The sequence below is a fragment of the Anser anser genome (genome assembly GCF_964211835.1).
Source record: "Anser anser genome assembly, chromosome: 1".
Classification (NCBI taxonomy): Eukaryota; Metazoa; Chordata; class Aves; order Anseriformes; family Anatidae; genus Anser; species Anser anser.
Window position 1 is genome coordinate 112,485,300 of NC_139720.1, and position 288,358 is coordinate 112,773,657.

The 288,358-nt window shown below is 43.5% G+C and overlaps 6 protein-coding genes and 3 long non-coding RNA genes across 47 annotated transcripts; 4 read left to right on the forward strand and 5 right to left on the reverse strand.

Annotated features, from left to right (window-relative positions):
• Positions 1-5,698: 5,698 nt before the first annotated feature.
• On the forward strand, positions 5,699-44,165 carry EVA1C (eva-1 homolog C). 7 transcript variants are annotated; one of them, XM_083841770.1, is made up of 10 exons: positions 6,394-6,527; positions 7,162-7,277; positions 19,463-19,567; positions 21,521-21,717; positions 25,179-25,302; positions 27,961-28,113; positions 37,798-37,941; positions 41,499-41,570; positions 42,450-42,539; positions 43,633-44,165. In XM_083841770.1, the coding sequence occupies exons 2-10, from the start codon at positions 7,229-7,231 to the stop codon at positions 44,016-44,018; spliced, it is 1,320 nt and encodes a 439-aa protein (XP_083697896.1). In that variant the 5' UTR covers positions 6,394-6,527; positions 7,162-7,228; the 3' UTR covers positions 44,019-44,165. The 7 variants fall into 7 exon arrangements, with proteins under 7 accessions (XP_083697898.1, XP_083697899.1, XP_083697897.1 ...); XM_083841769.1 differs by having other exon boundaries at positions 6,397-6,527; positions 41,499-41,579; XM_083841773.1 differs by lacking the exon at positions 19,463-19,567 and having other exon boundaries at positions 5,707-6,527; positions 41,499-41,579.
• Positions 44,166-53,540: 9,375 nt separating this feature from the next.
• LOC310901755 (cilia- and flagella-associated protein 298-like) lies at positions 53,541-62,401 on the reverse strand. The gene is made up of 7 exons (XM_083842026.1): positions 62,133-62,401; positions 61,159-61,326; positions 59,207-59,274; positions 56,875-57,033; positions 56,230-56,361; positions 54,062-54,157; positions 53,541-53,961 (listed from the first exon to the last, which is right to left on the reverse strand). The coding sequence occupies exons 1-7, from the start codon at positions 62,269-62,271 to the stop codon at positions 53,851-53,853; spliced, it is 873 nt and encodes a 290-aa protein (XP_083698152.1). The 5' UTR covers positions 62,272-62,401; the 3' UTR covers positions 53,541-53,850.
• A 163-nt stretch (positions 62,402-62,564) lies between these two features.
• On the reverse strand, positions 62,565-128,023 carry SYNJ1 (synaptojanin 1). 22 transcript variants are annotated; one of them, XM_083841856.1, is made up of 33 exons: positions 127,884-128,013; positions 126,691-126,836; positions 115,761-115,847; positions 115,098-115,365; positions 112,662-112,887; positions 111,352-111,435; positions 110,517-110,578; positions 109,825-109,921; positions 108,367-108,536; positions 105,761-105,842; positions 103,704-103,856; positions 100,377-100,542; positions 98,044-98,067; positions 93,621-93,812; positions 93,397-93,481; positions 92,044-92,184; positions 91,425-91,617; positions 89,893-90,051; positions 87,740-87,896; positions 87,288-87,405; positions 86,956-87,171; positions 86,110-86,188; positions 84,911-85,073; positions 81,504-81,710; positions 80,925-81,053; positions 80,263-80,301; positions 74,666-74,713; positions 72,989-73,027; positions 72,824-72,894; positions 71,193-71,301; positions 70,173-70,393; positions 67,782-67,802; positions 64,258-65,677 (listed from the first exon to the last, which is right to left on the reverse strand). In XM_083841856.1, the coding sequence occupies exons 2-32, from the start codon at positions 126,812-126,814 to the stop codon at positions 67,785-67,787; spliced, it is 3,927 nt and encodes a 1,308-aa protein (XP_083697982.1). In that variant the 5' UTR covers positions 126,815-126,836; positions 127,884-128,013; the 3' UTR covers positions 64,258-65,677; positions 67,782-67,784. The 22 variants fall into 22 exon arrangements, with proteins under 22 accessions (XP_083697989.1, XP_083697983.1, XP_083697988.1 ...); XM_083841855.1 differs by having other exon boundaries at positions 65,541-65,677; positions 67,782-67,805; XM_083841863.1 differs by lacking the exon at positions 67,782-67,802 and having other exon boundaries at positions 62,565-65,677; positions 100,377-100,533; positions 126,691-126,928; positions 127,884-128,023.
• Positions 128,024-132,638: 4,615 nt separating this feature from the next.
• Positions 132,639-161,617, reverse strand: PAXBP1 (PAX3 and PAX7 binding protein 1). 2 transcript variants are annotated; one of them, XM_083795172.1, is made up of 18 exons: positions 161,031-161,617; positions 159,603-159,731; positions 157,067-157,243; positions 155,070-155,165; positions 154,236-154,339; positions 153,272-153,492; positions 152,118-152,307; positions 147,539-147,662; positions 145,135-145,234; positions 144,553-144,668; positions 142,075-142,274; positions 139,923-140,067; positions 139,621-139,742; positions 138,791-138,867; positions 138,459-138,525; positions 136,728-136,874; positions 136,271-136,425; positions 132,639-134,154 (listed from the first exon to the last, which is right to left on the reverse strand). In XM_083795172.1, exons 1-18 carry the CDS (start codon positions 161,596-161,598, stop codon positions 134,037-134,039), a joined length of 2,856 nt encoding a protein of 951 aa, XP_083651298.1. In that variant the 5' UTR covers positions 161,599-161,617; the 3' UTR covers positions 132,639-134,036. The 2 variants fall into 2 exon arrangements, with proteins under 2 accessions (XP_083651298.1, XP_083651297.1); XM_083795171.1 differs by having other exon boundaries at positions 154,944-155,165; positions 161,031-161,616.
• A 4,719-nt stretch (positions 161,618-166,336) lies between these two features.
• On the reverse strand, positions 166,337-183,109 carry EPCIP (exosomal polycystin 1 interacting protein). Of its 11 annotated transcripts, none has more exons than XR_014583207.1 (4): positions 182,024-182,372; positions 172,827-172,875; positions 170,268-171,243; positions 166,337-167,117 (listed from the first exon to the last, which is right to left on the reverse strand). XR_014583207.1 is itself a non-coding variant. In XM_083833199.1 (4 exons), exon 3 carries the CDS (start codon positions 171,171-171,173, stop codon positions 170,496-170,498), a length of 678 nt encoding a protein of 225 aa, XP_083689325.1. In that variant the 5' UTR covers positions 171,174-171,243; positions 172,827-172,875; positions 182,024-182,373; the 3' UTR covers positions 166,337-167,117; positions 170,469-170,495. The 11 variants fall into 11 exon arrangements, 7 of the variants coding, with proteins under 7 accessions (XP_083689325.1, XP_083689329.1, XP_083689328.1 ...); XR_014583208.1 differs by having other exon boundaries at positions 168,374-171,243; XR_014583209.1 differs by having other exon boundaries at positions 166,337-168,287; positions 168,374-171,243.
• A 24,076-nt stretch (positions 183,110-207,185) lies between these two features.
• LOC310892193 lies at positions 207,186-217,311 on the forward strand. Its single transcript, XR_014577932.1, has 4 exons — positions 207,186-207,301; positions 210,428-210,654; positions 212,332-212,494; positions 215,016-217,311. It is a non-coding gene; the product is annotated as an uncharacterized lncRNA (long non-coding RNA).
• Positions 217,312-244,776: 27,465 nt separating this feature from the next.
• LOC310893076 lies at positions 244,777-254,468 on the reverse strand. Its single transcript, XR_014578695.1, has 3 exons — positions 254,331-254,468; positions 253,920-254,115; positions 244,777-253,171 (listed from the first exon to the last, which is right to left on the reverse strand). It is a non-coding gene; the product is annotated as an uncharacterized lncRNA (long non-coding RNA).
• LOC310893077 lies at positions 254,112-255,801 on the forward strand. Its single transcript, XR_014578696.1, has 2 exons — positions 254,112-254,508; positions 254,661-255,801. It is a non-coding gene; the product is annotated as an uncharacterized lncRNA (long non-coding RNA).
• Positions 255,802-257,200: 1,399 nt separating this feature from the next.
• OLIG2 (oligodendrocyte transcription factor 2) lies at positions 257,201-259,325 on the forward strand. The gene is made up of 2 exons (XM_083815915.1): positions 257,201-257,287; positions 257,538-259,325. The coding sequence occupies exon 2, from the start codon at positions 257,575-257,577 to the stop codon at positions 258,469-258,471; it is 897 nt and encodes a 298-aa protein (XP_083672041.1). The 5' UTR covers positions 257,201-257,287; positions 257,538-257,574; the 3' UTR covers positions 258,472-259,325.
• Positions 259,326-288,358: the final 29,033 nt, after the last annotated feature.

The window sequence follows — 288,358 nt, forward strand, 5'->3', positions numbered from 1 at the left end:
GGGTCTGAGTGGTGCACCACAATCTGGTACGGACTCAGGAGCCACGTGGGTAGGCTGGGCTGAGGTAATAACTCTCGTGAAACCGCTTCACAATGCCAATGCCTCTCTGGCATAAGTAGTTACAGCAATTTAGTAAAACCACAACTTCTTCTGCTCTTGAAGCTGAAAAACAAAACAACCCCTCCTTCTCCAGTCTCTTAGTTATTTCAACCACAGCAGCACTTTTCTGAATAGCTTAATGAGTGCATTTTAAAACCTGACTAATGACAGTTTATCTCCCCTGCCATTACACTAGAGCCCTATCAATATCAAAGGACCCAACTCGCCTGCAGCGTCAGCAGCACGAACATGCATTAGCACCAGGCTTTTGAGCCAGGGCACGGGATGAGTTGGGAATCAGGCTGCTTGCCCAGGTGCTGAGGATAGATGGAAAGACTGGGCAAGAAAGGACAGAAGAAGGGGAAGGACAGTGGGCAGGCTGGGATTAGCTAGTGGAGGTATAGGCTGAAAGCGGCTGCGGGTATCTACTGGTGATGAAGTGAATAAAGCCTTTAGTTCCAGGTACAGAACAGGACCTTGGCTCTACAGGACAGCTACATCCAGAGGCACAAAAAGGATAACTTCCATGAATACTGAAACCTGTACCACCTTCTACTCATGGAATAATATTCAACTACCAGTAGCCTGAGTTAGTTTAACCACAGACACTGAGCATCTCTTCAGAATTTACCATTGAACCCTTATGGTTCTGTGAGGAAAAGCAAGCACTCATGCAATGCTATTTTCAAATTTCTGTTATGTGCTTCTGATTTTGGGGTGTTCAGTTTGAATTGCTGTGAGGTCTGGATCTCAAAACTATTAACCCTCACTGATTAGATATTGATATGGGCTTGTATTTTCTGAAACGCTCCCAATTTAGCATGCCTTAGCATACCTAACTTGAGAGACCTTGAGAACAGATTTTCCAAGGCTTTTGGAAAACCCACCAATTTTTCAGTGCTTTGACATTGATTTTGTGGCTGTAAAAAGCTGCCGTCTTGAATTTCAAGCACACAAAATCATTAGTCATTTTGGAAAATCTTAGCCTAAATATGTATTAAAGGAAAAACAGTGACAACAACCAGCTGAAAGGCAGGCTCATAAACCCATAATAAGGCACTTTCGCAAGTAAACAGGCTGATTTCCAAGAATATGGTCCACCCGGCAGCTCTGTCCTAATGTCCTTCCTAAACCGAGAGGCAAGGCATGCAGCGTCCTCCAGTCCACCTTTTAGGGTCCTTTTCGGGATGTGACCAAGGATGACTTATGTGCTTTAAGACGGCATGGAAAGCAAAGCCAGGACCTTTTCCTTGGTGCACTTACTCCTCCTCCAGCTTAGGTATTTTTTTGTTGTTTCCAGCAGTAAGCTTTGTGGGGTGGGACAAGCCTCTTATTTCTTGTCTGTACAAGTGCCCAGCATGCTGGGTGAACTGCTAGAAAAAATAATCTGTGTACAGGAGAGGTGCCAACAAGACTGGCAGCATGAAAGAGGATGAGGAGCAGTGACCTTTCTGCTGTGTGCGGGAAGGAAGTTGAGATGGAGTTCAGATGGAATGAAACACGAGAAGATTGGTTTTACAAACTTCGTGTGTTTCATCTTACTGCTCTTCTGTGAAGTGGCCAGGGTCTCTATGGTGCTGTGAAAAGTCAGGCCAAGAGCTGACTACGTAGGATGCAGCTTATGACCACAAAATTCATAACTTGTTAGTTCATAACTCCAAGGTGACTCAAAAAAAGAAAGAAAGAAAGAAAAAAAGTCAGAAAATAGCAAATACTTCCCATACTTTGAAATCTGCTGGGTGAAATACTGTACTCTGTGTTCATTCAGATTTCTACTTGCATCCATGAAAAAGTTTTTTAACTGCAACACGCAGAATTGATCCTCTCAAGATCAAATTACTGCACACTTGAAGATCTTGTTAGAACTCAAAATCTGTGGCACCCTGTGAGAACTTACGGCATCCGAGACACGTTTACGGTTGAACTATACGAAAAGCTTCTCCATCACTATTTTCATTCTTGTGTCCATAGAAATAGAGGTTGAATCAGGAAAAATGTGCTATGTTATTTTAAATAATCACCATATAGTGATTACAGTAAAGCATGTGCTTTGTTTTAACGGGTTGGACATTCATTTCCATAGAAACAGAGAGAGGAGAGCAGCCCGCTTGTTTGAACTGTCTTGTAGATTTCATCTCTGTCAGAATGCAAGATAATAAAGCATTTAAAAATGTGGGAAAATCCTGGGGGTTTGTACTTAGATTTTTTTCCCCCCCAAAAAAAGCCAAAGAGAACGTAAGTGAACTTTTTTGGAAACTTTATTCAGGGAGGCAAAAAAAAAAAAATCAGCTCCCAATAGGTTTACTGGGGAGGAAAGAGGAAGAAAAAGGGGTAGAAAGTATGGTGGGGAAAGGTTATATATGTGAATTTTTTTCCTGAGTTAAAAGCAATTCCAACCCAACAAGTGCTATAATTTTGGTATTGTTCTATAAATCTGTGATTTTTTTATTTTAATTATCTTTTGCTAAAAGGAAATTTTAGGCCATATAACTCAACTTTCTCCTATTATTTCACATTGAAGTTTATTTGCTAAGCCATGATACAAGTTTCAAATTGACAGTTTGGCTGAAGTTCAGAGAAAAATGAATAATATGGAGAAAAATGAAGAGCTTAGATTTTTGTTTTGCTCTTGCAAAACTTCCCTGCAACAACAAGGTTCCTGCATTTTTGACACTGTAGAATGATTTCTTTTCTCCCTGAGTTCAAAAGAGAGAAACTGTTTGAAGCAAGCATGCTATCTAGCCTGGATATAACTTATAATCTTTCATTTTGTCTTTTGGGAAAAAACGGATCTCACTCCAGTTTTTCACAAGGAAAGGCCAAGGCTGGGAGATTCTGTAGTTCTACGTGCTGAACGTGTCTGGATTAGTTATATTGTCTTCCGACTGCCGAGCACTGCCAGCTTGCAAGAAGTGCTTTCATGGCTATGGCATAGAAACACATTCGCACATCAGGATAAATAACACCTCCTGCCTCCCTACCTTAGTGTTTCACACTGTTGTCTCTAACCTGACCAGTTAAGCACTACCCATAGAATGGAAAAGTGAGGATTGCAAGAAACGCTACAGATGAAAGAGAAGGGAGGAAGGAAGGGAGGAAGGGAGGAAGGGAGGAAGGGAGGAAGGGAGGAAGGGAGGAAGGGAGGAAGGGAGGAAGGAAGGAAGGAAGGAAGGAAGGAAGGAAGGAAGGAAGGAAGGAAGGAAGGAAGGAAGGAAGGAAGGAAGGAAGGAAGGAAGGAAGGAAGGAAGAGAAAGAGAAATAGAAAAAGAAAGAGAGAGAGAGAGAGAGAGAAAAAGAAAGACAATGCCATTTTACTGGCAGCACACCTTCAATTCCGGTTTGCTGCAATGTCTGTAAGGTGCTTTCCCCCATAAGAAGGCTTCCCTAAAAGGCAGGCATCTACACGAAGGAGCACCTGGCTGCATCTTTCGTTGTTATTCAGCCCTCACTGCTTCACCTCCCTGGAGGTTACCTACAACATTCTGAGCCTCTCCCAGCTCAGTCATTCCACATGAACACTAACTTTGTGTTTGGGTTATACCTGCACAGTGCCAAAGCATACCAGGCTCATTCCTGCACCACTAGATGGTCTCTTTCTTACAGCACCACAGGGCTAGAAAAGGCAATATTATCTCATTGGAAAGAGAAGATTCACAAGTTCTCATTAGGCAAACAACCCTGCAGGATCTTTACTCAGGCAGATAATGATAGGATAAAGGGGACTGATTTTAAACTAAAAAGGAGATTTAGATTAGATATTAGGAGGAAATTCTTCACTTAGAGGGTGGTGAGGCCCTGGCACAGGCTGCCCAGAGAAGCTGTGGATGCCCCATCCCTGGAGGTGCTCAAGGCCAAGCTGGATGGGGCTTTGAGCAACCTGGTCTGGTGGGAGGTGTCCCTGCCCATGGCAGGGGGTTGGAACTGGATGGGCTTTAAGGTCCCTTTCAACCCAACCCATTCTGTGATTCTGTGATTCTATGATCTTATGATTCAAAGCCTTTCAAGCATGAGTACAGGATGACATTTCTCAGTGATTTTTGATGTTTTATACATTTTTCTGCATTGGTTGTGCTTGTCACATATCCTCTGTCTACTCAGAGACACGCACAGCAGATTGTTGTTATTGACAGCTATGTCCCATAAATTAGTGAGCAATTCAGAGAAAGAGAGGTAAAACACTTCTGATAGAGCTGTAGCAGGTGGCCCAAATATGAGGTATCTGTATCTCTGTGTTGACTGTATAAGGAGTGAGGGTCTGGCATCCTACAGCCATAGGTCATCTAACTTCACTGGGTTGAAGTTATAGGAGATATGTAGCTATGGTAGACATGCCAGATGTCAGGTTAGGGTAGATAAGTCCACCACAGTCACCTAGGCAGCTTTTTAGAAGAACTGAGTACGGTCCCCAAGTACTTTGTTTTATAGAGGGGTAAAAATAGATGACATTTTTAACATTTCCCTGGCATTCACTTCTGCCTTCAGTGGAACTGACCTGTGATAGAAGGTGCAAGAAGCATCAGATTAAATGCCCTGGTATAGCACAATCAAGGAAAAATAAACTGAGAGAAGCAGACAGGAGACTCCTGCAGTTTTCTTTCTGATATCATGATTAGAAGGCACAGGGTAGCTTGTTCAGTTCAGAGGCAAACACAGTCCTCACCTGAAGCAGCTGGAAGGAAGAGCATCACACTCCTGATGGAGCTAATGTCCTCTCTTCCATCTGCATTTGCAGTTGCAGATGTTTCAGAGCCATTCCATTTTGTCCTGATTTTCAGCATCTTCTATGCCATTTATTTGAGTTTAGTAAAACGTGAAGGAATGTCCCTGACCCCGGGCAGGTTTGTTTGAAAACCTGGTTTGCTCGTATCTGACTAAGACTACGGAAGGGTGAATATACTGTGCATGTAATCCAGTTGTTTTTCTGTGTGTGAAGAGGGGGAGGTTGAAGAAAATGAATTCAGATGCAAACATGAAGTTCCACTTGGTCAAAGTTCAGTGCAACTTCTAGGAAGAGGTGCCAAAGTTAAGAAATTGAAATCTGGATGTGATCCAACTTCAGTCGGAGCAGGAGGAGAGGAATGGTTTTAACAGCATCCCTTTGGTCCCATCCTCTCTTACCTCCTCGCTCGTGTCATTTCTGGAGAAAGCAGGTGAGCGTGAATGTGCATGCCAGGCTGACAGCAGCTAGGTGTTCCTGCCTACCCACTTTACACCCGAGCACAACCCCAGGGTAGAAAATGTTTTCATGCCCGTTTCCAGTGTTGCTTCTAGGGTCTCTTGCCCTTTAGCCTCCCATACCTTAACAGGAGCTGCAAATTACGTTTGAAGGTGGCTTAGCAGGTCGTAAAGAGAATTTGTTTGAACTTCCCGCTGGTTTACTTTCCAGTCTTACAAAACAGATTCCAGGGAACAACCTGAACCTTCTCAAAGTAACTTCAAGATGTTTTCTCCCTTTGCAATGAAAGCCTTAAGCAATACTACGCACTTCAAACTCACCTGCGCTGAACTATGTGGGTCTTAAGGGCTTGGGTGAGGTGTTCTCAGACAGAGCCGTGAGGAGAGGACACAGAGAAGGGGAAAGTTTATTTTACAACATGCAAGAGTCGGGGCCGTTTCTTAACACTGCTGTTTGCCCACTGAAATCCCTCGTCCAGGCAGTTTATCCTGCCAGCTGGGCTTCCCCCAGAGACCTGCGAGCCGACATAAGGCCAGCAGCCCAGCAGGGGCTGGCATGCGGGCCGAGGTGCTCTGAGGGAGGGAAGGTCGTGCTGCGGGGATCAGGGAGCGGTGGGGAGCACCTCGCGGCCACCTGGGGAAGAAAGCTGGGAGCGTGGACAGCGGGGGGCCGTTGGCACGAGAGTCAGTCCTGCACCCGCTGCCAAGCAGAAACGAGGGGATAAAACCGAGTTAAAAGCGAAGCGCACGGGGCGTGAAGGCGGAACGCCGCCCGTCAGCCAAGAGGGTGGCGCCGGGCCCGAGAACTGCCCGGAGAGGGGTGGGGAGAGCCGGGGGAGGGCGGGCGAGGTGCCGCCGGCCCTGAGTCAGCCCGGCCCGCGCGATGCGCGCTGAGGGCAGTGCCGGGCGCGGCGCCGCCGAGGAGCCTTTCCCCTTCCCTCCCTTCCCTTCCCCGCCGCCCTCGGGGGCTCTCCCGCGGCGGGGGGGCGGCTGCGTGGCCGGGCAGGGCTGCTCCGCCCTCCTCCTCCTCCTCCTCCTCCTTCTGCTCCCGGGGGCAGCCCCAGGTGGTGGCCGCGCCGGCTCCACCATGTGAGGCGGCGGGGCTGCCGCCGCGCCGCCCGCTGCCATGAGGGGAGGGGACGCGGGGCTGCGCCCACGCCGCCCACAGGTACGGCCCGGCCGGCTGCTGCGCCTGCTCTGCTGCGCCGCCCTCCTGTGCGGCGCCGGGGTGGCGGCGCTCGGAGACTTCGCAGGTAACGGGGCGGGACCCGCCGGCACCGCGGCGGGAGGGAGGGAGGGAGGGAGGGAGGGAGAGGTGGGAAGGTGGGGCGGGAGCGCCCAACGGTCGCCCACACCCGGCTAACGGTCCCCTACCCCCCGCTAACGGTCCCCTACCCCCCGGTAACGGTCCCCTGAGGGGGGATAAAAGGGGTTAAGGGATCCCCGAGGGGTCGGGCGGGAGGGTTTTCACTGCTCGCCGCCGTCGGTGTCCTGGCTGCGCGGTGAGGGGGGCGTGAGGGAGTCGGCGAGGACCCGGCTGGCAGTGCGTGGAAGTCCCTGGAAGGCTTCCCACTTTCTTCTGCTGGAGGCTTGGAGCCGGGCCCCGAGTGCCCGGTGGTTGGTGCTGGTTGTTGTGCATCTCTGCGCTGTGGCACAGAGGTGGTGGTCCTTGCTCCAAAAGCATCTATGTCAGATAACAGCAGGGTGCCGTGTCAGTGCAAAGCGAATAACTGTGGAAACTGGAAGGCAGAAAGTCTCCCTGGTCCGGCAGGAGGGAGAAACAACCTCTGTTCTGTGCTTCTGTCACTTTCCTCGTGTTCCATGACATCTCGCTGCTGGGGCACAGTTATTTACAGGAGCGGTTCCTTTCCTTTCTGTACCCCACAGTAAGCACGGCGTATTCCTGGCAAGCTTAAGGAACTGCCTCCAGGGCAAAAAGCTATCCTCGCCCTTAATGAACAGAGCAGAACTTTCCGAAAGCCAGCCGAGTGCACCGGAACAAAGTTAGTATGGGATTAATAATCCAAATGTGCTATTACACATGTTGATGGAGTTCATGTTCCTGCAGTTCAAAAGGCCAATGATGGTTCTGCAGAAACTAGAGATATTTTCTCAGCAGTAGGAAAATACAGCCTGTGATTTTGTTACTGTGTCAAGCTACGTAAGTCTGAACATTCCTAAGAAAGCAATCACCAAATGTAAAAACCAGAATTACATGCTGAGATAAACTACATCCTCCTGTTAGATTCCTTTCACAAATAAAAGCCTTTTAGGTCTTTTAAATGCTTGCTTTATTTTATTTTTGCCTACCTGCTGGGTTTTAGATGTTAGTTTTGGAGTTGCATATAGTTCTCAAAACAAAAGTTCAGATTTTCCCTTCCAGATAGCCACTGAGTTAAAAAATATCCCTCTAGTTTATCTAGGAAAGTTCCTCTCACAAAAGTCCATTCACATTGAAAATGAAGTTATTCAGATAAGGTTATCCAAGATACATTTCAGAAGTACATCTGTATTCAGTATTTCATTGTGCGCTGAACTTTCCCAGTAAGTAGAATGACCAAAGATAATTCTCCAACTCACCCTAGACATCAGCATTAAAAATGTCATGCAGACAATTCGGTAAATAAAATGTAGAAAAGATTAGATTCCAAAATGCTTGCCAATCCAGACTGGGGACGCTTCCAGGCCTGAACAAACGCCGCTCACATTTGCTTTTTACTTTTAACAGAGATGTAATCCAGAATGACAGAAAACACAGAAACGGTGCTGGACACTTTTTTTAAAAAAAAGGCATCCAGAACACACGAGGAAGTTTCTAGCGACTTCAAAAGCAGGGAAACGCGCAGCAGGTGCTGCAGGCCGGGAGCTGTCAGATGTAAGATGACACCCTGCAATGCCATCCCGAGGCTGCTTAATACCTGTTAAAGGATTGCAACAGGCTCTGCAACGGCAGCTTCGAGCCAAGCCTCTGAAGTTGCTGAATTTCCTTATTTGTTCCCCCCCCCCCCGCAGCAGGAACAGCGACTTGATTTTCATAAGCTCTGCTGAACGTGCGTGAAAACAAATCTGCCCCGTTTAAAGGGACAGCACCTCCTCGGGGATTCTCCCGAGGGGTTAAAGAGGGACCTGGTCTCCCTAGCTTTGCCATAGTCCCACATGTTCACAGTGCTGGGAGGGGGCAGGTCTAACCCCCTGCTTTACCCTTTCTGAAGGTAAAGCTCCCAGGTGGCAGCCTGCATGTTTCCACGTCAGGATCGTGTCGTGGCAAAAGCAACAGAGATCAGGACCGTGAATGTGTTCGGCACCTTTTGATCTCTTACGGGGAATTTAGGAGTGTGCAGAGAACTGGAGGGAAAGTCACTTAAACTTTTCCTTCTCTTCGCAGATTTCAGTCTTTTATACTCAGTTTATCAGGTGCATACTTTCTTGGGTCATTGCCTTTTCTGCTCTGTGTGTTTCCAGCATCAGATCTCTACCTCTACAGCCCAAACTCTGTTTCTTTCTCCTTCTCTTTCTCTTCCCCTCGCTCTTTCTCCTCGTTCTCTCACTCTGGCAGCTTTCTGTAATCCTTCCCAGCCTGCTGTCAGATTGCAGCAACTGTACATGTAATCCTTGTTGTTCTCCTTATGTATGCATTAAATTACACTGGCAATTCTAACCTGCCCGGAGTCCATCTGTTAATCGCAAGACCTACCTGCTGCTGGTAACAACTCAAAGATGACCCCTCTTTGGATTTGTCTGATATTTTGGAAAGCAAGAGCAGGGAACAGTGTATGTGGATAGTGAAGGGTTATTATGAGGTTGTGTTTTTTTTTTTTTTCCAGTATGTGACTTGTATTTATTTCCCCATTTAGTAAACTGGCGACATTTTTTATGGATCACTTCACAGAACAGAAGCAGTGAAACTTTTACAGTATTTGTCCCTCTCTTTTCATAAGAGACAGGCTGGGAGTGCTGGCTGGGAGTAGAATCTCTTCATTTGGCTGTTGCAGGTCAGTTGCTGTGATGGTCTTGTTATTGCACTCGCTCTCCTAGGACATGGAGCTGGGGGTTCTTGTATGTTTCTCAGTCTAGCTTTTAACTATGGAAAGGTGTTGTGTTTTGTTTTGTTTTGTTTTCTTGGCAACATTTCTCCCCTGTGTGGTAATGTTTTATGAATTGGTATGTGAATTGGTATTTCCTAGGGAGAAAAATGTTCTGAAACAGGACTCCAGCAACAGAGTTCTCAATCTAACTGCGTGAGGAGGACTCTGTCAGTAAGCAAAGTTAGTTTCTCCTTGGTAACAGGAGGTATGTGAGGTAAACTAATGTTGATAGACACAGAACTTAAAGAGCCACGTAATCCATTCTTCGCTAGCAACTTGGTGGCAACAAAGGATGTATGGATATTGTATTAGTTGTTGAAAGTGGAGGTTTGCCCTCAGGTGAGCAGTCCTCTAAACGATTCATTTTTTAAAGCACGTATGCCAAAGTTTGTAACTGGTAGCTAAAGGGGAGGAAAGGTTGAGGGGGTGGAGAGAGGGAGAAATCCCAATTCTTTTCTCAGACCTTCATGCATACTGGTTTGAGCTGCAGAATTTTCTGCCTCTCATGACTCCTCTTCAAAGGACATCTAAAATAATTTTTCACCAAAATATTTAGTCATGTCCACAGTTTCGTTCCTCATTGACAAATCTCTGTCGTCTCGTTGCTTTTCTCAGTGATCACTCGCACCTTTCACAGCTCAGATCAGGTCCCAGACCAGGAGATGGCAGACTGCTGTGAATTTCGCTGATTCTCCAGTCTCAGTGAGATAAAATCCCGAGTAGTCTGGGCTCCAGGAGTCCGACAGAAGTGAATAGGGGCAAATACCTCTGCCGGCTCCACAGAAAGCCCAACTGCCCCCTCCAAGCGCTGCTGTGGGAGGGCGGGTATGCAGAGGTGGTGGCAGTGGTTGAGGGGTGCAGGACTCATCGCTCCCTCGCCTCCATCCCTGCCCTCACTGCTGGCCGCAAGAAGGCACTGGGCTCTGCCCTGGGCTCTCTGCCCCTCCTCTGCTCCTTCTCCTACCTGCTCCCTGTCCGTGGCCAAAGCAAACCGGCCTCTTACCCTTCCAGGAACAAATTCCTTCTCTCCAGCAACACTGAGGAGCAAGTACATGTGGAAAAAAAGGTGAACAGCTGTTTTACCTCCTTGCCTTCTCCTCTGCCTCTTCTCTCCATGCTACCTTGGGCTTAGGCCTTCTGCTTGAACTGCCCTCCTTCGCTCGGTTCGCCACTCAGTCTCCCCTTCTGTACCTCACTCCCAGCCAGGTTTTCTGGGCAGCTTTCAAGAAACGTGTCTGTAACCGAAGATCAGAAATGAAGTAACCGTGTGATTGCACGGCTGGGCTGAAGAATGACTTTTGGGAGGTGAACAGAAAAAGTGGCCCGCTGTTTAGGTAGAACCTTTTAACCTCTGTGCACCGGTGTCAACTTTTCTTTCATTTTCCAGAAAGTTCAGACAGAACTAGGCATTACTTTAACTTCATAGACTTGATCTTCTGACCCAATAATAGAGAACAAATGGATCTAATGAAAAAGCAAACCAGTTCACCCAAGAAACATAATCTGGTCTTGTGGCCTTTCTGCATTAAAAGTTTCCATTAAGTTCCGTGGCATTTACCCATCCCAGATTCCCCCAGGCAAAAGGAAAGCAAACAAATGCTTCGAGCAAATGCTTTGTTTGTAATAACGTGGCAGGATCAATCAAGACCAACCACAATGATGCAGAGAGGTTTTTTTGTTGGTTTTGTGTTGGTCAGATAAAGTCCTGTACAAATTTTCTGGAGTCAGTTCTGTTGAATCATTGTGGCAACTGGAACTTGTCTTTCCACCAGGATATTTAATGAGGTGCTAAAAGGAGCGATGTCGATGATGCATCTTCTTGATACTGGCTTGTAAGTGCCAAACGCAAATTTTGGTTGCTTTTTTTTAAAGTGAGCATCTCATTTTAGAAACACGTTTCGTAATGTGGGAGTTAAATCTCTAAGTCTGGTTTAAGGTTTCTCAGCGTGGAGTGGATTTGGATCTGTGAAACAGGTCTGTGTCAGAAATGAGAGCCAAGGTTTTGTTCTAGGCTCATCTCTGCAGTTCTAGATGCTTTCCTGAGGAAGTGTAGCTTATGAAATCTGATTTTATATGTGGCCTAGTGTTTAGTTTTTGCTGAATCCGCTGGTTTTGATCATCCTTGTTGAAGCTTTGGCCCTGTTAAATTCCTACACATTATGTGAGTGTAAGCAGCTGGGCCCTGCTGGCTTCCCCAAGAAAGGATGCTGCTCCAAAAGCTCTCTGATAGTGAGTTAAAGCTTAGCTTGATGCTCTCCGCCTCCCTCACTGCTGCTCCCAACAGACTTTGGGAAATCCAGGTATGAGACACAAACCTATAGGAAACCTGACTTCCTGAGCTCCTCTGCGCAGAGATGGACATGTTGGAGTCTGTCTTTCAGATTCTTTCAGCTCTGGGGCAGGAACTGTCTTCATTCATCACTGTGCAGATTTCTGGTGCTTGACACATCATGTGTTATTTTTATTCAGAATAAATAGCAGGGATTAGCTCCTCCTGACTTCCTATTCTATCTGCTACTGATACCCTTCTCAACAGGACAGAGCTTCCAGGCAATCTCGGCTTTATTAGAGAAAGTGGTTACAGACCTATTCCAAACAAATGCTCTTATTTTGATGGAAGTGTCCCCAGACAGAGAAGTCACTGTCTGACCAGTCACCAGTTATCAGAAGTCTGCTGTCTTCCAACTATAATCTGCAACTAAAACTGAAATATTTTGGTATATAACCAAACACAGAGAAAATAGTGTCTTAAAGGGAGCCGAAGAGCAGAAGGAAGTGTGGTTGTGCCTTATTTGTTCAGCATTGGTGAGTCATTTCGTCTGAATTTCTATGCATTTTAAGAGTTTTGTTTCAAAGGTCTATTGTGTGGCTTCTGGCAACAAATTAAATACCAGTACTGTTTGGGTCTTAATTTAGAATTAATTTAAAAACATCACTCATAATATAAGACCTGACTGAAAGCCTATGGAGGTCACTGGAAGGATTCCCAAGAATTTCACTGGGCTTTGGATGAGGGTCGTAACCCACAAATATCTGTTTATTTTTCCTCATTGTATTTATTCTTGGATGGGAAGACAAGCATTCATTTTTCAGATTAATGGTACAGTTTTGGACTTTTCATTTTTTCAGGCTAAAACTGGGTTGGGGAAAAAGAAATGTCGTAAAGAAAATCACCAAGCTATGAGGATAGAGGGTTGTAGGGTTTTTTTTTTTTGTTGTTGTTTGTTTTCATTTCTGTTTTTTGATTTTTCTGGCTTGGATCTGATAAACTATAAGCTTTCCTAACACTGAAGATGCAAGCTGCCAGAGGATGGACTTAGTGATTCAATACACAAATTTCCTGGTCTCTAATTTATCCTATCCCTTGTAATTTGATTTTTCGAGTGTCAAATATAAATGGGAATGCATTAAATGGGAGTTTGATTCAGGGTTCAGTTTGCAAAATGAAACTTTTTTTTTTTTTTTGAGGGGCTGGCAATGAACAAACTCCCCCACCTCCCAAGTTTGCATGGAAATTCACGTTCATAAATTCAAGTTTTCAAAGGCATATTTTCCCCTAGTCCCTAGCGTACTTTTACTTTTAGTCTTTGGGAAGGTCATAACTTTTCTGTCTCGTGAGCATGGTGATTGACTCATTCTGTCTCCACGATGAAGTTGCCACCTGCTGAGCCTTTCTCTTGTTACTTCTTGTTAATGGCACTAGAAGAAGCTACTCAGTCTCCAATGAAAAGGAGCTTTTTTTGTTGGAGTTGGTGAGTTTTGTTGTTGTTCCTTCCTTCCTTCCTTTCCTTCCTTTCCTTCCTTTCCTTCCTTTCCTTCCTTTCCTTCCTTTCCTTCCTTTCCTTCCTTTCCTTCCTTTCCTTCCTTTCCTTCCTTTCCTTCCTTTCCTTCCTTTCCTTCCTTTCCTTCCTTTCCTTCCTTTCCTTCCTTTCCTTCCTTTCCTTCCTTTCCTTCCTTTCCTTCCTTTCCTTCCTTTCCTTCCTTTCCTTCCTTTCCTTCCTTTCCTTCCTTTCCTTCCTTTCCTTCCTTTCCTTCCTTCCTTCCTTCTTCAGAAAAGAACCTCACGGTCTCCCTTAGAAGTCTTTTATCTCTTGTCAGCATCACTGGATAGGAGGGAAAAAATCTTCCTTTTCTACTGTAATAGTTCCATATTAAGTCACAGGACAAGTATTTGTCCCTGTGGCTTCGTGGAATAGCTGGGAGAAGTATAGCTGACTATAGCATGCAGTTTAATACAGACCCAAATCTTCAGAGACTGGTAACAGTTTCCCCCTTCCTGGCACCTACCTTGCTTGCTGAGGAACTCCTGGACACTTTTACCCAGGCCTGCCAAGTGTTTTATGCTGCCCTTCCTATTCATTTGGCGTACAGCCATAGGAGTGTGTATGAATGTAAGGAGAGAGAAGGAGGGAAAGAAACTAGGAAAAAAAAAAAGAGCTAGTGTGGGGGGGAAGGAAATGAGTAGGAATCTCTGATTTCCTCAGAGAGCCATTTGGATATAAAGAAAGTAAGCATCACTCCTAGATGACAACACAAGGGAATATGAAATTGTCCATCTGAAGGAAACAGAGAACAGCTGTGGGAGGACATGAGAGAGAGAACAGTCAGCTGGCTTGTGAGTGCGAGAGTCATGGGTTTTCCCACTCTGCAAAAATTTCTTACACATAATTGCAAGTCCAAGCTGAGTGGCCTGGATACAAAGAGGTTATGGGGTGCCTGCAGAAGCAATGCCCATTTGGCATAACCAAAATGTTGCAGGAGGTCTGTGCTTCCTTCATGATACCTTGGGTTTGGTTTTGTAAAAAGAGCTCATAGCTTAGATTTTTATGTGTACTGTTACTCACTGAATAAACCCTGTTCACATACGTGAGTTTAAATGAGTTCTTAGGCAGAATTGCCTTCTTGTTACCTGAATCCCTTCTTTGGCCTAAGTGGAACCAAACCCTTGCTTAATTTGACCCTCAGATTTAGCAGACAGAGGGAGTTATGATCAATAAGATGGTTATGATCCATGAGTTCTGATTACGAGGAGAAAAACAAAATAATTTCCTTAGTAAAGCGCACACGTGTTTTTAAAACAGTTCATGGAAAACATGACCGAGCTCTCCATCACTAATGCCTGCTTTGATTGCCATGCTATCCCAAAAGCATTTTCACTTTTAACTTAAGGATTTTCTTACTGAAGTCTTAATCCCCCATCTGTCATTAAGGCCAGTGAAAACAAGTTGCCCCATTAGCAGCAGGCTGATTAGCTCTCTAGTATGTGCGCGCTGTCTCTTCAGCAGCCAGTTTACTTTTAGCATGAGTAAGGGATTGAATTGAAAGTGAGAGCTCTTACTTTGGCCTGTTAGCTCAGGCTTCAATTTTCATGAAACTTGTGGCAACTTTATTTCTGTGATTCCTCTACCTCCCTAGGTTTGAATCTGGCCACTGAGCTCAACAGTTGTTAAGGGAATGGCAGATGGACAGAGTAAGATCTCCTAAGTTTTATCTCCTGGGGAATGGTTAATTGAAAACTCCCAGGGTCTGATTCTAAGAAAAGTAAGATCTTTGGAAGCTCTGAAACCAAACTAGACATTTGGAAATGGAAAGCTTTTTAATGGTCACTAGCTTATCACAGAAATGAGATTACCACTAGTTTTTCCAAGTGAGCATCTGTCCCCCACATCAAAAAGGTTTCAATAACATCAAAAATAAAATTATGGAAGAATGATTTTTCTAGCCTGGCAGACCAGTTTCTCATGTCATCGCCCACGGTGCAAGCAAAAGGATGAAGATTTTGGGATAGCAGTCACTGGCAAGGAATGTGAGTGTTGAGAGGAGGAGTGGAAAAAAGCTCACTGAAAAAAACAAGTGAGGGAAATTGAGTCAAATAGTGACTCTGCAAGAGAGCATGTATTAGGCAAGTGGGGATTTTTATGTGTATCTCTTGAGTGAAGCTGTTACGCTCATTTCAGAACAGTAAGTAGAATAATCGATACTTCTGCCTGAGGATATTTCTAATTGATAAAAGACTGAAAGACCATACCTTTCTGGAGTGACTCTGAACAGTATGCTTACATGGCACCTGATGTACAAAAAAGAATAAAGTGATGTGGCAAGAAACACAGTGGTTTAATTTTAGAAATAGTGTCTTTCCTGCATAACATTTTGCATTCTGTCATGACTGCTAGCTCCCAAGTAGAGCTACCACGGAAAGAACTTGCAGACAGCCAAGGTAAGAGATGAAAGGGAATTACAAGAAGCAGATCCCTGCCCTGCTTCTGTGAACAGAGCCAGCCAGGCACTGTCAGATCCACACACAGAGCAGGGCTCTGAAAGCAGTGATTATGAAGTAACCCTGAAGAGCATTGTCCGTGGTGTAGTTAGTTGCCTCTAAAGACCAACAGAGAAAGTGGCAGAGGGGAGGGGGCATTAGGGGGTTAATTTTCCTTCCACACTTCCTTCACAAACCAATGGAGAACATACTTCTGGAGAAATACTGCGGCTGGATCATAAATACCAATAAATGTCAGATTGATGCTTCTGATGGGGTTTGTAGCAGAGTTTATCAGCAATTCTGTTATCGCTGCATGAAATCTCTTCCCTCAAACTCGTTAGTCTTGCTTGTGTATTTTTAATGCCTGTTGGCACAATTCTTCAGAAAGCGGCGGGAGATGATGTAGATGTGCTGAATGGATTAGCCTTCTGGAACTCCCACAGCAATGTGTGTGCTGTTTCAATCTATTTTGATCCAAAATGGACTTAAATGTCTTTGAAACAAGCTAGCAAATCATTGTGCTAATTAAGCTAGATAGCACTGTGCACAGTAACCAATATTTCTTACTCCGTATGTAAAGGCCTGATTCTGAGAATCCTTGTAGGCTGTGTGATACCCAGCTTCAGCCTCCAAAAATATTACAAAGCAAAGCTGCTCTCTTGCCAGAAAGACATTACATCAGTCAACGCTGAGATTGCATTTAATATACGCTAAGCAATAAGACTCATAGCTCAAAATGTTGTTCTTGATGCTTCACGTGGTGAGATTCATGCCGGTACAAGGGGGCTGGGCAGAATGAACGCATTGATATAGCCGAATGCTGAAAAAGGGCCTTAAGGACTTGTGTTAATGACCCCCACCATAAGGGATGAATTCCATATAACGTAGTACCCCATGCTGTCTGGTGCCACTCACTGGAGACGTAAAGCATCTCTTGGCTGGCCATTTGCAGGCTTTTTGGTAGTCATAGTTCCTTCAACTGAGATTTTTTAAGTTTCCATTTTTACAATGGTCTGAAGTGGGGGAAAAAAATCTTTCTGGATTTTCTTACCTTCAGGTTCATGATAATTACTACCATTACTGTTATTATCCAAAGCAAGAAGAGCAGGAGCAAATGTTGAATATAAAACTACAACATTTTAAGAGCTGAGTTTTACACAAAGAGGTGTCTATTTACAACGTTAACTCTCCCAGGCCAGTTAATTTTGTCTGTCAGTGTCATTACAGTTTATCAGTTCTCCTTTGCAACCAGAAGTCATCAATAAGGCTTAAAGCTTTGTTCAGCTGCTCAGTCTCAGTGTTTTGTGTGTTTTCCTGGGGCTATGTTTTTTAGTTGAAGTTCTTTGTCAACACAGTTGATGCTGTGACTAATTTGGCTAATTCTGCAAGAAAGGATTACGCTTGGATCTTGCATTGGTATTTTGAGTCTCAGTAAGAAGTTACAATGAATGAGGAGTCTGGGTTAGGCAGACGGTTGAGTGGGATGATACCTTTTGGCCTTCAAATCAATAGGACGTATGATTCAGGCTTAACTTCTGAGCCAGTCTGTAATGTCTTTGAGATGATTTTGTATGCAGAGCACCCCGTACAACGCTTATGAATGTGTCTTGGGTAAATGGGAAAGCTCCTAGCGAGGCTTTCACACAGAGGCATAGAGATGCTATTGGGACACTGCTGCATTGCCAAGTTATTCTAATTTAGCCAAATCTCACAACAGCTGACATTTTCTCAGAAGTATCATATTGTTTTAAAGAAGTCACATTTATTATGTTTTGAAAAACAAAAACAAAACAAAGAAAAGAGGAAATCTGTAGTCTTCCTTGCTGCAGAATGAAGTTTGACAAAGCGATTCCAATAGCTACCTCCCAGCCCCCATATTACCCAGTAAGCAAAGAGAAAGGACCCAACAGTATGTTTAAAACCTTAAGTCGTGTAAGGATTTGATAAGGTCTCTTTAAGATTCTGTATGCTCAGGGTAAGAAACCCCGTAACTCTCAAGTCTTCTGCCTTCCCAGTCCCAGTGCATGCCCAGCGGTGACCTGACTGCACTGGGGCGAGTCGTGGTTGTGCTTCAGCCCCCTCTGTGCCCAGCTGCCCACAAGAAGGGGAAAAATGTTTTCCTTAGAATCCACAACTAACAGATTTTGATTAATTAAATACAATATGGGAGATTCTGAACAAGAAATAGTGCCCCGAAGTGTCTGCAGCTCAGACAATGTGCTGGGCTGGTGCCTGAAAGTGACACAGACCTGCTGTCGGGTTTGGACGGTGACAGAACCCTGCTGTCTATTTTGGATGACCTGATTTGATTGCACCAGCTGAGAGAAATGCAGGGAAGGAAGCGTGCTTCAGAGTGACAGACCCATTCAATGGTTACAATGCCCTCTCTCCTGATAATCACAGCTGTTACTAATTGTAGAGATAAGAACATATTTTTCCGCTAACCTTACATTTTCGCTCAGCTAACTTCGCTGCCTTGAGGGAAGCGAGTTTCTGTCCAGCATTTGGTAAACAATATAGGGATACTTGTGGTCTCAAGGAGATGAAGCTTTGTGCTGGGGTGACTTCGAGGCCACACTGCCCAGCAGAGTGTGGGAAGGCGACTGGGAACTCCTTTCAGCCCAGGCAGCCGCCTCCGAGAGAGAGAGAGCATCGTTCACTCGCCTAGCCCAGTCCTCCAGGTGCGCTCAGGGCAGGCAGGGCCCCGGGATGTGGGAGAGGGCCGGCCGGCATCAGGAGAGGAAAAAGGCTGGGGGTGTTCAGGGAAGAAGCAAGAGGAAGCTGTGATTTGGGTCAGAGCCCCTGCCCAGCATGGGCTGCCTGGTCTGCACTACTCTTCACAGAGGGCTAACTGCTCAACCTGTGCCTGTGTAGTCTGTGTGTATAGTAATAAAAAATGCAGGTTTACACGGTCTGCCATGTGAGACGAGGAGTTCAGATACTAGTACGTCACTGCTTCTCTTATCAGAGGTTAGCAGCCAATTTCCATTACTATTTTTATCTTTTATTGTGTGCAAATACGTAAGGATTTTAGTATCAGCTTTAAATGCATCACTTTAAATGCCACTCAGAAGGCCAGGGAGCACGATGTCTTATTTTCACCAGTCCATCTAACGCTACTTTTACAAGTGAGCTATACTGCTTATCCAGAATCAGAGCAAGTTTTTTAGGATGGCTTTTTTTTTTTTTTTAAGAATTGAATAGTTGCAATTGTTGGAGAAAGGTGCTTAGATACTGCATTAGGAATTTGCAGGATCAAAGTAGCAGTTAAGATGCCAGGGAACTCATCCAAATCACAACATAGCTTATATTCTTTAGGGAATACTGGGCTGTTTTGTATACAGTGCTCTTGGTTCCACGTAACTTAAAACCCGAAGAATTGAAATGATTACAACTATCAGGGTAAATCTTTCTAGGTGTTGAGTGCCCACAACTCGCGTTGGGCTGAACACTCTTTTACACTGTGGCCCTTTATGCCATGAAGGTAATGCAAAAAGCACTCAGTGGTAGCAAATGCCACTGGAAGCCCCCTTTCAGCATCAGACCTAAGCAAAGGAGCTTGAGTGCTGTCGGGCATTTGGCCCATTCTCCCGGCAATAGGCAGCACCTCTCAGGAGCAGGCTGGCAGAGGAGTGGCTCTGGCAGGAAAGCTCAGTGAGTTGTGTTACACACATAACATACAAGTTACACAAAAAATGTAGGGGGCGGATTCTGCTTTTTTCTTTTTTCTTCTTTCCTTTTTTTTTTTTATTATTTTTTTAACCTGTGAGAAGCTGCAGGGATATCTGCAGGGCTTGAGATCTGAGCTGCAAGTACAGGGTATGAAATTCTCTCCATCCTGCAGGCAGTGCCAGCGCTCAGATGGAATTCAGTGAGGTGAGGAACTCACCCACGTCCTTGCTGCACTGGCAGATGCATCCAGTGACTCCTGTCCTCTCTTGGGCTAGAGGTGAGGAACGTCAGACTCAGTAGTGGAGCAGGCTTCTCCTTTCCCCAAACTCCACAACTGGTAGTGAGCTGAATTTTCCTATCCAGCTGCTGCAGTTGGAAAAAATACCAGAGAACTAGATTATTTTATTTTCAAATCATTTACTTGGAATGCTTAGATTTCTATTCAAAGCATTTTTTTAATTGTTCTTCTTTTTGAAGGCTTAAAAAGGGCAACAAATGTGAAAATGAAACCGCATGAACAAACTCCTATTTTCTCTGAGAAAACTAATTTTTTAGGTACCAAATAAATTATATTCTGTTCTATGTCATTCTATTTATGATTCAGCCACAAAAAAGGGGGTATTTTTTTCCTACTTAATAGTAATAATATTGTCACAACAGTGGAGTATGCCAGACTTCTGAGGAGATGATACTTGTTTTGCCTTTAAGTAGACCAATTACATGTTTGGAAAAGAGGCGAAGATAGGGAAAACATGATTCATGATCTTGAAAATTTAGAAGATCCTTATGTAATCATTGTCTCAGTTTTAAAACTTCTACAAATCTTTTTTTTTAATAACAAATCAACAGAAGCTTTTAGTACTTTTTCATTACTTAAGAGTTTGGGTTTGGGTGATGGTTGGTTGGTTTGGGGTAGGCTTTTTTGTTTGTTTTTCCTCTTTTTGTTGAATCTGGGTGAACTTGGTGTTATAGAAGTTGGCTATGGATTTTAGACAATTATACAGAATTTAAAGCATGTATAAGAATAAAGAAACCATTCTACTATAGTTATTATCTGCATGTTAATGAAAGGTTTGGCTAATAGTGAAAGAGTTACATAAAAGATTTGCTCTGATTGTAGTGTGTTGGGTTTGGGTCTAATTTCCATGTGTTTATGGATGAAGGATGGGGAAGGATAATTCTTCATTTGTAGGCTGGTATTTAGTGTCCTGTCCCTCACCGCTCCTCTTCCCCTTCAGCCACAAACATTTTCTGCTTAAAGACAGTTTTCAATCAAGTGTGACTGAGTGGTAAAAATATCAAAGCTTCAAAGTATAGGTGTGGAAAGTCTTTGAATTAAATTTCCCCTAGTAGTTTCACATCACAGTGGCTAATTTGTAATGGTCAAAGGTAGCAGCCTGCATGTTTCCCTGGAAGCTTTCTGTGGGAGAACAGAGAAAAGGGCAGCAGGACGTGAATTTTATAAATATTTCTGGTGATAACAGAAATCTTGGCTTAAGAGGCAGTACACGATGAAATACAAATCAGAAACCCAGCTTTCATTAGCTGTTTCATTAGCTGCTGATGATACTAGTTATTAGAAGATGCAAACGGATGGTACAGGTGGACAGCTGCATACAGGCTCTGCTTCTCCTGTTAATACTGACAGACTCACTAGTAAATACAAAATTCTGCGTATGGTACTGTCGCATGTCTGTCCAGCAGCTCCACATCCAGCATTTATGGACCACCTTTCCTCTCAGTTGCCCTGGCACCTGATTCAGTAGCCCATGCAGTGTCACTTCCATTGCCACTTGTGCACAACACAACTGCCGGGGAGCCCAGAAATGTGCAATGTCAGTTTAAGCCAAGATGTAAGGAGAACCTTAGCTTGCTCGAATGAAGAGTCTAGGCCGCAAAACCAAGCCATAGTCCTTCCTCCTTCTGCAAACATGCCCTGAGATTGTTAGTAACCACGACCGCCAAGGGTCTGAGCCCATTTCTTGTCTGTGAAGTGGCATCTCTGACACCGTGCAGCTCTGGGTCACTGCCACCCGACCTGCTGTACTCCAGACCAGAGCATTACTGGCACTTAAAGGCTGAACCATTCACAGCCCCGTGTGCTGTGGCAGTGGGCCATACATTTAACCTTGACTACAATGCCCTTTCCAGAGACTGATCGTGGTTTTCTTATTATCTAATGAGTTTGTCATTTCCTGTGCTAGTTGTAACACAGCTGAATATTTTCTAGGTTACCTAACCAAACTTCTGCAAAATCATACCGCCTATGCCTGCGACGGGGAACATTTGAGTCTGCACTGTCCTCGGCATTCAACAATAAGCATTCAGTCAGCATTTTACGGGCAAGACTACCAAATGTGTGGCACACAGCAGCCTGAAGCCAGGATGACAGAACCTATAAACTGTGTGGCACCCACCTCCCTGCAGGTATCTTGTAAAGGTTCTTCATGCGCAGCACGCTTGTAGGCTTCCATGCGGTGGGCTACGTGTATGAAAACTGCAAGTGTTCACCACGTTGAATGAAATGGCATCGCGTTTGTGGCAGTGTGTCGTGAAAAGTGTTGCAAGGATTCATCTGGTCAGCAGCATATCACCATGGGATTGTGACAGCTGTGTAGATTTCCTTCTAAGCCTTGGTTTGAAAGCCCCATTCTCAATGTTCCCTAAAATAACCAATTCCCTTCTAGTCAAGGACTTGTCGTGACTCAGCAGGCCAGCCTTAATCCATCACACAGGCCCTCCTTATCCCCAGCAGAGGATACAAACATTTCACACATCGGGGTTACAACCCCACTGAATGAGATAGGCATGGAACAAGCCAAACTCCTACCACGAGGCTACCTTCACTTACTGAAAAGGCCCCATGACAGTTAAGCAGCAGGTCCTAAGCACTTCTACGGCTATCTACATTTCCATAAATACATGATTTGTATCAGGAATACCCTATAGCTTGTTTCCTGAGCCCACTTAAGTATAAATGTAAAAAGTATAAAATGACTTAGGTTTCATAAATTATTACTTTCTGCCATGGAGACTTTTTAAACAATGCTTGGAAGGCCTGGCTTCCACTGCTGTCAAAGGCTTGTTTCATCATAGTGAAAATTACAGTGTTAGGCCCAATTCAGTAAGTCATTGGAAAATGGGTTGTCAGTGGAATCTAAATATGTTCTGTCAGTGAAGCTGTTGTAAATGCTTTACAGAAGCTTTGGTGAAGCTGGCAACATTAGTGCTTGTAGCTGACACATGGCTTTTTGTCAACAGGGAATGTCTGTTTCCCCGACTAGTGAGCTGAAGAGTTTTACAGAGTAGTTTGGCAGTAATATCCTCTCTCTAGAAACAATATTAGGCCACAAGTTTTAAGTGTGGCTTGCCCATGCTGTACTGCAACTTCTAAAGGCATTCCAGCCATGACCTATAGGCCATGTGAAAGTACAGCTCTCCACTAAAATCAGTAGACCAGATGCATCCTTGAGGTCATTTTACTGACTATAGTGAAAAGATACCAAGGATTATTTGGGGTTTGTGAGTCTTGAGCGCCTTTGTGAGGTCTCCTTGGGCAGTTTTTTTTCCCTTGAGTATAATAAACAACATGGAATAACAGTTGTATAAACCATCATCATCATTCAAGCACTGTCACTGATCAAAGACACGAAAGCATTTTGACAAGACCACAAATGTGAGCGATACAAATGCTCTGCATCTCAGGGAGTTCCGGCTCTGTCAAGGAGAAGAGACACATCCTGTAAACTGATTTCTTAGAAGAGAGCACCAGTGATCTCATCCTTCCTCCCCTTCCCTCTGGAAACACATCTGCAGTCTGCATCATCAGGCATGATGCTGCCCTGCAGCCAAGAGGAAGCATAACAGGCATTTTATACAGTGACCTCCTATTAAAAGGATCACTGCAAAGTTTGATCTGTCCTAAGATATTAATAGCCCCAGGCTGTCTCGTTACGAGTATCATTGTTTGCTTTTGTGGTTGCGTGTTTTTGCACAGCAACGTGATAGAAAATATGACTGCTCTTTGCATTAAGAGAAAACACAAACAGATGCACAGGAGATGATTCAGCTCAGGTGCAAACAGAAGGTGACTCAGTAGGGGACATCCATCTCCACTTACTGAAGTTGTAACTCTATTTCATGGGCCTGTTCTAGAGCATTCCCAATTAAGGATGAGTTATTTGCATGACTTGCAACTTTTTAAAAGAATTAAGCAACAAAATTGTCCACTGTGCTTTTCCTTCCCTTTTAAACTTTTTAGTGTGCACTTAATGCTCAAAAAGTGTTGGATGAAAGTCGTCTTCTACCCAGAGGAACAAAAAGACAAGAGTGTTATGGGATCACTGCGATGTGCTGCCAATGTGTATCATTTCTGCTTGGGAAGGATGGCTTCCAGGGATGACAGGAGAGATTCAGCCACTGCCAACTATCTGAGCCTGGAAACAAGAGTGCAGCTTGTGCTAATCGCAGTGTTAAATTTGTGATTAGGCCTCTTGATATGACTCAGACCCCTTCCAATGAGAAACAAGACAAAAAATTCCATAGATTTTATGGAAGTACCTAAAACTATCAGAGAGTAATATATTGCAGTTACACCTGCTAAGAGCTGTGTGACCTAGAGATGATGCCCTCCTTATTGCAATCCGCTGGGATTTTAAACATCAAGAATCATGGGTACAACAACCCAGGCTGTACAAAAACAGTATATAGACAGCCTGCTCTGAACGAGGCTCTGAAGGTGGATAAGAATTTCTTAAATACACTGATGAATTTAAAGCGTTTTTCTAGATGCTTTGCTGTGTGATTGGGTTAAAGCTGGGCACAGAGTCATTTGGGGCAATGTCTTCGTATTTTCTAACTATCACAATCATTGCTACAGCTCCAAAAGCACTGGTGAAGTGGGAACATTAATGCAGGCATTAGGAGTACTCTGTCCTTTAGCTGGACTTGGAGAAGGTCCACGTGACCCTGTGTGTGTTATGCTGGTGACCTTCCTATTGTCCTTCGGCTGCTACTCCCAGTAAAGCAGAACAGTAAGAACCATGGTATATTTCTGGGAAAAAAAATAAATAAATGTGGTGTAGATATGGCCTTAAAACAGCATTAAAAAAAAAAACCACACACACACAAAACACACACACATACAAAAAAAACCCACCAACTAACAGGTTTAGGATAGACAGGCATATCTGTGCTATCCTTCCAAATCAATTCTGAAATTGAATCAAGAGGCAAGTCAGGTAAATAGGCAATCGTGTGTGTAACTGAAAGCAAGAGAAATCCTCTGGTAGGTGCCCCTTAAGCAGGAGGTCCTACATATGGCTTAAAGCTAGGGGCATGCCTGAGTATCACTAAGCCACTCGTTTGACCTCTTTCAAATAAAGGTACTGCAGAGCATGCTCAGGTAAACTTAAGGAGATTGAGATGAAATGGTTAAAAAGGCATCTTTCTGAGTTACTGTGCTTTGGTTGGACATCACATTCCCATAAATGCTGTCGGGAAGATGTGTCAAAATGCTGGAGGCTAAGCACATGCTCAGGGCTCTGCACGGGGTCCCAGGCATTGCTGAGGCCATGGTGGCATGCAGCGAGGTCTGGCTGACTGGCAGGGGGCAGAGGAAAAAGTAACAAGCGACAGTGAATCGGTAACATCCTAAATAGCCACAGACATCGCTGCTATGAGTGTGTTACCAAAAACTTGGCCATGGCTCAAAGGCCAGCGGAGAGGCGGCCTAAATCCAGTGATCCAGATGTTTTATGTGTTTATGGCCAGAAAGTTGTGAAGGGATGGTTTGTCTCCTGTATAGAACAAAGTACAGCTAAGTGTTGTCGTTGCTTTGTAGCTTCATATCTTGTTTTCAAGACTATCCTTTTTGCCCGTTGTTCTAGAAAGTACTGGATGAATGCCAAAACCTGAGATCCTGCCAACTCCTTGTCAATAGTCGGGTTTTCGGACCTGATCTATGTCCAGGGACCACTAAATTCCTCCTTGTCTCCTTTAAATGCAAACCTAGTAAGTAATCCACACCAGGAAAACATGTTTTTGTGTGTTTCATTGTTTGTTTCGCTTAGAATGCCACTGCACAAGGCTTTGCATAAATCCATGTTAAGTTTTAAGTCTCTTAGATTAATAACAAGTTGTTTTTTCTACTTTACTTTAGCCTTCCATTGTGCTTACAACTTCACTGTGCTTGCTGCCAATGTAATGACCAGTATAATTTGTCAGAATCAGATGTCAGACACCAGACTCGAAAGGAAAAATGTCTTGGAAATTATTTTTAAAGCCATGTCTTATTAGAAATACAGAGCTGAAAAGCAAAAACAGATGTTTGGGTTAAGGATCCAAATGATGAAGAAGATATCATAACAAGTAGTATTAAAAATGCTTAAGGAGTAGGACCAAGGCTTTCAAAGATCCTCGGTTTACTACCTACCATTTATAAACTAATGACTGGAGGATACACTTGCATGGTTAATTTTATAGCAGAATTACCTGTGTCCTAAACAGGTAATTGACATTTGTATGGAAAAGAGACAAATCCTGCCTCAAAGAGAATGACCTTTGCAAACATGATAAGAGCATCAGAAAAATTAAGACAGTCACAATGAGGTTTCATTTATTTTATTTTTTTTCAATTGTTTTTTCTTATTGCTATTATGTATGAGAAAAAGCCCCAGCTGCCCAGGGACTCAGCTTTTCCTGGCAGTTCATCTCCAGTCTGGCTGAAATGGGTCCCAAAGAAAATACTTGAAAGAATCTTAGTGTTTACATTTTTAGTATATTACAATCACTACATTATTCATAGTAGATAGATTTGAATATTGTGGCTGTACCTGTTCTCATTAGAAACTTCCTTTTACTAATTGAAAGTGGACTGGGTTCCTCTTTGCTACTTTTAAAATATTTTTTCCACTGGAAGTGAGTTAAAATGAATGCATAATATTCTCTGTGACCCAAATATTACAAAAGCTAGTCAAAAGTGTATTTAACAGTGAGTGCTGCCTTCAGAATTGAGGAAGAGTCCAGGTCCAGTGTAAATTGCATGATTTATTTGACAGGAAATTTATCTTTGTAGGTAAGATACCAATATTGTTACACTTGGCTATGGGAAGCAACCTCACTCAGGAAACCACTTGAGTATAATTTTAAGCTTATGATACAATCTGCTTGCCTTCAGGTGTGCACCTAAGTAATTGCCCAAATCCCTCAGTTTTTCATCTATTTAAAAATGTTGCATTTCCTTCTGTTGCTGAGGTCTCTGTTGTGTTCCTACCCTTGCTGTGTCCTGTGCCACTTGCAGGTTTGTTCTGTAGCCTCCCCAGCAAGCCCGAAGCACAGCTGAACAGAGGCAGAGCCCAGCTTTAGGCTGTCAACCCTTGGGTCAGAGCTCTTGTATTCTTGGCCTGATCCCCATGGGTGTACACTGTGGCAGGTGTTTCTGCAGAAGTAACAACCTGCAGCAGGTTTAATATTCTTAAAAAATACTCTTTTTTGACTTAAATTTGTGAGTGATGAAGAGTTCAAATGGAATAAACAGGATTATTACCAAGAAAATTAACCCCTTTTCAAAAATCTGTTCTGTTCTAAACAAAACAATGTTTCCTTTGTTGAATAGATAGGAGTTTTTCCCTGCCTGGTTCCCCTAGCACTGACACCCACACTGCTCCAGCAACACCTCTCAGTAACAATAAGATTTCCCTTTGCTCCTGCTTAGCTCAGGAACCTCCTTTCCTGTTTTCACATTTCTGAAAGACAACAAAATGGAGCAGAACCAACCCTTCTCCCCGGCCTCATCGGCACGAAAAGATGGTTGGCCATGAGCGTACCCAGGCCAGGGAGACCCGAGTGGTGAAATGCCACAAGCAGAGCGGCTGCTCGGGCCAGCAGGGGACCTCTTTGGCCAGATGGCAGACTCCAACCAGATCCCAAGGTAGGATCAGCTGCGCTGCCCGAAAGGCCATCTCACTGGCTTCCTTACTGTGGGAGCATGTGGGGAGCGCCACCAGCCTGCCTGTGCCCCCTGAGAAAGGGAGGGGGTTGTTTTTTTCAGGCTCCTGGTCCACGCTGCTTTGTCAGCCAGGTTTTCAAAGCAGCCCTTGCCAAGTCGGGGAACCCCACCGACTATGGTGGAGCGATGAAAATGCAGCTGAGGCCTGGCTTGGCACACACAGGCCGTGCCCCATTCTTCAGTGTTTGCCCAGGGGCTGTGCTGTGGCACCAGGTGATGCCAGCCATCCCCATGACTGGTGAGCGGCCTGAGGCCCTCAGCACTCCGGCAGGCATTGGGATAGGCACAGAAAGTGACATTGTCCTTCAGGGGCATGAAAGGAAGGGATGAGGTTTCTCCTACTGAATAGTAGTGGAAAGCAGGCCAGGAAATCAGGCAGGAATGGGGGTGGCTGTTCCACCGGGAGAGGAGGTTGGCAAAAGTTAGTATTTTCATTCATTTTTAAAAGGAGCTGGAGGCTTTAGATACTCATAAGGGAACAATTTAGTTGGAGGAAACACTCTGCTTTGCTATTGGCTTTGCCTCTGGTTGTAATCGTGCCACATATCACTGAGAGCACAACTTGCAGAAAAGCTGTTTTCTGTCATGCTGCTATTTGCTACGAACAGTCCGGCTGAGAAAGTTGCCTCATGCTACCGTATTGTTATTTGCTTCTATTTTAGCTGAATACAAAACCAAATCAGCCTGTGAAAACCAGGAACTGAAGCTCCACTGTCAGGAGTCCAAGTTCCTCATGATCTACTCTGCCACCTACGGCAGGCGGGCACACGAAGAGAGCGTCTGCTCGACCGAGGCGGAGCGCATCCCCCCGTTCGGTATGTTATTATGCTCTTAACAGACCCTCCAAGAGGCTGCACAGGGAAGTGGGGGCACAGGCGGGGAGAAAACTGCAGGCACAAGAGCATTGGCTTCTTGGAAGTGCTGATGACTGAAACATGAGAGATTATTTCTGGAACTCAAACAAATTGCGTAGCACAAGGGAGAAATGAGTAAGAAATGTAAGCAAAGTAATAACCCTTGATGTAGTTAATCAGTTCTTAATATGATTAACATCAAAAATTATTTCTGTTGGCTCTCTTGAACTTAAGTGACTGTATTAAATACCAGCTGCTGGCCTCTCATCTTCCTCCAGCTTCTGATAATGATCAGGCAACCCGAGTGGCCCAACGCCTTATCTCACAGCTACCTTCCACTTTGGTCTCTGCTTCCACTGTCTTTACTTTCCCTTAAATGCAGCCGGTCAGGATGAGGTCCATAGATCAGGGACCATTGCTTTAGATGCTGTTGTTTGACCAGACTCCAGGACTGTAGTAGCGTGCTAATAAATCAGATGTGCCTGGGACTTCTCTCTGGCACCAAGTCCAGCAGGCAGGAAATGTCCTGTGTATGTAGCACTGAGCTCTTATCCCCCCAAGCAGGGCGAATGCATGCAGGCTGCCTCCTGGGGCTGCTCTCTGCCCAGAATTGTGATGTGGAGCTGGTGAGAGGATGCTGTTGAACAGGCCAGAAAAGTGCAGGTCTCATACATACCACCGCAGAGCACTGCGTCACAGTTTCAGAAATGTTCCCTGCCACTGCTGATTTGCTAGTACAAGTGCATCCCAAAGAAGAGAATATTAATGTTGCTCTATTAGTAATTAATGTATAGCCAATATAGTAATGTTGATATAATTTTAATATCACTTTGGTCATGGTCTATGAACACTGTCAGACTCACACTGTGCCCTTTGAAAAATGTAAAAGAACCCAAAACATCACAAGTAGTTTATGGTCATCATCAGTAACCAGTCATCGACTTCAATGTGTAGTCTCAACTGGTGTATGACTAATGACTCAATTTTTATCATTAAGTATCTAAATTTATAGTAACACATGGTTGTGAGGGTGCTTGAATAATGAATATATGAATAATGCATTCAGTGGTTGACACCAAAAGCGTGAAGGTAAATTTGCACGCTGTGGAGAAGGCCAGCACAAGATCTGTGTGTTGTTCACATCCCTTCATACCACACAAGGAAGGGCTTACATGACTGACACCAGCCCTGTCTGTGCAAAACCTGAACTTTACTTACTTAGGAGAACATGCTACAAGTGAAATCTATAAGAAGCATTTCTGAACATCAAGAAGAGATCAATAATTAGTCTTAAAAGCCATTTGTCTGCAAGCCAATGTTTCAATTTAGTTTTATAGGTATTAAAAATGTATTGGCTGAAAATTGTATTCTGTTCTTTTACAAGAATTTATTTAAAATTGCCAAATCTGTTTCACACTGGCTATCCTGTCTGATCCTTCACTGGGGCTTTAGCTCTGGGTATCTGTTCTACAAAGGAAACATTTTAGCAGGCTTCTGAAAGACCCATACATCCTCCATGATGATGGCCTTAGTGTATGACTCAAAGCAGAGAAGAGAGAGCTCAGTTGATTGAGAAGGGCTGCTACCATACTTATTTCTTGCACTTCATTCACCTCTGGGAATCGTTCCCTTGTGTATGGTGTCAGTCCTTACAGTTCACAGATCATAATACTACAAATCCTTTCTATATAAAGTTTCCCCGTGTAAGTAGATCAAGAATTTGCAACAATGACAAATTCTGTGCTGTGGCTGCCTGCATATAAGCAACTCCCGTTGCTGTTCTTGTGCTATGCAAAGAAACCTGTAACTGTGATAACATTAAAGAGCATAAAAGCTGAGACAAACACAAGGTAGATCTGTAGAAGGTAGATCCTTATGTGGGTTTCCCATTACTTTATGAAAGTAGCTGGCCTCTTCCTCCATGCTGCCAGTAACCCCTTGCAGTGAGCATAATTTTCAAAAGCACTTATGTGGCTTGGGGAGATACATTCAGTTATCACAAGGGACTGAGCAATTAGGAGCCAAATCCAATTGACTCCAGTTCTCTCCATCTGGAGCTTAAATCTTATTTATGTAGTATTTGAAGCATGATACAGATGTCAGTGGGTGCATAATAAGACTTTTTAAGTGCCTGGATACCCTTCTCTCAGAGAAAGCAATAATAATATGAGTGTCAGCATGATTTTAATTACTTGAGACAATTTAGAAAACTTCGTTCTACTGCTCTTCATTCCAGAGTCAGTGCCCGTGTACGTGTATATGTTTGCACCAAAAGCTAAATCTGCTCCATCTCACATCCATGTTGTTTCTGCCCATGTTCATCTTGGCCTAAAGGCTGTGCACAATCCTTTCCATTTCTTCTGTTGCACCACAGGGAAGCTGTGAGGCTCTTTTTTTTTTTTTTTTTTTTTAATACTATGCAGAATAGAAGTTGTTTGTAGGTTCTAATGACATGTATAGGAAGTCTCTACTGAGTTCAGTTTTGCATCTACACGTACTGGATGTGGTCCTGCTAGGAGGACTGGATATCAAATTAATTAGATACTCACATGCAATATAGCTGATAAACAATTACTGACAAGCAGCAGCTTTGAACTGAGACAGATGTATTTTGAATTATCACTTTTCTTTGAACAATATATCAAACCAGCTGACAGATCTCCAGAGCTATGCTTCAAAGGCAACACAGGAAGATGTAAAATCTCTTTAGCATAAAGGCATTTCTCCATGTAGTAAATAGAGTATATAAATCCGTCACTGTTATTGATGACATCTGTGTAGCCTCAGAGCAGCTGTGGGATTGTGAGCCTCAGCTCAGCATTCAGCATGACTGCCTCCCCCTGGGACACGTTTTGTGAGCCAGTTCAATAATCTAACTTAAGTGCCAGTGTTGGTACAGAGGAGGAAGACAAGCAATGGGGACACAGTGCCTCCCCTGCTAGGTAAAGCCCTGGCAGTAGAGTTTTCCTCTGGTCTGTTTGGGTTTTGCTTGCCCTAGGCAGTGGAACAGCTTTAGCATGAGACTATGCCAACAGAAAAACCTACACAGGATGGGATGTGGGAGACAGACACAAGTCCCTGTTCTCATTCAGACAAAGAGAGCACTTGAAATACTGAGTACAAGAAACTCTCTAACGTGCACTGCAGCCAATACAACAGCACCACTTCAGTCCCAGGACTGATACCTAATTATATGTGTAACTTCCACCTTTTGTTTCCAAATGTCTTTTACTTTTGTTAAAAATGTCCAGAAACAAAAAGCTGCACTTAGAATGACTCATCTTGCTCCATGCAGGTTTGTGGAGGGGGAGATTTGTCAAAAAACGTGGTATTTCCATGTAAGATCAGTAAAAAACATTTTTCCTGTTTTATCTTCTTCACCGTCAAACTGGAGGAGGACTTTTTTACATATTTTACATGTTCTCCAACTTGTCATCAGGACCATTCATTCCTATGAGTGGACACAGTTGCCCCCTTCAAAGGACAGCACATAAAGTCTGGTCTCCAAGCGTTTTAGTTTTTTTTGCCTTCAGGAAAAGTTTCTTCTGCAAAGTAAGCTCTTGCCAAAAGTGGGAGATTTCATTGAAGCACGGGCGTTTATTTCCATTATAAGCTCTCTGGGTCTTTGCAGGAAAATCAAGAACTTCAAGCAGCGTCCTGCTTCTGCAGCTGTTCAGTGACTGGCACTGTTAGGACTCCACAGGATTTAGAGAAAGTAACTTCCGCGTTATGCTAAGATTATCAAAAAGCTCACAAGAAAACTAAGATTTGTTTTGGTTACAGTTCTGCTTAGCAGGATCTATTGTGCCCAGCAGGTCTCCAGCAAAGTAGGAGCCTGTAGCAGTTGGTTCCTCTTCTGATATACTCTCTCTTTTACATTTGTACTAACGTGTATGAGAAAAGAGACAATTTATTGGCCAAATGAAGCTAAAGAGTTGTGCCAAAACAGGTTGCCATAGAGAATATGAAGAAGGTTCAGGCCAACAAACACTTCCCAAATCATAAATTACTCTTGTTAATACACGAAAGTACTTGAAAGGAGGCTTGGTAGTAGGTAACCTCCAGCTGCAACTTGCAAGCTAGAACACCAAAACGTAATTCCCAGAAATTTTACCTGGATCTGCATTGGCTGGTCAGACACGTGCTTCCACAAGTGGTAGTGACCAGCAGAGCCCAAGACTGCCCATCTGCATTGCTGGAAGGTAGGGTCCTTTCCAGCACAACCCTCTCTTTAGCCCGTTTCCATTCTAGGGAGATTGAAGAGGTGCGTGTGACTGCGTGTGTGTGTGTGTGAATTCAGGCACTCCCATCACAGCTGTCACCATGGCACGACTTACCCTGGGGCTGGATTTTGTCTAATCCCCTCTTCCCGCTGAAATGATATTCAGGTAATAAGAAAGACAGACTTCCAAAATCCTGTAGATGCCTTCCAGCCCAGCATGGTATCACAAATTCATTATATAACAATGTTTTGTGATATTGTGATTCCTTTTTTTATTTTTTGTATCAATGTTTTAGACAATTCAGTGGGACTGCATCTGTTATTCACCAACAGTGATTGAAAAGCTTTTGGCTCCATCTCATACCAGGAGATGTATATTCCTCCCAGTGTGAGCCAGTCCCTCGTGTAAGTCTCTTGAGAGCAGCTGTAAGTGAAGTAAGGGTACAAACAACTGTAGTCAGATCTGGAAGCACTTACGCACTGATGGTGTGGGCAGGGTAGATGCAGAGGCATGATTCTGTAGCAATGCCAGGGCTCAGGGACATGGAGAAGGTTTACATCTTCCCTTGCAGCTTCTGCCACTGCTGCCTCGTCACTTTGGGTGTGGGAGACAACAGCCGGCTGAACCTTATGGGTGCAAAAATGGGGACAAAATTGCTCGATTTTGCTTCCACCACAAAATGCCTTCTGTATATGTGCAGACGTCAGATATGAGAAGATCCTTGTCCGTGTCAACCTTAGTAAACTGGGCAACTTAGTAAACTGTCAACCTTAAACTGGTCAACCTTAGTAAACTGGGCAACTGGGCAGTGTTTTGGCCCCCAGGGGAGCCATTCCTCCCCTTGACCCCAAAAATCTTGTCAAGACAAAGCTCCTCTAGAAAGAAACCCTGTTCAAAGCAGAGGCAGGAGAAGAAAAGCAGTCACCATTTTTAGACTCCAGGTAACTTTCTGCTGAGGTGAATGGGGAAGGTCACATTTTGCTGAGCAGCTGTTTGGAGGCGTTTAAAGCATGTTCAGACACACATCACTTCATCCATTAATGTTTTCCTTACTAGCGGTTGAGGGGTTTTCTTGCGTATAGGTTTTTCTAGCTTAGATTTTTGAGCTGTTGGGAAAAGTGTACTTGGCATTCAAGTTCAGAATAAGATAAGGAGGTGAATTGCACATAACCAGACCTATGAGCTTTTGAGCAGTAGGAGTTTGGTTCCTGCTGCCACCAGAGGAGCACCGAGCTCCACTTGTGCCTTCTCCTCAGTATTTGTGCTGGCAGATAGATCCCTCGCTCCGAGCCTACGCGTGTGCGATGAGGAGAGGATGACTGTGGGGGTTTTGCACCAAATGCTCACAGACTGAATTCCAAACTCCAAGCCACTCATAAGGAAATCCAGGAGCCTCACAGCAGGCACAGGAGCTGGTGCTGTGAAGTACAGGAGAGAGAGGGTGCAGCTGTGCAGAAAGCCCTGGAGTGGTACTCACTGGTAAGGAATGGCCTGTTCTGACAATAAGCGGTATTTTTAGCATATTGTACCGCCTTGTTCACTGGCAGAACTTGGACCTGGAATATAAAGGTATCAGCAACACTTTTCATAAGTGTTTTTGCTAGAATCGGCAGTGCAAATGGCCCTTTTCTGATGCGCAGGCAGGACCCTGTACGCCATGCTCTTGCATAAATTACCATGTTATTATGGTAACTTTCTTTAGGAGTTCACAGCCCTAGCTTGCTCCGGAACTCCATAGTTTCCCCTTGTCAGTTCTTATCCCCGGAGCTGATATTTGGGCTCCACAAAGCACAAGCCATGCTGATGTAGTAGTGTGAAATCTTTGCTTTCAATCGATTTTAAAAGCAAGCTCCTTATTCTTTTGCGGGTGGGCGTAGCCCAGAAAACATAAAGCCCTGTAGGCCAGCAGTTTGGGATGAAAGCAACAAGCAGCTGCGCTCTAGTATTGAAGTGAAAAACTGTGGTGGGGCTCCCCTTTTGGGTTCCCCAGTCCTTCAGCAGCACATTACTTTGTATGTAATGTGGATCTACGTTTGAGACACATCCCTCACCCACAGGGTCTTGTGCTCTGGGAATGGTGATGTGGGAGAAGACGGCCGTCAGGAGTGTTTGGAGCGGGTGTGCCAGGATGCCGCTGCCAGCGCTTGGCGCAAAACGCTCGGGCCAGCCCTGGCTATTCCATCACCTGCAGCTCTTGTGTGGCAGGGTGCAAAGAAAGGGAGGGAAAGCTCTTACGGTCTGAATTGAGAGAAGCTTTAAGGAACCAGAAGACAAATTGCTACTCATTAAAGCCTGCGTGATTTATGGCATGTCATTTGCATGCCAAAACTTTCCTAAACAAAGCTAATTAGGGAGCTGAAAGAGCCTTTCCTCTAGAAACAAGGCTTTCTGCTCCAACTGTTAAATAGCTGCAGTCAGATTTGATAGTGTACTACTGTGTAAAGACCCTCTTCTTGATGCCCGCATCTCCATGCCATCCATATAAGCATGCATTTCAAAGGATCCACCAACAGTGGTGGTGTGTAACGGGCAACTCCAGCGGCAAGGCATGAAGAATTGAGTGTTTTCCCAGCCATCCATTGCTGCTTTTTCTATCACTGCTGGTGGATGTCACCAGCCTTCTAGCATGCTGGGAAAGTGCTTTTCAAGAGGCAGTTTATTTTAAACATATGGTACCAATTTAGCAAGGCCCATAAATGTAAGCTTAGTTCAAACATTTCTTAGATGTTCAGGAAGAAGACATAAGACATGTTTATGTTCATCTCCTGATTTGTGATTTCTTCAGGACTGCTGAGTAGGGCTGCTCACTCATGTACTCAAAATTAAGCATGGAGTGAATCTCCTCCTCTCTCAGATACTGCAGTAAGGTGTTTGACCAGAAGGAGGATAAATTATCCCCAGCATGAGCTCCGCGTTGCTGCAGCTGCATTGTTATTAGACTCCCAAGCAATTTTGGTTGAAACCAGCTCGTACATCTCTTCAACACACACGGGCTTCTCTGAGTTCACTGTAGATACACTTCTGTAATGTCTGCTTGCGGGAGATTGTGCAGATGAAGCTACAGCCACTGAAGAAGTGGCCTTCAGTACTGAGTACACAGAATTCCTCCGAGCTGAACTCATGGCTCAGTTGGCACTAAAGCTGCCCAGACACCTACCATGGAGGTAGCAAGGGCACACACAAACCAGACAGAAAGAAACTGAACAATTTTTGACCGCATCACGGAAGGCCCAGATCTTCCTGGATCACAGACAGCTGTTAAATAATGTTACAATTGTAAATTGTTGTTGTTGTTATGGTTCTTTCCAGTTAATATTTGTGCTGTTCTATAGAAGCAAGCCAGCCTTGGTCTCCATTCACACACCTGTGACACCAGCCAAGCCTTGGAAAGTTCTCCAAAAGCTGGCCTGCCAAGAGCCTGTAGGCACATGACGGCTGGCTCCTCAGGTGGAGGAGCCAAATCCAACATGAATATAGGTGATAAGGAGCTATTAACTCCCAGAGCAACAAGAGCAAACATCTTCCAAAGGCAAAATGAAACATGTACTCACTGTATCACTGAATTTGTAGAAAACCATCAGCATAACGGCTGGCTGGGAGTAGCTCGAAGGGCAGGGAAGCTTGTAGAAAACATAATTCAGCTTGCCAGGCTGCTGTTGTGCTCCCAATCCATTCAACAGTTGGACTTGGTGATCCTGAGGCTCTTTTCTAACCTGGATGATTCTATGATTTATGAATCATCTGATAGTTCCTCCTGATATTCTTTGGTTGTTTTTGTACTTGCCAAAATACGCTACTTAGCTGTCTAAAATGTCCACCTGAATATATCCTTAGTTAGCTGAGATCTCCAGAGAGACTAAAACAGCAGTTATTTAAGCAGAGATATCCAGTGTTTTAAATCAGACTTCCCCACCTGCCCAGCAGCCTCCCAGGATACACAGGCCTTAGGTTTTTAGGTCTCCAGAAAGAGAAAGCTGCTCTCCCCAAAATCTGTCTTGAAAGGTAACCGCTGGGCCCTTCACCAAACATACAAATCAGTCCAGCATCTCCCAGAGGCTCCACTCAAGGACGTGCCACTCAGTGCTGGTGTCAGGGGATTAACTCTAAAAATCACAAATTTACCCTATTTTCACCTGTTGGAGGTGAATCTTCTTTGCCAGGAACTCCAGTCTCAGATCTTTCTTTTCAAACAAGAGTGATTTGGGAAAGCTTTGTGAACACCATTTTCTTCTTCCTCTGCAGAGGCACAAATGAGATTAAGCTGTTGGAAGGAGAAGGTGCCATCCTTGTCTGAGGTTTATTATAGGAAAGACAGCTTTAATGAGCAGAGAAAGAGATGTTTTCACATCTCTAGGATGTCCCTGCCTAGGAAGACTTAGACGGAGAAATACCTACCGTCCATAGAGGTTGACCAGATGGGTGAGGTAACGCTGACTGGAAGCGGACAGCTTCAGAAAATTATTACTTACCCCAGGCCTGTGATTTCTGCACACTTTCTGTTTTGAAACTGAAACTAACAGGTATTTTTGCTTGGTGTATTGGGGTCTAACACATGTGGATACTGAGAATTCAGTCGCATTTATAGACATTCTTTTTCTTTAAAGCAAATTTTTAAAACTTTGCCCCGTCCACGGCTCTCTATCCGCAGGGAGAAGTGGGGCAGCCGGGGCTCTCTGCGCGCACGCAACGTGTCATTAGGCATGAGTACCGTGCGGCGGAGGTGCCTTTGAAGTTGATTTAGGCATGCAGACTTGGCTTGTGGTAGCAGCCTGACTGGAACAGCGTGGCGTTTGGTATGGCAGGAAGAAGTCAGGTGTCTGCCCAGTTAAACGTCGAGCCTAGCTTGACCTCTTGGCCGTGGCGGAATGGCTCCCAGCAGCACCAGGCTGAGCAGACCGTAAGCTGCCTGTAATACGCTGAACTTCGCTGTAGCCCTAGCTGCTGTGGTGCACAAAAACTGATCTCACTTAGCTTGAATTGAAACTGGGCATCTGGTCAAAGCATCGTGATAACCCAGGGGGACGGAGAGAGAGACCTGCAAACGGTATTGCATCTGCCTTTATTTGCAAGCTCTTCTTAAGATGAACAAGGTGGAGGTGCTTGGTTCTTCCAGGCCATCATGAAGGGAACACAGATGACGTCCAACGCAGCACCTCATTTGTAGGTTGGCATGGATCTTACTGCAACCTTAGCATGCACCTGGAAGTCAGCACGAGGGAGTTAGCTTGCTGCAAGTTCACACTTGCTTTGCATGCTGAATTCATTGCATTCACAAATCCTGATACCTAATTCTGAAATCCTGTTTAGGCAAACATAGCTTTCTGAAACTGAGAGCAGATTTGTGTGTCTTGTTGTGCACGTGGCAGCTATTATTTCTGATAACACTGCTGTTGTATATTTATTCCATGTATTTTTCTTTCAGACTGTTTGTCTTACACAGCATTAGAAGTTTTATCGAAAAGGTGTTACGGGAAACAGAGATGCAAAATTATTGTCACCAGCCAGGATTTTGGAAGTCCGTGCCTACCTGGAGTGACAAAATACCTTAACGTCAGCTATGCATGTGGTAAGAGCACAATCATTTTGAAGCCCTTATTCTGCTTGCAAAGCAAAACAATGCGAAACAATGCGCACATATGGAGACACACACACAGAGAGGCTTCCGAAATCTACCCCTCCTTAACGTGGGAATTTTGTGACATGGCTATACCCAAAATATGTGAACAATCCCATGGATAGAACTGCACCCAATGTATACCTTGACATTAAGTTGTTTGTTGTTCTTTTTTTTTTTTTCCCTTGTAAAAATGCATTTTATAATAAAATATTAAGTATGTATTATTATATCTCAAGAAATACTATCAAAATAAGATTCTGTTCTGCAGAATTCACCTGCAACAGAGCTAGGAAAAATAATCTGCTCTTGCCTGCCATGGGTCCAAGTACAGCAGTGCTGCATAACTGTGGCACTGTGTACAGAGCCCAGTCCTGAAACCTGAGTCACACGAGCACACCTACAGCCTCCAGCCTTGCAGAGGGATTTCCTTTCTCATGGGCAAGGTCTCACTAAAATAGAGGTTTGAGGTTATAGACCCCTTGCAGGACTGAAGCCTACTTAGCTCAGACAAGAAGGAAGAGTTTTTCATTTTCTTTATTGTAGGCTGATATATTTACATCATGTAGAAGCAGAGTTCCTATAGTTCTTTTTTTTTTAAAGCAAAGGCCATGGGACAGTGAAGTGTAATACAAATGAAAGCGAGAAAAAAAGACTGCAGGACTTCAGTGTAGTGCCTTATGTAGGCGTTGCATACTTTTAGGAATGTCTTTCTTTAACTGAGGACTTGAACAGATTTCCTCAGACTCTGCCTTCTGCTGCCAGCTAGTCGTGAGTCGAATTGTGACCCTCAGTGGTGGCTGTCTCTCACATGCCCCTGCACTAACCAAGGGAAGTGCAAAATCTTTTTCACTGAGTTATTGCTCTGCTTCTGGGACGTACTTTTTGGAACAGTAGCACGGGACTGATTGCCAGATCGCTGTGTACCTGAGGATCAGAGGAAAGGGAGCCCCAGCCATTTCCTTGCTGGCATGAGAGAACTTCTTTTGTGGTCTCCTATTGTAGCTGTGAGGTGAGGGTCGTCACAGTGACTCTCCTCTTTATGTTGTTGAGGAGAGCTGGAGACCTGCCTTTGTGCTAGCACGTAACATTGTTGTGCAGTTGTCTTCGTGCTGTAGTAACTTCATGAATGAGTTAATGGGATCCTCTTTAATTAAAGATAGTTGTAACAGATTGTTCTCTCTTACGCATCCATATGCTGGAAGACAAGTGTATGTTTGTTTGCAGTGAGGTTATGCGCTCTGGTTTTTAGTGAAGTGGTTTTGCAATAACACATGGATAACAAATAGCGCTCGTGTGTGTTGCTGGCACATGTCGAAGACATTTTCTTCTGCCAGATCCTACGGAGCTGTGCAGTCTGAAGCATTAGCCAATGGTTTGCAGGTCTAATTGTTTATAGATCATCTAGGCAACATGGGAAGAGGCTGGCTGTAGTCCAGAATGACATTTTACACTTTCCCCTCACTAGAAGATCCCTGCTAACCTGGTGCTTCCCAAGCTGAGATAAATGGGCTTTCCTCTGAAGCGACAGGGACACAGCTGAGCAGAGCACATTTTCTGAGGGCTGTACCACACTTGAAAGTATCGCCAGCAAGGTCAGGAATGTGAAAAAATCTCACTCCCTACCTCAGAGGTCAGCAGCCGTTCAGGGCTAGCGTGCCTGCCTGCATTTCTGTTTTCACAGTTAACCCCCACTGGCAAAAGGAGAGGCTGGTCTCTGACAGTCCCGGTGCCTCAGTGACCCCCCCGGCATCACCTCCTGTCTGCACGGGGTAGCATCTGACAACAGCTCCTGCCGAGGCTGGCATTTGGGAGCCTGCCCCAGGAAATGCAGCTGCTGACTCCGGCACCATGCCCGTGTGTCCTGGATGCTGCTCTCACCCCTCATGGGCTGCCCTCGGCAGCTTGCTGGGCCTGCCCTGCCTGCTGGCACAGCACCAGGAGTGGCTGCAGTTATCCTGATAAAGAATTCCTTCGGCTGGTGTCACATAGTCTGTCCAGCGACCTGGTGCAGGTCTTAAAGCCCTTGTGTGCAGTGTGTGTCTGAAATGAAACCCCAGCTAAAATTAATGGTGTGAGAGCTGTTGTTGCCCATGACGTTTTGAATTAAATGCCCCCCCCCCCCAACAAATATTCGGATGCCATATCGAACATCCATCCAAACCCAGTGGGAAAGGGTTCAGCCCTGCCACAAACGATGTGTTGGGAAGGAGGGGAGCAGGAGGAGCATCAGCTCAGGTGGAGGAGGCCTGGCCCGGGCACCAGGACACGCAGCAGGAGCAGTGGGGCGTGCTGGGGACAGCACAGCCTCCCGGGAGGGATGTGTGAGGACAGGGGAGGGAGGCACTCACCCAGCATCGGCCACGTGGAGGCTAAGAGAAAGAGGCTACAGCGTGGGGATGCCACAAAGTGTAGGCAGGGGATGCCTACATCTCGTTTACTGCCTTCCAGTTACTTCCAGGTCAAACTCTGCTCCTAACAGCCAGGCCTGCGAACGCAGCGCGCAGGCTGAAAGAAAGCAAACCAACCTCGTCCACTGACAAAAATACTCTGCTGCTGGAAAACAGTTACGAATTACGATGGTATACAAGCCAAAATAGAAATTAGCTCATTTGCCCCTATCTCTGTTGGCTTTCTGTTGCAAACAGGAGCAAAGAGTCCCAGAAAATTCCCTCACCGGGAAAGGAAACAGATATGACTTGGAGCCCACACACAGAAGAGTACTGCTCAGAAAGAAGTGCTATTTTTAGTTGTTTTTGCAAATGAAAACTATGCTAAGCCCCAAGCCTCGGTCTCTGTTCCGTTTAACTCTCTTTAACACTGTTTATTGGCAAATCTTTGTGTATAGGATAGAGGTGAGCTTCATACTTGAAATTTCTTTCTATTTTTTTTCTCCTTCACATAAGTCTGCAAATCAATCATTCTGCCTTCATACAATACAGGGAGCAGGTGCCAAGATCTGGGTACCTGAAGGGCCCATTCATCTCACACACAATACATGAACTCTCAACGTCTCCACGGTGTGCCTTCTTTTAGCAGTTTTACTTAAAAAAAGAATGTGAAAACTTCTCAAGGGAAAAAAAATAAATGCCATGAGAAATGCCATACCCAGAGCACTTCCAGCCCATCCTGAGCACCTTCCTTCTCTGGGACCGCTTTGCAGAGGACTTCACACGAGACTTTAAACAGGCAGAGCCTGAGGTGCCGCCAACAGAAAACAAATTAATGTACAACATAAACACTCCTTCCTGAGCAGGTGACCGAGCGCTGGCACAGGCTGCCCAGAGAGGTGGTGGAGTCTTCATCCTTAGGGGTCTTCAAAAGCCACCTGGGCATGGTCCTGGGCATCCTGCTGTAGGAGGCCCTGCTTGAGCAGGGGTTGGACCAGGTGACCTCCAGAGGTCCCTTCCACTCCCAGCCATGCTGTGATGCTGTAATGGGGATTCGTAATTAACTGGAGATCTGTTTTCCAAAACTGACAGTGCACCGTTTGCCTTTCTTCTTTCCAGTTCCTAAAGTTATCCTCACAGCTGTCAACCCCCTGGTCACTGACAACAAGTCTTCCGTGAAGCTGAACGACGGTGAGCATGGTAATTAAAAAACAGTAATTGTTTACTCCTCTCCTTTGTCTTTGACTGCAGTAGGACGTTTCAGCACAGCAGAGGCGGGTGTGAGGGAGGGGACAGGGGGAGCGCTGCTGGGACAGCATCTGCCCTCCTGGCTGGGACAGGATGGGGCCAGCACGGCCACGGCTCGGCTGTCACAGCGATACAGAAGGAACGCTCTGCTGTCCCCTGTATGTTTCTTACACTATTTCCAAGGAACTGTGAAACTTTGCTTAAGTCAGCCTGTGTGTCACGCCAAACGGGCTGAGACATGCTGAATTTTGACTGACAGGGACGTGGATACCCAGCAGGCCATAGCCAGTGCACTGTTCTCTAACTTTGACTGAAAGATGGGAAGAGTAAAAGTGAAAGTGTAGTTGGTTCATGGTGAAGGGTCTTTTAAAAATTACACCAACACCTCCTTCTCCTAAATGCAAATGAAATGAACCATGTGGCTAGTGCATATTCGCTGCCATCGCTAACTGCAGTGGGCTAGGAAGTCCACTGGATAGGTGTGAAGCTTAATGAAGTAAATTGTTTCAGAAAGCTTAATGGGAACAGGCAAGGGGTTTCACTTGGTAATAGTTTTTTGGTTTGTTTTTTTTTATATAATTTTGCCATTTTCTGTATACTCAATATTTTCAATACCTTAATTATTTGCTGTTTATATTTGATTTCAATATTTATTTTATTAAATAATCTGCCATCATTTGATCTAACGTTCTGCAAGGCACAGTGCTGTTCTGTCTATGTTTTAGTCAGACTCATTGGTTCAAAAGCCATAAGAAGAATATCACCTTAGCAGCTTCGTCATCTACGATGTGACTGAGTTTGCTTTACTTCCTCTTGTTGCAGGTATCGACATTGACCCAAAGGAATCAAGACTTCCAAAGAAAGATGGCACTATTGTTAGCAACTCCTTGGCTACATTTGCATACATTAGAGGTAGGAAAATGAGAGATTGGTTCATTAGATTGTGGCATTTTGGAAGGAGTAGGGAAGGGGAGGATCACCTCAGAAGGTCGCAGCTGGAAATCCCATATTTATAGTAACAGCATTATTACAATATACTCGCAGTCTTGTGGATGGGACAATCACAGCGCAATTGACATTTATAGAATATTTTCCATCTTGAAGGATCCAAACTCTTAGGGACTGCAGCCAAGATTTTTTTTTAATGAACATTTTCAATGGGGGCTGTTGGTTGTTCAGTATTTTTGAAAACCTGGTCCCCGATCTGGGAGCAGCACTGGAGACATCCATTTTTGGAAATGTTGGTTTACATACATATAAGGATCATTGAGGAGCAACAAATAAATAAATAAATCGGCCCAGCCATCGCCATTATGAGCCATGACAGGTTTTGTGACTTTGCAACACTAAGGCAAATTGTGTTGAGGCCAACAGATCTGCGATCACCAGATCTCTAACACCACAGCAAAAGTCTCATGAATTTTGGAAGTGAGCAAGGGGCTGGCATTAAGAAGCAACTTTAAGGCTTCGGCTAAGGTTTCGGCTCTTCTAGAAAACAGCAGGAGCCATGCAGTGGTCGAGTTGCTGCCTCCCTTGTTGCTATACTGGGACGTGATCTCAGCATGTACCGGGAATCACAATGCTCCCTACCAGCCCGGGCTGGAGATGCTGCTGTGGCTCCTCGGAGCAGGGAGGTGCTCTTCCCATGCCCCCTGTTAGTGAGAGTAAGACCCATTTTGGCAGGATGGCTGGAAAAAAATGGTATGCTTCTGGTAGGTGGTTAAGAATGTTAATAAAGCAGTGGGATAATGTTGTTATTTTATGTTTTTAAGAGTCTGGGATTTTTGCATAGTAATCTGAAGAAGCAGAGACAGCACCATTCAGTTCCCAAGTGCAGGGCATTTCGGGTGCAGGGCACAGCAAGCCCTCTCCCACCCCCTGCCCACAAATACCCCCTACCACTGTGGCCACGTAATGCAGGACTCTGGAAATGACAGCTGGCTTTTTTGTAGATAGACTTCGGCAGAGTTTGTGAAGTGTTTAAGCACTGGATTTCTAATTTCAGATCATCTAGAAAGAGCTGCTCTACTGTTTGTATCCAGCGTTTGTGTGGGATTAATCCTCACGCTATGCGCCTTGGTGAGCCGCCGGTCCTGCTCTAAAGACTTCAAGAAATTGCAAGGAAAGAGGGAGCACCTAGTGCCAGAAAGTGATGGAGCAGATGAGAACAGTGAGAACGAGGAGGAGGAAGACTCCTCCGAGTCAGAGGTTCAGGATGAACTGGCAGAACTTTACAGACCTCCTTACTCAGGTTATAATTCAGCAGAAGCAGCAGACCTGGCTGAACGGATCGAGCGCAGGGAACAGATCATGCAGGAAATTTGGATGAACAGTGGTTTGGATATGACACCACCTAGGAATATGAATACATTTTATATTAATGAACAATAAATGGCTTATTTTGGATGACGCCCTAGCCTTTTTTTTTTTTTTTTTGAAAAAGAAATGTACCTTCTGTGAAGGAACATTTGTATCAGTACATATAATTATTTGTAAAGTAAGAAGAAATATATGCAATAAAAGGAGAGCTTCAAACCTTTGACTGTCTATAAATCATTCTGTGGAAAAACACTTTTATAAAGTCTCATAGTTTTGAATTATATTATAGATTGCTTTTCACTGTATTTTTGGGCTCAATTGCCATATGCAGGTTATGAAATATTAAAAAAGGAGAACAATATTTGAGAAGCATAACATGGAGAAAAGCCTTCTGCTTTAGGATGTAGCACTTGTACCCAGTTAGTGTGTTGCAGCCCATAAATTACATGAGAATGTGTTCTGTTGTTGAGAAATGTATTATTAACAGAGGGAGCAGGACGGAGCAAAATTAAACACAGGTGCTTAAGCTTGAACCAGCAGATTCATTATAACATATTGGGGGGGGGGGGTAAGCATACCCCCCCCCCCAACATCTGTTCAATCACCCTAATGATCTCCCACACCCAACACATTTTCTTCTCAAGTAAAATTTTGGTGAAACCAAAACAGTACCACGAAATGCTGTAACTGTAGTAGGTGCATGTGCTTGACTGACCATCCACTGATGTTTTTTTTCCTCACCTCATTGGTCCCTACAGGGTCCGAGAAATAGTTTAGTTAGTAGCAGTCCTCTAGATGGTAATGCAACAGTGCCTGCCTCAGGCACACTTCAGCATACCCAGAGATTTCACAACGCCTCTCAGTCTACAGCTGCTTTTTGTAAAGCACAGAGCCACCAGGTGAGCCCAACCCTATCAGTAAAAGAACTGCTGAAGAACAGGCGTAAGGGGAGCATCAATCTGCATTCAAGGCCCTCAGGACCCTGCTGCTAAGGAGAAGTTCACCATCCAACCATCAGAAGAGACTTGCCTGAGGTGTAATCTCTTCTCACTTCTGCTGTTACCAGTGCTGGCAAATTGGTGAAGCACAGGCAGTGAGTGCTTCATTGGAAAAAAAAAAAAAAAAGGTTGGCATATATTAAGGCCATACTTTGTAAGTGGAACACTGTGTTAACAGTGCTAATATTAAAGCATGTTTTATAACCTTGATTTAAGATTATATTCACAGGATTTTTTTTTTTTTAAGATCACTTGCAAGTCATTCAGACTGATCAGGTTTGGTTTAGTGCAGCCAGACAGAAAATAAAATCAGAAATTTATCTAAGTTGAAAACATAACCTTCCTGCCTTTAAATAAAATGTCTCCAATATTTTAACTGCACTCCATAGGGAATTTCGTGAACAATAGGAGGAAAAATGTCACTTCCTATTGGTAATACTTCATGAGTTCATTGTGCTTTCCCGCTCAGACACTGTGCTTCTGGGTAGCGCGAGGTAGCATGAAACGCTCGGAAAGAAGTGACAGGGCTCGTCATTTCCTACTGATACCAAGTCACATCTAAGCATGGGAAAACTTAAAAAGGAGGAAGGGACCTACTCAGATGACTAAGGCACAGTTGCGTGCTCAACTGGAAAAATCTCAACACCGACTGGCATCCTATTAGCGGAAGGAAGAGGGATTGAAGAGAGACACGAAGAGCTGAGCTCATCTGCGGGGCTGGGACACTTCCCCTCGTGCTTATGGGGCTGCACGAAAGGCTGCACTCCCGCGGGGGCTTGGCTCTCCCCCTCACAGATAGAGAGGTGTTGCCGTCCACGTCCCTGCACAATGGTCCTGAATAGGTTTGGGTCTGAAAAGAATTGGCTTTTGTCCAATGGGTGGAGGAACCGGGGTTTTACTTCTGGCCGGCCCCGTGAGTAGGTGTGAGACAGCCCCACCAGGAGGTGACGCCGTCCTCCCGACCCATGAGGCAGGTTGGTTGCCTGTTCAGGTTGGTTGGTAGGAAAATTTCTTCACTGGAGGAGCTGTGAGGCATTGGAGCAGGCTGCCCAGGGAAGCGGCTGAGTCACCATCCCTGGAGGTCTTCAAAAGATGTGTAGATGTGGTGCTTACGGACATGGTCTGGTGGTAGACTTGGCAGCGCTAGGTTACTGGCTGGTCCCCGCTGTCCCATTCTCGTCACCCAGACACATCCTCCAAGTGATGGTGCTGCTCTGGGGGTCCCTGCAGCCCAGCTGAAAGCAGAGGCGACCCTTCCTGGTGATGAACAGTTCAGGTGGCAGCAGGTCGGTAGAAGCCAGTCTCTAGCGTAGAGCCTGGTCCCTTACTTGGGGCAAAGCTGCAAAACGCCTTGCTTTTCCAAGCTCCCAGTTCTCTGACCTCCTTTCACAACCCTGGAGGAAATAGGCTCATTATATTAAACTAAGATAAGTCACTTATTTTTTTCTGCTACCTTTGTGCATTTGCCTGTTAATGACAGTGAGCCATGCAGGAGCAACCCCCACCATCCTGGATGTGCCCTGACCAGGGTGAAGCCAAGCCAAGTGTCCTCACTGGCCGTGTCACACCCTGTCCTTCCCTGCCCACTGCCCCAGCCTCTACCAGGCACCCTCTGGTATCTCCCCTGGCTTCCAGACCACCTCCACCAAAGTCTCCCTGCTCCTGCCACCCTCCCACCAGCCGCCTGCATCCTGTGTGTGTCATGTCCCACACCTCCCACCATGGCACCTCAGGAGCCCCAAAACCCGGAGAGCATTCTCCATGCAAGGCCACGACTCAGAGGCCTAGGGTGGTTAGCTGGCTCCTCTCGAAGTGGCCATGGGGCAGCAAGGCAGGGCTGGGGCTGCACCCCTGCTCCCCACTGTGGAAATAAGGAAAAGAGCCAGGGAAGAGGCTGCTTCCCAGTGTAGAGCCCATCACAGCTGCTGGAGATGTGCGGGGAGGAGAAAAATGTGCTTAGCAATGTGTGCCTGCTTGGATGTATTCCTGTCGTACCGCATCTTCAAGCCTGGTGACAAAGTCCTGTCGTGGGAGAGCACCAGGAGCATCTCGGCAGGGCCAGGGAAGCGGCTTTTGCTCCAGTGCAGTAGGGTGAGATTTACTCAGGGTTCGTTCCCTTGACTAGATTGTTTATACTCTGAGCCCGGGTTGCTGTTTCATTCTTTCTGTGGAAAACTTTCCAAGTCTAATTGGGGAAAGCTATCAATTAGTGCTTCATCTCGTTCCCAAATGTTCGCTGCTCACAGCGGTATGGAAGTAAGAGTGAAAACAAACACGAACAAAACTCAGGAACAGGCACTAAATTATTTCAATCTCTCTGAAATGACACCTTCTGCAGAAAAAAACATCCAGCATGGAAAACAGAGAACTAAAGGGCAACCTATTTACCTGACCTGACCACACAAATTTTATTTTATGGGAAAGCACGGGGTATGCCAATTAAAGACAAGCAGTGCATACAGTGATCCACGTTGTTTTCAGTGCTGGGTCTGTTTTACTGCAGTGGCATCAGTGGTAAGAAGCAATTGGATTTTGCCAGCTATTAGTGGGATGCACAAATGGGAAGGAAAAAAAAAAAAAAAAAGCAGAAATACCATAGCCAGCATCTATTTCATTTCCAGGCTAAGGGTAGAAATATAACTGAACGAGGTGCCACAGGTCTGCAACAACACCTTGGGGAGGGCATTTCACAGCTAGCAAAAAGATGACCTCTCAGCCACAAAATCCTTGTGAGTGCCCAGAAAAGCAGCCTAGGGATATTACAGGGGAGATTTTGCAGGCTGTGTGGCTGGCTCGGCATGAAAGTAGCTGTTAGGCTTAGGCTACAGACATGGCTGTGGGAATGACGTGCATTCGAAAATGATATGAGCCAGCATCAGCACCGAATAACCCAGGCAAGGGATCTCACATCGCTTCTGAAATCATCCACGGTGGGGTTCCTCGGGTTCACGGAGGAAACCCGTCCATCCAGACCTCGCTGAAGTAAGCAGAAGTCCTGCCAGTGAGTGCTGGAGACGGCCCTGCAGAGAGCCACTGGGGCAACAGCGGTGTTCTCCTCAGGGAGCTGAACTCCAGCTGGGAGCAGAAGAGCAACGTGAAGGCCCTGCCAAGGTGCGAGGCACGGTCCTGTTGTACTGCTCGGGTCTGTGCTCACAACATCCCCTGTGGTGCACATCACCCTGCGGTCTCTGCGGTGCTGGGGATGGGTTTGTGAGCACCCCGGAGCAATTCCTCAGCAGGATCACCCACACGCCTGTAAGGGGGAGCCCTGCCCCAGCCTTATAAAACTCCCCATCCATTTCTGCACCCGGCATTTCCCCTTGTTAAGGAGGCAGCGCTCCTAAGGCAGGGGCCCTGAAGATGTGAGGGTGATACCCGCTTGCTCTGTTCCAGGGGGAGCGAGAGGTCTGGAAGGCCTCCGTCAGAGCTCAGGCCTTCAATATGCGGACAGGTCAATCAGCCATGAGAACCTCTGTTAGGCTCAGAGACAACAGAGCTGCCTGGTTTGGGTTTGTTTTTTAATTCCTGAAACATCTGGACACAGCAACACGGTCGGGTTTTGGAGCTGGGCCTTGTTCAGAGCCAGGCCCTTCTCCAGGTATGTGGTGGGACCAGCAGGCCTCAGGAGGTCCTCCCAGCCTACGTTATTTTGTGAGCCACTGACCAGCTCTAACCCCAACATTTGGAGTCGCGATGGCAGCAGTGTCAAGTCTTTTGGTTGTCCGGCTTGTCCACTACTGTTCCTGTCCACCCTAAGCAAAAATTTAAAATGGAATAGCTAAAAATATCCCTCGTCAGGAAAGAGGCGAAATGTCCTTTTCTGAACGAGCCCGCAGGGTGCTGTTGAGGGAGAGGCAGGAAGAAGCAGAGCTCCAAAACTGTGACCAGCCTCTGCACTGTGGAAAATTATGGGTTGGATCCTAAATCTGCACACACTGTTGCTTTGGTATGAAAAAAAGAGGTGGCGGTATGAAGCAGCACACCATGTGCACAGCCGTGCCCACAGCCCCCTGAGTGGCGATGTGAGTCGCAGCTGTGTGCTGGTTCCTGGAAAAAATATCCCTACACAACAGTTTTTAACCACAGCATTATAAATATTTAATCTTGCTTGGCTGCATTACTCAGCCTTTATTAAGAGCTGCTCTCACAGCCATAATCTTTGGCATAAAATAATAATTGCCTTTTCTTTTTCTTTTTCTTCCTTAAGGAAGTGCCAAATTTCCTATTTTTGCTATAAACTTCCTCGTTCAGAAGGCAGCCCCGCCACGGCCGCTGCACAGGACGTACTCCCCGAGGCACAATGCGGGACGGGCGCCGTCCTTGACACCGCAGGCAGGTGGCTTTGGCACGGGGCCTGCTGGCCTCATGGCCCAACGGGGCTGTCCCCGTCAGCCGGCGTGCCCAGAGCATGGTGAGGGGGGGCGAGGACGGAGGACAGGTTGTACTGAGTAGGAGCTGTGGGGTGCAGGAGGGGGAATATGGAGGGAAAACAGATCACCATTAAAATGCACCATGTGTGTTAGGCGCACCCTGCTCTAAGGCTTTCCAGTGCAGCAGCCAAACCCCTGCTCCCTGGTGATTTTCGTCCATGACCCTCCTGCAGTAAAACGAAGCAAGGAAAACGTGCTTGCAGGAGTCCCAGCATCCCGCTGGAGGAGTGAAAACTGGATGACTGTGAGGACCTGCCCCATCTTCAGAGGCAGAGAGGGCTCTGCAGAGCAGCACCCACCCCACGCCCAGGGGCTGGCCATGCATGGGGAAGCCGTGGAAGAGCAATGCCCCTGCCCTGAGGCAGATAAATGCTTTCACAAACCTGCAAACCTAAGTGCAACTTTCACATCTCGTAATTCTCAAATTCCTAAGAGCAGATATTTAAATATCTATAGTCCTGTGCTTTGTTCTAGCACGCTTTCAGCTTTTTCCAGTAACTTTATTCTATTTCAGTCACAACGAATGAGTCAAGCAGCTCTGTGGATGCTAGCACGAGTTCTCAGAAGAGCATTGATCCTATGGACTTTCTTCTCAGCTGAAGGAAGCAGTGCCAACTACAACAGCGTTGTGCAAGAGCACTAACAAGGCAGAACAGTCATCAAAGGTATTTAGAATAAAATGTAGTTTCTTCCACGTTAATTGTTTCCTGTGCCTAGTTTTTCCTCTCCTAGGAAGGAAATGACAATATTGTAAGCGACAAGATCAAAGGTCCTGTTCAAATGTCACCCCTCAGAGATGAGATCCTCCATCTAATGGCAGCTGAAAAGGGTCTTTTTCACTGAAACAATGACTCGCAACAAGTCTTGGAAATATAACAGGAGTCCTCAGGCTCCTTTAATACGTGTGCCAGTCGCACAGAGAGCTCTGCTGGGAGGAAGGCGCTGGCAACGTCCTGTAGCTTTGCCATGGACAACCACTTACTTGCAGTTGTGGATGTGCACCCTGGTTTAACAAGTGAAATCCAGGGAATATAGATACTTAACTATGTTTCTTTCATGTTGCCTCCTCTGCTATTGAACACTTTCCTGGTATCAAGGTCATTGAAATGCCCTTGGTGGCCAACAGCCAGCAGTGACTTCAGTTATTTACAGGACTGGGAGCGCGCAGAACAAACTCCTCAGAATAATACTAATCTAAGATGAAAGCTCTGTTTGCAAGAGGGATTTGGTTGGGTATTTTCAACCGATTATAACTGATCCAAAACATCTGGGAAGCTTCCTGCCAAGGACACTAATCTCAGCACAGTTATGACAAAGTAACTAAAAAAGGCTGTTTTCTGACGAGGAGGAGCAGGAAAGTAAAGAGTGCTGGGGTGCATAGACACCGATAAATAATTGCCACCAGGTACGGTCACGTCGCAAGCCCAGATCCCAGGCGGCCACCGCAGCAATCTGTCCGTCTTACGGAAATCTACCCTTCAGGTCGGCACTGCAGCACCCTGCGGCAGGGCCTTGGCACGGCACCGCTGGCTCTGCTCAGCCTGCTTATTAAGCAGAAAAGATTAGATTTTGGGGAAGTGTTGTCACAAGCAGTGCAAGAAACAAAGTGATCCTCAGAGGAATGAAGACTGGGAGCCTCCAGACAGTAACTCTACTGGATGCAACGTGTGCCAGGCCACTAACCAACTTGCTTAAAAAAGTTATAAAAAGGGCTACTTTTCCTATTCGCAAGAACTCGGAGTCATTAGCCTATAAATAGCCGTTTGTTTATTTTAAGCATATATAAAAAACTGCCCAAACAAAATAATCACTTTCAAGGCAAAACCTGCTTTCCTTGGACAACGTTCACACAGCTCTGCGTGAAACCCACGAAGGAGAGCATTGCAGGAGAGAGGGGAGAAGAGAGAGAGGGTTTGTGTCTGTGCAAGCTCCCTTAGAAGTCACAGGGGTCCCACTGGCCACCAGGACCTCCTGCAACCAGTAGGAGTGATCAGGAGTTGGAGCTAGGTGCCCAGCAACTTTTGTAATAAATCAATCATTTTCATAATTTTATAATGACTTCACTGAGTGCTGCCAATCCTAGTTACGGATCAAGAACACTCATCATACCACTGTGGGTTGCAATGCCTATGATATTAATAAATGAAGCATTTTCAGGTTTTCTTCACTCGACCCTTTGATAACAGCAAAAGAGCACATTAGGAAGAAAGCCTTGAGCTGTGTGAGTAGTTACCAAAGAATTGCACAGGACTCCGGTTTTCATCTGAGGAAGCGGTAGAAACACGGATTCTTTTAAAACCTGCTCTATTTCCTTGCCACATGGAAATAAATTCCAAGTAGTTTTACAATACAAAGATAAAATATTGACATACTTTTTTGTTGAAAACATATTACTGTAAAACTGATACTCAAGAAAAAACACAGGACAGCATTCTTAAAATGATCAGTGATTGAAGAAAAAAAAATCAAGTTTATTAAATTACATTATTTGTTTTCTATATTCATTCTTCCAGCTACAAGTTCAACCAAGCACTTCCGTTTAGCTTGATCAATCTCTCTTCAACCACACTAATAAATAATAATGGACTTTATTTCCATAATAAAGAAAATTATGACCGCTTTGCAGTAATGGAAAAACAGTTAGCAACACACCTTCTCTTTGTTGTTCTACAATGACTCAAACAAGCAGAGAGACTGAAGCCAGCAGCACTGAGATTTGAAAGTCTGGAGAGCGACATGCAGGTATTTTTATTGGACAGACAGCGACCACAGAATTTATTTCCATCTTGTTGCCCTGGCAGGTTTGGCACGGCTGGAAGTTTCTAGTTAGTATCTCAGACATTTGTGTTTTCCAGTGTATCTACAACTAAACCCTTGTGACAAGAGGATTAGGGCATGAATAAGACTTAAAAAATATATATATAAAAAATCTACCAGTGAAGAATGTCAAACGCAGGTGTAAGTTCAGACAGCAAATAACCAGGTTGTTAGAGCTGCTGAGTCACCCTAGCACCACACTACCAAAACATGGCACCTGCATAAAGATGTTTCCCATTAAAATTTAACGTAAATTACGTGCCAATGAGCAACTGCCTGTTCTTGAGACTGGGGTAGTTTGTGAACATGATCTCGTTTGGCTGAGGTGGAGAGCGATGTGCAGGGGCAACTTGTTACCTGGAGCGTGCTGCGAGCTACACTACCAACTTGCTTCCTTCATTGGCTTGCCTTTCTGCACTGCAGATGGGGAAAGGAGAACTGCTTTGGGGTGTGAATGCAGACATCGTTCTAGTTGCTGGCTGTGAGTGACCACAGCGAAGTGTGAGTTCACCTCCCTTTAAAAGACCAAGTTGATCCTCCTGCAGAATTTTCACAGCCCTGCTCTGCACTGTGCAACTGACCGGGAGACATTCCCACCTCTGTAGAAAAGCATCTCCTCTGAGCACACAGAAGCCTACACACACAAAACTTGAACGATGTTTTCTTAGAGGCTTCTTATTCACCTGGATAATTCTAGAGATCTAATTTTCCATTAGTAGCACAGAATCCCAACTCAAAATCCTCCCTTCAAACACAAACACAACATTCAACTCTACTGCATTTCCTTTGTTAGTCCTGAACCCAGAACTGAAACACTCTCCAATAAATTTCATTTTTCATTTTAAAAAGTTGATGTTATAAACAAAATCCTTCTAAAGTCATAATCTTAAAGTTATTTCTATGGTAAAGATCTTACCCTATCAAGCTTGTTTTTATTGTATCCAATCCATTTGCAAGTGATGCTTATTTCTGTAAATAATTTCTGTCAGTCTCTGTCTGAAAGCATGACAACTAAGAGCTTGTTACACCGAGTGAGCTCAGTAGAGTGCCTTCCAATGCCAAAGAAAAATAAAAGATTAAAATCTTTCTAGAATGCTTCATTTTCAATGTTATTGGTGTTTATACAAAAAAAAATAACTTCTTTAAATAATTTTTAAGAGGTCAATTCCGTTAAAAATAAGTTTAAGATCAGCTATGTCAAAATGCAAACAGGCATATAGAGATCACTGAACTTTTACTGGATTAGCCTGGGAAATTTTATTTATTTTTATAAAAAATTAACTTATACAGACTGTACTAGTTAAAAGAAGAGAAGGAATTAAGAATTAAAAAGACCACTCAAAACAATATCCAACATCCTAGTGCACATTTATTAGATATATTCTCTCTGAAATAGGTTAATATTTCAATATTCAAATTACAAGTTTCTAATAGAACAATCAACAGGAACAGGATTGATTCCAATCTTCGCAGAGACAAGTGCTGCTACTGTCGCATAGAAACGTAAACATTTATTGAAAACCTAAGGCTGAAAGAGGCATCTGCTATGGAAGAGACAACTTCAGCTTTTCTCAGAAGAATCTAACACACAACACCCCTCTCAGCAAACAAGCGTATCAACCAAACAGCAGAAAGAGGCAAAAAGGTGTTTGTAGAGCTTCACCTCGGCCCCCACTTGATGTCTTTTACGCCATGGAATTGTCTTTTCAAAGCATGGCTGTCTGCCCACTCAGCATTTAGAAATGAGTCGTCGTCATCCTCTTCTAGTTTCTGTGAAGAGAACGGAGAGGTGAAGGCCGCAGCAGTGAATGCAACCCGCGCTCGGTGTCTACTGCAGCGTAGCTCACACAGAGCTAAAAGACACCGCTACCTTAAGCTCCTCCTGCTTTTTGTAGTAATACAGCATCATCTGTTTTTGCTCTTCATGACTAATCAGAGGTTCACGCCCTGGAGCTCCTTGTCCTTTCTGAAAGGGAAACCATAAATTTTGTTCACAATGGCATTTGTGATACAAAAAAGAACAGGAGAAACGGCTATGCAAAGATAGCAGAATCTTTCTTCAGACAGTAAGGTTTCTCATGTTCAACAAGGTCCTCAGGGCAGGAAAATAAACATTAAGGAACCCCTGCTGCGTTCAGGTGAGACTTACTCTTTCATCTTGGCATCTTAATCACACTGTCAATTTTACGAACATCAATGGAAGCTGCAAACAAGATTACTGAGTCTGTTTTACTTAAACTTCTGCCCTAAAAAACATGAGAAATCTCTCAGCTTTCAGGCCATTCCAAATGTCTCAGGAGGGGCCCATCCACCTTTAGTTTCCCTGCTAACACAGACTCAAGATGGCTTACGACTTGGTAAAGCAGGGAAGGAAGATAGTTACAAAACACTACAAATAAAATAGATGTTACTTGTTACTACAAATATTTTTTTCCAGGCAACTGTCCTCATGGAAGAAGTGATGCACGCAGCAGAAAATAGCTGATGACAGCTATCGTCAACAATAGCAAACAGAAGAGTTTAAATGGAGATGGCGAATCCTTTCTGGAACAAAAAGGGTCTGGCATGGTTTAAATTAGCTCTCCAACCCAAGAATGCGGGCATCCGCTGTCAGATAAGAAAACCACCGTACTGCTTTGCATTCTCTGAAGAGGTCCAGCAACTAATTAAACAGTAAGACAACTTTCCCAGGAGCCTGTCCTTCAATGGCTGTTGAGTTGTCGCACCATTTTTCAGCCACCCTGACAGAAAAGAGAAAGCAGTTCTGGGCTTCGACATTACAAACATGTAAGTCACTTATCTTCGAAGAGTTCCATTACAGACACTCACAGACAATAAGATCTGCTGTAGCCGTTTTGCTTTTCAAGGCAGAGAAGCTCTGACTGCCAGGGAAGTGAAAAGCAGCACCAGAATAATTCTGACCTATGGATTAGTACCCTCTCCGAGGCATTTGACATTCACAAATGCATCCTCTGAATGTGGTGCTATACACACACGAACAGGCTAAGCGTGCTCTGACAAAGTTCTGGAAGTGCACTGAAAGCACAAACGTTCTTCCCGTAAGCAGGGCCTTCTCACCTGAGGCGAACACAACTGCACAGTTAGTTGGTCACTTTGTCCAGAAAATAGTGACCAGCCCCAATAACTCGGTACTTAATTCTCACACTTTAAGAACAGCGCAACAGATGCCAGTACACACTTAACCACGGGCTTTTACTAAAGCATCAGGTCTATAAACTGAGGAGCAGCAGGAGACCTTTGCCTCTTCTTTGCTCACTGCTCCAGAGCAGAGCTGTGCTCACAAGCCTCATGTGCTTCGCCACACCTGACTGGAAAGTCTGATTTCTCTTAAGAAGTTCAGCCGCGAGCTTTAGGTGAGCTGCAGCTGACAGCACAGCTGGGTGGTGCAGGCACAACAGCTTGTCTTTCCTTCTCGCACTCAGCAAGTTGAAATCATTGCAGACTTCAGGAGAGCTCAAATTTGGGCTCTTTCACAACCTGTGTCCTCAAAAGAGACACAAGTCCACATTCCCAAGGCAACTGAGGCAGTTTGAAGACCTGCCATCAAGAAACTGAGGGCCCCCAGAGTCAGGAAGTTACCGAGTTGCAGAAACCTTCTTTCAAAGAAAGCCTTAGAAGGCGATGAGGGGTACCCACACCACATACAACTGTGCGTACTGAATGAATGGGTCTGTCCAGTGCTCCACACAGAGATGGAACTGAGAGCGAGTTGGTTTTTTGTGTGTGATTTTCAGCTTTTCAGATTACGTTTAATCTAGTTTTAAGTAGCTCTTTGGTGTATTCTTATAAAGCAGGTAATAGCAACTACAGTAATTCCTTTGCCTATCAGCTAAATACTAAGAAGTACAAAAGAAGGACAAAATAAACTAAAAGCTCAAAATAGATTGAGTACAGTTTTAAGACACTTAAACTGGACCTAATCTAATCCATTTTATATGCCTAATACCATTTATCTTCGACAAAGAATTAGACTGCCAAGGATAAACAACATGTAAAAAATCTTCCCGTGATACTTACCTTCTGTATCTTTACAATGATGGTTGTTTTCTCATTTTTGCCTACATAGTCAGAAAGCAACTTTGATTCTTTCAACTCTTTTCCTGCCCACCATAATTGTGCTTCAGATTCTTCTATAACTTCAAGTCCGGCCTGTGACAAATAAACAAACAAGGTGAAGAGTGTGGGGGAGAATTTACTGGGGTGCTGTTTTTATTTTTTTTTTTTTTGCCTTTTTTTGGTCAAAAACTAATTATTCTTTTTCCCCTGGAAAATCTTTTTGGAATTAAGTGCAATTCAGCTGATTTTACACTACGCACCTGTTTCACTGCTCTCTTCACATTAATGTGCAGCATCTTGGTTTATATTCCATTCAGTTTTGATCTAACAGCAACACTTTGGGCATTAAATTCTCAATACTGACCACAAGCTATTTAAATTGGGTCTCACGCTTACCTGAACTCAGCTTTGTACGTAACATTTTAAATATACTTTGTTCATTTTATTTCTAGGTAAGCTATCGGTGTGCTTTTTGTGAAGTATCAGACAAAAATATTAAACAAAATATCTCATGTACATGAAAACAAGCAACCTTCACTGATAAAGTGGAAAGCAGCACAAATTTAGCCCAGACACTACATGTATTACAAAAACATTACTGCATACGTGAGTCCCCGCCAAGTCTTCTTTATCTTCCAGCTCCATCCTCACTGGATCGTGTGGAGGCAACCCCATTGGATATACAATCATCACAGCCCCTCGGAGCTGGTCCAGTGCATCTTTCACCATCTCCATATTAACACACACGTTGGCCTGAACTTGTTTCTGAAATACAGGCAGGGATCATTAAGAAGTTACATTCTATAGATAGATGTAAAATATCTACTATACATATATATGGAGATTTTACATATACATATGTGTGTGTGCATGAAGAAAGACTTCGTTTTGTAGTCACTTTTAAGGTTCATCGCTGGGATATTTGAGCAAAGCTAACCGTCTGCACAAAAATAAGAGGAGTGCAAATTTTCTCATTTGAGTATTGATTTCCAAATACATCACTAGCACCCCCCCACGCTCAGCTTCCTTACACTGGCAAAAAAATAAGAGAGATCTCAAACATCCACTGAATTGTGCAGGAGGCATTTAGTAAGAAACATCTGTGGATATAGGCATTCAGATAAGAATGCATATCACTGCAGAAACTCAATGTGAAGTCTAAGTACTTGTCATTCACAAACAAGATTAAAACAGTAGAATTAAAGTGTGGGCTAGAGAAAGGGTCTAAAACCTGAGGCTTGAGTGAAAAATAGAGCACATGAGCAAAGGAGTAAAGTTTGGCATGGTTCGGGCAGAGATCTGTAAGATCAAATACCTGAGGTCATTCCAAACCCAACTGCAACAGACAGAGGGAAAAACAAACAAACAGAAAACAAAATAAGATGCATCTGGAAGAGAAGAACTGAATTTTTTGCTTAAGGATTTAAATGTTCCAGGTTTATTAAAAAAACAGAGTAAGAGAATGCTGCCACCTTGTGGATATTATTAAACTAGTTAACTGGCAAGTACAATTGGTTTCTCAGCCTCAGATTATTAACTTTTTCTCCTTTTTTGTTTTTTGAATATACAAGCATATTTATTTTCATCACTATGAAGTGACGAACCTGCCAAAACACTTCACAAACTATCTTTTAACTTAATTCACCAGTGAATGACAGTAATTCCTGGAGTAAGAAAGTATTCAGTGCAGTAATTTTGCAATTTCTTATTGTAAATGATGACAAGGTAGATAGTTGGAAGTTCCACCCAGGAAGAACTGCAGAGTGGAGATGAGATCTGCAGGTTCTTTTTTCCTCTCAAGACATAAAGCCAAATATTATTAGTTTCCTAGACATTTAAAAATAGAGTTGATCAGTTGTTGTCTACCCAGAGGAAATCTTTAAAGTAAAGCAAAGGCTTTAACTTAAACATCTCTCATTTCATATGGATTTTGTTATGACTTGAAACAGTTTGGCTGAAACCCTCCCTAAACTCAGGACAGGTTTGCTGCAACTCAGCACACTAGAGGCACCGTCAAGCAACACGGTAGCTCCTCTGCTTGCCTCCAACAGATCCACCAGGCCGTTGGGAACACTGAGCTGCTCACTCCAGGTGACTGATACGACACCATTATCAGCAGCGGGACTGTCAAGAAGGCCAATTTAAGTGCACAGGCAACGTTAAAAAATTACTAACTTTATCTATATGTGTAACTGGTTTAAAGCTGTTTTCAAGTTCCACACCTGGTAATTCCCAGATTATAGGGGTAGGGAAAAGAAAACGGCTTGCAAACATTCACAAAAAAAAAATCTGATAACAAATATGATTTAATTAGTGTTTCAAAGTCATATGAAAGTTCAGACACTATGCAGAATATCTCAATATTTGGTAAAGGGAAGGTGAATAACTGAGTCTGTAGTCCCACTGGGGCATACCCTCTCGCTTATCTTTACGCACACAAACTCATTGAGACCAAGCTTGCATCCAAGTACTTGTAAAACCAGGGCCTAATCTAAGAGATTAAAACATATTTTTCAATTAATTATATGTAGAGCCAAATGACTACGTTAATGAGCAAAAGGTATTTTATTCCAGAAACATCACAGAATGAAGTTAATTTTTCACCAGAAAACATGACAAGCATCCACCTAAAGAATGCATCAATAGCAAATTAAGAGCATGTGGATAAAATTAAATGCAATTTAATCATTCATGTGGTCTAGGCTGCCAGCATTCACTTGGTGTTTAATATCTGATTCCTTAACTTGTTGAACCAGCTTGCCAAAAGCCATTAGGAAAATCATTAACAGAAATGTCCGTTTCTGTCAGATTATTCACATCACCGCAGGATATTATTCAAAAATCGTTAGCCCTTGCACTGAAAAAGGCCCATTTTTAATTAAGCCGTGCAACAACACAGCACCTATTAAGACAGTTCACCCTACTTCAGAAAACTTACCTTAGAGATTAATGCCTTGGCTTCCTCTATTGTCTTTTTTATTACTTGCTGCATTTTTTCATTTGGAGCTAGAAATAAGAGATACGTACTTAATAATTTATATTTACCATATAAAACCAAACTAAACAAGAGCAAAACAAGAAACACAACCAACCACCACCACCACCAGCAACAACCCAAAACAAGCAAATGACCTGCCCTAGTTATTCTCTACTGTAAGCAAATGAGACATTGTTAAAGCACAAAGCAAGATATATATATATATACACTACTAAATTGTAGTCTATTTACCACTTAGATAGTTCATCATCACACTTGTTAGTAACTTGAGAAACAAGCCAGCATTTCTCATGGAAGAGTCAAACTTACATTTCCATAAAGACATTTGGCTGGTACAGGAAACTTCACTTGAGACAAAAATACTGAGTAAAAAGCAACAGCCATAATCTCATACTCACCCCAACCTAAAGCATGACTCTTTCCCATGCTGTACTTAAAACTGTTGTGGGCTCTACAAGCAGATATGCTTTAATTGGGAACAACAGCTTGGAGTTTTCTCACTTTTTTTTTTCTAATTAAAACTTCATCGTAATAGTAAATGCAGTTTTGCAAATACAATATATGTTTCATACCATAATTATGTATTTTAACTGTTATAAAAACCCTCTCCTCAAAGCAAAACACAATTAAATCATACTCATTTCCAGCTGAGTATTTAAATGCATCATTTAGTTGTATCTAATTTGGCCCACATTTGCACACTGTTCAGTATTATAGCTTTGTTGATATTAAAAAGCTGTCTACCCGCTAACACATAAATGCCCAACTATGACTACAAGTAAGAGCGGTACTACCCTTATGCTAAATTTGCTTGTAAATTTTTAGTATAAGGCCTGACACTGCTCACAACCATGCCAAACTCTGAAGCAAAATGCCCCAAGGTGTGCAAGAGAGGCTTGACCACAGGCAGGAGGGAAAACATTTAGGTATATTGTAAGCTCTTAATGAAGCTCAGCACGAGCTTAAGCTTGATTGGACAATGTGTTGCATTAGAAGAATTATTTTCCCCAAAACAAAACATTTGGAATAAGCTGCTTGTGCATGCCACGTTAAGGCTAAATTATTCCAAGAGTCCTCCGTAATTGAACTGCCTGTAATCAGCATCTAAAGGGCTGCCGGGCTGGCAGGGGCTGTTGTGGTGTCGGGGTAGCAATAACGCAGCCAGCTCGAAGATGGTCACAGCCAGCCCTCGTGCCCCTGGCCCTGAGGCGGCAAGAGAGCAGTGCTCGATGCTTGTACCAGGTGCGAAGGCAACAGCACAATTTGCAGAAAGAAAAAGAGGCTTACTGAACTCACTCATCTAAGTCGCAGTCAATACGAGAACTGAGAGATACTAGAAGAACAACCTAACCTATTAACTCAAAGCACCTTGGAGACTCTGGAGAAAAACAATACACAAGTATGCATTTACAAACAGGGAGAATAAATTGAAGCAAAATAGTTACTCTCCCTTCTGGCAACTGCTTGCTTATTTTTGGAGTTTACTTCCAAGCATTACAGTTGCAAAGTTAAATAGCACCTGTGCCAAAGAGATACAACACCATCTAGGCTTTTACATCAACGTTACACTAGGTCCTAATCCAGGATTTATGTAAGTAACTGATCGTTTAGCTGATTTATTGTGAAAAAAGGCTCTTAAATAGCTACTTACATAACAAATCTACAACTGCCTTTAATATAGTGTGTTTATACAACGATCATTGTAATTAGCAAAGAAACATTAGATGGCTAACAGGCTGCCTGATATCAAACGCGTACTAAGTATTGACTTAGTTTTCTTCCAGGACAGTGAGGTGAAAATTAAGCTCAGAATCATGGTTTTCATGTTCCTCATGATATCACAGATTATTTATGCTTACAGGAAAAGAAGCAAACATCTGGGCTCTATTTACCATGTCCATTTCTTCGTCCAATTTCATCCTTCTTGAAGACACTCCCACCACTTGGTACGCACTTTTCTGCCCACTCATCCTTTAACTTCAGTTCTTCAATTTGCTCTTCCGTCAGTCCTTGCATATTAAGCGGCAAGTAAACACCATGCTCTGCCAGCTCCTCCATCTCTTTAAAGCGTTTAGAGCACAAGGTTAGAAATGTGTGTTACTGAGAATACAGCATTTAGAAACACCCTTTTGGATGATGTACATGCAGAAATGTATTGTTACTGCTAGGCTTCAGTTTTTAAAGAACTAAGTATATGAAGATAATAATAAGTATATATTTATATAAATACAGTGTATATATATAAATACATGTTAAATAGAGATATATATTATAAATATGTATATACGCACAGTAATTACATTAAAATTCATGTTCTTCACATATACATGAAACAGTAACAAGTGAAACAAGGCTAGGTATGCAAACCTAGATGATACCAGATGATCTTGAAGGTCTTTTCCAACCTTAATGATTCTGTGATTCTCTACTTGCTGGCCATGAACTTTTTCTTACAGGTATTTCACGAGTCAGCCTTAGCTGCCTGCATGTTCCTTTTTCCAAATACTTTTGGGAAAGCAACTTCTTTCAGAAGGGGAAAACGTTTTACTGTTACACAGCAGTGCGCCTCTTCACACTTGGGAAAATAAGCATCCTCTGTCTTTGGTTCTGGACCAGAACCATGGGGTCTGACTGTCTCCCGGTGCGAACCAAGAAACAAACCCAAGTCTCTGCAATCATTTCTGCCCGATCAAGAGACGCCGGATGGGAGCAGGCCAAGGTGTTTACCCGGCGGGGTAGCCACTGGTTACCGCCGCCTCCCAGCTGCAGCTCCCTCACCCTCCGCCCTGCCCTGCGGCCCCCGACCCGCAGCCGGCAGCCGCCGCTGCCCCTCACGGCGGCAGGAGGGCGGGATAGCGGCCGGTACCTGAGCACAGCCGCTGCACCTTCAGCCTCCCGTTGTAGATGCGGGCGACGAGGGGCGCCAGCTCGGCCAGGCGGGCGCCGCAGGCCGCCTCCAGCAGGAACTGGCTCTCGTCGCCGCGCTTAACGTGCAGCCGCACCATGGCGGCACCCGGCGGCCCCTCACGGCCGCGGCCCCTCACGGCCGGACCCGCGGCGGCCCCTCACGGAGACGGCCCCGGCGCCGCTCTGCGCATGGCCGCCGCCGGTGGCTGCGGCCGTTATGGCGGTCGGGGCGGGGGGAGACAAAATGGCGCCGCCCCCGAGCCGCCTCCTCAGCCGCGTTTCCCCTCAGCCTGGTCCCCGCCGCCCGCCCAAGGAGGGCGAGGGCGATCCCGGCCTCAGGGCAGGGGCTGCACCTGTAAGTGGCTATGTTACAAAGAGAGAGAAGGGAAAGTTGGTACGGGCAGGTATGTTTATTTCGTTAATGCAACACCGCCTTCCACAGGGTATATACGGCATGGTGTACGCCACTGAGTTTCAATACTGCGGTTCTGTAAAGTATACAGCCATAAATATCGTGTGTCACAAGCAAGAAAACTGTTACATTTAACAGAGCAATTTACCACAGGGAACACAGGAGTCATGAGAAGGTGTTGAGCATCTCTATGCTGAATCCTTAGTTGTCTCACAGCTTCTGCTAGTAATTCGTTTCGTTAATACACGTTACGGTGGTTAGCTATATTTACACACACGCTCTAGTTTTGGAGCAGTTCTTGTGATCTCTGCAGTATGTTGCTGTCAGTCTCCGTAATCCTGTATAGTGCAGAGGTGCTGTATACCAGGTACGTTTTAGTTTTTAATCACTGTAATTAAATATTCAACAAAGAACATATTTATCACGTAACTCCCACTAGGAAAAAGTTTCCCCCCAAAGTTGTTTTGCTAATGTAAGAATATACCAAAACACCGATCACACAGATGTTTATAGCAACAGTGTAAAACAAGGTAATCCACATACTGAAGCACAAAGATTAGAGTACCACGGCTGTTTAAAATGTGCAAGTACTGTTTAATGAGCCGAACAGAAAAAAGCACAATATAAAACTCACGATAGTCACTTCTCTACCCAGCTGCAGCTCATGGCCAACCAGTGTGAAAGGAAGAGTGGATTATTTTATAAATAATGTTATGATAGCGTTTGAGAATTTTGAAAAAGTACTGTCGTTCTGAATTTTACTACTATAACGCTAGTATGTTGAGTTTCAGTCAGTGGTTCTGCTGAACCAGTACAGTTTGTTTGCAAGTAAGCCAATGAGCACAGGCAGGCACAGTTGCAGTCCCCCAAGAGATGACAACATCGTGACACGTTCAGCTTTTGGTGAAAGCACACATCTGCATGTGGAAGTTATGTCCCAGGACACTGCAAATTGTAAGGAAATCAGTAGTTTTAAATTTCCTCAAGATAATAAAATACTACATTTTATGTAATTTCATGTGAGCTTTAGAAAACATAAAAGCACAGAGTTGTATTTTTATAGAATAATACGTAAAACTGCAACTTAGCCTTTGCTAGCCTCAAAGCAGCACCACACACAGGATGGTCACCGTCTCTGGGGAACAAAGGGTCACGTATTTAGTATAACTGCAAAAGCAACTGAATGATAACATTCATCTCAGAGAACTGCTGTTCTCTTTTCTTTGAAGGCGAGATTTTTGACAAATGCAGCAGTAAGTACAGTAGACAGGAAGGATGGTGGGAGGACAGCCCAAACATGTAAGGTGACTTTCTCCTCTGATGTTGTACTATGACCGCTGATTCTTTCACCCGGGGCCTTCTATAGGACAAGAAAGCCCTTCCAACATGTGAAAGAAGACGGTGGGACAAGCTAATGGTAATATGTTGTCTGTAACTGGTAAAAGACTGCTTTATATATATATCAAGATTCAAGGGGATTTTTTTCCAGAGGTTGAGGGAAAACTTATGTCAATTGTTTCCAATTTGTGGGGGGTAAAAAAGTATATTTAAAATAGTACGAATAAGTGGATGATATGGAACGATTACTCTGAACTAATGCTAGTCAATATATGTGACAATAATATTTAACAGCTGAAATGTACTGACACAGAAAATTGAAGTAGTGAATATATTAATACACAAAACATTGTTTGTATTTTGAAATTAAACTATTTCTGTTGTGCCTCAAATTCAAATATAAGCCTTACAAATCTCCATAGCCTCTGTTATAAATTAAACAACTTCTAGACAATACTTGTCAACATTCAAATCTCAATAAACTTTGGCAGCTCTTTGGTAAATACTCATAAATATCAATTAACAAAACAGTAAAAAGGGAGTGGGAAGGCTACCAGCAGGGAGCCTCTTTTGAAATTCCACAAAGGGGAACAGAAATGAGAGCTCCCTAAGCAAAAACTATTTCCAAGGTTGGTATATTTTATTGAGATTAGTAGCTCATCCTTCTTTTTCTGTCTATTCAAATACTATTACATTGGGATTTTAATAAGTTTCAGACAATTTTTTGTGCTCTACCATATATACATATTCAAAATTTATACACAAATAATAGTGGCTGCTTATGAGTAAAGTTTCAGTGCATTTGACAATTAATTATTGCACACAGAATAATCTCAAATGCCCAATTATTCTACTGGATAAATCTAGCAACAAATATATCCTCTTATATTTTTGAACACCTATCTTTCTGTAAAATCTTGCGTTGGTGACACCTTAGGTGCCGAAGAAGAAGTGAAAGGATCTGCAGGGGATCTGTTGCTGGTTATTCTTGATGGTATAGGAGGTGCAGGTGGTCTTCTTGCTGGCATTGTATAGAAGCAATCAGTAGAACTTTTATTCCAGTCAATATCAAAGTTAAAGTCTGAACCAATAAAAGTATTTTGTTCAGTGCCCAGCAAATCTGGAGATCCAGCTGACTTCCTGGAACCGATTCGCTTAAAATCTGGAACACTTTTAGATGGCTTTAGCTTTACACTGAAATTCTCCTCCTCCTCAAACGTTACCCATCCTTTTGGCTGTACATTTTTTACCATGAGAGAGTTACTTCGCAAGCAAAAACTGTTTTCAGATGCATCAACAGAAAATACAGGCTTGCTCGTATTACGACTGGGGGGATTTAGGGAAGGGAAAGGATTGAAAGCAGCACGTCCTTCCAGTAAATGTGAAGTTAATTCAGATTCTTGGGTTTCTGTTCTAAATGGGTTTCCAGCATTAACGGTTCTTTCAGTGAATGGATTTGTGCAGTTCAGTCCAGTAACAAATGGATTTGGAGAGCTGCGCATATGTTCCTGGGATGCGTTAAAGGTTGGAGTAGGAGGCATTGCTGGCATGCAATTTACAGTATTCAAAATATCATAATTTCTTTGTGTTGCAGAAGGTAACTGCATCAACTCCTTTTGGTTTGAAGTTGGAACAGCTGATGTTCGAACAGATGTCTGCATCTTTGATACAAGCAGCTTAAATGACAGATCTTCAAAAGGGTCACTATTTAACTGTGTTTCGAGTTGAGTGCCGTAGGTTCCATTTGTTTTAATCTGGAAAGAAAACAAAGTGCTTAGTAAGTCACGTGGCTGTCTGTTTTTAATATTACTAACTCCCCATTTCTCAGTTCTATGAGAACAAAAGAAGCTCTCGGTATTAAATGAAAACTTCAATACAATTTGGTTACAGTTATTTTTACAAGTCCATCATGCAAGTTGCTTCTTTTCTGGAAGCCACTAACTCTCAGCCCCTTCTCTGAAGTAAAGCTTACTGGCTGTTAAACACAAGTCCCCTCTCGTCCCCCCAGCCCATGCCATCAGTTCATGCAGCTCAGAATCCTGGCCAAAAGCACGAAAACACAAAAGGCATTGTATCAGAAAATCTTTGAGAAGCTTGGGCAATTACGCTATATTCTAAACAAGTGATAACGCAGCACAGCGTGAAATGAAAAGCTCTAGGTCTCACTGTTGGAAAGGTTCTAACACTGATGTTACAAGCAATATTTGCGCATCACAATGAAAGGGAAAATTAGTGTTATTAGTATATGCACATTAGGCATTTCTGTAGGCTTCCCTGGTGTTTCTTGATGTGTGAAGCTAAAATCAACAGCTTTGTAGGGAGGAGGAAGGACTTTCTTTTAAAACACATTATTATTTTAGAAAGGCAAGTTACCATCATTTAGAATAAGACTAAATGGAAAAGCCAGTTTTGTCCATGCAACTTCTTAAAACCAAAATATTCCTGGTTTTATAAATTTCTTCAAACAACGATGTAACTTTTATACCTTGTTACAACTGTCCAGAAAAGGTAGAATATTATCTACAGTTTGTTCAAGTCATGACACTGACAGAACAAAGTTTGGAGTTCCACCTTACTAAGCAAAAGCAAAGCAATTAAGTTTCTGAGAATTCAAATTTCACAAATAACTTTGTCATTTTAACGCATTGTTTTAAAATACTCAAACATTTATACCTTTAGCATGAAAATTGCTAACTAATGTTTTGTTGAAGTAGGATGCTAGCTAAAATTATCAACTAAAGTACAATATTATAATAGCCTAACCTCAGTCTTGTTGTTTTTATTGCATTTATTGTCCATAGTCTGAAGCATGTCTCCACACATCCACTTACCAAGGAGCTATTCGAAAATAGCATACTTTAGAGACTCTCAGGACTAATAAAAATATTATAAGTTTTTTTCCAATATATCCACCACAGCATTTTTATTTTATTGTTTAAATTGCAGTTGCATCTTTAATTGGTTGACAGGAAAAACAAAGTACTCTGGCGACACTGCGTTTGCTCTGGTGTTTTTATCAGAAGAATGCTAGTTACAGGCACCCTGATACTCCTAAGTCAGGGTTTCTAAAATAGATGAAGCCTGTCATTACCAAACCATAAATAGAATAGTTCATCTTCTAAGTATATAGTAAGTGTTTCAGAAACACTTCAGAAATACTATTAAAACAAAGATATCAAGGAACTGAGGGGAGAAATGTAAATATTTGAACTGTAGACTGAACGTAAAACAAATGCAGCTTGGCACAAGTTGATTAAGTCCTATGCTTATTAACCAAGTAATCAAAAAGTACAAAATCCCAAAGAAACTATGAATCCCAATTGCTCTTTATTGTAAGCAAAATTTGGTCTGAATAATTCTGGAAACAAGTGCTTTTAAATTGTCCAAAATATGACGACATTTTAATTGTAACAAACAGTGTATTTTACTTTGGGTAATGGTTCTCTGCTCTTTGAGAAATGTAAAATGTGTTTTATTTTGAAAAAAATGTCAAGACTGCAATTGCATCAGGATTCATTTGTATTAAAGAGAAATGCTAAGTCCAACACCTACTTGTTTTTTCCAAGCAGATTGAGACCAGCAGATTCTGTGGTGACTAAACAACATACATAAGGTTTCTAATTGTTCCATACATGATGGTAAAGCAAAATATTTGCTATGGCACTAGTAAATACAGTTAACACTATCAATTTTTATTGCATTATGAAAGGGAATAGCAAACTATGGTATGACAATCAATCCATTAACATGGGCAGGTGATTTTAATGTGGATGAGACTGTAGATGTATGAAAACAAGATTCATACATCTTTTCTGCTTGAATAGATGGAGACCACATACAACATCAGTAAATAGATACCTGTTACCCTGATGGTTGCTCCTGCTTGTGAAAGAGAAACAGACATCAAAGGAAAGAAAATTAGGAAGAAAATCCAAGTAACAAACCAACCTTACGTTAAAAATACTTTGTTTTTAACAAAAAAAAAAAGCATTTTTGGAGATACAAACATGAAATAAAAATATTTATTACACAACACTATAATAAGTTTTAAATTCCTGTTGTATTTTGTTGTAAAATTTATAAGCTTTATCGTTAAGAGTCAAAAAAAACCAGCTCAAGCCAGTTCTAGTGTTATATTCATTGTACATCCAACTTGTGCTTGTTTGTGAAAACTGTTTGTAAGTATTTGCCTATGGGTGGTCTAACTATCCCTTATAATTCCTTCTGGGAACTGTGTTGATACGATCTCATCCATCTATAATAATAGTTTAACCTGAAAAATTATAACGACTTTCCATTCTATCAAAAGCCAAAAATTCTTTAATTTGCAATAAATAAATTCTATTTATAACAAGTACTTTGCCTTTTTAATATGTTGTGTGGTAATCTATGAAGTCCCAAATATTCACTCTGTATACAAGCAATTATTTTTATAAAGAGAAACTTATGTTCTTAAATATCACAGTCAAGCTTTGAATCACAGGATGGGATTGGAATCCCACTACCTCTCAAAAGCCTTTGTGTTTAAATTCCTTTTCTCAGAAAACTTCATATTTATAAATGGTAATCAAGAAATGAAAGAAACATCATTTAACTAAACTCTTTAAAAAAGGGAAAAAGAAAATTTTAAAAAATAAGCTGGAGACAGTAAATGAAACGCAAGGTGGGCCCTCCTTATGATTGCACAGCCAGTGTTAATCAAAGAAATGTGATTGCAGAGAAAATTACAGCTACTTGAACTAGTTTTAAACTATCTGCTTTCACTGTAACAAAACAGTATAGCCACAGCATTAGCCAGCTCAAAAACCCGTTTATAGTGTTTCTGAGCATACTTTTGATTGCTGTGTATACACACAGATAAATATAATTTTCATAATAATTTTGAAAGAACAGCTTGCTTTCACAAAGCCATCAGTGGTAGAACTACATTTAGAAGGTGTGAGGGCTTTCAAAAGCAACAAAATGCAATCCATTTCTATTCAGAAAATTGGCACGTTCTTAAGTACCTTCTGCCTAGATATATATTTTCTATTGGCAAAACTTTATATTTTCTAACAAACTCTAAAGTCTTGATTTTCTACCTGTATATTCAACAATATCCTCCTTTTTTTTTTTTTGGTTGAAGTTTCCAAGATGAAAAAAGTTAACAGGCAAAGAGAGAGGTTTAGCAGAAAAAAAAAGAGTACTAAAAATTTCCCATTAGACTTCAAAATCATCAACTCACTGAGGCTGCTTCACTGTTGTACAAAAGAGATATTACCTACCAGCTTTTTGAAAGTGGACTTCAGATATAGAGATAAGGTAAAATCTAAGATACTGGTGTAAATAAAGCTTACATAGTCATCAATGTCCACAGCTGAGTATGTTAAAAATCAAACAACAACAACAACAACACACCACCAGAGAAAACAACAAGTTCACTCTTGGAATTAAGAAAGCACAAATCTATCCACTTCTATCCACTTCAAGGAATATGCATCTTTATTCACGTAGTGAATAATATGCGCTAGCACCTGGGACTGTAGAGATTAACACCACTGGCCTCTAGTGAAGAAGTTTAGCCTTATGCGTATGTAATCAGCACTGGAAAACCTACTTCTGCATTTTTTAATTTTATTTTTAAAGTGGTAAGAAACCATGACTTTTCTTAGAAAAAGGTTTTGGTTTTTGAAAGTAACACTCTCAATGGTCCTACAGAACACAATACCAAAGTTACTGTACTGAAATTTCAAATTATTTTGGTATTTTAATTGAGAATGGGGAACGGGGAAGATAAGTGTATTTCTATTATCTATCAATATCCTCATCCTGCAATGAATTATCATCTACATAAAGCACCATATCATGAGATCAATAAAGCTCACACTTTAATAAACAGGAAACAGCATTATGCATGTGTCCTTATAAACTTACATTTTAGATTGTGTATTTTTCCATATACAACTGCTAAATGACAACATAATTGTAAGAAAACGTTGTTCATATGTCTGTCATAAGAAATCTTAAGTTAAATGTTTAGTATGCAAGATATTAGTTATTCACAGACAATACAAAATCAGTTAAGAATATCCAATCAGAACTTGATGATCTTTGGATCCGATCTTTTGACCTTTATTTTTGTTTGCTTGTTTGCTTTGGGAGTTTCTCACAAATTTACAACATGCAGCACAAGCTGTGTTAATATACATAATGAAAGACATATATACTAGGTTGTTTTTTTTTTTTGGCTATGTTTTGTTTCAAACTTACTTGCTGCTGTGAAGGAGCAGATTCAGAAGGCAAACTGTGAGATGATCGGCTACGAGGAGGCGGTTGTGGGGGTGGTTCCAGACTTTGTGGGGCACTTGTCTGAGACGGGTGTGATGCCACTGGTATCAGCGGCTCCTGCATCCTTAGCACAGGCGGTGGCTGAGGGACTGGCTGGGCAGGAGCAGCCTGAGGCTTGAGTGGTTCAGGAAGCAACGGTGAGCCTGCAAGTAGATTTGCAGCATTGTTCGCTGTTAAGAATTATTTTAGAAATCTTAAGAATGGCATGAATGAGAATGCAGGGATGTGGAAGCACCAGAGAGAACTGCAGAAGAGCTGCAAGAGCAAGCGTTCATGGCAAGCAGACTGGAAGTCATCAAGAGCCCAGTATATCTCCAGTAAAAAAAATATTACAATGTCACTATAGATAGAAAACAGAGCCAGAAACCACACCATTCTTAAACATACTTCAGTTGAATTTAAATATACTTTTGGATTATAAAATTAATATTTTGATGTTAATACATAGGGAAAAAAACCTTTATATTTCAATTTAGGAAGTGGCTTTTTAGAGTCAAATATAAATCCTATTCCAAATAATACGATTATGGAGCAATCACTGCAGAGAATGATCCAGTGATCAACACATCTAATGGAAGAGACTGATAAGCCTAGACCAGAACACAGCAATCTGATAAAAGAGTTTCTCTTAATGGAATGAAATCTGTGGGCCTACATTTCCTCTGACTGCTGCCTATTATCTGCAAGGGTTTACAGTAGTGGTTGACCATCAGCACTAACAGAAGCTGTCGGATGTTATTATGCCTGAGAATCTTCATTTGTAGTGAAAAATGAAGACATATGCTGTTAATAGCAATGCATTTGAACCAGAGACAGTACCACAATAGTGACACTTAGATTTAGCTTTTTAAACATATATATGTGTGTGTGTGTGTATAAATGTATATATATATATATATATAAATACATATATAAATGTACTACAGAAGAAATAAAACTTACCCCTTGGTGGTTCAGCTGGTTTGGTTTGAGGTTCAGGTGCTGGTCTTCCACCAGAGGGACGGACATGGCTTTGTGGTACACTAATAACTCCGGCTCGAGGTGGAACAGTCTGACATGATAATGGGTAGAAAGAAATTATTTTAAATTCTATTTCAGATTTGTAGTCATTTACTGCTAATTGACTCAGGATAATATAATGACTCTGTGAAAATTAACTTCTGTGATAATAGTTGTAGAGCAAATTTTTTATGCATATATACAAGCTAAGAATATATTCTCAAAATACTATGAGTGCTCAAGTCAAAGCAAAGGATTTTTACAACAGTCTTCCTCTTTACACAACATTTACCAGTGCAACAACATTTACAATATTTACTATTTTGCCAGAATTAGTAACTCAACTTTATTTAAGTCTGTAAAATGTTTTTAGCAACAAACCAAAAGTAATTTATTTTGGGACCTAATAAGTATATACTGATAACCCACTGTCAACGCAGACCATAGATACTGTCTACTTTCTAGGCTATAATTGGCAGCCTGCCATTTGCAAACAGAAGCTACAGCCAATTTTATATACCAAAAGTATGTAAAGGTGCATAAGAGACTATGGTTAGATCTTTAATCCGAAACTGTTTGCTAATTGTAAAGAAGGTAGTTCTGCTCCCCAGCAAACAGGATTACTGAAACGTACATTCTGCATCAACTCAAGGCTGGAGTCTTCCCAAACTTTTTGGAATATGGGCTTATATGCTGGGAATTGAATTGCTCTCTTAAAACAAAAGGACCTTCATCAGTATTTAAAGAGAAATCAGAAACTAATGCAGATTATAATTGACACTGAATGAATTACGAACACTTGAAATCTGAATGTAAAGTGTTACAATAAAACCCACTAGATTTCAGAAAAAAAATTATCATGAGACAAAATAACTTAAGATTTGTTTCCTCTAGAATTGTGCACATGGTATATTCCCACAAAAAGTGGATAACAATGCGTGTTCTTGAAATGGTTTTCAGAGCAAATCTCATCAGACAATTCTCTATGTAAATATGATTTTAAAATTTGCAAACATCATCCTTGTTGGTACTTTCATTAGATGTACGCACAGTACTTGAAAGGCTTTGTATAATATCTGATTCATTATGCTTGGCTGAATCCATTTAACAACTATCTCATGTTTTAAACCACATAACCTCTGAAATATCTGACTTCCCTTTCATTGCCAAGATGCATGTCACTGGGCTTTCTATGTATACTTAGAAAGTAGGCAGAAGGACTGTTGGATTAAATTCCAAAATGCAAACTGAAGATTATACATCAAAACCAAACCAACCAACAGAAACAAAGCCTAAAATATTCCCCAGGACCACTTTGGGGGAAGCAGAGCACATGGTGGTTACTGTCCCTGGTCCTGAAAGCTGTGAAAGGAAATGCTACCCAAAAAACAACCTGAGAGAAAGAAACAATGTTGCATCAGCTTGAAAATCCAAAAGAGGGTCAAGCTAAGGCTTGAAAGCATATCTTACGAGATCTTCCTCAGACCTTACATCTGTTATAACTTAAAAAAACACACCAGCATAATAAACTGTAGAAATTTAGAAGGAAAATTATTTTAAGATAAAATGCCTACCGGTCGAGTAGCAGCATATCCAGCAGCTCCTGCACTTGAAAATCCAGTTGAAGGTGGAGGCTGGCTACGAACTGAAACAGATATTAGAGATTGCTTACTTAGAATATGTTTCAAATTCAACTTATTTCTGTATTATAATTAGTACAAAGCATGTGTCTGTATTACCTAAGTTATCTTTTCTTTGTGTTCCAGGACTTTTTTGTGCTTTGAAGCATGGAAAAAAAATAGATTATCTTTGTTAGATAAGTTATAAACAGGTATTATACAGTAATGGTACATTATCACTAATGGAAATGGGAGTAAGAGACATTAGTGAATTTTTTATTTTTCAAGTTGTTACAGATTAGAGTCTATTCATCAGCTAAACTGTTACACTAGTACTCTTACCCCACAGCACATGAGAAGTAATTCAACCCTTCTAATTATAATTTAAGTCAAATCACCTCCTATTTGTTGCAAGCTAAAGATGCCCACTTGCACAGGTACCCTGTGTTCTGAACCTTGCTAGAGAAAGTTGTTTCCTTTGTCGTATATTCTGTAGATGTTTTAACAGCAGTCTTTAAAACAAAGAGAACTTATGTAACATGCTGATTCAACAAATCATGCGATCAGAAGAGTACATCCATAATTATACATGACTCAGCAATCTACAGGTTCTACACCAAGTTCCTGAACTTATTCTCTTTGTTTATGGGATAAATATATTACAGCACCAACCTCAACATTTACATGCTGATGCTCATGACAACTTTGTATGCGACATTCAAGTTGTGAAGTGCAAGATATGAAAAAGTTACCTTTACCTCAGGCAAATGCACAATTTCTAACAGGCAAAGAGGTTTAGGATTCTGGCTTGTGTTTCTGTTGCCTATTTCCCAGGAAGGTAAAATCACCATGTCAGTTACAGTAACTGGAAGGAATACTCTGTGGTACATGAGACACTTAGTTTATCAAATCAGCTTCCAGTTGGGAGACAATGCTGCTTTCTTAGAACCAGTTAGAACGGGTTTCTGGGTCCAGTTCTCAGTAGATGCAACTCGTACCCAGAAGAACCTGGCTCTAGTTTACGCTACCTACTTTGAGCAGGGAATTGGACTAGATGACCACTAGAGGTCCCCTCCAACCTGAACTATGCTATACACAGAGATTTTGCCTACAGCAAAAGGAACCAGCACATAGCCAAAATGAATTATAGCATACAGGAGTGCATTCTGATTGTGACTACATTTGGACTTTCATTGCCATACCTATTTTTGCTGCAAAGGGAAGAAAAACAAAACTCTCCTGGCAAAGCTAGAACAGGACCCATTCAGAACCAATACATACGTAGTCCAACTAGAATAATGCAAGAAAGATGCTTCCCATAAATGTATGTCACATGCATTTAGGCATTAGAATCAAAATACATACTTTATGCTCTTTAAAAAGAGATAAAATATTAAATTATAGGGTAAATTATTTGAATATAAATTTCTCCCCTCAGAACATATGAGTATGTAGCTCTTTATGAAAAATTGGGCTATCTAGATTCCTGATTTAGCTACAGGTATAGCATTTACTCTAGCAATCAGTTACATCTTCCTCTGAGAGTCAGCCTTGAAAGTATTCTTCTTGATTACTCCAGTCTGTGTCTCCACATCATTTTTTGTAAATGAAGAATGCCTTCTATAATAATTCACACCATCAGAAAGCACCTTGCCTTTCTGAAAACTATGTTAAATAATAAAAAAAGATCCTATACAATAAATTCCTTAATGAAACTGCCTTCAGTGTCACAAGGACAATATCACTCAGGTATTAACATAGAAATCTATTTCTAGAATACAAGAATTGTTATGTTACCTTCTACTTCTCTCTTAGCTACCCCAGGACTGGGAGGAGCTCCAAGACCTTTTCAGAGAAAGAAGAGAAGCTGTACATTGCATAAGAAAAGCAGTAGATTGAGAAAGCAAAAACAGAAAGGACACTGCCACAAGACAGGTCTACGTAACTTAAAAATGGCCTAGATAGATTGTAGGTACTTGTGGGAGATAACTGGAGCAGCATGGGGAAAACAGACCGACAGGAATTATAGATCAACAAGATCATGATTGGAAACATTTTGCATTACAGCTGAAAGATCATTTAATTTCTTAAGTATACACTCTCCACAAACTTTTGTAAATTCAGAATGATATTAAACGTCAGTCTTGAAACTCTTCTAAGTCAGAGCATGTACCTATACTCCAGCACTTGAAAATATATGTACATCATTTATACCCTACAACATTACGTCTGCTTCCTGTAATTCAGGAGAATACTATATAGTATGTTTCTGACAAGAGTGTATTTGAATAAGCAAGTTTATGGAGTAAGTTTCTAATTTTACATAATGCATTGTATCCTACAGAATTGTATCAAGTTATCTAAAAGCAGCACTCTACTTGGGAAACCTGTATCGACTGGTGCAGAGAATATCTGCAATAGATGTTACAGTTCAGACTGAGAGAAAGATTTTCAATCATGCATAATCATGCTGAATAATTTTGATTCTGTAATACGATCAAGCATATATAGGGTCCATAAACTTGTATGGTAAAAACATGGCAGGACATAGATAACACCAGATGGTATGCAAGGAGGAATCCTTAAGGCGTGCGTATAGGAGTATGTAACAGTAACATCTGGCAACTCTGGAATGGCTTTAGTATAGGTGACGGGAAGGAGCTAGTGTTCAAGAAGCCTACCTTAAAAGCAACTTTTGCCTTAGCAATGACACAGCCCCATGCTTTCTCATCATGTGCCAACGTGTGGTATCTGCTCAGGAGCTCTCTATGATCTGGAAAGAGTGCTGTGAGTTTTGGCAGTTACGGGTGGAGGTGTTAGAGTGGGAAGAGTAGAGGCTGGTATGTGACATGTCGAATCTCTGGTTTTGCTGAACATCTGGTTTCAAGATGTTCGACAGTGGTATATGTTATGTATTCTGGGTGAGTTCCAGGCTCTGCCAATTAACCTTAGATTTCAACTGACAGTGAAGTTCTGAGAGAAACAGCACTGAGGAGGGATGAACAGAGAACATAAGCAGGGGACACAGAAGGAGAGCACTCTCAGAACATGTCATTTTCAGGTATTAGCTCTGCCCTCCTCCCATGCAACCCAGAGGAGCACTGGGGAAGAAGAAAAAGTAGTAACCCACAGGCTGTTAGAAGCCTACCTGCTAACTGGAGAAATAAAAAGGAGGTAGAGAGCTTTCTCAGAGGATGCCCTTCTGAACCTAACTGTTCATCTCATTACATGGAAATGGACACAGTAAAACCTCTCTAGGAGCAGGGAACTAGCCTGTTCATTTCACAGACCTTCTGCACTTTCCCCTCCCAAAGCTCGCCTCAGCCCGTACTTTGAATACATATTTTCAGGGTGATTTTTTTAAGCAAATCCTGTTTTCTGCAAGATGATTAATCAAGTCAACTCCTTTCAAGGAAGGGAATGGAGAGAGTATCTTTGACCATAAGCACATAGACATGTTCTCATGTTGATGCACCATACAAAAGAAGACTTCTGTGCATGAGGATTTTAAAAGGGTTAGCAAAATTTTAAAATATTCGTTATATGGGTGAGAAAGGGTATATAGGTCAAATACCCCAAATTTCACTCACTAATAACGCTCTTCAATGGTGACAAAGCAAAGTTATCATGTTGTGATAATGCTATCACAACTGGCATTGTAAGAAGCTTTTCATGTTAAGGACAGGGAAAAAATGTACACCTCAACTTGAAACAAATTTTTGGATATAATTTTTTACTGTCACCATAGTCTGTATATAGCTTAAAATTTCTGCACTAAAATTAAAATTTCTAACTGCAGTTTGAAACAGTTTTGCAGGCACAGACACCACATACTTGTTTTACAATAATGTTTTAAGGAAAGGGGTTGGATTTACATGGAAACAAATCTGTAACTTATGCCCTGACATCTTTTAGACAGAACTGCATGTTTTGCAAAGGTTACATTTACACATTAGCTTAATGGAAGGTAAACTCCAGCCTCTCTTGAATTTAAGTGTCTGTGTGTGTGCACGTGTATATACATACATAATATGCACACAAGCCCTGTGCCTGGATCAGGGCAGTCCCAAGCACAAATACAGGCTGGGCGGAGAACGGATTCAGAGCAGCCCAGAGGAGAAAGACTTCAGGGTGCTGGTTGATGAAAAACATTGTGAGCTGGAAACTTGTGTTTGCAGCCCAGAAAGCCAATCGTACCCTGGCCTGCATCAGAAGCAGCGTGGCCAGCAGGGTGAGGGAGGTGATTGTCCCCTCTGCTCTGCTCTTCTGAGACCCCACCTGAAGCTCTGCATTCAGTTCCGGGACCCCAGCACAAGAAGGACACTGACATATTAGAACGAGTCCAGAGGAGAACCCAAGGATGGATCAAGGGGCTGGAGCACCTCTCCTGTGAAGACAGGCTGAGGGAGTTGGGGTTGTTCAGCCTGGAGAAGAGAAGGCTCCAGGGCCTGCCAGTACCCGAAGAGGGCCTATAGGAAAGCTGGGGAGGGACTCTTTGTCAGGGAGCGCACTGACAGGACAAGGAGTAATGGCTTTAAACTAAAAAGGGAAGATTTAGATTAGATATAAAGAAGAAGTTCCTCATGGTGAGGGTGGTGAGACACTGGCCCAGGCTGCCCAGAGGTGTGGATGCCCCATCCCTGGAGGTGCTCAAGGCCAAGCTGGAAGGGGCTTTGGGCAACCTGGTCTGGTGGGAGGTGTCCCTGCCCATGGCAGGGGATTGGAACGGGATCGTCTTTAAGGTCCCTTCCAACCCAAACCACTCTATGATTCTATATGTATATGTGTGCATATGTATATATGAGAGAAATCTAGGCCATTTCCTAATGTCTGAACAATGCATTAACTGTTTTAGCATTAAGGCCTTTTGTTTCCTTCGTTACTGAATATTCATTCTTCAGCACAAGAGGAAGAATTGTTTCACCATATTTTTCTTTTTAAACAATAAAAATTAGCTTTTTCAAAATGACTGCCATGTTCTAATGTACTCAACTTTAATTCTGATCTAAATTTCAATGTAACTATCAACGTACACTAACAAGTACTTGCTGCTTGGGTGCATTTATTTTTGTAGCTTGGCAACCTTGCATTTCTTTTAATACCAGTTTTACTACTGCATTTTCTAGGTTTAAAATATTTATCTAGAGGATAATCACAGTGAAAATTAACACTTTACCCAAATTGTTGCATATACTGAAAATACTGTGCATTCTCTCAGTCTTAACCTCATTTTCAGAATTTAAACCAATGATAAAAACAACTATCAGCCTTTCCTACATGAAACAGGAAAAATGTGAATACTATTGTTAAAGGGAAAAAAGCAAAACAAATTTTTTTTAAAAAAAAGAAAACTTTGGGTAATTGACAATAGCCTTTATCATTTCTTAATATTCTGTAAGAATTTACTCTATGATGCAGTATAACATCTTAATTTTGAACTATAATCAACTGAGTGTATAAAATCCTCAAAGGAAATCTTATACATTAGCAGGCAAAATATTTTGCACACCACTAAAATTAGCACATAGCCTTGTTTCCATTATTCCTTGAATTCTGAATTGATTAAATGTAAAATACAACCAATCTCTAAAAAAAAAAAACACTTAGATGCCCAAATCTTACTCACTTATTGAAATAATATTGAGCCATGAGAAGAAATACTATGGGCACTGAAGGGAGTGAAGCTCTCAGAATAAAACATTAGAACACATGGTTGGGGGAGAGGGAATAACATTTAAAATGTACTACATTTCAAAGATACGATCATTGTCATTTTGCTTGTACTACAGAAGTCTAAAACAAATGTTTCATACACATGCACAGTACACAGGGTTATTTTTCATAGTACTTTCATAGTACAAGAGCTGGTATTCTAGATAAGAGAAACAATGTCATTTACCCAGACATTATGACATTTACACTGCTTCGAGTCTTGTGCTAATTTGCTCAGAGCTGAGCTCAGGTACTGCTGAAAAGCAAAGCATTATGCCTTATAAGTATACTCCATAAGTGGAAAATGAAGCAAAAGCAAATGAAGTAGGATGAGCTTTGGGTCAGAATTATGAGAAAATATACTACACTTAAAAAATTGCATAAAAAACAAGTTTTATGCAAGTTATATCTCTTTATTCAAAGCTATGTTGGGAAAGAGCAAAAAAGAAAGGCTAGTGTTTATACAATTGAGACTGAAACTAGGCAAACAGGATTGTGTCAATGTGCAGAAAACTATATAGGACTGAAGTAGCCTAATAAATCTCACATGTCATGCATTATCTATACACTGACTATATTCTAAAGCTTAAGCATTTTAACTAATTTGAAGTATCACACCTTTGGCATAATGACCTCCTCCACTCAATTGTACCTAAGAGCTATGCACATCTCTGGCCCCACATCAGAGTAAGCTACATTTATATACTTTGTAAAATAGATTACATATTTTTCTGGGACTGCTGAAAAGTTTAGAATTGTTTTCTCAAATAAATGTTTCTACTGAGTGCCAATGTCTGACAAGCCATTAAGACAGTATTCGAGACTCACTCCATCTTATGTATTAATGAGCTGACATAAGTCCAAGCAGGACAGCTCAACTGTGAATCATGTGACAAAAAGGGACAAAATTAGTTTCAAGAAGCACTTCTGAGAATGGGTGAATTGTTATAACATGCAAAACCAGATCAAGTTAGAAAAAAATAAAGCTAGCCCAAAGAGTTTAAGGCCCTCAGAATTATCAAATAAATAATAAAAAAAGAATTAGGGGAGAATTATTTAAGGATTTTGTTATTTTGTAAAACCTTGTAGCTCTCAAGTGCCTTTAAAGTAACTGCATAAATTCCTTTACTAAATTTGTGTTGCTAAATTACATTCTAGTTCCAAGAACTATAAAGCATATTTCATATCTCTAGGATGGGCTTCGGAGCACATTTCAGAGACTTGGAAATAGAAAATAAACTATCTAGATGTCAGCGCACAACTCAGTGATTTGCAGCTTTTTGCTAACTGGTGATCATCCAGGGGAAATTAGGCCAGACTTCAGCAGTAGTATCAACGTGAAGAATAAATGGATAATCACTCCAAGTAGCTAAAATCACAATCCATTTCACAGTGCTCCATATCATGGACAGTTAGGAAAAAAGTCTATGCTTTTCACAACTGAAAACAAGACAGCTTTCATGGAAAAGTTAGTTACAATATAGGGTATATCGTGACCAGGACAAAGTAATAAAAACCTGGAACAATCTTAATGTATAGCGTATCAACTTCTGGAGAAATATTTATTCATAAATATCAACATAATTTCTGTCTTTGGACATCATTATATTAAGTATCATCACAAGAGACCACCACAGAATTTTTGCTACATAGTCATATCCGAAAACAATTAAAATCATTACCTCCAACTTCTTTTCTAGCAGGTGCAGGACTCCTACCGCCTTACAGTATTTAAGAAATGAATGCAGCAATAATGAAAAATATCAGTACAGTAAGAGGGAAGAAAAAGAATGAGAGAAAGTTAAAAATGACAAGGGTCAGTTTGTTAGTTGCTATGCTGCCCATATGCTTCTGAACATCCAGTTTCTCTTAACACTCAATTGTTTATATTTTCAGATGATCCAGATGAACTCTACATTAAAAACTCAGACATGATAACATGCGTATATACTAATGTCAAAACTAAAGGAATAGAAATCAATGAATGCACAAGATTATTTATCTTTTATATAAAAAATGAAGATGCTATACAAAAGCAAAAGTGTTGATAAACACTGCTGTGGGAAGCCCACATTTTTAAGCTGTGAAAATAAGTTTATAAACATTATAAAACTTATTCATTAGGCAAAGAAAATAATATTTAAATGGTGCTGAAAAATGATGTTATTTCAACATCATAATTTTGCTACTAAATGGTTTCAACTAAACATTTTAGTGAAAAACTGTGGTAGGTTGCATTGAACCCCAAATCAACAATATGCAGTTTGGGTCTGGGACTTCAAAGCTTATCTCACAGAACTGAAACAAAATGTTCCTGACCTCCTGATACGTGTCACCGCATTACCTGATGGTGGAGGTGGCCTCTGTGGCGGAGCAGGACGTGCGGGAGGAGCAACAGGGCGAGGTGGTGGAGGACGCTTAGGCTCCAAGGTCTGAGAAGACTCTTTCTGCTGGGTACCAAGCTGACTTTCACCTGGAGAACATGACAAAAAACAAAGCAAAAATTAACCACTTGCACAGTCTAATCACAGTAAAGGTTTTCTAATAGCAAATTATTTTCACAGACAGGCTCGGCTGGTCAGTCCCCAGCGCTGGAAACATGATGATGCAGAAGTAGAATCGAGATTTTTCAGAGAAGGAGAATGAGGATTAAACCAATGGTGAAAACAAGCTGATTTTCTAAACCAGGATTTTTGTCTCATATGCTTAAAAAGCATATGCTGATGAAAGAATGAGAGTTGATTTACCCAAGGCAGCCTTGGTAAAGTTCTGTGTAAAACGCATAATGACAAAAATACTTATTCCTTCTTTTATTAATCTAAAAGCACTATTAAAAATACTCTATAAGCTAGTATTCTGCCAGTGGGCCATTCCACTGCCAGGCCATACAGTAATAGAGGAAGTCAAGCAAGGTAATACGCACTGTGTGTGGAAATGGGTGGTCCTGGAGTTTTTGTAGGTGCTCGGCTTGGTCTCACTGGCAGTGCAGGTCCATCTGACAGTGTAGGGGACTGACAGGGACTGGAACGTGGTGAAGAGCTTGGGGAGGTTCCAAGACCAGAGCTTGACGTTGGCTGTAGATGCTGAGGAAGGATTTCTTCTACTTCAGCACTATAGTCATCGATGTCACCTAGATAACAACCACGCCCGAAAAAGAAAAAGCATGTAAAATAAAGGGAGCTATAGTTATTTTAAAAAGTGGGAAAATTACAAACTGATTCTGGGTATGGGATTTTCTGCAAAAAGTCCTTAAATTCAAGGAATTTTCACAATAACCCAAGTATGATTCTTACATAATAAATTTACATACAAGGAATGTAGATGTATTCAAATCAGCTGAAACACTCCAAATGCACAAGATTTCAGACTCTTGTAGGATTTGAGGTCATATTTTAAGGGAATCATACTGTTTCCCACGGGATTATTAATAAAAATTTAACCAATAATACAGGCCTCTGAACCTTCAAAGTTCTACCTTCTACAGGAATTAGAAAGAGATGAAGTGTCATGTGACAATGAAAAGCAAATGTAACATTTCATATAGGTTTCCCATACCTGTACCCTTATCAAAACATACCTTCCTTTATGAAATACCCATTCAAAAAAACTTAGTCTACTCTTTCCAGTTATCCTAGAAAAAAGAAGAGCTGCCACCTCTTTTCTTGAAACTTTTGCAGTATGTTTGCTACTAAGAAGCTTGGATAGAAATCCAGAGCAAATGAGCTACTCAATCTTAAGACAACAATAGAAATCAACATGGACATAATGACTACATCTAGCAAGTACATCTGTTCAAGAAAATAATAACAGAAGAAAAACCCAGCACCCTATAAAATACAAAAGAAAATGGAATACACAGAAGAAGTGTCACCAGTTAAGGTGTGGAAGATTTGTTGTTGTTTTGGTTTATATTTGTTTTTAAGCTATTGTTAGAAAAATAGATGTTTTACTTGCTAAGGATGTAAGAAGAATACATTGTAACATAGCAAATAGAATGAATCAGACCTCTCGGAGAAATTTATTTTCTGAACACAGAGGCCAAGCCACAGGACTTGAGCAATACTAAGAAGATTAAAAAAAAAACTACCCACAAATAAACAACAAAACACAAAAAGACAACGAAAATATATGCACGACTTAAGCTTTGCAGGTCTGCCTACAAACCCTCCTGCTTTCTTCCTCCAGATATTCTTGAAATGAGACACTAATGAACAAATAAAACAAGCTGCATATAAATCCAATTCCATTACTCAAAATTCATATTCAACTGCTGTGATAAAACACATAGGCTTACTCCCACACAGCGATTTAAAAATTCTTTGGTAAACTACAGTCAGTACAATACATCAGGAGATGTCTATTGATGTTATCGATTCATGATATTTCTTCAGATCCCATGAAACGAAGGCATAACACTATCTAGAAACCTTGCGTACATTAAAAAATTTCCCTTGACCTTATGTCTAGAACAGTATCTCAGTCTATCAGGGTTTTTGAAGACATCCTCTTTAGCAGACTTTTAGCTATGGCAAAACATTTCTTGAAATACAAGTGTGGCATACAGCCACATGATGAATATCCAGAGAGGCTGTTCCATCAGAAGATGTTGCTGTATTTTTTCCTTAACTGTTCCACTCAAATGAAAAAAAAAATTATACTCCCAGGATGTTTGCAGATCCCTGTGATAACGAATAATTACATATCAAGGAAATAAATTCATTTTAGGACTACCTTGAGAGGCTTAGCATTTTCTTTATCTTCACTCAAGTTGAAAACTGTCTTTACTACACAACTTGATCCACTTTTCAAAATATCTGACAAGAAGCTTAAGGGCCTCCTAAGAATTAGAATTGTGTTTTCAATTGTGTTTACCAATTGTGTCTTCAATAGATGCTGGGAGTCTGCTTTCATTAAATAGCTCTTACTTCTATCCTCTAGAACTACCTTTGAGCAATATTGAACAAAGTCCCTCAACCTAGGGGGTTGACTTTCTGTGATCAAGGGCCTAGTTTTGACGTAGCACAGCTGTGCCCTTGGCATACATTTACTGCAAGAACTGTGACAAAATACATAGATTAGAAACATGAAGAAAAGCAGAGGTGCAATTGCTGCAATGGTGACACTTAACAGCTCAAGGATTCAATTAAAAAAGCAGTGACAAACACAAAACAGGAAAATGGAAAAAAAAAAAAAAGCAACTGAATGCTGAAGATCACCCTGTTGTAAGGAGCTACAGAGGATGAAGCCTTCTTCATCCAACTGATATTTTCCTGCCCCTCAAAGGTTCATCAGGTGTTTTTTTGGGGATAGGACTAATAAGCTTCCATGGTATTACATGTATTGGCCAAAAAAGTAACTGTTTTGTACTCTGAAACTTGTATATAGAATCACACAATGGTCTGGGTTGGAAAAGACCTTAAAGGTCACCGAATTCCACCCCCGCTGCCATGGGCAGGGACACCTCCCACCAGACCAGGTTGCCCAAGGCCCCATCCAGCCTGGCTGTGAACACCTCCAGGGATGGGGCACCCACAGCTTCTCTGGGCAACCTGTGCCAGTGCCTCGTCATCCTCTGAGCGAAGAATTTCCTCTTAATATCTAATCTTACTCTACCTTTTTTAGTTTAAAACCATTACTCCTTGTCCTATCCCTGCACTCCCTGACAAAGAGTCCCTCCCCAGCATTCCTGCAGGCCCCCTTTAGGTACTGGAAGGCTGCTGTAAGGTCTCCCTGGAGCCTCCTCTTCTGAACAACCCCAGCTCCCTCAGCCTGTCTTCACAGAAGAGGTGCTCCAGCCCTTTGGTCATCCCCGTGGCCCTCCTATGGATTCGTTCTAACAGGTCCATGCCCTTCTTGTGCTGGGGGTCCCAGAGCAGAACACGGTGCTCCAGGCGTGGTCTCATAAGAGCAGAGCAGAGGGGGAGAATCACCTCCCCCAGTGCTTCTTTTGATGCAGCCCAGGATACTGTTGGCTTTCTGGGCTGCAGATATCCTGCTTATAGTGTCTCCATAAATAGTAAAAGCTGCCTGAACAAAGTGACCTTTGAGACATCACAGAACAAGACGAAAATGATGAGCAAATTGGTAAAACGTGCAATTAGCAAAATGTGAGCAAATTAGTAAAGCCTAGGCATACAGTGCAAACTGACAACAAAGCTGACACAGCTCAAAAAGTTGTCAAGATATTGTTGCAAATTACCAGATTTTCAATTTACCTGTTTCAGCAAGGCACATGCTTTTTAAATTGTACTATCAGTATATATATTAACCAGATTAATTAGAACTATAAGCATTTCAAAAATATCACTTTAACATTTTTTTTCAACAAACCTTCCATATCATAGTCTGCAGTAACCTCAGCATCTTCACAAAGCAAAGTGGAGCTTGTTGATGAAGGCAGCCCAACATTCATCTTCTCTAGATTCATTTCATCTTCCAAACTTCTGATCCAGTCTGGATTTTTCAAGCTTATGTTTATAGTCCTTCCTAGTAGCTGAATAGTCAAAAAGGGATGCACAAAACAAATTGTTAAAAATAGCAAAATTGTAATTCAGCATTCTAGATTAATAAAGCAAAAAATTAAAATTACTGAAAATATCACAAGTAAGGTTATTAGAATTTATGGAACCAAACAATGACAGTGACTCGTCACAGAAAATAATTATGGTCACTTCATTTTGGTAATCAGGTATATTTATGTAGTTTAAACCATTAACTGCAACTACTTTATAACTTTCTAAAGAAAAACAGACAACTTGTCTAACAAGATTTTTCTTTCCAGTTAATAAAGTTTCTGGTTTCTTTGTTCTGACACAGATGCTACTCTTTGTAAAGGAAAACAGACTTGCCTATCAACTACATTAATAAGTCATTATTAGAGACTGATAAAACAGCAGGCCTTCATTCTGCAGGCTGACACATGACACTGAGCCCCTATCATGCATGGACTGCCAGTGAAACTCTCAACAGGTACGAGGATCCATCTGCAAATATCACCTTACAGAATCTAAGTCTTAACAGGTCTATAGCTCAAGTAAAAAGTTGAGTATGAAAACTGATTTTTTTTTTTTTTTTTTTTTTTTTTTTTTACAGATGAAATACTGGCCCTACAGAAATCAATGGCAGAGTTGCAATCGCTTAGAAACGTGAAAATTTCAATACAGGAATCATGAACTCTTAATAGTATCAGGCTACAAAAGTGATGAACTAGTTAGTTCATACTACAAACTCAAGTTAAAAACTATGCCATATAATTAAAATAATCCTTTATTTGATGAAGATCCCCCTCAACTTGGAATCTTCATTTCTCTTACCAGTCTCTCTCCTAAAAATAAATTTATTTTGGTACTTCCTTCAGCTGGTTTTTGAAAGAGAACATAAAGGCTATGAGGCTATCAAAAGCAGGAAAAAAAGACTAAATGCAACAGTCTACTACGGAACACAAAAACCTTGTAAAAATCAAAACAAAGTATGGCTTAAAAATTTGGATCTTCCCTTGCTATTCAGAAGTTCAGTAATTTTTACATTACCTCAGTACCATTCAAATTCAGGACATTCAAAGCAGAGCTTCCTTCCAAAAAGGTTACCCACATCTTGTCTGCCACAAACCTGCAAAGTCCATTGATAAGTAGTTTGCAAATGATAATTAAAATACTTTATCCTACCTCCTATCCTTTGAATCTTCTTATCTTAAAATATTTTCAATGATTCGCTTGATGGAAAGGTTTTTTAAGTTCATTAGTATACATAAAAAATAGCTAATAAGCTTTAACTGAATGCATCCTTGGGAAAAAAAAAGGCAAAAACTAGGCAAACAGCACACAGAAATCACTGTCCTCTCAAAAATTTTGCAGCTACAGTTACACATTCAATATTAATTGAGTAGCTACAAGTTATATATCAGTATTAGGTGTTCCACATTAGATGTAACTATGTGCTTTGGACTATGCTCTTAGCTTTCTGAAAACAACAACAAAAAGCACACACCACTTTTTATTCCATTAACAGCTTTGCGAAAACACAACATTCACAGGGATCCTCTTGACTTCAGATCATTTAAAACTACTGAACTAACTTTAGAATACAAATCTGTACAAAAATCATACAACTAATAGATTTAAGTCTGATTTCTGACAAAGTATAATAATCTCTCAAAAATAAAGAAAACGTGGGAAAAGCCTGAAAACTGAAACACATGTAGGTACATAAAATGCATCTTCAACTGTAATTGTTCAACATTAAAATTAGACTTGAAAACAATGTTAAAAATGAAGCAGAGCAGAACTCAAACACCCACTAAGAAAGTCACTTCAATTAAGAAATAGATGGGAACAATGAAGAGGAACAGAGATTAATAATAAAAAGTCTTTTTTAACCTTATAAGTATAACTTCACCGTAGCTTGCAAATTTTTGAAGAAGATCATCAATCAAGTTATCATCAAAATAGCTTTCTTCTCCTGAAGAACTTCTGATGGAGACCATGACTGTGCCATCAGGTGGTCCTTGCATTGCGATCACCGCCTTATAAACTTTCTGTCTCTCTTCTGCTTCGATTTCAAATATGTCAATGTCAATCAATGCCACCACAGGCCTTGAAAAACAAATTAAGAAAAACCTGTAAGCAAGAATATCTGAGGAACAAAATATAAAAAGCATTAATATTAAATCCTCAATGATGAGGAAGGACTGTATACAAAAAATTGAAACCTATGATCAGACGTTTTCAGCTCCGCTCTTCCGTAGTGCAACAATGTACCAGGATTCCACGTATAAGGGACCTTACTGTCATCGTGAAAACTAGCATTCAGAAGATCCAGGTCTTCAGCTACATTCAGTATTAGAGAAAACAAAATGGGAGAGACACAATGATTGTAGGAACATGTTAAAAGCAAAAATCATTTGTAAAAAGAGAAAAAAAGAAAGTAAGCCAAAACCAAGCATTGTATAGAAAAAAAGGTTTCTTTTGAACTAGTGAAACGTCAGTAACTGCTGCCTGATTCTTGAACCTCCTGTTCAGTGTTGCTTCTATTTATCAAAGACTGTTAGAAGCTTTCTGTCTGGGACAGAAGCTCAGAATCACTGGCACTGTGAATGTCACTAAATAGATCCCATAAGCCAGTTAAAAGAATCTTTAAAACAGCTTAAGAAAGCACTCAAACCTGATCGGTCAAAAGGCCATTTCCTTCTTCTCCAAAGGATACGATCTGTCCATGCTGGTGTGCGACATTTTTCACTGGTGTCATAATCATCCGAAAACAGATCATATTTGTACGTAGGAGCAAAATTAATTTTCCCCTCTAAAAATCCCCTAAAGATCTGTAAGAAATAAAGCAATTATATGTCATGCCAGAAGACAGAAACAGATGGGAAACAGCTTGAAACTAATCAGAACTCTCTCTTTTAACTGTGATAATTGTATACACATCTCCAAAAAAGAGTCATTTGATAGTATGAATCCTTTTCCAAATTTTATCTGCTGGAAGCATTCTACATTTGCCACTATGACTAAACAACAACCCAGACAGATCATCATTAAATAGAAATATGTCAACATTCATGTCTTTAAACCCAGACTCCCGAGCAACCTATTGTTCTTCAAACGTTATGCAGAACTTGAGGCCATCAAGAAGACAGATGCTGTCCACAACACTTTAATTAGTTGATTAGCTGCTCATTTGTCAGCAAAAGCTGGGAACTGAGGTTTATATTTTATGTACCTGTCTGAACACACATAGCATTCCCAGAAAGGCAAGGTGCCCCACAAGTAAATTAATAGGAGTTAAGAGGAAGAAAAATTTTTTTAAAAAAGTCCTTAGAATCAATACATTTGACATGATCTTCAAGATTAAAGAAATACTATCACTCTTTCTTCTCAAGAGGAAAGGAAAACAGAATAAAAAACGGATGTGAAATTATCTGTCAAGAGTACACAGGGAATTTAGAGCAACAGAATCAATTGCAAGTAATCAAAAACTCTGAAGCCCTGTTCGGTATTTCCCAGTGTAACGGATACAGCCGGCTGACACAACGCCCTAGAAGGCCAGGAGATTTGCTCGCTCCTGACGTGTTTAAATTAAACATAAGCTAAAATCCTTTAGCTAGCTGAATCAGCTTAATCTTGCACAGGCAGTTTTACTTGGTCAGAAATCTGTAAAGTACCAGTCTAACTTAGATCTTATAGCCAAGTCCATATCAAACACCAGGTTAGAGTTCTTTTCCAGTTGAAAATATAAATCAAAATCCAGTCAATTTAAACATCACTGTCAAATCGTCCACAACTTCTGAGACAATTTATGAATTCCTTTGCCTTGGGTAATTATTTCATTACCTACAGTTATTAAGAGAGGTGCTGTGTATATGCCTTTCCTGAACAACAGATACGTGGTTGGGTGTGGACGTGGGTCTCTGGGGGTGTTAAGAGTCACACGCAGCAGCAGCACTCCTCTTGCCAGCCAGCTGCATCGCCCTGCTGCCCAGCTAGTCACCTCCCAGTAATGAGGTATCAGCCTGAGAGTGCAGTAAAAACCCTCCTTTTTCTCCCCAACCAGGAGATGATTTTGAGTCTTTTTCATATCCTGTTATTTTCCATAGATCTTTCCAGCTTTATATATGTCTTAAGTGCCCCTGCAACCTCTCCCATTTGGATCAAATGAACAGGCAATCATGCTGTCTGTCTGAACCTACATGTTTTTTTCTCTAGGAACTAGGCTATAAAAACAATTTTATCAATGTTTTCCCTCCTCTTCTGTTGCACAGGACATGAACATGAATCGAAGAGAATTCTACTTCAGAATAACACTGCTTATGATCAAAGTGCTGGCAAGCAGACAAAACAAGCACGGGACTGCCTCTCATTTTACCATCTACAGCATTCCCACATAAAGCTGGAAAAATAGATTATATACTTTCGCACAAAAATTGACTCATTACAAATATTCCTTTAACTGCTACATACTGCCTCCCCAAGAAGCCCTAAAAATCCAGATCTGAAGCTTTCTTCAGACTTCATTATTCCACAGTCTTTTTCTTTGTAAGTAAAAAGCTATCATTTGGACTACATGTTGTAGTCAAACTACTAGTTGTCATTCCTACAACTAGTCATTGTACTGGTAATCACTACCTCTTTCAGGGCGGTTACAAGTACGTTACGAAATGTTGCTGTGACCCACCCACCCTTCCACACTACTGCCCTGACAGAAGTGATAAAACGTTCTGAGGATCATAGATTTACAGAAGCACCACAGAAACTTGTTTCTCTAAAGCCAAAAAGAAAAAGCAAGTATTCTTAAATGCAGTAGCACTTTTAAGATACCTGTCCAGAATTTTTCTGATTGATAAGCTGGTCTCCTGCTATAAGGGAATCCCAGTTTTGTTGTCGTATTAGTTCCTTAACCTCTTCATTAGGAATGTCTATTCGATAATTAAAGTCACCACACCAAAAGATATAGTCATGGGAAAAAAGCATCCTTCCCTGTAAAAGACAAGCACACACTGAAGTTAAAAACAATCAAGTGACAGAAATTTACTAGTTACAGGTGCAGTTCAGTTTAGTTTTTTTGTTTTTGTTTTTTTTTTTGTTTGTTTTGTATTTTAATTATAAAATATTCATCATTTCTAGCTGATGAGGACAACTGAAGTATGTGTTAGTATTTAGCATTCATATGATTAGAACCACATAGCCAAGGGTATGGTATTCACACATCCACGATATGAAAGAAGAAATAACATTTATGTTGTTTGCATTTCTAAAGAAACATGAATCATCTGAACTGGATTCCAAAAATTCCTCTTCCTTCTGCACCAGTTTTAGAAGTTTGCTCAAAGATGATGACTGCTACCTGTATCACAAATAAGTTACAAAGGAGAACAACAAAACACTATCCTGCGTTTCTCTAGCACAATAGCCTGACAAACTGCAAATTAAAGGTTTTATTATTCAGATTTAATTGAAGACTACAGCTACGTAAAATTTTCAGTTCATTCAGTTACATAAAATTTTCAAGGCTGGGAAGAGACGGAAGGGCTCTTTTAGTTCAAAGAAAACCTAGGGTTTAAAGTGAGAACTTTTACTTTGTTTTGATTTTTCCATTGTCCTTAAGTAGATCTGCCCAGAGCAGATACACTGACAGATTAAAACAACAGCACTTAGGAAACACTTTCTGGAAACCCTAAAAATAAAACACTTTCAAGAAAAGCTGAAACAGGACCATGGTGAAAAATTTAGAAAAAAGAAACCTTGTAAAATCAGATATCCTGTACAGCGCCACAGGGCTAACAAAGTACATTTTTACTGTGCAATTTAAGACAGCTTCAAGTCTCAAGCAAGCATTTTGTTGCGGTGTTAAGATCACCAAATATTTATTTGGTTTTTGATAACCCCTTATGAGAATAAACTACAGAACTGTATGATCTAATTCAACAAAAATGAATTAATGAGAACTTAAGATGAGTTAACAAAAAAAAAATCATTCTTATGTACTGAAAACAGTGTTGTTTCCTATGGTTATTTTTTCCCCCTCATATTTGATTAGCATCTAGAGAAGTTCTACCATTTGTCAGGAACCTAGAAAGTCTCTTTCCTATGCTAAATCCTTGATGCAAGTGAATTTGTGTTTCATCTCTTCTATCAGTCACTGCAGTGGAAAGGTCAGTTCTTTTTCCAGTCATCTACTTTAATAAAAATTATGGGAACTTAATTATCTCTGAGACCTCTAACCCAAGGAAATTTAATTTCTGCAGGCATCTGGAGAGGGGAGAAAAATAAATAAAACTTTTGGATGACACTGCTGGAGCTGAAAGGATTTAATCTCTCATTTTTAAAGGAATTTGAACACTGTTGCTTACCATTGGAAAACTGAGCTTGCGAGCTATTTCTGCAAAGTCTTCATTTCTCTCTTTAACTTGTGATTGTCCTGCAGCAAAATGGCTGCAGACAAAGCAAAGACTGGATGTATGAAACAACATCCGAATTGCTACTGCACCTTTATTACCAGTGGCTCCTCCCATGCCAGTCTTTACAGTATCAACAGCGACGTCCCTAGAAGAGTTAAACAACTATTAAACCTTCAAATACAACGGCATAGAAGTCAACAGCTTTAAGCCTGCCTGAGAAGTGCTGTATCACTAAGTGCTTTGTAAAGCAACCAGAGGATAACAATATGGCATTATCTTGGGGATATGACATTTTCACATTGTTCTTTCAGCAGGAAAGCCACTGAACCATTTTAAAAAGATGCTAACATTTATCAAGCAGGTAACGATATAACACCTCAGCTTTTCAAGCCTTCTAGGCAACTGATACAGCATTTAAAAACTATGATAAAAGAATTCAAGCAACTAGTTCCCCAGAAGACAGAACAGCTGTTTTGGACCCAACCTCCTTCTTAGTACACTTGGATATGATTTTGCAATACCCAGTAATCTGCAGGTGACCCAGCCTGGGCACAGCTGTGCACTCACTGACCTGATAAAAGGAGCGTGCTGGGGTCTGATGAACACAAACAGGCAGACGCCCACTAACTGCTCGGAAGCCAGCAGCACGTATTTGTAATCCCTTGATATAGTCTTCTGCAGTTCAGCAGCCCAGAGCTTCTGATTCGTTGTGCTAGCCGTGGGATTAAAAATGCCAGTTTTAAAACGTAAGAAATTAAGCAGGTATCGAAAAATGTTGATCTAGTTGAATAATCTTCATACAATAACCTTAACCAAACACTGGGGATGTAAGTCAAAGCCAAGCTACGAATGACGTACTTCCAAGGCTAAAATAGAGGAGCAAAACCAAAGAATTTTTCTCAGGAGTTACCTCCTGGCCTAGAGCTCAGATAATTTCGGAAAGCAGATGTTTGTGGTCTTAGATCAAGAAGAAACTTCCCTGAAGACATAACAGAGTATGGTTTTCAGAACTAGCATTGGATATACATGAAAAATAACAGATCTAGAAGCAATGCTAACTAGACAGTGTGAAATTAGGGGCTGACACAAACTGCCACTTTATCCTCAGGACAAAAGCCTGTGCAAAGGCTAAGAGTACAATAGGCTTTAGATGCTTTTTCCAGTGAGTTAAAGGTTGACAAATGCTACAAAACATGCAGAACAGGCAGATAAAACAACCGACAAAGTGAATACAATCCCAGGATTACACACAGACTTCATCATTGGTATTACCCAGCACTAGTAAAAGTGTATTTTCATACCCCACAGAGGGGAAAAAAATAATATATTACCACTCCGTGGTAATATATACATGTAATGTATGGAATGATAGAGCTAAATACAAACTAGAAATAGATCAAATTATGATAAAATTTTACTTCTGCTCTTAATGACAGTGAAAACTGATGGTATGGAAGGATATACTTGTTTTATAAAGATCAGAAACTGATGGAAGACATTACATAAAGGCACACTGACAATATATGCTTTTGGAAGGAATTTCACAGGACTCGCTGTTCTCAGCAGTAGGAAGACACAGAGACTGCAGAACACTACCATCAGAGAGAAATTCCTTCAAAGTGTTAAGTGAGTGAAAAAGTTGAGGAGCTACTGAAGGTGCAATCCAAAACATAGCCAAGTACTGACTGTTTGGATGCTGGAGATTACATTATAAGTAATGTAAGTGGTCACAGCTTTGCTATGGAAAGCTGAGAAAATGTCTGCAGTCCTGGTAGAGAAACTGGCAGAGAGAACTGGAATACAGTCAAAAAATAATATAGAAGAATCCCAACAATTACAATTAAAGAGAGAACAAATAAATAACATTTTACTCAAAAAATGTGGTTATCAATGGAACTAATTTTGTAGCGATTTTATCACCTACCTTGCATTCACAATGTTTCCTGCATTTAACTCCACCATTTCTTCAAATCCAATGGCAAATATGTCTACAGGCTTGCTTCTTCGATCTGCATTTAAATATTGAAAAAGCTATTTGTTGTTTACAATTAACTTCAGAACCAAGACCTCATATATATTTTAACGTTCATGACCTAATTAAGAAAATCAAAGTTTTCAAGAAAAAGAATGACAGAATACAAATCCTACCTTGGAATTCATGAATACCAGCTATGTTTGGTGCGTCTAGAAGCCAGTCAGTGAGGGTCTGATTTTTAAAGGCAATACTTCGAAACTGCTTCCCCCCGTTGACGTTCCATGTCCCAACGCAGACTCTAACTTTTTTCGGTTTTGCATACTTATAAAAGTTTTCACACATACTCTTTAGCACTTTTACAGATGCTGCAAAAACATTTGAAGATATGTTATTTTTTTTTATAGGATTTTTTTTTCTAGAAAATTTGGCAATGACATCTTCCCTTAAAAAAAAAAGAGGCAATAAATCCATGCATAGACATACAGAAAGTTAAACTGTGAAAGCAAGATGGATGCAGCATTTTGCCAGGGAAAGTACGGTTGCAGATGTATTATTTGCCTAAGTAGGATATTGACTGAATGAAAGATGGTAGTAATTTGTTCAAAATATATATATATTTACATATAGTAATATAAATATAGTAATACATATTTTATATATAGTAATATATATATACACACATATAAAATTAAAACAAACAGTTTCTGTTTTATAAATATCTACCATTCTCTCACCTATCTGTGATTCTCTATGGAGACTTATTTTTAATATACACCAGCACAGATTTCTATCTCATTTTCACAGATTGCATTTATGAAATTCAATCTCCATTAAAAAAGCACAACAATTTACAGATATTTTAATTTTTAGAAATGTAAAAAAGACTGTAGTAAATACAGTAAATGTAGTAAATACATTTACTAAAATAGATAAGGTAAATTACCATATCAGAGTATGTTCTTTTTAAACCACAAATCTGAATTATTTTTTTTTTTAACTAAGTTGAATTCCTGAAGCTCTACACTAATGAAGGAAGTAAGCTAGGATTCAAACCAATTAAACTAATTTCTGTTACAGCGGCCTTTCTGTGCCTTGTTTTATCTGCCAGATGGGAAAAGGGATAATGACCTATTTGTAAATATCTGGGCATTGTGAGAAGGAGGAAAAAAAAAAAGATTATTCAATGCTCAGACACTAGAGTTACAAAGATTTTTAAAGACCCTTCACAGATCAGCTGCATAATATTGATATTGGATATTGATATTTCCTCAAGCAAAGAGATCTGAATTTTTTAAAATTATGCTTTTTTCTTTCATCTCAGTGGGAAAAAAAATCAATCAGGTGTAAACACTATCATTTGCATCGTCCTTTATCCAGGTAATACCAATTTACCTACTTTTAAGTCTCCCATGGTTATAATTCTATTAGAATCAGGGAAATTCTATTAGATGTAATTCTTCCCTCCACTGCATGGTGCCTTGCAAATGATTGCAAAATGATTTTCATTCAAATCCCCAAAATAGGATAATTATGAACCTGGGTTTTCATCATCATCTTAGTTATTCTTTTTATATTTACCACCTTTAAACTTGCTCCAGAATCTTAGCTACGCAATTAAAACAAAAATCAGGTATTCTCTAGCCCTAATGGTTTTAAAACAAACTGGAACCAATAGAAGAAAATCCAGTGTATTGTTTGTGAACGATTTCTCTGGTGAACTAATCATACACCTGTATAACTATATGGGGCAACTGCATACAAAAGCCAATGAATTGACTGGTGTCTTCTTGGGGGTACCGCAAGCAGATCATGCTTGGATCACTCCATTAATTTTGTTATCATAATCCAGGCAAATGAAGTCAACAGAGCAGTAAGGATCCAACAGAATACCTTACGCCTGAAGAAGAGGGCCCCATACTGAGTATACTACTGGACGTACCTACACACTAAGCAACAGTCAAGTCAACAAGGCTATAAAATGCCAGAAAACCCTCTGAGATTCAAAGATAGAAACCACCCCAGCACCTGACCACTGAAGAGAAACCAATCCAAGAAATGTAGCCAGGATGCGTGCAAGTACCCAAATCATTCAAAGGATGAGCTGAACTTGAGGAATCCACAATACTATCACAGGCAAATTTTAAAGACCTGCACAGATTAGTCTTTGCAGTACTCTCAGGAAATTTAAAAGCAGAGTTTTGTACTTTTGTTCTGTTCACTTCAGCCCCTCCTCCTTTTGGTAGTAACCTTCAGCTTAAATAGTTGCTCCAAATAATTTGTATTTCCTTTCAAGAACGAATGAATTATTGCTTACTTAACTTCTGTCACTGTAATGAGCCCCTAATGTGAAAAATCTTACCAGAATGGAATCTAACTTTATAAGTGACTGGACAACATGCTAATTACAAACATTAAGTTGATACCTTGAAACTACAAAGATTTTCCGAAAACACTCATTTTCCAAAATACCGATTGAGCCAATAGTTTTTAAGAGCTCCTGAACTTCCCACATATGTTATTTTACTACACACTTCTACCAATTCATCTATTATTTGACAAAAAATTGTCTCACTCTACAACATTACAACCCCAATCAATTGAATTTTATGTTATTTTGAAACAAATATATTTTAACTGCTGTTCATACTAGGCAGGCAGATATTTGAAAATCATTTCTACAAAGGGAGGTTTAATTTAAAATTCTTGGTGGGAAATTCTGTAACACTGAACTTGACTGAACTCTGGCTACAACAGCCAAAATACTGTAGGTATTTTTCAGCATATACAATCTGTATCTGGATGAAGTCCAATGTGAAACGTTACCTCAGTAAGTTAAAAAAAAAAAAAAAGACGTTTGTGACTTAATGAGTTATAAACTAGGTTGATACAGTCTAGATGGTAACACCAAAAATGACAATGTCACTATGTATTTCAACGATCAGCTTTTAATACTGACAAAATGCAAATGAATCAGTTAATTTCAGGTGTTACCTGTGACTCTGATTTCATTATTTAATTACTCAATAAAAGTAGATATTAAAAAAAAGAGAGAAAGAGCAAAGCTGATATAAATCTAAAGGGAATAAACATTTAATGTTCAAAAATACAGATTGCAGCTGAGTTGATTCTACAAGAAAAAAAGCTTCAAACACTTCAGATGTATCTGAACAAAAATCTAGTCAACAACAAACCTTAAGAGTTTCTTCCAAGGACCCTCCCCAATCAATCTGCAGTACCTGAGCATACAAGTACAGGGGATACTGTGCAGAACCCCACAATTCCCTTAAAATGGGAGAACAGTCTGAACAACTATTAATAGCTTCCTTTTTTCTTCCTCTCCTCCTCTCCCTTTACGTTCCCAGATATTAAGTATGTAGTTTTTTCCCTCACCTAGAAACTAAGTATCTGATCTGGTTTCACTAAAACTACTTCTAAAATGCAGTAAAAATGAACCCTATTAAGACAATAGCTCAGAAACTGCTGTTTAAATTTTCTCAGTACATAGTAAAATCTGAACATACAAGCATCAGGAATATTTCGTTTTAACTAATAGTTTCTGGGAGCAAGGAGATGAAGTGCTGAACAGCTGACAAGTACTCACAGTCTTCCCTAAAAATGTGTAATATGTATAAATCTCCTCAAATGGGGCAACTTAATGTAAACAGCTTAAGTTGCAACAAAAAGGAGAACTTCCATTAAGAATCAGAAACTTTTGAAAACAAAGTTCAAAGGCATGGCATGAGCTAGGAGTCTTCAAACGCTTTTTAAAATGAATAGATCTTTCATGTCATTTTCCTCTATCTAGCTCATCCCTGTGCATTCTTACCATCACTTCTTCATGGTTATGGTATTGCTGAATACCAACGCCTCATTTTAAGCCCAACGGCTGTCTCATTTTGAGCCTATCAAACAGCAGTCAAGACATAACCACCATGTCTCAAAAGATTATAGTTCCCTTCTCCAGGCCCCCTCTTCAGTGAGAATTTTACCTAAACGGATGCTCTAGTACTTCCACGTTGCATGCAGAAGTAACTGTATCTTTGTAGTTTTGACTGTACTTTTGCTCCACAAGAAAACAAGTGTCAGCATATTATTTTAGATCATTCCTGTAAAATTATTACAAAATCAGCCAGTCTCATGCAAGAACAAACGTAAAGCCTTCTAATGGCCAAGTCAATGAAGTTACAAATTGTACTAAAGAAATTTCACCTGATAACCTAAATTAAACATTTTGACAGAACAAAAATACAGAAGCTCCCAAACCAGATTAAAAAAGCAAATTCCTCTACAGCGAGAATAAAGCATTTGCAAAAATAAAAACAAAAACTACAAGGAAAAAAAAAACACAAAGTATTGGCTGTCTCTTTTCATATTTCACCAGGCATAATTGCAATCTTTTTCACTTCTTGTATTTTCACTTCTCTTGTATTAAAGAACCTGTCTCAGATTAAGGAATTTTGTGGCAGATGAATGCAAGGCCCAAACAGTACCAGGAAAACATGAGCCCGCAACCAAATATTATGCAAATAGGCACAAGAAAAAAGACAGAGAGGAAGAGCTGCTCAGATATTTACAGCTTAATTTTCTATACTATACCTGATTGTAATGATTGCTCTGAAACTACGGATGCAGTAAGAAGGAAACAAGAAAAAGATTAGTCAAATAAGCAATTAAAAAAAAAATCAGAGAGAACACGCTAGAATATACAATTTACTACACGTAACTGTTCAGATCAGTTAAAACACATCATCTATGCTGCAAAATCTAAAGAGTTTCACAACAGTGTTAACAAAGTCCCCTTTCCTGCTCAACTAGTAGATTTAGGTGTGTTGAAGTATTTCTCTGGTTAGTTCCCACCTAGTAGACAACACAAAGACACTACATTCAGTGAAGAGAAACTCATGGTCCTCAGCTGACAGGTGTTGCAAATATGGAAAGGATAGCTTGCGTTCACAGAGAAAGTGAGAATAAACAAGAATGACTTTCGACTAGTTTTGAGGCAAGGTGGATTTAGCAGGTTTCAGATACAGGAATAGTTACAATAACACGAAACCTTGTGGTAAAGTGAGAGGAAAACAATCTTTCTGACTCCATGTAGTAATACATTCATTCCCGCAAGATGAATGCTACAATTGGGCAAGATCTTTTTTTCCTTATGCCACAGATTTGCACTGAAGCTCTAACACATTTTTACCACTCCGGGTTAGAAAGTGTCTAGGAAAAAGGTTAAAAAACTGGAAAAGTCAAGAATGTTATTCATCCCTAAAAACTGCAGTAACCCAGCGCTTTGGACATTCTTACCTGGGATCCTGGGAAGAAGATTCAAGCTTAAGCTTCTTCCTTGCTCAAGAACTAGCTCTTTTCTCTCTTACATCCCAGGAGAGTACTCTAAACACAGCCCTACACCTGGATTAGTTGCTGCTTTCCTGCCTGTCACAGCTCCAGAAGGATGAGACACAACTAGGCACTCCTGGGGACTGTGTAGGCTATGTCTCTGTTTGGAAACACAGGTTTCTGTGGCTCACTGCCCCATTCTGGCCAAGAAGGCCAACAGCATCCTGGCCTGCATAAGAAGCAGTGTGGCCAGCAGGGCTAGGGAAGTGATTGTGCCCCTGTACTCGGCTCTGGTGAGGCCGCACCTCGAGTACTGTGTTCAGTTTTGGGCCCCTCGCTACAGGAAGGACATGGAGGTGCTCGAGCGAGTCCAGAGAAGGGCGACCAAGCTGGTGAGGGGTCTGGAGAACAAGTCTTATGAGGAGCGGCTGAGGGAGCTGGGCTTGTTCAGCCTGGAGAAGAGGAGGCTCAGGGGCGACCTTATCGCTCTCTACAGTTACCTTAAAGGAGGCTGTAGAGAGGTGGGGGTTGGTCTATTCTCCTACGTGCCTAGTGACAGGACGAGGGGGAATGGGCGAAAGTTGCGACAGGGGAGTTTTAGGTTGGATGTTAGGAAGAACTTCTTTACCGAAAGGGTTATTAAGCATTGGAACGGGCTGCCCAGGGAGGTGGTGGAGTCACCATCCCTGGAGGTCTTTAAAAGACGTTTAGATGTAGAGCTTAGCGATATGGTTTAGTGGAGTACTTAGTGTTAGGTCGGAGGTTGGACTCGATGATCTTGAGGTCTCTTCCAACCTAGAAATCTGTGATACTGTGATTCTGATCAGGTGCGCTAGATCGAGGTAGTCAGACCCTCCAAATCCCACAAGACTATGCCTAAGCAGAACTCCATATTGAAATCTCTCTCTTATTTAGATGCAGAATTTCACCCACAGCCTGACAAACTTTGGTGGTGCACACATTCCTGGGAAAGGGCTTCTTACACAAAAAATAATGTTGTGATGGAAACTCATTTACCAGGAATTTTCTCATAGCTCCTGTTATCTGAAATTTTCTTCCATTAGCTCCTTGGTAGAAGAAACCAGAATGATGACAAACACTAGCCCTCTTGAGCTTGTGAAAAGAATAAATGTTTTGCATTTAGTTTAACACCACAATGAGAAGTTCTTCACTGACATAACAGATCAAGTCAAGGAAAACCTTTATTAAAAAATGACATTTTTAAAATAAACCAGGATATTTTTCCCCCAAAATTCAGCAAGTAATTGTTGTGGTTAACACTTGCCATAAACAGACTTGAAGAACTGAACAAACCATAGCTCACATGCATCTAACGTAAAGTTCAGACAAATACGCTCCACAAATATTTACCTATTACACCACCAGGTATGAACAAAATACAAACAGTAAAGAAATGACTGCAGCATGTTAGTTTGGTAGTATTAGTAAAGCAGAAGTATCTTTTTATCTTTTAATAAGCCAACAGAATATAAAATAGCATTTACACTTTCCAATACTGCTTTGAAAACAGACTCCATACAGCTTTCTTATATTAAATAGTTATGAGACAGATTAAAATCCTGAAAGACACATACCGCGTAAACTGCTGGTGGTTAAGAGAGCCCGTGCTTTATCTGCTAAATCACTATTTAGGGTATTTCCCAATAACAAAACATCAATGGCCTCCTGCTTGGAGCTATCAAAAAAGTTATTTTGAATCGTTCTGGTCACAGAACGAGCACCATCCTTCAGCTTTCCAGCCTGTTAGGGAGGAATACGTATAAAATATTTTATGTTGGACATTGCTCACAAAAACATTGGCAATATTCATTAACATTTTTGTAAACTGCAATAATGATTTTAATATCTAAGGCAATTTCCTTCCTTTGGTGTTAAATAAAAGTCTCCTGAGCTTACTGTACTACATCTGCTTTTTTTCTCAAATGCTAAACAACATGCTAATACCTTCAAGACATATCTAAGAACCAGATTGTTCCAGTTTAAATTATTTAAATTAAGCAAAATACTGTAGGAAGGGGAATAACAGTTTTTCCTAAACCCTTAGTCTTCAAAAATTAAATTGATATAATGCCATGTTTAGACCATGATACAGGATTTTGGGCGTTTCCCCAAATAGTGAGATGAAGAAGCACTTGAGTCCAAATGTCATGATACATGAATATGTATGCATATATGCACATACGAGCATATTAGTTCAGAATTCACGTTCTGAAATACCCGTGTTACAAAAGGGATAGCTTCAATTTATTAAGACCCCTTAACTTTTTAAAATAACATGCAAGTCTCATGCAGTATCCCAGAAGGAATATATTCACTAATCTATAGCTACATGTGTACCAAGGCGCTGTCACTGCACACACTGCACACCAGCAGCACAACAGAACAGTGCTCTGAAAGAGCAGTGTCTTACAACAGTAGCTCAGCAAGAATCTCCAAGAGATGCACTGGTACTACAGATAGTCTTGTGGGTCAGACAGCTAGAGGATAACGTAATCAACATGCCATGCAGTCTCCTAATTGATTCAAAACCCTGCAGTGTTAACCTGTGTACAGAGCACTGACAATGACTTCCCAGGCACAAAGACATTTTCTTAATTACATGGCTTAGTGTGTCTTATGCACACAAGTTTTTTTTTGCCTGCAAAGCATACATAAACACATGCTATGGCATGTGCATGAAATGCAGACCATAACCTATCAGGGATGCTGCATGGTATTATATTATTATAAAAAATGCTCTAAGTTTACAGCTTGCATCGTTCATGAAGGTCTCTTAAATGCACATAGGAAAAAAGACAAGCTTAAAAAAACTACAAACCCAAGCCATCGTTTAGTTCAATTAATTGTACTACATAACATGAAGAGAAACTACTCTTTTGTCAAGGATAAGTAGTAGCAAATTTGCAGCATGATTTTGTAAGATAATGTGAATGAAGCGTTGAGGAGCATACTATTGCAATAGACTTTTAATAGGATGCTGCTCGCTTTCTGTCAGACAATGTATAACTTAAGACATGATCCAAAAACACACTCACCATTCACATATCAGGCAATTAATTGAAAGGAACCCAGAGAAAGCAAAAGAAAGAGTAGGTAAGGAGTTAGATGTAATTAGTATAATTCTCAAAGGACTGTTTTTCAGTATAGAAACGTACATTAACACATTTAAGGTTAAAATATTTTTTCTCCTCTCCTAAATTTCCATATTTTTACTTCTAAGTACTCTTGGACTTTGAAGAATCAAACTGACAAGCAAGAAATGGAAGAACTTCAAACATCAAACTTTGCATTTGAGAAATGAGAATAACAACTTAAAAACCACGTTTTTAAATATATTAGCAGAATGCTCTTGAAGATACGAACTAGTGACCCGGTCAAGTTGCACTGGAAGAATACAAATAATGTATGGCTTTGCAAGTATTAAAGATCCTTTTTGGACACAAAGACTTCTATCAGGGACACTGTATTTGCGTTATGAGACTTGGTACTCATTAACAGTTGTACCAGGGCAAGGATCCCTAGCACAGCAATTGACTATTCTGCATTATTACAAAAACAGCAGAGTAAATATACTCTGCATTTTACACATTAAAAATTTAAGTGTAAATACAATAAATGCATTTTATAAAGTAACAATTTAAAGTAGTCTAATGAATGTCAGGAACATATTAATTCAGGAGAAGAAACAAGTGAGGTTGAATGAGAAAGTCAGGAGAAGAGGAAACACCCCAAAAAATACTTACTGTAGTTTTCTTGAGGGTCTGGGTGACATTTTGGTAAGAAAATAAAACTAAACACTTTTAACTAAATTCCACTCTATACTAAAATAGAAGAAATTACCAAGTGAGAAGGTCTTGTATGCACCAAGTAAGGGCAGAATCAGCAACAAGATTATTTACTTGTTTTCTTTTTAATGTAGCTTACTGTGATGCCTCGTACTTGGGCAGAGAAGGACCCTGATATGGTTTGAATGAACAAGTGATGGGAAAAAAAGTAGTCAACTATGAGTACATAGTATATATACAAATGAAACAGAGACCATGGAATGAGAAGCATTGTATTCTTGAATACAAACAACTGTATGAAAAAAATTCTTGAAGGAACTAAGGGCAAAAATTACTATGGCTCAACATTTGTTTGTCTTGACAGGTATCACCTGACGAGAGAGAGTTATGGAAACAAGAAAAGTGACACTGTTAAAAAGGAAAGTAAGAGGCAGCATTAGGAAATCTGAACCACTCAAGCATCAACATAGACAAAACAAATTGATGAGAAACAGAGCATTACATTTGCAGTATAGTACAGAATTGTTATTGTAATATTAAAAAGGAAGGTAGAAACAGAATTTGGTTGTTTTTCTTCAGCAATTGCAGAACTAAAAAGAAATAGCTGAATGAGCATGCAAAGGAAAAACACCCAACTATAAGTTGTTAAATTTTAGCACTATTAATAAACACTAGAAGCATGATCAACAATGTCCAGGGGAATACATTTTAAAAGAAAGATGATATACTGAATGAAACCAAAACAACAGAAGGCAGAAAAATGAAACTTTTCAAAGAAACTAAAGCTGATTTGAATATACTTTTTTTTTTTTTTAAATATATATAGCTATGATCTAAAGAAATAAAAGCTTCGAGCCTCATCATTTCCTACAGAATAGTATTATCTGGGAAGCATTAGTCTGACTAATAAAGGATGTACTGAAACAAGATCTGGTTATCAACATAATCAAACTTTTCTCATTAAACGTTTGTTTGTTTTTTTCCCATTAGTTTGTTTTTTATTACAACAAAAGCACACACACAAAAAATCTCATCCCTCTTAAATTCATGGCAGAATTAAAAAATAACATGCACACATTGAATATTGCTCAAGCTCTAAAATAAAATGTACTCTACCTTAGCTTTTCCTTCAAGGGCTCCAGTTCCAGCATAAATTTTACTGACAGAATCACCATTGACAGACCACATGGATCGGAAAACTTCCTGAAAGCGAGTAACCAGTTGAGGCTTCTCTGCTAATCCTAATACCTCCAGCTGTTTTGTTAGCATCTGCAATAATTGAAAGCAACATTTGCAAGAAGATCTTTGAAATCTTTAAATACTTATTCAAAGGTATATCATATCTTTTCAGCATATAATCACCCCCCCCAAAAATCTTTGTTTTATATACATAATGCTGAATAAACTGATACCTTGTCATGTTTACGGAGCTGACTTGTACCTGTAACCTTAGCTTCAGCATTTCATTTTCTTTTAAAGATAAGTAGCAGTATAGGAGAAGAATTACGTAGTTGAGTTGTAAATATTTTCTTCTAAAAAATCACTAGTTATAAAATGAGCTGGTTTTGGTTCTCAAGTCTTTCGACTTAAATAATTTAGGACTAGAACATTTCTTGTTTCCCCCCCAAAAAAGAGTAATACAGGTCAACGTGTTTGTTATTATCAAAACGCATCAGGAATGGAGCTCAGTGATGAGTGAAATCACAACGGCTGCTGTCATTCATTCTGTTCTCATGCATAAGTTTTTCTCACAGACCGCAGTCTTCACACTTGCAGTCAATATACCTGAATTAATTTTTCCACTATCTGTTCTACATTAAATACATTTATATATAGAAACACGTTATTCTACATTTAGGTTGCATTATTTAAATACAGTATTACTTTCAGGGACGTAGAAATGGGATATTGTACCTTTCTTGAAATCCTGGTTTATGGAATCAAGTTTACTTGCCAAAAAAAAATCAGGTCAGTCTATTGTTTATGGCTACCACCGTTAATACTGAAAATAAGTACCAAAGATTAAAGCTAATAAAAGAAGCTATTTTCAAGAGCTTTTAAAAATCTTTAAAACCTTGAGGTATTCTCTGGCAAGGAGGAGGAGTCTAAAATGATGAAGGGTAAGATTTTGCATAGATGGTTTTCTGAAGGCTGGGGAGAAATTAACAAAAGTTACAAAAGGAATCTTGTAGAGAAAATTAAGTAGAAATAAATGAGAAAAACTTCAGAAATTGCGTACTTCATCTTGTAATTTTAGCTGGTGATCCATAGCTCAGTAATTTATAAACGAAGAGAATACTGTTTAAAAAAAATAAATTTAGGTTGTAGAATTTTAAAATTAAGTAAGCAGCTGGTAAGGACTTACAGTTTTCCTTCTTATTAATTAGATTTTACAATTTTAGCTCATATATTTTAGCTGAAATTATTATTTAGCTCTAAAAAAGGAAAAGTTTGACACATCTGGCCTAAAAAGAAAAATCGCTCTCAATCCTTAAAAGGCATGACAAAGCAAAATTTAGAGATGTGAATCTATGTTTGCCACGCACGCATTATACTATACTTTCTTTTATGCCATAAAAACTACTGTAATATCATTAAAATACAAGAGGCAATGTTTCACAATGTTTCGAGAGCAAGCCAACTTGCTGAAGCACAGCCCTGCAAGAGGACTGAATCCCACGGTTCATGTCCAACTCCACATTGACCTGCGTGTGGCCAAAGCCACAACTTTCTCCCATGAAAAATTCACTGCACAGTGCTGTGAAAATAAGATGACACAGCACTGGCAGATGCTAACCGTAATCTTACATGCTGAAGAACTTCACCTAACAGAGTAACTGGGAATGTTTTTGTGTACAACACTACCACCAATTCTGGAATTGCATGCCTGAAGCTTAAAAGCCAAACAGATACCTAAAAAAAAGAGTGAAACGTTTTTCTTAATGCTGCATGACTGCTGTGTAATTACCACTACTACACAACCACGGCTTCTGCAAACTACTAATAGCTGGCTGCCCACAGAATAAAAAGAGTATCATGCTATAAATTGAACGGCAACCTATGTTACATTTTAATTCAGCTATCATACAGAACACACAGCTACTTTTACCATCTGACTCCTACAGAAGCACCAGGAGCAACTTTATCTCGAAATCCATGTTATTTTTTCCTACCTCTAAGCCAAAGAAAGCCTGCACGCTGTTTGTTCTATCCAGACAGTCCAAGCAGTTTGTTCTGACAGTACCACTTTGAGATCTGTGCCAAGGACAACGAGAGACAGAGAGAAAACAACTGAAATAACTCATTTAACACACATATCGTCAGCAAAAGACGGGGACATCAAGATCTGAACCAGAATAGTAAATCTGGGTATTGTCACTGCATTGTTACTGTCATCTCAAGTACGTTTATAAATGCATCAGCAATAGAGGGTTAGCTACAATAACAACAGGGAATTTTGCAACGGTGTTCATTACGCAAAAGTAATTTATTTTCTGCAAATAAAATAAGACTGTATTTTTTCTGCCTTTCTCCTTGCTTCTTGGTTAAGGTATCATGCAAGATGAAGTTTTATTTTCAAAGAATCTAACTAACATATTTCACAAGAATTTCAGAGGAAAAAGATAATAAAAATGAAAACAAAACTAAGAACATATTAGGACAATTGTTTGATTTCCTTAATTAAACTGAGAGTAACAGGAATTTCAACCTCTCTTTACTTTCTCTTTCCTCCCCAAATAAAAATGAAAAAATAAACCTCTTCCCTTTAGCTCAACAGATGCTTGAGGCCTTCAGGGTCCCTGAAGTGCTGTCTTTCTTTGAAAGAAGCCCCTCAATCCATGCTAAAAAGCTCTCAGAAGGATCACAATAGGCAATGTCCATGTTCTTCTCGGCTGGCTATGAGGATGAACTTCTGATGGTTCTCCCAGTGATTTACACTTTTTGTCTTTCAACATTCCCACTACACGCTTTGTCCAATTAAGTGAGTAAAGCTTCATCACACTTGGACATTTTTTTTTTTTTTAACTCTACTTGAACATCTAATCAGAAAAGCGTTGAAAATTTTGAAAAACCTTCTACAAGATTATTTCATTTCATTACTATCTGTTTGATTTTAAATAGAAATCAGCTCAAGACCAGTATTAGAAGAAAAACTTACATTCTCCAAAGGAGATAGTCCATGAACTCCATGCAATTCTAAAAGTTATCGTAACTCACAGCCTATTTTGCTTTCATTTTGTTATCGGATGATATCAGTTGACACTCCAGCAAGACCAAGCAGTACACTCCACAAAGGGATGGGAGTATACCATTTTTATGGTATAAAAAAAAGTTTATAACGCTTTTGGAGAAGCGTTTTGAGGTGGCTATGGGACCTAACTGCCCTCCCACTACATCTAATCTCATACAGGTCTACTAAACCCTGCCCCTGGTGTTTTTAATCCCACAGCCAGGTCAGAACAGAGTGGCACTGTAACCCTCTTCTCCCCTCCCACGGCACTAGAAGATGGAAGCCAGGACATTGCAGCATCCCCTTGCTCAACAATTCTGCTCTCATGGAAAACCCCACACAGCAGCTCTGCTCTGGTGTTGATTAAAAGGAGGAAGGGTGTGAAGGGGAGAAGAACAGGAATGTTGCCTATTTCTAACCCTGCCTCTCTTTTCCTGCTGAGATAAGCACAGCCTTTGCTCGAGGAAAAGGGATAGGGAAATAAGGACAGAAGTACACGTACAGCAGGACTGGGCAGCACAGAGCAGGGGATAAAATCCCTGCTACCACAGAGGTACAGACCCCCAGAGCTCTGCTAACAACTATAATTACGGTTACTGCCATGGTAACAGTTTACTGCCCATTGCAATCCCCAACACTTCCACAACTACTAGAAAGAATTTCTCTCTTTATCAGAAGTTAGAGCTAAAAAGAATTTGGTAAAATTGGAAATGCATGACTTAAAGCAAACATCAGCTGCTAAAAATGTCTCTCTAGACTACCTTTGTCTCCTCTTCCTCAACTACCTGTACTAGAATAAGTTGTTACTTTGATGATGTATTTTTATATTAACTGCAAAAAGCACAGACTGCTGATCAAAATTAAGTAATACATCTAGTCTTCAAGGTTACTGAACAGCTGCTTGTACATTTTTACACAAGGACATTTCAATGTATATTTTTTGCACACACCTTGATAAGACGCTTTTGTAATTGTAATTCTCCCAAGTGGCAAAAACTTTATTTTAAAGCCTCTATAAAGATCTTACAATAAGAAGGTATTATGACTCATTACATTTTAAACTTCTATGGCTATTGTGAGTTACTCTTTTTGTGGAGAATTGAATCTGTCAATAGGGAAAATCCAGACAAACAAATTTTGAGGAAGATTGTACTGAACATCAACATTCACAACAAACAGAAAGTGGTACGCTCTATTGCTGAAGAAATTATGAATAACATTATACAGGGAAAAACATTCATTCTTTAATCCTATATGGGTACACCCAAGAAAAAGGACAATTCCCCATTCTCACCAAAATGATGAAAATTAAGTCATACACCATCAATGTCTCATTTTCCATCAAGACTTTCAGAGCATATTCAGAACGAGACAAAATTTGAATAAAATAAGCAATTCATACTTTAGCTGTTGAACATCATCTTGTATACAATAAAAATACAACAACATAAACAACTAGAAATATTTTTCCTCTTACCCTCTTGCTACAGGGTAACAAGTACCCTAAAAACATAATTTAATTTGAGTAAAGTTACAGAAAACACAAACCTTTTAACTTCTTTTCCATCAAAATAAAAAAATCCACACTCTAAGAATTTCTGGACTTGAGGTTTAAGCACACTGTGTAGTTTTTCTGCTTTTCCACCTTTAACCATTTGATGATAGTCAAAGTTCACCATTTTGATATCAGCTGAATGTTCAGATGCTTTCAAGTGGCTCTGATATTTTAAACAGAAGAAAAACATAAATATACCAATAAATGAACATAGAACAGCTTAGGCTAAATACGAGGTTAACTAATAGATCAACATTTTTAAAGCAGTTCTATTACATGCTTTCTGTAATGAAAAGAAGAAAACATTATTATTATTATAGTTCAATAAGTCACTCAGAATTGATTAATATTTTGCCTGTGTTTTTTCTTGCCACAATCAAAGTCAGTTTTTTTGCTTACAATACTAGGGGTCACCAAGACAGTATGCATATGAAAGCTGCTGCTTCTGCTAAAATGCTTCAGCTTGCAAAGAGCTGTTTCAGTGGAAGCCCTTTTAGACATGGCTGCCAGCAATGAGGACTGACTAAATACTCCATAAACTACAGGAATTAAAAAAAAAAAAAAAAAAAAGAAATTCAGATCGCTGTGGAGGGTGGTTTGAGCAAAACTTCCCCAATTATTCCCTGAAAAATCCTAAAAGTGCTCAAAAAATCTTTGTTGGTAGAGCTATAAGCAGTTTTAGGCATTGATACACATATGGGAGCAATGATGTCTCCTGCCAGGATAGCTTGGATACATAAAAAGTGCTAGTAAATTACCTAAAATATTCAACCATTGTAATACAGAGAGAAAAGGAAAAAGGGGAAGGGAAACAACACACGGCTGCTGACATGTTCTCTGGCTTCAAACAGAGCTTCTCAAATTGTCAGCATTTGCAGACTACAGCGTGACAGTTATTTTTAACCTACCTAGCAGGAATTCATAGAAGTAGCCAGTTACAGTCAATACCTTCTGAACAAATACTCCTATTTAATCAAAAAGCAGCTTTTAAGTTTAAATTGCAAAACTAATTTGTGATTTTTTTTTAAATATTTAAGTAATATACCCAGAAATGCCGACATTTTAAGAAGAAATGCCACAGTATGAAATGCCATGTAGTATCAATTGCCAGCATTACTGTGCAAAAAAGATTTCCTTTATAAATAGGCCACTTATAAGCATAAAATATGAAAATAACTGAACATCTTTCAATGTTGTCTATGTTTCTGTTACAATTTTTCAGTAACAAATCTGAAGAGAATCAAAAAATAACTGTAAATCTAGCTTTTAAAAAAAATCATTTCATTTTACTTATATTAAGCGGTACTTATGATAAATGCAATTTTAACTCCAAGCAGTAGATGCTGCAGGGGATAGCACACCTATTTCATTTTTTCAAAGGTTATATAAAAGCTTCATAACAAGCACGCAAATTTTAAGGATATGCACAGTGCAAGAATGGTAGTACTTACCTGAAAAGCTTTGCTGAGCATGTGCTCCCCTTCTTTTGCCCCAAGTAAATTTACAATAATTTGCTTGCCATATAAATTTTTAAGAGTTCGGAAATGCCTGTTAACAGAAGAAAAATTCCACACATTTTCTGGCATGCTGAAAATTAACATGAACAGGTGGAACCCTGACTGAGACACTACACAAATGTACTGGCTACTCTAATAATTCCTGCAGGCCTTTTATTACATCATGGCCAAACAAGCCAATATCACTGAATGATAGCATCTATCAACTGACTGATGTTTAATTAGGATAATAGCACCAAAAATGTGTTTAACAAAATACGTTTAGTTAAAACCATAAGGTTATGAAACTGAACTATCATGACAGGAATAAAATTGAAATACAGATTTCACTTTTATAAAGCAGCTGACAAATATAGATTATTCAATGTAAACCTATTACAATTTTTGTTCTCAATTTAATAAAGTATTCACACACTTAAATTTTCTTCAAACTTTTCAACAAAGCACTCAGAGGTACAAACAGACCTGTAGCAGTTTGAAAAAGCTGCCCAGGCAGTTCACTGCTTTGCTGAATCACAGTATTGCACAAGCAAAGCCTCCTGTTTGAAATAACATATCCATCACACTGATGCATCACTCATTAGTAGCTTGTAGAGCATTAACAAAAAGCCAAGACATCACTTCACCTGTCAAAAGCTGGTGCATTTGCCTCAAAACCCCTTGACATTCTGACACGATGGGATCCCACCTATGACATGAAGATTACGTTAAATTATTTGTCTTTACACATTTGACTAACTCTTCAAAGACCGCTTAATCCTAAATGTGACCTAAAAATTCATTTCACTACCTAAATTAAATCCCCCAAATTTATTCTACGTGCTACACTGTGCATTCTTTTATTGATTTTTCTTAAGTTCCTCTTATTTTTCTAAAAATAACTTTTTTGATTGAATATATTTAGTCACACCATCTAATTACTTCTTGTTCTGAATGAAAGGTATGTATATATTTTAGTGGCTCTACTTATTATATGTCTAGCTTAAGGAACCTAGAGTAACTATGAAGAATGAACTTTTTAGAATTTTCCCTATAAAAATATATCACAACAGTAGTTGCTGATACAATCCCTTTTTCAAGAAAACTGGGATGTAATTATATTGCAGTTACTCTTGACCCATACGACTTCTTGAAAAGGCTCATACTCGAGAACAATTCAAAAAAAACGAGTCTCTTTGTATGCCCTTAGATAACCTATTTTGAAACAGCAATTTAAATTAAAATAGAAAAACTCAATTTCAGAAACAAAACATCTCAAAGCACTGGATGTTAGTTACATCTAACGGATGCAAAACAGCATTCAAAGACCCGAGAGTAGCAGGCTTCGTGTATTAAACAATAGCACCTACTTGCTCCCAAAGGACAACCTCATCCTAATCGGTAATTGTGCAGAAGAGCCTAAACACTACTCTAAGATGCCTAAAAAGACATGAATAATAATTAGAGCCATCTCCTGCTTACCTGCAGGCCTGGCTGTTCCCAAAATAATGGAACAGATCCTCGAATCTGTATGAAAGACGACACAGAATCATCTAAAAATATCACCTGTTGAGAAAAAAAATCATAGTATTAATAGGCATTAGGGAGTATAAGAAAGTTTTAGTTTTCTTAGCCTTAGCTACACACACAGAAAATATATTTACACATGGCCTATTCTACCGTGTAAGCTAAAATACCAGTTGTCTTCCCCACGCTTTTTCCTCTCCCCACTCTGAACAATTCATATAGGAAGTTCTGGCACTTCTATACTTCCTGCCAAACCATAGTTCAGAAAGTCTAAGCAAATACATCAAAATTTTATTAATATCACCTGAATGACTTTAAAAAATTGGTAAGAATTTCCTGTATGTTTTCTGCTTCTTACATCACAAGACCCATAACAGTTGGGATGTAAACCTATGCACAGAAAATAACAATGCAGCCTACTCAGAACACCTGCACAGATTTTGTGCATTAGAATCCAAAATACAGCGGTGTGCTGTGTGTAAAGGAAAGAAAACTAAGTAGGATGATATGCCACAGTCATCTAGTGACATTATCTGCCAGGAAACTTGGACAGAGAAACTCTAACGACAGCTTTCTGACTAAGCTCCTAAAATTGGATGTGTATGGACAGAGCCCTATCTAGATAAAATCCTGCTGAAGTCACCTAGGCTTTGCAGGAGTCAGTCAGTCAAAGATACCTACTGACATGAATACAGTTGCAGGAACAACACCTTGATAACTAGGTTATCATAAGAAATAAGCAAAGAAAGTCCAGCAAAGAATGATTCAATAGCTTTGTGCATTTCTCTATAATAAGGGCAATCAAATGCAGTGGAATTACAGTAGCTTTAAAGACTACCTTTAGCTGAGCCACATTAAGTAACCATAGGAATGCTTTTATCTTTGCCCAACCACCAGATAACACGAATTTGCCAAAATCTCTTTTGCTGATGTTTACAATTAGCTCAAGCTAAAAGTAGTACATGCTCACTCACAGCTCAGGTTAAGAGCAATTATGGCCACCTACAGCAGTTCAGCTGACGCGTAGCAACTTCTCAGGCTACTAAAACTCAGACCCATGCATGCCCTGACCTCAAGCTACACTAAAAACCAAGATCATCGAATTATGTAAGCTACTTAGTTTCCTTATTCAGCAGCAAAGGAACTATTCCTGTATCTTTGGTTATAGACGACTCACAATCTGTTAAGTTAGGGCAAAAAACTATCCACATGCTTGTTTATACTGAGCTCATCAGGCAAGTGAATGTGCACTGTAACTAACATACCTGCTCTGTTTCAACAAAATTTGCAACGTGACCATCATCATTAGTTCCCCGAACATTAAACCTGGTGCCAGCTCGTTCACAGCTTAGTCGTGAAATTAGACAAGCCTTTGCCTGCTTGTGAGCTGCATAAATTGTCCTTATCTCCACTCCTCCACACATGAGCCGTAACAACCAGTCATCACAATTCACACCATAGTGCTTCAGATGTAGATGCAGTGATTGGTTCCTATCAGGAAAAAAAAATGGGAAGGAAATAAAGCACAGCTCAATTTGTTAAGCCAGCTGCTAACTTCTTAGATCTTATGCCCACTACTACAGATAAGAGAAGAACATCATGTATGACAATTTCATGACATAATTATTATTTAAATATACTTGAAATAGCAAAGGTCCCAAGAGAATTGCTTTGATCACAGCACTATAAGAGTATGGGGTGTAGCCATGAATTGTAATGATCTCAAAAAAAAATAAATAACCAACACTTACAGCCTCTGCTCTTCACCTAGCAAAAAAACCACAACAGTTCAAGGTTTTGTTTTTTTTTTTTTTATATTCCCTAGAATACATTCATAACCAATTGATTCTCAAATTTCTGAAAATACCAGTTTCAGGGTTAAGTGCTGGTACATTATGTATTACATATACCCAACTCTAATACCAATTACTGCTCAAATGAAAGAAAGATCCACAATCTGGATATATGTGCACATTAAGTACTAACACTGAAGAAAATAAATAAGACTGAACGTTGGGTTTTGTGAGGGTTTTTGTTTGTTTGTTTTACCTCACTGTACTGGGACTTGGCTTTTGATCTTCTTCAATTGTATAAAAAGGAAGTAAAGTTTTCTGTATAGCAAAGAAAAGCAAACTCTAGTAAGGGAATTGTTTCATCACTGCCCAGAAAATTCTATCATAATTTCAAATAACGTTTGGCTTAATAGTTGAAGCTATTTACTTTAATTTTAGCCTTTTCGTTCTAAGTTTCTAATTAAAAAATATATATACCTGCAATTCATCAAACACCTTGGCTGCTTTAAAAAGACTCATTAATGAAGATTCAAATCAGATGAATGCATTCATTTCACAGAACAGTACGCAAATGCATTACAATAGAAGACTGAGAAAGTAAACGACATTCTTCCCTGGAAAATCTGAGACTGGAACATTTGAATAGAAGCAACCTAAGAGAGCTTACTGAAATGCATAAGCAGAATACTGTCTATTATTCACTTTTAGTGTTTACATTTCTAGATCTTGGAATCTGGGACACTACAACTTCCTCCTGTTGAGGCCAATTCTTACTGAAAAAAAAGCCAAGTAACTTAAGAAGTTTTGCAACAGGGGACAAAATGCAAGGCCAATCTGATTTGGATAGGATCAGCAGGTATCATCACTTCAAGCCTTGAAATACTTACCTATTAAGATGGAGCTCAGTCTTCTTCCAGACATACATAACTAGGTTCTCATAATTCCTGTATATCTACATTAAGATATAAGTCTCTGAAAACTACAGCTTATTTTCTGTCCTAATACACATATTTGGTCTTACGTAGTAATCAGATCACACTCCTCTATCTGACCAAAACAGTGGCAATGGTGTGCCAGAGGTGTTTTGATGTCCTGCATAATGAACAGAAGAGGGGGAAGAGGTAGCTTTTCACCTGTTCGAACAACCTACTGCTCAACCTTCAGACCTTTCCAATGGTTATGGAAACACATTCCATTTTTAACAAAGGCTGAAAATAAGGGATTAGAATTTGTTCACCTTCCTAAATGTCAGAATACATCTCTGGTGTTATTTAAGATACTTATTGGCAGAAACAGGAGTATTGTTTCCCGCAAGAATTTTGTGTCAAAAACTTGGCTTTATTGAAAGATATTCTGTAAAAAGATAGAAAGTTCAGCAGCCAAGCAATGTGCTCTGTAGTGTAATGTACCTACTCTGTTTCATCAACATTAGCGACAACGCTTTTATCCATGTAACAAAATTTGTAAACCCTTTCAATTTGTGGAAACCACATATAAACTGCACACCATTTTAGAAGCCAGAATGCTCAAAAGATGAAAAATTTCGTTAAAGTTCCATGCCCACACTCACTTAAAGAAACTGACACATTTGATGAAGAATTAAGAGACACCAAAGCTGAAACATAACATCACGACCAACTGTTCAGATCAAAGTATAGTATCACAAGCAGTAGAAAGTCTGTCTCTTCCAATTAAGAAATTCCAGGTGGCCATGGAAACACTGCATCATTAAGATAAAAGTTATGTCTTTACAATTAAAATAATGCTGTTCTAGCTCATCAACATTTGTGAGACAAGGGCATACATTTAAGAGCTGATAAAGACAAGGTTAAAAAACTTGCCACGGGTTAGTCTGAACAGGCATGTGTTATTTTACATAATGTCTGATAAAACACACTATGAACTCACCAGAAAAACCTGTTGTCGGTGGTGTGCTCTTGCATGCTGCGGTGAGCATTAAGACTAAGATCTAAACTGACACCAGTTGCAGACCATGCAAAATAAAAGTTTCCTGAATTCAAAACTTTGCGCACTTCTGAAATACGATCTTCATCTGATGAATCAATTCGTAATGATACAAATTCAGTGGAAGTAACTCGAAAGACTTCAGAATCTTGAATCTTTCCCACAGACATGCATCCTGTTACTAGAACCAAATAATGTAGCAACGTGTCTCCTGTGAAACCAGAAAAGGCAAAGGTAAGAGAATGAATCTTAGTAGACTGTGAGGCTGACGTATTTATATTCTTAAATGTGCATAATCTTAACCTGATTTGGCTGAAAAAAATGAAAACATAACCAACATCAAGAAGCCATTTTCAAGTTCAACAGAATAAAAGGAAACACAAACAGGAGAAACGATGCTGAAAATAACAGGGGTTGCAAAAACGGAAGTTATTTTTGTCTACTCCCTCATTTCTGGGAATGCTCCAAACTTGCAAGTTACTCTACAAAGTCAAAAAATAAAAGAGCACAGTTCCTGTTCTGGAGATCCTGTGCTGTGCAGTTTTACAGAAGCAGCACAATTTTCTTTCCCAAGCGAAAAATTAAGGTTTTAGATAGTTTACTCACCAAGGTTTAATCTTAAAACACCTAGAAGCCCATATGCATCCATTACTTTGGAGTAGGTATTCTTGATTGTATCTTTTTCTGCAGATGCTGAGGAGAGAAAACACAAGATGTTATGATGGTAAAGACTGTATACGATGGTAGGGAGAATGAGTCCACTCTAAACTGAAAATCCAAGAGTACAGCTATAGTGCTTACATGAACTTGCCAGAAAGAAATCAGAATGTATAAGCATATGGCTTTTTATAATGGAAAATGAGTATTTGATTTTATTACAGCGTACGGTCACGCTATGTTTTTAGGCAACAAAAAAGGGAAAACCTTGCAAAATCTCCAAGTGATAATAAAGGAGAATGCTTACACTTTTAATATCACCTCCTAATATGAAAAGCATCTAAAACACATGTGAATTATTTCCATGAGAGTGCTGTTCTGTAATTAGTTAAAATTAGAGTAGTGCTAAATGATTTCTAAATAAATAAATTTGTCTTCAAGAATAAAACCATGAAGTGACAGTATTATCTTCAGATAACTAAACTACAGTATCACAAGTGCAGTTTATCTAGTTATAGCTATATTCCAGTGCAATCTAAACTCTTGCAGGGCCACATAACAGTATTTAAAATTAACGTCATACATTAGGAAAACAATTTTTAATAGAAATTTGTGAAAGAAAATCAATGTGTATTATTTTAGAAGAAATTAAAGTATATCTACCACTTTTTACCAGGGAGTTAATTTTAGTGTACACTTTAGAACTCTGATTTGGTCTTGAAAAACCAGGCAAACAAGCTTGATGGCAGATCCAGGTGACAGCAATGCCACAGAGCAGAAAGAGGATCCGGCCAGTCCTGAGCTTCTGCTCTTGACTGAGATTGTACCTGAAGCACAGGGACCAACAATTCCAGCTGTGCCACTGGTCCATGAAGATAGAGATTTCTGGGTCAACAATGATTAGTGCTTTTTCCCTCCTCAGAAATAGTTAATTTTCACTTTGATGCTGGACTAACAGTTTGACATAAATTGTAAATCAAAACACCTACTGCTTTGGCACTCTGCAGCATTCTGCATCACATTAGCTATATTTCCTTCAGAATGGCTATTGTAAGTCTTTCTAGTGAGAATTCCCTAAGCTTAGCCCAGTGCTGTCCATGTACAAGTCTATCCCTTCTGTTCAAACGTCTGCCAGGTCTATTCTTAAAGTGGATCAGAATCTCCAATATAGATGAAACCATTACTTAACACCAGCCTGAAATCTAAGCTCACTCAAGATGTTATTAAATGCACTTAAAAAAAACAACAAACTTTAAAAAATATATATTTATCTGATACGCTGTATTCCTGTAATCTAGAACCTAAGAAAGACAGAATTATAACAGCATGATTCTTTCCAAAGTCATCATTCATAACAAGTGTTAAAACTCCCCGCTAATCTAAACACATTGCTTACATATAGCGATTTTGTCAGCATCACCAAAATGTATTTTGCTTAACTAGATAACCAACAGGCTGGAAAGAACACCTTCTAAACCTCAAAGTGTGGTTCTTCCAATCTGTTTTTCCAATACACATTTAATGATATTAATACACTCATCTAAACTCAACTTTTGGAAAGCAGAAAACTGCCGTGTTGTTCTTCCACATTTCGAATTATTAATGAAAGATGAGGTTTTGTTTCCAACTAATAGCTTTTTGCAGGTTTTTTCTTGAGGGTGCCTGGCAACATTTAATGACATCTTAAAACAACGGCTTTTCTGTCTTCTGCGGATTTATTCTGCTTTTCCCATTGCACACAACGCCTTTATCCTTCCTAAGCCTTAGTAAATAAATGCCTGAAGTGAATTAAGTAATGTGGGCTTTGCAAATTCAGGTCTACAAAGAAAAAAAAAAAGGCCACTAATAAAGCAGAATAACATGGCAAAACCAAACAGAAAACAGAAATAGAAAAACTTACTGTAGCCAGTCAATTATTACTCTTTCAACCAAGCTCCCAAGCACCAACCAAAAGCATCTAGGTTTCATTTCATGGTTTTCAGATACAGTATGTATAACACAGTGTGAACCCTCCCACAGTCTGAGCATCCATGAAATCTGAAATAATTTTGAATTAGGGATGACTGATACTAGCTAACAGAGCAAACCAACAAATGGTTTTTAAGTCTCCTTTCCTGAAGAAATTGAGCTAAAAAGAAGGCAGCCATAAGAAGTGCTGACAGCAGAAAAGGGAACAATTAACACTCATTCAGGGTTAGCTCCACAGCACTGCATCACTTCCCCACCACAGAAGCACCAGGCCCAGGCTACGCAGGGATGTTTTGGATTAGCACTTGCATTTTGCAAAAGCCAAGATGAAATCAGGAAGAAGACACAGCTAAGCCGTGCTCCCTCCTGTTTTCTTACACTCAAGCTGCAGGGACCAGCAGCATCCTGGTGGCCAGAAGCCAGCCCCAGGCTCCTGGTGGGACAGGCCATGATGTCAGGCTGCTGCAAGGAGTCAGGATCGGGCCTGGTGACAGCAACTGCGGTCAGACACAGCTCCGGGATGTCCAGGGACATGGGGACAGGGATTTGGCAAGGTTGGGCTGGGACATCAGTCTGTCTTGGTGGGCCCAGGGCCGGGCAGGGCTGTGGGGAGCTGGAGCCTGGCCCTGCTGGGGCTGATGTGAGGGCCTGGGCCAGTGGGCAGGCCCCGGGGGTGGGCAGGGACAGGCAGGGCTGGTGGGGGCACGAACAAGCTGCAATGTTGTTAGAAAAGTGTTTGTACTGGTGGTTTAGACCAGAAATCCACTCAGCCTCCAAACATTTACAGGAAATGTATTTCCCAAACCAGCCTCTCCATCAGTACTAGCCACAGGGATGCCTTTCATTCACGGATAGAAGTAGAAACTCCCAGGCCAGAGCAGATCCAGACAGGAATTATTATTGACTGCCACTGCACGTGGCATTTCCCATTTCTGATAATACCAAAGAAATTTGTGGATTTTCCTATCACTCAGCACCAACAGGGTGAGGAACAACGTAAGTGCTCTGGAACCATTTGGATTCTCCCCGCATCTATTATATTTAATTGATCTTTCTTTGCCAGAGCAGGAAGTTTCATCAAGATCTGCCACCTCTCACTTCATTCAGGATGCACACGGCATCTTCAGATAAAGGTGGATATGCAAAAGCAGCTGAAATTACAAAAATATGTGGCTAAGACCTCATCTCTATAACACCTTATACCTAGCACACGCAAAGCCAACTTTCAGTTTCCTCCGTGAACAGCTGAAATTACCAGCTGGGTGAACTGCAGCTTAGAAGTTAAACCACAGCAAGGCTAAGGTAATCCTGACAGGAGGAGAGGGCATTTCCAAGAGCATTTCCTCTGTAACATTCTTAACGAATGTGAACATCTCTTCATGGAATGGTGGGCTGGCCTGCAGCCAGGGGAGCCCTTTTGATTTTTGATTTATGAGCTCTATACCTTGATTTATGAGCTCTATACCTTGAAAAAAGCATAGCTATTATAAATATCCATTCAAAAAAGCATGAACTCCTACAAATTAATGAACCTACTTCTCCTTCAAAATTTGACTTTTCTATCTATTTATTTTTAAATAATTGGAGGTAAGCAAATACAATTGAGGCTATTTGAAAAAAAAAAGCTAAACATTTGCTATGAAGTAGGAGTTAAAACACAAAACTTGTAAAGACAGAAATTAGCAACTAGAACGACAACTTTCATCCATAAAACTGGAGTTAACAGATTTAAATTACAATGTATGGGGCACTAAACAGGAAACTTTATACATAGACACGTGTATGCTTGCATTAAGATGGACAGAAAATATTATGAGGCCACAATCCTCCATTACTTTGCATGAGTTCAGACAGTAAGTAGAAAAGAAATGAAAAGCACCTTCAACTTAATCCATTACATTAATTAGATTCAAGTTGATTCATTTCTAAAACAAAGATAACGATTTGCTATTTGGCAGTCCAAATAATAAAAATAAATAAACACCAACACATTTTTAATGTGGTTTTCAGGTCAAGTTGTAATGCGTTCTGGTTGAAAGCCAGCAAGCCTCATTTGCAGTGTCCAGCAAAAAAGAATAAAATAATTTTAAGTCAACATTGATTAAAAATTAATAGGCCATAGTATTTTTAAATGGTAATGCCGCACTTGTTCCAAGTTAAATCACAAGCGTGTATCTGTAATATCACACCTTATCAGTCACTGACTCACTTAAGAAAGGTGACTGATTAAATTATTTTAGAGGGATTATGTCAGCCTTCTTACTGTTATACAAAGGGAACCCCATTAAAAATCCTGTCTTCGCAACAGCTTGGTTCAAAATGTAATCTGTTTAATTCCCAGCTAAAAATGAGTGTTACAATTTTTACATGAATTATAAAGCTATAATCACATTAGAAGTTATCATTTTGGCTTTCTACAGTTGTTCTCTTCTTGGTGGGTTCACAAGGTGGCATCATGACTCAGTACGAGCTGGTAGCAATTCCCAGGTAGAACACGGGACACATCCCAAAATTATGTATAGCTCCTTCAGAGACAAGACTACTCTCATCTAAGTTAGAAGAAAGAAAAAATCATGCTATTGCCACTTCCAAATGTTTAAAATCTGAAAAGTTTTTTGTTTTGTTTTGTTGTGTTTTACAATTTGTTGAGCTTTTAAGATTGAGGTTTCGAACCTTTTTCTCAAATTAGAACAGTTAAAATTTCGGTATTTAAATGAAAGCTAACACTTGAATATCACCACATAGGAGAGACAGTAAAGTCAGAGCAAACACTTTCATTTATAAGTCAAACAACTCAAGAACCATTTTGTTACTTTCGATATTTCATTGACATAAAATAGATGCAAAGAAAACTGGAAAAACTCTGATATTTAAAGCTGCCATACTTCATACAATTATTGTTTGGAATTAGTAGGATTTTTTTTTTCATTTTATTGGCTAGTACAAATTATTAAGTATATTTATTCACCTCAAATACATGTTTAAATGTTACTGTAATCTACCGATATCTTAAGACTGAGGGGAGGAACCACCAAATAACAATTCACCTCTACTCAGCAATAAGAAAAAAAAAAAAAAAAAAGACATTTCTAGATGTTAGCAACTGTATTTTAAATACAACACACCAAATTAAACACTGTTTGGAACAAAACAAAAAAGTAAGAGATGAGCAGGTAAAATGAATGGTTGCTTTAAAAATCTGTCTCAATACTATGCAAACATACTATTGGTTACTTCAGAAAACGTATCTTTTTAACTAACAATACTGATGAGGGGAAAAAACAAAAACAAATTAAAGCTGCCCTACGTAACAGCCTACAAGCACTTTTTTTATTGCTTTCTGACCCAAGTACACATTTTTCACTGAAAACAAAAATCTATAGTATTAATAATATACAAAGTTTTTTTTCCTAATACTGTTTTGATTAAATTATTTTACTATATGAATTTATGAGTACCAACTTTTTGCCTGTACAAGTTCTATGCAGATTAATTTGTAATATAATTTACAATCACAAAAATTTCAATTTAAATACATGCTAGCATACAGAAAGGCTACCAAATTATCTCAAATATAGAGATGTTAATTAGTTTTTCTAAACAATGTCTGAGTAATTCCAGTATGCAAACTAACCTTCTTAACAGACATTTAATTAGCAAGAGCTATGATTCAATGTGTGCCTAGTAGGGAAAAAGCCAAGCCTTTTACTATCACTCCTGTGCTAACATAAAAATGAAAACCTACTCAACTGAGAAAGGAATATTCAGACAGATAGTTATTTGTTCACAGTAAAATCCCTTCTTAAAACCATGCACAGGGCTGTGGTACAGCTACAGAATGGTCTTCACAATTGCTGTAAAGCTAGCCCACCTGAAAAGCAAAGAGCTTTCAGACTCTATTGCAAGCTACCTTCTTCATAATATTTCCAGGGCTGTGGACCAAATTTTCGTAGCTCCATTATGCCATTCAAACAGGTCATTGTCCTCTCAGGCAAAAGTTACTGCTTCCAAAAATCTCCCAGGAAAATTCTTATGGTAAGGGCTTCTTGAACTTTTCACAGGGTGCTAGGCTGACACATGTTGTCTTCGTTAAACGACGTGATTTTGTTGGAAATGCCTGGAAAGCAATGAGCTGAGCACCTTCCCAGCGGATTTGAAAGGACAGTAAATTCAGGAGGAATTCCGTAAATGGCAGCTGAGGACAGGAGGACAGATGACAACCTCCTCCACCAGCATAGTTACACTCGGCATCCACCGTAGCTGGTGCTTCCCTGAGGCTTCCAAAATGTTTTAAGATACTGTTTAATGGGTAGGTGTAGCCCAGAAGATGACACTTAGTCAAAATAGTAATGACCACGGTAGGGTGAATTCACTATTTGCTCTATCCATCCTAGTCCCTTTACATTGGTATATAAGACTGGCTTCAGACGAATACAATATTGTATCACAGCACATTCAAAAACTGTTCCTACCACAGCCTATGTTTAACCTTTTTCTGTAACGCAGACACTCCTTTCAGAGGATAAATTACTGCTTGAAGAACTTTAATTCTTATTATTACTATATATATATACACACACACACACATACATTTGTGTGTACATAAATATAAAACAGGGAAATATCTATATTTTGCTTATTTCGTAGGATCCCGTTATGAAAAACAGCATGTAGAAATTTCTTTTGAAATATTCTCCTTCCCTAATTAAAGGGATGCGAGTCCACTCAAAATGCTGCATACACATTATTTTGGGAAAAAAATAAAAGAGGAGAAAAATAGCACAGTAGCAGGTTGTGAGTATACAGCATGTTACCCTCCTTCAAGATTATGCACATATATGTGGTGCTCATATGCTTGTTTTCTGGGTGTCTAAGTTTGCTAAAGCACGGTATCAGCTCCAAGCCTCTTGCAAAATGATTATATGCTATATCTGTCCGCAGTAGCAGATGGGGTATCTGTTATTTCCTCCGCCCCAGCGATGCAGTATCAAGATTTTCTTTTTAAAAGAATGTATTTACTTAGAAATGGAGCGTGAATGGGTGATGGCGCTGCTAAACAAGACTACGAATACTGGGATGCCTGCTGCACACGTAGGTTATTACAGCTCTTAATTTATCCAGCTCTACAGAAAGCTCAGGGTGGGCACAGTGCCTCTTCCTGTTCACACCTGCTCTCTTGTCAGCTTTGCACAAGGCTGAAGCCCAAGGATGCGCACGAAGCTCCAGCTCTGTCTCCACTCGGGGCGCAGTATTTTCCCAAATGACAGAACATTCTCCTTTACTCATCGCAGGCGACAGGAGTAAAAACAGCTTCCCACTCGTTTCGTTATGACTCACCAGAGAGGCACAGGGAGAGAGAACATCTTCCCGCTCGGTCAATGAAATCTTTGAAGGTAAGATAGCTCAGTAAAGGCCCCTATTTCAGAGAATAAATATACCGCCTATGTCAAATAATAATAATAAAAAAAGATCCATGATATCCTCCAACTAAATTCTAAACAAAGAAGCAGTCAAGCTGCTGACATTTAAAACCAAATGTCTTACAAGGCCTTGAGAAGCAAGTTGGCAGGATCCCTTCAGACTTCAACACCCTGGGCTAACCCAATACTCGGAACGAGCTGATAAAAGAGGTATTTCATATTTTTATGTAAGGCAAGTGAAGCATTTCTCAGATGTTTTGGTCACAGTAACACTAACTAATCCGTGTCACAAGCAGCGCACAGAACACTTCCAGCAGAAGCACGGCTTGGACTGCTTCCACGTTCAGACTGAATGATTACGCAACAACAACCCTCTGCGAGCCGCCCTTTCCACACTCTTCTTTCTTCCGTCCTACTCTGTTGACTTGAATAACACATTCAGCACAAATAAAACACGCACTGAAAAAACACACAACATACGAATTGTACAGCATTTCATACAGGGGCCTAATGAAACCCTCTGAGTTATCTTGCAGTGCTTCACTGAATGTAGAGAGGATGAAGGTTAATACCATTATCCTTCCCTCAGCAAAATGACAGATGGACTTCCTTTAAGATGACATTTAAAGGATCAGTAAGCTTTTGTTCCTTTCTCTCAGTCCAGTTCAAACACAGATCTCTCTGTGCGTGCATACAGCACAAGATGTGGTTCACCAAGCCTCTCAGAACCGAGCTGCGTGATTCACCTCCAGTTCTAATGTATTTCACTAGGTTGTACGTACGCCACATGTTCTACATACAGACAGGAACTATGATCAGGCATAAGGCTAAACAACTTATCTTTAATATTTATTAAAATCTTTTGAAAAATGTCTAACAGCTTAAGATTGGTCTCATTAGTTTTTAGACCCTAAGAACTTACCACCACCAACAAAAAGTTTTTAACAGTTTGCAGTGATGCTGCTCTGAATTTACACATACTTGATCTGGCCATTTTTCTACCTATTTATGCAGAATGCAAAAAACATCTTGGGGAACTTCCCAAAGGACCAGTCTTTCATTAACTTTGGCTTTGAAATTAGGTTTCACAGAATCATTAGAAACATTAAGGGTGGAAAAGACCTCCAAGATCATCTGGCCAACCATACCCCTACCACCATGTTTGTACCAACACCCAGAAGTTTGTGGGGCGACAGACTAGGTTCTTCTGACTAGATTCTGTGGCACGACTAAAGCAATGGAGTAGTACTTTACAAACCATAACCAAGCACCAATAATTGTATTCCTTTAAATATGTACTAAAAAGAATACGTACCAAAAAGAATGCGTACCATAAGCAAACAGCAAGCAAAATAAAAGGGGAAAAAAATCTAAAAAAGGAAATTCTAGCCCCTTTCTGCTATCTAGCACACAATTGTGACCTTTCAACCATTAAAAAAAATCATTATTCAGTAAAGAGTTTAAGTGAAAAAGAAAAAAAAAAGGAACTAAAACTACCGCAGTATTGGAAAAATAAGCCCATTTACCAGATAGAAAGAGTAAGCAGTTTACACGCTGAGGTTTCTGAAAACAGTATTCAGAGCAACTACTTATAGCTAGGCATAAATAATTACCATGTTGCAACCTACCAATCAGAATACCAAGGACAAACCAGAACCCAAGAGGAGAGAGGCTTTTGAAATTCCTTTGGGTTTTAATTTCTCCATCCGATAACAATGCAAGGCACAGGAGAGGGCAGGAACTTCAGTACGGTTATAGATTTTGAAATTTTAGAGAGCAAAGTCTACCCAGCTACCTGCACATTATCACAGCACAAGAAATGATTAACTCTCTATACTTTCTGAGCATAACTTTCATGAATAAATTTTTAATACGTTCCTCCTTAGGTAGCTTAAACATGTGCAGTAATTACTAAATACGTGCTAAAATAAATGTTTTCCACAAATCTTCAAAAACATTTTTCCCTTGTTTTACTGACTTCACTAAACCTGTTCACTAGCTTTGTGATTGGACACTTACTTCCAACCCAATCCACACCACAAAATGCCATTCAAATACTGCTGCCAAAGCCAACTTCAATACTAAGAAGGAACCGTATCAGATAAAAACAGTTCTCAAAAGATGGGAGAAAAGCATGTACTGTTTTTCACCTGGATAATACAAGTTAATTTGAGCTGTAATGTCCACCACCCTAGCACGTCCCATTGCTAGGGCTCTAACAGTTAGTGGCAGCTTGTTCAAATCACACAGTAACTAAGATGCTGATGAAGACATACGCCTGAGAGCACTTGCTCAATCGGCCTGTCCAGCACAGATGACTATGGCCCGACTTCTAAGCACCTAACAGGACACAGGGACAGTCAGGTGCCTCAGAGAGAGACAATGCCACAGACAAGGGGCACACACAGTTACAGGAGAACCAATTGCAGAAACCAAAGGAAGGAAACACATCTCAAACCCCACTCATCTTTGGGGCTCTCACTTCTAACCTTGAGTCTTGTTGCAGTAGGGAACGTGCCCCTCAGCCCACTCCATCCTCTCGGAGCCAGAGCACCCTCCTGAGCAGCACCGCTCTTTGAGCCCTCTCATGCTGCAGGCAACAAATCAAGGCTCCCATTTTCTGCTGAGCAGCTGCTCAGAATAGCTAGGCTACAAAACCATAAGCAGGCATCAGGATTAACTCATCAAAAACTTATTGATTCAAAAGAAGTACATCCACAGTATGCAAGCTTTCTGTAAAAATCAAAAACAAGCCTAGAAACCCTCTGCAACCAGGTGCTCAGATTTACGTACTGAAGAATACAAACCAAACGACATTTTTAAGCCATATCTATAGACTTCAAGGATCTCTCCTGCACTTCTCGTTTTAGTGTCCTTGCTCAACTATGACTTTAAAACAAAAAGGACTTAATAGAAACATTCTATATATCACTGAAAATATGTAAAAATGACTTTGCAAGACACCTTGCTCCAAATATTTACTTATTTTATTACAAGATGAACTAACACACACAGTATGGCGATAGGTTGAAAATACAAGGAGAAAATAAAGCTAAAAATCAAAAAGCCATCAAAAAGTCATGACACAAATTGAGATAAACAAATTAAGATGATGTATCACTTAAGAATATAGAACTTTTCATTATGAAATACAACATATAGATTTAGCTTCTTACTGAGTCATCATGTATTCAAAAGCAGAAGATTGCTCAGAACCAAAGGTACGCAGATGTTGTTGAATGTTATTAGAAAAAAATTTAGAATATGTGAGAGTATATATTCACAATGAAACCTTTTTAAACTTGTAAAATTCCCTCTCAGCAGTTAAAGGTATGAAGCATTTTTTTCATTTAAATCAGAAGATTCTCCATCAGCAAATAAAAACAGAATAACTGTTTCTTCTGTATATTTCATAAACAAAAGCAAAGAGCTTACACAAGGTCAAGCCTGCCAACTTTTTACATTGTACTTATCAAAACATATCGACTTACAGAGGACAGCCACAGCTCCAGATTCAAACATGAGACATTCTTCTCTGTTTCTGGCTTCCACTATCACACTGAATGGAAGGGGATCCAGCTTGTGATAGACACGATATCCTTTACTGAAAGCCATTTTGCCTTTATTGGTGGCGGTCCTGTCCAACACAAGATGATGTTAGTGAAAGCTTCTTGTGCTTCCAGATACCTTCTGCAAAGCAGGTCTGACTTCCATGCTTTCCTAAGACTTCTACAGGTTTAACAAAAGGGGGGGGGGGAAGGGAGAGAAAAAAAAGACATGCTCACTCTTTCTATGTCATGAGACTTATTTTATCTCATGTTTCAAAACAAATATAGGGACTATCTAAAGATAACATATAGATGCTTCAAAAATGTAATTACCAAGAGCAGCACATAGGATTTATTTAAGATCTATTCCATGACAACCAGAATTTGTTTCACAGTACTTAAACAAATGAGATTTCTTCTTAGGAAAACTGAAAATAAGGTTCACTTTTAGTAACCACAAACATGTAAGAGCAGCAGCTACCTTAATCAGAAACCAATGCCAAATGCAGAGGATGAGAAGCCTGGGCCAGCTTCAATTTATGGATGTATTTTAGTAATTTTGACATTATATTAAAAGATAGGATGTTTTAAATGGCAGAAGTGTTAAGAGGTTTTAGCATGTCACAGAAAAACGTTAACCTACTAGGGGAGAGGGCTGCTTTTATAAACGAAAGCAGGGTTTTGTCTGGACTGAAACCCTCCCCTGCAGCAGCTGACGACTGAAACCTTGCAGCCCTGTCCTAGCGAAACCACCGACAGGCCACAAAAGGTAAGGTCCTCCTTTAGAGCAACGCGAAATCAAGCACCGAGAGACCAGCGAGGGCTTCAGCTCGGGAAACACACACGGCGGCGGGAGAAGCTGCTGGGAAGCCTGCCCCATCCCTTCCCTCCAGCTCCCCGCCGGTAACCTCCCGGGCTGAGGGCGACACGGACCCCTCCTGCCTCCCATCCCACCCCCTCCGGGGCAGGGGCAGGGGCAGGAGCCGCAGCCCGGCACCCGCGGCGCCCACAGCGCCTCCATCTTGTGTGCCGCCCGCCGCCCTCAGCAGCCCCGCACCGCCCGGCGCGGGCTCCCCGCCGCCGCCGCCCGCCCGCCCAGCCCGGCCCCGAGCCGCCGCCGCCGGCGCCCCCCTTACCGGCCCTGCCGCCGCCTCCGGCCGCCCTTCCCGGCTCGGCTCGGCTCCCCGGCAGCCGCCGGGACCTCCCTTCCGCCACGGCCCCGCCGTCCCTTCCGCACTGCGCCTCCCGCCGCCGGAAACCGGCGCGTGTGTGTGTGCGGGTGCGTGTGTGTGAGTGCGAGTGCGAATAGCGAGGCGCCCGGGCAGAGCTCGCGGCACGGCGTGGGGCACGGGTGGGTGGCCGCAGCCTGCCTCGTCCTCACGGGCCGCCAAAGTTTTAGCCGCAGCCCCCAGGCTTCTCCGTGGAAATTTCCACGCAGCCCGTGCGGGCTGCGAGCGGAGGAGGAGCAGCGCTGCTCGGCAGGGGCTTTGCTGTGCCGTGCTGCTGGTGCGTGGCAAGCTGCGGGGACTACAGACGGCTCGGGAACTGCGTGATAAAATCAAGAGAGACGTGGCATTCACCAAGTCCTTAATTCCCTTTTATGACAAGGTCACCCATCGAGCTGACCAAGGAAGCCAGTATATGTGATCTCTTCAGATTCCTGCAGAGCTTTCCATGCTGCTTCTCACAGTATCCTCCTGGACAAAATGTCCAGCCTGCAGCTAGATAAATACATATTACAGTGGGTGAGCAGTTGGCAGACTGTTTGAGCTCAAAGTGTTACATTAAATAGCGTTCAGGCTGGTGGCCAGTCGCTAGTGAGGTTCCCCAGGGCTCCATTTTAGGGCCAGTTCTTTTCAATGTTTTCGTGAACGACCTGGATGTGCACAGGTCACCTTGAAGGTGTACTGAGTAAGTCTGCAGATGACACTAAATTGGGAGGAGCTGTTGACTCCCTCGAGGGCAGAGTCCTTGCAGAGAGATCTCGACAAATCGGGGGTTCTGGTCGATGGCAATTTGAGCATGAGTCAGCAGCGTGCCCTGGCAGCCAGGAGGGCCGCCTGTACCCTGGGGGGCATCAGGCGCGGCACTGCCAGCTGGGCGAGGGGAGGGATTGTCCTGCTCTGTGCTCGTGTGGCCTCACCTGGAACACTCTGTGCAGTTTGGGGCACCACAGTATATGAAGGACATAAAACTATCAGTGTGTCCAAAGGAGGGCTACAAAGATGGTGAAGGGTCCGGAGGGCAAGACATATGAGGAGCGGCTGAGGTCCCTCGGTTTGCTCAGCCCAGAGCAGAGCAGGCTGAGGGGAGGCCTCATGGCGGCCTGCAGCTCCCTCACGAGGGGAGCGGAGGGGCAGGCGCTGAGCTCTGCTCTCTGGGGACAGCGACAGGACCCGAGGGAACGGCATGGGGCTGGGACAGGGGAGGGTCAGGCTGGGTGTGAGGGAAAGGTTCTGCACCCAGAGGGTGGTCGGGCACTGGGACAGGCTCCCCAGGGCAGTGGTCACAGCACCGAGCCTGGCAGAGTTCAAGCAGCATTTGGGCAATGCTCTCAGGCATACGGTCTGATTTCGAGGTGGTCCTGCAGGCAGCCAGGAGTTGGACCTGACAATCCTTGTGGGTCCCTTACAAGTTAGGATATTGTATGATTACATCTTTTACAAGAGATAAAAGAATTTCAAATGAAGTATTTTTGTTTTCCTTCCTTCCTTCCTTCCTTCCTTCTTTCTTCTGGACACGTTTTTTTTCAGGGTAATATATATATATATTTTTTTTTCTGATAGCTGAACAGTAAGGCACAGTTGAAAATGTAATACTCCACTATTTGCTGAAAGACTTCAAAACATCAAAGAGCATCAGTTGAAAATGCAATCCAGCTGAGAATGTAAAAAAAAAAAAAAAAAAAAAAGTATTATTATTATCCACTAGTGGGAGTTTTGATAAAGCTATCAATTCCCAAAACTACCACTTACAATGTATGGAAAATGAGAATGAATATTTGATTCTAATTGCCAATATATTGTGTAACATAGCAAAGCATCTTACAAACAAAGTTTAATTTATTCCTAACTTTTGAATAATAAAAGGTTTTGGTAGGTTTTTTTCACCTGCCAACTGAATTTCAGAATCTCACAAACCTTAAATACATGGAAATAGAGAGGCATGCCTCTGTGATTTGGTATTAAATGTGCTCTAAAAATTTCCTCATCTCACATCCTTCTTTCTCCCAATTGCAATGTCTTCGTGCCAGATCTCCTCAACAATTAAGCTTAACAGGTGTAATAGAAAAAGTTTTCAAAGAGACCATGGGACCAGGGTGTAAAGAGAATTTCACAGATATGGAATGTATTGAATGTGCTCCTTGTTACTTTAGCGTGCTTTGTTTTGTAGCTTTCTCGCAACTTTTAGCTGTTTTACGCTGTAGGCAAGAGAGAATGTGTCTTTCCTTTGCGTCATTTACAGTTAACCTGATAGACTAATTTCTTTTACTGTAAGGGCTAGTAAATGTTATAAATTATATGTAACTGGATTATTATCTATACTTTAAGCAAAGAAGGAAACAAATCAAACTGAGATAAGGAAATAGAGAGACATGAAAATGCCCTTGTGCTGGTCTTTCACTTTATGCACACAGAACAGCAAGGAGACTGTATAAGAATACCACATCAAATCTTGGAGATACATCAGTGCTTTACTCCAGGTCTCTGTGCTACGAAAACATTTAAACATTTAAATAAACATTTAAATATACATAAAGCACAAAAGTAATGTAAGTGGAGTCAATGGGACCATTCACATATACGAACAAAAGCATATGCTTAAGTCATTGTCTGGAGAAGAGCCATAAATTGTAGGCCCTTGTATTATTAAGTCAGTTCGTCTCCATTTAATATTTTTTTTATCCCTCTTCATTTATTTCTGAATATTTAGGTCAAGAGCTTTAGTTACATACAAAAATTAAGTATTCTTGGGCAAAAAATTTGTACATTATTTCATGGTTCAGACAGACTAACCCAACTAGTAATTGCATTGCAAGCCTATCAAAAATTTTGTCTGGAGCACCACATGCAGGGTAAAATCACTCAACTCTGCTCCATTCTGATGGCTGAGTACGAGTTTCCCAGAAAACCACATCCATCCTCCTTTCAGCAATCATTTCTGAAGCCTCTCTCTCTCAGAGCTCTGTTTTCTGTACATACCACACGAACTCCTGCAGGAATGGTTTCCTTGTGACTTTACAGGGAAAGCCTAATGGTCAGATCACAGGCTATTTAATTTTTACTGTGGCAACTTACAAACGTAAGATACAAACGTACACCACATAAAAATTGCAGGTGCATATCCCTTCCCCCAGCATATATACTATATATACATATAAAATATATATTTAGAATTCATTCTAAAAAGCGTGGGGTTTGTACACTAACCTAGGGAGAACTGAAAGCAGAACCACGGATAACAAACTTTTGCAGAAAATGAGATGTAGCTGAAAGGAGGAGAAAGAGGAAACACATGGCTCCATATATCTGCACAAATCTTCCTCAAACTTCTCTATTTCAAATTTTAGCTTTCATTTTTTCTTCCGTTATAGCAAAGGACAAGGTTTTTCCCTTTGCTACTGATGAGCTTTAGGGTAATTTTGTAATACCTGCGATTGTAGAAAAAACACACCTGTATAACAAAATAGTAATTAATAAAGTAACTGTAACCATTCTGTATTATACATATTATGCTGTTCATTAAAATTTCCAGTGACCAACAATTTTACATGCAGTGTTTTCATGTAGTGTTATACATCTTTCCTGTTTCTAGACAATGCCAGAAATTACTAACTGCTAAAGAAGTTACTAGACCTTCTCAACAGTCCCTGTAGAGTTCTGAGCAGAAAAGATTGCCATGTCACATAACTAATTAGTTACTAATATATTAGTAACTTCTCCTGTGGGATTTGATCATCATCTAGGACATCAGCCTCTTACTATATTTGTTAATTTTGATAGTGAACAATAAGATACACATGGTCAACCATGGGAGAAATGTCTTGCGTCATACTCTAACCAAGCAGCAGTTGTGTAACACAGTTTAAAGATTATTGCATAAAGTGGAACTGCTTTGCCACTCACATTTAATTTGGGTCAATAAATGAGATTATGAGTGAAGTGTAGAAGTGGTTGTTTGTGAATAAAATTGGGTAAAAGTATTTGCATAAAGCCTTGAAGTACCAATACAATTCTAACCATTTATACAAAGGAAAGGTTGCTCAAAATGAGAAGCTACTTTGCTTATCACTCATAAGTAAACTTTGCAAGATTGTGTGTTGTTCTCCAAAAGTGTCATATTGTGTAAGGATAAGGAGGAGAAATTCCTGTAACATGCAACACCAGGCACAGGGCATGATTCTATGAGAGGGAGGATGGGCTAAGTATAATATAACTGGTCCTCCAGGCAGTTAATTAAGAAAATGACTACAAACTACCTTGAAAAATATTTCTCTGCAGCTATAATTTATAATGAGGTTAGAAGGAAGATATTCTCTTTACCCCTTCCTTAGTGTCCTAGTCATAACCCAAATGAGAGGAAAATGCCTGTTTTTAATAACAGTAGTTAACAAAGTTGTCTCGAACATTAGAGCTCCATTAGTAGTGCACTCTGTTTAATACATTTGGTCACTGAAAATCCAAATACTGACAGCTCCTGGTTAAATACTTTCCTAATCTTCAAGATCTGAATTCCAGCGTGTAATCTTTGTCTCATTGAGTGAAGATGCTTTGGCTCACTCCAAACATCTGCTGTCCATGGACTGTTCTCTTCCAGATATATTGAAACAGTCAGCCAGCTTGCATATTCTTTCCTTTATAAGTTTCCCAAAGGAATAAAGCTACAACAGCTCCTTGACAGACAAGTTTATTGAAACATTTTTTAAAAGCAGATACTCTGAATGTACTCCATCAATCCCAACAGTTCAGAAAAACAATTGTTCAGTGTCCAAATGAAGTGTGCATGTTACAAATTGTACGTTTTTAATATACTCATTTATACCACATGACATAAGCTTAAAATACAGTGATTCTTACGTTGTTCAGGATGCCAATTTATTGCTACAATTCCCCCAAAAGGTAGGGCACACTGGGAAATAGCTCTTAATCCAAGGCTAGTACAGCTCTTAGCATGCCTTGGACCCCAACATCAAATCACTGGTGTTCCAATGTAGATCATCATATATTTAAGGGGTTTTATTTTTAATTTACAGCTCAATTAACTGCTTTGTTTTCCAGGACTGTATTCTTAGAGGGTGTTTAGCAGGAAATGAAACATTTGACTATTTATTACAATACAAACACTTCAAATCCTCGGATATAAATTTTTCTTCACCTTCATTTAGCTTTACATCTTTAGCCATACCAATCAGAAGAAAGAGGTTCCCAGTATGAAGTTATTAAAAAAAAAAAAAAGCAAACAGTGAACCTAACCACCTTGCACAAGGAATGAGGGTCCAGAGTTCACAGGTGAACTAGTTTTCTTAGAAAATATAAGGTGTTTGGGGATTAGGAAACACTGTCACGTAAGCTTGCACCATAATCTTGAGTTTACATTGTTTGTTTGAATTAAGGAAATAGTTAAGCATTGATTTGGGTTTTCATTTCTATTTTATTTCTAAGAACAGTCTTTAGAGTTCCATATTTGAATGCAAATACTTTTTTGTTATTCCAATCTGAGTGAAGCACAGTGGCTTTTTAAGGGTCAGGTTCCATCTGAAAGTCTTTCTACTATTTAGGCCAAACGATTTTCACATATTTTAATATTTTGCCTGTCCTTTTGACCAATAATATGATTGTTTTATTTTCAAAACAAGTGATTTTTAGCAAATGAAAAACTTTTTTCAACAGTAAAAGATCTCCATATCCAGTGTGAAGGTAAGATGGTGGTATAAATATATGTATAATATTGCATTACACTTAATATATTATACACATTCCAGTTAGCCATGGAACAATTAACGGAGGAGTAGATGACTACTAATCATGGGTATAAAGTGTTTTTTGTAAACAAGATTTTGAGAAACTTTAAGCAAAGTCTGATTTCTGGAAGAATCACAATCTTGGGATTTCATTTTTGCTTCTAAAGAAGTCAACTTTAGAATTACTTTTTTTTAAGGATGCTGTATATAAGAATGCACTTTGTATTAAAACAAAGATCAATACTTTACAGTTTAAGAAACTTTACATATGTACATAAATTACACATCAGGAATGGTTTTAAAGCTCATAACGAGATGTCGGAAAAGTCTATTTTCCTTCTATTAAAATTTTTAACTCTTTTACGTTGTGATCATTTGCAACTGTCATAGCATGATCCAGCGCTCGTATACTTGCTAGAAGCTTTATGATCTGCTTTATTTGCTCCCTAAAAAAAAAAAAGCAGAAGAGGAAGGCGAAGTCAATGCAGGAATGCAATGATCATGTTAGAAGCGTTAATATTTCAACAGACAACCATGTTATAACTCTGTACAGCAAATCAGTTTCAGATGGCTTCACATCATCTCCACTTGCTTAGTCTGATAAAAAACAGGTTGGTTATCAACCTTGTAGTAAAATTGAAAATTTTGTGTTGGGTTAGAGAGGAAGAGAGAGTAGGAATTAGTCATATATATGGTTTAATGCTAGATGCAGTATTTCTCAAGAAAAACTCTTGGATTACTTATGGTACTGTGCAGTGAGTCACAGCTCTCTTGATGAAAAGTGTTTGAGCAGAAAAAAAACAGTATGTTTTAATGCATGCCTTAAAAAATATGAAGCTTGCCACCAACAAATTGCACTATAGATTGATCCTAGTCCCGAGAAAACTGTACTTCTTCAGCTGTCAAAAGCAATCCTAGCATCATGCAAGGAACACGGACATGAATTTAAGCAAGTCCCACAAAAAACACTAGATGTCCAAAATTCATCTTAAAAATTAAAGCATCTGGTTGGCAAAAAAGCACCCAACATCTGGCAAACTACCATTGACAGACATAGATAAAAGATACACTTTGCTCCCAGGAGAAGTTAATGATTTTTTCTTTCAAACAATTGTACTAGGTTTTACATGAACAGACATCACATCCTTAGGTTACAGAAAGTAACCTATCTGCAACAGACTTATTTTATGTGCTTAACAGAGAAAATGTGAACAGTTTTAGAAGTTGAAAAAAAGCAGAATTCCAGACAATAAAAATTAAATTAGAATTTACTATGGGAAAAAAAAGGATTACTTAGTTGTTTCTCTTCCAGTGTTCCAATACAAATTTTTACCAAATTATTTCAGCTGGTAAAAAAAAAAAAGTTATTTCAAATTTAAACTCTCTTTTGGTAGCCTGTTTCTAATCTCTACTGGATTCTCTATCAACTCTTTTGTTTCATTTACAATATCATGCTAGGCTAGACATTTTCATTTTAGTAAATTTCATTGAGTAAAGAGTTTGTTTTGAAGTTGAATCACGAGGAAATTTAAATTGGTACGTGTCATTGCTATCATACTTCAGACACAAAGCTCTAAGGCATAATTTGGGAGAGGATAAGGAGTAGATTAAGTACAACCCAGTGTGGCACAAAGCTCAGTGTTCTCTGAAAATGAGATGATTCATATGTCACAGACAGAAGCGAATCTAAAGACAGAAAAGTGCCAATAACCAATATGGTAACTGGAAAAAAAAAAAAAGCCAACACACGAAAAAGCTCCTAACCAGAATTCGTGTGCTACACTTAAAGGGAAATTCCTACATTTCAGTGCCATGCGTAAATTATAAAAAAAAAAAAAAAAAGTAACTTGAGCAATGTCTCAGGCAATTCCAGGTATCAAGAATGACTAATGAAGGTAGCAGCAAGGATTCCAAGTTTCAGTTTAAGCAGGTTTCCTGGAACAACTGAACTATTGACCCTGCAACCTCTCCCCATGCAACAGCACACGAATAAATGCTCTTCCAGTCTTGTTATGTTCCTGTTTATCAGCGCAACAACTTGATTTTTAAGTTTATCATTAAAACAACCCACCCAATACGTGGGTTACTTGGCTAGCAGTAGCATTCATGCACCTAATCCAAACTTTTAATTATGCTGGTTATCAGATACAAGTAAAATGACTGTTTGATCAAGGGGAAAACAGGTTCAGCTAGTTGGTTGTGTAAACATAGCCAAAACTTTTGCAACATATAGAAAAGCAAGATTTGTAATTTAGAAGCCATTATGTAGGAATCTGCAACAGGTTTACGAGGTGGAGCCCTCCAAATCTAGTAACTACAAAATCTGCCAGAGTGAAGGACACAAAGGAGCAGTGCAAAACATTTTGAGTGTTTAACTGAAACAGCAGCTGCTGTTTTCAACCATCTTTAAAATCTCCTCATCTACTATCCCACAACAAAAAAAAAGTTTGAATTCAAAGAAGTTTTGTGAGACTTTTCAGGAGAATCGAGATATTTACCTATATTTGCAAGCAAATAACACAAAGCACAAGAATTGCAACTGATTAACTCAAAATAAGTTACCTTGCATTTCTTTTCTCTACATCAGAACAACCAATGCTGTTTCTATAAATTGTATCAGCCAGATGAACAAGGTATCTACAGAAGTTTTCTAGCTGAGAAATAGTCTTGTCTCCTTTTAGATTAGCAAACCACTGCTTAGGAAAGCAAGCAATTACCTAAATAAAAGAGGAAAAAGAAAGTTAAAAAACAAAGCAACAAAAATGTAAAAGTTATCCAACATGAGTTATTAAGTCTGCCAGGTAAGACTGCAGTTACAAGACTCAACTGAGTCAAACAGCAGGAAACCTACAAAAAAAATCCAAAAGCACGGAAACCTACACTATACCCGAACTATCTACAGGTATGAGCCAGAGAATGTTCTTTCTTTGGTTCGCTGACATTGTGATATGAAGATATCAAAGTCAAGATTTCACAGGTAACCTCAAATTCATTTATTTATTTTTTGGATATTACTCACACTTTGAGCCTTCTTTATGCTGTCATCTCCATACTCAGAGTTTTGAAAAGCCATAAGAATATATCTATTTAGCAGACCATCTATTGACAGCTCCTGTAGAGTTTTGTTTGAAAGGATTCCATACCACTGGAGAAAGTTTCCTAATAACTGAAAACACAATATAGGCAAGGTAGTTATTTAAAGTGACATGAAACTGAAAAGTTAGTCAAATACTTTAAAGACTCTTCAAATGCAGCAATACAGCTGAGGTAAAGCAAGGGAAATATGCCTTCTGATTGCTCCAAAAGTATCCAGAATCCATTAAAACACTAGCTTAGGTGTTGCAAATTCCCATACAACAACAATCATCATCGCTGTTTTGCTTTTGTTTTGCCAGAGGCATCAGTGAAAAAAATAAGTTTCAAGACACCTTGTTCTCAAAATTTGATGTCGATGTCAAGTGAGGCCTAGCATACGCCATATAGGGGCAAATTCACAGCCTCTTCTCAGTGAAATCTGCAGGCATGCTATCAGCATACCCTTATTTCCAAGGCATGCTGAAACAAAAGACGCAGAAAATGCTTGATGGGAAGTGCTGGCTAAGCCAACTGTACAGCTGTTATTCCCCGTGGCATATGGCCTGTGGAAAACTGCTGCCAGCCTTGTACAAATGAATGCAGCCAGCAGTTTACTGTTGAGGCAGATCATCAGGAAATAGTAAACGAGCACTTGCCTCCCAGCTTCTATTTCTGCTCTTCTGTGACGCTGTAACTGCCTTGCTAGTGCAAGAGAGCTGTATTGTTATTGCTTCTCTAAAACAGAGCAGTGATAAGAGCATGCATAGTTCTAAACTGCCCAGGCTCCAACAAATACTGCCAGAAGCAAGCAACTTCAGTCGTATGAAACACAAGCCGTAAGTGAATTTTCAGTGTTGCTCTTAAGAACTGCATTTTAATAAATGAGCTTTATGTACTTTTTGCTCTAGACAGCATTTAAGAAGTTGACTTTACTTCAAAGTGAAAGAATTCAGTGTCAAATACTTTAAGTAAACGATGAGATTGCAAACCCATTCAGAATAAGGCCTCCCTCACTGCTACAATTTAAATCAAAAACTCCAGACAAAAGATCTGTTTGCATGACCACAGAGATCAACAGTTCAATCACCATGTCTCATACTTTCCTCTTTAGCTGGGAGTTTATATTTCTAATAAAAGGATGCGAAGAAAAAAATCTACAACAGCTACAGCTTCTTACAGACCTCTGAAAACGCTGTATTGCACATTCCACATAGACATTCCTTTCACATTCTTTATCATTGCAAGTAAACTAAGTTTACAATAGTTCTCATATTTTACAAATAGCAACAGGTTTTCCAAAAGGGGTTAGAAAACTGTTTATCCAAGTTATTTTCATGAAAATTCTGACACTACAAAAAAAGAGACAAACCAAACCGCTCTCATTACCATGTAAGTAAAATAAAATAATCATATGGTTTGACAAGCAAAATGGCATTAAAAAACACTCAGTTGTTGAGCATGCCAAGTAAACCCACACTGCGTAAGTAAAAACGCTTTCACACTTGGCAATCTTTTGAAGAGGGCAGTGTACTATCAAAGGCTAAGATTACTACTCTAGAGTTCTTTCAACTAAAGAAAAGGCAATTTTATATCTACCATTTTCCACAAAAATGAAGGGGATTTCATTGCTACACTGACTACAGCAAAGATTTATCAGATGTATTTACTGACTTACCTTAACAGAGGACCAAAACTGACGTTGGAAAAACAAATATGGACCAGAGTTCTTGTTTTCTAAGATGCTGGAAAGTAAGAGATTTCTTTAATGAGTAACCAAGACCACCTCTATCTGGAGTTTGCTGACTTCCTCCTTCCCACACACAGTTCATTTCCACAAATATTCTTTTATTCCAATTCTGCTTTGTTTTTGACAATTCCTCACAGCATAGTAATTAGTTTGCTCTTGTATCTAGCCAGTGAACCATACAGAGGTATAAACCCTATCAACCACAGACAGAAGACACTGACTTGCCAACAGAGAGGTCTAATAGTCGAAAGCAAACTTACTTTTTTGGATATAAGGGCATGAATACATCATCATCTAGTGTTCTCCTCATTCTTAGCAACAATGCCTTTAAAAGCATCTGAAACAGATTAATTTTTCTTAGCAAGTTGTCAAAGCACTGCTTATTCATTAACCACTCGGAAATTGATTTTAAAAACAACAAAGACCACATGTGACCCTAACAGTAAAAGGCACATGTACTTAAGCACTCATGCAGAGTCTTAGAGAGTCTATAATTAAGGTTAGAGGTAAAACTTGACGTTTTCAAAAAAAAAAAACTGAAAGCAATGGAATTCCTTTATTGTTAAGCTTCACTATACAATGAGCTACAGTGAAGCCTGGGCTTTTGTCAATTTTAACCTTCTGCTATCTTCCCTATACACGTGCACTTTGGCTGATCTCCCGCCATTCTCAAGGCAACATGGACACTGCATTACACGTGGAATCTGTACTCCTGACATTAGTTCTCACATCATAGAGGGCAAGCAAAACAATGAAACTATGAAGCAATACATTTGGAAACGTTACAAAAGTCTAAAAAAAGAAAAGTAACTGTTTTTAGCTGATCCTTAAATCAAAAATTGCAGACCAAGAAGTCACAGTACATTTGGTATCTCTTTTTCTCTACCATTAATTTTGGGGAGACTTCATTGAATTCCTTCTCCTCATTTATTACCATACTTGACTCTCCCTAACTAGCTAGCAGAGCATCAAAGAATTGAAAAAAATCTTCTTGTTTCTCATTAAACATGCTGTGGTTTCAAATATAGTGTATTAAAAATATAACCAAATTCCTTAATCTATCCCAGATACTTATGAATAAGCAACTTACTTGTGTATTTTTGTTTTCTGCATTCACCACTGAAGGATATCCATCCACTAGTTTTTGTACAATCGCTACCATTCTAGATGTTTGTGTTGTAGAAAAAGGATCCCATATATTTTCAGAAATCACTGTAAGAGATAAAAGAATTACTCCACTTTGCAAATACTCAAATACAGGTACTAAGACACTCAGACACATAGGACACATTTACAAAACAGTAACATCTAAAAGCACGAACAACCACCAGCTAGCTGCTCCACCCCCATCCGTGCTCCCCCTCCTTCATTTTTTTCTTTATAAGGCTATACCTGTTAATTTCGGAAGAACAACTCTCTCTACAATGGTAGGTAATAGTGAAATATCAGCATCATCTTTTTCTTGCTCCTGTTCTTCACAGCCATAAAACAGCAATGATTCAAACCACAACATAGTCTCAAAATCACGACACTTGCCCTAATAAAATGAACAGAGAAGAGGTCAGATTCCTAAACAGAGGTCTGCAGTCAACACATTACAAAAAAAATACATCTGCAAGTATAATACACGTGAAAACTATAACAACATTGCTTTAAAATAGGTTACTTAGTTTTCTAAGCAAGCAGGGTAAGCAGCATTTGAGCATAGTAAAAACATGAAAATGTAGTCCTTTTTTCCTCTACATGTCAGGTACCCCTCTCTACTGGAAGAAAAAAATATATATATATGGTGCATCATGACCAAGTAGTAACTTGATTTGGCGTAAGGACAGGCAAATTATTTCACCTCCTGCTTTGGCTAACCTACTCCTGAAGCAGTGATACTAGTTCCTTCAGAAACAAAGGCAAACCTGATTCCCGAGAAGTGAAGAAAACTTTCTTCCTCTTTGCCTGGACACCACTAACCATGGCATTACGAGACAAATTAGTGTATATGGATAACCCAACCCAACCAAAACCTGAAAGAGGATGGAGAGCACGGTCAGTTTTCCATAAATCAGCCAAATGAACTAATCCATTGTACAACCACACAATCACTAGATCAAATGAAAGTGAAAATGGTGGAAAAAAGACTGCTTTTTTTGGGCAGCAGCTGCCCTACAGATTAAAAATTTCTAATTACACCTGAGGGGTGAAAAAAAAAAACAAAAAAAAAACAGCAAATGTGAGAAGTACAATTCATTTGTGCTGCTTTATAAAATGATGTTTTCTGGATTAAGAAAATCTCTTTTCATGAATGCCTTGTAATTTTTCAAGCTTAGCAAGATGCCTAATATAATAGGAACAGTAAGGCATAATAGTAAAAATGAAGAGATTTGAGAATTCTACACCTTGTCTCCAACTAACTTAAGCTTCATTTTGCCAGCCTGGGAACTCACACGAAACTAGTATAGAGGAAGGGAGAATTCACAAAAACAATTTTAAATTTAATGAAGGCAGCTTTCATAGATTCTCCCACTTATTCAAAGTAAATACTCTGAATGCTCTCAGAAGAAGAATCTCTCTGCAATCAGAGCACAGGAGACAGAAGATCACCTTCTGCAAATATCCTCTTAGTAGTTAAAAAAAAAACCACATTTCTGAAGAAAGGAGAGATGCAGTCATTTGAGGGAAAGGCTGACACATCTGCAGAAGGTGCTGTAGATGAACTACATTTTGAAAGATGAGAGGACAATTTTCTTTCTTAGCCTAGTTTCCTAACAAAACAAGCTTATGCAATTGCATTGTGTGCCTTGACTCACCTCCCATTCCCCAGTAAAAGCCAACATGGCAGAAAAGAGCAAGTTCCTACCAGTACTGTGAAAACAAGCACTTGACTGCTGCAGAAATACCTTACAAGAGCTTTCACTGCCAGGAAGAACAATGGGAGTCGAAAGTTACCTGAACTGTTTGTCCTGATGGCTACTTATGTCAGCACACACACACAGCCTGAACAATGAATATGTGCCAGGGTCACTATGCTGCAATTGTGCTGTCCTGCTTTTCCCACGCTCCCTACCTAATTACTGTGCAATGAGTACTACGTGGAAGACAATTGCCAGCCAGAGTTCTATGGGGTATGAAGGGACAGGTGAGAGAAAGAAAGATATATAATGTAGGGACTTAGATCACAAGTCCACTGAAAAACACACTTCTTGGTTCCACTTCTCTTGAAGAACCACCTTCTCTAGAATCACAATTTTCTCTGAAATATTTTAAAACCCACATGCATTGTTTAATACACTGCTTGACTTTCTGGTCCCTGAGAAGGTACCGGCATGTGCTGAATTCATCTCTGACCTGCTGGGAACACAGAAGACAGTAGTCCTGGAACTTCCTAGGAAAGCACTCCACCCCAAGAGAGGTGACCATTTTAAATTGCACGCCTAGAACATGCTTTTATGAGAAGCACACATCAAAGGTTCAATTTACTTTGTTCTACAGATGTGTGAAAGAACCACACTATATAGAAGCTTATGTGGAAATTGCCTGCACAGGACCTTACCTCCAGAGGAGTCCAGACAAGCAGCTGAAGTCTGATTAAAGGGTTGAACAGCTTTGGTAAACAGAGGCCAATATAGGCATCCTTGTAAGAAGCAAAGTACTTTGAACGCCAAGCTTCAAACTGTGACTTAATACAATCAATTGAGTAAAAGCTTTCCAAAACATCTTCAAAAACTTTGCTGGATTCTTTCAGTATACGATCTGGTGGGGAGGAAAAATACAGCAGTACATTAATCACTATTCCCTGTAATACCTCTTTCAAGAGGAACTTCATTGTTGACTGTCATAAGCCAACTCCTACCAACATAACCAAAAAAAATTAGCCTTAAAAGTTATATTACTTTTGCCTCAAATATACAAAGTTTAAAAAAACACGACACACCGTAAGCACTCTGGCATACCCTCTAATCCTTACTTCAGGAATATCATACAACGATTTTCAGTCTACCAGCTACTGGACTAGCGATAATTTGAGCTGTTTTCACAAAGGTAAGAGAACAGTGTGGACCTAACGTCAAAGCTGGCCTTGCTTTGCACCAAAGTTTGGAACAGCATATCTCCAGGCACCTTCCAACTCAAATTATTCTACAACTTTCTTCATCCAAGTGTAAGTACAGGGCATCTCTGAAATAAGCCAACTGAGTGGGACCTGGCTGACAACACAACTGCTGGACATAATATGGCTGTTGGCACTGAACAACCACTACAATCTCAGAACATTCCTTGTATTTTTTTTGCATTTACAGCACTAGTATTCTAAACAGCCCAAACCTTTTTCTCAATATATTATTTTCTTCTAATTTCTTCTAAAATGTAATTAAACCCTGGAAATAATCAGCCATTTCTGCTACAGCCACACTTTTAAATGTTTTGTTACAGTAGTTATCTGCATACAACTAATAACACGTACATGCAGCAGGTAGAGGGAGGGCCAACAGAAAGTTAGATTATGTCATACAAATACTTTTCACACAGGGATACTGAAAAAAATGCTACGAATAAAGCTAGCAGGTCCAAAGTGCATCCGTCTGTTCCATATGGCCCACTGATCATTCTGGACTATCATGAGAGTGGTATGAATGAAGAAAAAGCTTTAGAAATCCTATGCATGCTCAGAAACGGATGCAACTTGTACAAAAGACTTTTGTACACTTAGGAATGCTGAGTTACAAAAGACAATTCAACAACACTGAATTATTAATCTTGACCATTTAACTTAGTAAAGTGAATTACAGCACCTAACAACCCTTGTTCAATCAGAGCTCTCTTCCTGTATCCTCAATTTTGGTGAACTGGCCAGCAACTGAAGGTGTGGAGATCGTTTGCACTTCTGATGGATCCAACTGCTAGACAGTTTATTTAATTGTTTTTTAAACTGTTTATACTTTGGGTCTCCACAACCACCTACGGCAACGACTTCAGCATTTTTATTACACGTTCTGTGAAAAGTGGTTTGTTTACTTTAAACCTATTCGATCACTTCATGTCCCTCTTACGACATAAATAATCAACGTCATTCTCCTGGGTGCTTCATCCCTTCTCATATGCATATAAACTATTCTATGTATATGGTCCCTACTGCTTTGTTTCTCCACATTTCTTCTATTTTGATTAACTTTTCTTTCATAAGAGTGATAATTGTACTCAGTTTCAAGGTGAGAAGATAATAGGATTATTACAGTAATGTTCTACTTTGCTACTGGTTTCATAGTAACCTCTAGTATTCTGTTTGCCTTTTAACTGCTGCTGTAAAAGCTGACTGTTCCACCAAACTCTCTCTTATTTCAAGTTTCTTACAGTTCTTCTAGCGCTTAATAGGCATTAGCTTAACTTACAACCCCATTCATTGTATGATTAGGGTTATGCATAACTGCATAATAAGATTTACTTGGAGCAAACCAATTATAAAATTACAGAGGAATTTCAAATCAGTCAGTACCATAGAAACTTTCTGTAATGTTTGCAGTCAACATTGTTCTTTGTCACCTGCAAAGTTTGCCAGGCAGTAATAAAAGCCTACAAAAGCTTTGTCACTGTGTTTCTAGACACTTATGCAAAACTTGGGAATATACTTCTTATCAGCAAAAGTAGTTTTGAAAGCACTGAGGTCTTCAGAATTCTACACACAAAACAAAATAATGCATTAACATAAAATCAGTTCTCAACAGATTCTGGAGAATGATAAATCACGTTCCAGACTGGAAGGAAGGCTTAGTACTGCTCACTAACAAGACAATGCCTGAATTAAATACAAAGCATCTCTCTAAGGATGTGGCTATTTATTTAGCTGCAAACTGCAAAACAGATGGGCATAAGAGACCTTGTTGGTCATATTCATAATCTAGTAAGGAACAGTTCTCAAACTTTCTCCAAAATATGCTGAAATATATGTACAGGGCTGCATTGGTGTAAAGCTTTTTTTTTTTTTTGGTCAAATTTTCTGTATTTGGTTGCACAAGGCTGCAGTAGCTTTTCTAACCTCGCTCCATATTGAAGTTTGTAATATCCGTTGAAGTTTCCTCATCATCACTGGAAAGGCCTTCAAGGTGATCTGCCATCTTCCCAGTTTGCTCTCTTGCTTGTCTACGACGAGCTCTGAAAAGGATCATCAGCATAATAAAGCGATTATATTTCTCCCCCTATACAATGAGCATAGTGGCCTAAGCCTGTCACAATTTTTAATGCGAGGAAATTCAGGTTGAAAAGAACTTCCACAATGTCATTACCTCAAACATCCCACTGGGTTGCTTCCTCAAGCAGTGGAAGAGAAACCAGCAGAACACACATATATATTGAACAGGCTTACACTCCCTTAGCACTTTTAAATCATCATCATCTAATGGTCACTTGTTTTGCATGCTTGCATGCTAAGTTGGGATATTTAGGAACATCTCTCCACAGCATACTAGCTTACGTGTTTTCTTCCCTTAACAGGAAAGGAAGAAACACTGCTATTTACGTTAGTGAGTATGTCACGCTGGGTAACGGTATTCTGTGAGTAGGAAATACTCCTAATGAAATTCAAGAAGAAATTCTCAAGCAAGAAATCTCAGTACTCTACCTTCTAGCTTCTCTTTCCGCAGTCCGACGCTTTACTTGTTCTTGATAGAGCACTCTGTCTCGTCCAAAAGAATCAAGATTTGGTGCCATCAGTGCTTTATCTGTAAAATTACATCGATGAAAATTAAAACGTTTAACTATGATTATATAATGTGTTATAGGTTGTCTCACAAGAGCCCTGTGCCTACTTTAAACTAAGTGTAATTTGAAGTAGAAAGTGTAAGATACACCCAGAGGTCTTGAATCCGCCAGTGTAGAGGTTAAAAGAGGAAGTAATGGAGTTCGGAAAAATCTCCACTTAAATGTCAAACAGAAGACTGTTTTCACCATACTTCACTCTTGTCCCTCTCACACAGAGCACAGCTATATAAAAGTCAATGGTTTTAACAGGTATTTCTTAAACTGAATATTCCAAGGCATACAGTTCTCCTTATACAAACATGTCCACCATGTATCTTTTGAAAATAAAATGAACAAAACAGAAGACAGAGAAGAGTGACCTGAGTCAGAATATATGTTACTCCAGAGTTCTAGTCAGAGTCTCTAGCATATATTCTTGACATCACCTCAAGTTTCAAATGCATCAAAATCAGCAGGAAAATAAATCCTCCCCCCCAGCTCCTTGTAAGCCACAATTCATTAAAGATGTTCCCAATGATGGAAAATAGCACAGCTAAGCAGTGAAACTGATCAGCAACCAGCAGACAGATCCAAGAATGCTTCCAGATCATTCTTTTCGTATAAATCTTTATAAATGAACTGAGTGTTAGCCAGTGCTCACCTACCCACTAAAATACAAACATTGAAATCTAAACAAAAGCCTACCCAAATTTCAGAAGTAAATTTACATATTCTAACTAACTCCATTTACTTATCCATCGTTTAAAATACCAGTGATGATCTATGTCCATATTACAATTCCATACCAGAACTACTAAGAGCCTTAAAATACAGATGAAATCATCATTTATTCATTTTTTTTGGATGTTTTTCAAATCTGAGCTATTTGTCTTTACAACGAAGTAAAACAAAACTGGGCAGACAAATTTAAGGTCACTTATATCCCGTTAGCGTTCTGACACTGTATGAAGGAATGCAAATTGTCCACGTCTGCAACACACATCAAATCGAAGGCTGGCATCAGTTCACTGTGTCTTGAAATAGTTCAGTTCCGTCCCTCACATTACCACAGAACCCAGGGAAGATGATTCTCAGAACTCCCCAATACTAAATAAGATCTCCCTTTAAAACCCAGCCTTGACAATGACCACTATTACCTGCTCACCATCTAAAACCAGTCCAAAATAGTCCATTCTAGGTTTATTTTAGGAAATTCATTCACAGTACACTAGATTTCTAGTTCTCACCACAGGACTTTTATGGTAAAACTGCAACGCCTACATGTGATACCTGGGGCTCCAAATAAAGTCCTAAAAGGAATACAAACACTAACTGCTCCGTAAAGACATGACCAACTCTGATGCCCTAATGCTTTATCATACTCAGTGAGTTCTAATGGTACCAACATTTCTTCTCTGGGCACGCTGTGACAGAATTGGAAGTGGCTTGTACTATAGGATTTTAGGCCAGCAATAGGACAGACAAGAAAGACATTTTAAAAAATGGGGCGCTCTTCAAAGTGGAAAGACAACTACTATTAACGTATTTTAATCATCATTTAACATGCAGATTAAAACCTCCTCCAAGGAATGTGTGTTTTCATGCAGGTTAACATTTGGACCTTTGTAGAGTTTTACATACTGAAGTGATCACCGCAAGAAAACTGCTCAGTGAGGACCCCCCATCTCAACACGCACACTAAACTGGTATTTTAGCTGGCTAATTTTAAGCTGTAAACCACATAGAGTCATTGAGAGTCATTTTGTATTAGTCTGATTTTTAACAATGGCAATAATCTCTTCCAGTTTTTTAGCTTTAGCAGCTAAGTGTCTGAATAGAAATACTTATGCTACCTACAAAATAGAGCATGAGAGAAAAGTCAGCTCTAGCCCAACGCTTCATGGCTTTGTACAGAGTTAACTGTAGATGCTGCAGGAAATTTCCAGATTCAAGGATGTTTAAAAAAAAATGTCCTGACAAAAGAGGAAAATCTGGAGTCACGTGCTACCACTACTGTCACTGCCACCATGCATACATTTAAAGTGCTAGGAAAGAGAAAATACAGTTAAGAGCAACAGAAAGGAGAAATGAAGTCAGTTAGAGTAGCTTTGAGTTTAAACCAAAACAGATTAGAGAACTTTTAATCTAAATTTGCTTCTACCTATCTCAAAAGTAAGGATAAACTTCAAGACAGTTTCATACTTTTAAACATTTACATTTAAATTAGCCATAATAAGTAAACAAGGTTGTTTAATGAATAATAAAAACCTTCAAGATGGACTGACTTGAATGGCTTGAAAACTCCGAAGATTCATCTTTAATATCATCTTGTCGTCTTTGGACAAGGCGGGAAGCTCGCTGTTTGTACAGCTGGTGCATTGCAGATTCAAGTTCGTTAATCAGGGGCACCTGTAAAAATACAACACACTACGTAATACCAAATTCTTCAGGTGCTTAGTTTTCTGGGGTGCCATACTATTCCGAAGCATAATGCTGTCACTGCACTTCTAGCAGCACAAGCCACTTTATTTTAACCATTTGTATCATTTAGACCAGTAAATATTTCAACTTGAAGAAAACGCATGCATTCAATGTTGTCAGCTTTCAAGCACAGCAAGTGTTCTGAAAGTCATTTCTGTTGACTGAATGAGACTACACAGTAAGACAGTAATTCCACTGTGTGAAATGTTATTTAAAAGTACTCTGATTTTCTCTACTAAGTGCACTTGAATGTTGCTACAATGCTTACAATTCACTAATCTCCCTGTTTCCACTTTATCTTTAAACAAGAACGTAGTAGTATTCTATAGTTAGATGAGAACCTGACTCTACACAATAAAAAAACAAAAACAAAAAAACAAACCCAGAGCATCAATCTAACTAAATCTCCTAAAGCCAGCAGCTACTGTTTAGCTATAACTTTCACTAGCATATACGGAAGTATCACTGAAATGCAGTAAAACTATGCTTAAACATATTATGCTAACAGGTAACTCAAATCAGTAAAAATGTTATTCTAGTCTATCATTAGAATCAAAACCACACAAAGCATGTGAGTTCTGCATTAAGTATAATCTTTGAAAGATACAGACTTAAGTTGGATCAGACCTGCCACAAAAAAAAAAGTGGACTGAATTTCAGTAGCAACAAAAATAGATAACAGCTAGGAATTTCCTGACATTAAATAGCAGATTCACTGCCTACTTCTGCAGAACTTCATTTCCTGGGACTAGTTAAAATTAGACCATCATAAATATTCAAATATAAAACAGAATTTTTAACAACCTCCTAATTTGGAAAGGCAACTCCCATGAATCAGTTGCTTTTGGTATGAACACTTATGCCGTATCCTCCTTACCTCCAAGACATATGTTTAGTCCATAGTCTTCCAGCCTTTTAGCTCAGATATTTCATTGCTGCCTACCATCCAGGATTACTTTTTTTTTTTTTTTTCAAAACAGATAAAATCAGAAATTGTTTCCTGATGTAATTTAGAATGTGACTCAGCAGCTATTAAAAAAAACAAAAACAACCTTCTCCTGTAAAATTTAAAACTATGAGATTATAGCTGCAGGGCCATTTCAGCTGAGAATGACACACACATCAGAGGACACATTACAACGAAAGAAATTTTAGCTCTTTACAACAAAGTGGTCTACAGGGATCAAAATCAAAGGAACTCAACATACATATAACTCTCTTTTAGGGAAAACAAAGCAAAGGGAATGAGAAGGGGAAGGAATAACCCAGTGTTGGAAGTCTAAATTCTGAGTACAAGACAGTTTTGAAAACCCACGTAATAATTTAAAAATAAAACAACAACAAAAAATAGTTTTATTGCAGTTTGCCATTGAAAACAGAGCTTCTTGCCTTAAGTGTGTCAAGGGAATTCTAAAACTGAAAAGTTAAATGAAAGGTTTTGGCAGCATCCCTACAGGTTCTTTCTATAATTGCCTCAGGATAAAAAAAAAAACAGTTATGTATGTGTATATGTGAATCCACTCAAATTATTTCCCATGTAAAATGCAAGAAACTTAGAAGCCATTATTCCTCTATAATCAATGCTGTGGTTGATGAGTGACTGACAGATTCACTGACTGCTACAAAGTTAGAGCTCTCATTCATTCACTGCTTCGTTTAGTCATTACCTTGAATTCAATTATTTATTTTACTTCCCCCCACCCCCCCACTTTCACTGTGAACAGCATGAAAACTGGAAAGCTCTCTGAACATTTAGAAGACAAGGATAATTTTAATCTACAGTCCCCCTTTTCCTGATACACACAGTATGTTTCGATAAATTGCTTTTGCATGTAAAATAACAGCTCATCTAATCATGCTGTCACAGGTAGGCTGGTAAGAATTTGATTTTTCTGTGCCCCTTGTATTTTCTCAGGCTCAAAAAGTAAAGACACCTTACCACTTTCTAGCCTTCTCAGTAAGCATGATTTTGACAATAAGTACTTGTGAAGGAACTACTAGTCATGCAAGCGTCTTCTATTTCACTGATTTTTATCATTTAAGGGAAAAAACATTATATAGGATTCGACACTTCTGTTGCTTGTTTCTAAGTTTCTCAAAGAAGTTGCCTCATTGTACTCTCCATTGCACCTTACCAATCAGCAAAGCGTTTCTAACATTCAGTATCTCTTCAAAACCAGAATACAAGCAAAATGGTCTTGTTTGGATGGGGGTCACGAAGGACTGAGCATGGTGTATAGGTGCAGAAATAAGGTGGTAGGAAGACGAAGGTCTACCTTACGATATTATTTTCTGTTCTCCAAAACTAAGTCAATGGACATATATAGAAATTCTAGGGCATTGGACAAGAACACCGTGCACTCATTTGTGATTGTTCAGCAACCAACTTTTTCATTCAGACAAATAACAATGTGAATTCGACTAATAACCCTGACTAGTCCTGACAGAATAAAAAGAAAGCATCAGCGCATCAGATTTGGAAGGATAGGGAGCCCTGGTTTTATACAAATTTGGGATATGTGCTTATATATATGTATATACACACACACACACACGTGTGTATATATTTGTATGCATATATACAGACACACATCCACAGTATCATATATACACACTTTCTTTGCTTTTATGTTATAATCATAATAACTATATTCATTATAAACACACATACATGCACTTGTTTTAAATATGAAGTAGCCAGGGCCACAGCTCCTACAAAAAAGCTGAAGGCAACTTATCTCTACACTCAAAAAATTGGATTCTATCTTCCTGCTGCGTTTCATTATTTCACTGAAGTGAAAACTGATAAATCATTTTACTACTTTATTTTGTTCCCTCCTCCCACCCCTTTAAAAAAAAACAATTGCAATGTCCTGTGGGCTACTCTGAATTTGATAGTAATTTTGTCATGCTGAAAGCACTGAATTCTGAAACAGATTATTTGGCCAAAGAACAGAGAAATACATAGGACATCATAATTAACGTCATATGCCTCTGTTAAACTGACCATGTCACATCCTAATTTTGCAACTCACTGTACATACAGAAACCTCTAACTGAAAACAGAAACTGACTTAAGAAGCATGAGATGGAAAGTAACACCTTACAAGTTCAAGGGACTGGCATGTGGGGTATTTTGGGAAAGTCGGGTGTCCAGGTGTAGAATCTTTAGAAGACCAGGAAAACAAAGATATATCATAAGAAAGCAACTTTAACAAGCCTGTTTGATAAACTATCAGCAGCTAGTTTTCTTTATCACAGCTGGAATTGATTTATTTCCTAGTATAGCTAGGTAGGTCAATTCCCTTCGGACGAACTCAACTGAAATTGTTACACTATTAGTTAACAGTACACCTTCCTGGTTTTTGCTCTTCTTCAGTGAACAACACTTTTCAAAACCGATCAGTTAGCTGGGCGAATTAACTGGTCCACACTTCCTTGGGCTTGTTCATAACTGATAGCTATTCTCCAGCTTACAGGACTGAAGATGGGAATCTCCGGAGACAACTAAATGCCGAACAATTACTGTCTAACTGATTAGCAACCAGAATGCTTCTATATTCCTCTCTCACGCCTAACAAGATAGCTAAGCAGCAGCTTTAACCACTCGGGTAATAAGAAGATACCATGCTATTGTATTAAAGTCAGAAGGCAACAAAGAAATAGCCTATGCACTGCTAAGTGAATTTTACAGCTCCTGTATGTGTGCATACGCATGTATAAACACACACATACGTATTGAGGAGCTTCTCTTAGTTTACAAAAAAAAAAACCCTAAGTAAATATAGCATGAATAAAACAGGGTAAAAGAATTAAATTCTCAAGTTAGAAATATACAAGAGTATCATACTATATAAGTTGTGTTTTCGGTATTTTTTTTTTTTAAATAAAGGTTGGGTGTTTTCAGACTGCTACACTAATTTTAACTCCTTCAGACACTAGAACACTACCAAACACGTGAAACTGCCTGACAGGAGGAAGTTTGTAATAGCACAAAATACAATTTTCATATTGTGTTGATAAAGCATTTAAAGAGCTAGCAATGTTGTAATTCCGTCATTATTTCTGCATGTGTTGAGTATCAGGTTAACAAAAAATGGCATCTGAGTAACCTTGAAAAGCCATAAATCTAAAAAAACAGAGAATCTAAAAATGTTTTTAGCTTATCTGAAGTCACTAATCTGTTATACTGTGAAATAATGGTCTTTGATAACAACCTTCACTTTTCATCATGCTCTCTCTTCAATATTTGAATAACCAAACCTTTAGGAGAGTATGTTCTCAGGGGACTTTTTGAAAAAACAGAGATGTGTTTGGCATGTACTAAGAGTCCTTTTTTTTTTTTTTTTTTTTGAAAAAAGATGAATGTTTTTGCATCCTTACCTTTTCACTGAAACACTCAAGCAAGTCTTGGACATACCCTCGCATTTCTTGCAAAAACTTATACTGTTCACCAATACCCCCAGAAGACCCTTCTAATCTTTCAATTGCCTTGGTAGAGTCCTCTCGGCTTTGCTGATGTTTCTCATATTGCTGCCGATTAGCTTTGTGCAATTCTTTCATAGAGTCCAACCTGAGGGGCAACGGATAAATAACAAATTTACATCCAAAAGTCTATATATTTCAGACCGTTGTGATATTAGACAGTGCAAGTACCAAGTATATATATGGAAATATTGTAAAGAGACAACCTCTAACTTTCACTTGTCCCTTTCTCCCCTCTACATAAACAGCAAGACTAATGATTTAAATTAATTTTCTAGACTATGCTGAGTGCATTGTACTACCAGCTCAATTGTAATTCTTACAAGGAGATGTAGCACTCAGAATACTGCAAGGCCGACCCTACAGGAAAACTGGGAGGAAAAGGTATTTACGGAACAACAAAGAAAAAAAAAAGTATATGTAGGAACTATAGTTCCTACAAGGCAGTTGCCTTTGTCTACTAACTTAATTTACTATCAGAGTTTGTAATGCTGCACTGGGCATACAAACCAATACTGCAGACACGTAGAGTGCCAGGCTGTTCATAACTAATGATTTCTGACTGCAATTGGGTTGTTCATTCAGTAGGACATTTTGTGTACCTGACAAGCAGATCACAATGTTTAAACCAGAAAAAAATATCTATGTTTACATTAAAATTTAAACTCTTTATCTACTGAAGGGTAAAAATTTGATTTACTGTTTAAAAGACTGCAACTTGACAAGCTAAACACCTCACTAGCCTTTCAATTCTTGACTATAAGACTGTGTAGTGTCCAGAAGATGAAACTCAGACCTGTCTTCAACAAGATCAATGGTCACATATTTAAAGCTTCACTTCCAGAGAAGCAATCCAAGGAGTTTTTCGAACAAAGTGTCAATGTCATCTTCACTTTGAGCTTTTTTTGTTTGCCTTTTTTTTTTTAATGGATGTGCCAGTCAGTACTTTTCCAGCGATGAAACTCTGTGTTTGCTCACCAAGACTAAAAGGCGCCTGAGGAACAGAAAGCTAGGGGACAGGTCTTTAAGTCTAAAAAGATGGTCTGTCCTACCTGTCTTTAAGCTGTTTCTTTACCAAATCAATAGTAATAGGAGTCATCTCATTACTGGGTGTTTTGAAAGGAACTGTATTATCTGTTTTTTGAGACTTGGTTTCTGATGATCCATACGTAGCGTAAGTGTATGGAATGCCGTATGACGAACCATAAGACAATGTCTGGTAAGTGTTCTGGTAGTACAGATTATTCACTTCAGCAGGCTGACTTGGTTGAACCTAGAGGAAGAGGATATGATTGTACTGTGTTAAAGAAGGGAGAAACTTTGTTTCACATCTCAAAGCTTACAAAGTGCAAAATGTACACAGAAACATACGAATGTAATTCTCAGAAACACCTTTTTAAATGGACAGTCTTAGTATCATTATTATTCTAAATATTTATACTTACAGCAAGTTACTAAATGACACTTTTAACCAGCCTACAACTCCTACAACAACCAAGTATTTGGGACTGCATTAATTTTGCTAAGAGCATCTATTAGAATCAGCGTTTGATTTTGATTTTGCTGAAATGTTTTTTAAAAAACACTTATCTTCAACTGAGTGACAATTCACTATGACTGTACAGACAACATATGGCACAACCTGCTACCAATTCCAACTCCGTTTACGTCACAACAGAAGACACGTAAAACAGCAATGAAGCACATACTGTTTACACAGACTGAAAAAAACACTGGTAAGAACAGAGGTCTCTTCAAAGCATCATTATTCTTGTTCTTTTTGAGGCCGCAAATAAATGCTGTTTACATGATCAGTATCTACCAAGAACAAAGAGACTAAAGAAATGGATACCACCAGATATTTAAAATCTGACCTTTCACTTCTTTTTAAAGAGTATCAGAAGTTACATACTAGTATTCTCAGACAAAACAGCCTTCCATAAACTCCCCAAGTTTGTAATGAATTTATCCAGCATAGCAGAAACAAACCAAAAAGAGCTCAAATGAAATACATGCCTGAGGTATGTTGATTCCTTTCCGTATCTGTTCTTGCTCCCATCTACTGAGTTCTTCATCTTGTTCCCCTGCCACCAGTGCTTCGTCATCACTTCCCTCAATACCTGAAGAGGAATAAAACAGACAGGTAACAAAAAGATCATGTATTCATAGTAAGGGCCATGAGTTCCAAAACCTAAAAGACCACACTTTGGTGGGAATATCTCAGTGCATTCTCCCTTTTTCTTCACAAGGAATTAAGAATGCTAATCTGTAAATCATTATCACAGAGGTTCCATTTCAAAAATCCAATGGCTGAGTTTGCAATTAACTGTTGATAAAGCCCCCTAATAATATAAACCTATTACCTTACTATTTCTCCTCCTCCAGAAGATTATTTCACCTGTTTGCCAGGAAGCAGAATCCTATATTGAAGAACTAATGTTTTTCTTTTGACAACTATATACTTCCTAAGAAGTACAGGAACAACACTAATTGCTCCTTAGTTTCTACCAGATTAAATAGAGTTGTGTGCTTCCAACCAAAAGAAGATAGCCTATGCACAAAATTGTATACGCAGATTCCATTATGCAGTACTTTTTCTTAAAAGAGAAATGTAACTCCAGATTTATGCCTGTTTAAAAACACTTTGTTTAAAATTGTTAAAAGGGAGCACTTGCAGTAAAAACAGTGCAAATAATACCAGCTGTCTCTCTAAAAAGGTTTTACCTATTTCCTCAGCAATCTTTTGCCTTTGGGATTTTTCCTTCACTGTAAAAACTATCCTCCTCTTCTCGTCATCATCTTCATCATCACTGGCATCATTTTCATCTTCTCGAACAAGGCGGCCTTTACCTGGTTCACTGTCAACGGGGGTAAAGTCTCCAAGTTCACGAGCCATTTGACGCTTTTTTCTAGCGGCATGAATAAAAGCAGCATCTGGAATTTCTCCTAGAGATAGACGTTTACATTGTTAAAACAACTGCTGCAATAAAACAGGTATTGCGACTCCTTATTACTTATCTCTGCCACCCTATCAAAACATCTTTGCAAACCGCAAAAAAAGTGAGAGGAAAAAAATCCGTACTCACAGAAACATTTACAAGAAACTTAAAAGGTACATATGCAAACTTTATTACTCAGACCAGTAACTCTTAAAGATGGGATCTTTCCCAAAAGATCTGGCTCTGCTTCCATTAGCTGACATGCCATAAGGGCAGACGCCTCATGTCCCTCTGGGATATATTCCTAGAATCACAGAATGGTTTGGGTTGGAAAGGATCTTAAAGGTCATGTAATTCCTTCCCCACTGCCATTGGCAGGGACACCTCCAACCAGATGAGGTTGCTCAAAATCCCATCCAATCTGGCCTCAAACACTTCCAGGGATGGGGCATCCACAGCTTCTCTGGGCAACCTGTGCCAGTGCCTCACCACCCTCATAGGAAAGAATTTCTTCCTTATATTTAATCTAAATCTGCCCTCTTTTAGTTTAAAGCCATTACCTCTTGTCCTATCACTGCACTCCCTGACACAGAGTCCTTCCCCAGCTTTCCTGCAGGCCCCCTTCAGGTACTGGCAGGCCGCTGTAAGGTCTCCCTGGAGCCTTCTCTTCTCCAGGCTGAACCACTCCAACTCCCTCAGCCTGTCTTCACAGGAGGGGTGCTCCAGCCCCTCGATCATCCTCGTGGCCCCCCTCTGGACTCATTCTAACAGGCCCATGTCCTTCTTGTGCTGGGTCCCCAGAGCTGAATGCAGTGCTCCAGGTGGGGTCTTACGAGAGCAGAGCAGAGGGGGAGAATCACCTCCCTCACCCTGCTGGCCATGCTTCTTCAGAGAAGAGGAAGCCTTTTACAAAACCTGACTGCTGCACCAGGAGGAAAATGAGGCTCCTGATTATGTCATATCTTGTCCTGATATTGCCCCTAACTCTTCATACTTCTGGAGAACAAAAATCCTCAACCATTTCAACAGATGATGGTAGCTCTGAGATCAAAGGACATCAAATAGGAGTAACAAAGCTAGTAAGAAAAGATTGTACAACTGAAAGGAAAGAAAAAAAAACACATGTAAGAAGAAAAAAACTAACTTCCCTAGCACTGAATGAATGCAACTTACTTATACATTATAAAGAATGGCCCCCACAAATCAATCTTTGTAACATCAGTAACTTTTTAACATTACTTTGCCTAGTCATGCACAAAATGTTGAAGTTCAGATTCTCTTAACACTTGAAATAAGGTATTTTTTTCAAGCTAGCAGTACCTTTACAGATGCAATAACGAACATATCGCGCCCTTTTGCAATTGCCCCTAAAGGAAAAGTCATTTGAGAATCAACTAGGATCCCAAGCGTGCAGATGGAGCTTCTATTTGGCTAGATGGCCACCACATTAATCAGCTACCGATCAGCAAACTACTTTCAAAAACACTTTCTCAAATGGATTTCTTTGGCCTCAAGGCCTGATAAGACTTCATTAGACAGAAAAAGATAGGAAACCATTTGAGACACCTTGCAGATGTGTAACCAAGACATTCAAATTAAATACAGTATTTTAACTGAAATCAGTTAAAATTCATGTTAAGTCACCTATTCCAATCTAGATATTTCTCATAGTTTGTCAACACTTTGAGAAATTCCTGGTTTTGACATCAAGATTAAGCATTCTGTAGTAAAACATCTTCTCCAATAGGGCTTGTAAAATTGAACATCCTTGGAAAACTGCATTCTCTTGAATCCTCAGATGCTGGATATACTGCTGAAAAACATTCCCTAATCTCTCAAATATTTTAGTCTGCTGCAAATGCTGGCTAAAGCATCTGTTAATATATCAGATGTATTACAATAACCAACCTGGGCGGAGAACATTCAGTGAAGATAGAGCACTTGAAAAAGCCCCACCAGCTTTTGGTTTTTCTTCTTCCTTCTCACTTTCAACTTCCATTTCTTCTTCACCTTGTTCACTGTTTGCAGTCCCATCTTCTTGACCTATATCCTTAATCTGTCCTGTCTTTTCTAGTGGTGGTTCGACTGTTAAGACAACAAAGCCCACATTTTACTATTTTGTAAAGGTCACTTGGAGGCATTTTTTTAAGGTCTAACAATCTAAAATAAAAAACAAATGAAGATGCTAAATGATAATTTTACTACTTGGAATCTAGCAAAATATGCAGATATATCTGCATATATGTAGATATATAAAAATATCCTTTTTATTTGTGATTTAGTCACTAACATTCTCTAAAAATGAAATGTTACAAAGCAGAAACCACAGCTACATTCCACATATTGCCAAGTATTAAAAAAGTGAGGGAACTTGATAATTAAATTCATACGTACAACCTTCACACAGTCTCTTGTGTGACTAATTAGAAAGCATTGCCCTTGTTGTGCCAAATCTTTCTACAAGAACAGATTATTTCAAAAGAACTGTTTCACTTTCCTCCTGTGCTGAGGTACAACATTAACCTGCGTTAGGTGGGCAATACACAGATACAGGCAGCATAAAAACACAAATTAAATCCAACTATCCAGTCTACACTGCATACATCTGAATTTTTAGACTTCAGCATTTGTTTAGAGAATCCAGACATCTGATTCAGTATCAGCCCCTGCACTATAACGAAGCCAACTACAGATACAAAACAAACAGAAAATAAGCACACACTAGCCATGTGCAAAATGCAAATCTTTACAGAGCCTTAGTGACAGAAGCGAGAATGAAGATCTGGCTTTCCACAGGTGACCTGAACATTAGCCACAGAAGTCATAATTTCTGTTTCTGCTCACACCCCATACCATTACACAGGCAACTTGAAGAAAAAAAGAGAAGGAAAAAAGTAGGGGGGGGGCAGCTTTTTAGCTTGGCAAGTAGCGTGTGGTTTGGCTTCCACCCAAGAGATCATAGAATCATTAAGGTTGGAAAAAACCTCCAAGATCGTCTGGTCCAACCGTCCCCCAACCACTGCTATCACCCACTAAACCATGTCCCCAAGCACCACGTCCAGCCTTTCCTTGAACACCCCCAGGGCCAGTGACTCCACCACCTCCCTGGGCAACCCGTTCCAATGCCTGACTGCTCTTTCTGAGAAGAAATGTCTCCTCATTTCCAACCTTAACCTCCCCCAGGCACAACTTGAGGCCCTTCCCTCTAGTCCTATCATCAGTTATCTGCAAGAAGAGGCTGACCCCCAGCTCCCCACAACTTCCTTTCAGGTAGTTGCAGAGAGCAATAAGGTCTCCCCTGGGCCTCCTCTTCTCCAGACTAAACAACCCCAGTTCCCTCAGCCGCTTCTCACAGGACTTGTGTCTCAGGCCCTTCACCGGCTTTGTAGCCCTTCTCTGGACACGTTTCAGAGCCTCAAGGACCTTCCTGTAGTGAGGGGCCCAAAGCTGAACACAGTACTTGAGGTGTGGCCTCACCAGAGCAGAGTACAGAGGGACAATGACTTCCCTGGTCCTGCTGGCTACTATGTTCCTGATACAAGCCAGGATGCTGTTGGCCTTCTTGGTCACCTGGGCACACTGCTGGCTCATGTTCAGGCAAAAAAAGAATTTGTGGGTTTTTAAAATGCAGAAAAAGTCCTTTTAAGATTTTTAAAGAACTAACTAAAAGTTAAAGAGTTTTGTGATTGGAAGAAGGGAAATTTCTCCATCGTACCACGTTCAACTCTCGTAAGTTTCAGCTCTATCAATGACGTTTTTTGATCATAAGCCCATCACTTCTAGACATGGGGCTGCAGGTTATTAGTCTACACAAACCAACCAGCAGAGGAAAAAGAATCAATACACTTTACCAATGAGCTTCCCAATAACCAACAGCAGACGTACAATGAAACTGAAATCCCAGACTCTATTCCGAGCTCTGTGTATTGTTAAAAGATCCTTCTGCTCCAACACTTTCATCCTATCATCCTGATCACCAACTCTGCTCTAAGGTCCAAACTGCGTGAAACACGCAGCTGTTGGATAATTTACTTAATAACAAAAAACACCACTCTGCTCACCCCATGATTTTCCTTCTTGAGAAGCTGCATTACAAGGATATCTTGTCAGATAAGCACCAGATGCAGGAAGAAAATAAACTAATCTGACATAAATAGAGCTGAAATACAGAAACTACTGAGGTCTACTGACAACTGCATAAGTAGCTATCTGAGAAGCTTCATCCTTTGGCGTTCATTTCCACATGACAGAGATTCAGAGAACTCTACCAGCTTCAGACCAGCATTTGCGAGGTTCAAATGGACACAATTTAATGCATGCTCTACTTCAGTTCTAAATGCTAAATTCTCTGAAAAGACAGAGGATTCATCATGAAAACAAGCCATTTATATTTACAATTCTTAAACCTTTGCCATTACAGAGTTACTGTTAGTTTTGCAATTACCATCTGTCGGAGAATTGACCTCTGTTCTAACTTTTGATTTTTCAAGATCTTCCTTGTATTCTTTCTTCAATTGTTTTACAATCTTTTTGCTGTAACTTGATTTCTTCACTTTGAAAACTTCTTCGGTTTCTTTAAAAGAGAAGTTGGAAAACACTACGTTAGATCTGCCAAGAAGTTTACTTACTGTTAGATTTCTTAATTTTTTACCTAGAAATTAAGTGCCACTAGAACGTAATTTCACCCAACTATACAGTTGCACTGTCGTAACACAGAGTTGCACATCCTTTCACAGGTACTTTCTTCCTTGTTTTTTGGGAGGTCATTTTCAGGTACATCCTGCTCACAGAACAATCAGAGAAATGCAAGGCAGAAGTTACACAAAAGTGTACAAGATGACCTGCATTTATCTGACTGTATTAATCTTTGGTTTTGTTTTTTATTTGTTTTTAAACAACCGATCCTTGACTGTGACCACAAATTTGGAAGAAAACAAGAAATCCCAACATTTCGGGTTATCACTCTTTTCATAGCCTCACACACACGCGTGCCAGTATGACTAATGGGCAAGGGAACAACTGTGTTTTGTTGTTCTACCAGTTTAAAGGCCTGCAGAACTACAACCTACCACAAGGTATGCAGTAAGTTGAAGAACTAAATTGCATCAAAAAAACCCACACCACAGATTAACGTAGGAAATCCAGAGTTTTCAGAATTTCTATCAGGATTTCCGTCACAGTCTTACAACCCAATTTCCAGTGATCACTGGAAATTCCTTCAAAGAGGACTCAAAACGCATACTAACCATCCCGCTGACAAAAGGTATCACAAGAACGCTCCTATTAATCCCATCCAGAACTTCTGGGATGCAATAAACTCAGGAGTTTGAGGAGTACTTTTGATTATTTTTAACATACAATAACTACTACCCATAATCAGATCATCTGAGTGTGAACAGACCAATTCATGAGCACGATACCTAGTGGAATCTAGCAGAAATATTAGCCAAAACACTGCACGAACACAGCTAAGCTATTTTGCTAAGAGCTGAAGCCCAGAAACCATTCAGCCACTTTTCTGACTATTCACGAGGGTTAACCTAACAATCCTCGTGGACTCCGAGATGAAGCAACTCTGCCACAAAACCCTCGCAGGGGGTCTGTCGGATCCAGCCTTTAACACCGGCCACACTGGGGGAAGATAAACCCGACAGGGAAGCTCAGCAAAGACACCCCTCCCTCAGCACCACAGGCGCGGGGCGGCAGGGGCCGACGAGGCCGGGCCTAGCTCCCGGTGCCTCGCACCCCCTGCTCCCCCTGCCTCACACGGGGCGCCGCAGCCCCCCGCCGGCCCCCACACCGGGCGGCGCGGCCACGAAACAAAACGCGTCGGAGGCGCGGGGCCGGGGCGGGCAGCCCCCCGCCGCCTCACCCTCCTCCTCGTCCTGGAAGCTGAGCAGGCTGGCCCGCGGCACCTCCTTGCTCTCCCGCGGCCGCTTCTTCTCCTTGTGGCGCCCGGCGGCCGGCAGCCCGTTGCCCTGCTGAGGGGCCGCCGGCGGCGGCGGGGGCAGCGGGGAGGGCGGCGGGGGCACCCCCAGGCCCGCCCGGTCGGCCGCCATCAAGCCCAGCCCCAAGCCGAGGGCCGCGCCGTAGCCCGCGGCGCAGGCGAAGGCGGCGGGGCTGCCGGGCAGGGCGAGGGGCACGCAGCCGGGCGGCAGCGGCAGCAGACCGGGGCCGCCGGGACCGCCGCTGCCGCCGCCGCCTCCTCCCCCGGCCGCCGCCGCCGCCACGGCGGAGGCCTCGGCCGGCCCTTCCCCGGCGGGTCCCGGCGGCGGCTCGTGGGGCGGCTCCTCGTCGCGCTCCTCGTCCTCCTCCTCCGAGTCGTTGCGCTTCCTCACGTTCACCCGCCGCGCCTTGCGGAACATGCCGCCGGGCGCCGAGCCCCCCGCGCCGCGCCGCCCCGCCACCGCGCCGCGGCCCAGGCCCGGCTCGCCGAGCATGATGGCGGCCGCCGCAGCGCCACGCCGCCGCAGCGCCCCCTGCCGGCCGGCCGGCCGCCCGCCGCCACCGCCGGGGCGCCCGGGCACGGAGAGCCCGCCCGCCCCGGGGGGCGGCCGCCATCTTGTGCCGGGGAGCGGCGCGGGCTGTTTGAAACTGCGGGGCGGCTCGGCGGGTCCTGTCAGGCCCCGTTGTCGCCTCCGCCGCTCCCAGCGCTTCTCCAGGCTCGCCCCGGGGCTCTACACGGCCCTGAGGGTGTCTGCTCCCTCCAGGCTGGGGAGGGAAAGTGGTCTGGTGGCCCTCCAAGTGCTAAATGGCGGCGTGTTTTGGGGCAGGGGTCTGTCAGGGCTGTGGGCACCTTCAGGAGAAGGCAGTGCAGCTGGCGGTTGACTAAAAGAAAAAGCATAGAATCATTAGGGTTGGAAAGGACCTTCAAGATCATCTGGTCCAACCATCACCCTACTACCAATGTCACCCGCTAAATCATGTACCTAAGCACCACGTCCAACCTTTCCTGATGAATGATGAATTTGGTGGCAGATGCTAACAGATCATTTGACCTTTTTAAAAACAGGTCTTTCAAGTACATTTGTTGGAAACTGGAGGGGTTTCATCCTTCCCACACTATCAAGAGCATACCCAGCAACCACTCTTTGCCAAGCACTGCTGGAGTCCACACAGGATGAGATGTGACAGGCTTGGCTGCCATCCTGCAGCCTCTCCCTGCTGTGGAAAGCTTGCTTTTGTGCTGCTATCAGTCCGCGCTGGCTTCCTAAAGTTACACTCGAACTACTAGTTGGAAGGAAAACTACAGCCTCTATGTCATTTTTTTTTCCTGTTATGAAAAAACTGCCTCAGTTTCCATTCATTGGGATATCCAATAATTATACATCAAGACTAAAGACTGGCACATACATACAGGTTGAACCTGATACATGGAGGACAAAAGCATTGTGTATATAAATATTGGTCACTGTAGATATATGATGAAACACCACAGGTTGTTGGTTCTTGACCTAATGCTAAGTTTTAGAGGGTGGTTGAATGCAAGTATCTTATGCTGACATTTAAAAACAGATTGACTAAATCACATAATTGTTTCTGCTGTGTGATACTTAATGTACTGCTGCAGGTAGTTCATGTGCAGACAAAAGAAACCACCAACTGAACTAATAAAGCTCGCCATGTATGCATTATATACTTTGGTTTGTATTTTGTGCTTTCCATTGCTCTGAGGAAATTCTGTAAGCCGCTGAATGGCAAAACCATATAAAATTTAGATTGGGAGAATCAGGTTTTAGTATCTGTTGGAGAAGAATGGGTGAACTGCAAAGATCAGTGCAATATTGGTGCTGTAAATTTCTGCTGGTCATATAAGTGAGAGGATGTTTTTTTCCTGATTCCAGGAAAATCTCTGCAGTGGTTACTTGTGCACAAGAGTAAGATGTCTTTTACACGATCCTTACTCAGAACACTGCTGTGGCAAAATGAACTGAAACTTTAATTTGCACCTTTAGAAAGCATATGGATTTATTAATGTCGTGATTTCTTCCCTACAAGGCCAGAATACACATATCCTCAGTTACTGCTGCACGTGTGGATTTCAAAAAGTAACCTCAGCAAAGCGTTGCTGTCATGGCAAGGTACTTTGTTACTGTGCTATTCAGTACATTTTTTACTAGAGGGCAGCAAAGCATCAGTTAGTGAATTCACGGAAGGTGATTTAGGCTTGATTTTTAACAAATTTTTAACAGAAGGTTGAGAACATTTAGAAAACAATATATGTGCCACACTTTTTTTTTTTTTTTACAACAATATCCTGTGCAGGATTACTGATTAGCCTTTGTGAGGGCAATGTTAGTACTCTTGCTCAGACTGTTAAAGGATGAGATTCCTGGACAGCCAGTAAGACTTACTTGTCTCTGTTTGTAATATGCACCAAGCATGTACATGCTCAGAATGACACCCCTGTTCCCAACATCTGTCAGTTCAGCTTCAGTTCCTAACCATGTTTTAACTTGTGACAAAATTGTGAGAGGGATCACTAGAAACATTTTTGATTTGGGGAGAAGGCTTACAGTTTATTTCTAAGGTGCTGACAAATGAAAACCGTCTTTACAATAGCTGATTTAATAGCTCTCTGAGTTAAATCGAGTTCAGTCCCCAGCCTTCAAACATCCATGTGCTTAAATCTGTTAATTTGCAATTGCAAAAGACCCGATTACTTCACTAGTTAATACATGGTTGATTTCAATGAGAAAGCTCGCAGTAATGAAGTTATACATGTATTTAAGTAGTCTGAAAAATTAAGTTGTGTTACCTATCAAAACCACTCCATCATTGATTACAGTTATAGGAAAGACTTAGTTTAAAGTTGCTGAAGCAAACTCATAAGTCCCTCAGAATCTTACTAACTGTTCCCCTCAGCACATGTATTTTATCCTAGGTCAAGAGAAAAAAATATTATCTAAATCCTTTGCTGGCAATGCAAGACTTATGAGTCGCTATTCCAAATCCTTTATTACATTATATGCATTGATCCCAGCCTTAATCGTATCTCATAGAACGTGAATCCTGCAGACATGGGCAAGGAGTGGTCTTCTGACTATCTATGCTGCCCTGACATTTGATTTTCAGCGGATGGCAATCTTTCTCCCACAATGCCGCTGGAAATTGTTTGCTACTTGTCTGCCTGAAGCCTTGTCTCCCTTATCAGATGAGAGTTGCAGAACGGGTGGTTCTCCTTTTTTTTCAGAGGGGAGAGTTTACCATTACCATAAAAGATGAGGTCAAGTTCCCTGCATTTGGGGAAATTGCAGGAGCCAGCACACCCAAAGATACAGGCTTTTTTTTCTTTTCTTTATTATTATTTTTTTTTCTGGAAAAATCATCTTTGTGGTTATGGTGTCCCCCCTGTCTCTTGCCCAGCTCTTTCCTAAGATGTGCAGAGGGTGAGAATACCCTGCTACATGTACCCTCCATCACCTACTGAAAATCCAGCCCACCGTACCCCCAGCAAACACAGGTTGCTGTCCATCTCACACATGCAGCACCGGTTGTGCTCTGAGGTGGGATGCAGACTGTGTACCCCATCCCTGCTGTTGTAAGAGGCTTTGGTTAGGCACGAGTAGGTCTTGGGTGATGCTCTGGAAGTCCAGGCGGTGCCCACTTGTGGTGATGTTGGTGACATCCTTGCCAGGTGTGGTGGTTTTACCCCGCTGGGCAGCTGAGCTCTGCCACAACTGCTCTCTCACTTCCCCTCCTCAAAGGGAAAGGGGGAGAAAATTCAATGAAAAGTGCTCAAGGGTTGAGATAAGGACAGAGAGATCACTCAACAATGATAGTCACGGGCAAAACAGTCTCAGCATAGGGAGATTAATAAAATGTATTACCTATTACTAACAAGCTAGAGCAGTGAGAAAGAAACAAAGCACAAACTAAAGACACCTACCCACATCCACCCTATTCCACCTCCTCCCCCTGCGTGGCATAGAGGAATGGCAATGGGGGCTGTGGTCAGTTCCTGACGCTTTGTCTCCGCCTCTCCCTCACGGTCACTCTCTGCCCCTGCTCCACGCGGGGTCCCTCCCACGGGATGCCGTCCTTCCTGAACTGAGCCTGCGGGGGCTGCCCGCAGGCAGCAGCTCTTCAAGAACTGCTCCAGTAGGGTTCCATACCATGGGGTCCATCCCCCAGGAGCAAACTGCCCCAGCACGGGTCCCCCATGGGCGGCAGCTCCCCCCAGACCCCCTGCTCCTGTGTGGGCTCCTCTCCACGGGCTGCAGCTCCGGCCCGGGGCCTGCTCCTGCGGGGGCTCTCCATGGGCCGCAGCCTCTTCTCCTCTGCATTTGTACAGGGTGAAATGGGAATCATCATAGAATCATAGAGTGGCTTACCTTGGAAGGGACTTTAAGGACCATCTAACCCCAACCCCCTGTCATAAGCAGGGATGTCACCCACCAGATCATGTTGGCCAAGGCCCCATCCAGCCTGGCCTTGAACACCTCCAGGGATGGGGTAATCACAACTTCTCTTGGCAACCTGTTCCAGTGCCTCACCACCCTCACAGCGAAGAATTTCCTCCTAATATCCAGTCTAAATCTATCCTCTTTTAGTTGAAGACCGTTCCCCCTTGTCTTATCATTACCTACCTGAGTAAAGAGTCCTTCTCTGTCTTTTTTAGAAGACCCCTTTAAGTATTGAAAGGTCTCAAGGAAGTCTCCCCACAGCCTTCTCTTCTCCAGGCTGAACATCCCCAGCTCTCTGAGGCTTTCTTCACAGGAGAGGTGCTCTAGCCTCTGATCATCTTTGGAGCCTTCCACTGGACTCGCTCTAACAGGTACACATCATCTTGTGCTGGGGGCCCTAAACCTGGAGGCAGTACTCCAGGTGGGGCCTCACAAAGGCAGAGTAGCAGGGGACAATCACCTCCCTCAACCTGCTGGTCACCCCTCTGTTGGTGCAGCACAGGATGCAGTTGGCCTTCTGGGCTGCAGGTGTGCACTGCTGGGTCCTGTTGAGCCTTTGGTCCACCAGAATCCCCAAGTCCTTCTCTGCAGGGCTGCTCTCACTGAGTTCTTCTCCCAGTCTGTGCTCATGTCTGGGATTGCCCCGACCCAGGTGCAGCACCTTGCACTTGGACTTGTTGAACCTCATGCAGTGCACGTGCGCCTGCTTCTCCAGCCTGTCCAGGTCCCTTTGAATGAAGAGCATTGGGTGAAGAAAGGAGGAGTGTCAGGCTGGCATGCATTAGAACTTTATTGAGGAAGACTCATGAAAAGGAAGGAGCACAAACAGAAGGGCCCTGCTCAGAGGTACAAGCATAGTGACCATCAGCAGCTATGCATGTTGTGCAGAAGATATTCCCAGAGCACAGAGATCAGAGCATCCTCAGTCCATGAAGTGGCTTGCAGGGCATTGTTAGCTGCTGTCAAAGGTGTTGGCGTGGGTCCTTAGCAGGGGTAGCAGGCTCTTCTGCCAGAGAAGCTGCCCAGTACTCCGAAGACAGAAGTTAAAATTCAAAACACCAAAGAGAATGAGGTTACCAGCTCAACTGATTCAGTCTCTACCAGTAAGGAAGAAGTACCCGGTCCATCAGCTGATGAGGTGATAGCACACGTGCAGTCAGCTGCTAGCAGTGAAGAACCAGATTCCACCACAAACCCTGTTCACGTGTTGCAGACTTTATCACTAGCTGATGACAAACCTGTAGACTTGTCAACTAAAAACGAAGGTGATTCAGAGTGTTCAGAGTCAACACAAGAAAACAAAATCATCTCATTTGGTTTTGGCAATACTTCAGACTTGTTCTTTGCAGATCTGGCTTCCAAAAAGTCTGGAGACTTTGCTTTTGGCTCAGAAGATAAAGACTTCAAATGGGTGAATACTGGAGCAACTGTGTTTGGAGCACAGAAAACCAGTAAAGCACATTAAGACGAAGGTGGTAGCAATGATGAAGTGGTACATAGCGACGATATTCATTTCAATCCTATTGTGTCCTTACCAGAGGTGGAGGTAAAATCTGGAGAAGAAGATGAAGAAATTCTTTTCAAAGAGAGGGCAAAACCTTACGGATGGGACAGAGATCACAGAATCCCAGAATCACAGAATCATCTAGGTTGGAAGAGACCTCCAAGATCACCGAGTCCAACCTCTGACCTATCACTAACAAGTCCTCCACCAAACCATATCACTAAGGGCTACATCTAAACATCTTTTAAAGACCTTCAGGGATGGTGACTCAACCACTTCCCTGGGCAGCCCATTCCAATGCCTAACAACCCTTTCAGTAAAGAAGTTCTTCCTAACATCCAACCTAAACCTCCCCTGGCACAACTATATCCCATTCCCTCTTGTCCTGTCACCAGGCACGTGGGAGAATAGACCAACCCCCACCTCGCTACAGCCTCCCTTAAGGTACCTATAGAGAGCGATAAGGTCGCCCCTGAGCCTCCTCTTCTCGAGGCTAAACAACCCCAGCTCCCTCAGCCGCTCCTCATAAGACTTGTTCTCCAGACCCCTCACCAGCTTCGTTGCCCTTGTCTGGACTCGCTCAAGCACCTCCATGTCCTTCTTGTAGCGAGGGGCCCAAAACTGAACACAGTACTCGAGGTGCGGCCTCACCAGAGCCGAGTACAGGGGGACAATCACTTCCCTAGCCCTGCTGGCCACACTGCTTCTTATACAAGCCAGGATGCTGTTGGCCTTCTTGGCCACCTGAGCACACTGCTGGCTCAGTGGAAGGAGCGTGGTGTTGGAAAGATAAAGATCCTCTTCCATACACAGAAGAAATATTATAGAGTCCTAATGAGAAGGGACCAAGTTCTTAAAGTCTGTGCAAGCCATGTTATTACCAAAGAAATTAACTTAGTACCATCTGATACATCAAACAATGTTTTAATTTGGACGGCCACAGATTATGCTGATGGTGAAGTAAAAGTAGAATATATTGCAGGCAGAGTTAAAAGTCAAGAAATGGCTATTTCATTCAAGAAGAGGTTTGAAGAATGCCAGCAAAGCTTGTCAGAACTGCAGAAGGGACAACAGTCTCTGCCAGCAGGACTGTCAAAGGACACCAACCCCGTTGTGTATTTTGAAGTTTCTGCTGATGACAAACCTTCAGGACATGTAACCATGGAGCTGTTTTCAAACATTGTCCCTCGAACAGCTGAAAATTTCAGGGCCCTGTGCACTGGATAGAAAGGATTTGGATTCAAGAACACCAAATTTCACAGAATAGTTACTGACTTTGTGTGTCAGGGAGGTGACATAACTGACCATAATGGAACAGGTGGACGGTCAATTTATGGAGATGCATTTGAAGATGAGAACTTTGAGGTGTTGGAGGCTTCTGTCAGGGGTGTTGGCGTGGGTCCTTAGCAGGGGTAGCAGGCTCTTCCGCCATTGAAGCAGCCCAGGCCTCCGAAGCCAAAGCCTCCAAAGCCTCCAGAGGAGATGGGCACTCTATGGGAGCTGAGGTTGCTGCCCACGGCAGCTGATGCGGAGGATCCAACAGCGGTGTTCTGGGGGAAGGAGCTGAAGATGGGTCCTGGCAGGGTGACCACCACGTTGGGGGCTGGATGGCGACATGGGAGTCCTTGCACTGCCTGACACAGGGCTCGCTGCAGCTGTTAGCCAGCGGGGTGGGTCCGCAGTGGCGGACATGTCGTAGCAGGACATGTCTGTGGTGCAGAGGGTCCCTGGAAGAGAGGGTGTTGGGAAGCTGGAGGGTGTTGGGGGCGTGAGGAGCGGTGCTCGGGGAGGCCAAGGGAGTGGGGAGGCCTAGGGTGGGGCTGTGGGGAGCATGGCGATGGGGAGGCAGAAGGGCTGCTGAGGCTGGGGGCAGAGAGCGTGTGGAGAGATAGGCCTGGTGGGGCGGTTGAAGGAGGGGAGCAGCGTTCAGGCTCACCTTGTTGAGCGCAGGGGAGAAAGCGTCGGGAGGAGTGTGTAAGGGTGCGAGGCACAGGGCCGGCTTTTACAGTGGTCCCCAAGTGCCCGCGGGGCAAGAGAGCCTTTGCGCATGACAGCATTTGGTGTGAGCTGCTCTTACACGCCAAAGCTGATCAAGTAATGAGGTGGGGTGTGTTGTTCCTGCAATGCTCCACCTTCATTTCCTCCTGTTGAGGATGTTGGAAGTGGCAGAACATTTCAAGTGAGAGTATTAAAGACCAAGGTGTAGTTCCTGAAGGTTCGTTAAATGGCTGGTAGAAGATGCATCCAAAGCATGGGAGAAGTGCGTTGTCATCAGTGAGGCCATGGTTTGGCACTCATGAGGCGTGGTCAGCGGCTTTGTTGCGAGGAGGGGGCCCCCTTGTTGGCATCCCCAGCAGGTTGGTCAGGGCTTCTCAGGTATGCTGGGCGTGATGCGCTACCACTTGCGTCACGAGCACAAGCAGGGGGTTCCCAGTTCTGACCATGTAGCAGAGGGCAAGGACAACTCAGCTCTCTCAGTTTGTCTCTGAGTAGCTTGTAACCCCTTCAGATGCCTCAAACTTCACAGCATTGGGATATGTCAACAGGACAAGGCCAGTAAATGTAGGGAAGGGATTATTCCCCTTACTATACTGCATACAGAGTACTACACGCAGTTTTGTCCACCCCCTGTGCAAGAAAACTGTTGGTCAACTGGAGTGAGCCCAGTGGAGAGCCACCAAGATGGTCAGGGGCTGGAGCACGTGGCTGTGAGAAAAGTGTGAGGGAATGGGGCTTGCTCGGCCTGGAGAGGGGAAGGCTGAGGGGGCCGTAGTAGCACCCTCTCTATGTGGAGGAAGAGCTCTCTGAGAAGATGGAGCCAGCCTCTTTGTTGAGGTACAAGCTGGGAGAACAAGCAGTGGTTACAAACTGAAACAGTGGAGGTACTGACTTAAAATATGAAAAAAAATTCCCCATGAGGACAGGCAGACAGAGAAGCCTTTGCCCAGCAAGGCTACGCAGGCTCCCTCCTCAGGGTTTTTCAGGACCTGCCTGGAAAAAGCCCCAAGAACCTGGTCTGGTCACGGAGCTGGCCCTGATTTGGGCAGGGGGGCTGGCTGCAGACCTCCTGAGCTGCTGTCCAACCTGAGTGATTCTCTGGGAAGCTCAGGCTGATCTACAGCTGGAGGTATGTGGCTATGTTTTCTTGAGACACTACCCTAAAGTAAAATTTATCAGGAGATTTTGGTTCTTAGCTTACAACATATAAGAAGAATTAGTAGTGATGTTTTCCCATTGTTTCATGTTTTCTTCTTTAAGGAAGCATTTACTGAATTAGTCTGATGAGTCTGTATTGCTTTAAATGTCTCCTTGTAGAGAACACAGTCAAAATTCTCCATCCCGTAATGGCTTCTTCTGACCAAACCAAAGAAAAGTCCCATCTCTTAGTGTTTTGCCATACCTGTGGCTACTGACTCTGTTAAAGAACTCAGTAAATGAACGTTACAACATAGCTCTTGTTGTCTGAGGTTGAGAAAACATCAGAATACAGCAGGCTGGGAAAATACTCCGTGATACTAGAGACATTTTCCACACTGTACGACTTCAGCAAAGAGTATCCATTGAAAAGAGAGGTATCCAGAAAAGAAATGTATACTAGCATTTGCCTGTCTTTGTTGTGCATCGCAAGGTAGTCCTCTTTTTCATTGTTGCTGCTACTGGAGATGGTTACGCTCTGCTCTGGAAATTGTCCCTTGACCTTGTTTTTCACCCGGAGCTTTCGCAGTCCCCAGATGGTCAAGTATTCTGTCGGGAGAGGAGCAGTGCCACAGAAGGAGAGCTTCAAATCACACACCCTTGTGAAATTGAGGAGCATCTCCAGCACGGAGGTGTCTGTGAACCAAATGGTCAGGTCACTGTTGTAGTTAGTTTTTTCCATGGTAGAAGGCAGCACTGTTCTGCAGTTGCACATCAAGTTTGCCAGGTTGTAATCACAGTCATGGATATCCGCCAAGCAGCTGCAGTTCCGAATTATGCTTTCCTTGGTGAAAATTAGCGTATGGTTCTTCTGACTTCTCACAAAACTGTCAGCAATGTGTAAGCCAAGGAAACCAGCCAAAAAGAGAGATGGCCAAAAAGAGAAAGTGGAGAAGGCTATCGGCTTCATCAGTCCTGGTGCCAAGCTGCCAAGCGTCTTCTCCTTTTACACAGTGAATTATATCACTTGTCTTTACCTACTGAGGAAAAACAATTTCTTTATTATTCTGAAGACCACTCAACAGTTAACATTACTTTTGCTTTACTTTTGTGCTTTCTTTGCTTCCCAACAGATAGGGGTGAAAAACGACCCAGTTCTGCACTCACTGTGTGAGGCAGTCTGAGAAAAGCTTAAGACAGAAGCTGGAAGCAGTTTGTTTTACACCTGAATTGCTAAGCAAGGCTTGTGATAACCTCTTTAAACTGAGTGTGGGATGTACTGGGCACGGGGAAAGAAAGACAGAAAGGGTGGCTATGGGCAGAAGCACTGCTGGATGCAGCACATATCCTTCTGAGCTATGTGGTATGGTAATAACTTGTTGCCATAAAACCTGCTTTTCACTCATATGAAGCTACATCTGCTCCAGCCTTAGCCTGTATGTTCGGGGGTGCAAGGATCATCTCTCACTGTGTCTCTCCACGGTAACCAGCATAGGATAGATCTTGGCTTTGCTGGATCCCCCTTCATTTAACCCAGCAAAGCAAAGTAGCACCTACAGGAATTGTCATGGACAATGGAGCAAGTTTCCATCCCAGAAACGCTCCACCTCAAATGGCTGGAGCAGGTTTGGTGGGGACTCTTGGATTCTCAGCTACCAGCTTTTCAGAGCAGGGTCAGACCTTGGGTTCTCCTGGCATGTTATTAAGTGATGGTGCAAGCAATGATGAAGAATATCATTTCTCAACAAAAATCATTAGATTTTGGAAAGTTTGTCTGATTTGACTGCAATTATTTTGAAGCACAAAGGGACATTAGAGCCACATTTTGACCACAGGCAGCAGGTACTAGTGAAGGCAACAGTAGGGCATGTACTGGGCAGAATTTCATCCTTGGAATGTGAGAAGAAGGTTGATCCATGTCCAGAATGTGTGTCCAGCACCTCAGAAAACATGCCAATGCAACTACGGTTTCGCGAAACATAATGGATAAACAGGAAAACAATACTATTTATAATGAAAATGTGAATTGGTTTGGTATATTATATAATCTACCATCATTAGACAATGAAATCTTCTGCTATAAACTTCATCATAATTTAATAGAAAATTAAGGGAAAATGTATGATTTAGATCTAAATGTTTTAAGCTCAGTCCTTCCTGAAAAGTCAAGTGAGAATGTTCTTTGACTAATATAAATTATATATATATAAATGTATTTTGATCAAATAGTGTGTGTCCTACTTTCCCACATTTCTCACTTACAGAGGACATAGTCCTTTAGTTGACCTTTTTCCTTCAATTTCAGCCTCCTGACAGTGAATCTACAGAAACTGTGATGGTTTGCAAATGGCTAGAAGTTTGACATCTGTGGGAAAAGGTAGAAAAGGGAAAGTTATGTGCACATGGGGGGGGGAAATAGTCACATAAGAAGTGGTGGTCTCTGGGCTGGATTCATTTCCAAGAATGAGATCTTTAGTTTATGATATACAGGTCTGTGAAGACATCAACTCAGTGTTTAACAGCAGTGGAAAAGTAATTAAATTGTTAAGAAGTTGGATGAAATGAATGGAGAAAAGGAGGCACTGTTGTTGAGCTACTGCATAAATCCTTTGCTCATACTTGCCTGCTGTGTGCAGTTTGGATCCCACTGTTTCAGAAAGGGTATCACAGACCTAGAGTTTGGAGAAGAGCAAGAGCAATGAGATATGGAAGGGCTTCCCTTTAAGTAAAGTGGAACTAATGAGGTAGGACTCTAGACAGGAAAAGGGATGGCTGAGGGAGGATATGGTGGTGATCTGTAACAGCACAAATAGCATGGAGACAGTGTGTAAAGATCAGTTGTTCAGTGATTTTTTGAAGTACAAGAGCAAGACATCTCAAATAAACCCAGTAAGGTCACACCTGGCTTGTTAATCCTTGGCAAAGGATGTTGGTGGTACTAAAAGTTTACACAAACTTGAGGCAGGACTGGATAAGTTCAGAGAGGAGAAGACCACTGAGGTTGTCATGTACACAGACAACACACCTATCACAGATTGTGGAAGGCCCTGCATGTAAAACAGTTGGAGGCTAAGAAGTTATAGCAATAGGTATCACGTGTTGTCTTCCCGTTTGAAATCTCACCTGCAGGACTTCTTACAGCTGCACTTGGAGATGGCTACTTGACTAGACGGATTTTTGGTCTGACAGATTATGCCCATTCTTATACAAGGCTTCTATATTGTAAAAGTAAGCAAACTAACTCAAACATGATTTAATTTTGTATGTACTCTCTGAATTTGACATGTTGTTTTCTCAAACAGAGGATACAGACATTTTAATGTTTAAATCAAATATTTAACCCATGTTCCACAGACTTATTGTGGAACATACCAGAAATACCAATCCAACTGTTAGATAATGTTTAACTTCAAAGGTCAGGCACACACAAGCTGTGACTGTTCTGGTATCCTTAACGCTAGATGAATTTGATCTTTGGTATCTAAGCATTTAATCATGCATCACGTTGAAAATCCTGTCTACTAGAACTTCACATTGTGTTTATTTGCTCAGCTCTTCAGCTTTGGTTAACAGTTGTGATAAAATAAATAACAAATCTGTAATATCACCACTGTTTCACAAGTGAATGAAATTACTTGGATTTGTCTGTTTTGGAGATAGTATTTGCAAGAATTCCTAACCAATGTTAGCAGTATGAGTATGAACTAAGTAAAAGAGATTTTAACTGAAGATTCATCAGTTTTACATTTCAAATTCCCACCTATGTCAAAAGGGGTAACGTTTTTTCCACTAAAATATGAGAATTTAACAGTGATAAAATATTAGAAATAAAATAATTTGCAGCGTCCTTATTAGTTCTAGCTCTTGATTCCTTTTAATTGCTGTTGTTGTTATTGTTGTTGCTTGTCTCCACTAACTGAAGAGTAGAGAAAGTTCTCTACTGTCTTGCAGCCTACAAAAGAAAATTCTCTTAAAAGTTTAGCTGAGCTGATAGCATTTGGTCTCTGTCCCTCAAAATCCAAACAAAATTCTAAATCTTGGCATTGCGGGAAATGCTATCTCCAGAAACACTTGCTATCTTCTTCTGGTCCCTCCAACACAGAAACACTCCTATCAATTCATTTTTCTGTATTTGGTTTCTGTGTGACTTTGGTGAGTGATACACAAGCAATGAAATATATGGTGCAGGTTGTCTGTCTGTAAAATTTCTAAAGCACCTGGAATGCACCTTTACTAAAGCTACAAATTATGAACAGGAAAAAAAAAGGTGCCAAAAAAAGTGCTCTTACACAAATTACTTTATTGTCTGAACTGGTTAAGGTTTGGGAAAGGCTTGGCTTTAATTTTTGGTGGGAGGTGGCAGCCCTTTAAGGAACTAGTATCTTAAAATATAGATGAAATTTAAATGCACTAACATGATGGTTCTTACTCCGCGTAGTATCTTGTTGAACTTTCACCACTGTCACAGTGCTGCTAGGAAGGAGGGGCCACAGCTTACCAAGAGGTCCTTTTCACTGAAACCCTGGGGGACAAGTCTATAACTTGTCTTTGTCGAGAGAGGCTCAGAAGAGCCTGAGTTTCGGTAAGGAGAATGCGAAGCAAAAGTCACAGACTTTTAGGAGAGGTGTGGGAGATGAGGGACAGGAACTTGTCAAGACATGATGTGGGGAAAAGAAAGAGGATCAAAGAAGAACATGGGTCTGAAAAACAGGGCTAATTTGGCAAGGCCTCTCCTTCCTCCAGGTAGTCAACAGCACCTCCCAGTTCAGTATCATCAACAGACTTGCTGAGGATGCACTCCACTTCTGCAGATCATTGATAAAAATGTTAAACAGGACTGGTCCTAGAACCGAGTCCTGGGGGACACCACTGGTGACTGTCCACCAGCCCGATGCAGCCCCATTTACTACAACCCTTTGAGCTCTACCAGTAAACCAGTTCATCATCCAGCATAGCATGAACCTGTTCAACTCACAGCTGGACAATTTTTCCAGAAGGATAATGTGAGGAACGGTATCAAAGGTCCTACTAAAATTCAGAAAGATCACATCCGCCGCCTTCCCTTTATCCACCAAGTGGGTGACCTTATCGTAGAAGAAGATCAAATCACTAAGGCAGGAAACTTTCCCGTGATGAACCCATGTTGACTATGTCTGAAAATAGCTTTGGTCTTTAAGCACTTTTTAATATCCTCCAGGACAAGCTTCTCTGTAACATTTCCAAGGACTGAGTCTAGACCTATTAGTCAAGGACTAATAGGTCTGTAGTTTCCTGGGTCTTCTCCTATGCCCTTCTAGTCAGCCAGGACCTCCTCAGACTCCCGGTAATTTGGTAAATTGTTGAGAGGGATTGAGCTGTAACATCCACTAATTCCTTCAGCACTCTGGGGTGAATTGTTCCCCATCAACTTGTGAACATTAAGCTGATACAGCTGTTCCCTCACAATTTTGGTGACCACAGACAGAAAATTGTTGCTCCCCCAGTCACGCATGGTCCTCCAACTCTGAGGTCTGGGCAGCCCAACATCTGTTGCTATTGTTAAATACTGAGGAAAAAAGGCATTAAATGCCTCTGCCTTTTCCTCCTCCTTACTTGTTAGGTGACCATCCTCTCCAAGTATCTCCAATATTTTCCTTTGACCTCCTCTTGCTGTTGGCATACTCGAAAAAGCCTTTATTGTTTTCTGACTGCACTGGCCATTGTCAACTCAAATTGGGCTTTGTCTTTTCTTGTTTTCTCCTGCAGATGTGTACGGCAGCTCTGTACTCTCCCTGTAAAAACCAGACCTTTCTTTCAGAATTCATATAATTTATTTTTCTGCCCTAGTTCCAGACGGAGTTCTCCATTCAGCCAGGGGCAAATCTTGCCAGGTTACTAGCCAAGAAACATTTCCCGCTTCAAGACAGGTGGGTCCCATCAGGCCCCAGCAGATCTCTCATCTCAAAGACTCTTCCATGATTATAAAACCCAAAATTCTGGTGGAGGCAGCAGTCTTGGAGCCAGGCACTGATGACCTGGGCTCACCTGTTTTGTTCCCTGTCTCTCCCGATTACTGGGAGGATTGAGGAAAACACTGTCTGTGCTCCTGAGTCCTTCCGTTGTCTCCCCCAGGGCCCTGACACCCCTTTTTACAGACCTCGGGCTACCTGTAGCCATGTTGCCGGTACCCACTTGAAAGAGTGGGCACTAGTCCGAGGGCTGTATTATGCCCCTGATCCGAGCCCTGGGGAGGCAGCAAACTTCTCTGTGGAGAGGGCCTGGAGTGCAGATGGAGCTCTGTTCCCTGAGGAGGGAGCCACCTCTGACTTCAGCTTGCCGCCATTTCTCCACGGTGCGGGTTCTGGTGCTGCGCGTGCTGCGAGGCCATGGTTGATCGACCTTGGAGGCAGAACTTGCTTCCACTCCTTGGTGCCCCTCACGCTGCTGCCTTTATCCTGATGCCGATCAGGTGCCAGGCCTGCTTCAGTACTGGCCATGCCAGGTTGGCACGTGCGTGCCTGAGAGGGCAGAGCATGGCCCCACTGATCCATCACCTCCACATACACAGGGTGCACAGCCTTGGGGTGCTGGGGCTCAGGGACCCCCTCAGACACCTCGTGAGCCTCATGCTCTGCTCAGCACTTGGCATCTGCTGTTGCCAATGCTGCTGCTGCCATTAAGAGTGAAGTAAAATCATGTAAGCGTTTTTTAGCTTTTCATTTTATACTAGCAGACTGCTGAACTCAAGAAAACAGAATGATATTTCAAATCTAAACTCAGCAAATGATCTGAATGCTCTTCCCTCACAAGTCAGTGAACAAAATCTACCTGCTTTTACATGCCTGTTCTGGTGTCAAGCATAACTCCTTTGTCTACAGAAGCTTGAGTTAAGAAGGAGCTGGGCTGCATTTTATTTACATGTAACTGTTCAATTCAGCTGTATTAGACAGCTGTTCTTGTCCAACCTCATACCTGATTTTCATCAGCCTTTGAAAGTGGCTGGAACAATTAAAATGGTGACACATTTTCAAATAAGAAATGATTGAACTTCTTCATCAAGCAGTTGCAGTGAGCTGACTGATAAATTCGTTCTGATTAAGACAGACCGGCTCTGTAGCCTAAGCATGGCATATGCTGTAGGACTTCTGTGCTACTGCTGCAGGTTTGGTTTTGACTTTCAAGTAACAGAGTCTAGAGCTCCACCGGGCTTCAAGATGACCTCCAGCAGCAGCAGTACCACCATGGGTTCATCTGTTTGTCCAATGCAGCAAAAAGACAGTCTGTCCAGACTGTTGGTGTTTTATTGAACACCATCCATTTGAACAACATGGTTTATGCATGGCAGCATTAATTGTAACATCCCAAACGACCGTGTTTCAAATGAGAGATAGGTGGGATGTATAACAACAAGGCCTTCACCCAACTTCACAGATACTTCTTCTAAGTTAGTCTCATACAGTCAGTGGACAAATAGTGTTTTGAAATGATGTGCTGTAATTGCAATGTTTCTTTTTTATCAATGACCGATCATCTTCTGTTTCAGCTGCCACCTCCAACAAATCCACCCCCTACTGAGGTGAATTGGATGAAATAAAGCCTGCTTTCCTTCCCTTCACAACTTCGCATAGTCTTGTTTTGGAAATGTATTTAGAAGTAGAAAAAACACTAGCAGGTAAATAGCTGCTGAGTTATACCACCCACACTGCCTTGCCATCCGGAGTGACACAGTGGTAAGCCTTTAGCATTTAAGAATGAAGTGAAAAAATAAATCAGCATAGAAGAATAAGCCAGTGCCTCAACTAGCAATTAGAGTGCATTGCCCCAGAGGTCTTTATACCTGTTTTTTCTCTTGCAGAGTCACCCAACTTCACTAAGCACTGGCAGAGTACCACTACGCCATGGGAATACTGGTGGTTGGTCCAGTTCTCCTCTAAACAGCTGGCTTTTTCCCTGTGGTTATCTGCCAATCCCAGCATTAAAATATCTCAAAAAGGTTTTGAAGTGCAGATTTTGGTTTCAATGTATTGAAGAGATACCTCAAGTTAGGTATCAGAAGAGAAAGACTCAGCAATTACAAAAGAAGTACTGGTCAAAACTTTGCCACCTCAGGTGCTTCCTGGGAAATGGAGAGGTGGAAGTAGGGTATATTCAAGATCAAGATATTCTTAATCAATCTGAAGAAGTTAATCATCAAGAAGGCTTGGTGATTGGTATCATCTTCTTGAGTTTCATCTGGTATTTGAGTTTCCTGAAGCCCACAGTCAGCTACCATACTCTGCTTTAGATAAGTCCTCCTTGACATTGAGGGGAAACTCCTTCACCAGCACAGATTTTAGGGCTTTTTGTGATAACCAAATCTGTAGAGCTGATTACTTGTAGAACAGGGAAGAAAGCTCAGCACTAAGCGCCAACAACTAAATAAATCCATAGTAAAACATGCCTAGGAGTACCTGGACACAGTACCTAACTCACAGAGCACAGCCAGGGAAATAACGCATGGTGCCCCGACCCCAGAGCATGGACTCAGCTGACACAGGTGGATAGCACAGCAGCCTATATGTTCAGTAATGAGTTCTTCTTTCCATGCAAAAACTGGAGGAAAACTAGAGCCTGGCTTGATCCTGGCCACAGTGGGGAAGGCAGGGCTGCCCTCAAGCTGGGGTCTGTGCTCTGGGGAGGGGGTCAGAGGGGCTGCATGCTCTGCTCAGTGTCCTGCTTAGTGGCAGCCACAGGCTGTGATGGTTTTAGGGAAGTTTCACATGCTGAAGATAGCACTAACCTGCTTCTAGAAAGAAAAAAAAAAAAAAAAAAAGCCCAATTTTTGAACAATCTAAATCCAGCTACTCATTTGTTCATTTTTACCCTGAGCTGGGGGCCTTTTAAGTGAAAATCGGATTAGACATAGATACCAGCAGAAAATGGTTCTGGTGTGACTGCTTGAGCCGTGAATGTTTTACTTGTGCATCCTCTTTCCAGCATTGAAATCCCTATTTTATAGCATGTAATCCCAAAAGTTTTCTGGCAAAAGTTTCCAACCCCCCTCCTTTTTCCTCACAGGTTTTGATAGCTCAGGGAGATTTCCAACGCTTATTTAGTAATAGTGTCATTACAGGTTTCTGAATTTGCTTTGATCATTCCAGTAATTTTTTATTTTATTTTTTTGCTAATTGCAGATCTGTGTATGAAGAAAACTGCAAAAAAGCAATAAAAAGCCTTTGACTGTTATGTGAGAATGCTACTGTCTCAAGAAAAGTTAATCCTATTCAATGGAAGTCCCGAGCCTATACAATTAATTTCTTCACAGGGTGCTTTCTTCCATTCTCTATTCAGAAAAAAAACTAATTAAAACCCCTCATTGATCACTTGTGTTAACATGTGCCTATGTGAAAGTGCTGTATTAAGCAACTTATTTAAGAGCTTAAATCCATATAATCTTGTGCAGCTTGGGTAACGTACACAGGATGAATACCAAAACCACCCAATTTAAACCAAAATAACATGAAAGGCTGGACAAAGCCAAAAGCATTTAGAAGGAGAGCAACGAGGACTGCCTCTTTCTTTTCCTGTGCACATGCAGGTATGGGAGAGACATGTAAAAATACATTGCACTTCACAGCAGAGGTGGTAGCAAGGAGGTGGGCAGAGCAGCGCAGATGGGATGACAGCTTCTCCAGGGAGGATGCTGCATTCACCTGCCACACAGGAGCTTTGGAGAAGACCACGGACATGATCCTGTTACACAAAGGAGCAAAGTGTGCTCTGGGATTTTGTCCATCTTTTTCTGTGCTATTTAACACTGATCTAACCTGCAAAATGTTTTTGGAAAAAAAAGGTGGCTCTAAAGAATGCTCAGGGCTGCCATTTGATGACTGTGTTCTCCTCCTGTTGTGATGAAACACTGGGATTTTTTGAAGTGCAATTTTCACTTTGAAATAATAAATTGTACACTTCTACTATTATTATTATTATTATTATTATCATTAAAAGATAGTACTAGCAATTTGCTTGGCAGTCTATCAGATGTTCTGGAAATAACTTTTATTGTTAAATTGTAACTGAACAAAATCGGAGCTCTGGTTTGCAGAGAGGAAGGGTGAGGTCAGCTCCTAAAATCTACTGAACCAAGCAGGTGTTACAATAGGAGGGACATTACTGGAAAATGGAAATGACTATGCAAAATGTAAAGAGTCAGACTCCTAGTAAGTTTAGTCGGAGTCTTCACTTCTGAGAAGCCACATTATCTGACCAGAAGGCCCTAGGGAGGCTCAGGCCTTGAGGGAAACAAAATGCCTTTTGACTCAGTGGGAGTTTCAGGAGTTCCCCAAGTGTGCTGTTGGCACAGGGAGGTATTTCTTTGTTTAAACAATTACTGTATTTAGTTACGCCACAGATAAATGTAGGAAAATAAGTTGGTGATAAAAGCTGACATTCTACACACTTCCAGACTGCAGCATGAGCCGTGCTTGTTGCTGATAACTTGAAAATTGTTTCCTCATTTGCCCGTACAGCAAAAGCCTGAGCCATTGTCCTTAGGCTGAGCAGCCAGTGCTGCTGCAATGGTGCTGTCATGTGCAGTGGAACAAATTCCTAACTAGCAATGATAAAAGTGCAAGATAAGACCAGCCATTCTACTGTACAGAATGTGAACAACACACCGACCCTTGGAAATCCTGGGCAACCAGCTCTAGGTGGCCCTGCTTGGACCAGAGGACCTCCAGAGAACTATAGAAATTTCTTTCTGTTGCTATCTAACCATGCAGCTAACAGCGTCAGTCTGTTGGCTGCCTGATACTTCTCAGCAGTGACTCCTACAGCTTTCCACTAGTGGGACTGCCAGCAGCTTGAACGCTTGTCCTGATGCTTGTGAGAGACCCCTCTAAGAAAGAGGGGCAAGGAAACAAGACCAAGCTCTGGCTTTGCACTAAAGAGAAACCATAGAGTAAGTGGGTATATGTTACACTGTGAAAAGAGCTCTTCTTCTTCTACTTTAAATCAAATATTAACATTTCCCAGCATCTTCCTGGCTCACTTCTTGGATGACCTAGTCATTTTCCTTCCAATAGGCTCATTTTAATGATTTTTATTAAAGAGAAGCCTTAACAAAAACAATTTTCTTCAGTACTGAGGCTGACTCTGAATGCATTAAATGCACATAAGCTACAGTGTCGGGGCTTTTGTGCTTATTGTGATCGAAAGACTGATTTTTCAAAAAGAAGTGTATAAACATACTTTAAAAATAAATTTGCATGCTCATGAATGCAATTTTCATAAAACTAGTAATTTTGTAATTATAAGATATGAACCATCAAATTCCTCTTTATTCATCTGTCCACAGGAGGGGACACCTCCTGGGAAATCAGGTGTCCCAGGGGTGGGCGATCAGCACTGTCTGAACACCAGAGTTGTCTTTGGTGAATCAAGCTGAGTACTTCAACACTGAAGTATACGAACGTTAATTTCAAAACCACTTTTTAAAATTCTCTGGGTTTTGTGTCAAGCCAACTACTTCCTGGAGCAAAGGTGTGTGAACATTAGGAAAGAGATCTTGAGTGCAGCTTTTTGGCTTTACTATGTGCAAGTGCTCTTTCTAACCTAACCTGCACAAAAGTTCAAGTTAAGCATTACACTAAATTAAAGATTTACCAAGCCCCAAAAGTTTAGCTTAATTCATTAATGGAAATGGTGTACAAAGTGTATATTAATACTTCATTTTCTTTTGTTCAAATCTCAAACTAGAGGAAAAAAAAGATGTGAGAAAAGAAAAGCAGCATGTTAGGAAGCTTTTAAGAAATGCTAATTGTCATTAAGCAGATGGAGACTGAAATCCTAGAGCAGGATTACCTGGTGCCAGGTGTCTCGGTTCCCCTTCACGCTTTTGGATAGCGCATGGTGTCACTGCCAGGAGACTCCAGAGCCATGTAGTGACAACGTGATTATTTTGCTTTGTGCTTACTGCGCTGCTGGCCTGATTTATAATTAAATGGTAGAATAAAGCACAGATCCTAGATACTTCTTCCCTGATCCTCCTCCCTCGGTGTTTTTCTCAAGGCAGTTTTAACAGAAGGCAATGAGACAACTCTTCTCCACTGGAATAATTCACAGCAATACCTCTGCTGCCTTTAGCAGAACGACTTGCCTAAAGAAGTGTTTGCAAGACGGAGTAAAACCTTTCCACAGATCTTTCAGGTTATTATTCATAGAGCTATTAATTATTACCTTGGGCATACGGGTACAGCGTATAAACAATTGCAACACGTCCAAGACAAACTTTGCCTAATCTGTTATTTCCCCATGATTACAAAACAACAAATCTGAAACAAAATACCTGCCAGGAGGAAAGAGTCAGTGGCGAGGAAATAATTGTGCTACAAGAGAAATGGCCTCAGTCATTAATACACAAGGTATGAAGTGTACCCCTGTTGTTTACCACCCCTTTTTTAAGACAAAACAGAGGCAGCGACTTACCCTTTCTCTGTGTGCCGGCAGAGTGTCCGTCAGCGTGCTGCAGCCCTCCTGGAGGCAGCGATGCTTGGCGCTGGGGTTAATCCGCAGGGCAGGCGGGGACACCACTGGCTCTCCCACTCGCTGCTTTTTCAGGTTCCCCGTGGGGCCGGCAGCCCCCACGCCATTCCCCTGACAGCCCAGAGAGCAGTTCAAGGCCAGCTGGTTTCGTGCCACCACGACGGGGCCCTACCTGTCTTTGTTACCTCTGCTCCCACGCTGCTCCCACGCCACCATGACTGGCCCTGAGGGTTGTGCCCTCCGTTGCCCGCTTTCCACTGTACTGAGGCTTTGGGTGCAGGTTTAAAACAGGAAAATGCCTGTCCTCCACAGCCTCATGTCATGCTTGAAAGGCTGTCTGCCCAACTTGAAGGACATTTTCCATCACAACTCTGCTGTCAGCCACTGCTCAAACTCCGTGGATGCTCCTCCATCACCCAGCATGGAGAAAATCAAATTTGTCACCTAAAGCTAAAATCTTTACAGTTAGCAGGTAATACCCAGCCTGAACAATCAGCAGCACTGTTTGTAAGGATGGTGCAGTTGTAAGCAGCTTCACAAGGAAATGCAGTAGGAGGATCCTAAAAAATCATGAGGCAACATGCTGCAGGGCGAAAGTGCTCTGGCAGGGCACTAGTAGGGAGCAACGAGTGAGAATCTTTAGGAGGTATTTGTTGGTTTGGTTTGGTTTGGGTTTGGTTGTGGTTTTTTGTTGTTTTGTTTTGTTTTTCTGTAAACACAGCCAGACCTTTGCATGCCCGAGATCCTTCTGGGAAGTGCTGATGTTGTTAGCTTGTAGTCAGGTAGCTTGGTCAGAATTATTAAGAATTTTGGAAGCAGTGTTTCAGTTTCTGCCCTTCAGATTTTCATGCAGGCACCTGGATTCACAAAATAGCCTTGCTCCGAACCATCCTAACTTAGCTTCGTGTTTTTCTGTAGGGCTAACACAAAGTGCCTTCAGGCCTCCCTCAGTCCACTGGATGGAGTCAAGCAATTTAACACTGGGTCTGGCTGGCAGCCACTTCAACATCCTAAGCCACAGAAACTGAGCAGACCTGGGGGCTGACGGCTGTATGTGCTTCCGCTCCAAGGGCCTGTTACCAACACGTTTGGAGCAGCTCTGAGTGACCTTCCTCAAAAGAAAGCATTAGTCACTTTACAGCACTAAATGTGAGAAAAGGTTAAAACCAATAAAGAGTCATCTACTAACCTGACTGTATTTTTTTTTCTTTCAAGGTATCATCTGGAACAACCAATATGTCACAAGTGAACGATTCTTTTAGAAGAGTCAGAATCACAGAATGGTTTGGGCTGGAAGGGACCTTAAAGACCATCCAGTTCCAACCCCCTGCCATGGGCAGGGACACCTCCCACCAGACCAGGTTGCCCAAAGCCCCATCCAGCCTGGCCTTGAACACCTCCAGCGATGGGGCATCCACAGCTTCTCTGGGCAGCCTGTGCCTCACCACCATTCATGGTAAAGAATTTCTTCTTTATATCTAATCTAAACCTACCCTCTTTCAGTTTAAAGCCATTAATCATTGTTCTATCACTACACTCCCTGACAAAGAGTCTCTCCAAGAAAATTATAGGTTGTTAAGGCTGGCTCATCCTTCCTTTTAGCAGGGATAAATGCATCCCACGCTCTTCCACCATTACTGCTCAGGAGGGTACCACCAAGCAGGTAGATTCACAGAATCCCAAAGTCGCTTAGCTGGGAAGGGACCTCAGGAGGTCTCTGGTCCAATCTCCTGCCCAAAGCAGTGCCAGCTGTCCTCAGGGTTTTCTCTAGTTAGCTCTTGAAAACCTCCAAAGATGGAGCCTGCACAACCCCTCTGGAGAGTCTGTTCCAGTGTTTGATCACTCTCACAGGGAGTTTTTTTCCCCTTATATAAAGTCATATCCTTTCCTATTTCCCACTGTCTCTTGTTCTCCCATTGTGCACCTCCATAACAAGCCTAACCTTTTGCTGATGACTTCCCCATAGGTCCTCCATCACCCTGTCCTAAGCCAAGTTTCTAGACTTTACTTAGTCAATATGCTGGCTGAAATCCTCCCCAGCTTTTAGCCTTTGTTAAGCCATTGACCTCTATCTCCCTGTATCTAGTAGGGTCTCTGCAGCAGAAACATGCCATCTTTTCCACCCATGAGTAGCTCTCAGCTCAGCCACGGTGCTACCACAAGCAAACAACAATCTCCGTAGTACCATAGTCCTTTAGACAGCAAGTTCTTCTCTTAGTTGGTAAGACTGCAATATGCTTGGCACTCCCACTCATGACATTTTGTCCCTCACAGCACTGCAGGATTGGACTCTAAACCTGTAATTGGTTCAGAGCCAGGCCGAGGGATGGATTTCAGCCTCGCCTGGGTTCAGCACTCTTTCACGGACTCACAAGTGAGCCAAGTGGCTTTTGTCCAAAAACGTTCCTACTCCTGTCCAGCAACTCTCAGTACGTCATCACGGGTGATGGTAACATGTTCCCAGCTGTGTGCAAAGCGGGCTGCCACAGAAGCACTTGCATAAGATAACTGATAATTTTTGCTGTTTGTCTTTAAAGGAAAGTAAATATGCCTTTTATCTATTCTGTGTATGTGTATACACATACATAACTTCTTGAATCAGGAAACTATTGTGAGTTTCATGATTCCTCAGGGAGAATGTGAAGGCTTCCTCAGGGAGAATGTGAATGAGAGAGCAGGGGTGCTCTCTCCCCTAATCCTGTCCATTCTTCTTCAGTGAATGTAAAGAAAAATCCTACAATGCATCATAAATGCATCAGGTCATTAAAAATAAGCAGCAATTATGTAAGAGGTTAAGTAGCACAGCAGGTTTATGGAAGAGTGCATACATCCCTCAGTATGCACTAGCATCATATTGCATATTATGACATAGAGTAATAATAAACAGGTACATTATGTATATGTGTTACAACAGTATTAAAATTATAAGAAAACATGAACTAAATAATGATTCAGAGTGATAAATTAATGTTTGCGTTAACCATTAAGGTTGGTACTCACTGTTCAGTGCCAACCATAGAGTGAACAGGATATTTTGTCCTGTTGTCAATGGATAAACACTTCTAAACAAACAAACACCCAAACCCCACTTCCACGCTTGGCGGTTACCAGTGCTCTTCTGAACCTGCTGGCAAGGACTGTGTACACAGAAGCGAGGTCATCTCCCCATCTAAGGCTCGAGAAACCTGATGATAAAGAGGAAAAGAAGCTAGCTACTTGGTCACTTCCAACAGTCCACAGAGGAGCGTGTTGTCAGGTATGGCTGTAGTTTTTGTTGTGGAGACGGTTGTGCACTGACTGCTGGACTAAAACCTCTGGCTGATGGCACCATTCAGGCACTTGGCGGTTATGCCTAAACTACGGTTGACGTGCAGCTCTACTATCTTCGCGTTGTGAACATCATTGCACCTGAGCAGTGGGGTACAGACTCCCCATAAAGCTCAGTTCTCTGCAGTTCCCCCTGAATGCAGCCCCTTAAAGATCATTAAGAAAATTAGGTTGGTGGCGTTCAGTATTGTGCCAGGCCAGCTCTGCCATTTGTCCATGTCCTTTGACAGCGGGAAGCTTGTACCTACCACCTGCAGTAACAGCTCCCTGAGGGGAGGAGAAGGCCTGGACCCCATAGGCTCTGAATCAGTTCTACAAGTACCTATACTGCTAATAACAATCCCTGCCTAGGAATAATGCCCTCAATAGCATGCTTTAACTTTTGGTTAGCCCTGAGGTGGTCGGGCGGCTGGGCTCGATGGTCTTTGAAGGTCCCTTCCAACTGAGCTCTCCTCGCCTCGCCTCACCTCTCCTCTCCTCATGTTCGTCTCATCTTTTCTCGTCTAGTCCTGTCCTGTCCTGTCCTGTCCTGTCCACCTGTTTGATCCTTCAGGAAGCTGTAGTGGGTTTACGTGGCAAGGTTTTGGTAGCAGGGCGCCATAGGGGTGGCTTCTGTAAGAAGAATCTAGAAGCTGCCCCATGTTAGGTAAGGGCCCTGCCACTGACCAGAGCCAAGCCAATAAGTGATGTTGTTTGCGCCTCTGTGAGAGCATATTTTAAGACAGAGGAAAAAAATGTTGTGCCACACAGCAGCTGGGAGAGTGAGAGGAGTGAGGAACAGCCTTGCAGGTGTCAAGGTCAGTGAAGAAGGAGGGGGAGAGGTGCTCCAGGCACCCAAGCAGCAGTTCCCCTGCGGCCTGTGGCGAGGCCCCCGGTGGAGCAGGCTGTCCCCCTGCAGCCCATGGGTCCCACACGGAGCAGATCTCCACGCTGCAGCCCGTGGAGGAGCCCCCGGTGGAGCAGGTGGATGTGGCCTGGAGGAGGCTGCGGCCCATGGAGAGCCCCCGCAGGAGCAGGCCCCGGGCCGGAGCTGCAGCCCGTGGAGAGGAGCCCACGCAGGAGCAGGGGGTCTGGGGGGAGCTGCTGCCCGTGGGGGATCCAGGTTGGAGCAGTTTGCTCCTGGGGGATGGACCCCGTGGTACAGACCCCTATCTGGAGCAGTTCTTGGAGAGCTGCTGCTTGTGGGCAGCCCACGCCGGATCAGTTCAGCAAGGACGGCATCCCGTGGGAGGGACCCCACAGCACAGGGGACGAGAGTGACCGAGAAGGAGCGGCGGAGAAGAAGCGCTATAGACTGACCATAACCCCCATTCCCCCGTTCCCCTGTGCTGCGCGGGGGGAGGAGGTGGAAGAGGGTGGATGGGGGGGAAAGGTGCCTTTGGTTTCTTTCCTTTGTTTCTCGCTTCTCTAGCTTGTTAGTAATAGGCAATAAATCTCACTGTCTCCCTATGCTGAGTCTGTTTTGCCTGTCACGATAATTACTGTGCGATCGCCTCGTCCTTATCTCAACCCTTGAGCCCTTTTCATTGTATTTTCTCCCTGTTCCTCTTTGAGGAGGGGGAGTGAGAGGGCGGTTGTGGTGGAGCTCGGCCACCCATCCGAGTAAAACCACCACAGAAGATTGCCAGCTTTCCTTACTGTGCAAAAGCACCAGAGAGGCAGGAGAAGCTCCTGTGCTGCAGGCACGTCCCTGTGGTCTTCCTCAGGCACAGAGAGGTGGCCCTGCCACTGTGCCAAGCTGCACTGGGGGTGCAGCAGAAGGGAAAGTGACAGAGGGCATAAAACATGCCAAATTTCAATTTGTAGTGGGCTTTTGCTTAGCTGGTGCAGGGTGAGGGCAGTGTGAGCTTGGCTTTGCCTGCAAAACGCCATGCAGACATAGACTTGGTTTGAAAAACCTGCTAAATTGACATGACAGACATCGTGAAGATCTAAGCAGCAAATTAAGGAATTAGTGTAAATAGAGGGATTTCCAGTACTGTGGGATGAATTTATCTTTCAAGTAAATAACACACAGAAGGGAATGCAAATTTGAGGGGGAAAGCAATCAAAACTTCCAGTCAGCAAAAAGCTCCTAGCTAGGCTACTGTTTCCAAAGTTGATTTCTGCTCCCGTCTGTGTGCCTTCAAGGATAACAAGTTACAGCAGCTAAAAACACCCCGTCCTGAGTTCACCTGTCCTTTCAACATTGCGGTGCAGGGCAGGCAGCAAAATAAGTGTGTGTGCATTGAGGTATGTGTGCACCTGTAACACATCCGAAGAGCCAGCATGCCACGCTTTTCCCTTAAAACTCGTTTCCGAAGCCTTTAAGCGGGGATGTGCGTGTAGCCAGAAGGGGAATGCGGCAGAGGGCACTCGTGGCCTGGCTGCTGGCTCTGCGCTGTGGCCACGCGTGCTCTGGCAGGGCTGGAAGTGCGTGGCATGGTGGGCACGGCCTGTGCCCTCCGAAATAAATGCAGGCCTGGAGAGAGGGCCTGCTGGGAGTGACAGCCTCTTTTCCGGCAAAGGAAAGGTCAGATCCCTGGCTGGTATCAGTCAGGGTGTGTTACAGATTTCATCTCTGCTATTTAATGAGCGATTGAATGCAGCAAACCTCGTGCAGCAGTGATGCCAGATCATTTGCGGTGCAGTAACTTCGCTCTTGCACGTGAATCGCTGGCACCGGTGCACAGCAGCTCCCCAGCACCCAGGGGAGATGTTTCTGGTGGTTGAAGCCCCCCAGCAGCACAGGGAAGGCTGAACGGCTCCCCTCAGCCTGGCCCCCCGGCTGGGACAGGACACAGATGGCTGGGGAGAAACCGGAGATGTCTTGAGTTTTCCTCTTTCTGGCCACCCTTCACTCTGTCATCACAGACTGGGAGGCTCTGGAGGGGCACACGTCAAGCAGCCACTGCTGAGAAGAGATGCTCGGGGAGTCTCCCCCGGGGCAGGCCCTCCCTGGAGCATCTCGCTGGTGGCGTGGGACATGGGGTAATCTCTGCTGCTGCGTTTCTGGGAGCTTTGGATCAGGGCTGCCAAGCTGCTGGTGCCTGTAGCTGCCCCAGCTCTGTCAGGGCTGCCTCGTCTGGCACTGGATGTGCCTGGCTGGAGCTACGTGCTGCCTGGGGCTCCTCTCCAGGGTATTACTGCAGCCAGGGCCAGAGCAGGTGGTGGGACCTCGGTACCCCGAGCTGAGCCTCCCAGGCTCGGTTTTGCACAGCCTGAGTTGTGAGGCACATTGACCATTAGGCTGCACTGCTGATCATGTATCTTTTCCTTCCCTTCCCTGTCCCTGTTTTTTTTTTTTTTAATTATTATTATTATTTTTTTTTTTATTAAGGAACAGGGAGGTGTGGGCTTGGATATTTTTCCAGGGGGGACACTGAGGGAATGCTGTTACCTGTGCCCCTCTGTCTCTCCCTGAATCTTTGGAATTGCCCTCCTAAATTCCTGGTTCAGGGGAGATGCTGTGTGGATCTGTGTGCTTGAAAGTGACAAGAAATTAAAATGAAAGCAAGACTTATAGCAAAGGGGCAGCGGAAGGGCCTTGTGGCTTGGTCAGGAAGACAAAGCAGCAGGTGCTTAAGACTCAGTGGTTTCAGTGGGAGTTAAGATGTTGGCTGAAGCAAGAGGCATTCCTGACAGCATTTTGACCATATGCTCATGGGAAAATTCATGGCCTTTCAGAGGCAGTGATACTAGTAGGAAGCAAATAATTTTCATTGCCATTAAAATCTCCTGAAAAAAAAAAAAAAAGAATAAAAAGAGAAAAAGAAATCAAAACCAAACCAAAAAGTGTGTCACTCATACAAGCATTATGTTCCAATTTTGGGGACCATGCTCATCGTTTCTTTCTGTGTTTTACTAAAGCTCTAAAAGTTCACCTCTGGGTTAATAAATCTCATTACTGGTGCACTGAGTATCATTTTAATACATTTCTATGTTTGAAGTGGAATGCTGGAAATGATCACATTTTTCCTGATGAGCAGTCTCTAGTAATTTTAACATGTTGATGCAGTACACTTGAACCAAATATCATGCAGAATTTCTATAATATGTCATTCCCTTTGTGTCACACCTTCATCTCTTTATTCAAGGTAAGAATGGCATTTAAATAGTGCACATTTATTTTTCACTGAGGAGAAATGTTTCTTGCTTCCTATTTAAATCATTTCTAGTTAGGACTCTTCAGATTAATTAATTTTAGACCCAGATCTATTTCTATTTATAGGATCCCAAACACACATCCAGTACTGACACCCAGCTAGATAACAAATCCTATCAGCAGGCTGACTTTCCACTCAGCACTTCTAGTACTTTCGTTCCTACCAGGCTGCTGTTACAAATCCATCCAGGACAGAAAATTAGGAGCAGGTGGATCATCAGAAAGTAGGAAGTTATTCTAGCTAAAAGGACCTCACTAATACACTTTATTCCCAGAAGACAGAGGGCATCAGCTAGCTGATTATTGAGAACAGTTCATTTTCTGGAAGTCAGAAACCCCGGTGAATACAAACATTTTACAAACTTGGAGGTTTTATTAACTCCCAGCTGCCATCTGTGGAAAGTGAAATCACAAAAAATCCCTTTAAAAAATCTCAAAACTGAACATTATGCTAGCTTTGCTACAGATACTGGAGTCAAGTATGGAGGCACACCTGACTTACAGGGTTGTTGCTACTCCAGTATGTTGCCAGTTCTTTGAAATACCCCTTCATATAGCCTTCATCAGCTCAGTTATTAATACCAAAACATCTTTTTCATTTCATTCCTTCAGATTAATTTAATGTTTTTGAGGACCTTCCTTCCTTTTTAGGATGAAATCCCATCTTTTTCGTTTGTACTTGGCAGGGACAGATCTCAACACAATAAGAGGGATTGTCTCAAAAACAGTGAGTTGTGAGCATTTGGGAAGAAATTTGAGAAATTTTAGGTAGGATGGTATTCAAATTTGTTAATTCTTTCAAATTTTTTTCCTAGGAAATAATTAAGTTAATTCTTTCAAATTATTTCATAGGAAGTATATGCATTACTTTATAGATATACATCTTTTTAGGTTGGCTTATATTATCTTGGATTCTCATCTTTCAGGAGGCAACAGCCCCTTACACTTTTACTTGGCCAGCTGTCTCTTTATAGACAAGATGACTCCGTTAGCTTAAGTTCATTGCACAGATAATTGTTTTGCTGTGAGAGAGTACACTGGCCCTAAGCACATCTGAAGTTATTTCTCCGAAATCACCAGAAATCTATTAAACTTTATATTTTAATGCCTGCAGACTGTGGGAGTCTTTATGGTTTGAGAACATCATTGGCCACATTTTTCATTGTCTTTTCCTTTACTAGTTGAATCTTTCTGAGTGTCTCCCATATCTAGGTTCCCTTGGGAGCTCTGCTCTTGGATTTCCCCTTGCCAGCTCTTCTGGCCTGTTCAGCAAGATAATGCCTGGGCATTGGGGCACCAGTGGGGAAGTTTCACAGGGACATCTGGGGTGTTGGAGAGGATGAGAGAAGAGCTTGGGGAATGGGTCCCATCATCTTACAGTAAACAGCTACTTTCCTCTTATGATGTATTGTATCTTATAATCTAGTCTTCAGGCTAGTGAGGCATCCTAGGCATTGCAGCTCATGGACAACAAAGAAAAAGGAGAAAGGGGAGATGAAGAAACAGCTGAGGGGCCCGCAGACAACGTTTAATCCTCTGCAGACAGCAGGTACAAAAGACCATGAAGAGAGCCCCTTCTTTCACAACAAGGGCACTGTCTGCCCAACAGCAGCTGTGTCCTTGGTCAGTCAGATCAGGATGGAGCTGAAGGAGTCAGTGTGGTTGGGTGCCCTTACACAGATAATACTGAGCAAAGAAAAATGGGAGTAGTGGGGTTCAGGATTACTTGATATGAGCAAGTTGGCCAATATTCAAGTGCCAGGTAAGTCTGTTTTGGCATAGAGCTAACACCTATAGGATTGTTCAAGTGAAGTGCTTGAAGCTTGTTTCAAACACACCTTTTCAGCACATTACTGGCTGACTTAAGCAGATTGGTTGCTTGAATTGTGTCCCATCCCCAAACCAAAACTCTTTCAGCATACAGGAAGCTTGGGTGCCTAGCTGAGCAGTGGAGATTTCATGTCAGAACCCAAGCACCTAGGGGCTAGGTATTGAGTTAACGGGCAAGGAAACGCTGAAGCACTTGGCACCTAGGTGGGTGATGCTTCTGCATTTGCTTGGACAGAAAATGGTTGCTAGAATAACTGTTTAACATGAGAACTGTGATTACAAGCTGTACTTGTGCAGCTGGCAGCATGTATCATACAATATTTCTCTTCTCCTCTGGAATAAGGCTTAATAACTCTCAGTAATGCATACCCATTTGTGTGGCTTTTAATAACACAAGGGAACATTTTCAAAGGGAACATTTTTACCACTGGATATACTTACAAGTGATAAAGTCATGGAATGAAATTCTGCCTTGCTTGAGCTGGTGAGGACTTAAAACCACAAAGAGATTCAAGGCCTGTCCAGTAGGAGAACATAAGGTATATCAGACCACAGGAAAGTGTCAGTGCTTCCAGCTAGTCATATAATTGATAGTTACCGTGAAGCTCAACAATTATCTAAAATGCTGCCCTTAAAAATGAACATTTGGAAATGTGCCAGATTGCAAACTTCAATGTTTATGATCAGACAACGCAGGCGATGCTTTCTTTTAGAAAGTGGGTACAATGAGAAACAAATGACAAAAGCATTTGATTTCATGTGTGTGGTCTTCAACAAATTAGCAAAAAATCCTCTGAGGGCAGGATGAGAGTTTGCAGGCATCATGAAAGAAATTTATTTTTAAAAGGACCTTGAAAGAGGGCTGTATGAATAGCTTGTGAAAAAAAAAAAAAAAAAAAGTCTGATTGGATGGTATGCAGACAAATTAGGGGAGATATTACTAATTTTTATCTTCATCTTTGGTAGCCAGGCCTGTTTTCTGGAAAGAAAATTTCCTTGAAAAACTTGCTACTATGAAAACAAGGTCTGTTAATAGAGTCCTAAGCATACCACCCAAAAGCAGAGTCCATACACATGTATGTTTTCACATGAAAATTTTGGCCAGCACTAGACAAGTGACTTCATAGTGTTTTTCTTATTTTATGTGAAAAGTAGATTGGATCAGTATATGCTATAATTCAAATTTGTCTTCTTTTCCTGCGGTAGGAGCACTCTGACACCAAGACTGGTCATTCCTTGTTTCTGTGTTGCTAGTTAAATGTGTTGTGGGTTTTGTGTTTTGTTTTGTTGTTTTGGTTTTGGTTTTGGTTTTGGTTTGTTTTGTTTTTTGATAAGCAAAGATAAATACTGATGGACAAGAAAATAAAGACGCTAACAGGTGTTCTTTGTACCATGTGCTGCTCAGCATTTTACACTTAGCCACATATGTGTGTGCTGAGACTTTTTTTTTTCAGAACTAAACCTAATTAGTCCACTTATTCTACATGCAGCAAGCATTTGAAGAAATATCTAATGAACATGCGATCAGCTCCAATGCTGTAAATACAAATAGCTGGTGGAACAGCTTCTGCTTGTGAAGTCTCCTGATTTAAAATGTAGATCCCAGGCTGATGATCATGCTGATCTTTTACTCAACCTTTTGGATGGCAAAAGCCTGCCCAAAACAGAGACAGGCATGCAGATATAGCCACTTTTGGGGTGAAGTTTTAAATCTCACAACTCAAACAAATAAAATAAAATAGATTTTTTTTTGGTTTCTTCCACTTTCTCCAGAAAAACAAAACAAAAAACCCACTATTTTTGAAGAAAAATAGCTCTTTAGATAACTATGACAGAGGATGATTTTTCTAGTTTCAAAGTATATGAAAAAATTGTAACGTTATATGCTTTTGTCATCTAATTATCAGAAATTAAGGCTTCCACCTTTTCCAGTTTTGCATTTGCATTCGTAATAGCATGTTGCCATGGCGAAATCTTATAATCCTTGACTTCCTTCATGAAAACACATCCTTACAGGAGTATAGGAAAAAATAAAAATAGTAGGGCGGCATCTGGGTTTTCTTGCTCCGATCCCACACGCAGACAGCTACGGGGGCAGCGAGGCAGCCAGCAGCCTGGGCCTGGAGGCTGAGGCTGCCGGAGGCCGTTTCATCTCGGTGACACTCATCCCGTGCGGAGCACGCGGAGGTGGCGTGTCCTCGCCGGGGGACAAAAGAGGGCTGGATGTGTCAAAGGGAATCAAGCCGCAAAAAGCTGGAGAAGCTGCCTATTGTCCCCAGCTCGTGCTATTAAATGTGGGATTAAGGAGGAAACAGTCCCCCGGCTCATTGGGCCCATTCAAGAGGAGCTTGTTCCAAAATTTTTTGACAGGGGTGGCTTCTATTCAGAGCCCTGCCTGATATCACCGGCCACACAAAGGGGCTTTAGGGGGTTAATTAAAACCAGGTAATGGAAAGAATCGAGTACTGACACTTCACAAATGCCAGCGTGGATCCAAAGCAAGAGAAAAGACATATGGTAGGAAGAGCAACCTCCCTGCTGCCACCCGCTCGCTTATCCTCAGCCGGTGATTGACACTTGATTATTTTTGGGGTGAAACTGAACATTAGCAGTTAGTTCCTATTCTTCTTCTGCGAAACATGAGCAGGATTGGCTCGCCGTCAGCCCTGCAGAGATCAGCAGCCCCTGCAAGCCTCAGACATTCCCAGATGGCCCCTGAAATGCTCCTGTACGAGCAGACGGATGAATCGTGACGCACCCTTCCCATGTTCTCCTCCAGTTTATGTAATGCTGCCACCACTGTTTCTCCCCTTGGCGCTCCAGAATAAGAGCAGGTGGGATGCCCAAGGATGCGCCGGGTCCATCTCCACAGCCTCTTTTCCTCTGCACAACCTGGCAGCCTGAGCGCAGGCAGTAAATGTGGTACATGGTTATCCAGTTCCGCAGCTTCCCAAAACTGAGTGACTAAATGGAAAAACCTTGAGATACACACTTGGGGCACACGCAAAATGTCACAAGCTTATGCCAGGTTTACGCAGATATGAACTCTCTGGGAAAAGAAGTGTTTATTATTTATACTGGGAGATTTCAAATGGGTATTACCTAGGCATTTCTTTTACTACACTTATTCTAAAGTTAAATTACCTAAAAATGGAACAAAACACTTCTATCTTGATCAAAGCAAAAGGTTTGTGTTTGTCATTTTCTCTCTTCTTTCTTTCTTTCTTTCTTTCTTTCTTTCTTTCTTTCTTTCTTTCTTCCTTTCTTCCTTTCTTCCTTTCTTTCTTCCTTTCCTTTCCTTTCCTTTCCTTTCCTTTCCTTTCCTTTCCTTTCCTTTCCTTTCCTTTCCTTTCCTTTCCTTTCCTTTCCTTTCCTTTCCTTTCCTTTCCTTTCCTTTCCTTTCCTTTCCTTTCCTTTCCTTTCCTTTCCTTTCCTTTCCTTTCCTTTCCTTTCCTTTCCTTTCCTTTCCTTTCCTTTCCTTTCCTTTCCTTTCCTTTCCTTTCCTTTCCTTTCCTTTCCTTTCTTTCTTTCTTTCTTTCTTTCTTTCTTTCTTTCTTTCTTTCTTTCTTTCTTTCTTTCTTCTTTCTTTTTTCTGCTGATTTTTTCAAACTTTTGTGGAAATCCCATTTTTGATCCTCTATGGGGAACTCGGCTCTAGCTAGAACTAACTCAGCAGTCCCAAACTTTTCTGATTATGCCACTATTTACAGAGTGAGCACTTTTTGTGATTTAACTGCCGGATGACATTGTGTTTCAAGTGTGGTCTCAGCTCCTAAATTCAGAAGAGCTGCACTAACAAGACATGCATATTACTGCCTGGAAAGAGGCTCTCTTCTGGAGATATTGACAGACAGACAATTTGCTGTAAATCAACCTGGGCCACTAACGTGCAGCACAACAGCTGCTTCGTGGCAATTTGTTTGCAAGTGGGCTCTTACTCAGCAGTAAATGCGAAACAAATGTCCCTTCTTTGTGGGAGCAGCAAGGGTCACTCCTCCTGACAGGGTTACCAGGTTAAGAACACGGTTGCAAGCACTTCATGCGAAATAACTGATGTGCAGCAAAGTCAGACCACATCACCTAGCTTGTTGGTCCTTGCTTGTAAGCACCGGGTGAGGCAAAGATTGCTTGGAAGAAGCTGACCTTATTGCAGCACCTACAGGTAGCACGTACAGCTATGGCTGCAGTGTTTTCACCACAGAGGGGTGGCTTCCTATGGATGTAAGTACAAGCACCTTCTGCCAGCAAAGGACTAACTGGGGATATTGACTGTCTGACCCCTGTGGACTCCAGAGGTACCACACATGCGATGAAGCTGACTTCGGTGGATTCCCAAGTGTGCCACACACACCTGGGCCACTGTGCAGTAAATGTAATCCTCACGCATCTGTTGTTCCTGACCTTCAGAACGGGTTTACAGCATTGCCCCGTGTTGTTGGTGTGTTGCAAAGGTAAGTCTGTTCATGTCTGGAAACAACTCAAATGCTGGGGGGTGAAGAAGAGGAAAGAGAAGGAATGTATCATTGTTAGGGGAAAACCTTCTTCCACATAGACGTTTTCTGTGCTTTATTTTTTACTTTTAAGGAATTGTAATTAAATCCTAAACGTAACAAATATAACAAATATTGACCTATCCTTTGCAAAATGGTAGTGAGCAAATGTTACACATGCCTGGAGGCAGAAACCTATCATAAAAGCCTGCCTGCTACTGAACACACCCACCAAGCAGCAACTGGCAATCCTTAAGCAGTCTGAGCAGCAAACTGCTCTCAGCTTCAGGCAGAGGGCTCCTTTCCTCACCACAGGAAACACCCCTATCCATCCCTGGGACTTTGTACTGTAGATCCCTTGCACTGGTCCCCCCATCCCTCTTGTGAAAGAGGCTGAACTGTGGGGATCTGAGCACTGCAAGTGTTTGCCTCCTCTCCACCCTTGCTTTCTCCCACCTTTTAAGAAAAGCAGAAGGAAAAGAAATGCCTTAAGCCAGAACAAGGGTGCATGGGCGCTGGCTGTAACCACGCAGGTGTGTATATCTGGTGCAGCTGGATGAAACAGAGGTCAAACATCACACCGCAAATCAGAGATACAGAACCAATTTTGCCATGGCCTGCTAAGTGCAACCACCATGGGCACCCTATGGAAGCTGGCCCTGGTCATGGCTGCAGCACCTCTGTCCTTGACTCACAAAACTAACTCTATAAACTTATGCCTCTTTATCACAGAATCCAGTCTCCTCCAGGACACCCACGGCCCAGGTGGGACCCCCGGCACCGGGCCTGGGGGCTCAGTCTGCCTGGGGAAGGAGCTGGGGCGGTGGCAGGGCAAGGAGTCTGCTGAGCAGAAAGCCTGGGAACAGGCCAAGCAGCCTGAGGGGAGAAAAGGGGTGTGTAAAGAACTGTAGGGGTAATACCCGGAGGAAATGTCCATGTCTACACTGACTGCTTTTTTTCATGCCTATATTACTCAAATTAACTCTGTGATATTTCATGGCTTGGCAACTGTAATGTTTAGTCTGTTGTGTGACCATTCGTAATACAGGGAGGCCTGCATTTACTTCATGGCATGATGCAGCTTGGCTTTCAATCTAAAATATTCAAGTTCTGTGTCTACTAAGCTGTCGGGAATTTATCTTCTATATCTATGTACCTGCTTGTTTGTTTTAAAGGCCAAGAGCTGACTGTGCCTTTGAGATCTGTACTCATCTGTACCTTGGGCATGGCTGCATTACAGCGTCACTTGTGATAACATGTTCGCTTGCTGCTTTTTCATGGCTTCCTCCTGCTTCATTTAGTTTCATGAGGTTTAGCACTAGCTCAAGTGTCTCTGCATCAGTGGTATGCCTTATCCCCAAACTAGGAGTAAACCCATTATTGTACAAGAGGCATTTGGCATCTTTACTCAAAATATCAAAAAGTTATGTTTCATCACCCGGCATGGTTTCCCAATCTGTTGCCATTTGATTTTAAAAGTAGTCAAGCAAACAATATATTCCTACCATCAGCAGGCTCAGCATTTTACCAAAAGCATCAACTTTACATGTAAGCCCTGCAGTGATGTTCATCACAGACCAAAACCCTTGTCTCTGTTCCACCAGTGACTGAGCTAATTCCTTGCCCAGTGGTGCATGGGTGTGGACATGAAAAGCCATACAGGAATGTGCAGAGCCCAACAAACTGCTCATGTGCTGTACCTGGGAAGGCCTGAGCTTTGTCTGCAGCAGGGCACTTCGCACACCTAACAAAGGTGTAGAAGGTCCTGAGGTGAGTGAGAATTAGGTCCAAAAATGAACAAAAAAGGGGAGTGAGCCAGGGTGCTACCCCGTTGCCTGTCTATCACAGGCACCAGCACAGAAGGAAGGTGATGGAGCAATGCCAAGGAAATTGACAAGGAAATTCCTTCGTACCAAAGCATTCTTTTTGACCCTGGATGCAAGAAGCCATTTGTGTAAAATTTAAGGAAAGTCTGCTGCCTATTTTCTGAGTTATGCAAACAAGGGGAAAGCGCTCCTTTACTTTTGGATAGCAATGCCGTATACACGTTCACAGCTTTGATAAGTCTTGCTTGTTTTTATTTCTTGTACTTGTGAAGTAATACAAGTTTAAGGAAAAATTATTTCATACGACCAAGTTTCATACTATTTAAGCCAGAGTGGAGAAATATGCATAGCTCGCAGGGGTGTGTATGTGTTGAGAATTAGCTTCAAAAATTCTGTAACAGTTCAACGACGTAAAGGCTGGAAGATACACCAAGATACACCAAAAACATGCAGTTTATTTTCCTCCCTCACCTTTCTCCTATTTCTCTTAATCAATACAATGAAAACACGGGAATGAGGCAAAAACATTATTAATGACAAGGTTACAAAATCAAGCCATAAAAGCGGGGAAATGCAAATGGTTAGGGGTTCTCCCATCAGAGCGGGTTGGCCGTGTTATATTTAAAACTCCTTACGTTGTTGCTGCTAGAGTGTCCAAATTTCCTAGGAGCATACAATTTCCTACAGTCAGAGCAGACAGTGACAGTGGCACCCCGTGCTGCAGGCAGCGATAGTACCAGTGAATGATGGCTGCAATGTGTCTCAAGCTGTTCCCGTTTGCCATGCGTGGTCTTCAGGGCATCCTTGCTGGTGGTAGGGCTGCAATATGCTGTGCTGTGTATATAGGTAGTTGCTGTCCCAAACTTACTGTTTTTTTTCTTTATTTGCCGTGGCAATTTCCACAGTGCTCACATGTGAGGGGAAAATATTAATGCCCTTCCCTGCACCGACCAGAATGGTCTGGTTGATCTACGGTTTAGCAACAGCTCGCAATTAGCAGGTGCCCCTTTACCAGGCCAGCTGCAGGAGAAATTAATTAAATTTAATGGATGCTGTTTTTGATTTGAAACCATCTTTTATTTAAAGCTTCAGGAGGAAGCAATTAATTGTAGCATATACCATGGATTCAAAAAGAAATGAAAATCACATAGGAAAATGTGATCCACTCTGATTTGAAAAACTGATATAAATACGTATTTTGCTTTAATAGGAGGAAAATACTTGCTTAGTGGTTAATCACTCTGATTCCCATTCTGTCTATGGAAATCCTATAAAAAACATTTCCAACACAGATAAATTCTTGGCTGCCTGACATGTCTTCATTCTTACAAAAAAAAAAAAAAAAAAAAAAGAGAGAGAGAAAACAACCAGAGAATCTGCACTGGTTTATGTTTTGTAGTTACAGAACAGCAATACAACTTAAGGTTAAGGTAAAGCTAGATGTGTTCCTGTTCACCCAAACCTCAAGAATTGCTATAAGTCTAAATAATTTTCCAGTTCTGAACAAGAACAGGAATTTGAAAAGCTTCTGTGAAAAGTCCAAACAAATATCAGATCAAGTCACTGTAATGTGTTTCAAAAATTGCAAATTCATTTTGAAAGTGAGGCTTTTTACAAGTTTGTGTATGACAACAAATGAACTTGACATGGAACGTCATTTTCGGCCCGTACTGCCTTTACCTGGTCCTGGGCTCCAAACAGCCTGGCAATGCACACTACACAAGTGCAGCAAGAGGAGGAAAATGCCTGCAGACATGTGGAGTTCCCACAGTTTGATTCAGCTGGGGAGAAAAAAACAAGAAATGAAGTCTCTGTCCTGAAAACTGATGGTTAGAAGGACTCTCCTCCTTTATTTAGATGGTTCCTTGGGAAGAACAACAGGTGGTAATTTTACCCAAAACAGCAAACTATTGCAAAAAGAGGCACTTTTATTATTTATAATTTATTATTATTTATAATTTGAAAGCCACCTCTCACCCTAATAGTCTGGGATAAGCAGGCTGGGTAGGAGTCTCCTCTCTCGTGTTTTGGCATTCCCCCTTGGCTCTGCTGGTGATGAAGGGCCTGAGCCAGCACCCAGTGAACCCAAGCCAGCATGAATCTCTTCTCTGACTCGATCTGGCTACGAGCAGCATCCCCCAGCCCACAGACTGCAGGAAGGAAGCTCTGGGCTCTACTGCGTGAATCCAGTGATGTATTTTGAAACCATTGCTGGGTGCACCTCCTATCCCACCCCAGGAGCCAGCCTTGCCACGCGGTCCCTTGCACAGCAGTGGTGCGGTGGTGGTGGCACCTCCACACAGCCCTGCCTGCCCCCCAGGGGAAGCGGCACAGCCGGACCCCTGTGCTGTGATTAACTTCCACCTTGCTCCGCTGGGTACAGAGAAAGGAAATGCAAGGGTTTGCCTTCAACCCAGGGGGAGAAATCATCCGCCCCGGCCTTTTTTTTCCAGCCAGTGATGCAGAGAGGGAGGAGGAAAAGGGTCTTTTGGAGGCTCTCTTTTTCATCGGCGAGCGAGTCAGCAATTAAAGCTGACTCCGCTGATTCATTAGATCACATTAAAAAAAAAAAGCAACACACAGCGCGAGCGGAGGGGGAACTCTCTAAATAAATTTGGTGCACTCTTCCCTCATTCATCAATAGTTATGACTAGTCAATGTGCTCAATTTGTAAGCTAACTGCTTCTGAAGTAGAACCATATGGTTGCTTTAAAACATCTTTTTCGTGCTTAATTTGAGGCAATGATGCACCCTAATCAGCCGTGTGCGGATGAGACCCGTAATTGATGAATAATGAATCACGTGCTCTCGCTCTGATTGCAGCATCACCAAATTAATCCTTTTAATCACTTGAAGTTGAATTGTTTTGCAGGACGAGGTTTGTTTTAATGGCCAGACCGTGGCACTGCAGGTGGATGGGATAAGTTGCGAGACGCTGCTTTCAAGTCGCTCTGGCAGCAAGGGCCGCTCCTCTCCAGCTTTCCCAAGATGCAGAAGACACCTGGAGGAGGCCACGGCACTACCTGCAGCATCAGGCTGCAACCATAAGGACTGAAAGCTCTTGGTGGCTCAAAGATGTTTCATTTTCCTCTGGTGTTACCACATTGCTGCGGTGAGCATTGAGCATCTTTTGACTTTTAAATGAATTTTGATGCACCTGAGTATGGAAGCCCACTAACATGAGGAGAGCTCGGATGATCCCCCTCATCAGAACAGGACAGGACAGCATTGCCGACCATTTTCATGGCAGCTACCTATGCACTGAAACTGCAAAGAGAAGACTTTACCACATTTCTAAATTAACATCCTTGCTTAGATCAGGACAGAGACTGAACTTACAGCAATATTCTAAAGTTACATTTAATCAAAGAAATACTTGTGCGCTGGCACTTAAAATAAGTAAAAAAAAAAAAAAAATCAATAATGATTTGTCTGGTGTTCATTATAACCCTGAAACATTTGTGCTGTATTATTTTTCCATTGCTACCTCTGAGCCTTTCATACAGAGGCTGAATTGATTATCCCTATCTGTCAGAAGCATCCAGCTCTGGCATTATTGACCTCATACAGTTAATTGCACAATTATCTTTCAACTCTGCAATGAAGTGCTGCTTATTCTTATGTTTTGAATTTTAAAAATCTTACTGTTGAACTTCTGTGCATGGACCTTTAGCTGCAGCTGAATAAAAAAATCCTATTTTCCCTTCTTCCTCACACTAATAAACATAAAATAGCGACACCGGGCTGTATTGTCTTTCCATTTTTCATGGCAGCACAGTTCACAACTGTTTTAATAGCACAGTGCATAAACAGTACATATGCTGCTAGTGATGTCTAGTGATCTCAGGAAGCCTACAAATAAGAAGGTAATTTACATCAAGAGGATGTGAATGCTTTAAATTAAATGATGAAAGGCTCAACAACACTGGCATGGAAAATAGTTACAAAACGTTTCAGTGACTCAGTGTTACCAGGGTGCTTTGGTGCACTGCTCGTCCTCATATACAAAGAAAACTAAGTCTTCTCTCATTAATGTGATACTAGGCAAAAAAAAAAAAAAAAATACACAATGCTATTTACTCTTTAGTGTCTCTGCAAAAGCTGGGATACATTTAACTTTTAGCCTCCGCAGCATTTTGAAGGATGACCAGGTGTCCAAAGGCTATAGACTTTCAGCTGCCAAGTCTCTCAGTCCTGTGTTTTCTGAAGGGTCTGCAAATTGGGGAAGGGAAGGCTTATTGTTAGGGCGGACAATTTTAAATGCTGGGCTCTGATTTTCAGAAATTCTGGGTAACCACAGCTACCACTGAAGAGTTTAAAAAGTGGGGGAAAAGAATTTGTTGACAAGGCTTTAACAAAGTGCCTTCCTCTTTATTTTTCTTTAGATTGTCAGCTGTCAGTAACACTATCATTTTATTAAAATACTTCCCTCTAAAACCATACTACAACACCATTAAATCTGTCATTCCCCTGCCAGACATCCACAGGGACACAGCCTTCTGTCCTTTCCAAAATGCAATAGCTTCTTTGCTACCCCATTGCAAGCTCCAGCAAACCCACACACTTCCAGTTTTTCACCATCATTCAACTTTTCCCCAGTCTTTTCTCTTTCTGCTTTATTTATTTCATTCACTCCCATTCCCACCCCTTCTCCCCTTACATCTTGGTCCTTGTAGATGGGAAAGGACAAAGAGGGACAGCAACTTTTCCATCCAGGGAAGACCTTGCCATGCCACAGACTACAGAGATGCCAGGTTAGGTGCTGTGCAACCAAGCACGGCTTACAAGATTGGGCTTCAGCTCCAAGACAGGGGCAGCCCCATGGCTTCAGGCTGGCTGTGAGCCTCTGCAGGGCAAGCTGGCAGCAACCTACTGCAGACAGCATGGAGACACCGCTTGGGCTCAGACCCAGCCTGATGGAGGCCTGGCTTTACCTGTACCACTGCCACCGTGTCCTCAAACTGGCTTGGAAAAAAAAAAAAAAAAGGATTTTGGCTGATCCAGGGGCACATGGAAACATCCATCGCAGAAACATCCATCGCTGCCCTGATCCAAAGGCAGCTGCTCACCCCCCCGTGCATCACCAGAAACCTTGCTTTGAGTTTATCTGCATTCATTTTCCATAGGATAAGAAGGTGGCAGGGAGTTCAAGTGTAGCCCCCCGTGAGGAGCACGCTGCTGCTGCACGGATGCTCAGCCAGTGGCAGGGAACGGGGCTCAGCTGATGCCCGGGCAGAGGGTTTTAAACACAGGCACTTGGGAGTGAAATGCCTGTTGGATGAGGCTCACAAGTTATTTCAAACACGTCCTGAGATTATCCTTGTTTGTTACTTTAAAAACATATTTGGCTGGCTATTTTGGGGCTTTGCGGAATGACGGTCATTATGTGATATCGCAGGCAGCTATTATTCCTGCTTCGGCTTTAATAAATGCGTGGCAGATTTAATAAAATTGAGCCAGATTTAAAGTGTCCCTCTGGTGATAAATCACCTGGTGAAAATTTTCCACAATGCACTCTCACTCTGGGATTTCTGCTTGGTTCAATTCATTAGTCAAAATAAGTCACCCTACCTTATGAAAATCAAACTGTTTTTATCCAGTTCATGCACAGTTTCTGAACAAACGAGTTCATAAATCTAAACAGTGACAGTTAATGATCAGTGCAATTAAAAACGTAAAAAATATTGCAAAAAATTTCAATCAGCAGGCACTAAAATAATTTAAATGCATTCTGCAAACCCACAGATCTGGGAATTAATTTGGTCAGACTTTCTGCTGCTTTGAAAAGAAGCAGGGGGAAGCAGCTCAGGGGGCCTGGCAAAACCAGGTTGCCCTTCGCCAAGCGTCGAAGCGGATGCTTCCCCGTCCACCTTTTTTTTTCTTCTTTTTCCTTTTTTTTTTTTTTCTTTTGGTGGCGGGGAGGGGAGGAAGCACTCCTAAAACAAACTAATTTTTGGTCATTTCATTCCTTTGGCAAACAGTTTGAACACTGGGCAAGGCAATTTGTACTGACAAATCTGGGCCATTAAGAGACGGGGGACCCTAAATCCACATGCACACAAGCAGTAACTGTTTGTATGCCAAGCTGTTTGTAAGCCTGATTTGACAGCGCTGGCTATTCATTCCTTTGTCCCCCGCCGGTCTCACAGCGCTAACCTGCATGGGTCTTGGGGTATGGGAGCGCTAAACCTTCCTTCCACCCCCGTATAATGAACGGGCCGTTTCATTAGGAGGACAATTCCCCCGGCAAACCCAGCCCAAACAACTTATTTCACGATCTGTGAGTAGAATTAAGCTTGGGGGGAGCGGGGCGGGGGCGGTAGAAGGTGAGAGGCGCACAATGTGCGGCGGGGGGACGGGGCCCCGGCTCATCCAGTGGCCACCGCGGGCCAGGCCCCGCCAGGCTCCCGCATGCAGATCAGCGGATTAGGGGGTCCCCGGCACCGGGTCAAGTGTCTGGAGGGGAGCTGATAAACACCCCAAACCTGGCAGCAGATTTTCCTTTCTTCCCGCCCCACTTGTGAAGTGTCGGAGCAAATCTCCTGAATGGCGGCGGAGTTTACTTAGGGGCCTTTTCTTCCAGAAGACACTCCATCCATTTTCTGAAGCCTGTTCCAGGCAGTCTCTAGCATAAATTTGCTACGCATCCTGCACAAAAACCTCTCCCCGGCCCCCCTCCCCGCCTCAGCCCTGGCCTTTGTCTCAAGGTGTGTGAGCGGGGGGGAATCCGCACCGAGAAAAGCAGCACCAGGCCCCGCGGATTAAGTCGAGCACTTTGAAGGTTGTCTGAACAACTGACTTTTCATCTTCAAAAATCTTGTTGTTTTTTTCTTTTTCCTTAAAGATGGCTCTAGTTTCCAAAAAAATGTAACAAATGTGTATATTTTCTCAATATTTTAATGAAAAGTGGCAGTTGCGGGGCTGGGAATCTGGCCACGGGACAGCTGAAGTGCTGCTGTGCCGTGCTGTCCCTCCCTCCCCGGTGGCTGCTGAAGGAGAGCGAGTTGTTTGTCACCATCACCCAGCACTCACAGCTCCCACTAGGGAGAAAGGAGAGGGGACTCCACTGAGAAGTCATGAAAGTATTAAAAAATCAGGCCAAGGCCAGCTCCTGTACCACAAGCTTGAAGGAGGCCTCCTCAGGCTGATGAAGATGGATGCCTCTTCAGGCTGCAGCCTTGCGTTCCACCACACGCCGCAAAGCCTCAGCACTTCACCAATGCCTCCAGGGCTGGGGCTGACACACGGCACACACTAATGAGGTGAATGGCTGCAAAGAGAGCTCCATTGGTGTTGTTTTCCTCTGGGCCATGGCCAAGAGCAGTAGAGACATCAGATGACAGCAGATGACAGCAGACTTTGCAGCCAAAAGTGCAGCCAGCTTTCCTCCATCCCCTCGGCTGCCCTTGTGGCCTACATGATGGCTCAGGTGTGGGACGGTCCCGGCTTTTGGGAGCACACAACAGGTTATTCCCCATCCTATAAGGGAGCCCTGAGGCAGGCGACTTTGCAAAAACAAACAAACAAAAGGTTGGAAGATGGGAATACACCTGACCCAAGAGAAGAGACCCTGTGGCACCTGTGTGGCTTCCTCCACCCTCCTGCCCTGCTTCAGAGTGCTCTAGGCGCTCCTAAAATCTACATTCACCCTCCTTATGTCTACATATGGCAACTCTGTGCTGTCCCATTCCTCTCCTTCGCTGGTCCTAGTTCCTTGCTGCAAGCTCTTGTGTCTGCAAAGAGACTCCAAAGGAGCACTCAAAGACCTGAGTTTGCAGGAAGCTTTTGTGATCAACTTCCACCCTTCACAGGTACCCACAGATCTAAGGGAGGCCAAACCTCCTTTTTCCACTCTCTGTCAACCAAGAGTCACCACAAGAATGACCAGACTTTGTTGTTGTTGTTATTTGAACCCTACTCCCCACCCCAAACAAAGGCAGGGAAGCACAGAGTAAACTACCCCCTAACAAATGCACCCTGAAGTTGCCCCGTGTCCAGTGGAGTGAAATTTTCCACAATGGCTGTGGGACTTTTTCAGCACCTGGGGACCTAGCAAGAAGCTGGTGGCACTGACTGTAGCTTTCACAGGCTGAAGAATAACCCTTTCCTTCACACTCACCTGCGTTTGACTCGGAACCACATCCATTCTCCAGTGAACATGTCACCCGATCTGACTCTGCACTTGCTATTCTCATGTTCAACGACATCTTCATTTTGAGATGGCTCCTTTCATACTAGCTGAGATGCACTTTGGGTGGAGGAATGGTAGGATAAGGTGCTGTGTCAGACAGACATGTTTGGCAAGTAAACCTTCTGTGCCATCTACAACTTCCTTCCTTGCATAGATTTTGCTGCCAACTGTGCCAATGATACCTCCCAGCCATGCCTAAAACCATGAGCAAGCAGCTTCCCCAAAGTATTTCTGTTACGGGCAACAGCCTAAGGGAATGCCACCTATTGCCTTCTTCTCAGAGGTACAGGCTCTGGGAGTGCTTTGATGCTGGAGGATCAGTGGTGACAGTACCTGTGACTTCAGGGGGCCAGTGCAAGACTAATTGCCACTGCTGCAACAGTTCATTCAGCGATCAAATTTAATAGCAAGATTGGAACTTGGATTCTTGCAGGGGCATTGGAGAGGAAAAGCAGCCAGTGTGCAATAGCTGCACAGGGCCTTGTCCAGAATGAGCATGGGTGTATTGCACAGCTGGGCCTGCCAAAATCCCTTGGACAGAAAATCAGGGTGGCCTTGACCCCAGTGCTCCAGATGGAAAGGCAGCAATTACCCAGAGGAGAGCCCGGCTGCTTGCCGTGGGGTGGAAGGTGGGACCTCCTCGGAAGCCAGTCCCAGCAAGGGCTGGGGGAAGAGTTTCTGCATCAGAAGCAGGTTTTGTGCAGCTAAGTGGCCTAAGCCTGCCGGCTGCACTGAAGAAAAACCATTAGAAGAAATCAGCTTTTGATGGGAAGTGTGAGATGCATACAGGTCAGAGCACATAATGAGATAAACTTTAACTTGAAACTAATTCTTGAGCTTATTATACTGAAATGGCTTTGGGAAAATCACTTCACATGGACATATTACAGTCTCTAAGGTAGCGCTTCTACCACCACTAAGCCAAAGAGGTTATTTCCCTCTTTATTTCTAAATGCACCAGCTTTAAAGAATGCTTTCATGGATTAGAAAAACATGTTCCAGTTAAGTCGCCTTACCCGTGTGGAGGTTACACGTAATTAAATTCTATCACTGAGATTACCAGTTATTAGATTATATATGTATTTTTTTAAAAAGCAAGCATGTTTTTGCTTGTGTGACAAGGGGTGGCATAAAGAAAAACAGTAGTATGTGCAAAGAATCGCTAAATAACTGATAAATAGGCTTAAGTTATTTAAACTGGCATCACAAGTAGCTTAAGCAGTATGTTTTGTATCATCTAAATTTCTAAATACCTGTAGTATATTTGTAAACATGGCAATCTAACATTTTGCTGAACAGCACATTCACATTCAAATTAACATAAATGAGGATTTAACAGCTGATTGCACAGTGTGAATGATAGTAACTAATTGTCAGAGAGGGAGAGTTGTAAGATGATGGTCCTAATGCGATCAGTGAGGAGGGAGATGCCTTGTAGGAAGAATGGGGGAATTTTTTAAGACCATGGTCTCTGTCTGGGGAGGCAAATGCCACCGAGGGGAGACGGCAATGTGGGTAGAGGGGGACATTGGAGGAGGGAGACTCGGAGAGTGGGAGCGGGTGCGAGGGGCGGCGTGAAGCCTTTCTCCCGCGGGCCCCCACCTCCTTTATGGCAGGGATCAATGGGCTCCCTGGCTATTGAATGCTGCTCCTCCTGGAGGATGCAATTGTTGGGAGGTGTGGCTCATTTCAGGCATTTAATCTCCGCTGAATGGGGGCTGTGTTACCCATTTTGCTTGTGGGCCGGGGAGCACAGGCAGCTGGTCAGTGGGAAGCAACAATGACCATGAGTGGGGGCGAGGGCCGGGACGCGGGCGCCTGCATCCACACCGCTGGCCCTGCTCAGCCCAGCTCTCCCCCGTCCTGCCCTTGGCTTCCCTGTGGGTCTTGTCCTCGTCTGATAATGCTGAGACCTGATGGACACACACCACCTCCAGGCAATGATTTCAGCACAAAGCATTAAAGGCAATGCCGTGGGGCATTATCTCCACCTCCATCTCCAGCACGGACACCTGGAAAGAAGAGCGGTGGAAAAGATCTGGGCTACCTCCAGCACCTGCCTTTCATTGGGAGGGATCTGGGTTCCTCTGGGAGCTCTGGATAACTCCCTGAAGGAGCCCTCCTCTCTCCATGCCTTCCTTGGTACCCACATAATCAGGCAGCTTCACTGGAGTGAACTCATAGCAGTAATGACACCAGAAAGTACGTGTGGTTGGGGTAACCTAAGCTTCTCATCTGGCCTGACTTTACCTGTTTTGCCTAAGTTTAAGAGCAAGTACAGAACCCAAAAGATCAGATTCGTGGCAGCAGGAAGAGCTGCTGGCAGTTTTACTCAGGAGCCATGGTTCACCTTGGTTCCCAGGGTGAGCTGCCTCATCCCCCCACGCTGCCCATCCTATCGACTTGGCTTAAGCTCGCTGCAACAGGGACACTCCGCCTGTGTGTCTGCACAGGGCCTGGTCTGAGGGTGTCCTCACTCTGTGCTGCACGGATAATTATAACCAGGAAGGGAAATCCTGACAACTGACTATTCGCCATCGCTTCTCTGTTATTTCACTTGCTATTGCGAACACCTCTCTTGGACTCTGGACAGCCCCATGAAAAGATCAGACAGCATCAGCAAGTCTTCCTTTCTCTAGGCACAGAGGCCTGGCTGCAGGATAGAGGAGATGGAAGGATCTCATGAGAAGGATCCTCCTGCAGCGGTGTTAGCCAAAGACTGGCCTTAGGGAGGGAAAAACACAGTCGCAAACCAAACCGTGAGGCTGTAACTCATTCAGATGTAGGCACAGAGTGGCAGCCCCAAAGAAACCCCGATTTGCTTTCTCTCCCACCAGCTTCAGCGAAAACCAGCCAACAAAGCTCCCAAGTGGAGCTCGATTGCAGATGCAGGGCAGTGGGCGAGCGTTCAGCCGCTGGGAACACCTTCGGCACTCTGTTTCCTTGAGCAGCTCCTAATAACTTGGCAGCTCTGCAAAGGATCTGCTGGAGGCAATCAGTTCCCTTAACTCAGAAGCCTGGACGGCTGGAAATTGGAGAGCTGATTGTGTCTGTGCTCCCCTTGGTGTCTCTGCCTTTGATGGTTTTATGCCGTGTTACAGCTCTGCATCCCATCATAAGAGCCACTTGCCAGGCTGTCTCAGCAAGGGATAAAATTGCTGAACATATTGGAGGTTTCTTTTTTTCTATCAAGAACTCCTTATAGTGTAACCCTATGATTAGCAGTATTAACCAGCCTGGCTACTGCAAGGGTGACTTTTATTGGAAACAATGACTTCAGGAGATCTACTAGGCAAAAATAAAATAATTACAAGGGCCAAAATCTTAAAGGAGATCTCTGGTTTTTAGTAAAGACATTTTAACACTTCTAGGATTCAGGCAAAACACTTTCCACAAAATCAAAAGTTTAACCCAAAGCAACTTCAGAGTTGCTTAAAGAATTCTTTGTGGTGTGAACAAGAAAAAGGAATTTTAAAGCAGCCCTAGCTTCCAGTGTAAAACACCAGCAATGTCAACTTAGACACCTGAAAACAAAGCACATGGGAATTTGGCTTTTCTTGGTTTCTGAATCACCAAATTAAAAATAGGTGCTTAGAGTCTGGCCAGGGTTAGCTGCAGCAGTGAATTACTGATCTGATACATGAAGGCCGTAAAATTCAGAACTCAGCTATGCAATCGGATCCAGGTTTTCCTTGGCAATGCCCCAACACAGCGTGGCAGAAATTAATTGTTTATAGCAGAGACTGAACTGGTGGTATTAAAATATTTTTTTTTTCCAAATGGTAGATCTTCAAGAGCAACTACTATGCACCAATCAAGAGCGGCTAAGGATCAATAGTACTGAAATGAAAACCATGGTATTGTGTAATTGAGTAATGCTTTTTTTCATCGGCATTCTTTTTTTTTCTCTGAAAGGGGCTGTCACAGTCACTCACAAATCATACCAGCCAGACCCAGCTGAGGCCAGACCCGATGGCAGAGGAAGCAGCAGTCAGCCAGGACCCTGGGGCATCACCAGTCGGAGCTGCACCAAAACCTAGCCTGGCATTCAGGAGCCACCACACCTTTGCAGTCTGTGCAGAGGAGATGAGCTCTTCCTTTTAAGATCTCAGTCGAGACACAACCAAGCGTCTTGATTTCTGGTCAGTCTCCGTAACAGTCCCTCTCACTCTCTTTCCTTGATGTTCTCCCACCAAACGCTGGCGTGTCATTGTAGCCACGTCCCTCTCTCCAACCATTCCTCTCCAAAATCCATGGTACATAGGTGAGAGATTTGACAAAGGTCTGTCCAGCCAGTCCTTGCAGCCTCCCAAAGGGGAAGGCCTCACTCTCCCTCCATGAGACCCCTTCCTGTACCCTGTGGTAGGAAATTGGAGGCAGGAGCTGGCTGGGAGCTAGGGGCAGGCACAACCAAGGAGCAATGACCGTGGGCACATCTTCTCCCAGCAGCAAGATAGACAGCCACAAAGCGGCCATAAGATTGCTTTGCCTACCACGAGTGGAAGGAGAGCATTGCTCGTGTTAAGTGGCCACCCCATAACCCTTCCCGGTGGGGTGCAGCACACTGGTGCATGCAGGGCTGGAGCCACGGGGTGCAGCTGACACCGCTCTGGTGCCTTCAGCAGCAGCAACGGCAGGCACTCCAAAGTGAGGTAGGTGGCTTTGGTGTATTTAGCACCACAGCCCCTCTTGAAAATAATGAGAGCTGGATTTTTTGTGGGTCTGGGGCTAGTAAATCTGAAGTAAATCTTCTCACCTTTAACTTCAACGTCCGGGGAGCAAGGCGCTCTCCACTCGTTTGTTAGACCCTAAGTCATCCTATAGAGGGAAGGGCATGGTAGTACTTCCTGCATGCCCATGCTAAATCACTTTATGCAGACTGGTTTTTGGTACTCTCTTAATCTCCTCCCTGTATGCCTATAATGCCTAGCCTTATTAAGGGCTTATGGCCTTGTCTTAATTTTCCCACAAACCAGATGCATGTAATGATATTCATTTCTATTATTTTCCCAGATGAAAAAGCTGAATCTTTGCTTCAATATAGTTTAACAAGGGCTATGTGGATGCACATAGACCTCTTGCTAACTCCTAAAGAAAAAAAAAGAAAAAAAAAAGTAGCCATGTTTTATATTTCCAGACTTGTAGAATGACCTTAGCTATCTGGTATCTGTACTAGTTGTGATCAAGTACGGTGAGAAACCCAGTTCTGCCCCCAGAGGAGCTGCTGTCAGGACATCTCCACAAGTAGCACAGGCCATAGGGGCACACTGGCGGAGAGGAGCAGGCTCTGCTTCACACATCTCTTGTTACCTGGATCACAAAAGGGGTTGAGTCAAGCAAAACATAACTCAAAGCTTCAGTGATGAAGTAGCCAATAGCATCAGGTGAAAAGGACTCCTGACAAATGAGAAGCAGCATCCTCTTTTCTTTGAGGTTTTTATCTTGAGGCTACATGATGCCAGCGGGAAGGTCCACAAGAAGACCTCACTGTCTTGGTGCTGCCCACAGTTGGGTTCAGAAGGACACAGGCTCGGTCTGGCGTTGAAGCCTGCCCTGATCTGCAAGGATGCGATGGGCTGAAACCTAGCAAGCCTGGTTAAGCATGTGCAAACTGCTGCTTTTTGAGAGGCTGTGCTTTGACCAAGTGGGTGTGTTTTTTCATTCACGGAAAGGCTAAGCAGCTGCTCGATTTAAGATATGCTGCCTCCAAAAAAAATTGAATATGACAGTTTTTTTAGAGAAAAGGCTCACAGATTTATTTATTTATTTTTTTAAATGTAGGAGAAGAATTATATGCTTTCTTCTGCCCTGATTTTCAGGAATTGTTCTGATAGAAAAATAAATTGTGAAGAAAAAAATATGACCCAAGGTTTCTATGACCTTTTAAACTTACAACTAAAAATGAGACTGAAGAAGGAAATTGCTCCTTGGGGAGCATTACTGACTTGGAGGTGCTTCCTTTCTCCTTTCTGGTAGAATGAGGTAAGAATGGCCATTTCCTTCTCTATTCCATCAGATTTAACATGTTTGGGGAAAAAATTTTTGTCTTCCCTATGTTAAGATGTTACCATGATGCATATTTCAGTTCCTGGTCTTCAGAGAATGCCGCCACTGCATCCCTTCTTGAAAATAAGACCCATAGGTACTGGGGTTTGCCTGTTTCTTCTTCCCAGGTACAGGAATTTGAAGAATAATTGTCAGCTTGGTTGTTTGATTTTGTGCAAAAAAAAGAGAAACTGGAAGCACGCTTGACCAAGAATCCTTATACTTCATGACATCCAACTGGCGGGCAGGACAGGGCTCAAGGCCATCTGCCCTCGCTTCTCCTGACATCTGCTACCCTAACTGGCCAGCCTGAGGATCCGAGCGAGTTACTATCAATTATTGAAGGCAGCATTTTCAGTACAGGCTCCTTTAGCAGAGGTCAGTGTAATGCCCATTCAGTTGCAGACACACTGAAAACTAAATGCGTGACCCGAGTCAAAGTTCATTGTAGAGACACAGATCTGGGCCACGACCTCAGAAATAGCTCAGCCTGTTCTGCAGGGACGAGAAGGCATAGAATTACCAACTAGAATAAAGTTACCATCTTCAGAATGGGTGTCCATACAGATCAGCAACTGTTACCATTAATAAGCATAAAGGTTTCTGAGGGTGAGTGACAGCAGCACCCAACCCCATAGATTTTTTTTTGAGTCATCCTTTCACCTGCAGGGTCATCTCATTCATCCTGCTGACGGGGACAGCAGCGTTCCGTGTCCCCAGGAAGGCAGCAAGGCAATGGGGAAAGTCACAGTGACAATATAGCTGCCCCTGAGGTGGGACAGAGGATTTTTACCCTTTTTTGTTAAAACATTTCCCAGTTCAGGTAAGCAAACAGTGGGGACAAGTGGCATGACCCAGCCCATGCCTACTTTTGCCACTGACTGTGTCTCTGGATGATGTTTCAGCAAGCAGATAAAAGCCTTCAAACACTTCAAAATGCAAGGAATGTGTGAAAAATTATCTGAGAATGATGGAAGGCTCTTGCAGAAGTACACAGAGGAGTGCCTGGTGGAAAAAGATCAGGGTGATCATTATATCAATGGCAAAAGAGACACTTAATGAAAAGACAAGACAAAAGACTGACTGTGTGTTTTGAGACAAAATGGGACAACGGAGCACAGATAACAGCTGGGCTGGGAGAGCCCTGACCACTTGCCCCCCCCAGTGAAGGAGACAGGGGCAGTGCAAGCCAAAGAGGGCACAGAGGTGTCACATCCGAGCCCCGTACAGACATGAGAAGCCAGTGAGGTTGATCCAGAGCCATCAACAGCAGGGGAAACCAGATAAGAAGCCAGGACACTAACATGGTGCAGGGGAAGGTCCTGCCCCCTGCAGAAATCTTCGGTGTCTTTTCGGGGGAGGAGGATTTCACTCCCAGCTCTGAATCACAGAAATGATCAGCCACTCTCAGAAAAACGCTGGTTCTCGACTGTCTGTGATCATGCAGCTCTGGAGAACGCATGGCTCCCTGGGGCTGAGTCTATGGATTAACCTACAGTCAGCATTTCTCAGGGGATTTCTTCCTTTTCTTGCTTCTTAGCCTGTGAATACAGCGCATGAACCAATGCTTCCCCCACCCCCACCCCTTTTTTTTTTTAATATTATTACTTTGAAATGACAGGCTTAAGTTTCTGTTTTAGGATAACTGGCGTTTTCTAACTTCTGATCTTTGTCTACAAGAAAAACCAGATAGACACTTCTTTCATTGCTTTCATTTTCCCAGCTATGCCCCAAAGCGACAGGATTACTTCACTTATTTTCATAGATTCCTGCTTGGTAAATGCCAAGAATAAAAATAATGTATCGCTTAGTAAAGTAACAGAAGCTAAAAGACACATCTACGCTGTCAGTATGCCCCTTATAACTATGAATCCTGTTACAAAGCACAACAACGCAGCTTTCCTGAGGACTCCAAGATCACCCATAAGGTGATGGTGCAGCTCCTGCTGCAGGGCTGGTTGAAGACCCTGTGCAAAAATGATCCAGACAACTCCCCTCAGTCTTGGGTTTGCATCAGACCAGTTTTACAAGTGGTCACAAGTGCACAATATGCATGTACAAGTAAGATATAGACCTTCATAAAACATATTCTGACCTCTGGTATTACAGAAGATCGAGAATTTTTACTTTGCAGCCTGAAGTTCTTATTAACGACCTGAATTGTGCATCTGATTTGGTAAAATGGATGAATTGACAAATACCTCTAGTGACAAAATCAATCAAACTGATTTTGCTGCTGTTTTGCTTCTGGAGGGAATATTCCAAAACTGCTGGATGGATATTTGGCTTTTCTGAAACTCAGTGTGCTGTTCATTTATTGTTGGGTTCTGAAATGAATTATAGTAAATATTATAATATTTACTAGCTGTGGCTTTTTCGTATATAGAATATTGTTTGAAGTTTCTTTCCTATTTAAACATTGTCAGATAATTTCACCCAATGCAACTCTGTTTTACAGAATATGAAATACTTGATGGAAACTCAGCACCCAGCTTTCATGTTGAGGAACTCTGTTTCTCCTGACAGCAGCACTATGATCTCCATGTTTCATTAATTTTACCACCTGTTATACCTGCAGCAAGCCTGTTGCCCTGTCTCCTACTTTCACCCTAGGTTGAAACTCAAGAGGACAGCAGTGAATTTATAAATATGCTTTTTTAGCTTTTCATATTTTTTTTTGTCCAATTAAATGCTGAACAGGGACAGATTCACAATATTCTGTACCTTCTCCCTTGCTTCCATGCTCTGCCCTTTATTTTCAAGGACAAAGAGACACATCTCTGCAGCCTTGCCCTATGTTTACCTGAGCCAATTTGCTATCATTACCCATAACCCATACTGCCACAAAGTTTGAGTTCCTTGTTTTCTCAATTTCTTTTAATGAGGAATGTATGCTTTGGCAAACAAATAACCTTCAACAGAAATGTTGGCTAGTTTTAAATGACTTGTTTCAATTTCTTGTTCATAATCAGCTGTGAGGTTCAGGAATGTATCTCTTCTGTTTTTAAATTTAAAAGTTCTGGAATAAAGTTCAAATCCACTAGAAATTCTTGGAAGGGAGAGGATGGAACCAGCCACTAAAGGAAAAGCTCGATGATTTCAATATAGCTAAATGTGCAGGTGTAAGAGATGAATACAGAGGTGGTGCAAAGACCTGCAACTCGACTACTTTGGCTTCTGCCCTCAGCCCGGGTCCAGTTGCTGTACTGGTCACCAAAGTGTCCTGTTGTCTCCTCAAGAGAGGCATGAGCTTGGCCTTTAATTGCAGACTTGTGTTTCCCCTTAAAGAGGCTTGAACAAACCTGGACAGAATTGGTGAAACCCATGCTGAAGGAGTGAGTACTGTTGGGATAACCCAACCCTTCACTTTCAGAGCTAAGGCTTTTCCACAGTCAGAAAAATGACTTCTGATAGATAGCACACATACAAGAAGTTTTCAGGCAAATCCATACCCAATTAGTTTTCACCAGAAAGAGAAGCATGTTCATTAATAACAGCCTGAAAGCCCTTGATGCAAAATCCGGTCAGGGCAGTGCATTTGCCTTCACAGCTCTGCACTTGCAGCCTGCGGCAGATCCCCTCTCAAAGGCATGAGACAGTCAGCAAGGCGATGCTGAAAACCCAATGATACTGCCAAAATGGAAAGGGAACTTCCTTGTTCTGTCTACATTTGAAGAAGTTGAATGTACATGCCACTTTGGAGAAGGATCGCAACCCCTTTGGAGTGAGAGATTGTCAGTTTATGAAAGAATTAAGGCATGCATGAGATTTGTCTTTCACTTCTTACTTCCAAGCTTTTATTGTTTTTGGCTAACGAGGTACATCTGGATACTTCCTTAAGTGTCACAAAATCAAGGCCTCTGCTTATTCCGTGGTTTGTGTGAGAAGGTGTTCTGGGGTGCTTCCAGTAATTGTAACACTGAAAGAGCTTTTGTATTTGTTTCCTAGTTGGTTATCTCTAACATATGGAGTACAATGGCTCACTTGAAACAAAATCCTTGCTTATTCTTTCACTGAAAAAAAGGTAATAGGACAAACCCTCTGTAAGCACTGAAGTAGGACCCACCATTTCTTAAACAAAAGTGCCCTGTGAAAAAAAGAAACATATTCAGGTGGTGGTTTAACTTGAATTAGGAGAGGATTTGTTGTGATCATTGCTAGATGATTCCCCGGATTCCCTCATTTTTGGATCTAAGGGAAACAAACATTTTTTTTCTGCAAGAAATTCTTGGAGTTGTGAAATCATTCAAATGTTTTGTCCTGAAAATTTCTCACCAGCATTGGACCCATGAGCCCTGGGTGACAGTTTCTTAAGACCTAGTCATGACTGGATATTATAAAGGGATGGAGCACGTGTGATAAAATAGTCAACTTGTATAAATCTCTCTGTATCTGTTCAAATCTCTTCTGAATGAAGCACTCGGCACATTTCTGTCATGTCGTCTTAGCTAGGATTTGTTAACTCCTTCTGTATAGATTTAGAGCACAGTATTTCTCTCATATATTTATGTTATCAATAAACAATTCTCCAAAAGCAGTTCCCAAGTCAAGGCTCTGACTCTGTGGTTAGGATCCTGGACAAGCACTGCAAAGAGCTGAATTTCTGTCCATCTTCTACCCCTTAGTGACCTTCCCCAGTCCAGCTGTGACCTGCAAACATGCTTGTTCAGCTCTCTCAGCAGTTCTCACTAAGGCAGGAGGGAAAGGATTAGTCCACTCACCTGAGTGGTGAGCACTCTTTCCTGCAGCACTGAATCCTTTAACCTTAACCTTCCAACAGACCAGCGCAGTTTTTCTTGTTTGTGCACTCCTTAACCTGATAACTATAACTATTTTGGCAGTCTGCTATGCACTAAGAGGATACAAGCAGCAATAAACTTCTGTTATCTTTGATGCCATAAATGTAGTCCTCAAGGCAGTATTAGCAGTTTAACTTTAAGCACCATCCTAAGTATTCAACCTGTAATTCTTCCTGAGTTTTTCCATGGACAATGATATGTTCCTCCATGCACAGGGACTTCATCCAGTAGGTGGATTGTTGGCATCCTGTCTCATTGCACCTCTGATGGGCTTACCCGATTCACACTAACTTCAGAAGGCATTATTCAGACAAGTGAAAAGGATCTTTCACAAAAAATGACACACGTTTTGGTGATACAAAAATGAGCACACAGAGAAGGCTGATCTTGCTGATCTTGCAGAGAAGGCTTTATCTTGCACGTAGACCTACCAGAGAGTAATACAGACATACAGAAGGCACTACTAAATAAATAAATAAATAAATAAATAAATAAATAAAATAAATCTGTGGTTTTAGGCTGCTGGGAGCGTTGTGCCAGAGTTGCACAGGGTTTGGTGCCATCAGAATAACCTGAACTAGGTTGTGTGTAGGTGTGTCTATGGCCAGCATGTGACCCCGTTATAGCAACTGGAAGGAGCATAGGTGAGATTTCTGTCCACACTGCATGAAACAAGGTAACCAGTAAATAATTTTTAGACCAAGGCCACACGTACTTAATTACATAAGCAATTATATTACATTGCAATCAAAAATGCTGCCCCGCTGGCCACATAGAGCCATGCTGCTCTTCATAAAAAAATGAATTTGCCTTTCTACCTCTGTAACACACAACAATCCCAAGTGCTCATAAATCCCATCTAAGTGAGGAGCGCAGAGATGCTTAGAAATATTAGTGTTCCCTCCATGTTCATATATACAAAAAATGTGCCAGAAACTAAAGCAAGCCTTTCTGGCTCCTAGAAAATATCTCTGATGTTTTCCAAAGAAACTATGCCAACAAGCCTCTGTGCCACAGACACCCACCCAAAACGATGAATGCAGTAGCAGCCTTTTAAGTCCAGTGTGGTCTGGCTTCTTCCCACAAGTGCTGGCGCATGAATTTGAAGCTTAAGGGACACCTCAGAGGGCAGCCACACACCAGCAACCCACCTTCCTCTGCTCATCATCTCAGCTGTGGCACCACAAAGGAGGCAGGTGGTTATCCAAGGAGGAAGACCATGGGCTGTTTCAACTGCTGAGAACCCAAACTTACTCCCTGCATTATAACTGATGGCCAGAGAATAACCAGACCCAAAGCACGGATGGATGTGCTTGTGGAGGTAAGCAAGCCTCAGTGATTTATTCTTTGTTTTCTGCACTGATTTTTCAGGAAGCCAAATGCAGAATCAGATCTGGCCGAGGCAAAAAGCACAGACCACACTGGCAACATCCACATTTGAGAGGAACAAGAGCAGCTGTCTTTGCCAAAGGCAGATGGAAAATAGCTGGTCTGGTCGCTGCTGTTGTTTGAAGTGACCTGGGATCCTGACCAAACTCCAGAAAGCAAACTTTGACAGCAGCGACCAAAACGACCTTCTCCCTACAAGACAAGAAACATTGCTGTTAGATGCCCTGCTAGACCACTTTAGGGCAGTTTCATTGAAGCTGAGCACGAGCCTGTTCCGTCTCATGCATGCTCCCTGTCTCCCTCAGATAACGAGGATCTCTCAGAGGTGCACGCTTTGGTTACGTAGAAGCTGTGGCTCACCGCAGAAATCAATGGATAAAATTCTACCAAACTGTGCTCTCAGGGGACCATGCCATGTAATCACAGCGGTCCCTTGATCTTACAATCTGTTGCCATCCATAGTTTGGGAAATCAGAAAACTAGCCACGTGCTGGCCCACTAAGACTGGAGATATTTGGGTGGTTGATATTCAATCAGACACACCAAAGTAAGCCAGTCACCTCTGGATGATAGATCTCAAGCCTACACCCACCTAGCCCTGCTGTATTGCTGGGAGCATGGTTATTCTGTCCTATTAAGCTTAAACAGGACTAGCTGGTAGACTTTGAGCTACTCTGGGGGGGTTGAGGTGGTTCACAGCAAACAGGCTGGCTCATGTGCCCTTCAGCATTGGCAGTGGGGCCCCTCTTGCCCCACAGAGTCCATTTTCCTCTGCCCCATATTCTGACTTATTCGTGGGCACCCACAAGGATGGTGCTGGGCAGCTGTGAGACCAAACCCCTCACTCTGTGATGGGTTTTCTCTGGTCCCAGTGCCTCTTGGGCTCTTGGCAAGCCTTGGCTGGACCTGTGCAAAGGTCTGATAAGACCCTCCCAGCACTAGCCTTTTCTGCACGGGAGGGAAAAAAAAAAAGACCCACCCAAAACTACGGCCCCACGTCTGGTGGCGCAGTATGCATATGAGGTGGATTTACTGCAGCGCTGGACTTAAAGCCACCCCATCTGGATGTGTTATCTGCTCGGTAACCCGAGTTTTCTGGTGACAGAAGGTCTGCTTCTCCTCTGCTGGAGACAAACACAACCAACAACAACAACAAAAAACAAAAAAATCAAAACAAGTGTTTTTATTAAGCTTGCATGCACTTAAGCCATTTCTTTGAACCTTTACAATTCAGCGCAGTGTTCGCTGGCTATGAATGTCTTCATCTGGGTTTAAAAGGTGGGAACAATGTCGTGCACTTAAATCCCTTAACTGGAAATTTCGTGCCTTTCATTTGTTTAGCCACAGTAGAGAAAAGACTAGTCACAAAACTTTCCTCTGTGCTTAAGAAGATTTCTCCTTTGAAGCAGCACCAACAATAATACTGTAATAGAAGTAAAGCCTGCTCTTCTTACACCAAGCATATTTTCTTCTGAAGAAACGTGCTGCAATTGCGGTGACAAAGTAGGGCTCGCTGAGCAGGGCCGTTTCCCCCCGCTACTTTGTGTTGAACTTTTACAAGCAAGCCATAAATACATAGATACCAAAGAGTTAATTTGCGTTTTTAAACCTCCTTCCCAATATCCTCTCTCATTCCTGCATAAAATCCCCATGTCCAGACATCAAATCAGTAAACCCTGTTGCCTGTCAGAGAATACAATGTCAGGCCATTAGTATGTTAATAAGTCCGGAGGGTGACAGGTGGCCTAGTAGACAGCTCAATTAAGCTGCTCATTAAACACACGCTAACGAACAGCCAAGGCAGGGCCTGAACAGCACCATTCTGTAATGACATGATGTCAGAGCGAACAAATGAGGAAAAATAACAAAAACATTACAGCAGTGACAGACGCCACTAATAGGGACCCCTTGCACTACATCAGCCCTCAAATCAATGAGCAACAGGGATCAAAAAACTCGACCCAACATTCTCAGGGGACTGAATACAGCAAGATTTTTTTGGTCAGTTTTTTCCCTCTTTTTTTTTTTTTTTTCCCTTAACTAAAATTATCACAGAATATCACAAATTAATAATGGGGGGGTGGAGGGGGGGAGGAAATAAAGGGACAGAATTTGTTTCCTGCAAGATGTAACCACGAAACATGAAAACTGAAAAGTAAGGTCTGAATGAAAATCATTATTTAATGGGATCATCATTTAAATTTGATTGGCATTTTTCCCTTTATCTTGCCTTTTCCCCCCTTTTTCTGAAGCCCACAGGTTCGAATGATTTACCGTACCTGCTCTGCCTACTCGTTCGGCATAGGTCACCCTACCAGTTAGAGGGAGCAGAGACAACTTTTAAAGTGCAGATTTGTAGCTATTATTTTTAAAAAGGGGACTTCTGGCAGCTGGTAGAGAAATCCTGTCATTTTCAAGTAAGAAGCTTTCTGGGTAATAAATTCAAGCATGCGACTGGTGCTGAAACGACATTCGAGTCCCGCACTGCTAAACTAATAGGCTGGTGGACCATTATAGGGTCGCGACCTTAGCTCTTATCCTAGCTGCAGAGCTGTGTTAAGTTAACAACCGATACCTTAAAGGTCTAACTCCAGATTTGTGCTAATAACTGCGATAATCAAGTTGAACTGCGCAGTGAGTTTACAGCAGCGTCTTCCAGGGAGAAATAGCTGATCACTTGGCGGCTATTAGCAGACAGGTGTGAAAGCAGCTGCAGCGGTGAGCGGGCTTGCAGGTGCAAGTCTGCCGTAATATTTGGGAAGCCCGTGTAACCTTAAGGGTAGGCCAAATTCAGCCAGACACAAGGTGATGGTTTCTGCTGCCTGCACCTTGTAAAGCATTGCATATCTGCCGATGCAAAGTGGGTGCAAGGAGCTGTCATATCAAGCGATTGATTTTTTCCAGCCCTTTTGGCCTCCTGCAAATAAGGTACCGAGTGATGGAAAATGAGTACTGAAGGGTGCAAGGCCGGTGGGTGTTTCTGGGCTGAATCCAGCTGTGCCATAGACAATGATGCAAGGCAGACATCAGATGTCAGATTAGCGCCGAGTAACAAAACAGCACGGCTTGCCCCAATATGGTTACAAAAAATGAACACAGCAGAGGGCTGGCTCGTGCACGGTGTTTGCACTACTTTCCCAAGGTTTACACATCTCTTCTTATCAGGCTGGCTTCTGAGGCTGGATCATTTTAAGTACTCTGATTCTTAGCTGGCGGTGTTAAATTGGTATGAAAGCCGCACACAGATCGATTCTCTCAGGCTGATGGCTGGATTCGTCACTGCATTAAATGTATACAGCTCCACAAAAGTGCAGGCAGAGAAGTAATGGGAAATGCAAGCCGAGCAGCTCTCTTCTCCGCTTCACAAAACATCAAGCTCCCCCGAAGTCAAGGGAGCTGCATCTCTTCCCCCAGTGAAGTACTTGTTACTTCTTCTAGTAAAAATCCATCTGTTTCCTACTGTCTTTCACACTCTTTTTGCTTACACGAAGTGTTGGCTAAAACAGTGCAAGTTGTATTACTTTACCACCAAAGTGCAGAGGTACCTTGTATTTGCCATCCACTCATGCCACTGACAGTGCTCTGCTCGCACGGATCCCCAGCCAATTTTCTGTTAGCTATATCTAATTTCAGCATGGGACCAGAAGTGGTTTTGCCCTGGAGAAGGCAACCGAAATTTCTGCTGCCACCAATCTGGGAGTGCAAAATGAACACGGTAAAAATGTGTGTTCATTGCCAGTCGAACCGTGAGTGTTTCTTGTGTCTATAAGGCTTCAAAAAGTTGCTAGGTGAGGTATATTAAACAACATGAACTTGACCAAAACTGCTGGAGTGCCACATCTAAAGGCTGAAAGAAGTGAAAAAACCAAACCAGTTTCTACTTGCTGCAGCTACATTCAACATCAGCTGCTGAATTACAACTACTTTAGAAGAACTACTTAGCTACTTTAGAAGCAAACACTACCCTGAAAAAGAAACCATTTCGAAATGATGAGGAGGTGAAGAACAGTGTTGAGCTGAATATACCACCAAACTCTCCAACATCAGTCCTTCTCTTCCTCCTGGTGCCTGCTGCTGTCCCAGCACAGAGGGGCTTGGGGGTTTTCTTGGGTGGGGGGGAAGCACTATTTACCCTCACTGCTGCTGGCGAGCACTCGGCAGAGTCAAAAGGGCCTCCCTGATGCCTTCTGGTGGGTTTGTTTGCACGTAGTATCTGAAAGCAAAACCTCTGCAAAACCTCTGCCTGGTCCAGCAGGGAGCAGGGGGCAGCCAGCATTCGATGATGATCCATGATTAACTTGCCCATGGTTGGTGCCCACCAGCCCTCTGGAAATCACACAGGAATGGGACTGGAAGGGGTGGCCTCATGGGTACAGGTAAAAAACACAGCTGGGACTAAAATCTGAATTAAGTTGATGACATCTGATTGAGATTCAGCATACCTGCCTTGCAGAAAACAACAGGAACTTCAGGATACATCCTGCTAAGTAAGGATGTATGTACGGATTTTGGAAGACCCAGGCTCTGTGCCCTACTGGCATTGCTCCTGGCCTTCTATGGGCTCTGTCATAGCTGTCCTCATACTGGTCCTACAGTTGTCCATTTAAGACAGAGAACAACTGGATGGCAACCAAAAGAAAGAAATGCACCTCATCAAACAGTTTTGCAGTCCCATTCCACAGGGAAATGGAAAAACACTACACACATTACAAACTGCACAGGGCAAGGTAGTGACAATGAGGAGAGAGACCTGAAGCTGAGAAGTCAGGCTTCACACATGCCCAAGGACCTTCTTATTCAACTTCTTCACTAACTCAGAGAGCAGCTTTGGACGTTCATTTTTTCATCCAGGTTGGTGTATAGCCCAAAATCTTATTTACCACAGGCTAATATTGCAGACTATTTAATACAGATCCTCTCTGCAAAGAATTATTTGTGTCCTTAGGGGCTTTTCCACGGGCACAACAGTATCAGAGAACCCCACAAGTACTTTTCTCCACCACTTCTGTGTAAAGTGTGGCAGCAGAAAGAAGATACTACTGGGTTGAGCTGAGGCACAGGGTCACAGGATCACAGTCACAAGTAGTTACTAACCTGGGGCCTTTGTCAATTTACAGGCATTGCCCTGTACTTCATTTGTCTAAATCACCCTCTTTACTAATGCCAACTGCAGCTGAGACACTCTACATCACTCACTTCCATCACTGGTAGCAGAAAGGAAGTCCTCCTATAATCTGAGTTCATGTCAGAGACTCCCCTATAAGCCAAAAGAAAATTGTAACTGCAAAGATTTTTCTCAGCAAATGTACCAATAATCATAGTTGTCACCCCAAACCAACAGAGTTTTCAGAGAATTAAGTTGCTAAAACTGACAACAGCTTTGTCGAGCATGTGCAAAACTCTCATTATTACAGTTTTATTATAATTTCTCCAGATTTGGCTGCATTTTTGAAGAGGCAGTACAACACAAATCCCCAACAAACAGCCATTTTGCCAAATTCAGATCATTCACATTTTCTTTTGAAAAGCCCTTTGCCTCTGTGTTTGGAAAATGTCAAAAAGTATTATTTGCAGATAAAAATTCTGTTTTGTTTTGCTTCTCCCTGAGTTATATTTCTGTAAATGTCCTAACCACTTGGTTTGGTGTTTTCCAAGTATTCAGCTTTAGCAAATATCTGTGCAAAAACTACCTGTCAAGGTATCAAGACAGCATTTCTACTGCAAGGGCAAATCTTGCATGTTTGTTTGTGTCTGCATGTCACATGGAATTCAATCCAACTGAATACTACATCTTTTCACAAGTCTTGCTTTTGGAGTAAGGGTGTCTTTGTCTGGTCAGTTTAAGAGCTGAGTTTTGTTAGCTCCATCCTACCAGAATCTAAGTAAGTCTTTCTGGAGGGCTCGGGGGGGGTTTGTCCCCATGGAGGACCACCCCTTCAGGGTGCATGGTGAAACCTGGTTGCAATACTTCAGCCATGACTGTCAGTGGACTTTAACTCTTCCTCAAACTCATCCTCCATCGTAGCAGCATGGCTCCCAAATAATATATCAGCAGTGATGCAGAAGACAGAGTCCAGGTGACAGAGGCCCCAGCACGTATCCTGCCAGCAGACACCAGGGTGCAAACTGCACACTGTACCTGTGCCACCAGCAAAGGAGAGCTGGCACGGTGCTCTGGCATGGCTCCTGCTGCAGATGTGTGCTGAAAAAGCAGTGGATGGTCTGAAAAGCCTTCAGTTCAAAAACACATAGCTTTAGGGGTCATCTAGGTCATTTAGGTGTCCTGTGTCACAGCCTCTGCACAGTCCTCATCCTACTACTGATATTGCCGTCAGCCTGTGGGCTACTACCATAGGAGGTGGGTGGCCTCTTCCCGCTGTGCTGAGCTGGAGCAAATGCCCAACCCCTCACTCCATCATGATTTTGCCCAAACCTTTCCTTTTTTGCCCAGACTGGGGCACAGATGTAAGGGTGCTTGTCCCACAGCCAAGGGCTCATCCTGTGCCTCCGGGCTCAGGACAGCCCAGCACCAATGCCGGGTTACGCCTCTCCCAGCTGGAGGTGCCCAGAGAGACCACAGGCTCCCCCAAGCCCTTCTCCAGTGTGAGCTCTGCCCATCTTGTCCCAGGCAGAAAATAATCAGCTTTCACCTGTCCCCAGCACTCTGCAATCATGCAGGGAGGAACATCCCTGACCCCCATAGAGGAGGAGGGTGCCTGACTGATGCAGAGGTCTTTGCTTTCAGCAAGCTGGAGGCATTATTCTCAGCATAGCAGGCATTCCTGGTTTTGTTTTGTGTTTTAGGTAAATGCTACTTGGTAATAAACACAATAAAACTGGGTTCAAGTGTAGCATGGGGAATTCTGGTTGCCTAGGCTGGTTCTGTGACCTTATCTTTGCTCATCACAGTGAGTATTAGTCTGTCAGACAGGGGCACTAACACAGATGTAACAACTCCATGTTGGGGTACTTTGTGTAGGCTCAAAAGAAGACACATCGAGTTTTTGAGATCTTCTGGGAATTTTCTGCCTGCTAAAATTTAAAAGGGGAACCAGGGTTTTAAAACCTACAACTATAAGGTTAAAATATTCCTTGTGACAAAAGCCTGGAAAATCAATATAATCTTTGTGGTGTTATTAAAATAGTCAGTGACATGGGGTCATTTCTTGTATGTGGGATGGTCCCTGGAGGACCAGGGCAATCACTGAGTACCCAACACAACACAACCCAGCCACCACAGTTGGTCATGCGGTGGCTGATAGCCCCTATACAACACTGCAGGTGTTTCTCCTCCATTTAGTTAAACCCACAGTTATCACAACAACTGGAACACAGGCTGTGTGAGCCAAATCACCCAGCCTCTCTTTCTCACATTGGCAAGATCCTAACTTCGGCAGGACACATCTTATCCATTTCTTGTAAATGTCAAACTGCTGAACTTGCCCACATGTTGTTTGTCACTATGAACAGGGAAAAAGAAGCTTCTGAAGTAGGTTTGTAGTTCCCAGGCAAAACCAAACTGCCAAAATCATCTCCTCTGAAATATTAGACCTGAACTGCTAATGAAGGCTTTTCTCCAACTACCTGTGTGTTTGCCCTCTGCTAGGCACATCTTTGAAATTAGGCTACCTCTCTTCAGGATAGCCAAGGCCCTGAGCTTTTGGGACAGGCTCTAAAGCCTGGTTTTGGCATAGAATTTTGTGAAAACCCTTCATAGCCCTCATAAAGTATCCCTGCTTGACGTGGTTTCTATGAACAGGGGAGAACCAGCAGTATTTGACTTGTGGAACAAACTTGTTTCTTGGAAAAGGCAAATTAGAGTTTTGACAGATTTCCTCCATGGAAAGCCCCTCAGCTGTCCCAACCGTATTGCTTCATAAAGACCTACTTTTATTCAGACCACTTCAGTTTATCCTTAAGACCATGAACACAAGCCTGTGTGGCTTCAAGGACCTAGCAATGCAATGAGATTTTGGGGTACCACCAGGAGTGTGATGGGAGAGGCAGAGACTCCACAAATAATTCTGTCTTGGGCCTGGGATATATGTTAGCACATGGTGCCAAAATGGCACCTTCCTCTCATCATCCTCTTAGCGAGGATATCCATGACAAGGAAGAGTGACAGCCCTCCCGCCTTTTAGGAGCGAGAGGAAAGGTCATCCCCTCAGTGTCCATCACACTCACGTAGGGCAGGACACAACTTCTGGAAGATCATGGCGGGCTTCCAAAAGCCTAGTGGCAGGACATGTTGTCTGGAGGAAATAAGGCACCTCCCATTAAGGCCTTTTGTCTGATGACATCTGTTGAACTCAGTCTTCAGTCATCACCCTAGGAAATCCCCATTTTACTTTAAGTGACGGTTTTCTTCTGTTTTAAAGACACCTACCCAGCTATGTCCTTAAAGGTCTCCACCTCACCAAGAGTAACAGTAAGTTTGGGGCCTTAGAAGGGTTAAGAATGCTCTGGCAGAATTGAAATACTCACTTTGCACTTTAAGCTGGGCTTCGATGTCAATGTCACTTCTCTAAATATAAAGTAGAGGTTTTGGAGAAACTACATACTTGGAGCACCACTGGACTTCATAGGTATTTATGGACAGGTTCCTTTTCAGTAAAAAATAAAATAAAATAAAAATCAGCTGCTTCCTTCGAAATGCCTAAATACAAAACTTAAGAACTCACGTTGAGCACTCTCCCTTCCCACAGACAATGTTCCAGCTTAGACTGATCTGGAAAAACCTCCCAGGAGGTGGGAGGTGAGCAGAGAAGACATCTCCATGTACGTGAAAACATGACAATATTATCAGGAAATGGTCCGGCAGAGAGGGTGCCAGACCAGGTCTTATTCTTTGTTTTCCATGAGCCTGCTACTCCGGAGCCAGCCGCGGGGGGACCACTACGTGCTGCAGCCCGATAATCCCACCCTGCCTTCACCCACCTCCTGCCTGAACCGAGGAAACCGTGAGTAGGTGAGGGATGACCACTGGTGACTGGAAGATGGCCAGGTAGCTCAGGTCTCTGTCTCCAACACAGATGCCAAAAAACATTTTGTGATCTCGAGGTGTATCATGTTTCCCAAATATACCGGTGAGACTTTGAAAATTATCTCCAGGAAAAGACAAAACACGATTTAAACACCAGAAGTAGCCTGCGTGTATGTGTGTGATGTCTTGTACCTTGCCTGTGTGCTGCAGAAGCAACCTGGTGCCCTGTTAACCCAACAGGGCATCCTTTCAGGGCCGGCTGGCCGTTCCCTTGGAAGAGGAAGAGGACCAGAAGTAAGTGTGGGATAATAGCCCACAGGCGTGCAGCCCTCCCCTCCGAGGTCCAAGTTATTGCGCCTCTGCATGTGAGTTTGTTTTTTGATTTTCCACGGTCCGGCCCCGTGTTTAGCAGAGAAAGACGCTGCAGAAGTTCTGACACTGATAACAGCCCTAAATACACACGTGCACAAAGCCCGGGGCATGTCTGTTTTGTCCCCGCAGACAAATTATGATCCACACATTGTGCTCACGCCGTTTTTTTTTGTTTGGTTTGTGGTGAAGCTGTTTTCTTCTTGGGTTCTAGCATGCTGTTAAATCCAATACCCCCTCCAGAAAAAAAAAAAAAAAAGAAAGAAAGAAAGAAAAAAAAAAGAGTCGGATTTAAATAAGGTTTACACAGTTGCAAAATGCAATGCAGCCCTTCCTTGAGGATCAGCGAAGGACTGTGAAATCAGCTCAGCCTGGTTAGTTCAGTATAGGTCACTCCATGACACTTGCATTGGATCAAGGATTGAAATTATAGCATAACGTTGAAATTTAGATATAAATATAAACTCTAGGAACTTTTGTCTGAGGACTACAAATCCTCACGCAAGAAGATTCTCCCTGGCAGCAGTGGGAGTTTTGGGTGGTTAAGTATTTCCCGATAAATGTCACACAGAGTAAGTTCTGTTTTTTTACTTCCTAGCACTGAACTGCTTTGAGAATTACAATTAAAATTTACTTTTATTTCCATTTTAGCAGGAGAGAATTTCTTCAAAGGATCATATATTTATTTTCTACTTGATAACTAGAAAGATTATTATTCAGTTTCGTAGAGGGATTAATCCTTAAAATCCTTGCACAGGGAGAGGGGATATTTTTAAAACCACTACTGGGATTTTTAAAACACTTTTTAAATCTTTTTATTTAGGAGGTACTGAATAGATATGAAAGAAGCTCTCGTTTTCTTACTTTTTTTGGATGTTTGTGTTTAAAGGTGGGGAAGCTGGACAGTGGAGAGCCATCAGGGCCGTCTGTGCACAAGTTGTGACAGAATGTGCCTGGTCCCAGACGGGAGGGATAATTACTGCACCTTGTTGTTGGTCAGATAGTGGGGTGGGTTTTGGTTTGATTTTGGTTGGTAAGTTTTGTTTGTTTGTTTGTTTTCAAATGGAGAAGGCTTCTTATTGAAAAAAAAAAAAAGAAAAAAATATAAAATTCAAACAGCACCTTTCAAATTCAGAGTGTTTGCTCGGCGGTTCTTGCAGCACTGAGGAGAAAACCTAAGTCAACAAAAGAAACGACAGTGTGTATTCTTGCCCTGAGCAGCTAACAGAATAACCCACTGATGTTCTGAATTAGCAAATATCTCTTTCCCGGGACCGCTATAAGAGGATGTACTAGAAACCAAGTAACACAGCTGACCAAGAAGTCTCTGAAGTTGCAGCCTTTTGTGTTTATACTTTTGAAATATCTCTATTGTGATGCAAATGCTGAATTTCAATAAAAAATATCTCTTTCTCCCTGTGAAAACTGTTGTAGGAAGTAAGCTTAACTCCAAATGTTTCTATTGAAGGTTAGGATTTCTTTTCCCTCTTGTTTTCTGTAAAACAGCGAAAATGGTAGATATCGAATGAGCTGCTTTTCTGTTTATTCAAGTCTTGACAGTTCCCAGCTTCCATCATTTCCACTCCAAATGCCTGAATTTTTAAAATATCTTTAACTTATCATGGTGAGCATTTTCGGGAGAGTATCTGTGGGTGGAGAGTGCAGCAAAAGCTTAGTGTGCATTTGTTTTATTCTCCTTTTAAAATTGAAACCCTCTCTTACAGTTTCATTGAAAGATTTCCTCACTAGTGGATAGACATGTAAATTATATCTTCAGAGAAAGAGTAACCGAAAGGACTGCATAAGCTGGGCTGATATATCTCGAGTTCATTAAACTGTGGGTTTTATACACATATATAATTTTTATTTATTATTTTTTTCTGAGTACAGGGGGTGTGCAACAACAGCCACCAAAAATTCCCAAAAACAGTTTTAGAAGAGGCAGCTGATACCTTGCCCAAGGATTTTGATGCCTTTCATCTGTATCGTGTTAGAAGTGTTTTTACTGTATCCCTCTCGATGCAGTTCTGAAGAAACATTTCTCCTGCCAAAATACACACACAGCCTGGGATTAAAAGGGCTGAAACCTACCACCAAGTTCTTAACGCCCTCCCACAATCATTAGACTAAATCCGCCGTCATTCCAGATTCATTTTTCCCTTATTCATCTGTCCAACTAATTCCTGCTGCATTCACTGGGCTTACATCTTAATCTTTTCTGTTACATAGAGAATACATAATGAAAAGCTGCATTTTCTGGGTACATGCACACATTTGGAGCGGATGAACCATATGTGAAGTGACATACAATACTGAATGGAGGCTGAATGGTGTCCAGTGCTAAAAACAGTGCAAGTCCAGGAACAAAAAGCAGGAGAACAAGAGCCCTGCGCTGGGCTTGCCTCGCCTGAACACCAGGGGATTCGCCGCTAAAACATGGGTATAATTTCACTGTTTTCACTCACACAAGCTGTGGGAAAGGAGTCACCATCTGATGTTTGATTGTGCTGGATATGTTTTTGGCAGTGGCCTTGTATTCCACAGTGGAAAAAAAAAAGGGGGCGGGGGGAGAGAAAGGGGCCGCATTCGCCGCCTTGAATCCGGCGTCTGGCGGGGAGGAGTCCCTGACTGCTTGCCACCTGAAGGCAGGCCGTGGCCCGGCTCCTCTGTGCTTTTCCCTCTACCGTGCCCCAGGGCGAAGGCAACCGGCCGTCAGCGATGCTCCATGCCCCCAGGCCCTGCTGGGGGGGGTCCTGAGCACTGGTAAACCCACAGGCTCTGAACACCACACGCCAGCCACCACCTCATCCATCCAAAGCCACTCTTCCTGTTGTAACCTCAGTTTCTGTGGTTCATTCCGGTGACACCAAGAAAAGCCAACGTGGGCAGGACTTCCCTGGGTGTCCGGGGCTCCTCGGCCTGCGGCCGGCCCAGCTCCTGGCCCAGCAGCTCCCAGTGTGCCCTCCCCGCCAGCCACCTGGCAGGGGAGCGGGGTTTCTGGGTAGAGAAAGCCGGGTGCCTGGCTTCTTCTCCCATTGAAGAGCTCACGATGTAATAAGGTTGGGATAGTTTCCAAAACATGTTGTCAGTTGCCAGAACAGACATGTGTCACCAAATTCTCCAATGGTGCTTGTGGGTGACCTCCTCCTGGCACGCGGAGCGGAGCGCCCGAGGGCGGCAGTAAATGGCAAGCACACTGACCTGTGCAGATGAAAATGTCTGCAAGTGTCACTGGCGGGACGTACATTGCTCCCTGTGCTTTCCTCCTGACCCAGAGGCAGCTCTGTTGAGGAGGAGGAGGAGGAGGAAAGGAGGCTGTGCTGTCCTGGTGCAGAGGAGATGGGTATTTTTCAGAAGGCAGAGGCTGGCTCCTTTGCGCGTGCTGGGATTTCTCCAGCAGGTGGAGATATCAAAACGGCGTTGTGCACCCAACAAGAACGCTGTCCAAGACAAAGCAAAAACTGAAAAATTCTGGCAATTCCAGCAACAGAAACTTTCAAGGAGGTGGCTATGAAAAAAGCAAACACGGAAGCTGTAATTTTTCTAGCAGTTCCCTAAGCATCACCTTTGCGGGCAAGTGATGCCATACCTTTGGCTAATAGAGAGGTACACTGTGTGGAGGAATGAATCTTTTTTTTTTTTTTTTTTTTTACATAGGGTGTAGTGGGCTAATGGAAGCATATAATTACCGTGTTAGTATTAGGGAGCAATATAGCTGCAATAAATTAAGACTGCTTTGCAATTAGAATGATGAACACAGCTGTGGAGACAAATGGCATATGTGCTAATTAAATAATTTGTCACTTGACTGTTAAGCAAACAATACAGCCTCTTTACATTACAAACTACCATCTCTAGAATGGCATGATGGCCTATTAACAAAATGGAAGGAACAGATTGCATTGCCCTGTTTGTCTGATAGCAACCGCAAAAGCAGGGTAAAGGTGGTGTACTGAAGAAACTAACATTAGTTTTTAAAATATCGCAGACTTTTATGTGAGGGAACGGCAGAGTTCCCTGGAAATAATCCTGTTAATGCACATATAGCTACAGTACCTAATGATTCATTACCAGCAAGCACTGGCCTTTTGTTTCACATTAAATGAACTGGGCATTTGCCATCCAGCGACTGTCAGCGAACAGTAGAAAGTAATGACAGGATGTGGTTGTGCGAGCCCCTTTCATCCCGGGAGCTCTCAAAAGGCATTTGCAAATGTTTATAGGGGCAGCTTTTCTGCACGCACCAGCCCTCCAAGCGGGCGAGCAGCCCCGCAGGGCGCACATCCCAGCCCGAGAAGTCCCCAGGAAAGCCTGGGAAGCCAGACAGGTTTGTGGGGAGGTTTTCATCAGCCCGCTGCAGCACACAGCAAACCCTGTTTCTGCTGTATATGCTGTCTTTATATAAAACATCAAGACAGGGTCCGAGGGTGCAGTGGCTGAAAGCCTGGCTGGGTTTCGGGACCAAAATGCAAACGCTACCTCTCTCACAGGGCTCTCCTCGCGGGAGGAGGAGAAGTGAATGGCCTGCACGCAACAGATGTTTCCCATGTCCCTGAAAGCTGTACTCGAAAGTGCTTAGTTACTATGGTGCTGGAGGTGGCATTAGACTTTACACAGACCGAAAGAGCGGTCTGTGAAAGTGGGCGACTTCATCTGTCATTGAAAGCCCTGGAGTAGCTGGCTATCCGCACGTCCCTCCCTTCGAGGAGAAATGCTTCTGCCACAGAGATTTGGGGTTTGTGCCATCTCCGATCACTTTGTGGACACACTGGAGATGTAGAAACAAGATGGGCTCGCTTGCCATCCCCCATGAAGACTGACCCCAAATAAACAGAAAAATAACAGGGAGACACCAAGGCCCAAAGTGAGTTAAATATGCAAAGAGGGGGAAACAGTTTTATTCAAAAGGTTTTAACATGAAAAAGAATATATGTAGAATTGTTGTAGAATTGTAATAATAATTACAAAAATAGTTCTATTATAGACTATATAATTAATTAAACGACACTCAGAGACAAAATCACCAAAATGGAGTTTTAGCACATGGAATATTTTTCCAGCTCTGCACCAGGGCAGCACAAGTTATTTGCCAGGGCAGAAACCTGTGTGCAAGCTCCACGGTGGGGCTGGCAGCCCCGGCCCTTTCATCATGGGGACCACACTGTGAGCCCATCGCCCGGCAGTGTGTGGGATGCCAGGAGATGCTGGCTGCTGAAACGGCATCTGGATTGTTTCTCCATGTTAGCCTGGCCTCAACTTGTTTGTAAACCACTCTCACCCCTGCAGGTTGGGGAGTGGAGAGACAAAGCTGGAAGCAAAACCACAGCAATACCTCTTATGCTGAGTGGGAAAGGCAGGGAGTCTGGGAGCTGTTCTCTAAAGACAGAAACACAGAGACTGGATATGCCTAAGCTGTGGCAGTGCTTCCTAAAATGTGGGCAAAGAAATATGATAGTTTTGCCTGCTCATCCTGTGATGAGATCTGGCACTGTCAGTATTTTCAAAACAAAAAAAAAGTCTGTCGCCCTACACAAATTGTACAATCAACTGTAAAAATTTTAAGATCTTCCTGCAGGGATTTTGTTATGCCAGCAAAGGCTCTATGCTAAGATTTCTAGGCATGCAACAACCCGATTTCACTGTTTCTCCTATTTTTTTTGTTTTTGTTTTTGGTCTTGTTTTGCTCTTAAGCAAATTGCAACAGATGAGTACATCCATGTAGTGCTTTCCCATATATTTGAAAATTTTACTTAATAAAATATATATATATATTATTATTGAGTGCTGATGGAAGTGTAATTAGCAACAACAATAAAAAGGGTTACTTGAAAGTCTCTGTGGCATCTAGGTACATTACTATTTGGGGCTTTGCTGCACTTTTGAAAGCAGCAGTATAGGGAATCAGGGCTGTACATTACCATAGGGCAGAAACTGGGGGAGAGATGTGAACTAATGTCATTCCTCACCAAGAAATTTTGCCAGAAAGGATGCCCAGTCCCTCTGCTGCTGGCTTCCCTGGGTGGTGAGGGTTCAATCTGCCCCCAAATCCCTGGTCAGCCCCCTTGCCCCAGAGGGAGGACAGGTGGCTGTAGGTGCTGATGGGACTGAAGGAGCAGCACTTTTAAGTGCTTGGGGCCAATTTTGAGTGGTGGGAAAACACCTGCCCATCCCCAAGATAGCAGCAGAAATGGCAGCATGCAGTTTCAGCTTGTTACATACAGATGTTTCACTCTGAAACAGCAGGTCAATGTTTTCACCCAGCCCAATGTTCAGTACTTTCTGCATTGGTAAACATGGCTGGTCATCTTTCTAGGGACGTTAATTACCAATTGTCTTCTTTCTAATCATCAGAAGCGTATCTGTGCACTTGCATCCCCTCAGACTCACACGTGCGAAGCGATGGGAAGTCCCACGTGAACCCACTGGAAATACTCACGGGCTGAAGTTACACAGGCAAGGCACTGGGGAAAAGCAGAGTGTTGGCAGCATTTCTCCCTCCCCTATATAAGAGGGAATGATAGCAAGAATAGTACAGCAATTAGATATGCAAGTACATAAATTGCTGTCTATTTATTGTGTATATCTACTCTACCACAAGTTTTTATATGGTGTCAAAGTAAAGGTATAGTGTGAAATCCTGGCTGTTGGGGCATCAGTGTAAAATTCCCACTGGTTTGCATAAAAGCTTTTCGCCCACTGTTTCCACTGGGAATCAAACTGCCTATTCAGAGTGCAGCCAGAGAAAATAGCAGTATTTAGACCATCTGGGGACAGAAAATGAGGCCTGCTACCTAGCTGGGTGGTTCTCCTGGCCACCACCACGCAGGAGCAGGAGGAGAGAAGACTGTGGGCAGCGTGGTGGCTAAAGCCACGCAGGCAGAGGGGGAAAGTACCCCTTATAAAGACATTTTCTGATGATTTTTTTAGGAAACCTTCTGGTAATCCCCAATCAATCTGCATGCTAATAGAGGTCATTTACCAAAGCCGAATACTGGGAAAAGCTTTGCATAATAAGAACGTTAGTCTGATTTGATACTAAAACTTTTCTACTGCTCAATCAAAGCCAAAGCTGAATTTCTAGAAAAAAAAAATGGCATTGAATGCAGAAGTGAAACTGGACACAGTTTAAGTGAGCTCTTTTTGATCAATTAGACCTTTCTGTGATGTCATCTTTATTACTTATTCTAATGAGATGGGTGTTGTAAAAAGGATTGGGGAGTGAAATCCATTGATAATCTCCTTAGCACTGTGGATAATATACAAGGTTTCTCCCCCACATTGAGAGCCCTAAGCTGTTCTAATATACTTTAAGACTTCTCAGTATCACCCTATTCTTACAGGAAGATGATTTTCCTTTTTATGATGGGATGTAGATTTGTTCACTCTCTCTGAATAATTCTGTCAGAGATTTACAGCTGCACTTAGTCGTTTTTATTCACTACTCTACTTTTTGTGCACAAAAGCCATGGTTTAACCCCAGATAAATGCTATCTGCTGCAGGGCTTTTTGAGTGTGCTAAAGACGTAGAAGCTAGTGCAGCTGCAAACTTCCTTCTCAAGCCTCAGAGCTACATTAAACTAATTTAAGTACCTAGGCAAATATGCTGAATCTCCTCTGCCGAAGACCATTTAGGAGGAGAATGGAATCTCTGGTTGAGTATTTGCACAGCACTTCCTCAGTCTGAAACAAGTGTTCAAGATTATAATCAGGCTGTGTTAGCTACCACTTGGATCTCTCTCTATTTCAAGAGATGCATAACAAAGTGATAAAAGCGTTAAAAGAAGCAAATTCATGGCTCTTGGATTGGGATGTCTTTACCCTTCAGGCTGACATCAGACCCTCCTGTGTGTCATCAGGAAAGAGAAACCTAGCAAAGTTTCAAAACCATCTAGAAATCAGCAAGCAAACTAAGACAGACTTGCATGAAATAAAGAGAAGTAACTTTCCAAATAGAGAGGTATAATTCAATTGGTTGCTTGGATACATTCAAGAAAGGAAGAGAAAGACAGCAAGAGGAAGGAAGGAAGGAAGGAAGGAAGGAAGGAAGGAAGGAAGGAAGGAAGGAAGGAAGGAAGGAAGGAAGGAAGGAAGGAAGGAAGGAAGGAAGGAAGGAAGGAAGGAAGGAAGGAAGGAAGGAAGGAAGGAAGAGATTGCTTTTTATGAGGAAATCATCGGTACAGTTCTAAAACAAACATGAAAATGTTCTACCCTTCTGATCTCTTAGAAAAGGTTCCCACTTTGCCTTTCAAGACCATTATAAACTGGAGGACTGCTTATTCTGGTCAGGGGAATTGATACGCTTTTGATAAAAATCAGCCTGCTACTCACTTCTTTCCTTTTATCTTCAAAGTGTGTGTGTGTACATAAGTTTCATCCTATGTAGTGTATATAGCCTTTATGTAAGCTTTTAACATTAACTACTGTTGTCTTCTCCTCTACCCTCTTCCATCTCAACATGCTACATTGATTTTGAACTTTGGAGAAAGACCACATCCTCTTTGTCTAAAACTTTTCCAGAAACAACAAATGAAAGTCTTTTTACCTGCCTTATGAAATTAAAATCTTAGACTTGCAAAGACATAGGAACGTGCTTCCATCCTGTAAATCCTGCATCCAGGCCCATTGGGGCTTGCATAATTTGAAGTCAAACAGATGTACAGCATGCAGTTGCTAGGTTTGGAAATGGTTTCTTGCAACCATGGGACAAGAATTGAGCAGCATGTAAAAGGACAGACCATGAGGATGCTTGTGGAAGACAGGGAAGCTGGAGGAGCTGGTGGGAGAATGGGCAAGTCGTGCCTCTGCTCAATGACCAGGGAGGATGTTGGTGAGGGACAGAGCAGCTCTGCATGCAGCATGGTCACACGTCCATAAAGGCATCTTGTCCTGTTGGCTACCTTTGAGAAAGGGAATGAGGGGAGGGGAAGATATCCTGTGTCCTATATCCATCCAACAGAGAAGAGCCTTTAAGATAGGACATGTAGGGGAGAAGACACCACACACGGCTTTAGGAAAGAGGAGGAGATAGGACGCAGAAATATATTTAGAAGCTGGTTGCACAGCTTACCTCAGTGAGAAGAGCTACTGGGGAAGAGGTGTAGCACCGGGAAAGTACGGTGCAATAAAACAGTGAGGGTCTTTCCAGACTCTTGATGTTTTCCTTGAATTCCACCCAGGTACTGCATAGCTGTGGATCAGGCTCTCATAGCTTTGGTACACCTCCTCTATATGGAGCTCTTTGGGGACTCCAGAGAGGCTTCTTCTCTGTGTGGAAACCACCCAGCACATCAAAAGCACCATCACAAATAGTCAAAAAAAGGTGAACAAAGCCTGCAACAAATGGAGGGGTTTGTGAGAAAAGAGAAAAAGAAACTCAAATGTTATGTCTGGATGACATGGGCAAACGTATGTTCAGTTCTTAAACAGCGTGAGTGAAAGCCAAACCTGCAAGAAGACACCTGTCAGAAGGCAACACTGGCCAAATCAGGAGTTGTACATAATTTTTGTGATGAGAGGTCTTTAAGGGCTGAATTGGGGGAAGGAAAATCTCACAATGCTAAGGCAGTGTCATAAAGTTGTTCCTACCCACAGCTGACCCAAAGCTTTGAAAACTGGCCAGCTGGGAAAATCTTGATCGCATCCCCACAGTACATGGCTGCTGACACAGCACGGGCAGGGAGGTGACTCTGACCGTCCCCTCCCGGCACATACCTTGACACCCTGGGAGGAAACTGAGGAGAAGACCAAGCCCTTGGTGGCTTGTCACTGCTATCACGGCATGACAGGTCTCATATCTTCTCCCAGACATCGCCTCGGTCCCTGCCTTGTGGAGCTGAGCCCTAGCCACCGCTGGAAGAGCGGCGGCAGCGTGGCCCAGCACGGCGGGGTTTCCCCCCTGCCGCGGCAGCCCCGGCTCCCCTTGGAGAGCACAGACGCCGAGCCAGGTGGGCTCTCCCGAGGGCCCCCGCCGCCGCCTCGCAGCCCTCATTTGCATCTTGGCAGAGAAGCAGAGCAGCACGCGGCACACCGGGATGACATGATGTCCTGACCCTGTCTTACACAAGTGTCAAGCTGTCCCTGTCTGTACCCCCCGCAGCTTGACGGCACTCGCTTTCCTCCTCCAATGGGGCACAGTGCAGTCCTCGTGCCTGGAGACATCTCACAGGGAGAACTGCAGCTCCTTGGCCAGCCAAACGCGGCCAAAGCCAGGCTGTTTGCTTCCTCTGTTGGGATCCTTGGGGGCAGATTTCACCCGCCCTCTCTCAGCAGCCATCAGGGTAAGGTGGAGGTGAAGGCTGGGGGGACCTCAGCCCTGGGGGTCTCCAGCCCCCATGGCCTCACCATCAGACCCCTTCCCTTTGGCGCTGAGGGTGGCCCTGGGTGTTGGCTTCCTGCTCGGTTATATGAAAAGGTTTTTTGGGGTCATTGCAGGGAGATGCACATCGGCAGCACAGTGTTTCATTCCTCAGAGTATTTCAAGAGCAGCTCCCAGGAGTTTTCCATCGTCATGCTGGAGCCAAAGGCCATCCTTCCTCTGATGATCCTGGGATGCTCACTGGCTTCAGCTCCAGAGACCTCCATCAGCACCAAGGCAGGACAGGCCTTTGCTGGTCCCCACCACCACGTCCATGCCCGCAGCAGACCCCCCCGTTGTCCATGTTCGTCCGTCCTGCAGGGGCCCAGGCAATGCTCCCCCAGTCGTCCCTCACCACACCAGCATCTCCTGCAAGGGTCACAAAACCGCTGATCAACCCAGAGTTGGCAGAGGCTGCCAGGGCTCACAGGCCCAGTCAGCGACCCAACTGTCGCCATGCTGGACACTAAGACAAGGCAAGAGCTTTCAATCGGTTTAGGGGCTAAAAAGCAGTGACTCACCAACAGACAAACGCTTATTTTTATCATAGACCAATAGTTATGGTATTGTCTGCTGGGTATAAATGCCATGCTGTTCCATAACAGTCTTTGCCTTGTCCTCCTTCCAGATAATTTCTATCAAATGAAGAAGATAAATCCGATAGTGAGCATTTCTGGTAAGAGTTTGGCAAAGTGCACGAGGCAACCCCAGGAGCAAAAGCTGTGAGATTTCCTCAGGCAGTATCTCCATGAGACTAACTTGGGACATGCACAGCTTTCCGAAGAGGTGCAAAGTCTGTGTGGTACGTGTAAAAACTCCAGCATCCTCCAAATGATCACTGAGCTGTCATGGCCTGATGAAACATCATTAGTGGAAACCATCTCCTGCACAGCAGGCAAGGAGCCTCAGCCTGACCTCCTCAGGTGCTCAAATGCCTCCTACCTCTGCAAGGAGTGCTGCCACATCCAGAACAAAGAATCTAAGAGAGACAGAGAGAGAAAAGCCTCCATAATTCAGGCTAAATTTTGTTTGTTTCATATTAAACAATTATTCTAGGTGCCTTGCACCAGCTCCACAGCCTCTGCGGTGAAGGACAGGTGCGAAAAGTCACGGTCCCCTCTGCAGCCCTGGCATGAAGGATTTCCCCCCAGGGCTGCTCCCAGACGCAGGGTCCCCTCAGAAACGGGCTGCCCCAGCAGACCCCCATCCAGCCACCAGTGCAAGGAGCATCCCTGCCAAGGAGTTTGGCAGAGAAGATGGGGAAGCCTCAGGGGGCGAGCTGCCCAACCTGGGGCTGCCCTGGTCCCACCGACCCCAAAGCCAACAGCTGCCCCAGGCCAACCTGCTGGAGGATCCCGGGAAGAGCCGCTTCTCTGGGGAACGACCAGAAATGAAGGCTCCTTTCTATGGAAAACGCCGGTGTCTCGCATCTGCCAGACCCAACACGTTTCCTCCACCTCTCCCGGCGCCCCTCCTTGCTGCCACGGACTCTTGTGGCTTTTTCAATAGTTGTTTTCTTTCTGCTTAAAACAGGGCTGCTTCTCTGCACGCAGAAAGGCCCTGTTTGTGGGGTGCAGCTGCATTTCAAAGGTACATTGTTGGTGAGTTATGAATTTGCATGCCTTTACTAATGTGTGGAAACAGGAGAATTCTTTCGCTTTTTAATCGAAATTGATGTTATTCCTCTGCCAGTGGTACCCGAGGAACCGTTTTGTTCCATTTCCTCTCCTTTCATGCAGCCCTATTTATGTTTGGATCTGGTTTGCTGCCACTAAGCATCATTGTCATTACCACCAGTGTCTAAGGCCCGGCCAAGTCCAGCAGCTGTGTGTTTAATGCCTACCCTCGCTAAGGTTTATTTCCTTGACAACATGTTCTTGTGCGAAGCAACTTTCCTCCCTGCGAGAAGAAAGAGCGAAAGAAAGAAAAAGCCCCCTTCCAGCGTTTCTTTTCCTCTTTCTTTCTTTTTCCTCTCGGGGATGGGAGTGGGCGATGGGGCATGAATAAGGGGGCTACCCCGCGCTAGGAGTTTGGCGGTCCCCACCTCCCCGCCCCCTCACCCAAAAAGCTCGCCCCGCGCCTCGCTCGCCCTTAGCATTTAAAAGAGAACACCTAGGTGGCCGAGTGGGACCCGCTGACCTCTATATCCTGTTCCTTTCTCCAAGCTTTGCTGCCAGCTTCCTCGATAAAAGGAGAGAGTGAGAGATAATTAACAAAAAACATGGCCCCCGGACAATGAAACAACTGGCCTTGGCCAGCCAGAAATTTATCCTGGTTTTCTAGGTGAACTTTCTCCCATCAATCTTTCCTTTAACCTCCGTGTTAGTGGAGGCAATAGGAACACCCCCTCCCCTCCCCCGAGCAAATGCTTTCTTTTGAGGGGGAACAAAACCCGGGATCGGAGAGCGCTGAGGTAAAATCTGGGTGGTATCGTGCCGCCGCACAATGCCCCCACTGTTCCCGGGCGAGCGCTGGTGTTTTACAACAGGGGAGGGGAGAGCATGAATGGCCCGATGATGTGAAACAATCCTCCCAATTCAGGGCGACAAACCCATCCTCTGTTCCTCCGGGAGAGGAACAAAAAGGAGAAGGCTTCGACACAAAACGGGCCCAGCGAAAAACCCCTTGGATCCTGGAGATGCATCCCAGGATGGAGCCGGAGCGTTGCTGCTGGGGCTTTGGGTTACCGACGGAGCTCTCCAGGCGTGCAGAGAGAGGCTGAGGTGGCTTTGTCCGGGGGACGAGGCACAATGATCCCTAAGTGCTGGGATCTCGCGGGCTGCCCGGCTCCTGCTCTCTCTCGCGGGTGCTGAAAACCCCAGCCGTCGCAAAAAATGATTGGCGGTGCGATTGGGAGCGCATGTGACAATGCAGGTCCACTTCAGGTCCCCTCGAGAGGGTATTATAGTTAGGGAAAATATTTGTGCTCTGAAGATGACACTCTCCATTTTGTTAATGGCTCTCATCCGGCGCTGATAATCACACCCACCACGCTCCTGTCAGTTGTGTGCTGTTTTCCAATTAATGGGGCATGCTCAGAGAAAGCATCCTTTTCTCTGAAACCAAGACAATTACATTGTGTTCACCTACTTGAGAGGAGGGGAAGGTGAATATGAGGGCATTCAGCATTGTAAATTACCAATAAAACAAAACCTGAAAGAGCACCCCTCCAATAAATTAGGAGCCCTTACTCCCATTGGGTCACGTGTTGGGAAAGGCACATTCAGGCTTGCAGAGGAAGAGTTTTGTGCAGATCGCTGGCTGGATCACTTTATTGCCTGACCTTATTATTACTTGCAAAACCAAAATAATCTCTCCTTTAAAAAAAAAAAAGTTGCACAAGTTTTATGTTGCATGCACTGACAATACGGTGCAGTGGTACAATGGTCTAAACAGGTACATTAATACAGGCTGCTGACAACAGCAAAAAGGTGATGCCATCATTTATCAAATACTAAGAGCCGTTAGAAGTGTCTTTTTTTTTTTTTTAATTTTATATTTTGCTAAACAGGGAGTAGTAAAAAAATTCAGTAAGAAGTTCTGCATCCCTGAGGAAGGCATAGCCCAGCTACTGGCTTTCAGTTTTCCCCAAGGAGAAAAAACAAACCAAATCAAACAAAAAACTCTTTGCAGAGGAATATCACTATCTGTATCTAAAGTCGATCATCTTTGGTACAAATCCCTGTTGACTAATACACAAGTAGAATTAAACACAGGGACAATACAGGGGCAACTCCCTCCAGACAGCTGATACCGCTCTGTTTTTCACTATTGCTTACATAAAGCCTATAACATTTAGCTCAAGTTGGGCATTATAAAGAACATGAAAGTGTTTCATCTTTCTTCATGAAATGTTGGGTTTCATCTGAAATATGAGGTGCACATCAGTTATCGGGGCAGGTGAGCAGAGATCAGCCAGGACTGGGGAGAGATCCAGGAAAGCGAGCACAGAAAATCAGTTGTTTGCCCGCGGTGAGCGGGTTGCCATCCTCAGTCCCATTTAGCAACTCACATCCCTCGCTGGGATAAATCAACTTCCCTTCTTAACAGATAAGTGATTTAATTGCACTCATGGGCTTCCCGGTCACATTCTGTTTTCTGTGCTGTTCGGGTTCTCTGGTGATATCTTACAGGGCATACAGTGTATTTAATACGCACGGACATGCCAAGGGAGAGATCTCATATAAATGACACTTTAAAGCTTCAAAAATTATACTGTTTTTCAGTGCTCAACTTAAAAATTAAAAACGCTGTTTTAGATCACAGGGCATCATGTTCTGCTGGAGATTGATAAAAGTCTTACAGATATCAGGTAAATGTATTCCTGAATGCTTTTCTGAAAGTTGCTCACATGTCATCATCATTAGTATAAAGAATAAAATTGCTCTGTTGACTTCACTGAGCTTAGGCCAATTCCAGCTCCAGAATAGTAATGACAGCGTCATTGCAATTATATACTTTGGCTGCCGTAGGCGCATAGCGATAATGGTTTATTAAAAATACCAAAAGTTTCCTCAGTGCACTAAGCACTAGCATTGCTGGTATTGCTGTCATGAATTCCTTTGGCTTCTCTTTCTGCCTCGTGCTTGCCAAGCCTAAAGAAGTGCTGGACTGCTTTTCTAGTAATGCTCCAAGCAAAAAAAAAAGTGCTCTTCCAGGTTCCCTCCAGCAATGGCTCTTCCCTGAAGGAAGCTCTGCTTGGTTCCCATTTTGGTGCTGGTCATGACCAACATGTGGTCATTTGGGAGTGGGGGCACCTGCACCAAGCCAGTCCAGCTGCCTCAGAGTCATTTAGTCTCTGATATCTAGATATTGTCCGCTTTCAAGCTATAGGGAAGGGGTAGATCGCCTCATGTTGGTGGCTGTTTCTGAGAAGAAACTCAAACCAGAGACCACCATTTTGGCAAATGCTAGGTACTGAAACAGGGATCTCCAAGGCTGTGGGGCAGGAGGAGGGATGATCTTCTCAAAAAGTTGCTCTGGCTTGAACAACTCAGACAACTCAAGATCAAGCCAAACCCCACAGCAGTGCTGTTAAACTGTCAGATCTTTTCCAAGACAAAATACTTTGTAGTTGATACAAATGACTTTGGGTCAGATTACTGAGGCAGGTTGAATCAATATAGCCACAGGGGTGAGAGGCTGTACCACATTAATAAAACTGGTGACAGTACATATAGAAGTATTTCAGTCTGCAGCTTGCGCTATTGCTGGAAGATAACTTTTCTAATTCAATGTAACAGCATGATTATTGGGCTGTGTGTGCCCAAATTTTGCCCACTAAAGGTAGATATTTCAAGATCCCATGCAAATAAGCTATACTGTTTCTTAAAAAGCTCCTTAAAGCCTACTTTTTATGAAAATTTCCTCCTGACTCCTTTGTCAGCACAAACAACACACACAAAGTCCAAGGGCAGTTTTCTTGCCTGCAGCCAGGGAACCACCTTGGGGTCCACATTTTAAGCTGGTGGCCTGTAGGGAAAAGATCAAAGAAGATGAAGGCAAGGCTGTGGCAACAATGGCTGAAGATGCAGAGTACTGCGAGATGAAGACTGGTTAGATGATTGCACCGGCTGCTCATGTAAACCCATGGTTTCTTGGTATTTACACCCTGTGGCCAACATCTCACCAACTTGAGAGTGGGCATGATGCCATTTTGACAGATGGACATAAGCGATTTCAGCTAAGAGATTGTGTGTATGTCCATTAAATATGTTTATTTAGGGAACCATTCCCAGCCTGGAAACACAGGCCCTATAACGTGGCGTCCAGAAAGATAACACTGTCATCTTTGGCTCTCATCTGCCCAGCATGAAACATGGACCACAAGTCTTTCCTTTTTCATTCCCACTACCCTAGAGAAGTGATGCCAGTATCGGAACTTGTGAAAGTGGAGGAGTGCCCTCAGGCATGAGATGCCACGGCACTCGTATGACAAAACTGCACGAAATCCCTGGGGACAACGCCAGTGCCCATGGCCAGAAAAAGGGAGCTTTCAGCCCTGTCCACACCTCTCAAAGTTCTCCGTGCTCCAGTGGTCTGAACTGCTCTGGATATTGGCCGGAGCAGCTCATCTTCAGCAACTCCCAGAGGCAGTTTGCAGGCTGCCTTGCTGGCCAAAGCTATCCTCCTGCCAAGTCATGGGGGAAGCCACCCCTGTGTCCACACCAAACCTTGCACCAGCCATGGCTGCAGCTCCATCACACCCTTCAGGTGCACTTCAAAACAACCAGGTAACAACTACTAGGGTAAGGAGGCATCTCACAACCTGCATGGAAATACCATCAGCAGCAGGCTCAAAGTATCATATGTTGGCCAGCTGTGCTGGTGCCCCTTCCACACCTGGACTCAGCCCTGGCAGGGCACGCTGGCCCCAGCAAGGAAAAGCAACATGTACAGAAATATGCTGTCTTGTTTTGCTCTGCTTTGTCACCCTGGGGAGCAGGCAGTCTCCAGGGTGCTATCAAGTGCAATCTGGTTTCAGGTTTTACTCCTAGACACAGGTTTCTTCATATCAGCGTTCCCATTTTTTCCTTTACCAAGTGCTTGCAGGGTCCAGGGTTTGCACTAGAACTCACCATAATCCTTTTTGAACTTCATGTTACATGTTTGTTATTCATTTCAATGCTCTTTGGCATGGAGTTTTCTGCCATACCATGCTCTTTCCCTAAACTCCCTGTATGGTGTGAGCTCTGCCTATGCAGGAGCACCCTAAATTCCACCTTGGGAAGACAGTTGAGAAAACATCAGACAAGCAAATGTCTTTCTCAGTAATGAGTATGCAGAAAATCAACATGGGATATAGCACATGATACATTTTTTTCCTTTTTTTCCTGCGATATGTTTTGCAAAAGATGGCATCAAAATTCATCTCAATATTCAGAACTTCTGCTCTGCAGGGTGAACCCAGCTGAAAAACACTAAAAAATGAGAAAGCTTTTAATCAATTCACACTTCATATTTTTCCAACAGATCTACAAAAGGATATTCTCATTCTTTCAGTTCTGCGTGTTTCCTCAGAAAGCAAAAGGCCTTATTTGATACTGAAACAGTTCATACCGGTTACTTAAATTTCAGATGTGAGGACACTTGCCTGTATATCCTTTCCTTCCCTATGCTAGGGATGGTTCCAGCTTAGTGAAGCCACTCACTTTTCAAGAGATCATTCTGTAGAGCTAAGGATTTTCTTTTGATTTCTCCGTCACTCTCAGAAGACCACTCGTGCCCAGCACTGCACATGTGCAAACATGTAGAGACAAACATTTTCTTTTCCCTTCTCCCCCGCACCAGCATCTTCTGCCCATATGGGACAGATAATCCCTTTTCATATCGGCTCATCTTCTTCTTTCAACACAATTTCCTTGACATCCCAAATTACAACCAAATGGGGGAACGGAGGAATGAGCCTGAAATCAATTTCAGATCACTCAAAAGAAATAGATTTATAGTGAAGATAAATCAACAAAACCTTTGAGGGTAGATCCCTGAATTCTTGCTGCAGTCCCTGACATATTTAGTACCTGTTGATAGAGGCTAAGACAGCACCCAGTCACTGAGGCGAGAGGCTGGGACGCGCGTAGAGGTCACCTTCCCCTTGGGCGGTGGAGGGATGAGCGTCTCAGGCAGTGGTCAGGCTCAGATCAAGAGATTTGGGTTTGAGAGCCTGTGGGAGCATCTCTACTGAGGCACAGAGCATCGTGTTGTCTGCCCCATGCGGGGCAGGTGGGGTGAGGGAGGTCTGACCCTTGGTGGCGGTGTTTTTAAGCTGACGTAAAGAATAGTGCCCTGGGCATCTCAGATGGGTTTTTAGCCCTACACAGAGCTTATTAACAAGAGTTTATTAAGAGTTATCTGGGAGGTGACCCAGAGTTTCCCAAACTGTAAGAAACAGCACAATAAGAAAATAAGCCACCAAAGCCAGCCCAAGGAGATGCATGCAGGAGCCAAAGGAAGCCACTGCCCATGTTAACGCTGGGGCACAGAGAAAGGAGACGTGGCTTTGTGAAGTCAAGAGGTTTCAAGATGAATGTGGGAAGTCAAGGCCAGAGGTTGCCAGGAGGTCAGGCACTGCCCTTCCAGCGGGCCCACACGGCAGGCCAGGAAGTGCACCGTTAATTTGGCCATTAATTGAAATGCACACTTGGATGGGGAAGAAAACAACTCTAATGCTGATACAAGGGGGCCCGATCCCATCTGCTGAAGCAAATGGCAAGATGCCTGCTCAGGTTGGCAGGAGAAGCAGGTTGGTTTCCAGTTCCTCGGAAGGGGAAGTGCTGATTCTTAATTTTTTTTTTCATTCTTTCTAGACACATAAAAAGCTTTTCACTTAATTGGCACTGAAGTTTTGATATTTCATTAAATCAATACCTGAGAGAAAAAAAAAGAGAAAAACAAAACAAAAAAAAAGCTTACAAATTTACATTGATATGTGTTTGCATCAAAGATCCCAACTTTAATCAATTTTCTGGGAAAAAAAAAAATAACAAACTACAGCCCTAAGTACTGCAGCATATTGCCAGTTCTGTTCATCTCTCTTTCAGAAGATTTCGTTTGGCTTGGACATCAACAGGACTAATTCAGGAATGAGGTACTTTCAGCATGAGGAAGGGTAACAAAACCCAGCCTTTTGTTTTTAATTTAACTGCCTGGTACAATTTGTCTCCTGGCTGCAACATGCTCGGAGGGTCCTTTAAAGGATATCACAGAGCACGTGCCAACAGACCCCCTGCCTCTGTAGGTGAACTCACACATAACAGAGGTGCTCTGTCCCCATTTCAGTCACGAGCATGCAGGGCAGAGAAGGTGACACACACAGAAAACATCTTCCCATATTTGAAAGCATGTTTCAGTCATCCCTGCGCATTTGCAGACTGTGTGTATTTTACGTGTTTTTCTCTGGGGAGGCACATAGAGGACCTTGACATGTAATGCCTCCCAGGCACGGTCCCTTTGCGATGCTCCCCCTCTGGACTGGACAGGTTCTGTCCCTCATCCCTGCCTTAGCATCCCAGCAGCCTCCCAGCAGCAGGACAGGGATGCCGGGTGAAATCCACACCACAGGTGGTGTGTCAGTGCCAGATCCTGACTTCTGAGGCCCTCACCCGGCTTCCCCTCTCCTCAGGGCCATGAGCAGCTGAGCGCAATGTGCGTGCTGGGGAGGGGCAGGTAGGAAAGAGATTTCCTCCTGCCTCCTGGCTCAGCCTCTGCAATGCCTTTCTGGTGCTAGCTGGAACCAGGAATAAACCCATATTTCACGTTACTGCTGGACAAGTGCCTTGCCAAATGATGCCTCGGAGAGGGTGCGACGCAACAGGGTTGTGGTGCTGCTGACTAGATTGAAGACTCGCAGCGTGATCCTTCATCTCCGCACTGGCAGAGGCATGGAGATTTAGCTCTCGATATTAATTTCCCAGTTCCTAAAATTTTCGGGTTTACATCTGGCTGCAATCTACATTACAGAGGCCCGGCTCCGCTCTCTGCTCTGAATAACTCAGGGGCTGCCCCAGGGCCTGTGCCAGGCAGCAGCTACTGGAGACATGCAATGCCTCTGGCAGCATGTGGGGACAGATTTTGGTCACTTGCACCACTGAAGGATGGGCAAAGCCTGGCCTGTCACGTCTCTATGACAAACGATTACAGGTCTCCTTTTCTCTTTCAAAGCTTGGGGACATCTCGCAACATCCCACATGTCAGCGCAAGGCCCAAGTCATCCCAATAAGACCACCACTAGCAAGAGCAAGGCAAAAGTTGCTATCGATCTGTCTCAAACGTCCTGCCCAAAGCTGCTGGCAGCCAGTGGGGCAGCTGGCAGGAAACTTCCAAATCCTGACTGCTACCAGCTCCTGGTCTGGCGGAGGTAGCGCTTAAGCCATCAGAAAAGAGGTGCAAAGGAGGGAAGTGACTGACGCCTACATCTGAGCAGAGCTTAAAAATTGCAAGTCGTATCTATTCAGCTCCTCCAACCCATTTCAAAGGGCTTGCAAGACTCCGGTCGCCATTGTGTGCCTGGTAATTCTGTGTCACAACTAATTACTGCCTAATAGCCGTTGTGGGGACAAAGTCCCCAGTTTAAAAGAGAAGTCTATTTCGTCTCGCATTCAGGCCTAATCTGACCCTGAATAGTGGAGATTACATGAGGTAATACAGCAGTTATTTCTACCTGCTGTAGTTCATAAGCTCCATCTCCAGCTGAGGCAAAAACCCCCTCCCCCTTTACAAAGATTATTTGTCATTAAAATGCTCAGTAGCTTTTTTTTTTTTTTTTTTTTTTTTTTAAATCTGGATGTTGCCTACACTTTCAGAAAGGTTTTTGAAGGAAGATTAGCAGGATTAGGAAAGGTTCACATATGTTCGGCTTCACTATTGGTATTCAAGACATCACAACTCCACCACCACCCAGGAAGCCCAAGAAAACCGAGAGCAGCGGCAGAAAGAAAGAGGCCTCCTGGCCAGAGAAAGCCAAAAGTACCTCAGCAAGGGGAGCAGACGGATGGACCCAGGGCCGCTGAGGCTCTCAAACTGCAGAAACCTTTGCCTTTTGCTCAGCACCTTGTACCTAAGTGTGTTTTCAGCTGTGCTGGCAGAGCAGCCCTGCTCTCCTGCGAAGAAGCAGGGCAGCAGATCACCAGCTGAGGAGAAGCACATCCACCGGCAGATGCAAGTCCTGAAGGAGCTTAGCTGGCAGCGAAGGAAGCAAATGGAAAACATAGGAAAGGCACAGGTCCCCTCAGCGAGATGTGTCCCATGCCCCGAGCACTGCTGGAGAGAGGCTGGATTTCCGGATTTCTTCAGAGCTGCGATGGGAGCAAAGAGGGCTGGAAATGAGGGGAAGGGAGGCTGCTGCGACAACCAGCACAATCCGTGCCCTTGCTGGTAGACCTCAAGATTACTTTCCCATACCTTTCTTATTTTTAGAAAGTGAGATTTTGCTGGTTGCAGGTCTATTGGTACAGGTCAGCACCTGTCCCGTCCGGATGGAGGTCATTCTTGAGATCTATTTTGGTTTTCATTGTAAATGGCTAAGCAAACTCTAAGTCCATGTAACCTGTAGGGACCTTTCTAAATCCTGGAAAACAGCTTGCTTTGCCATTGTGGATCTTCTTCCTTTTTATCAACCACTTTTTTCCTTGTTCTGGATTTAAAAACAAACAAACAAAAAAACCCCTTGAACTACCCTCCACAATTTTTCTCCCACGCTGCCCCTTCCACCTCACCAACACCCTCACACCTCCCTCTTGCCTCTCATTTCACGGCCCCTAGCACGCTTGCTCCTATGGCTGCACCGCTTCCTTCCTCCCCTCCCACCCTCTCCCCCTGCCCCGGCCCCCCATCCCCTTGCCCCTTCGGAAGCGTCTGGGGTGAAGCTAACACGAGAGGTGGCCACGAAAGGGTAGGAAACCTCTGGGGTTTGGCAAAGGGATTCTCCCAGCATCTCCCCCCAGAGCCTCACCCTCGGGGCGGGCTGGAAGGACACGTGGATCAGGCGAGGCACGCCAGGACCTGGCTCGCACGGTCGGTGGATTGGCAGCAGGAGGCTTCATGTGGGACTGTTAAAACAAGCGATGTTATTTAAGGCATTTATATTTTCACTTGTGAACGTTTTCTTCAAGTGGTTCCAAAGGAACATGTGCTTTAAATCTCCCAGCGCAGGCACCACGCTTCGGTAAAGCGAGCCCGGGCGCACGAGGGAGCGGGTCAGGGCCCCCGGTCCGGCCGGAGCAGCAAGGGAAGAGCAGAGGGAGGAACGGTGTGAAGAGCCCAAGGTAATAACTTCAGCATGCTGTGCAAAAGATCAAAACTCCTGCCAGAACGGTACCGAAAGCAAGGAATCTTTCCTCTACTATTTTTTTTTTTTTGAGAAAATACATAAAAACCTTGACAACTGAAGAATATCTTTCCACAGCCCAGCAGCTCGTGGAGGCACTCTCTATGGAGCATCTTTTAAGTGATTCAGATGGGAAGACGGGAACGCAACAATAGCCCAGAGACCGACCCACATCTTCACAGATGGTGTGGCAGGCATCGAAACAAAACCAAGAGGGCTCATCCCCTGAGTGGAGAGGAGCTCTTGAAGCATAGCACGGGGCCAGAGTGCTGCCGAGTCCTGTAAAATGCTATTACGTGTCACCCTGCAAAAGTATTTCCTCAGAGTTTCAGGGGGTCTCTTTGGAATTAAGTGGCCTCACAATCACATCAGTTTCTGTGAAGAGTAAATCCCTTTTGGATGGTTTGCATTTTAGCAGGGAGGGAGGGAGAGACCACAGAAACTTTGGATTCAAGGCATCAAAACTTGTACTTTTAGATAACCAGCACGTATCTTTTGCATTTGAGCCAATATTGAAAAATCTGGGTGATAGAGCAGTTGCACAGACTTTCAATCTTGGGTAATGCCTTCTTTTTGTTTTTCTTTCCCTTTGCTATACACAAATTATCTTTCTTGGGCAAATGAATGATAGCTCCCTCTCTGCCATGCTTGCCAGTTGTGCTGACTCAGAATTTTATTTAAAACAGCACACGTAGTAAAATGGGTCTGGAAAGGGGAATCAAATTCACCTTCCAGCACAGATTCAGCTGGCTGCTCTGCATACCCCAAGAGAACTGCAGGTTCTCCCTCCTTTGGGCTCAGCAAGAGTTTTGCCGTGATGAGATCTTGTTTCTCCCTGCAAAACTTATTACCACTACGTGGCTGAATGCAGAAAAGCAGCCCGTGCACAACTCTCACCATTCACCTATTTCAGCATCTTGCCTACATCTGTCAGGGAGTATCTCAGACGGGTGCAAGGGCTGCTGCGCGATAACCCAAAGGGTGGGAAACCCCCAAAATTTGCCTTTTGCATTCAGTTTTCCAGCTTTTTCTTAAAAGGAAAAAATACAAAAGGAAAAAGGGGGAAGGGAAAAAAAAGAGTGAGAAAGAGAGAGCAAGATGCCCTGAATAACTCTGCTGCTCAAGTGTTTTACATCGGCAGTGGCATGGGGCCAGGCCCTGCAGCCCACCTCCCCACCGCTCCTGTGTCTGTGCATATTCATGAGTGGGAGGTGGCCTTGCCGGCATGGTATAAAATTGTCGGTGGACTTGCATGAGAAGAGCAGCTATTTTCTTCTCCTTCTGATATTAGCAGCATCCCTTCCCCGCAGCAGCGTTTCGGCGCACAGAGGGGAAGCCCACGTCGCCTTTCAGGGAAGGCGTGCGCTGGGATGTGCGTGCAGCCCCGCTCCCAGCATGAGCGCCGCACATTTCCCAAGGACTTCAAGGGATGCTGTACATTTTTATGGTCTGAAAAAAGCAGTGGCAAAGCCCCAGCTTGCTCCCTCAGCTGTGCCACTGGAGCCAGCCTGTGGGAACGGTGGTGGGGTAAATTCAAGCAGTTACTGTGGGCACTGCTCCCCAAAGGTGCAGAAGAGCTACATGAAGGCAAATGTGCCACCTTTCTGTGCCATGGGCATCTGGGAGCATCCCCCAAACCCCATCTAAATGCCTCCGGGATCAAGTTTGCACATAAATAAATAGTTAGGAAGTGTCAGGGCAGCCAGCTAGTCTGGCAAAGCTGGAGAGAAACTATAAGAGATATATGGTTGTAGTACTCCCTAAAAACCTATAATTGCTATCTTCAGGTGGCCACGCGCCCTATTCTTATAATGAGTAAGATATGTAAAGTCCTGAACTGTTTATGTGACATTTCAATAAATAATGCGGAGATTTGACAGCATTTCCATATTCCTCCTTTAATGTCTGAATGTCTCTGACTTAATCCAAGTTCCTTGGCATTTATTGCTGTTTGTTACACTAACAAGTGAGATTATGAGAATTCTAATGAAGGCTTCCAGTGAAAAACTCTGTGATTAAAATGCCATAATAACAGTTGCATGCATTTATGTGCCTGATTATCATAATCTATTTAGCACAAGTAAACATACAAACAGAAGGAGAAAAGCAAGCACACTGACACTTCAGCTAAAGGAGAATCTAAAATGAGGGAGAAACAATGTAAATATGTAAATGTCTGTGTATTCTTTTTATCTTTTTTTTCTCATCCTTGCTTTTTTTTTTTCCCCCGTTTGCTAATGAGACATCTATGGTTCATCACATGTGGTCCCTCTTCGCTTGGCCGAGGTGCGTTTTTGGGCCATCTGCTGGAGCCCCTCTACCAAACAATGCCACCCGGGGAGCACAGGGGACGCACGCAGCAACCTTTGACACCACGGGCTGCAAGAGATGCTGCCGGACTGGATCGGGGCTTTGACACGTTCACGCTGAACCCAGAGTTCAGCTGTTCCTCCATCAGTGCAAGTCCCGGTACAACACGAGAAGGCTGCAGCCCCCCAAAACTCCCCGCAGATGAAGGAGAAGCCTGGCCAAATTTTCCGGTGTGGACTTCTGCTGCTGAGGCTGGCAGATGTTGACACCAGGATAAAGTTTGCCGTGCGTTGAAAGGGTCGCACAACCCCTCCGCAGGGCACGGGCACCTTGGGACAGGGGATCGTCTCCACTGCCAGCACGCATCGACAAAATCCCTGCGGCTTGGTGAGATGGATGCATTAACCTCACTAGCATAGCCCTTGCCAGGGTTTCTACAGCATTTTTCTCCTGAACAGAGGGTGGGGCAGGGCAAAGGAATCACCTTTGGGGGGACAATTTTATTTCCCATAGGTGTTCAGATGGGAAGCAAACCATACCCAGGATTTTGTGTTCTTTCAGCCAGGTCTCGCATTTTTAAGGAGCGCTACATCAAAGTAACGACATGGAAATGGAAAAGAAGAAAAGGGTAGCATAATAGTGCCACATAGAGACAAACAGTGAAATGTAAAAAAAATTAAAATAAAAAAACATGCAGGAATACTGCCCAAGAAATTCAAAATTAGAACTAACTGCCCACGCTGCACCATGTGGGAATTCCCCACAAAAATAAAAGAGTAACGTGATTTTCTAGACTAAATTCAGTCCCGACAAGCATGCCCCATTTATTGCTGAGGAGACAGCCACTTGTGCCAGGGTTTCGCCTGGCCCTGTCTCTATAATAACACGCCTACATCTTTTACACCCTCAGGCACTGCTGTGGGCACCAGGTGACGGAGAATGGTCAGAGCAGAGCACTGCTGTGAGCACAGGGCTGATTTCCTAATCCCATCGGTGTCCAGCTTGGTTGGTGCAGAGAATACCCCCTCAGATAAACTCCTGAGGGCTTCAGACCTCCTGCACAGTGGAAAACCAAGTGCAGCCAGGCAAAGTGCAGCAGGCATCGGTAACCTCCTCTCCACCTCTGCTTCCTTGGCTCCGATGCTTTAAAAGGATTTTAGCTTTAATTTGCTTGCTTGGGGACATTTGGGGACCGCTGTTTGGGGAGGGGACATTTCTGCAGAGGCCCCACTGCCCTGCAGGCTGGAAATGCTCCCCCAGCCACACAAAAAGGTGCTGCATTATGTATATATATATATATATATATATATATATATATAAGGATATTTCCTTACTCAGTACCAGCATGAAGAGAGCCTCCGCATGACCCTGATGCTGAGAAGAGCCTGCACGCTCCCACGGCACCTGCTCCTGCCTGCTGGATGCCTCCCAGCCCAGGCGCCACTTCTGCCTGGCGCTGTGCTCCCTCTCCTCCTTCACCAGCAGATTGCATTGCCAATAAGAAATGAAAACGCTGGTAATGCCTAGGAGCTGTTAAAACGAAATAGCCATCACACTGCTTTGTAAACTGTAGGAATTGCCTTTTGGGGGGCAATAAGAAAATGGTATGCATCTTAAACTGAGTTCTTAAAGTTTTTTCTTTGAGCAAGGTACTAAATGGATCGTATCTCGTAAAAAACAGAAAACAAACAAACAAACAATAGTATCTTGCATTAAACACGATGAACGACGGGCAGAATACTTACATGCCTTACACCTGCGGAGAAGAGTTAAAAGGATCCTGGAGGAGGTGTTTTTGACAACATTAAGGTCAGGAGAGTCAGTCCCCGTTAATCTCAGTGATGTGGGGCTTGTCCTCTTAGAATACGTGGCCGTACTTGAGAGGAGGGACGACGGAGCCTGAGATGTGAGGCACACAGAGATGTAAGGCACACAGCATCCAGCCTGGGTTTGCAGTGAAACCGAACCAGCAACCTAATTATTCTGTTGCAGTTTACAACAGGTTCATAAGTGACAAGGCTCTATAAGTTTTGTTTGGTTTGGTTTTGTCTTGTTTGTTTTGTTTTGTTTTGCAGCTGTATGAGAACAGGCGATGGCCTATTTCCTGCGTGTTTGTAATCCTGAAAGTATCGCAAACATCAGCTCTGGTATTTCTGAGCCTTCCCTCTGGGTGACTCCTGTAAAGATTAGAAGCTTTTGCAGCCTCCGGTTGAATGGGAAGACATGCTGGGTTTTTGGCAGAGCGCATGTGTCTCAAACATTTCAATCGAGCAAGTGTTAACAAAAACAAACCTCGCGCTGAAGAAAAAAAAAAAAAGAAAGAAAGAAAGAAGAACCCCAAAAGGACAAAAGCGACTGACCCACTCAGTGAGCTCAGGTCCCTTCCCTTGAGATCGCAGGTGCCCAAGAGGTTGATTTGGCAGGTGGGACGGTGTGGCAGTCTGCAGGTCAGACATCGCTTGGAAGTACAGAAATACACCAAAAAAACATTTGGGGAGATGGCTGAAACATCCACAAAGAAAAAAAAAAAAAAGGTGGGGTAGGGGGAATTCCCTGCCCCGCTTCTCACCCCGTACCTCACCTCGTCTAAGCAGAGAGCTTGTGGGCAGCCCTCATGCCTCATGTCCTCAGCACCAGGTGCTGAGATTTGCTCCCCCCCCCCCCCGGAGCACGGCGCAATCAAGGGGAACCTTGCAGGGGCTGCGGGGGGATGAAGGCAAGGCAGCGGGCTCACCGACACAAGGAGAGATTTTCGGCACGAAAGCAACAGGCTGGTTTTTATTAAGTTACCGCTTCATCATGTGCCCTGATTGCCTTCGTTCGCGCCTTGGCTGCCTACGGTCGCGATTTAAAAAAAATAAAAATAATAAAATTTATGTGTTCGTAGGTAATAACGTAGGTTTGTTGTGAAAAGAGAGGTGGGGGAATGGGTCCTGGGAGCCCCCCGGGGCCGCGCTGCGGGACCGAGCCCTATGGACTTGGGGGGTAATGTAGGGAAAAGGAGAAGGGAGAAGGGAAAAGGAAAAAAGGATAAGGGGAAGGAAAAAGGGAAGGGGAAAGGGAAGAGGGGAAGGGAAAAGGGAGGAGGGGAAGGGAAAAGGTGAAGGGAAAACGGAAAAGGGGAAAGGAGCGGGGAGAGGGAGAGGGAGAGGGAGAGGGAGAGGGAAAGGGAAAGGGAAAGGGAAAGGGAAAGGGAAAGGGAAAGGGAAAGGGAAAGGGAAAGGGAAAGGGAAAGGAAGGAGGGCTCCGCAGCCCCCCCCGGCACCTGTCTCGCCTGTCTCAGCCGCTCGTGGCGAGCAGCCGTGCGGGCAGGTTGCCGCCGCTGCTGCAGCCCCGGCCGGGCGAGCAGGACGCTATTTCGGGGAGCCCCGGGCCGGCTCAGCGGCCGGTGACACCCCGCGGCCGGCGCTGCCGCCCCCCCGACGGGGAGGAGGGGGCGTCCCCGTCCCCCCGCGCCCCCCGTGCCCACCTCCGGGGCTCGCCCCCCGCCCCGTGCCCCGCTCCCGGCTCCGCAGCCCCAAAGCCGGGCGAGTCCCGGGGGGCATCCCGGGGTCCCCCCCCCTCCATCCCCGCCGGGGGCCGGGCGGCAGCAGCGGGGCACACGCCGGGGGGGCGGCGGCGGCCGTCCCGGCTGTCGCTGGGACAGATTTTCCTAATTGACCTGTTACGGATCAGCCCCGCAACCGTTGGGAAACACATTTCCACGCTTCACTTCTTAACGTTTTAAATACATATTTAACGGATGGTTGAGGCTTTGCCGAGCCAGCTGGGAAACACACGGGTGTAAAAATAATGCAACAAAGGCGGAGGGGGCGGAGGGGGGGGGGGGGGATTTACCCCTGTGGGAGGAAGCGGCGGCCCCAAATGCGGCTGGGGGCGAGCGGGGAGCCGGGAGGGATGCTGCGGCCGTTTTGTTGGCGGTGCCTTTTCTTCCTTTTCTCCCCCCCCACCCCAGCTTGGCTCTCGCTGGAGGGGCTGCTCGGGGCTCGTTGCGCTCCTCGCTCCGGCTGCCCGCTTCCCCGGGGCGCTGCGGGCTGGGGAGAGCCCCGAAACCTCGGGGATGGCCGGGCTCGGGGGGGGCGGAGGGAAAAAGTGAAATAACGGGGAGCCGCCGGGCGGAAGCGTGCCCCGAGGGCACGGCACGGCACGGGACGGGACGGGACGGGAACCGGCGGGGCACCGGCAAATACCGACGCGCCGTCGGGGAGCCGCGCAGCCCGGCGTGCCATGCGGCGGCCGGGCCGGGGTTTGCTCGGGGCCGGGGTTTGCTCGGTGCCGTCCCCCGGTCCCCCCCGGTCCCCCCCAACAGCTGTTGGCGGCGCTGTCATTGTCGCCTTTTGGTATCGAGTCCGCCAAAGTCCCTCCCCGCTCCCGCGCCCCCCCGCGGGGCTCCCCCCGCTGCTGTCGGCCCCGTCCCCCCCCCCCCCCCCCTCCGTCCCCCGGTCCCCCGGTGCCCCCCCGTCCCCGCTTCCCCCCCCCCCCGCCCCTCTCCCCGCCGCCCGCCCCATCGGTCCGGACCGGCCCCGGTGACATCAGCCGGCCCCCCCCGGCCCCCCCCCGGCCGCCGCCGATTGGCGCAGCCCCCCCCCGCCCGGTGACATTGTTCCTCCCCGGCGCGGCTATAAAGCCGCCGCCGCCGCGCCGCAAGGTGCGCGCTGCTGCCGTGCTGGCCCGTCCCGGCGCGCCGCTCCCCACGGCCACGGTAAGGGCACCGGAGGGACGGGACGCGACGGGACGCGACGGGACGGGACGGGACGGGACGGGACGGGACGCGAGGCGCCCCCCCGAGGGCGCCCCGCGGGAGGAGGCTCGGGGGGGCGGGCAGCGCGGCCGGCCCCGCCCGGGGCACCGTCCCCAGCCGCCGCCGGGGCCCGGTGGGGGCGTCCCGGCTCCGGGGAGCGGCGGCGGGCGCTGACTCGGGGCCGCCCCCCCGGCTCTCTCCCCTCCCGCAGGCAGCCCGGTGAGCGCCGCCGTCCCGCCTGCCGGGCCATGGACTCGGACGCCAGCCTGGTCTCCAGCCGCCCTTCCTCGCCGGAGCCCGATGAGCTCTTCCTCCCGGGCAGGAATAAAGGAGGCGGCGGCGGGGGCTTCACGGGCGGCACCGTGTCCAGCTCCACGCAGAGCGACTCGCCGCCGGAGCTGAGCGCCGAGCTGCGCAGCGCCATGAGCGCCGCCGGGGTGGTGGTGGTGGACAAGCTGGGCTTCAAGTCCTCGTCGTCCTCGTCGTCCTCGTCGTCGTCGTCGTCCTCCAAGAAGGACAAGAAGCAGATGACGGAGCCGGAGCTGCAGCAGCTGCGCCTGAAGATCAACAGCCGGGAGCGCAAGAGGATGCACGACCTCAACATCGCCATGGACGGGCTGCGGGAGGTGATGCCCTACGCGCACGGGCCGTCGGTGCGCAAGCTCTCCAAGATCGCCACGCTGCTGCTGGCCCGCAACTACATCCTCATGCTCACCAACTCCCTGGAGGAGATGAAGCGCCTGGTCAGCGAGATCTACGGCGGCCACCACGCCGGCTTCCACCCCGCCGCCTGCCCCGGCGGCATGGGCGCCCACTCGGCCCCGCTGCCCGGCCACCCGGGCCACCCCGCCTCGCACCCCGTGCACCACCCCATCCTGCCCCCCGCCGCCGTCTCCAGCGCCTCCCTGCCCGGCTCCGGCCTCTCGGCCGTCAGCTCCATCCGACCCCCGCACGGGCTCCTCAAGTCGCCCTCGGCCGCCGCCGCCGCCGCCGCCGCCGCCGCCGCCCCCCTGGGCAGCGGCTTCCAGCACTGGGGGGGGATGCCGTGCCCCTGCAGCATGTGCCAGGTGTCGGCCCCCCCGCACCACCACGTCTCCGGCATGGGGGCCGCCAGCCTGCCCAGACTGGCCACCGACACCAAATGAGGGGGGCCGCCCCGGAGCGCCCAGGACCTACAACGGGGACCCCCCCGGGAGGACCCCGTCCCGACACGCGCGCCCCCTTTTCTTGCCGGGACTCGGGGAGGAGGAGGGCGAAGCGGTCCCGGGCTGGCCGCACACCGAGGAAGCGAACCCGGGGGGGGTCGCCCCCCGTCGCCCCTCCTCTTCTTTGGTCGCCCCCCCACCCCCGGCAGCGCCCTCCGGGCCGCATCCTGCCCGGCGCCGGCGGTCCCCGGAGCCCCGGGTGCGAGTTTGGCCGGGGAGGGGGCTCGGCCCCCCCGTGGCCCCCCCGCCCTGCTTTTTTTCGGGTTCGTCTCTCCTTCGGGCTCTGTACATACACCCCTCGCCGGCAGCCCGAGCTTTCCGTCCGTGCACTTGTACTGTGTAAGCCTTATGAATGAATAAGGGGTTGGTCTGCGCTGATTTCGTTGGTTTGCTTCGTGTTTTGTTTTGTGTTGTTTTTTTTTTTTCGTTTCCCGTCTTTTTTCCCTTTTTTATTTTTAATTTTATTTTCATCGTATAACACGTTTTTCGTTCCCGCCGCCCTTAACAAAGTTTGAACTCCGTAACGCTCTTCCCGTGTAGGAACTCTCTCTCACGCCGTCCGTGTTGCAATACTGAGAGCTTGGGCTTCTTTCCGAAAATAACAACTTTTCTTATCACTGCCCCCTCGCAGAGATTTTATCATCTGTTTATTTTTGTAAGAAAAAAAGAAAAAAAAAAAGAAAAGAGAAAAAAAGTTGCTAAATAATATTTATTACTCGTTTGGTTGCAGAAAAAAAAAAAGCGATCCATTGTTGAGATTTTAAATAAAAAACAAACAAACAAACAAACAAAAAGCGCGTTTTAAATAAGTGGCATTTTTCTCCTCGTAGCCGCCCGGAGGCAGGTCGGGAGGATGCGGCGGTGCCCGGCGGGATGCGCTGCGGGATCCCCAGCCGAAATGCGGGGTGGGGACGGGGAGGTTTGGGGTCCCTCCGTTTCCCTCTGCTCTGCTTCGCGGGCTGGTCGAAACCGATTCGTCTCGTTCGTTCCTCGCAGAGTGAAGGGTGGCAGGGAACCCAACGAGTGCCACCGAGTTCCAAATTTTTATTTTTTTATTTTATTTTATTTTATTTTATTTTTTGCCTACACCTTGGCAAGAGCTAAAAATTAATTCGGGGAGAGGAAAGAGGAAATAGTAAATTTCGCGACGTGCTTCTCGTTTGCTCCCTGTACGCACTTGACCTTCATCCAAACCCATCCGATCAAAAACCCACGGAGAGGAAAAATGTTTGCGGAGGGGCTGCTATTTTTTTCCCACCCCCCCGAGGTCGGCAGTAGCCCTCCCCCGTGTGCGCTCCGACGGTGCTTTGCCCAGAAATGTGGGCAGGGGACATCTCACCCTCATCTGGTGGCTTCCGTGCTCCTGCAGGGACACGGGGGGATCCCGAGTGCCCCCACCTCGGTGGGCATCCCCCGACGAGGCGGAATTTTGCGGGCGCGGAACGAGCGCGAATCCGGATTCGGGGGGGGGATTTGTGAACGCGTGGAAAGCGAAGCGGGTCACGGAACCGCTTCGCCCTGTGGCTTAGGCGGTTCCTGACCTGCTGCCCCCCGGGTTTGGGCCCTGGGCACCCCCTGTCCGCCGCTACCTGCCCCCCCCGCCCGCGCTAAGCGGAGCAGCTCCCGCAATTAGCAGGGCTCCGGCGAGGGAGCGCTGCTGCGGAAGGAGGGCAGGAGCAGGTGAGAATTAGAGGGAGCATCATTAGGAGCCGCTCTTTGTCTCCATTAAAGGCAATAATTAGCACCCTGACAGATGCAAAAGTCGGCAGCGGCCAGAAGCCGGGAAATCCTGCTCGTCTGCCTCCCCCCCCCCCCCCCCCAAAAAAAAAAGCCCCCTGCCCAGCACCAACAGGTGGCCCCGGGGAGCCCCGACGGCAGCACCGCCCCGGCGAGGAGGAGCAGGGGCACCCCGGCTTTCCCTCCCCAAAAAAGCCTCCTGCCCGCCGCCCCCTCCACAGCCCCCTGCCCGCTGCCAGTCGGTTTTGGGGCCTCTCGTCCCCCCCCAGAAAGGCACGGGGACCCCCGACGGCCCCAGCCCCGGGGGCGAGCCGCCAGCTGTGCCCTCCGCTCCCCCTCCTCCTGGGCTACCTGCAAATGAAATTAGGCTCTCAGCCGGGCCCCCAGCAACCCCCCCCCCACATCCCCCCCCCCCCAGCCGGCCCCGTTCCCCATATGCTCCCCTGCAGCACCGAGTGCCCCGCAGGGCTCCCCCGATCGCGTTGCCGGCAGATTAAGCCGCGGCCCCGGCCGGATAGGGTTTCGGGGAGGGGGCAGAGCCCATATGCTCCGCGATCACCGGCGGGGGTCACCTGCGCCTCCAGCGGGGCCAGGAGCCGGCATGCCCCCCCCCCATCAACCCCCCCAAACCCTGGTTGGGAAGCAGCGGGGACCCCGGGGGACGGGGAGGGCGCCGGGGGAGGTGGGATGGAGGCAGCGGGGAGGGGAACGGGGGCGATTTCTTTTGTCCTTGGTAGCTTTGGCCGAGGGGGCTGCGGTTTCTTGTCCCCAGGGTCAGGGAGAAACGCCCCGCTTCCCCTTTCTCCTGCCCTTTTCCCCCTTCCCCTCCCCACTGCCCACCCCAGGCACCTTGCGGAAAGAGAAGAGAGGGACAGCCAGAGGCTGCAGCACATTTTAGGGAGAAAACGCAGGGTTTCGGGGAAGCCCAGGGGAAGGGAAGGGGCAGTTCCTCCACATTAACACCCCAATGCCCCACGACAGACTGACACTGCCCGGGGGGAGCCTCCTCAGCAGCCAGGCACCCGCAGCACTGGCCCTGCTCATTGCCAGTTTCACCCTTGGGCTGGGACCTTTCAGGGCTGCGGGCAGGTTTTTGGGCTCGCTTCCCTCTTCCTTGGGATGAATGTTTGCTGTGAGCATCCAAACCCCCTCCAGCAGCTTTTCATGGAAACAGCGCTTCATTTTCATCCACACCTCACTCGCACAAACCATGGCTGCTCTGGGCAGGGGACGCTGGCACAGCAAGATACACAAGCACGGATTACACACGTTTAGTTATAATATAAATTGGAGACAGAAATCCCCATTTTTTCCCCACTCTCATCCCCTCTGGACATCACCGCAGCCTTCCCATGCCAGGGCCAGGTGCTGGACGCGGGACACCACAGGGCAAAGTGGCAGGGTGCGAGCTACGGCTGTGGCACAGGCCTGGGATGCCCTTTCCTTGCTGCCCAGGGGCTAGGGCTGCTCTTTATTCTTCCACAGATGAAAGGCTGATCTCCTGTGGACCCTGATGGTCTGCAGACCCAGCACAGAGGAAGTGGTGGGTGCTGGTCTGCTCCTGCACGCACCTATGTGACAGGAGCCAACAGCCTCTGGTAACGCCAGCAGGCCCGAGACATCCCTCTTGAAGTTGCAAGCACTGTCCTGTAGCTCCAGTTCCCCCTTGTCAGTGGGGTTTCCACCTCTGGGTGGGAGGGGGACCTCAGGTGGGATGGGGACCTCAGGTGGGATGGGGATCTCAGGTGGGATGAGGACCCGAGGCCCGGTGATCCTCCTTTACCCAGACTATTTCTGAACGCTCAGGGATCTTTGAATATGCAGCTGAAAGCCACGTTTGTCAAGATGCTCAGCATCGATTTCAGCAGCTGCATGGCTGGACCCAAAAGTTTTTTGCAAGCTCCCAGTCCATCCACTTGAGGAAAAGAAAGAAAGAGGTGACCGTGCGGGCTGCCCACTACGCGCACGGCCCCAACACACCGCTGTGCTCGATCGCCTCAGGAGTTACAGGCAGCACAGGGCTGCACGCGGGGTCGGGATCCTCCGAAAGCGCAGCGCTTACCCCGAGCCCTTTCCCCTAAGAGATGGATGTAAATGCAAACTAGTGTTTCCCTTTTTCATTCATCCCTATTCTTGGGATTATCTTTAGAAGTTTTGTTCTGCCATTTATCTTCACTTGTTGGAGATGTCTTGACAAACTCCTGAGAATTAATTTCCCATCAGCTTTTTGCCTTCTCCTCTTGAACTGGCAGGTCAGATCTCACCATATGCATTAGAAGAGGTTATCTGGATGGGCCACCCTGCTCCATTGTCCCTTCTTATGCGTGTCCCCGTCCCAGCAGGAAACCAGTGTCATGCACATGGAGGGACCGCTAAGGGAACCGGGCTCTTCTCGCAGGCAGCCCTGCACACCCTGCCTGTCATCAATCATTGTATCCTGCTGCCAAAACCAATACAATTGGATCAGGCCCAATACACGGGGTGTTCCCTCAAAGTCAGAAGTGTGCCTTTTACTTTAATATATTCCCAATGTTGATCCTATTAGCAGGGAAAATCAATCAATCACTGTCACCAAACATCACCAGGCTGCAGATTGATCACAGTGTCAGGATTGTTGGAGAATCCTGCAGATGCAGAAGGCATTTGTTAAATGCTATTTTCAGAAAGACATATACATATATGTATAAGACACACATTTATACGCGTCTTTGTCTGCTAAAAAAAAAAAAAGTTCCTTTTTTTTAACAAAAGCAGGCACAATTCTAGTCACTTTTATAAGAAAAATCCCTCGAAGTAGGAAATTAGCAGGTTTTCTGGCTGGGGGCTTGTTTTACTCTTTCTGTGGGAGTCAGTTGGGCAGAACCTGGCTTGCTGTGCCTAAGGTAACAGGGCGAGGAGATGTATGAGCCACGGGCACCGAAACACTACTGGCTGTTTCCAAAAGCAGTTACAGTGATTCTCTTCCAGCCCCTACACTTCATTCGGGACTGCGCTGAATATCCCAGCAAGTTTCTCTCTGCACACCCTCCGCTCCTCTCCGCCAGCCTTGGAGGAACAACCCAGCTCTGCTGTGCAGCTCAGCTGAGGTGGAAGGGAGATTTTCTCCTTTGCACTGGGAAATTTCCTCCTTTGCTCTTTTGTCCCTCCCTTCAACCCCTTTGAAAAAATGGGTTGCAGTGGAAAAGAAAACTACAAGGGCGCTGTGTTGGTGTACAGGGAGACGTGATCTGGGGACCCCGCTTTCCAGGACAGCCAGCCCAAGCCACCTGAAGCTGAGCTCAAGTGAGCCTTCAGCAGGTGTCCTCTGAAAGCCAGCCCTTATTTAAGAGTTTGACTAGAAGCAGGGGAAGGAAGGGAAGAAACCTCCCAGGGAGCAACAGTTTTCCCATCTCCTTTATGCTGAAGGTAGAAATAGAAGTGATGGGCTTTGCCTGAGCACGTGTGTGTCTGTCACATGTCACCAACACAGCGGGAATGGCTTAGTGACACCTAACCAAGGCGAGGTCTGCAGGAGTCAGCCCATACACCTCCCTCCCCACCTGGAGACTTTGCCCACAAAACACTTATTTGGTTTAATTATTCCCACATAGAAAAAGTGTAAAAATCCTTTAATGGGAATGGAGTTCTCTGGTGGGAAGAGGAATAGGATGGATGGATGGATGGAAGGAAGGAAGGAAGGAAGGAAGGAAGGAAGGAAGGAAGGAAGGAAGGAAGGAAGGAAGGAAGGAAAGATGGATCACCCATCTGAGATGCTGATGGGAAAACTTGAGCAGGGACAGGACTTACACCTTGAGTGTTACTCAAGCCCTTCCATACCTTGCCATCTGGCACCACCAGGCCAAAAGTGGGAAATAACCTCTGAAGCAATCCAGCCTGAGAGTGACTGTCTCTTTCATGCAACGATGCAAAATTCTAATTAAGAAGAGGGGAGACAGGGGAAAGCCAAGCACAGATCCACAGCACGTGCATCCTGCCGAAGGGAGAAGCCCCGTGGAGGTGGGGTTCTGGAGAGCGGGATTTGCGTGAGACAACACAAGCAAACGTACGGTTAAGATTTCATTTCTTATTTCAAGTCCATTGGGGAAAAACGCTCAGTAGCTTCATTAACAAACCTGCCCCTAATCCTAACCATACAAACTGATCCTTCGGAAAAACGAAATGATATTAGCAGAAATCTGCTCGGTCATACTGAGTCTGTTAGTAAATGAACTTTTAATGTATTGAAAACATATTCATTATAATGTATAAAGAGGCAATTTTCATTTTGTTTGTGTTCTTAAGAGTGTGACAGCGTCTTGTTTGCGACTGCCCCTGGGTATAAGCTATCATTGTGTAACTTAATTAGATATTCTACATGCTAGTGTGAGGGACATATGTCTATTCACTGTAACAAACATCAAGGGTCTGCCACATGCTTTAATGTTTCTGCTACGTTGAAATAAAGGCAGAGCAAGTGCAAGCTCTCCCAAGGACCTGTGGCCCCAAACAGCTTGAACACAACCCGGCAGCATTCACCGATTGGTTACAGTTTATTAACAGCCCATAAACTTCTCATCTGCTCCTGGGCGCTTGGTAGGGTTGTCACCTGCAACTGCCAAAAGCAGCACAATTGCTTTGCAGACGTGCACCCGTAGTGCTCTGAGGCTGGCTTTGCTCCTTTTCTCCGTCCCCGCTCCAGCGACATTGACTTTACACAGGGCACAAGGTTGTTTGAAGGTGACCTAAAATTAAAAAGAAAAAGAAAAATGCTCAGTGAGAGCGGCTTTTCCATGTACTCTGAGCATCAGATCTGCAGATACCATGCAGAGCTCAGGAAAATAGCCTTTGCCTCTGCCATACCGTCTGCACAGACAGCAGACCCCCTCCGAAACACCCCAGCAGTGCAATTTGGCTGCCAGCCTGCGAAAACCCATCCCTGCATCCAGCTTCAAGTGCCTCTGCAGCATCACTCTCTGTGGCTCCGTTTGCAGGGCGCTCCAGCTGAAGGCAGGTTGGGCCCAGCCAGGTCCTAGCAATCGGGAGGTAGGGGGCAGGAGTGCCATCAGCCCCCTTGTCATGCCAGTAAGAGAGCACAGGGAAACCAGGTGGGGCAGCTGGAGGGAATTTACTACCTGTTCGCCCATCAATAGTCCACACACGACAGCTTAGAGAAGGTAGAAACAAGCCCTGGTTGTGTGTTTTTCTTAAAGAGGAGGAAAGCTACAATATTTGGAGTATTTTTGGTGCAGCATAGATCTCCCCCTCACCTCCACCTGATCTTTCCAAACCAGCAGCCCCAAAGTCCCGATGTGCTCCGTAAGGTCCCAGGTGAGGAGCCACACTTCACAGGAACCCTGGGCACTTCTACGCTAGGACAAGCACCACTGCAGCGCCTGGAGAGCACGGGGGTTTCATCACCTGGACTTTGCTTTCCACGCCCTCCCTTCTGCCGCTGGTCAGTGGCATGGTCATGAGGATGAGCCAGCCAGCAAAGCTTTCCTACTCTTCCTCCTCCATGAGTTTTCAGTGGTGACCTCGGAGCTGGGCTGCTACTCCGGGTGGTGGCAAAAGGTGGTGTGGAGCAAATGTCCTGGCTCCAAGGCTGCTGGTGAGAGTTCACCTCGCTCCGCTCACCTGCCTCTGTTCCTTGGGCACAAGTGTGGGTCGGGTGGGGTCAGGAAGATGCAGGGTCACAAAGACGCCGTGGACCAGTATGAGTATGAAGTATGAAGGGAGCCAAGGGAAGGTTTGGACATGGATAATTTTAATGCCACTTTAGCGCTTTCAAATCAGCAGTCAGCAAACAGACTAGATTAGAAACAGCGCTAGCAAATAGCTGCCCTAGGTGCCACGTGTGCCAGCACGAAAAGGCAGCGGATGAAAAGTTAGAGGCTTTTTATTAGCCGTTTTGTTCTCTGCTCACACACGCACACTCACACGCACACGCAGAATGCCTAATTCTCCAGACACCTCCATCAGAAGTCCAAAACATACTTCTTCCAGGTTTGCTGCTGGAGGAAACAAAACTGGTCTGTTTGTCCTCACAAAGGCCTGCGCGAGCTAATCCCCACTGCCTCCCATCCTGGGACTGTCCCGTTGGCTGAACATCTCCCCCCCCCGAGCGACAGGGAGGTAATTCATCCGTATGGGAACAGCCTCAGCCCCACACTGGGCTGCCCATCACCAGCCCTGCGCTGCTCTGTATGCAGGGGGAGGTTTCCGCCGAGCGCCCTGCCATGCTGTCCCTGCTATTGTTCACCCAGCACGTCAACCATCTGGAATAAGCGAGCGGCAAGGGCGCCCACGATGCTTAAACAAGTGCCTGTGCCGGCCCTGGGCGCGGGGCTCTGCCTGCGGGCGGCTGCGGGGCCAGGCTGCCCGGGGGCAGTGGGGCAGGGGACGGTGCTATAGCACCCGGCCACGCAGGAGCATCTCCCGCTGCCCTGCATAGTGCATCTCTCACATCATGACATTTGCATACAGCATCTGTCGCAGCCGAGCCCGCCGTGCCGTCGAAAAACACACACGTAGCAGGCTTTCTTCTTCAAAAAATAATCTGGGTCATTTTAATCTCATTTTCCGAGATGATCACTTGAAGATTCTCGCATGTTTGTGAACGAAATCTGCTTTGCATAGCTTTATTTGCAGAGAAATCAGTTTTTACTGATGGACTTCATGCTTACTGCCCCGAAAGACTGCTTTGGCAGTACGTGCTTGCTGCAGTCAGGTTTGTCCAGGCACGGTCAGACCAGTCATGCTACCGTCACTTCGGCATCCTTTCTATTCAAATGCACCCTGGGCCCTCTGTGAGGACAGGGCACCTCTGTGTAGACTGGCATTTCATTCATGGAAAGAGAAGGAGGGAAATTAAGAAAGGAAACTGTGACAGTATCAACCACAGCAACGTGAGGCTGGTTGTTCCTGATATCTGGTGCGCTTGTTCTTCCTACCCTGCCAAATCTTCCTTGTACAACAGGAGCAGGGGTCATTTTGCCACTTGTTTTCCAAGGCAGAGGCTCAGATATCTGTCCTGCTTCCCTACATTGCTGCCCCATGGGAGCCTCAAAGGGACTTCACTTCTCCTCACCCCCGAGTAACTGCATATGGGCCACAGACCCAGGTGTGCAGGGGAATTTGGGCATCATTCCCCTCCATGTGCAAGGCCTAGAGCCAAATCCTATTTAACAAAGCATCTCAGGGACCTAAGGGTCTGAACTGTGATGACCTTCAAGCAGCAAACCCTGAGAGAAAAATGCTGCCAAGATCAGCTGCTGAAGGATGGACCCCAGGATGGGAGCATGGGGCTGTCGGCACCAAAAGGTGTCTCGTCTCCCCCTGTCCACAGACACCCAGCCCACACTGGCTGGAGCTGTGGCAGTGGTGTTGGTCCGTCCTGGTGCTCAGGGGGTGAAGGACGTGAAGCGTGGGGCTGGCTTGTGGCTTTGCACTGCGCTGCTTTGCTCAGGAGCTGAGGCACCAGGAGCTGCTCTCCTCACTGCTTCTTGCCTGGCTCCAACACCCAAACCACCAAGCCTTTCCTAAAATTGTGTGCTTTAAAGGACCAGCTCTTCCAGCAGAAATCATATTTTTTGAGCTTACTAGCTTGCTGCTGAAAACAGAGAAACAATGACATTTCTATCCTAATTCAGGAATGCCAAAGTGTAGCCCAGCACTTACTCCTCATTGAGCTCACGTTGGAGCTCAGCAGGTTTTTCTGCACTTTGCTGACTCCAGAGGCACCCTAGGCTGGGATTTCCAAGGGCACCTAAGGGTGCCCAGCACCCAGCCTCACTTTACCCATGGTGAAACTTGCATGCCTGGCTCCCTTCGGGTTACCCTGTCGGCCTCACTGCCAGGCCCTACATGTGTGAGGCCTCCTGCACCTGCTGCCAGGCTGTGCAAAGAAAGTTTCAAGATGGGATCCCTCATCCCCTTTCCCTTTCTCCCCATCCTGGGGGTTTTTGCTTCCTACACAAAGGAAGCGGCCGTGGCAGTGGCACCGAGGTGCCGGTGCCAGCCGAAAACCAGCCGGGTGAGGCAGGAACGGCGCCCTGCAGCGCGGCCGAGGCGCGAGCGGCCTTGCCTCCCGGTGGTGCAGGTGCTCGCGGCGCTGGGCGCCGTCCCGCCGCATCGATCACCTTCAGGGCCCCTACAATTAATCATTCATCCCTTTCTCTGCACGGAGAATGGCAGCCTGGCGAGGGCCGCCCCGTCCCGGCTCCCTCCCGGCCGGTTTGTTCTCTCCCAGCCCCGCTCTTCCGGCCGCTTTCTGCCCCTTCAATGGGGAAGGAGTGCAACCGGATGGCTGGATCCAGCGCAGGGAAATGACTTCAGAGCCACCTTTGTTTCTCCCCTCATTTCTGTGCCCGCTCTTGGCCGTGTGTCGCTGTGAAAGGGCTTGTCTGAGCCGCCTGGGACATCCAACAGGAGAAGCGGCTTCGGCCAGAAACACTCGCGGCTTTTTGGGCCGGCGGAGACGCTGAGCGGGACTGCCAACTTTCTGCGACAAAGCTGACCATGACATCGGGCATTGTGCGATAAATTAGCCACAGACTTCCAAGCAAATTGTCCTTTTTTATTGTATCAGTGTAAGCCTCTATAGCGCTTGGCTTAGGCTGCTGACTCGAGAAAGCCTCCAAGAATATATCTCTTGTGCGGGGAGCCAAGGCTTTGAAATGGATTTTACATACTAGCGCGTGTGATTTCACAGCTCACTGGAAGTACTTGGTTTTGTGAAAGACTAGATATTATTTTGCATGCATCTTCAATGTCTGTCATGTAACGTAGTAAAAGTGAGCATTTGATTGCTTACTGCAAGCTGCTTGACAAAGAAACCAAACCTCTCATTTTTTTTTTCAGATTTATTTTTAGGGAGTTAAAACTATGGATTACTGTGCATTTTACATTGAGGAGCACTGTGTTAACAAGAGTATAGCCAACTGTTTTCAGGTGATATACTTGTACTTCTATTATTTTTGGACATTTTTTACTAAAACATCCCAAAAATGCTGCCTGCAGCAAAGTATAAATATTCATTCGATGTAATTATTTGCAACTGAGGTTTGAGTTTGTCTTTCAAGTGGCCACATTTTAACAGAGACAGCAAGTGTGTTTTAATTAGAAATTGCTTTCAACCCATCCTCTGCACACTTGTCATGCCTGTCTGCCTGCATACAGTAAACAGAGTATTAATATGAAAAAGTGCGAGCAAAAGGAGAATTTCCCACAGCCACCACCTACAGTAGCACTGGAAAACAAGTTCACCCCAAGACACCATGCAGCCAGGATGAACACCAGCCCCCTTTTGCTGCACAGGTGTGCCCACCAACTCGCTGCCAGTTTTGCACACTGCTCCTGGCTTCAAAAAGAAAGCGACAACCCTCCTCCCCAGCCCACGTACCCATCCGGGGTACCCGTGCTGCCCCTGTGCCCCAGTGAGGCTCCCAGGGCAGGGGGGGACCCTGGGCAGGTCTGCACGGTGCCAGGACCCCCTCCAGCAGCACACAGACAATCCCGGGGGATGGCCACCTTAGACGTTATTGCTTCCTCCCCTGGGTGTCCCTCGCCCTGCAGCCAGCTTCTTTGCCAGCTTCTTTCCTGTTTTTCATCCTCCTGCCTTCTGTCTAGTAGGGTGGCCAACTCAGTCACCCACCAAAAACGCCTTTTTTTGCTGTAATCAAGAAGGTGACTTGAAAACAATGACTCAGGCCAGCCCTGGAACAGGTTTGCCAAGTCTGTGCCGACAGCAGAGGCTGTGTGCCATGCCTATAAGCGTGCCAGGAGCTAGACTGCAAGTGTGAGAGTCTGAGAGGAGACCTCTGCTTTCTTTCTGAGGGTTTCTCTTTCTCTCATTCATTCTTCCCTTTCTTCTGGGGGATCTGGGAAAAGCAAAGAAGGGGGGAGGAAAGGCAGCAACCAGGACTGAACTCTTGCAACAATAACTCAGACCTGTTGGATTTTAATTCACTTTTTCAGGGATGAAAAATACCCTTAAAGGAAAAAAAAAATAAAGTAAAATTAATAAACGTGATGGAGCAGAAGTCTATGCGGTAATTTTTCAGCTTTGAGCCTGGTACAATATACTGTGGTATATGTGCTCCTGCAATTCTTTTTGAACAGGAGGAGGAGAAGGAGAAGGAGAAGGAGAAGGAGAAGGAGAAGGAGAAGGAGAAGGAGAAGGAGAAGGAGAAGGAGAAGGAGAAGGAGAAGGAGAAGGAGAAGGAGAAGGAGAAGGAGAAGGAGAAGGAGAAGGAGAAGGAGAAGGAGAAGGAGAAGGAGAAGGAGAAGGAGAAGGAGAAGGAGAAGGAGGAGAAACCCCATGAGCATTCCCTCTCCTGACAGAGGAAAGCTGGCCGTGTGATGGGCAGCGCATTTGGGGAACGAGCATCCCTGGGACCTTCAGTCCCGAGAGCAGATTCTCCCCGGGTTTTCTATAGTCTGCTAGTTAGCTTTATTATTATAAATTAAATTAAGCCCCGTGCTTAATTTCTGCATGGGTTTGGCGAGGAGTCCTAGGGGCAGGCGCCCCCACCAACAAACACGGCACCGAGCCCTGGAAGCACCTAACGGGGTGGGGGGGAGCGGGTAGACCTGTTGTCCTTGTGCGAGCTCGCCGCGGGCCCTCCGAACGCGCCGTAGCCAATGGGCGCTCGCTCCCGGCCGCGCCCGCGCTCCCATTGGTCAGCGCCGGAGCCGGGAGGGCGCGCCGGGTTTAAAGGGCCCGCAGCCCCGGCTGGCGGCTGAGGGGGTGAGAGCAGGGAAGGGAAATAGAGGGAAATAAAGGAACAGGGAAAAATAAATAAATTAAGAAAAAATAAGCAACCCACCCACACAAAACCCACAACTATCTCACCCCCCAAGCTATCCAAGTGTCATGCCGGCTCCTGCGGTCAGTGGCAGGGCTGGCACTCTTATTATTGCTGCTAATTGTTAATGCAGCTGAGAGCCAAAGCCAGATTTCTGCCGGCTTGCAGGCGCCCTGCAGGGAGCTGCGGCTCTCAGCAGATAAAGCACGCCAGTAACTTCATTGGAGGCTGCAACACTGAGCCGTGGCAAGCAGGGCGGGCAGTGTTCTGCATTTGAACCCATAAGACGGTGCCGGAGAGCCGGGCGTCAAGGACGCATCCTGCAAGAAGAGCGTGGAGACAAAATGCATGGGAGCGTGGGCCCTGCCACTGGTGAGGCTGGTGTTGGTGGAAAAGAAGCGGTGACTCTGTGCGGTGCAGTGGATCAGGCTGAAAGACTAGCCCATATGGTTGTTGTACGACTTGGGTGGTGGCAGGGTGCGAGGTGCGGGCTGGGCAGCTCGAGCTGCTCGAGTGGAAGGATGCCACCAGGCACCATCGATACAGCAGGGCATCACTGTATTCAGAAAGCCCCACGTGCCTTCAGAGTTGTGCAAGCAGCACAGCACTTCTAGGAAAGAAAGTCTTTGGAGACCATCTTGAGGCTTTTGCCACAGTAGGACTAAAAGACTCCAAAGGATCACAGCCTTTGGATGTAAGATGAGAGGCAGCTCCTGCTCAGGGCACTTCACAGCAGCTTTGTGTCAACAGACACTACTTGTCCCAGATCTCACTTCAGCAGAAATGTCAACAGTTTTTCCTATGAAAATGTTGCAAACACTTTTTAATAAGAAAAGCTGTGATGTATCTTGGAAGAGTTTTTCCTTTTTTGTCCCTGGAACCATTGTAAATGCAAGTTCCCTTTGTGCCAGGAGTACTACGGCTTTTCAAGAGAAAGAAAATTTTGTGGTGTGCTCCATCTCGTGCTACATCCATGGAAGCACAAGCCCTGTGGGCCAGGCTGCAAAACTTGGCTTTGACAGAGCCGATCTCCATTTCTCCCATAGCTTGGCACGAGATAACTAGAAGCCCTGATAGCAAAAACTTAACTGTGAGCAAATTTCCCCACAACCTCACAGTTCTTTTCCAACAGACTCACCTGAATGGGACTTGGGTGTTGACACACTATTTTTGAGAAGCAGAAGGCTCCTGGCTCAGGATGACTGCCAGAGGCCTCCGAGGAAGATTTCAGAGTGAACAAGGCCTGGTGTATTACCACAGGAGAGGAAGGGGTTCAACTTTTATTGTACCCACCTCTGTCTCTGGGAAGGCATGGACATTTGGGCCCATTTTTGAGCAGCCTCTAGTAAGCCTTGTGTTTCAGCTTGGGGCTTGTAACATCCCGCTGTGAGCCACACGCTTCTCTGCCTGGAGAACAAGGCCAATGCGCTGGCATTTACAACTTGCTGCATATCTGTTAGCAGGCTTCTTTGCTTGATTTGAGATCTCTCTGTGGCATTCAAACAAATGAAGAAAAATATCACCAGGTTTCTTTCTTTCGTGAATTAACAGAGATATGTAGTATACAGCTAGGTATCCCCTCCTCTTACCCACATCACACAGGCCACTTTTCTGCAGCCCTTCAGGAGGTATTTCCAGCATGATAATCTTCATCACACACCTAGATCTGAGACAAAATTAGCATTGCCTTTGCCTCCTAAAGGCGGGGGCACAGCACACCAGGTAACAAACCTCAATGTTTCAGTCAGCTGCTGCTCAAAGAGCATGGATGGAAGAGTGGACATGACAATGTCAGCAACCCCCCTTCATGTTAAGAGCAAATCCAAAGCAGCTGTTGAGCAGCCTGGGAGAAGTTCAGAAACAAAATTAGTCTTTAAACACAGGGGGAATAAATATGATCTATTTTTAGTTTACCCGGGACTGCTATTGCTGCTGGTTTTGCTACCAGGTTCATACGTCATCATAAGATCTTTCGATCTGGTCAGAACTAAAAGTACGTGGAACAACTTTATGTTGTTATTTACAAAATAAGCTTCTACATAACTTTCCTCTGAGTATCTTCCTAATCACCAACACCCACGCTACTTTTTGCAGATGTTTAACCTGGGTTATTTCTAACGGAAAAACGAACAAACAACTTGAAGCTCAAGCCAGTCTTCCCAAGGCTAGCTCTGGTGCTCTGTCTGCTATGAAGGAATGTAAGCACATCTGATGCTGTGGCACAGGTCTGAGAAAATGGCAGTAAAGTTCTGTAATTGCTTGGATGGATGGATGGATGGATGGATGGATGGATGGATGGATGGATGGGTGCATGGATGGATGGATAGGTAGCTTATTTAGATAATTGATTTATTAAACAGCATTCAACTTTCTGGGGCTGTGGCAGTTCCAAAGGGTTCACTGCAGAATGAATCACTTGTAAGACAGATTTCTTTCCTGTTCCTTGAGCCAGACCATCCCTGCCAATTCTTTACCAATTTTCCTTAGAGTGTTCCTTGGAACCCACCATGACAAAATCCCTTATTCCTGCTGAATCAGGTTCCTGCTTTAAGAGCAGTCTCTCTGACCATGCAGCCATTTACTTGCCTGGAGCAAGACTGTAGTGGGCAGCAGGACACAGTTGTTTTAAAAAGGAAATAGAGTGACTTTTTTTGAAGCTGGTGAGGCAACCTTGCAATGTAAATTAATTAATTATAGTGCCTCACAGGAGTCACGTAACTACCATCAAAAGAGGTGGCTGAAAAAAGGATAAAAATAAAGAGCATCTGTGCAATGTTTTGGAGACACTGATTTGGAGTGAACTATTGAAAATCACTGTGAAGGTTCACTCTGAATAAATTATTCAGCCCCACAGCATATGTGTGCTCCCGTTTATGGCAATACGCTGCGTAGTTTGCTCTGCACTGCCGGAATCGTAGGAGTTTCTGGGAGACTATCGCAGACACACAAGCCACAACTTTTGGAGCTGCATCTACATTCAAAAAAATAAAAAAAAAAAAAACCTCTTCTGTTTGTGCTTGATGTAGACAAAAATTTATGGTCCTCTGGTCACACTGGCTTTGTCCTTTCTAGAAGTGGCTAATAAATCACACTGATTTCGCTCTGATCAGTTGACACCCGTCTCACTGTAGCTGCACTGAACAACAAAATGGGAAGAAAAATGTATGTGAGGCAAATAAAGTGTTTAAATCTGAATTGAAGGCCTATACATAAAGAGAAAACAAGGAAATAAATGAACAGATGATGCTCACTATCTTCTGAGCTCAAGAGTTTTAAACTTACAGAAGGAGATTACAAAATTGTTATATTGAACAACATCATTTTTATGCTAACATTTATTGTTTTGTTTTTATTTTTATTTTTACATCATCTCCATTAGGAACTGATTATAGAGAGATCACAGACCAGTGAAAGCAGATTCTTAACCCCAGGTAACTCTCAAAGCCTGACGTATTTGCGTAATAGCATCTGACTTCTGATTATCTGGGACCCTTAGTGGTGTTTTTTAAGTGACTTGAATGTTAATATGATAAAAATAACCTTCTGGTTTCTCTCAGTGATTTTACAATACGTTCCAACAATAGTGCCCTAGGTCAACTCCTTGAGGCAATTTCTGCTGAAAACTCCACAGGGCCTCCTGGTGGAGTATCTTCTGCAAGTACCTGTTCTTTTGTATGGCTACTGGTACAGGCAAGCTAAAAAGCATATTTTTTTCCCTTGTCACAGAGAAGGTCTGAGGCAAACCTAAGCACTACAGAGAATTGATAGCACAGTTTCAGCCTGAACTTAGAGAAAGTTCTGTTGCCTGCATGGAAAAGGTACATGCATACTAGGGGCCATCACTTGCAGAATTTGTGCTGAAGCAGTAAATTACTTTTTTATATTCTCAGCTGGGCTATTGTGAAAATATAGGGCAAGGCCTTGTGCTCGGTACAGTAGATTCAGAGAAGCCAATTGAGCTACCAGTCACCATCAGCTGATGGCATCCCAGTTTGATGTACCACACGCTCTTGTGGATCAGCCCAGAGCGTGGAAGGATGGATCTGATACCTGCCAGGTCAGGACAATATCTCATAGCCAGCCCATCATAAAAAGCCTGACTTGCATGTAGGTTAGGACATGTACGTGTGAGAAGACCAGGGAGGCTCCCCAACCCCAGCTGTGAATGCGTATATAAGACCTAAGGAAATTTCACTGGAGCAGCAAAATTTTCTGTTTTTGTCTGCCATTCACTATAACCTCCATTTTGCTCAGATTCAGTGACAGCTTTTGCCTTTCCTCCATGGAGGAGCTCACTGACGATATCTCAACTGTGGCAGGGTGACTACGTACAAATATACGAGAGGCAAGGCTGCATGCCACCTGAGTATTGTTGCTGTTTAACTGTGTTGTGACTGATAAAGCCACATTCAGTGCTTGTGGGTGCTTGTATAGGGCCAGAGAGAAAATTAATCCCTATGGGATGGGGAACTGGATTTGTTCAGTGTGGAGAAGGAAAGCCCGAGGAGAGTCTGATGGCAGTCTGATAACCGTCTCCTGTTGCTTAAATGGAGGTTATAGAAAAGACAGAGACAGACTCGTCTAAGAGGCATGCAGCAAAAGGACGAGAAGCAGTGGACCAAATTTGGCAAAACCTGGATCTAACCTCAAGGTAAGTCCTGCCTGCTTAGAGCAGGAGGTTGGACTATAGACCTCCACAGGTCCCTTCCCACTTCAGATCTTATGATTCTGTGCCTACAAATGACAATCTGTGGCCCTTTCCTCTAAATTCACATCAGTTAGCAGTTAACTTCTGCAGCTGGGTTTTGAGCATGATGGGTTTTGAGCCTTTCCATACCTGTGAGCTTTTAAAAAAATGTCACTGCTATTACATTTCGGATTTTCTCCTTGCCCACATGAAGGCAGCCATTCCTTCCATCATCCATTCCCTGCCTCACCTCTTCCCTCTCAGAACCGCAGAATGATCAGATCAGCACTTCAAAAACTTCATATGGCAAGTTAAGACGACGGATATTAAGACAGTGAATGCAATAAAAACTAACCACAGTGAGGAAATGTCATATACCACTGCAACACCTAGAAACGTGAATAACTTGTGACAGAAACTCATCTAATATTGTGTAGTCATAGTCCCTGCTCGGTGGCTGAGGAAGTGATTATATCATAACGTTGCAAATAGCAGGAATATGTAAGACAAAATTTGTTTGCATTTTTCACTGTATCTGTCCATTTCTTTTGTGGTTTAAAAATAAATAAATAAATAAAATAAGGACCAGTTTAAATTCAGTTTAAATTTTGGGAAAGGAAAGGAAAAACAAACAGGGTATTAAAATAGCACATTTAAAAACTGCTGGTATTTGTCTCTGGGGAGTTGGAGTGTCTCTTTCAATTGCTGTCCCTGCAGGAATCTGCACTGAGTTTATTTACATTTCTGGCAAAATAGTGACAGTCTGAGGTTCCTTGAGCCTAATTCAGTAATTATGAATTAGGGCCATCTTCTAGGAAGTAAAAACAACCAGCTCTCCTAACTGAATATACTTTAATAAAAAAAAATCAGTGTGGGCTTCAAGATTCAAGCAAACTAAAGACATGCCCCAGACACTTGGTCTTTTTCCAGAGAAATTGCACAACTGACATGTATGATCAGTGAAACAATACCATGGTAATAACGCAATTGATGCTGCTGCAGTAATGAAATTGTAAGTAGAAAGACAGCAGGCAGAAGACCTCCAAGTTTCACTTGAAACAAAATATTCAGCCTTATTTAGCCTGTTTTTTTTTTTTTTATGTCAGGTTTTTGAGAGGAAAAGTAGCCCCACTTGTCAATCAGCTAACTTGCAGTGCTAATAGATTCTGGTGTTTAGGGGGTCAGCGCGGAATTTAATTTAACAACTTACAATACGCCCACATGCCCAGAAAATGTGGACAGCTTGATAGGGTTCACTGAGCCAAAGAAGTAAGACCAAAACAGTGCATTAATGTATAGGGGAAGAATAGTTGCAATCAGTTCCCTTGTGAATTGGACAGAGAACTTGGAGATGAAGCAATTATCAGCCATCGGGGATTAATAGTAAAGTGTGAATGCCAAGCTGTATATGTTAGGGGCAGAATATGTTGCCTATAGAAAACAACAAAGAGCGTTTCTTACTATTAAGTGAGATTAAACGTAATGGCCTGATTTAATCACAAAGGCAGAATTAAATTCAGATGGCAACTTCAAAGTGGACACATGCACAGAGACTACTGCATACATTTACATATAGCTGGCATAGCTTGGCTTGCATCACAATGGGATAAAGTTTCTTTGGCCACTTAAACAATTTTCTATTCTTTGCTTTTTGTTAACATTCACTGTATTTATCCCTAAATTGCTTTTAGTTAATAAGATGGAGCTAAGAGTTATATTTATTCATAGAAGCTGTACTTTTTAATTCTTTCAAGTGAAAAAAAAAATCAACAGAACAACAACAACAAAAAAACCCACAGCAAAGGGTCAACAAGAACAGAAAGGCTGTAATCAGATAGCAACAAAAAGCTGCTGTCCTGACCTACCAGTTTTAGTCTGCCCACAGAGGTGTTACAAGCGGCAGGGCCGAGCCTGACACTTGATGCTACACACACTTCTCCTTCTTCCCTCCTCGGAGGGGTCCCATGCCAGGGCAGCACTGTCCGGACTCATCCAGTTTCTTTTATAAAGCCACCTAACGAAGCAGGGACAGCTTTGCATGCATTTCTTGCCCTGTTGTTCGTTCCTGGTGCATGTCAATCTTGGACGCATTACCACTCTTCCACTGAAAAGTGAGCTGCCTACATTTGCCGTGGAGTGAGAGCACACATGGTTACTACAGTGAAGACCAAGTGTTCATGCTCCAGCTTATTTTGCAGAAGCTTTGTGGAAAATACACGCAGCCTTTGGACTGAACCTGAAATGTGTGCATAAGCCTACCAATGCGTCTAAAACTGTCCTATAACTGGCTGACAGAGTGAGTTATAGCACTGCTTTTCTCGTGGTTCAGTCAGATATTGAACATGGGAGAATGCAAGTGGAATAGCAACAGATCTTTGGAGTTGGATGGCGTTAGCATAAAGCACCAAGAGCACCTTCGGCAGAAAGAAGCCAGAGGAAAAGGATTAGAAACCACTGAGTTGTGCTCAGTGAAGTTGTCACGGGCAATGAGCTAACTCCCAAACCATTGGTGCTCTGTGTAGCTCACAGGGAGAGAAGCAGCAGCTTGGTAGCTCATCCAGGCCCCAACCAACCTCATGAGGGACGAATCTTCAGGCAGATGCTTGGAAGCTAACCTCGCCTGAGCCCTGCTCAGCACTCTTGTCTGTGTCTCAGAGCTCAGGCCACCCAGCTCCCTGCTCCACAGCACTCCCACCCGCAGAGCTCCTGTGTAAAGCCCAGGGGAGATGCCAAGCCAGAGCTGGCAACACTGCTAGGAAAAACCTCCACTGTGACAATTCAACCACCGGTTGTAAAAGGAAATAGGACTAAATGGACAGTCAGGAAGAAAGTGTTTCAGAAACTTCCATTTTGTTTCTCAGCCAGCTGTTGGGAAAGAACTGCTTGTGTCCATCACCCCCTGTTGAGAAAGCAGCCTCATCCCTCATGGGATGAAGCCAAACTGCAGTGGTTCTCGCACAGCAGTCACATCAAGGAGGTGCCTGACGCTGGTGAGATCCAGGCCATCGTAGGAGAAGGCAAAGTCATGCAAAGGGCAGCCACCCAGCTCCCACACCAAGCAGGCAGAGGAGACCCTGTCCCATGCTGCACAGACCCTGTCCACACGCTAGGCTTACTGTGAGGGGTACAGCAGCCTCCCTGGTGCGGGATGGCTGGGGTAAGCCTTCACCATCGGGTTCTTTGAGATGCTACAACTCACTCAGTGCCTGATCCACACTGGTTTTGTTTTGGTATTTCTCCCGGGGGCTTCTCTGCTCCTTCAGATCCCCCCACTGATCATGCTGATCACCGACCATCACCCCACATCCCGACACGTACCTGAGGCTGTCACTGTGGTGGGGACAAGGAGGGAGGAAAGGCTGCCTTCCCACCACACAGCTCATTGCTCTGAGACCCAGGCTGCAGCCTTGACACCTTTAGGTTGAGCTCTCTAGGAGATAAGACCTGAAATCCTTCATCCTCCTCACTTCGGCCTTCCAGATAAAATTTAATAAGGGCACACCGAAGTAGGGGAAGAACAGAGTCTACCACTGTGTTTGATGAATGAAGGCTTTTTTCCTTTTCATTTTCCGACACCAAGGCAGTAACTCTTGGGGTGGAGGCTTGCCATACGCTCGTGAAGAAGACAAGGGTGCAGGCTGCCTCCTCCCCGGGCACCCGCCGCCCACCACGAGCGGCACAGCTGCCTGCCGGGATGGGAACCGCCGTTTGAAAGGAGGTGAGACATTTCAGACCTGCTGCTGCTGTTGGAGAAACAGCTTTCCCTCCTTGCTCCCTTAACCTTGGCAGGCTGATGGCTCTAGTGCCGCAGCCCAAATCCTCTCACATCAAACAGAGGAAGGCCAATTTCCCAGAACAAAAGGCTGAAGTAGTCGTGTGACAGGTCACTAAACATGAGCATCTCCTGCTCGGGGTGAGAGCATTGAAGAGGGATCCTGCTAAGCAGTACAGAATACAGGACAAGGTCTTAACCTCCGCCTGCGCCTTCGGACACTGGGATCGGCACATAAAACATCTCAAGTGCCAGAGGGGGATGCTGAAAGCAGGAGGTGTCGGTGAGGGGCTTGGGCACGTTTCTCAGGCAACTGCGGGGGGAATGTCACAGCTATAGCAACTGGCTCTCCAGCGGCCTGGAGGGTGGCGGGGCCATCATCGGCACAGCCATTGTCGCCCCAAGCGAAAGGTCAGGCCGTTTCATTTTTCACTGGTCAGCTGTAAATTTCCTGGTAGCCTCGGCCGTGATTTATATTTTGTTGTGATTTATACTTTCGCTGGTACCTGCCCCCTGGCTGATGGCTTGGAAATGTGCAGTTAAATGAGTTGCCATTGCCTGGTGCCCTGCATCTCGCGTCAGCTCCCTCCAGCCTGACTCCGCTGTGTTGGTCCTTTGCAGCCACCAGGTCTCCTTCCCATATATCATATTCCCCAGATGATCATGAAGACTGGGGAGTCCTCACATCTGCTTTTAACTGTACAAAAATTAAATGCCTTGCCCAAAACAGCTGTCTTGTTTTTTTGTTTGTTTGTTTGTTTTGCACTTACAGGTGGTGCAGAGGCACCCGTCCTTCCCATACACCTGCTTTGGAATGGATGAGGAGACACAGGAGACCTGGGGGGAAGGAGTGAGCTAAATCCTGCCCCACACTTACCTCCCCCAGGGCTGCTGGCCTGGCTTCACCTCAGCTCCTCACCTGGGCAGCCTCCTATTTCCTTTGGTCCACGTGGCAGGTGGGTCTGTGGCCAGAATGGGTTGTGAGGAAGGACAGGATCTAAGAAAAAAGCTTCTCTGCATCACACCCTTGAGTCACCAACTGCATTTCAAGGCCTCTTGTCTCCTGTTTGTGGTGTTTGATGGCTAGAAAAACAGGCAAATAAAATCTTCCCCATCCCAAACCAGTGCCTCCTCCTCCCCAAATAAACTGACAGTGAGCAGCTCACTAGGTTCAGGGCTGAGCAGCCAGGCAGGGCTCTGCGCTTCACTGGACACACATCCCATGCCGAGACAAGCACAGGAATCCCTCTTATACCATCCCTGATTTCATGTTGACCTGTCTGTGAGGGAGAACTGAAGCTGGGGCAAGCCTTTGTCCTCATCCCAGCTACCCTGAGGGCATTTTTGTTTCTCCCTCTGTAATATGGACGTGATGCTGCTTTGGTGTGTCAGAGAGCTCTGGCAAGGATTGGTACCGCCATAGCTCCTAGGACACAGAGGGCAGGTAGAAAATAGTCTCTGATAGGCACATTTTTGAGTGGCAGCATCCCCAAAAGCAGCTGTGGCTTTCCAGAGGCAGCTGCCCTCCCTTCAGTCTGCAGTTTCATGAGGTTCAAGCTGTTGAAAAGGGGATGCAAAGACAAAATGTTCATATCCTGCAAGCAAATAGGATTCCCACCTTTCACAGTAGCAAGGACAGCATGCTGAGCTAGAGCACAGACCTGATTCTCCATTTTCTTCTGCAGAAGTACTGAGGTTGTGCCCAGAAGAAATCACAATGTTTGGTTAGAAGAGCAGAAGTAAGCAGAAAGGCGTTGCAACACCCCACTGTAACCACCAAAAATAAGTTGTATGGGTTTTCTCTCTTTTTAACCCAGAATAAATATTCTGCTAGCTCATTAAATATTTCCACTGGTTCAACGAGCTTTGGATCAGGTTCATAATCATGCAGACAGTAACAGCGCTGAAACTGGGGATATTTAATTTTCCCCAGAGGTTCTGCTATATGATGGATGAGTTTTATTTATCACTGTCAAACATGCAAGTATGCCTTTAAATTATCCTGAGAACATGAATATGCAGTAGAGAGAAGGGCGCTGGAATATGGAATGTATGGATGTGATCAAAGAGAAACAACGGCACTTAGAAGTTTAAAAGGGATATTTTAGCCTTCATTAAGAAATCACTTTCAAATTATTTGAAAAAATACTATGAATACTCATGAGACTCAAAAGACTGAGAGCATGATGTTCAAAGGACACTGTACAAGTTATTTGTGTAAATGATTTCTTCTGATTCTTTGGCCCAGAATCTCTCCTCTTGCATGTTTGGAAACTTGGGATTACAAATCTGATTGTTTCGGGGGGGGGGGGGGGGGACATTTTTAAAATAGTGATACACCGAATCCCACTTCTACATTACACTTTACCCTGAGGGACAGTGCTAGTCACAAGTGTAGAGCAATGAGGGCACTGGGGGGAAGCAAGCAGTGACCTTCAGGAAGGGACTGCAAAAATTGGGGTCTGGGAGGAAGAAGAGGAGGTGTTTGGGCTGGTGGCTTTCCAGTCTTACTTTCAGCAGTGTTTTCTTTTCTCCCGTTTCACCCTTTCAGCTAAATCTTACCCCTTTCTTGGAGCTACTTATTTTATTAAACCACAGCCTTCCTGCTCCCCGGGACTACACATCTTTCTGAAGCTGCCTGGCCAAAAGCCTTCTCTCTGTCCGCTCGCTGCTGGGTCTCCGTGGCTGCTGGCAGCAAACCAAATCCTTTCTGCAGGCTCCTGTGAAGGCACTCCTACAGCTCGACCACCCCAGGGCACCGGCGTCCGGCCCAAGGACTGAGCACCTCCTGATGGCTGGGACACTGGTGATGCCATCCACGTCCCCCCATCATCCAGGTTGCAGATTTTCCATGGCAAGCAGCAATGGCAGCAACAAGGGTTCAGGGACCAGCTCTCCATGCCGCTGCCTAAATGTTTTACCTCTGCTTGCACGGGAGGACGGATGCTCACCACCTCCTGTCACCGACGGCCCAGCCTTGCCCTCCCATCTGCTTGCGGTGACAGGAGGCCGCCGCCTTTTTCTTTATGAAGAAAAGGCAAATATAATGTCAGATAAAAGCAAAAACAAAACAAAAAAATCCAACAACAACAACAAAAAAAGGACACGCACAGACACTAGTTTTTAATGACTGCATCATTAAGCAGTGGCGAATCTCCATTTCATGCATGTTCATTAATCCGCGGCCGCGCTCACTTCCCCATATGGCTTTGTTTCTGTAAATACAGTCCGAGGGAGGCGGGAGGGGGCCGGGAAGCTGGCAGGGGGGGTCGAGGTCTTGATGATTTCATATCGTAATGGGTTATTCCTGGTGCCTCGCCAGAGCCGTCAACCCGAACCATCTGGGTTTTGGGAGGTTCTGCGCTTCCCAGGGCTTGGCTCCATATGCGCGGCGCGGCGGGCGTCCCTGCCCTCTCCCGGCCTGCTGTGAATCACGCTGATTGTTATTCAGGTGGGATGGCCCGGTCATGAACTGCACTAATCAAAAAACAAACTGCACCAAAACACTGCGGCTCACACACTGGCTTGGGCCTCCCCCTGACCTCTGCTAACCAGCCGCCTCCCATGGATGTAATGCAGGTTGTTCTTCTGGATTTTTGCACCTTCCACAGTTACCAGACATCTGTGTAAATCCCCACCCCCTCATGTTGGGCATCAGGGTCAGTAATGTTCAACAATTCAACGTGGGAAGTCTTCCTGAGGAAGTACCAGGCCATAAATTTCGTCCAACAAGAGCCACCTATCAAGCCAGGCCTTGTTAAGAAGCTTCCCAGATATTAATCACCATAAAGGCCGCGGGTCCTGTGCCGCTGTGTCAAAAGAATGAAACAGCCAGAGGTAGCAGGAAAGGTTTTTCACTTCTCGCCCTGTAATTTCAGGCGGGCTGTTGTTTCGTGTTCAGGGCAAATTTGTGGCCAGTCAGTCAGTGCCTCTTTGCTTCGGCCTCACAAAAGTGCAGAAAGTTGGCACTGCTCGCAAGAAAGCTTCCCTTCCAATTCACAGTGTTTGTAATCAAGTAAAAACAGTGTTCACTTGCACCCCAAAGTCAGTTTTATTTGCCATGTGTTGCCACAGCCCTGGGGTCTGTGCTCTTGCCGCTGTGCATCCGCAGCGGTGCCTTGTCTTTGTGGTTACGGTCTGACCTGGGAGAGCACGCCCCGGCACTTGCCATATCTGTTCAAATCTCAGAAAGTCAATAAAGGGTAAAAGCCCTTCATTCCAAGAGATCACGCTGCTTTAGAAATTTAACTTCTGACAGCTGGCTTCCTTTCCTCTTAAATGACAGGGTATCAGGACTGGATTCACCCAAGAAAATATAGCAAAGCATTTAAGGGCTTGGGGACCTGATTTGCTTTGTTAATTTTTATTATTTAAAAATTACCAGCCTGTTTTGAGGACTAGATGACTGCTCAGAAGTACACAGACTCCTGCCTGCCATCTATGATTGAAGAAAAGAGGTGGCTGGGGTGGGAGACCGTAGGGCACCGTGTGAGCAAAACACGGTGTTTATCTGAAAAGAAACAATGCAAGCCTAACTCTCTTCCGAATAAAGCCATGGTCCTTCAAAGACCCACATGTGCGCTCTGCTTGTGCAGGGTGAACAGCCGGCTCATTGATTTCAGAGGCAGTAAGTGCGCTGTGCAAAGTCAGATCAGCCCCCGACCTTTGCCGAACTATAGCCTAAAATGAATTTATGCTCTTTTAATGGAGACAAAGACAGAAAGGAAGAACATAACTCAGGGAGACAGTTCTGCTCCGTAGTTCCCTCCTCGGTTAAGAGCAACTTTTTTTCCCTTGGAGCCTGTAATGAAAGCTCAGGCCCTCAAAGCCCTTGTGGTGAGAGCCTCATCCCTTTCCTTGGACAGAGAGCATCTGGCTGGACAAGGGGCATCCCCGGCAGCATAAGAAGAAGATGCTCTGATGCTCGTGGAGCAGATCCAGTCTCCAAAGCAAAAGAAATAAGTTTTATCCTCCTCTGGTATTTTGTTAGCTTGGGGAGGGAAGGTTTCACAGGAGCAACAGACCCACTTGTGCAATGCACAACCACCAGGCTCTCAGCACAGATGCGGAGAAAAGAGGGAGCCTGTGGCATCAGGGTGAGCGGTTTGGTTTGCCAAACCCACATCCATCCCCAGGAGGATAAAAGGGACTCCTGTCCTCATACCATTTAGAAACCTGCTCAAGCCCCCAGGCAAGCACCCCGCAGTTCGAGGGGACCACAGCACCCCTGGGATGTGGGCGACCAGGACTCTGATCACGGCGGTGCGATAGCCAGCATGCCACGACAGGACGTGCCTGGCAGCGCCGCGAGGGTCTCCCTTCGTTAGCCCGCTCAGGAATGCGGGTTAACGCCGCATACCCTTTTTACCCCCACAGTTCTGTTTCTGCGGGGTTGGCAGAAACTGACACTTTTTCTTTTGCTTAATTAAGTTGTTCAGAAGAAGGCTGGTCAAACAGTTGCATCTACGTGGGGAGTCCCGATGCGAACAGAAAGCAGGGGGCGTTGCCAACATAAAAAGGGGGATTCTGTTATTGTTTGGGTGTAGACGGGTCATTTTTTCAAAGTTACTGCTGCCTGAGTGACCACAACCCTGCAAGCAGCAGCAATGAAAGGACATTAAAGCTGCTAAATGCAGCTACCTTGGGCTCCAAAGAGTAAGAAGAAAAAAGAGCCGGAAAGCAGGAGCACTCATTTTCTCCCTCCAGAGAAAGCGTGGACTAATTTCAATACGGTGCAGTGAGAAGTAGAGAGGGTCCCTCTGAGCGTGCTGTTCCAGGCAGGCAGATGAAAAACCTGGTGCCAGGAGAGCCCTGGTGGGCACCCTGCTCGCTGTCCATCTATACCCATGCAGACAGCCCATTTCTCATTTTCTCTTACCCCTAGCCAAACAAAAAGCCCTAGGAAAAGTGACGGAGTGCTTTATGGACGTGTTTCAGTAACATCCATGCAATGCAGGCTCGCAGTGGGGTAACAAATCTGAGGGGTATTCTGTCAGTCCAAAGACCCTTGGAGCTGAGCACCAGCCCTGGCTGCGGTGGCTGTATGAGGCCTTTTGTTCTGCACTATTCACCTACATTTCACTGCATGGGTGTCAAGTCCAGCGTGGCTTGGCTTTTCCTCATGCAAGTGACTGAGCAACATGCAACTCTTACCTCTACCTGCCCAGCTTTCCACGAGCAGCCCCAGGAATCCTGATGTAACCATTGCTGTTGTGTAAAGTTAGGCTCATGGTGTAAAATGTGTTGTTTATCCACAGGTTTACACATGGCAGCCCCTGTGGGTTATGACTTTGCAGTTATGTGATTGCATTTGGTGAAGTTAGATTCACAGGGGAGGCCCAGCATTGGCATCAGGCTAAAGATTTTTAATTGAGACCATGGATTGGGGTAATACATCTGCAAGCCAGCCTGAAAGCTCCCCTACATCTATTGGAGCTGTATGGGGTTGTGGCCCAGGCTCAGCAGTGAGCAACCTGGGGGCTGGAGGCTACGCATCCATCCAGTCCTCAGGCCCCACAAGGAAAACCAACCCGTTCAGATGCTTAGCATTCAAAAACTAAAGCTGCCCCACCGGACTGGGTAGCTCTCACCCTCCCACATACACTTTGACTAGATGTTGGCATGAGATACGCATCTTTGATCCATCCAGCACGTTCTCAAAAAACAGCAATTTGAACATCCAGGGCCTGGATTCAGTTCTCCACCCCATCTACCCAAGGCAGCCGAGACTCAGTTCATGACTGAAGTGAGACCAGCCTTTGACAGGAATGTGGCGACACTGTGGGTCCCAAACTTTCCCTAATTTGCAGCCCTTCTCTCGATTTAAAAAGCATCAGCTTTTGGGAAAAAAGAAAAACACCCGTTGTCCACCCTGCATGTGGAGCCCCCATGTAGGGACCCTGCAGACCTTCAGGGGCTGCTCCATGGGGAGACCCACACCTACTGCCGGCGGCTGTGGCAGCCGGCGTGTCCCTTAGGCACCTGACACTGTGCTTTATTCAAGGTGCCTCTCCTTCCTTCCTCCCTAACCGGCGCGAGTCGGAGGCAGGTTTTCATGCCGTGCATGCACAACCCCTCGCAGCCCCGCGCTCCAGCTGCTGGCAAGAAAGAGCTTTTTTGTTCTGCTGAGACTCCACCAATATGATGTCTTTACTCCCAGGAAAACAGAAGGCCTTCCTTGACACAGGCAACCCCGAAAGGGTTCGGATGCTGAAGCGAAGGTCCTAAAGACAGAAAGAAGGATTCACAAGGGCTGGACAGAAGCCATCGCGCCATTCCTGGCACTCGCCGGTCCACATGGGGCTCTGCCGCCCGTCAGGACAAAGAGCGCAGTTTCCACCAGCCCCACGTTCTGCTGACAAACGCATAATAAACTGACAGAGGGAGACGAAGCAGCATTTCAAAGCCCCACGTGCAGAGGAGGTAGAGCATAGCGGGAGTGGGGATGGACACTTTCTGCAGGTGTTCATCCAGTGTCCCCCCATTTGCATACATTTGCATACCGTCAAACAGTTGGCTGACAGACTCTCTGAGAAGGTCTGGACTGAACCCAAACCTGTCAGGGACTTTCTCCTTGCCAGTCAAGGTTGGCTTTGGTTGCAATTAGAGAGAGGAAAGAAATACTTTCTGACATTGCGATATAGGAAGCTGTGGACGGGGTGAGTTTAAACAGAAAATGCGTGTTTTCTTTGGGGGTGGGGGGGGGAAGCAAACCTGAATTGCCATGCAGGGCCTGGGGGAAAAACTTGGGGGAACGCCCGAATTTGACCTCTTTGGTCTTGAGGGAGATCAATTTTTCCTACTCACTTGCTGGCCAGCACCCTGTGCGTTACCAGCTCGCAAGAGTCACAGCGAAGGGGGAACCTTTGGGGATATAAAACAGTAAATAACCAGAGATGGGCTTGGGACCGACCTCCCCGCCCAGCCACCGCATCCCTGTATGGGGCTGTGGGCAGAAACCCCCCGGGGGTGCTCTGCAGCCCCTGCCACGGGGGCACCCCAGTGGAAGATGCTCCCGGTGCCGGGGGGGAGAGGACAAGCGGGACCGGAGCGCTTAGCAACGTGGAACAATGGCAAGGCATGGAAATACCTCCTGGGCATTTGCAAAGGGGAAAAAAAAAAAAAAAAGGACGGACAATGAGGATATGTTTTGGAAGCCCACACCCCTTTTACTTGTTGTTCTACATATTCTTCCCTAAAGCCATGAAAATTTAATACTTCATCTTTAAACAGTGATGGACACTAGAGTTTCATGAGGGACAGACAATAGGTTCTGTTTATTCACCGACAATAAAGAGCCTGTTTAACGCTGGACTGCAAGTGGCTGAGCCATCTGGCCCATATCTTCACAGTAAAACATTGTCCATGGCACAAAAAATGATTACATCCACAGGACAAACTAATGTGACCTCCAAATAAAGCCTTCCTCTGAAGCTATGATATCATACTGCACAGGGGACACCAGCACAATTGAATCTGGTCACCCAGAGCGCAAGTGAGATAGGACTATTTAAATCAAATTTTACAGGAGACTTTTTGTCCTCGGTGGCAAACCACCCAGATCCGACGACAGCATTGAAACATCTTTTTTTATTCACTCGTAAGGCAACAGTGCGGTTCTGTGTGGGGTTGGCAGTCCTCTTTAGCTCGCTCTGGACCCAGGAAGTGCGCGCCCATTCGCAGCACCAGCACCTGCAAGCTTTTCTTCCAACAGCGTCTTACTGATGGAGCACCACCTGCACCAGCCCTTTTTTCCCGATAGCGGGGAAACAAGCGGCTCTTTCTCCTCGGTGCCAGTTGGAAAGTCCAAGTCTGCCGCGGCCTCACAAATAGTTTCTGAGCTCTAAC

What these genes read in the sequence shown, in the direction of transcription:
- EVA1C (XM_083841769.1), top strand. Translation starts at nt 7,229, where the DNA reads ATGAACAGAGCAGAACTTTCCGAAAGCCAGCCGAGTGCACCGGAACAA. An exon ending in CTCCTTTAAATGCAAACCTA is followed by an intron (nt 25,303 to 27,960) that starts GTAAGTAATCCA and finishes CTTCTATTTTAG; the next exon opens with CTGAATACAAAACCAAATCA. An exon ending in GGAGCGCATCCCCCCGTTCG is followed by an intron (nt 28,114 to 37,797) that starts GTATGTTATTAT and finishes TTTTTCTTTCAG; the next exon opens with ACTGTTTGTCTTACACAGCA.
- LOC310901755 (XM_083842026.1), bottom strand. Translation starts at nt 62,271, where the DNA reads ATGGTGCGGCTGCACGTTAAGCGCGGCGACGAGAGCCAGTTCCTGCTG. An exon ending in GGTGCAGCGGCTGTGCTCAG is followed by an intron (nt 61,327 to 62,132) that starts GTACCGGCCGCT and finishes AACGCTTTAAAG; the next exon opens with AGATGGAGGAGCTGGCAGAG. An exon ending in TGGACGAAGAAATGGACATG is followed by an intron (nt 59,275 to 61,158) that starts GTAAATAGAGCC and finishes TCTTATTTCTAG; the next exon opens with CTCCAAATGAAAAAATGCAG.
- SYNJ1 (XM_083841857.1), bottom strand. Translation starts at nt 126,814, where the DNA reads ATGGCTTTCAGTAAAGGATATCGTGTCTATCACAAGCTGGATCCCCTT. An exon ending in GGTGAAGTTATACTTATAAG is followed by an intron (nt 86,189 to 86,955) that starts GTTAAAAAAGAC and finishes TGGACTTTGCAG; the next exon opens with GTTTGTGGCAGACAAGATGT. An exon ending in TGCAGACTATGATATGGAAG is followed by an intron (nt 81,711 to 84,910) that starts GTTTGTTGAAAA and finishes GTTGTTATCTAG; the next exon opens with GTGACATCGATGACTATAGT.
- PAXBP1 (XM_083795171.1), bottom strand. Translation starts at nt 161,598, where the DNA reads ATGCTCGGCGAGCCGGGCCTGGGCCGCGGCGCGGTGGCGGGGCGGCGC. An exon ending in AAGAAACAGCTTAAAGACAG is followed by an intron (nt 152,308 to 153,271) that starts GTAGGACAGACC and finishes GTTGCCCCTCAG; the next exon opens with GTTGGACTCTATGAAAGAAT. An exon ending in ATGCCCTTATATCCAAAAAA is followed by an intron (nt 138,526 to 138,790) that starts GTAAGTTTGCTT and finishes CTTACTTTCCAG; the next exon opens with CATCTTAGAAAACAAGAACT.
- EPCIP (XM_083833204.1), bottom strand. Translation starts at nt 171,173, where the DNA reads ATGAAGCCGATAGCCTTCTCCACTTTCTCTTTTTGGCCATCTCTCTTT.
- OLIG2 (XM_083815915.1), top strand. Translation starts at nt 257,575, where the DNA reads ATGGACTCGGACGCCAGCCTGGTCTCCAGCCGCCCTTCCTCGCCGGAG.